We start from the raw sequence: 288,358 nt of genomic DNA on the forward strand, positions 1-288,358 counted from the left end.
CTCTCCTCAATTAGTTTTCATGTTTTTCTTCTTTATCACCTCTAATACCTCTCAGCCATACTTCCTTGGAAATGTTTATGGGTGAAAAATAACACAATGGCTATCTCACCATATGTCCTATTTCAGTTATTTTGCTTCATCTGCCACCACTTCTTATCCACTGTCTCAATTTTATTCAGTTCTCAGTAACAGTTACCATTGTTACTATAATATTGCCACCTTTAATGCATTTATATATTTTTATTTTTGTCCTTCTGACTATTTTAAACTTCTTGGTGGCAAAAAGTGTTCTTTATTTTTTCATCTTTATTATCTATCACAGTAAAAAAATGCAAGTCAGGTACTAAATTTTTTTGAAACAATTAAGGCAGGGCTTACTGCCTCAATATTAACAAGTGATTACTATTGAACCTCACAATTCACACTCAGTAATTTCTTCTTGTTATAAAACAGAAAAACCTTGATTGGAATTGTTGATTTATTTCTAATCCAACTTATAGTTTGCATGAAGTGTAAGTAAGTATAATCAGGAAAATTCCAGGCTCCCCTAGAATAACTGATTGACTTAAGCCTTTTAAAATTTAACAGGACTATTGCCTTTCCTTATCTTAAAATGGGGAAAAGAACATTTTTTAAATTGATAAGATAGACTTTATTCTATTTTTGTAAGTAATCCCTAATAATGAAATCTTAAAAATCACAAATTAGGATTCAGTTAACTGAAAAGTTTTAGTTTTCTACATGAAATATTAATATAAAAGCTATTGCCATTCCTGAAATAATTAAATAACACTTGTCAAGGAAGAGAGGAGAAATTAAGAGAGCAGATAACCAACTAAGAAAAAGTTAAAGCTCTCCAAGAATGTTTCCTCTTCATGACTAAAATTCATTTATATGGGAGGTTTTATAAAAGAGTCTCAGGACTAATTTATGGCTAACTATATAACTTTGCTACTCCTTGCAATGCAGGGTTACAAAAGTTTGGTTCTCACTGTGGTGGTGAATATAGATATTAATGAAATTTACAGTTAAAGGTCTTTTATTTCAAACCTTGGTCAGGATTCAGGGAGGGGGAAGAAACCACAACTGATATTTCAATTAAGAGAATATAATCATAGGAATTTGTTAAGCAGGGGATGGAAAGCTGAAAAAGACCAGAAAGGAAGACTGAATTTACAGTTAGTAACTGAAAAAACCATCTATTTCCCATAGGTCTGGGAGAACAAACGAGTTGAGGTTGTGTTATCTGAACTGGGAAGATTGAGGAAGGGACCCTCTAGGGTTAGAAATCAGACTTCCAAGAAGGGGTGTTGCATGACTGTCTCTGGAAGTGGCTCACAGAGCTGGGACTGAGGCCTCTAAGTGGCAGTACTGTAGATCTGCTGCTGGTGCCTCTGGGGAGTGCCAGGAGACTAGCTCTGTGAGAGTGGAAAGAAGCTGGACACTGGGACAAACTATTGCTGGCAGAGAGAAGGGTTTTTTTTTTTTTTTTTTTTAGGTAATGAGAGCAGGAACAGAGGACACAAGGGAGAAGCAAGTTTCCTGTCACTCTTTCATCCTTCCAATCTCACTCCCTGCCCTCTACTGGCAGACCCTAATAGGAAGCCCACTGACAAGAAATGCCATTTGTACGCTCCAGTGTCAGCACGACAAAGCAGAGTAGAGAAAGATATATCTGGAGTTGGGAAATCATGGCTTAATAACTCACATAAAATGTTTAATTGTACAATTATGCCTGGGTGTTCAACTGATGTGAGGCTGAGAATCACCCGGGTTGATAGAGATTGTGATCACAGGTAAGAATAAATTTGAACTATGAAAATATGAGTACATAATGATACAGTATAAAATTTAAAGTAGGAACAATATGATATGCATACTTCCAATCAAGTAGATTTTTCAGTTCTTTTATGTACTAACTTCAAAGAAGAATTTAATCACAAATTTTAATTATACTTGTGAGTTATAGAATTTTGTGCTAATAAAGAGTAAAATTTACACAAACAGAAGAATGATTTTGTTTATTTTACATCTATTAATTAATATAAAATCATTGTATCTGAAGAAGCAAACTTCATATACGAGTTTTTGAGATCATGTGAAATACTAAGAAATAATTCTACATTCTATATGTAGCTGGAGTCCCAACGAGAATAAACTCTTTTTTTTTTTTCCAAAAGATGCTTCCAGATGTGCCTTTGTTTATGTGGATGAAACTTCCCTAGAATTTTCTTTTATAATTCTCTGAAAAGCAACTTTTAATTTTGCAAAGATAAGGTTAGTGGTTGTCATAGCATTCCCGAGGGAAAGAAGTACCAGCACTTCTTGTAAAGTTAGCAGTTACAATCCATCCTATGCAGAACTGTTTACTGAGAAGGGGATGTGCCAATTTTCATAGGGTCCGAGAAGCTATCTCCAAGGAATGATTAGGATCATTTCCTTGTTAAACTTTAATATCTTTACTGCAAACTGATGAGTTGCGATAGTTCCAACCTATGAGTGTTAGCAAGAAAGAGTCAAAAAATTCCAAAATGGATCATACCAAGAAAGAAGATTGTCTATACTGACTTTAGACACTATTCTAAGATTAGAGGCTTATAGGGAAGAGCTAGTTCCAGCCCACATGTTGCTGAGGTGGAAACACTTCAATGTCCCTATGTACTGTCATTGAATTTGTGGTTTGGGAATACAGGCTGAGCATGAGTGTATAAATTAAGAAGACTTCAAACTTTGGGATCCCAGAGACCTGAGCAAGGATGAAGAGGAGCAAGAGGGACTCTGAGGTTATGAGTGACCTGTTTTCAACAGCAGAAGATGACAGCAACATAAATACGAAAGCATGTAAAAATCAGGACCAAATTTGTCGATAAAACTTTACTCTCTCCATTTGGAAATTAGAAACTGGACTAACGCTACTGTCAAAGGAAGTTCCAGTATTTTGAGACAATTTTGGACTGTGAGGACTCTTAATAAGATTATATGGTGGGCTTCCCTGGTGGCGCAGCGGTTGAGAATCTGCCTGCTAATGCAGGGGACACGGGTTCGAGCCCTGGTCCAGGAAGATCCCACATGCCGCGGAGCAACTAGGCCCGTGAGCCACAACTACTGAGCCTGCGCGTCTGGAGCCTGTGCTCCGCAACAAGAGAGGCCGCGACGGTGAGAGGCCCGCGCACCGCGATGAAGAGTGGCCCCCGCTTGCCGCAACTAGAGGAAGCCCTCGCACAGAAACGAAGACCCAACATAGCCAAAAATAAATTAATTAATTAATAATAAAAAAAAAGATTATATGGTAAGGACTGAGTGGTCAATAGAGAGACAGAATTGTATTTGGATTTCAATCTAATAAAGTATGCCCTAATGGCTAGTATACATGTGTCTCTCATACTAATTTCAGCAGGTTGTAGTTACCTAAGAAATAAAGAATCCCTTTATTTTTCAAGCATGTAAGTAGATACATGAAGGTTAAAAGTCTGGTAAAGAATCCAATACTTAGTCAGGGGCAGATGTGGACTGAAAAAAAACAAAAAAAGCTGATGTCATCTACAGTTTATTCCAGAACAGTCATTCAGGACCCAACATATTCAGTAGAAGCACATAGCTTAAAACTGCCATTCAGTGCCATCAAGAAAAAGAGTGATGATGTAATACCAACTTAATATTTTATATGCATTAAAGTGAGGGCTACATCTCATTTATCTTCTGATGTTATACATGTTTAGTATATAGAAAGTAATCAGTAAATATTTGTGGAAGGAAGAAAGGGAAGGGAAAAGAAAACACAGGTCAAGTTGCAAGTTTATCCCTATCACTTCAGGATCAATCCACAAACCAAAAAAAAAAAAAAGTGTAATTAATAATTGCTCCCTAACTTTACACCTAACTGGAAGCACTAAATCCTTATGCATTATACTCATGTGCACCAAATTTCATTTTAAAACTACTTAAAACCTTTATTACACATTGAGTAGCTGAGGAAATGGCATCAAAGACATGTATCATAAAGGAAAAGCTGATGTACTTTATTATATGAAAATTGAAAGTTTTGTTCATAAAATTTTAAATACCATGAAGTAAAATTAAAGATGAAAATTACAAACTGAATAACAGTAATTGTGAGAGATATGATGCATGACAAGATAAAGCCTTCATATATAAATAACTTTTTCAATTAATTAAGAAACAAAAGAAACAAAGGCAAGGGTGTGTGATAGATATAGATAATAGTTAAATCTTCAGGACTTGTAAAGACAGCTATGACATACTAAGTAAAAAAAAAGAGATTATTGAGCAGTACGTACAACATCACACACATATATAGACTCACAATAATCTCTGGAAAGATTAAATGTCAAGACAGGGTGAGTAAACTTAAGGCTGTTATATTTTATGATGATGATGATGCTTATTATCTCTTCCTCTTTCCACCTCCTCTGTCTCTTAGCAAGTCTTTACTAGTGAAAAAAAGTAATAAAATGGAAACTTTAGGGAAGAAAAATAACTGAATAATGTAGGACTTCTAGAATGCAGACATTTATTGGAATTGAATGAATACTTATAACTCAAAGAATGGAATAGACATAAAGAAGGAGAGCTACATATTAGAGAAACATTGTACTCTAATTTCAAAGAACAATTGATACAGCATTAAATAAAACTGGATTCAAAATATATTTTTGCTCTCCTTAACTGTATAGACATTAATACATCACCTAAAGGCCCTCTTATTAAGTGTCACTATAGTCTCTAAGCTTTAGTATTTGTATGTGGTGGGAAGGGAAGAGTTGGGGGTAGGGATGGTATAGTCAACATTTGGGGTTTTCTTCTGTTCTTTACATTTATTATGTTTACTTAAAGTTGTTTTGATTTGTTTTTTTTTAATTATATTTTTTCTGGTCTCTGCTATCTATAAGATTTTCAATACATGACAGTAAAATCTACCCACTATTTCCTTGATGATTTAATTGGCTTTTCCCTTTTTTGTTACTGTTATTTGTTGTTTTAAAAAAGTCTTTCCAGGTTAAAAAATAGAAAAATAGTTGCAAAATATTGTCAGGTTTTCATTTTTTACATTTCCCTCCGGTACAAATGAAACATTTTCTTTCATGGTAAGGAACCGGATTGTCCCTTGTTTAAACAGAGAAATTATTTCCCAGCAGCAACTGTAAATTAATCTTAGTAATTTCAAAATGTCATCTAGCAAAGAAGAAAATAATGTATATCTTTTAGGGCATAAGGATTAAATAAGATAATGTATGTAGAGCACACATCCAAGTGCCTGGTACATAATGTTGTTCAGTTAATTATTGTCATATATGAATGACTTTAATAATTTTAAAATAATCAGCTCATTGTCTTTGAGGAGTAACAAAATGTTCTATATTTAGTATCTACATCTTTGGGAAAACAGTAGATTAAGTTTTAGTCTGTTATTCTCTAGCTATAAGATAGTGCCTAAATTCCTCTAAGGTTCCTTTGAGCTTCAGAATCTACAATTTTATAATTGTTTTGAATCACCAAGACTTTGACATATTCTGAGATATTTTTAATGATTTTATATTTATATATACTTATAATGATCCAAAATGCACCAGCTATATATTGCTAGTTTGTGTAACTATTCATAACCATTTATATGTGGCCAGGTACATGAATGCACTCTCTAACAAACACCGATGGGGTAAATCTTTTCAATGACATTCTTGTTTATGTTGAAATAAAAGAGGCCAAAAGCTAATAAATGAGTTTAACTTTTCTGGATAATACAGTGGTCTCAAATCATAAAACCTAATAAATTCTCTTAACTGTATTTAGATTTTATAGCATGCACATTTCACCTTATTTTATTCAACGGAATTTCTGCTAAAGCGTATAGCTTGAAATGAGTCTCTTGCTATTTCCTACTGAGATAAAGAGAGCCACAAATTCTTTGCCATTTTTTTTCCACAGAAAAAAGTGACCTTCTTCCCCTCTTTGAATTTGGACCACATGTAACTGTTACGTTCACCAGTGTGATGAAAGAGACACAGTGTCAGTTTGGGGCTAGACTTTGAAAGGACTGGAAGCTTCTTCAGTGGTATCTTGGAACCCTAATCTGTCGTGTATAAGACAAAACGGAGAGACTTGGAGATGGCATTGAAATGGAAAAGTGCTCTGTTGAGTCCAACCTTCGAACCATGTCCACCAAAGCACTAAATATAAGTGAGGGAAAATACCATCATGGAAATGGATCTTTCACTCCCAGGCACTCCAGTTTATGATACATACCTTAGACACAAACTTTCCAGCCAAGACTTATCTGACTTCCTGACTCAAAAAATTGTGAGTACATTTGTCCAAACCCATAGACTGTACAACACCAAGAGTGAACACTGATGTAAACTACGGACTTTGGGTGATTATGACATGTCAACATAGGTTCATCAATTCAACAAATATACCTCTCTGGTGGGAGATGTTCATAAAGGGAGGAGGCTATGTATGTGTGGAGGCAGGGGGTATATGAATATATATATACAGGGCGTATATGTACCTTCCTTTCAATTTTGCTGTGAACCCAAAACTGTGTTTAAGAAATAACACCTTAATTTAAAAATTGTGAGAAAAATAAAATGATTCTGAAACCAAATATCTAAAGTGTGCATGATTTTAAGATAGTTTATTCTTGTTAAAACATGCTAAGGAATTAAATTTTGAGAATAAAAACTAAATGAGAACCTGGTTTTGATATAAAGGGAATTTTTGAGTGTTTGAAGCCTTTTTAATTCAAAACCTGAAATTCATAGATTACTTTGAACACCTAGAATATTTTATTCTTATAATAATATAATACAAAAAATTAGACATATAATATTAGATATAATGAGTTTATCTAGTTTAATTGTGTGTATGTACTCTCACACAACTAGTAAGTAAAGTCAAACATACAAATCATTATCAAATAAACCTATAAAATATACACCACTGCAAGTAATATCAATATCGTAGTTCCCAAACTGTGCGTGGACTCTAGCTTGAGAAACTCTGTTTCAACTAATTTAGTTGGTTGACAAAATTAAATTATTGTTACTATGTAATATTTTTCCAGTATGCAGAATCTAAGCTTTTATAATGCAACATGAAAACCGAAATGCTTCCAGGGAGTGAACTATACACATTGGACAAAATGTCTCATCAAAGTATTTCATTTTTCCTCCTGTCACTGATAAGGTAACTGTAATTGCTGAAGGCAGATGTCTATTACCATGTACAATGCATGTAAACTGACTGTCAAAAAGCAGAGCTTGAGAATGTGGTCCATAGCGAAGTGACTCCATGAGTGTAAAAGTCAGTAGAGATCCATAGATGTCTGACCACTCTGACAAGAATGGGGTGGGTTTGGTGGCAGGGAAACAATGAAAGAAATGCAATGTGTTACTCTGAAAGGCTGTCACTATCCTGGCAAGTGAATTAATATTTCTGTGTAGTTGAATTTTACATGAATATTTACCTCAAAAAATTGTATTTTCAAAGCACTGGGAAATCCAAAATCTCAAAATTTTGTATAAAAAAATTATCTTTGTATTGTTTTATTAGGATGCATTTTCCTAATGAGTAATGAAGTAGAATTGCTTTCATCAAGTCTTTTCCATCTTAAATAATACAAAGATCACAATATAATTTTAACTATATTATCAATATGACTGAGGATCATAATCATACAATCTCTCAATTTGCATAAGTACCTTATTAACTTCTTTCTAATGTGACATGATACATTTGACAAAAATAATTTGACTAAAAATTTTATTATTTATTTATTTTTTGCTGAAGAAACCATTTAATTTGCTCTCACCACATACGATGCTGATATTAAATTAGTAATGTAAATGATCAATGTGGGTCTCCTCAATTTGAGTTTTTTTTTTAAGAAATCATATTCTAAGTACTTTGGCAAATGTATTTCTCCCTTCGGTTTTCTTGGGAACAGCTAACAAAACACATTTAACCACAAATTATTCCTGCAAGCATTATGTATCTATTCGTATGGTAAAGCAAGCTGCAGCAAAGAGATACATATTATAATAAGGTGTTTAGATTATATTCCGATTGCATACATGCAAGTGTTTGCCAAAGTAAATTAAGCTCGGAAGCTATCATTTTCTTGTTACTGATAGAGTTCATCTATATTCACTTGCATTTCCTTTTTAATATACATTTTACTATCAAATTTTTTCAACCTCTTTCCTTCATTGGGACTAATCTTCTCTTACTCTCTCTCATTATGATGGCCTTAGAGAGTAAAGCATATCTTATGAACACTTACAAGGGTGTGGAGCAAGACAATTAACTTTGATTTTTTTTGTTCCCAAATGTTAATACCCATTTTAATAAACATAAACCAAACATTGTATTTTATTGCTTTTAAATCATTTAATATGCCCTAGTCTTCCAGGGTGTCCAATTAATGTCTGACATCAAGAGCACCTAATTTTGTATAAAGCTTTATAGGTATAAAAAAAAGTAAGAGAACTGGGCAAAGTACTGTGTACATAATATAGTTATAATAATTATCACATTGTTTTCAAATTATTCACTTGTGTGTCACACATCTCAACTACCTGTGACCTCTCCAGTGAAAAGAACATATGTTATTCATAATTGGTATCACCAGGGCAAATCTCAGTGTCTGCTACAAAGGGAGTTCTACAAAAATTATGGCTGAATAAGTGGGTGGGTGGGTAGTTGGATGAGTAGATTGTTGAAAGACTATAATAATGCATTAACTCCCCCCAAAAAGAAAATTATGATGGAAAACTAGATTCCAGATGTAAAAATGCTTTACAGCAGTATATATTGTTAGAGAAATAAAGTGTCATAATACTTAGCATAAATTTGGCCCACTTTTGTTCAGCATAAGCAGAACTAATTATATATAAAAAGGTATTTGAAATAATTCTGAAAGACAATCTAGAATAAAATCTTTAAATCCACTGATGTCATCTCTCAAAAAGCAGCACTTAGACATGCACGCAATTATGCAAGTCAATCATTTACACAGAGAAGCATAAAAGCTTACTGCGGAGGCAGAAAATTAATGAGAATCAATAATTAACCTTATTTCATCTATTCAAACATCTTAGAATTTGAAATATAAGTTATCACACCACACAATATCCTTTGGAATTTAGAGTGATGGCACCAAGGAAAAAGAACCATTATTCTCTCCATTCAAAGCTACTGAAAGCAAGAGCAAAAATCAGAGAGTTAAATATAGTTTTAAAACGCATTGCCACACAACACATTTCAGCTGACTGCTCAGCATTCTTTCCACGCGCCATGTTGTGTGGCCCTCTTGTTCACTTTCACCTGTATTTTGTTCTTCCTCACAACATGACCCTCAGGTAGAGCTGCATTCTACCCTTATAAATGCTCATTAGTGACGAATCTGGCATTCACTGCATGTGTGATTTCTCCAGATTTTACCATTAAAGTGCTCACCTTGCCAAGTTGTTCAATTTATATCCAAGGAGAACAATCCTAGTCCTATTTTTACGCCAAATTGTACCTTAAATTAACATTGTTTAGCTTCCATATCTCACAATAGACTCTCTCCCCCCACACATAATTTATTCATTTTCTTCACGCAGATTCTTCTCTCTAGGGGTTGTACAAAGTTCTACAAAGCTTGGCTGGATTATTACTGACAAAGAAGTTACTGAGAAAGACTGAGGGATCCTTTGTCAGTTACCCACAGACAAAACAACTTCATCATCCTCTCTCAGCTGTAAAATTCTTATGCGACTTGATTCATGGGAGGCCTCATCACCAACTAAATTGACATTTACATTTATTGAACAAATATTTAATGTACTAGGCACTGTGTAAGGCACACGGAACACAACAGTAAACAAGAAAGACAATGTTGTTGTTTCCTGGAGCTTACATTATTGTGACTGAGTGAAGGTCAGATTGAGGGCTAAATTAATATACGAAGAAAATATCAAATAGTGAGCAATATGTGGAAGAAGGGAAACAAGAGACTAGAATATCTTTGAGAGAGACAATACTGTGGACTAGAAAATGTAAGATATTTGCACCCTATTCCTAAAGGAAAGGCCATTCTCACACATGTTCAACCTTTAGGAATATATTTCACATGGAGAAACAGTGTCCAACACAGAGAAAATGAGAAAGAAATGCTTGTTTGTAGGGAAAAAACCCAGTATTGTTGCCATAATTTGAGTATCCTCAGCCACAGGAATGGAGAAAACATTTGTCTAAAGAAATAGAGGGGGAGTTATCAGCAAAGAACACGGGCCTCAGGGGGCCAGCGAACTTCTGCGGAATTACAAATATTCATATGAATGAAAGAAGAATATTTATGCTGAGAAATGAAAGACTGAAAAAAGAAGTTACATCTTCAGAAAAAGAAATAAAAAAAGACCTTTCAGTAGAGAAAGAGTAATACAAGGACCCTAAGTGGGAATAAATCTAGTGGATTCCAGGAACATAAAGACCAGTGTGTCTACAGTGTGATGCTTAAGAATGGAGTGGTATTAAAAGAGGAAAGAGAGCTAGAATAGGTCCAGATATATCAGGGTAAAGGGATGTGGTTTTATTTTAGAATGATTGAAATCTACTGGATAATTTTAAGTAAGGTTGTGATATAACCTATCATAATATTAAAAAATAATAAAGGTCATTTAGGATTCTACACATGGAATGGACCAGCATGGACACAAGAATGAAACAAGGAGATGAATTAGGAGGCTACTGTGGAAGTTCAGGTAGGAAATAATTATGGCTTATGCCAGGGAAATTAAAAAGAATGGACACATTTTGGAGGTAACTTTATAGAACTTGATAATTTAGTTAGATATTGGAAGGTAGGAAAGAGTAGAGTCGTGGTTAACTCTCAAATATTTGGCTTTCACAACTGACAAAATAGTTGTCTCATTTTCTGAGACAAGGAGGCCTGGGGGGAAGACAGTATTTTGGTCATGTTAAATTTAACTTGTGTATTAGGCATTAAAGGTGAGGTGTAAATTGGATAGTTGGACACTGTATATGAGGTTAAACTCAGTAAAAGATAAGAGCTGCACAAAAGTTAAACTTCATGTAAATGGAATGAATAGTTATGATAATTGAGGCAATCACTAAGGGAGATGTGTGGCCAGAAAAAGAAGAGGACCCTGGGATGACTAATCGGGTGATATAATGTTAGGCTAATTGCATAAGTTTCTTATTGTAGCTATAAGATACCACTACAAACTTTAAGGCTTAGTACAACACAAATATATTTTCTTAAAACTTTGGAGATGAGAAGTCTAAAATGTGTTAGTAGGGCTTCTGGAGTCTAAGGAGAGAACTCATTTCCTTTTTCCAGCTTCCAGAAGCTGCTCACATCCCTTGGCTTTTGACTGTGCACAACTCCTTCCTCTGCATACAACATCATATCTCCTTTTCTGACTCTCCTGCCTCCCTTTTTCTCTTATAATGTCCCTTTTGATGACATTGGGCTCACCTGGATAAACAGCATAATCTCCCCATCTTGAGACCCTGAACTTGATCACATCTGCAAAGTTCATTTTGCCATATAATTTATTCACAGGTTCTGGAAATTAAGACATGAACATCTTTGGACTTCATTATTCTAACGTACCACAGACATGTAGTAGAGTCTGGGTTCAGCTACATGGGTTGTGACTTCAGAGTCCACATACTAGAATCTTTCTGGGTATCAATTACCCTTGGAATTACTGTGGAGAGGGGTGCAATTTGGGGAAGAAACTGTACTAGGCTCGAACAGTACATTTATAGGATATTTAAGATGAAGGGACAATTAAAGATCACCTAATCCCCCCAATTCTTATACAGATAAGAAATATAACACTAGGAATAATTAAATGGGGTTAGGTCTCACTGATGAGTGGTAAAACTAGAACTTAAATCCAGGTCATTTTACATGCAGTTTCTAACACTCCCCTCGCCACAGTGTATCCTGGTTTTTAACAGACTCATGCTGGATTGTAGACTACCATTTGCCAGACTGCTTGGGTTTGAATTCTGGCTCCACCAATTATAAGACATCTGATCTTGGTTATCTCTGACCCTAGTGTCTACATTTGCAAAACCAAGACAATAATAACGTCTGCCTATTAGTGTGTTTATCTAGTGTGTTTACCTGTTAGCCCAGGTTTCAGCAAAAGAACAGAATCAATAGGAGTGGTATGTAATATGGGATTTCTTGTATGGATTCAGACTATAAAACTGTGGGAGATGCGGGGGAAATGAAGGATCACAAAGGGGAGTATGAATATCCAAGCAGGTGTTACCAGTCAGTCTGGGAAGATATTCATTTCCAGCAGCGGAAGTGGGGCTGGGGATTAGATTTTGTGGGGAGGTCTTTGGGAAACTATTGCGTGTAGGTAGTTTTGGCCTCAGTAGGTCCACGACCAAGCCTCTGAGGGTGGGCCTAGAAATGCTGCTCGGCAGTAGATCCAATAGTTGGGATGACAGCCTCACAGCAGAGTGGAGAACAGAAAAGACATTCTAAAGCCCACGAGGCAATTCTGTGTCTGTCATGTCTTGTCATCAAAAGACCTCCTGAAAGTAATTCACTTCACTTCGGCATTTAAACTCTCTCACAAGTTTCTATTATGGCCAAGTTTAACTCAAAATTATATTAAGAAAGGAGATTCTTAGAAATATATTCTCTAGCTTAATCAAGTTGACACAGTTAATAAGCACTTACCATTTTCATTGACACACATACACATTATTTTACAAGTGAGAGTCTAATAAATTTGATGCAAAAATCTAATATTTAAAAATTGATCTAAATTGTCAATAGATGAGATTCCTTAAAATTCAAAAGACCACTTAGAAATAAATTATATAAAAAGAACAAATATATATGCATCTGATGATATGAAAAAGTTTCCCTGAAGAAAATTAAAGGAGAAAACTTATTTATGTATAAACTGCATTGTTTAAGATATGTTTCATACTTTTGGGGGATGTGTACTTATGTGTAACTATACCATTTTTGTTTAATGTCTGTCTTAAAGCACACTTTTTGTCACCAGCTAAAATATTTTTGAAATTTCAGTTACCAGAGACACAGAAGTGCTCATTTATGCTCAGTATGGTGATCCAACATTCTCTATAATTTCTTTAAAGATTAGTCATTGATTTGTAATTCACCTCTCTAAATACAGAATGAAATTGGATTGCTGCAATTTTTTTCCAAGGACGTATTTTTGATCTGAGGTACTTTGATTTTTCTGCAGAATAAGAATAATATATGAATGTTCTACTACTCAGGTGCAGTTTTAATGGCCTTATTGTTTTCTTGTGAACTTTTCTAACCATAGATCTAGAATTCTTTCCAAAAGTTTATCAAAACTTTAATGAAAATAGTTATCTATTCTTGTACCAAATTTAGATTATTGCAAATGAAAATTATTACTTTGGAATTTCAAAATTAGATAACTGTTTAGACTCTGAAACCTTGGGAAGTTATTTTTCATATACAACATTGATTTTTAGTATAATTGTTCTTACTACAACTTTCCAATTTCACAAGTCTGCAATATGTTCCCAGTCGGTACCATTTTTGCTCAGAAGAAAACATCATTTCTAAAATTCTCTTTACATAGAATAATTGTATAGACACAATTTATTTATTTATATTTTATATAAAATATAAATAAATATTTAAATAAATATTTAAATAAATATATATTTTATATATTTAAATAAATATATTTTATATATTTAAATATACAAAATATATATTTATTTACATTTTTATGGTGAATTATATTTTCATAATTGAAATAAAGACTTTTTTTTTTTTTTACAAATATTGAAACTGAAGATAAGAATGTTCAAGTCTCATTTTGAAGAGTAAATCCTGGAATGAAAATATAAAACATAAGGTTACTAACAAGTATAGTATCTTTTATATTGTGCCAAGTGTATTTTTGTAAAATTGGATCATATTTTTAAATGAATGCTTTACCTCCATCATAGTTACATTGTTCTTTCAACTTACAGAAAAATAACATTTCTTCTACAGACATTTTTACATATAGAGCTTCAGGTTCCATTTCTCAGTATTTGTGTACTTTTAAGAGAAATATTCACAGCTAACTGAGCAGCCAAGTATTCTATATTTCCTGGTCTCACTTGCAGTATTAAGAAGTGTTTTAAGAAGATGTTTAATATAATGAAATACTAATTAGTATACTATTAACTGTGAAATTGGTTGCATTTAGCTGAAAATATTGTGGTTCCACAAACATGAATCTTAAAATTTATCATTTGGGTACTTTTGGAAAGAGATGGAAAAAGAGAAAGGGAATAAAAATCATAGTTCAGTAAACATAAAGAACATATTAAATGTCCTTTATTGCAAGTATAATGTATAAGACCCAAATTCATAGATGCTTTTTCAGTACATTTTCCCTTTGAAAATTTTGTTATAGAATATAAAGAAAGGAAACTAAGTATTCTCAATTACAGTGTGGGGAATTCTATTTTGCATTTCTCTCTGCCATAATATTTCATTTTACTTCTTCTCATACTATAGAGATAGAATTACCCTGGAGGAATTTTCTATGTGGAAATATAGAAACCAAAGATTGAAGAGTACTTTTAAAATCATCTGGGAGAGCATCCTTGCTACTTGAAGCCGACATCCTCAGTATAGCATTGCTACCAAGTGACTATCCAGCATATATTTGAGTATTTCAGAGACAGGAAACTCACTGGCTACAGAAAAAGACTTTTCTCCCTTTGGTCAGACAAATCATTAGAAATTCTCCATTATTCAGAGTCTGAGTTACTTTTCCCTGTGTCCATAGGTCTTGTTTGTACCGTTGCAGATATATAGAACAAGTTAATTCTTCTTCCTCATGATTACTTGTAGCAGAAATGAAATAATATGTGTGTATATGTTTCTCATAATATAAACTAGTCCCAATATGCAATCATGGCTTCCTGTAATCTCATCTAGTCTTAATAGAAAGTTCCAAACAAAATTTCAATTAGCCTTATTTACCATCTGGTTAGACAGGCAGATTTGTAATGGTAATCTTCCACTAACAGAACTGCAATAGCAACTGTCTGTTAGGAAATATGAAAGGATAGAGCACTCTGCCTTTTCAAGTGCTATATCCACCAAACTACACCAATAAAAAATGAATAAATAAAACTTTAAAAAGATAGAACTGAGTTAGAGAACTGTAAGTAGAATGAATTCATGAATTTACTTATGCCTTTGGCTAAAATACATTACTCTTTGAGTCAGTTTGAAGCTGTTTACACAGTAGGGTGTTTCACCTACTAATGATATCGCAGCTGTCACGTGCATGCCATCAATGTTTATTGGCATCCTCAATGTCAGTTATTTTTAAGAAGCTCTCTTCCAGGCCTCTGAATAAATTATGTATCAAGTGCAGCAGTGCATGACAACACCCACATTACAATTTGCAGTCTTGCACAGGCTCTCATTATTTGGTGTAAATGAAATCCCAAGTCATTAAACTTCTTAAAAAATGAAGGTACCTTGTATTAAAAATATGAGCAATTGAAAGACCTCCTAAGTCATTCTTTCAGTCCATCATATGCATAACAATGATCCTAGAAATAGGTTCAATCCCTCAGCAATTGTTTACTTTCCTTTGAAAGACAGAAGTTTCTGTCAAACACATCACAGAAAAAGTTCAAGCAGGCTAGTTTCATCTATTCCACTGGGAATACGCTTAGAAAATTGACCTAGAGAAAAGACAACACAAGCAATGATGATAAGAAATAACATACTCTGAAATTTACAAAGTTATAAGTCAACAAATAGTGTAGGGTGTCTGCAGAATAACTATCAGTGGTTCATACTTCTATGTGTCGGCAAGATTTCCCCCCCACATATGCTGTAAGATTTATTAAAAAAACAAAAAAAAGAGGGAGCTGGAAAGAGCTTTTCCTTAACCTGGTTATATGGGTCTTATCAATTTCAGGTAAGATGGCAATATTTTCTTGACAATGAGTTTAAACATATCTGCAGTCTCTCCTGCTATGTTTACTATGAATTTTGATGATGCTTTATATGAGCCTCAAAGCTATTTGACGTTGCTATGCTTTTAATCCATGAAGTGAGGTCATAGCCCATCATAAAACAGTTAATCGCAAACCAATATGGAGTAAATTTATCTACCACAGCTTGCTTTGTTGTTGGTTTACCTATGCAGTAAACACATATGATACAGTGTAACATCTTAATAATGTGAACGTTGAGGAAAAACATTAAACACTTATAAACTAACCAAGTTTAGGAGTGATTTCACTCTGCATTACCAATATGTTTTAGACATAATTTAACCCCTATGGTATATCTGAATCTGTAGAACTTAAAAAAAAGAGAAAAGAAAAAGAAAAAGAAGGAAAAGGCTCTAACAGCTTTATCCAGAAAAGTCTAAATGTAATTAAACATTTGATTAATATGGTTCTTTCCTACTATTGTTAAGTTCCACGAATGCAAACACTCATTTTTTTCTCCTCCAGTGTATTTTCCTTACTTGACATGTTCTTAACATGGTAGACTCAGCAAGTATTTGTTAAATGAATGAATAAATAATGAAAGTAAATGTCCTATTCAAATTGTTGAGTCTTATTGCTTTCAAACGACACTGTTATGGCAGGGGTTGCTTTGAAAATGTGTTTCACAAAAAAATACAAAATTTTTTGGTGTTCCAAGTGATGATAAATTTATTAGAAAAATTCTAGCAGTGAAAGAAATGGAGCTGAATCTTAAAAACCAAGTTCAAATGGCATGTTTTTTGCAGATGAGGACATAAGTGATAGAGATAAGGTAAAGGATTTTCTTATGGACACAGATCTAGTTCCCAGCTGAGCTGGAACAAAGGAAAGTGTTCTTTTCATTATCCTGTGCTGTTTATAGTTCTCTGTGGATTCGCTGCCATTCTATAACTCCCACAGCTCTGGCACCATCTTCAGTCATCATTATTATCTTCATTAGCAAACAAAAACTTACTCAGCTAAGAAAACGACTAGAAACCCTGATTAATATGCTTATACACACAGTTAGATTTTTATCAGATGGTCTCAACAAGAAGAAGTGGAAAGGACAACGTGAGAGGACTCATTCAATGAATTAGTAGACAACCTCATGTATATAAAAATACATGGCTGGGTCTAGTAGCTCTGGACCTTCCACTCCTTGAGCCTGCTTTAATTATCCTCTTTGATGTCCACAACACTATAATCTAGAATTTCTTCTAGTTTTCTGACTGTCCCCTCAGAATTATTTACTGGATCATCTTTTCCCTTCTTTACATCCAATCAATAAAAAAAAACTCCCAAAGAATGAATTCTCAGCTTTCTTTTCTTCTTTGTGCCTGGGAAGTACAATCTAATACCCTAACTTCGCTCTCCTAGTTCTGCAAATTACTTCCATTTCTGTACGTCTAGACTTACAATTTCTCATGCTACTGCAGCATTTCCCATTGGAATATTTATTAGCAATATTCTGAAAATCTATTCTATCTCTCTCACTCATTATGTCTATTCTCTCTTTCCTCTCTCTCTCTTTCCCCCCTGCCGCGCCCCCCCCCCCAACTGCTAACCATTAACACAAATCTCCAGGTCACCTTGACTGTGTCATTTGACCATCACATCTACCCACTGCTAATTCCTAACAATCTACACAGTATCTCTCCTCTCCATCCTTATGATTACTACCTTAGTTTAGAAATTCAGTAACTTGTCCTTCAGCTTACTGAAATATATTGAAAATACATGTCCTTTTTTAGTACCTCTTACCTCTAGAATATTTTATATATACTAGTCTTTTTGAAGAACATACTACTTTCTTGCTTAACGCCCTCCCCAGCTTTAAGCAAATACTAATCTACTATCTGTATCTACAGATCTGCATATTCTAGACATTTCATATTAATGAAATTTTACACCATGTGGTTATTGTGACTGGCTTTTTGGAATTGGTATAATGGTTTCAAGGTTCATGCAAGTTGTAGCATGTATAAGTATTTCAATATCTTTTTATTATCGAATAATTTTTCTTTGTATGGGTATAGCACATTTTATTTATCTATTAATCACCTGAGGGACATCAAACTCCATTTTGATTAGGGGTCCAGATAGAAAGTGATAGTGAGGAAAATTATTTGTAAATTTTTGAAGGTTGGTATTTTCAATGTGTTTATTTACTCAAATTTTACGTAAATCCCTTAACAGTCTTTGACACCAGGGCAAGAAGAACAAAAAAGATGCACCAGTTACAGATTCAGTTGCTGGTAGTTATTGAAATAATTTTACATGGTTGAAGAGAGATGGAAGATGAGTAGTTTCCGAAAAGTGGAGAAACAGCAGAGATTCAGTATAAGAAAGCATTGATTATTCATTTCTCCCCTTTTACAAATAAGAAAGTTGTTAATACCCCAACCCTTTTTAAAAAAGTTCCTTTCTACCTTGACAAAAATAATGAGCAATGCCAAGAGAGCAATCTCTCTCATAAAGGATGGCGTTAGTTCTTAGTAGTAGGCTGAGTCATATTAAATTGCTATTTTTGTAGGTGGAGAAATATTGCCTAATGTATGATTAAGTCTACTAGAAATGACTGAAACCCATTGGTGGGAAGAAATATTTTCCTTGTGGTGAATGGATAATAAAATGAAAGAAATAGATAAGTACTATTGTTATAATAAACATATACCACAACACATCATATTAGAAATATTTAGTGTCTTTTTTTCCATATTTCTTTCTGAGAGTGTTTCATACTTCTCCATACTTTCCGAATGTACACCCACAATTCCTTTCATGTGGGAATTCAACCTTCAGCACTAAATTCAAAAGTCCTGACTGCATAAACCAAAGATAGTTTATTTATAGGCTGGCTGGTAATTTATGACTTGGCTCAAAAAGATAACTTTGGGTAAACAGATTCACTAACAAGAATATGAAGTAAGAGGAAAAAAAACATTGGGGGAAAAATAGGCAAGAAGAAAGTAGCTCATACCTAGATCAACTGCTGTTTCTCTACCACATAAGCTTATTTTCACCATCTTCTAGATTCTCATAAAAAGTATATGTATCCAAAAAATAAATCTACATTTTCTTTTTCTATATATTATATTGTATATATATGTTAATACATAGATTGACATATATATAGCATATATATCCACTATAAGATAAACACCATGAGGGAAGGATGCTATTTGGGATATATCAGAAATTAAGTAGATATACATATATTATGGGTATTACCAGTTTTTTTGTCCGATAAGAATGCAGAGCCAAAAGAGCTTCCAGATATTAATACAGAGACTTTGGTGCATGTCCTTCATTTACAAAAACAGAGATTTTTTTTTAAAGTTCTATTTGCAATGATAATAAAAACTATCTTGGATTATAGACAAAAAAGATTCATTGTCTTTGTATTTAAATGCAAAAAATGTAATGATTAGTTTTTGTTTAGAGAATCATTGTGCTCTTTTTAATAGCTCTAAACTGCCAGGAGGGTTTCAATGTAGTGGTAGTTAGTGCGGGATAAAACAAAAAACACAAAACAGGACATAAAGTGTTATTGATTTAGAAAGAGACCTATTGTTTTTAATGTACCATTGTAGCATGTAAACCTTCTGTATAACTCACAGCCAAAAGTATAAGTATCACATTATAAAGTTATTGGTGCTTTTCAACTTAGTATGCCTTAGTGCTCACTTTATAAACATGAAACATGAAAATAAAATATCTATTCTTTAACATTTTTTTCATGCTTGGAATCATTCTTCTTTTCAGCAGACATAAAATGGATTATGCATTACTATAGAAAAGTACTAAAAGGTGAACCTACAGATGGATAGCTTGAGCAAAGGGGATGAATATTAAATACTTTTTGAAAACAATATTTTTTCAAAAAATATTAATTTCAGAAAAACTTTAAAATATAAACAAAGTTAAAGAAAACATTTAGATGGATCATCTAAAATCTATCAGTCAGAGAGAAATAAATATTGTTAATATTTTGATACGTACCTTTTTAGTATTTTACATGTATATGTAGTATTATTTGCGGATATACACATACTTACAAACATACATATTTATCAAAACATTAAAAAGCATGGGATTATGGTGTACATTTTGCTTTGTAAATGTTTTTTCTCAACAGTTTCGCAGATTTACTAAAATTCTAATATATGATTGTAAGCATGAATCTGATTAATATATATTTATATATTACCTCCTTATAATAAATATTTAAGATGTTTCATATTAATCACCATCATAATAATATGTAAACAATAATATTTGGAAAAATCCCTTACAATTTTTTTTTATTATTTCCTTAGACAAAGCCTAAAAGGGACTTTGTGAGTCAAAAGATACAGACTACATTTTTATTAACATATTAGCATGCATAATATACATACCAACTTAGATTCTAAACAAGAACATAGGGAATGCCCATTTCTTTATACCCCAACTAGAATAAAATATTACTTTTTTCCCCCAATGCTAAAATCATGAAGCATTGCTTTCATTTTAATTCAATAACTAGTGAAAATATTCATTTTCCCCTATTAGCTCTTGTGCAATTTGTCCAGTTTAGTGTATTCATTTATGTATTTTACTTATAAAAGCTCTTTTCAGGCTAAATATATTAGTAATTTGCCTATCATATATATTTTGAAAAAGATGCTTAGATTGTATTTCTTTCTTTTTTTTCATGCACTACAAAAGTTTTATAATTCGTGTAATCAAATATACCAATTTATTTTTTATGGTGTTTACCTAGGGAATCATGCTTACAAAAGCCTTTTCTTTTCCAGAATTTATATACAAAATTGTTCATATATTTTAAGTAAGTTTACAATTTCATGCAATATAATAAAGTGTGAATACTTCTGAAATTCATGTTGATTTCTTTTATAAAAACTGCTAATTTTATTTTTATTCCAAAATCTCAAATTCAATAATTTTTCAACCCCAAAATGTTATTATTCTTTCCTTATTCATTTGAAATTTCAACTCTGTTTGCAGTTTCAACTACATAAGTATATATGGTCAGTTTCCAGCATTTATAGACTATTACACTTATTTTACCGTTTATTCCTGCACCTATATTTTGATATATATAACTTTAATTTAGGATATTTTTGAATAACTGCATAACTGGAAATACAATCAACAAAGATTTGATTTTCATTGAATTTTCTCATCTTCCCCTCTTCCTTCACCTTTATAAAAATGAGATACTAAAGTTGAAAAGGCAAAAATGAATTAGAAAGTGATCTCCCTCTCAATCTTTCTGTGTGTGTGTATATATTTCTTTTACTGAATCAACTATGATAAATCTTCTAAATACCTCAGCATTTTAATCTAACATTGTACTATATTCCAAATACTCTTACTCATTTATAGACTCATTTATTTGAAGTTATGGTAAAGAATTCATCCATTGTGAAGACCACATAAATTTTCATAATGCCATATTCAAAAGAGTTTTCAGAGGCCATTTCTTTTCTCTGCAACTGCATTAAAACAAAGACACTAGAGCCTTACAAGAGAAAAAAATTTTCCTTTCCATTCACATGATCCACTTAAAATTGGCTGTGTCTTCCTTGGCTAGAAATAACTAGTTCAGATGCTACTGAATTTTTAACATGACTAAAAGAAAAAAGCTTTTAGACCCATAAAGGTTTATTCTTAGCAAAGAGTAGTAAAAGGGAAAGAAATATTATATTGATACCTCTTTTTCTATTTCAGGATTAGCTTTCTCAAAGACACAGGGAAATAAGAAGGATTATAAATAAAAAATAAAATTTGAACAAATTACTTTTGGCCAAAATATATCTACAGTTATATGCATAGAGTTTGGAGTTAATTAGTAGCCAGTACTAAGTTAAAAAAAATAACTATTTGGAAAGTAAAAATTACTGAGTGACCGCTGTACAAAGTGTAGAGAGCAAACTATGCAAATTTTGTCTCTATAAATGACTAAATTCATAATTACCTGTCAAATCATCCAGAACAACTAGAGTTAAAATTTTAGATTATTACATTAGTAAATATGGTCAGAGAGCTGGTGTTTTATAAACTCCTAAGTGAATAAAAAGAAAATTATTCATATAATTTGTATTTGGCTCTCAGTTGTGTTTTTTGTTGTTATTGTTGTTGCTTTGGTACATTTAAAATGAATGCCACTAGTGCTCTGAAGAGTCTCTTCAATTATATCAATAATATAGAAGAACCAAAGGAAAACATGACTCGGTAGGCATTAGAAATGTATCTACTCTGCCCTAACTCCTGTTTATCATCTCTATTTACCTCATTGCATAATGAAATAGATTGTTCATCTCCTATACAATGGCAAAGTCTTTAATAAAGCTAAATTGCATTCTCTCTAAACTCATTCAAAGCTTAAGAGCTTCCAATTAAGATAAAGGCAAAAAGAAATTTTTAAAACATATATTGATAGATACATAGATGATAAAATACAAATAAAACAAGTAATTTTGCAGTCTGTATTAGTTCATTATTTTAAAATGAAGTCACATTTTATCTGCAATGTTTATGATTAGAAAATTGAGTCAACTTTGTTTTAAATAGTAATTTTTAGATTAAAGAGACACATTTAAAACAATCAATGAAATACTGTTGATAGGTAAAATTTAAATTTCAAACTTAAATTTTTTGAAGCATGCAACCCTAGGGGAAAATAAAACAAAACAAAAGTAAGGCTGACTCATGATCAATGTGGATCCTAGTAAAGTGTACAGACACGACATTTTAGAGTTCAGTTAGATACCGTAAAATACTTTCAAAGCATCGCTGTGAAAGATTAGTTCGTGTTTGATTGTGCTGCAGCCTGTGAATACTGACTAGAATGTCCCCAGCTATTTATACAGTCTATTGTTTGTGCACTAATCTATGAAATTTCATAATGAGTTTGCATTTTTCAACCGTATTAACTTCTTGTGTCTTTTTTTTCCCTTGAAAGCACATCTAGCCAGAAATCCATATCAGATGAAAAGAAAGTTGGTGTTATCGTAATGTATTCAAACACATTCTAAGGGGTGAAAATGGATATCGTGAAAATTATTCCCATTTCCTCTGCAGAAAATTCTTTCAGAGACATTTAAAAATCGTGCTGGTTTCTTTTCCTGAAATGGTCTGAACGATTGAAAATATCAATAGAGGGCACTAACAGGCTGTTCTGGAAAGCCTTTCATTTCATTGCTTGTGACAACGAAACCAAGCTGAAAAGGCAGTGCCTTTTAGCTGCATAAAGTTGCAGTTGCAGTGGTGGAAAGAACAAAAAATCTATGTTGTCCTTGAGCTGAAACATAATTTCACAAACCTAATCCATTAGTGATTCACTTCTCTATATCAGATATTATTTACTAGCTCTATGGATTCCTTTTCTAACATACCTTATTTTGCCTGTGGTTCTTTCAAATGAAATGTATTTCTATTTTTAGAACTCATTACTGATAACTAAACTCAACCTAGGAAAATATTTAGTCATGCAGTCAGCTCTTGGTGATATATATTGATGGAGCTATATAGGAATATTCCCAAATAAGAACTATTTACAAATAATTATTGGTCTTGGCATCTTACTTCTATATTTTGCTTTTGAACTCATTTTGGATATTAAGCTAATAATGATTATGGAAAGAAATCTATGGTGATATCCAAACTTTAAGACAAGTAAGTAGTGACGGTGATCCAGAAGGAGTTGTTTAAACTTTTTGGAACCATAAAACATGAGCAAGTTTATGAACACCTATGCTCTCCAGAATGTGATTTCTGGAACTTCAGGAAAATCTTTCCGATTTCAAGGGAGTTGAGAAGGGCAACTCAATCAACCATGCGTCTAGAAGCAGGAAAAATGGAACATTCATGAATGGTGTTGGTGTGGACTACAGAGATTATCAACATAGAGACTACAGGTGAAGTCAGGGGATTACCTATGATGGGGCTAGAGAGCATCTGAAGTTTATCCTCCCCTATATTTGATAAAATCAGTCTATTTTGATTTTTTCAATGTTAAGCAATTTGCACCTCTGTATCTAACTTAAAGGCTGTCCTTTCTGGTAAAGATTCCTTGATATTTTTTTTCTTAGTTTTGAGTAACTATCTAAGATTTCTTCAGAAAACCGTCTAAATACAATGCCAGCTGCAGACTACACCACACAGAGAATCACATTAGGAATCAGAGAGAGAGCTTTGCATTCACACAACACCTTACAACTTTCAAGCAGTCATGTGACTTTTAGGAGTGTAGGTGATGATCCCAGTTTTCCTTAACTCTAAAATGAACACAATTTTGGCTGATTAATTTGAACTGAAGATCAAATAAAAATATAAGTGGAGCACCTGGTGTATTTCAGGTGCTAAATAAATGCTTCTTCAAGTCCTTACCTCTTTTTCTTTTAGACATAGTCCCTTCAGCTATACCAATTTTATCAGTATTTTTTATTGAAGTATTGTTGATTTACAATGTTGTGTTAATTTCTGCTGTACAGCAAAGTGATTCAGTTATACATATATATGTATATACAATCTTTTATTTTAAATATTCTTTTCCATTGTTTTATAATATTCAATATATTTCTCTGTGCTATACAGTAGGACCTTGTTGTTTAACCATTCTATATATAAAAGCTTACATTTGCTAACCCCAGCCTCTCACTCCATCCCTCCCTCAACCCCCTCTCCTTTGGCAACCATCAGTCTGTTCTCTACGACTGTGATCCCGTTTCTGTTTCATAGATAGGTTCATTTGTGTCATATTTTATTTTTTTATTTTTTTTTAAGTCTTTATGGAATTTGTTACAATATTGCTTCTGGGTTTTTTTTTTTTTAATGTTTTGGTTTTTTGGCTGCAAGAAATATGGGATCTTAGCTCCCTGACCAGGGATTGAACCCACACTCACTGCATTGGAAGGCGAAGTCTTAACCACTGGACCACCAGGGAAGTCCCTGTGTCATATTTCAGTTTCTACATAAAAATGATACCATATGATATTTGTCTTTCTCTTTCTGACCTACTTCACTTAGTATGATAATCTCTAGTTGCATCCATGTCACTGCAAATGGCATTATTTCATTCTTTTATACCAATTTTAAATTGAATATAACATGAGTTGGCAGAGACAGTATTGTTTCTATAATCACCTTACCCACAGAGTATGCCATTTGGTTTAAGCTTTTCTTGTTTTCTATCTCCTTTTTTCTCTTTGCTAAGTGTTTACTTCCACCAGCTAGCCATCCTAGTGGATATGAGCTAGTATTTTATTGTGGTATTCATTTGCATATTCCTGATAGATAATGATGTTGAGCATCTTTTTATGTGCTCATCAGTCATTTGTTTATTTTCATTGGAGAAATGTCCACTCAGATTCATTGTCCTTTTTTTTTTTTAGTTAAATATTTTATTTATTTTTTTATTTTTTAACATCTTTTTTGGAGTATAATTGCTTTACAATGGTGTGTTATTTTCTGCTTTATAACAAAGTGAATCATGCATTGTCCATTTTTAGTTAGATTATTTGTTTTTAATTCATTAAGTTGCAGATGTACTTTATACACTCTAGGTACAAGGGTTTTTTTTTTTTTTTTATCAGAAATGTGACTTGCAAATATGCTCTTCCATTCTGTGGTTTATATTTTCATTTTCTTATTAATGTTCTTTAAAGCACAAAGGTTTTAAAGTAGTCTCTCCTTTCATTGGTAGTTATGCTGTTTATTGTCTATAAGTAACTTGATGCATATAAAATGCTGTATTAGGTTCCCAGGGCTGCCATAATAAGGTACCACAAATTAGGTGGCTTAAGCAACAGAAATTTATTGTTTCACAGTTTTGGAGACTAGAAGTTCAAAATCAAGAGGTCTGCAGGGTTGGTTCCTCCTGTGATGAAAAATCTATCCCATGACTCTCACCTAGCTTCTGGTGGTTTGCTGGTAATTTTTAACATTCTTTGGTTTGTAGGAGCATCACTTAGATTTCTGCCTTCATCTTCCCATGGCATGCTGTGCATATGTGTGTGTGTGTCCACTCTCCCTTCACATAAACTCAACAAATTACATCAGCAACAACCCTAATTTCAAGTAAGGACATATTCTGATGTACTTTGGGTTAGGACTTTAACATAATGTGTTTTTGAGGGACACAATTCATTCAACCCATAGAAGATATATTATCAAATAAATACTAATTCAGTACTTACTTAGATTTTACTTAGTAAAATATTAAAATTTACATAACTATTTGCAAGGTTTTTCTCACACACTGTCTCCTTTATTTTTCTCATAACCATTTGGTGTGACGATCAGTACTTATATCTTATCTCCATTTTATAAATAAGCAACTGATGTCTATAAGGAGGTTTCTGATTTGCTCCAGTTTATTAAGTTTCTATGTAACAAAAACACAGGGGTACGATCTACCACTCTACATCCTCTCCAGGATCTTTCATATTCCTAGGGTAATGCTTATGACTATATCTATCTATTTAAAAGAAAGGTAATACAAATAAAAATCGCATTGTGTATATATATATATATATATATATATATATATATATATATATATATATGAGAAATAAGTGTTATAGAAAAATGGCATAAACTTTTATCCAACAAGCCTAATGCCTATCTGCTTTGAGTTCTACTCAGCTAGATAACCTGGGAGATACAGAATGAATAAAAAGCAAGCATTATCTATGCTTTCAATATATGTATTGTCTATCAGGGAAGTTGCAACTAATATAGAAAATAATGAATAAGAAAACAAGGTCAGAGAAACTATGATAAATTGTTCAACTGTGTGATTCAGACGGTGGTCAAAGGAGAATTAAATTTGTGTGGATTGAACTGTTCTGGGATGGCTTTATTATGAAAATTGAACTTGAATTAGGGACTGATATAAGGGGATAGAGTCTGATGTCATAGAAAGGAAGAGGCATTCCAGATGAGGGCAAAAACATGAACCAAGTTAACAGATTGGAATTGTGAATCCTTTCTCTGGGGAAGAGGGACAATTCGAATTACAGTGGCTGAAGAAAAAAAAAATTGTAGACTTAATAATGGTAATTAAAAAACAAACCTTGCCATTCTTCTCATTTCATTACTTATAGTTGTTGATTAATAAGTGACTGCATTAATAGCTATAAAATTCTATATTAATTCCAAAGCATTCATCCAGCAAAAAGAGAACCACTCTCAAAAATAAGATCAAGTTTTTACTTCACGGTATTAAGATAAATTAGAGCATATTCAAAGTAATGAATTGAAATCACTAATACCTTAAGTGCTTCTTAAGGTATTAGCTTACCTACTTATACTTAAGGTATAAGCTTACCTACTGAGTAGGTATGGAGTGTGGGCCAGGAAAGAGCAATATTCCTCTCCAAGGAAAGTCAACTCTAATCTGGTGGGTCAGTACTTTAACCTCACAGTCTACTCAATCCCTCTCTATTTTTCTGTAACTACCAACAAGGCTGCCAAATGTGATTCATGCACTTGTCTACTAGAAACTGAATGGGAGCCATCAACTCATTTCACACAGGTCAGCAAACAGCAATCAAAGGCTAATGGCTTTCTGTCACCACTGACCCAGGCTAGGTGCAAAGGCCGACCTGGAGGTTAGAGGCTCTGCATCCCATTACCTATCCCAGGACCTATCTGGTCCCCCTCTAAAAGGCAATTTACTCGGTGCAAAATTGAAAGTACACCTGATTGGCTGTTTTCTCAGTGCTGCTTTCAAAAATACTGAAAAGTTTCTAAAGTGACAAAGAGGCTGGCCTCTTTGTTAAGTGTTTGGCAGGTTTGAGGGGACAATGGTGAAAGAACTAATAGAGAAAAATCAAGTTACCTTATGGCAAAAGGTGAATCAACATTCACTATATAACAACGACTTGGGCTAAAATTTTCATATAATTGTTGTTAAACGCAAAATATAGTCACACAAAAGTGTTTTCAAGGAAAGCTTTTTTTTTTTTTCTTTCCACAAAGTAACCATTAACTGATATTAGTGATTAGAGATGGATTGGTTGAAAATAATTATTTTTCTGGCTACATCATTAGAAAACTGAAATTATATGAAGAGTAGCTGACTTAACACAATATTTAATATTAGTACACTATGAATCTAGAAATGTTTTTTTTTTTTTTCAGAAATAGTTTGGCCCAAACAGTTAAATAAACAAGTTCTATAGGTCTTGTCTTAGATTTTAGGATAGCTTTGCCCTAAAATTAATAAAAACCTATCAACAAATGCAAAATCAAAAATCGTGGGTGAATATACTCTGAAATTAATGAAGACTAAGCTTCAGGCACCCCCCTAAAGCATTGGTCATATCCAAAGCTCTGGTAACTTTTTGTTGATTCATTTTGTTATTTTTCTCTTGAAGAAAGTCTTTCAGGGTTTCCCTGGTGGTGCAGTGGTTGAGAATCCGCCTGCCAATGCAGGGGACACAGGTTCGAACCCTGGTCCGGGAAGATCCCACATGCCGCAGAGCACCTAAGCCCGTGCGCCGCAACTACTGAGCCTGCACTCTAGAGCCCACGAACTACAACTACTGAAGCCCATTCACCTAGAGCCCGTGCTCCGCAAAAAGAGAAGCCACCGCAATGAGAAGCCTGCACACCACAACGAAGAGTAGCCCCCGCTCACCACAACTAGAGAAAAGCCCGTGCACAGCAACGAAGACCCAACGCAGCCATAAATAAATAAATAAATATTTTTAAAATAATAAATTAATTTAAAAAAAAAAGTCTTTCAAATTAGGTCATATTTAGGCTGCAAATAGCTTGGATGAACCCCTATCAACTGACTAATCCTATTATGAATCTATAAAAACCTATAATCACTATGTCTGACTGTGCTTTCTCAGTCTACATAAAAATCACTAGAAACCATGTTTGAATAGACTCCTCTCTGTGAGCCTCTGGAGGGAGACACAGCCCAAAAAGTGGTTGCAGAATTTTCTCATGTTATTTCATAGCATAACTACTCAGAGATGCACACACAAAAACAAGTACAAATGCAAATTCAAAGATAAAGGCAGAGTGGAAACAGATACTAAGATCTGAAAAAATTCTCAATGATTCTACTTAGGAAGAAATCGAAAATATCTTTCACTGTGAATGAGATAATTAGTAAGACATAAAATTATAGTTAACACAGAAATTACATGACTTTCAATAAAAAATATCCCAGCTTGTCAGTAATGCTTTGTAGTGTGAAATAATTCTCAGAACTCATGCTTTACAAGACTCCATATTATTTATTTTATAATAACCATAATGATTCACCATAGCCATTGACTTTTGCATAAATTGTGTATATGTGTGTGTATACTAGATTATTCAAAGTTTTATATATGTATAAATATTGTTAGGAATATGTCAGTCATGTTTTTCAACACATCACAGAAAGCTCTTCCTAGAATTATCTTTAAAATATTGACATATGAAAAATATCTTAGAGTCAAATCAAAGTTTAGGAATATCCTGAGTCATGTTGTTTTAACAGATACAGTTTAAACTCTAAAATAATTTGCCTTGGAAGCTACTTTTTTTGCTAATGCTTTTAAAAATTATTTAGACTTAGAGAAAAGTTGAAAAAAGTATAGGAAGTTCTCATATACCCTTTACCCAGTTTTCATAAATGTTAATATCTTATACAATCATAATGCATTTATCAAAACCAGGAAATTAACAGGGGTCAATACTACTAACTAAACTACAGAGCTTATTTGAATTTCACTCGTTTTCCCATAGTGTCCTTTCAGGGTCCAATCCAGGATCTCACATTGTACTTCATTTTTCTTTCCTTAGTTTCCTCCAATCTGTGACAATTTTTCAGTCTTTCCTAGTCTTTCATTCTGAAGCTTCTCTTTTAATAGGAATTTCATTTATTTTCTGAAATCAGTTCCCACTGACTATTGCCACAATAATGTTATTACTATGCCAACCACTCAGTTAAATGAGAAATCATCATTCATTTTGTGAAAATATGTAAAACAACACAAATATTTAGGGTCATGTAAGGAAGAATAATTTGAACGTATATATTGTTCACATATAATCATATATTTTTCCATTTTCTCATTAGCACGATATCTGAGAAATAGTGTTGTTTAATCTCATTTTATATGTGATGAAATTGAGGCTCAGAAAAGGTACTTTCCCCAAATTGCTTAGCTGATTAGTAGCAAACCAGAATTTTAAAACAATATTTTTTGTATTACAATTCATATGTTCTTGACAATCTCCAATGCATGACAACTACATATGATTAGATTTTCATAGACTGTAAGACCTAACCCCTAAAGCATCTACATTCTTTTTAGCTGTCCTGCGCAACTTCAGCTGTTCACTCACAATAAAATATAACACAGCCCTATAGAACTGTTGGTTGCCAAGTCCTCGTATGATCAATAGATTGTCAAGTTTGTACTTAAGTTTTCTATTTTTCCATTAGGCAGTGTCAAATATTACATATATACAAATAATAAGTCTTTCTAACATCTTTCACATGAATTTCAGTGAGCCAGAGTCCCTTAGTCCTTTAGTACTGAACACCAGTACTAAATTTCTCCCTTCACATTACCTCCCAGTTCTGAAAGGAATCACATTCAGAGACGTCTACCCACATACCTTTCCCCAGATTTCCTTGTCACCAAGTTCCCATGCAATCCGAGCTGTCCATCATGGACTAGGTGTTTTCTGTCTCAATAAGTCATAAAATTGTGCACACACAGCAGCACTCCATCATCAAATGGAAGTGGTATATATGTGACGGACTGGTGTATTCAGGTGCAAGCAGGCCCTGAAGGCACAAATAAGTTACATGAAGAGTGGTCCAAATGCCTAAGGTCCCTACTTCCATCACACTACCTTCTTTCTCTCAGCCTGTACCTAAGGCTTCATGTGGAGCTCCCTACAATCACCTGATAGAAGAAGAAAAGACTCAGGCATGGTTTAGAGATGGTTCTGCATACTATGTAGGCACCTCCCCATAGTGGACAACTACAGCACTGCAGCCCATTTCTGGACCTCCCTGAAGGACAGTGGTGATGGGAAATCCTTCCTGTGGGCAGAACTCTGAACAATGCACTTGGCTGATCTCTTCGCTAGAAAGGAGAAATGGCTAGATGTGCAATTATATACCAGTTTATGGGCCATGGCCAGTGGTTTGGCTGGATGGTCAGGGACTTAGAAGAATACAGTTGGAAAATGGGTGACATGGCTATGTGGGGAAGAAGTCTATGGACAGACCTCTCTGCATAAGCAAAGAATGTAAAGATGTCTATGTTCCATGTGAATGCCTATCAAAGGGTAACCTCAGCAGAGGAGGCTTTTAATAATCACGTGGCTATGACCTGTTCTGTGTATACCAGTGAGCTCTTTCCCCAGCCACCCCAGTCATCACCTAAAGAGCTCATGAACAGAGTGGCCAGAGTGGCAGGGATGGAGATTACATACAGGCTCAGCAATATGGACTGCCACTCACAAAAGCGGGTTTCCTACAGTCACTGCTGGGTGCCCAATCTCTTAGCAGCAGAGACCAACACTGAGTCCCAGAATACGGCACTATTCCCTGAGGTGGTCAGCCAGCCACTTGGTGGCAGGTTGATTACACTGGACAGTTTGCGTCATGGAAGGAGCAGTGTTTTGTTGTCCTTACTGGAAGAGATACTTACTCTGGATGCAGTTTTGTCTTTCCTGCACGCAATGCTTCTGTCAAAACTACCATCTGTGAACTTAGGGTATGCCTTATCCTCCATCATAGTATTCCATGCAGCATTGTTTCTGATCAAATAACTTACTTCCCAGCATTTTCTCATCATCCTGTAGCAGCTGGCTTGATAGAACAGTAGAATGGCCTTTTGATGACCCACTTGCAGCAGTAGCTGTGTGGCAATACCTTTCAGGGCTGGAGCAGGGTTCTTCAGAGGCTGTATATGCTTTGAATCAGCATCCAATATAGAGTGCTCTTTCTCCCACAGTCAGAATTCATGGGCCAAGCAGTGGAAATGGGAATGGCACCACGCACTAACCTCCTAGTAATCCACTGGCAAACCATATGTTTTTTGTTCCCATAACCTCATGTTCTATTGGCCTAGAAGTCTTTGTTCCAAAGGAAGGAATGCTTTTACCAGAAGACGCAACAATGATTCTACTGAACTGGAAGTTAAGACTGCCATCTGGCTACTTAACTCTTCGTGTTGCTCCCTTCGGACTTCTCTTAGGATTACCATGCCTTTTGATTAAGGTCAACGGAAAATTACAACAACCGAATCCAGGCAGGACTACTAATGGCCTAAACCCTTCAGGAATGAAGTTTTGTGTTACACCACGTGGTAAAGAACCATAATCTAGCTGAAGACAAAGGGAATACAGAATGAATAATGGAAGAAGGTAGTTATAAATAATAGCTAAAAGCATGTAACTAGTTACAAAAACAAGTAGTATAATTCTTAGGAGTGTTCCTCCTTATTTTGTTGTGAATATGTTTCTATGTATGTGTATAGCAAATATCTTTGTTTTCTTCTCTTTTATTCCATTACCACATAATATAAGATGTATTGACTTATTATTATAATATTTAAGTGTTGTTAATTTTACATCATAGTATTTGAGTTATGGGATATCAAGGAGAAGAGTAAACGTAACTCAAAGACTTTACCTCCTCTTCTGGAAAAGGGGTTACTGAGTTATCGGTTACATGCAGGATAGTTGTAACATGATAGGTGGAATTCTCACCGTGTTATTGTCTTTATTTGGAGATTAAGTATGGTTAAGAAGATGTGTATGGGTGTTATGTTGACAAGAAGTGGACTTTTAATGGTTAATTTTATGTGTCCACTTGACTGGGCTAAAGGATGCCCAGATATTTGGTTAAGCATTATTCCTGGTATGCCTGTGAGGGTGTTTTTGGATGAAATTAACATTTGAATTGGTAAACTGAATAAAAGTACTAATTTCATACATGAAGGCTCCACCCTCATAATCCAAGCACCTCCCAAAGGCTTCACCTGATAACATCACATTGAAAAATATTATTTCAACATCTGAATTTTACAGGCCCCAATCATTCATATTATAACATAAAAATAAATCATATATACACATCATATATTTATATATACACACACACACATCTGACTCTTAACATGGGTTTGAACTGGGCAGGTCCACTTATATGAGGATTTATTTTCAATAAATATTACAGTACTACACTATCTGTAGTTGGTTGGATCTGCAGAGGTGGAACCACGGATTTGGAGGCCTGACTGTTATGTTACTTGAGCATTGGTGGAGTTTGGTATCCACAGTGGGTCCTGGAACCAATCCCCCTTGGATACTGAGGGATGACTCCATATCAATTATATATCAATATATATTTATATATCATATAAATATATATATGTGTGTGTGTGTGTGTGTGTGTACTATTGGATTTGTTTCTCTGGAGCAGTCTAATACAAATGACCATGTGAAGACACAGGGAGAAGGTGGTCTCCTGCAAGTCAAGGAGAGAGGCCTCAGAAGAAATCAAATCTGCTGACCCCTTGATGTTGACTTCTAGCCTCCAGAATTGTGAGAAAATAAATGTATGCTAAGTCACACAGTCTATGCTGTTTTCTTATGGAAGCCCTAGTAAACTAATACAGGCTTTCACTCTCATAAAAATAACAAAGAATCCAGACCTGAATAGAAACACAAAATATTTGGAAGAATGCAGAGTGAGTAATAAATAACTTTCTCAGCCCATGGTAGGTCCCTTCTCTTTCAATCTTCTAATTGTCCAAGCATTGTAAGAGAGCTATCTAAGTGGACCTAGCATACATTCACACTTGATACCCTATTTCCCCAAATGGACTGAGTATAGGAGTCACACACCACAATGAAGAGAATGTCTAAATAAGGCTATTCCTGATTGTTCCATACATCACACTTACATATCATATTAGCTTTCTATTGCCACATAACAAATTGCTACAAACTTAATGACTTCAAACAATGTCCGTCTGTGATCTCAATGTTTCTGTAGGTCATAAGTCCGGGCACTGGTTAACTGTGTCTTCAGATAAAGATCTACCAATGCCGAATTCAAGGGGTTTCCCAGGTTTGCATTTTCATCTGGAGCTTGGAATCCTCTTCCAAGCCCATTTAGATTATTGGTAAAATTCAGTTTCTTGTACTTGTAGGACTGAGGTACTGTTTTGTTGCTAGACAATGGCCAAAGATTGTTCTAAGCAATTAGAGTCATTTCTCAAGTCTTTGACACATGGGTCCCTCCATCTTCACAGTGAGCAATGGAGAATGTTTCTACTACAGAATTTGTCTGACTTTAGGAAGACCCCAGTCTCTTTGAAGGGTTCACCTGGCGATGTTAATAACACCCAGAAATCTCTCTTTTGAATGACTCGAAGTCAACTAATTAGGAGTCTAATCATGAGAGTAATATTTTATCATATTTACAAGGGGAGAAGATTTTACAAGGCATATACATCAGAGGTGAAAATCTTTGGGACCATCTTAAGCTTCTGTCTACCACATACATAATGCAGTTAAAATGTATTTGAGTGGTTGAAAACACAAATTTTAGAGCCAGACTTCCTGAGCTCAAACCCAATTATGTTACATATTAACTATGTAATCTTGTGCAAGCTACTTAAATTTGGCGTGCTGCTGTTTCCTCATATGTAATAAACACAAATTGTAAGTGTACCTATCTTGCAAGTTGTGAGGATTCAAATTTATAGAGAGAGAGAGAAAATGAGAAGAGAGCTTGGAAGAGTGTATGGCACACAGAAAGAACTGTATGCATTTTAGCAATTTTATTATTAGTCAGAATAGAAATGTGTTGAAGCAAATTGAGAAATCACATTTTATTAAACTGTCCTGCCCTGCTCTTGACCCCAGACCTCTTTCATGACTCCCTATTCACCAATTTCTTCTCCAGTGCAGTGACTGCCCTACCTAATTATCAATTAGTGTTTTCTAACATGTTTGCTAGTTAAATAATTGTTTCTCAAGTTACATCAGGACCTATTTACATTATGCTAGGGTAGAAGATGGCATTTAAAAACCAACAAAACTACATTGATCAAAAAGAATAAATCTCTCATGTCCTAATCTGATAATTGATCTGGACAATATTTTGAAGAGTTCCTCATTCAAATATTAATGATATTGATTGAGTCCATATTATTCACAGCAAAATTGGAATGCAACTATTACCTTTAATAGGCTATGGTTACTTAATATAATTTGCTATGCATTATCAAAATATGACATTAGGAGTGGCAAACATACTGTTGAAAATGGAGAAACTGGAAGTCAAACATCTAGTTTCTAAAGTCTGTTCCCCATGTAACTTTCACTGTGACATTGCAAAAATATCTAAACCATATGGGATTCTTCACAGCAATCAACAACAACAAAACAATAAAATGGTCAACAAAGATCAAAGACTCTATCAGTTATAAATTCTCTATTTTATGAGTCAAATATAACATCAATACTAGCTTCATTGGTTAAATATAAAACAAATACTAATTACGTTTTTTTTCATTTTTGATCCATAAACCCCCCAAATCCAGAGTGAACTCTTTTTATAATAGCTTACCTCCTCGTTTGAGTCTATTGTTTTTTTTCTCTTTTTAAAATTTTATTTCTATATAATTTTAAAGGTACTTTCCATTTATAGTTATTATAAAATATTGGCTATATTCCCCATGTTGTACAATAAATACATCCTTCTAGCTTATCTCACACCCAATAGTTTGTACCTCCCACTCCCTGACCCCTATATTGCCCCCATCCCCACTGGTAACCACTAGTTTGTTGTCTTCATCTGTGAGTCTGCTTTTTTTTTGTTATATTCACTAGTTTGTTGTATTTTTTAGATTCCACGTCTAAGTGATATCATACAGTGTCTGTCTTTCTCTGTCTGACTTATTTCGCTTAGCATAATGCCCTCCAAGTCCATCCATGTTGCTGCAAATAGCAAAATTTTGTTCTTTTTTATGGCTGAGTTGTATTCCATTGTGTGTGTGGGTGTGTGTGTGTGTAGATATACACCACATCTTCTTTATCCATTCATCCATTGATGGACTCGTTTAAAACAGTTTTCATATCCATTATCTCATTTCATCTTATGCACACACACACCACAAACACACACAGAATGTGGTGAATAGAGCAGGTATTATCTCTAGTTAAGTATTATCCTTACTTTGTAGATGGAATAAGGGTTATTCAGAGAAGTTAGGTAACTTGCAAAAGACACACAGTTAGTAGTGCTAGCGACATGACTTAGATTTCTGTGTTTACTTATTTCAGCGCACCATACTACCTTTTTCATGTGATTTGCACTCTAAGGTAAAATAGTCTATCACTTTTATGTTTTTAAACTTTAGGGAAAATAAGACAAGAATCATAACACAACTGTTATCAGACATGAATGACACAGTATTGCACACTGTGCTCTCCATTTAAGTGGTCTTTAGAATCATAGATTCGGCAGTCAGTAAGTAGATATTTATTGAATCTATTGTTTCCTAGACACTAAGTTAAACAATGTAGAATGCTGAGACATATAAGGCAAGATTTCTGTGTTCTGCTAAGCATTTGTACTTAGAAGAGGATATCAATGAAAAAAGTTATTAATTGTCATTTCTCTTCAATTCTTTTTGCCCGAATAATATTGGATGTCTTGTGCTGTCACCTAATATGGAAGATATCTTGTGAAAATAGGTACCTAAAATCACAAGACATTGTAAAATGAGATAAAATTCTTAGAAATTAAATGAATAAAGAATGACAGAGTGATAGAGTCCAACATTTGAATACAGTTGGGAAAAATATTTTAAAGTAGATAATTGAGTTTTTTACTCCATTCAACTATTTTCTTATGTCCTCCTTGATGGGAGTTAATTCAGAAAAACTGCCTAAATATATTTCAGTCTTATGCTTATAAAAATTTACCAGAGATAGAGATAATTCAAGAGAATATCTTTAAGAAAGGGAATATATGGTCTTCAGAGGAGAATTATATTTATCTGTGCCACACATAAAAGGTAACTTTTATCAATCTTGTCAGCCAGTTTTGATTAATGCCGAACCAAATATATATTGGATTTTCTTTTTCTCCAAATGTCAGGCTTACTTTAAAGATGAAGATGAAAAATAATGAAAATTTGGAACATTAAGGGTTGCTACCTAAAATTTTCACAGCCTGAGTAAATATAGTTATTTGCTAAACACAAAAAGTAAATTTTAGGGATTGGTTTACAGAGATACTGATTATAACTTAGTAGTTTCTTGAAACTTTTGGTTTCACAATAACTTGCATTAACTCTCATGATCTCAGCCTCTGTATTTTAAAATATATTTAATTTTTCCTTTGAGAAATATGAAATAGCTAAGTTTAAGAGGTGTCTCTATATTGACCTTGAGACTAATATAAAAGTAATAGCTTTATAAGTACAATCAGTTGATCAGTAAGGTATTTGAGTAGCATATTTCCTCTTGCATCACTCCTAATTATCTCATTATTCATATATGAGTCATAATTTGCCACATCATTACAAACTAAGGTTTAAGATGGTGATTGAACCTATGATATTTTCATATCTTATTTCTTATAACCTATGCTTGTGTCTTACCTTATATGGGACATCTTGTTAGATAATCTTATAATTCCATTGATAAGAGTTCAAAAAGAGAGACAAATAGAATATTTACAGTGTGGTAAAATTGCCAAACTATAACTTCAGAATTAAGTACATGAATTAAGAGTAACATTTCTAAACACAAGAGGAAAAAAACTGAAAACTTGTCAAGCTTTTCCACTGATTACTTAGGTGATTTGGGACAAATAATTTAACTTCTATGTTCTTTCTTCTCCATCTTTTAATTTATATTCCTTTGTGTCTTAGAATATTTGCAAGGTAAAGTAATGTTAAAAAGGGAAAAAAACAAAGTATCATCTGGAAAATGAGGATACCGATATAGTAATTGTCAAACAGTTTGAATTTTTTGGAAGAAAAATATGAAGGAATTTGAAGCATAATTATTTAATGAAAGCAGCTATTCTTTTACTCACATTCACGTGAACATAACTATAAATTATAAATGAATCTTTTTGCTTTGGATAGAAAATGGGAGGTAGAAAATTGTCATACAGCAACAACTTGATATGTGAAAAGTAAAGAACCTAGCATTATCTACTGGTTTAATAGGCAAATCAACCTAAGGGTGAAATATCTTTCTTCCAATGATAAGAAAAAAGTTTATTATACTAATCTTTTTGGCCTACCTCTATCTTTTCATTGTTAATGTAAACGTTAATGTAAAATACTTCTTCTAAATTTTGGTTATTTCCTGTCTTGAAATAATATCTTTTTTTTCTTTTTTAACACACTCAAACTTAAAAAGGGATCTTTTATCATAGATGTGATAGCATTACTTCTCAAATTTCTTATTGGATGTTTCCACTGATTATATCCATTTTCCAATAAATATTTATCGGTGACCTGTTAAATGCAATGTACTAGGATTTCTGAGGTTTTGTACTAAAGCTTGCTAACTAGGATACGTGGTAGATGGTTGTGCCTGATCTTTAATGACACAGCAGCAGGTGTAACCTAGCTCAACTGGGGGAGGGGAGAAGAGTGGTCTATAAGGACACTTGTTGTCTCAGGCCAGTCTCCATCTACATGCCAAGAACATTGACCAAGGAATCCCAGTCTTTTTCATCTCTCAACTGTACTTTTTCCCTTGAAGTCTGCAGTTGAGACTGGATACCCAAGAAGCATTACTCTTTTTCAAATTCTTTTCTTCTGTCAGCCTAATAAAAATAAATAAATAAATATTTGGCCTGCCAATTTAGGAAGGTGTATTTTTCCTCCTTCCACTTACTTATACAGACTTTTTATTGGTTAATAAAAAGAAAAGTCAATTTTTAATTTTTAGTTAATAAATTCTGACAATAATATCTTGGCATATTTTGTGAGGAAATTATTTAATATTTATTCACTGTCTGTTGAATAGGATGATGTGAATTGACTCTGTTGAAAGAGCATGATTAATAACTTGGGAAACATTTTATTTTAACAACTCTTTTTATAATGCCCCTGTATATGCAGAGTGCTGTGAATATTACTGTGAGTTACAAAAAATGTCATTGGTTCATACCCTCAAAAAGTTAATAGCCAAGTGAGAGAATCTGACATGTATAGTGTGTTACAATGACACAAGAAAATATATTTTAAATGCTTATTAACTGTGCAAAGTATAATGCCAGCACTGACAACAAAACATACATTTTTAAAAAGATAAATTTTACCTGAGGATCAGGAAAAACTTAAAGGAGAAAAAGACTTAGAACATGCGTAAGATTTCTATTGGTGGATAAGTGTCAGAGTATATTCCTACAATGGGAATTCTTTAAGAAGAATAACTCCAGGGGAGGAAAGTGTGGCTTATTCAAACGACAATTTGATATGGGTCATGCATACAATCTAAGAGGTTTAAAAGAGCAAAAATGGCTAAAATGTGGCCAAATCAATTCCAGCCTTAAATTTAGTCTAAAAAATTCAGAGCTAACACATATCAGACCAACTGATATTGATTCTTCACCATATCGTTAGCGTATGTTCATAAACTCTTAAGTGCATGAAGGTTATAATAAGGCAATGAATGTATCAATACAAGTAACAGTGAATACTATATATTTCCTAGAAAAATTGGGGACACGTTATGCTAAATAAGGGCTCATTCCTTTCTTCTAAATGGCTATATGAGCCTCAGGTAGTACAGATAATCATATAAAATCTAGTTTATTAAAATATTAAGTCCCATATGACTTAGTTGGTATTTAGAAGATTTTTATGTCATCTTGAGAGAAAGAGAAGCTGAGAAAGGTTAATAGATTGTAAGAATTAAATTAATATATTCATTTTATTCATTCTTTTTAATAAAGCATTGTTATGTGTTGGGGAAAAATGCATGTTTTTCTGAAATCAAGTTGGCCCCAATGAGCCATTTACAATGGGCATATGGCATTCATTATCCCCTTGAAAATAGGTGAAACAAAATATTCTAGAATATCTCCTGTCTTTTTTAATCCATCTTACTTTTCCTAGAGAAGATGGTAGTTATATCATGTATAGCTTTCTCTTAAGGAGAACAACATATTCTTAGCTGTCCACATATTCAGAGCAAAATATAAGGCTTTAGTTTTAAAAGTGTTTAGAGCCTGCTCCCCAATAGTGTAAGAAAATGATAACCATATGCAAAAATTTAAATAATCTTTATTAATATTTGCATATTTACCTTCTGTTTTAGATAGAAATTGTAAATATAATTCCATTTCATACAAAAAATTGGATAAGGTAATTGCTTTTAATATTTTAAACTATACAGAAGTTCTTACTATTTCAATATGTTTCTAAGTGAGATTTTCTTCTGAAAGAATTAAAATGACACCATCTGTGCATTTGTAAATCAATCACCATCAAATCAAATGTATCACCATCAAATGGTAATATATGTCTATCACGGGGGGCTTTGAATGAGCTTGACCCAAACTTGTATTACAAAAGTACAAGATGTTACAACTTGTCTCATTATATAGTGTGAAAAAATACAAATGCAAATAATAAAGTCTAAAGTGTTAATGATGACTGTCAAAGAGGTATTGTATCAGAATCCTGCTTCACATTCAATTTAGAATGGTAGACTTTAATCAGCATGGAAAGAATTATATTGAAGACAACGTATATTGGAGATCAATCAAGATGGTGGAGTAAGAGGACATAGAGCTCACCTCCCACCACAAACACATCAAAGTTACATTTATATGTGAAACAATTCTCACTGAAAACTAACTGGAAACTCCAGTACAACCAAAACTGTAAGAAAGATACACAAGTAATTCGGTAAGAAGGGAAGGAAAGCAATCAGGCTGGGACCTGTACCCAAGGGACGGGACTAGAGGAAAAGGAAGAATAAACAGGTAGACACTGCCATAGGAAGTGAGTGGTGAGAGTCACATATTGGACTCCATAGTCCTGGGGTCCTGCTTAAGGGAGATGAGCCCTCTTGGTTAGCCCTGAGGCAGGGCAGACAGAGGTCTACTCTAGCAGCTGCTGGGTTTGCCATGACTGCCTTAGCGAGTGGCCGAACCCAAGCTTAGTTATAGCTCTGGCCCTGCTCACTCCACATCACAGTGTGACCCTGGACCTGGGGTGGCCACAACCTTAGAGAAGACTTGACTTTGGGATGCAGAGGTGACCCAGTCTCAGGGCAAAGCCTGATTGGGATGGCAGTGTATATTGTTGGTACTTACTCAGGCAGCACCCTAGAAGACACCCAGATCTCTGATGGTGGCCACTCCACCACAGCTTACCTTCCAATATGTGCTGAGAGTCCACAGGTTCCCCACAAGTTCTATGGTGTGGCTCCATAACAGGACAGGGGCAGTGGAGGCTGCGGGCAATGATCAGCTGTGAGGGACAAAGGGGACTTGCCCTGAGGCTGCGTCTGAGCAGAGCAAGGGAAACAAATATGGGCACTCACACAGGCAGTGCATTAGAGACAGCTCAGAACTCTTGTCTGCAGTCAACAGGAACAGAGAGTCCACACAGACTCCACTTGCTTCAGGACTCCTCCTTTCTGTGGCAAGGGTCCCAGTGTGGGGAGAGGGGAAAACATACACTTAAAGGAAACAGAGAAACCTCAGGCTCAAGCTCAGAGCTTCTGCTACAGAACTTGGGATCAGAACCTACCCTCAATAGGGTGATGATGGCCATTGAGCAGACAGGAAGTCCCGCCTCATAAGCAGCTCCAGCACTAGCCCCTCATCTCCAGCCTCACCTCCTACCAAGGTGATATTTGCTAGCACACCCTGAGGAAAAATGTGACTTGCATCCATGTCAAATCCAGCTCTCCCACCAAAGACACTGGGCACACCCAGTCTGTATAGGGAAGCTCCCAGATAAGATCACCACATCAAGACTGCAGACTGAAGGTAACTGTTTCAACTAAACTTAGAAAAGTGGAGAAAGTTAAGCAAAATGAAAAGGCATAAATAATGAAACAGAAAGAAACAATTAACCAGATAAATAATTCAAAGAATTGGTGATAAAAATGTTAACTAAATGAGGGAAAAGAATAGATCCATACAGTGATAATTTTAACGAGGATCTAGAAAATATTTTAAAAAGACCCAATCAGAAATGAATAATTAAATGGCTGAAATAAAAGATACATGAGAAGGAATGAACAGCAGACTAAGTGATACAGAAGAATGCATAAGTGATCTGCAAAACAGAATAATGGAAATACCCCAATCAAAACAGCAAAAAGAAAAGATAATTTAAAAAATATGAAAATAGTCTAAGAGAGCACTGGGATAACATTACATGTACCAACAGTTGCATTATAGGAGTCCCAGATGGAGAAGAGAGAGAAAGGGTTTAAAAATTTATTTGAGGAAATTATGGCTGAAAACTACCCAAACTTGAAGAAGGAAACAGATATGCAAGTATAGGAAGCACACAGGGTCACAAACACAATGAACCCAAACAAACACACAACAAGACATACCATAATTAAAATGGCAAAAGTTAAAGATAAACAGAGAATGTTAAAGGCAGCGAGAGAAAAACAGTCATCTAAAACAGAATCCCCATAAGGCAATCAACTGATTTCTCTGCAAAAAATTTACAGGTCAGATTGAAGTGGCATGATATATTCAAAGTACTAAAAGGGAAAAACCTGCAACCGAGAATAATCTTCCCAGAAAGTTTATCAATTAGAATAACAGGAGAGATAAAGAACCTCTCAGACAAGCAACAACTAAAAGAGACATCAGTACTAAAAGAAATGTTATAGCGTTTTCTGTAAGGAGAAAAGAAGAAGTTATAGGAAAGGGCAAATCCCACTAGGAAAGGCAGATATATAGTAAGAACTGAGGATCGACCACTTAAATAAGCCAGTATGAAGATTAAAAGACAAAATTTTGTAAAAGCAACTATAGTTACAATAAAAAATTAAGGAATGAACATGAACATGTAAAATATGACATCAAAAACAAAAAATGTGGGTGAGGGGAGTAAAAAATGTAGATCTTTTAGAATGTGTTTGAACTTAAAAGACTATCACTTTAAAACAAGTAGATATAGTTATAGGTCAACATATGAACCCCATGGTAACCACAAATCAAAACCAATAATAGATGCACAAAAACTAAAAAGAAAGGAACACAAACATACTACTAAAGAAATTCATTGCACCACAAGGGAAGAAATGAAAAGAGAAGAACTACAAAAACAACTGGAAAATAAGTAATAAAATGGCAATCAGTACATAGCTATCAATTATGGCTTTAAATGTCAATGGACTAAATGCTCCAATCAATAGACACAGTGTGGCTTATTTGATAAAAAAAAAACAAGATCCTTCTGTATCCTGCCTGTAAGAGACTCATTTCAGAGCTAAAGACACACACAAACTGAAAGTGAAGGGAAGGAAAAAGAAAAACCAGAAAAGTGTGTGTAGCAATACTCATATCAGACAAAACAGATTTTTAAAACAAAGTCTATAACAAATGACAAAGGAGGGCATTATACAATGATAAAGGGATCAATACAAGAAGAGGCTATTATGCTCATTAACATATATGCACCCAGTACAGGAATACCTGTATAGAGCAAATACTAACAGATATAAAGGGGAAAATTGACAATAACACAATAACAGTAGGGGACTTTAACACCCCACTTATATCAATAGACAGATAATCCAGACAGAAAATCAATAAGGCAAGAGTGGACTTAAATGTCACAATTGACTAGTTGGACTTAATAGATATCCACAGGACATTCCATTCCAAAACAGAGGAATACATATTCTTTTTAAGTGCACATGGGATGTTCTCCAGGATAGATCACATGCTCGGCCACAAAACAAGTCTCAACAAATTTTGGAGCATAGAAATTATATGAAGCATTTTTCCCAACCACAATGGTATGAAACTAGAAATAAATTACAGAAAGAAAAATGGGAAAAGAACAAACACATGGAGATTCGACAACATACTACTAAAAAACCAATGGGTCTAGGAAAAAATCAAAGAAGACATCAGAAAATACTTTGAGACTAATGAAAATGGAAACACAACACTCCAAATCTTCACAGTATGTGAAGAGCTGCAAAAACACTTGTTAGAGGAAAGTTTATAGTGATACAGGTCTTCCTTAAGAAACAAGAAAAATCTCAAATAAACAACCTAAGACCTAAAGGAATTAGAAAAAGAAGAACAAAAAAAGCCCAAAGTCAGAAGAAGGAAGAAAATCATAAAGATCAGAGAGGAAATAAAATAGAAATCAAATAAACAATAGAAAAGATCAATGAAACAAAAAGACTTTTTTCAATAAGATAAACAAAATTGGCAAACCTCCAGCCAGACTCACAAAAAAGAGAGATGACTTAAATAAACAAAATAAGATATCAAAGAGGAGAAATAACAACTAACACCACAGAGATACAAAAAATCATAAGTGAATACTGCAGTTACATGCCAACAAATTGGACAACCTAGAAGAAATGGACAAATTTCCATAAACATAAAACCTGCCACAAATGAATCAAAAAGAAACAGACAAATTGAACTGATCAACCACTACTAGTGAAATTGAATTTGTAATAAAAGTACTCCCAGCAAACAAAAGTCCAGAACCAGATGGCTTCACAGGGAAATTCTACTAAACACATTAAGAGATAATACCTATACTTCTCAAACTATTTCAAAAAATTGAAGAAGAGGAACAATCCATAATTCATTCAACAAGGCCAACAATATCCTGATACCAAAACAAGACAAAAGCACTACAAAAAAGAAAATTACAGGACAACATATTTGATAAATATAGATGCAAAAATCCTCAACAAAATATTAGCAAACTGAATCTAATGATATATAAAAAGGATCTCACACAATGGTCAAATTGGATTTACTCCAGGAGCACAAATGTGGCTTAACATTTGCAAATCAATCCATGTGATACACCAGATTAACCAAAGGAAAGATAAAAATCACACAGTCATCTCAATAGACGCACATAAAGCAAATGACAAAATTCAACATTCAGTCACAATAAAAACTCGCATCAACCTGGGTATGGAGGGGAAATATCTCAACACAACAAAGGCCATTTATGACAAACCTAGAGCTAACCTCATACTCAACCCTGAAAAGTTGAAAGCCTTTCCTCTAAATCCAGGAACAACACAAGGATGCACACTCTCATCACTTCCATTTAACACAGTATTGTAAGTCCTAGCCACAGCAATCAGACAAGTAAAAGAAATAAAAAAGCATCCAAATTGAAAGGGAAGAAGTAAAACTGTCACTATTTGCAGAGGACATGATACTTTATCTAGAAAATCCTAAAGTCACCACCAAAAACCTATTAGAACTAATAAATGAATTCAGTAAAGTGGCAAGATACAAGATTAATATTCAGAAATCTCTTGCTTTCCTATACACTAATAATGAACTATCAGAAAGAAAATGTAAAAAAAATCTAATTTAAAATGACATCAAAAAGAATAAACTATCTAGGAATAAACATAACCAAGGTGAAAGACCTATACTATGAAAACTATAAAATATTGATAAAGGAAATTGAAGATGATACAAAGAAATGGAAATGTATCTCATGTTCTTGGGTTGGAAGAATTAACATTGTTAAAATGGCCATACTACCCAAAGCAATCTACAGATTTAATGCAACACCTATAAAAATACCCATGACATTTTTCACAGAACTAGAACAAATAGTCCTAAAATTCATATGCAACCACAAAAGATCCCAAATTGCCAAAGAAATCTTGAGAGAAAAGAACAAAGAGGGAGGCACCACCCTCCCAGAATTCAGAAGATGCTACAAAGTTACAGTAATCAAAACAGCATGTTACTGGCACAAAAACAGACACAAAGATCAATGGACAGAATAGGATGCCCCAAAATAAACTCATGCACTTATAATCAATTAATCTACAAAAAAGGAGGCAAGAATATACTTTGGAGAAAAGATAGTCTCTTCAACAAGTGGTGCTTGGAAAACAGGACAGCTACATGTAAAACATTGAGATTAGAATTTTTCCTCATGCCATATACAAAGAATAAACTCAATATGGATTTAACACCTAAATGTAAGACCTGAAACCATAAAACTCCTAGAAGAAAACATAGGCAGAACACTCTCTGACATAAACCGTAGCAATATTTTTTGGATCTGTCTCCTAAGCAAAAGAAATAAAAGCAAAAATTAAAAAAAAAAAAATGAGACCTAATTCAACTTAAAACCTTTTGCACAGCAAAGAAAACAATCAACAAAATGAAAAGACAGCTTGTGTACTAGGAGAAAATATTTCCAAATGTTATTTCCTACTGTCTTATTCACTTTCTCATTTTCTTAGTCCTGATGGAATGTATCAAGTTAGACCTTTATTTTACGAAAACCTCTTTCTATAGTGTCTAACTATGATCAGGGCCACTGATGTAGTTTTATTTCAGCAATTACGACTTTATCTCTATATTTTTTCCCTGATAGAAGATTGTTGCCTCTTAGCTCTAGGTTCATGGGTAAAATGCAATCCTAAATTGCATCTTAACATAAATGAGAAATTAGTGTAAATCATACACAAGGAAATTGTTTCTCTTATTATTCAAGATGGGCTCTTCCTTTTGAAATGTAGTGCTTTCATAAAGCTGGTGATATTAACTGATTGTTTATTTTCATATGGCACTCTATACTTGCCTTTTAATGGCTTAAAATGAAAAAAGATCTGGGATGGTTTCTGATGGGCATTGTAGGTAATGTGATAAACCTATCATGTCTAGATAAAAAAGGATACAGTTCAGACTGGCCAAAAATTCACATACAGTGCATTGATCCTAAATCTTTTATTGACAAGGAAAGAGCTGGGGCTAGGATTGGGGCAAGTGTTTGAAAGACCAAACCCTAGGCAATCTCTACAAAATACTTTATCTTCAGGCATATTTTTTCCTTTCTGAGTTGGTAGGATCACATACACTAAAAAAAGTCTTGGCAGTTCCTGTTCTATTCCCTTTTGTTGTAAACTCATCCAGAAACAAGATCTACAATGATGCCATAGTTATTGGAGGAAGTCCAGCATTCATGTTTATGTGAAAGGTTATAAGATATGCTTCTGCCTAGGAGGAGTTCTACTTCCAGCCAGGATGTAGAAAACTGGAGAGAGCGTTGCTCCCACCCTAATAACAAAATAAAAGTACCATGAAATCTACAGAAAGATAGGGACTTGTGAAGGGAAACAGGATACGAGCACTGGCACACATACGACAGAATAAGGGAGAAGAGATTCTGGGTGACATGCCAGCAGGTAAGAAGAATTCAACTAAATTTAACAAATTGCTAAAGTCTAAGTGTAGCTTAATTTAAGAGTACAGAAAACAATAGAAGCCACAGACACAAGGGAAGGTCATAATCATCCTTATGTTCCAAACTCTCTGGTTGTTCATGAGAAAGATCGGACACAGGGTAGGAGATGAGAGAAAGCTCCGGTGGTAGTGAAGGCCTGGAGAAGGTGGTGGAGGGGCTCCCTATGGGAAAAGCAAAAAGCCCTTCCCAGATAATTCTACCTTAAGCAGGTGGCGAAAAGGTAACTTGTCTCCTCAAGGACACAGATAGAGGTGCACTGTGGCTTAGAAAAGAACATGTATCTGCCGTGGGCCCAGACCATAAAAGGGTTTTTGCTGGTGGGAGAGGAAAAGAAAACTCTTTCTCTGATAAAATTCACCAAAGATCACAGTCTGACCATGAGCAGAATCACTGAGAAAGTGATCTTCAGATGCAGAGATGCAGAGATAGCCTAAAACTGATGTTGGACGAGGATAAGAGAGAAAATGCTTCCATCCCCAGCACATACGCACATACACATACCTGCCCTAAGTAACAAGCAACAGAGTCAACTACTGAGGGAGGGTCAAGATTATTGGGAGACATCTCATCTGAATCACAGGCACACAGGGAAGAGAGAAAGTTGAGGGTGAAGCAGAAGTATTAAGAAAGACAGTTTGGGAAGCCAACCTTTACCTTTAACAAAACTGATTTTTTTTAATCAAAGCTGAAAATAAAATTTATTAGAGAAAGTTTTTTAAATAAATGGTCCTAGAACAATTAGATGTCTATATGCAAAATAAATGAATGAATGGATAAATGAAAGATACACGTTTGAAAATGAACAGACAAGCTTCAGACTGGGAGGAAACATTTGCAAACATATATCTGATAAAGGACTTGTATCCACAGTATGTGAAGAGCCCTAAAAATCAATAAGAAAACAAATTACGCAATTAATATGGGCATAACATTTCAAGACACTTGCCCAGAGATATGATGGCAAATAAGACATAGATAAAAAGGCTATGTACAAATTAGTCATTGGGAAAATACTAATGGAAACCGCAATGAAAATCCACTGCACCTATAATGATAACAAAATAAGAAAACAAAAGCCAACCGAACAAAAAATTCCAAGTGCAGAAAATTATGCACAGTAACTAGAACTCTCATAAAATACTGGTAGAAATGCAAAATGTACAGGTAGTTTGGACTAGCGTTAGGCAGTTTATTACCAGAGTTAAATATTCATCTACCATAGAATAAAATAATACACACTTTAGTGTCACCGAAGAGAAATGAAAACTTATTTTCACATAAAACCATGCACGCAAGTGTTTATAGAAGCTATATTCATAACTGTCAAAAGTGGAAATAACACAAATGTCCTTCAAATGATGAATGGATACACCAACTATGGTATGTCTATACAATGGAATACTATTCAGCAATAAGAAAAAAGAAATTATTGATACAAGGAATAACATGGATGATTTTCCAATGTATTATGCTAAGTGAAAGAAGCTGATCTGAAAAGGCTACATTCAGAATTACTCCCTTTATATTCCTTTCTGGAAAAAGCAAACAAATTAGTGGCTGTCAAGTGTTGAGGTAAGGGGAATGGTTGACTACAAAGGGGCAAGAGAAAACTTTTTTTCCAATAATGGAAACATTCTATGTAATTATGGTTTCATGAATCAAAAATGTCAAAACTCATATAACTGTATGCCTAAAAGGGTAAATTTTCTGAGTTTTAATGAAACTTTAATAATCTGACTCAAAACAAAAAATGTTAAAGATAAGCACAATTGTATCTTTGCAAAAGTTAACTAAAGGACAATATTTCAAGCATTTCTATTAATACTAAATGCAAAATATATTTATAAAATATGATAAATTTCACAGTAATAGAATTATAAGTCTAACAAGTTGGGATCGAAAATACATATGTTTTTCTAAGGCAGAAATCTGAGTACTCTACAGTAGAATCAAACAGATTTCATGCTTGTAGAATGCAAGTAATAACAAAGAATAATAGTATATTTAATGGAAATGAGCCATTTACGTCCTATTAATATTCAGTGAAAGAAAAACACATATACCAATTCTTCCATAATAAACTTCTAACAATTATTCTTTTCATAAAATGACGTTGAAGATATAAAACATAAATCATAGGTTTAGATTATACCAGGTTCACTCTAAATTAAAATACTACAATATAGATCACATCATAACCAATGATCAATGACTAAATACAGTTCATAGATCCCTTCCCACACAAGGATATATGACTGCCAAAAATTAACTTTAGGGGAACAATTAATGTTAAATGTAAATGAAAATATGTTAACAAATAGACCTAGCCCAAATACCTAACATTAGTAATTCTTGCTGTTTTCATTTAAATAACTACTGAATTTCTTTTTAAATGTGGAATAATTTTTTCATGAACTTCACTAAGTTTCTAATAGTCCTGCTGACACTAAGCATCTGTTAAGAAGTCTGACACCAATTCTGAGTATATTTTATATCTGGGCAAGGATGCCTTTGCATAGTAATAATAGTGTCTTTAAAAATATATTATAAAATCCTGTAGAATAATCATGCCATGAATCTCACTTTATTTTTCCAACACATTCGGTAAAATATAGTGAAACAAAACAAGAATGCAAATCCAGTCATCTAAGCAACTGTTTCTTTGAATGTTTTATTGCTTTATTTTTTCCTGAGGGAAAGGATAGTTTATGTGTACCTAGAAAATTTTCTGATTACCTTAATATTTCCTCATAGTACTGTGAAATAAAGTATATAGAATAAAATTACTTCTCCAGTAGGTAGTGATTTGTTGTGCTATTATTTTGGGGATCACTATTTTCAGCATTATAGAGGAAGTCATATTTTAGCTGGACATATGAGATATTAGTGGATATTAATGGACACCAACAGCACTTATTTATGGTTGTCTTCAACAATCAGTTTTGTATATGAAGTGAACTTCTAACCAAGCCATTTAGAAATACGAGGTGTGAGTTTTGTTTGAGTCAACCTACTGTCTCTGCAGCACTAGTCATAACATACATTGTCCAATGCTTTATATCTTCATTGATAAATTAAGAAGTTAAAAAATATCAGCAATCACAAATAGCTTCTGATGAATCATTTTTTGCAGTTTGTGAAGGAATATTTTTACTTTTTCTATGAAATTAAATGTAAAATATAATCTTTCTACAACTAAAGTCATAGTTTAAAAAAAATTACACACTATAAACCAGATCCCAGAAAATTGTTTACTCACAATGTTCTATAAAACAACAGCTAATACTATAGAACCTCCTAAATCATGCTTTCCTAGATATTTAGAGTTTCCACTTAGTTCTTTTAAACCTGTGTTTTCCAAGTGGTTTCCCATTAACTACTTTATTTTCAAATAAGTTATTCTATTTAGGTCATTTTCCCTCGGTGTTGTGTATTTATTGTTCCAAGATTAAAAACAGCACAGGTTGGGAGATATATTACAGTTTTCCAGAGATGAAGTTTCAGTGTACACTCAAGTTTTAATTATTGACTTGACAATTATTAGGTTTTAAGGTTTGCTTTTTTTTCTTATTCCTCTCCAGATTATCCTCTAAAATTCAATAAATGTGTTTTATATCCTACTGACAGAGGTCTTTTTGTTTTAACAGCTTTAATTATTTCAATTTGGAGCAAGGAATCAAGAAAGTATAATGTGGTAAGAAAAAACTTATATATTCTTGATAGAAGATAGAGAAACAAGGAATTTCTCCAAAGTGATTCTGTGTATCTTAGATGCATATTCCATTACAGTTATGAGTTAAACTGATTATTGGAGAGTATATTTGAGTAAAGAGGAAACTAGATTGGAGAAGGCACTGGAAAAATCATCAAAGGGTAAAATTGAGGTTCTAACCTTTATTTCTTTTCTGCCTGCCTTCATCTGAAAATTTGATCGCTAATTCATTTCTCTTGATAATTTAAATGCAAAGTGGTTTGATCAGCAAAACATCTACTAAAATTGACCACTTCTTGGGATAGATTTATCAGGGCTTAGATTTTATAAGATAGGTAAAGCTTTCACCCTTTACAGTGTAGTGTGAAATTAAGTGTAAATTTGCCTTTCCTGGGACTGTTTGCACTTTATGTCTTATAACTTTTCGAGGAATAAAAATATTGGTGCTCAATTAAAAATGTTGGGCTTGAGTGCACAGGATGGGAAGGATTTAGATAAGAGAATATCTCAGAGACTCTAAATTTATGCTATGCAAGCTGTCTGTGCTCTACCCATGCCAATCATATTTTCATTGACACATTTGTTGAATCCAGATTAAAACCTTTTCTATAACTGCTTCAAACAGCATCAATCAGAATTCTGTATAAATCATTTATCACCCTTCCCCCACCACTGCCCAACAAGAACCCCCCTGAGTTTTACGTAACATTTTTCAGTTGAAAGGACATTTACAGAAAAATATGTACATGCCATAAATTTCAGCAAACACCAAGAAACAATCTGCCTTCATAATTTACTGTGCAGGCTAAGTAAAAAACAGAACCTCTGGTGAATTATTGTTCCCTGTAGTCATAATGCACCTTGTTTCATTGCCCATAAAACAATATGAAAAGTGGCACTGTGATGGATTCAGTAGTTATACCATATGCCAAGATATTTTCTTGAAAATACCTTCCCTTAAATATCTAACAAAACAGGTAACTCATCATGTGCTGATTCATATGCAAGTCTAAAACATTTCCTGCATACTTGAAAAGGCCCTGAAGGATAATAAAAGGATAACAGGTTGTTAGCATTATTCCTATAATTAAATGTTCAGGAAGTTAGATGGTGGCACTTGTAGGTTCCTAGTGTTTGATTCATAGTCACATAATCATATCCTGCAAAGGATATATGCCCACAACTTCATTACGTCTGGATATTAATATGCCATCTGTGATAAAAATTCCAGTGTCTCAGTTGCTTAACATTTAGGAGGTGATGCTATTCTGGAACAATAGTAATATTTTCAAACGAATACAATGTTTGAGAAAGATATCTCCTTTCATTCTCACAATGTTAGTTTAATAATGGCAAATAAGTGAAAAAAAAATCAAAGCAAGAATCTCTACATTAGGGTGGACAATTAAACATTTACTATTATTCAATAATAGTTTAGTAAGATACATACATTTGAAATGTATGACACAACTATTTTCAAGCTTTACTTTAGAACATATAGATGAATGTATTTAAGCATGGGACTATACACGCTAAATAATCAGCAGGCATTCTCAACTTACAAAAAATGCTCAGCTGAATTTTCATCATGTCAATTTTATCCACTACTCCATCTCCACAGAAAGACCAGGGCTAGATCTATTAAAAAAGACAATAAATACTTCAAATAAATGAATGATGAAAGTATTTTTTAGCATTAAAGCTACTTAAAAAAATTATGCTCCAATTATTTCAAGTCTTTCATTAAATTAATGCAATCTGACATTTCTCCCTTTTTCTCATTTCATTCTTTTCTCTCTCATCTTCTTCTTCTTTTATTCTCCACACTCTCTCCAAGAAACTATTGAAAGACAAGAAAGTGCCAAAGGCTAGCTTTTAAAATTTATTAAAAGAAAATAATCTCATAATTCAAAGAAAAAACAATAGAGTAATTAGAAGGAAGTTAAGTTTCACAAAGGAAAAAAAAGAGGCTGTGTGACCATGAAATTATTCTAGATAATTGAGAGCAATCAGTCCCAGGCTTGATCTATGTAGAAAAAAAGAAACGAAAAAAAGAAAGAAAGAAAGAAAAAGAAAGAAGAAAGAAAGAAAGAAAGAAAGAAAGAAAGGAAGGAAGGAAGGAAGGAAGGAAGGAAGGAAGGAAGGAAGGAAGGAAGGAAGGAAGGAAGGTAGGAAGGAAGGAAGGAAGGAAGGAAGGAAGGAAGGAAGGAAGGAAGGAAGGAAGGAAGAAAGAAAAGAAAGAAAGAAAGAAAGAAAAAGAAGAAAAAGCTGGTAATAACTTTATAGTGAATATACTACTCAATTTCTCTTTGAAAAAGTACATGAAAGTAGGACAACAATCTCAATTTTCTTAATTTAAATGTTTTGTTTTATTTTTGTTTTTACTTTTAACATGATGTATGCTACACAGTAAGTACTTGATAGGTATTTTTTCATTGTTGATAAACATAATACTCCATAATCTTAAAAAAAAAAATAGACTGTCTATGTTAGCTCACAGTTGTACTGTGACACACCATTAAATTGTGCTAAAATGGTACATAATTAAATATTCACTGTGAATAGGATATTGGGCATGAAGTTTGATTTAAAGTTATTTCCCCGTTGGTTGCTTGATCTTGGGGAATTCATTTAATCTCTGAGGATTTCTCATCTCTAAATGAGGACATTATCAGTATGTTCTTCCAGATCTACTATGTTGATTAAGAAGACAATGATAAAGTCCAGTGCATACTGTATACAGTAAAATAAACATTTACTAAGACCAGATTTATTTTCCTTTACTGGAGAAACTTGCGCAGTGTTACATCAGGCGTGTGAGACTCGGCTATTTTCCATGAGATGATTGTGGAAATGTAAATTTGTCCAAGAAGTAAACATAAATTGAAACTTGGAAAACGTAGTCCCAAAAAGCTTGGACTAGTCAATCCCAAAATAGTTAATATGACACATCAGTAAGCATAACGTACTTGTAAAGTATTTCTATCCTGTTTTATGTCAGGATAGATTGTGCATGTTTGCTACTTCATAAAAAATTTTATTGGACATTGAGGAAGCTGTTTTTGTCTGCAACCCACCCTCAGAAATCAAAATGAGAAATGAAAAGATGTACTAGGATGTCCTAACTGTCAATGGTTTGGGGTTTACAAAAGACTGCCAAGTCACCTCACTCATAGGAAAATACTGACTATATCTTGTTTGTGAAGTTTGTCAATAGATAAACCACAATATTTGCCCCTCCTAAGACAGTAGGAAAGGAATCTCTATAGTTCAGAGTTTGAAAACGTTGAAGAAATCTCCCTCTGATAGTAGGACTATAAATTAATATGTTCTTGAGTAGAAAATAAATTGGCTTTGTTGAAAAATGACATGACTCATGTTTGTCTCTTACAGTGCTGATGACTCACTGCTCCATGAATATAAACTATTCATTTGAGGCTTATCAAGAAGCTAATCTCTTCTGATCTCTGGCCAAAAAGTCTCTTAAATAGTGTCTTAGTCATTTACAGATGATTAAACTCTCTCTTTATATTGCAGTATTATAATCTGGTATGTACTCATTGTTCTGGCAACAGTACATTATTTGGACCAAACTGATCCTGATTTTTAAAGTTTAATTTTGCAAGTTTTCAAATAAGCCCACAATTTGGGAGATTCTACCTTCATTTAATCCTTATATAATCATAATTTCCTGTTCATAGATTGTGAAATTTCTTCATCTAAAAATTACCCTTTTTATTGTGATTTATTATGGATTTACTAGGAAAGCATTAAATATTTTCATTTTTCTAATATGAATTAGAACTCCCAGTGAGTACCATATCTTAACCTAACTGAACCTGAGTATAACATAATAAGCAGGTATAGTAATGCAGGTTGTCCCCTGCAACTGTGTATTTGCAAATTAAGATATCAAGTTTAGCTTGATTTGCCCTTTGACTCCATTTTAATTCCAGGCACATGAGTCTATATGTCTTAGTTATAAAAATGGTTATTATAGTAACATGACTTCTAGATCTTATGGAAGCCACCTACTTCTCTTCAGAATATTCAGCTAAGTTTTTTGGTCTAATTAGATTGATCATATGATAACATTTAGGGTTATTAACAGCTGCGAATAATATATCTGTTTCTCCTAATCAATTACTTTACTGTAAGCTAATGGTCAATTATTATAATAACTGAAACAATTTATGAGGTAAATTCTTTACTGATGCCCAAAATGCTAAACCACTTATATGAGCAAGATGAATACAATATGTATATAATATACGTATTTTATTAGAGAATAAATATATCATCACAATTTATGTGCCAATTGCTAATTAAAAGCAACGTTGGTGATAATTATTTCTGATGTCCTTTTCCATTTGAGTACATCAGAGAGGTGATTTGGGAGATATAAAACAAATTCCTTTACCTTCTTTTTTTTCTTCATTTCTCCTCTTCTTGACATTAATAATATTAATCTAGAAAATAAAATATCTAATTTTTTACATTATATTTTTGCACAATATATTGCTTCTTATATAAAAAATTCTAGTGCCATTTAACTTCTTAATATTCTGAGGGTTGATGGATTTTATTTTGTTTTTAGAATATAAACACTTTCAACAATTTTGTCCTTAAATGCATTTAATTTAGAGCAAATTATATTTAAAACCACATTATTAGAAATTCACACTTACTGACTTTTGTTTGATTCTTGGAAGCCCCACTAATAGTTCAAAGAATTGTGAGTTAATAGAATAAGTCCTGGATTAGTGTCTTATCTCATTCATAGCAACGTTTGAGGCCTTGAGCAAGACATCTATCATCTTTAAGACATTTCTATTTATAGGTAGGCTGGAACAAATGTAAATATTCTACATTTTTTTAAGGAAAAAATATTTTTATTCTCAATGTTTTTCTATGATGTTGGTAGGAACAGAGTGAGTGAAAGAGACTGCTAAATTTCAAAATGTATAGAAGGGAACAGATTTACCCTCCCGCCAGAAATAAGTAAAAGTTAAAATATAAAAAGCAACAGCGTGCAGACTTAGGACATTAGGCAGTAAAGGATAGTGACCTTACAGAGAGGAAACAATCAAGGTGAGCACTGTGACTGTCCCTGCTCACTGCCTGATAAGAGTCTTCAACTGGAACAGGAGGATGGGTGAACTCTAGGAGGAACTTGGCAATGTCCTTGAGTTGAGGAGACAAAGTTGGCAGTCTGGGAAGGCCAAGATGACCGGAGTTTGCATGGGATAATACCAAAGAGGAGAGAGCTGCGCAGAGATCTACAGTCCTAGTTGAAGAGTCATTTGTTTATGCATGGGAGGAAATTGCATGAGGTTGGTAAAAGAACCACACGAATGGAGAAAAGGGCACAATTTCAACTTTCACAAGGGCTGGAAATAGTTTGTAATCCCACAAGGAAGAGGGAAAATCCTCATAATTTATAGGGCATCAGGTAAGTATTCAGAAAGTTATTACCTCAATAGTTGGGAAAAATTAGCTTTTGACTAAAGGCTGCTCTGGTCTTGCCTAACGAAGTTTATATATAAGCTTACAAGGATCAAATCATTTCCAAGTAAGTTATCATGCTCCAAAGTAAAGCTTAGTATTTATAAAAACACAAAATTATTCACCACCCAATAAGGTAAGATTCACAATATCTGCCATTCAATAAAAAATTACAATGCATGCAAAAAAGGAAGAAAATATGACCCATAATGGGGAGAAAAACCAATCCCCAATGGAAACAGACATAGAACGGAATTAGATGGTGGAATTAGTAGGCTAAAATATTAAAAGAGCTATTAATAGATAACTAATGAAAACCTACTGTATAGCACAGGGAACTCTACTCAGTGCTCTGTGGTGACCTAAATGGGAAGAAAATCCAAAACAGAGGGGATATATGTATATGTATTGTTGATTCACTTTTCTAGTAGAAACGAACACGATATTGTAAAGCAACTATATTCCATTAAAATTTTTCTAAAAAAGTGAATCTGAAAATAAAATATACACCAATATTTCTCATGAATATATGCAGAAATCATCAATAAAATATTAGCAGGCCAAACAGCAACATGTAAATAGGAATATACACAATGTTCAATCAACTATAATTAACAAATGAGCTAATCAAGGTCAGAGGATACAATGTCAATATTTATATTATATTTCTATATAATAGTAGTAAACAATATGAAAATTAAGAAAATAATTTCATCAATAATAACACATCAAAAATAATAAAATAATAAAGAATAAATGTAACAAAAAATTGAAACCATGCACAATAGAAACTACAAAACATTAATAAGATGAACTTTTTTGAAAATCAAAATAATTGGAGCCACATTGGATTTTCACGGGTTGGAAGATTAACTTTATTAAAGAAGATATATGATATACCAAAGGGGAGAAGGAAGGGGGGTGGGACAAATTAGGGGTATGGGGTTAATAGATACAAACTACTATGTATAAAATAGATAAGCAACAAGGATATACTGTATAGCACTGGGAATTATAGTCACTTTCTTACAGTAACCTATAATGGAGTATAATCTGCAAAAATACTGAATCACTGCACTGTATAACTGAAACTAACATAATTTGTAACTCAACTATACTTCAATTAAAGAAAAAAAAGCAAAAGATGCTCAACACTAGTCATTAGGAAAGTGTAACTCAAAACTATAATGAAATGCCACATCACACCCACTAGAATGACTGCTATAAAAAGAAAGGCAATAACAAGTGTCAATGAGAATGTGGACAAATTAGAACTTCAACATTGCTATTAGGTAAGTTAAATGTTGCAGCCACTTCAGAAAATGTTTTGGCAGTCTTAAAATATTTAAAAATAAATTTATCATATGACTAAGCAACTCCACATCTAAATATTTACCCTAGAAAAATGAAGACAAATATCCACATAAATAGTTGTATGGGAACATTTATAACATAATTATTCATAATAGACAAAAAAGTGGAAATAATCCAAATGTTTTATAGATTGATGAATGGATAAACATAATAAACAGAATTGTATATTCGTACAATGGAATATTATTCATCAATAAAAGAGAAGAAAGTACTAATACATGTAGGAACTACAAAAACATTATGTTAAGTGAAAAAGCCAAACATATAAAATTATCGAATAATATATGATTTCATTTATATGAAATGTCCAGAAAAGACAAACCTATAGATAAATAAAGTAGACTCTTGGTGCCTGGGGCTAAAGGTAAGAATGGGAAGTGACTGCAGATGAGCATAAGAGATCTTCTGGGTGCAAAGGAAATGTTCTAAATGTGGATTGTTTCACAATCTGTAATGTGATGGTTTTACAATTCTGTAAATTCACTAAAAATTTTGGATTGTACACTTAAGAAACACCAATTTTATGGTATGAAAATTAAATCTCAAGATTTTTTTTAAAAAATAAAGGAGCAAAACACCAATCAGTTCTAGATCAACTTCAGTTTGCCAAATACAGTGTAATGGGATTCCCTAATGAGAGAAGATGAGAATGAAAAAAATTTAAAGAAATAATAGCTGAAAATGTTCCAAATTTGATAAAAATTATTAACCCATACTTCCAAGAAGCCAAAAGGATCCCAAGCATAAGAAACAAGAAAATAGCTACACAAGACACATCATAATCAAATGGCTTAAAAGAGTAATACAGAGATTTTAAGAACAGCCAAAGTAAAAATAAACATTGCATACAGAATGACGACAGGATTCTTGACAGAAGCAAAATGACTAGAAGACCACAGAGCAAAATATTTAAAGTATTTAATGTCAACCCAGAAATCTCCACCTAGCAAAAATATCCTTCAAAAATAAAGGAAAAATAAGACTTTTTACAAGCATTTAAAAGTTAAAATAATTTATCACCAGCAGTTCTGTATTACAAAAAAATTTAAAGGAAGTCATTCAGGAAAAGAAAAATAATACCAGATGGAAATCTGGTACTACTCAAAGAAATAAAGGACACTGATACTGGTAATTGTATAGGCAAATATAAAAATAATTTTATTTTTATTTTATTATCTCTTTAAAATTGAGGTTTATAGCCCAATACTGACAATGTAATTGAGATTTATAACCTATATAGAAATAAAATACATGACAAGGGTGACACAAAGGCCAGGTAGGGAAAATAGAAATATACTGTTATAAGGTTATTATAATATATATAAAATGGGATAATATTACTTGAAGGTAGGCTGTGATAAGAAAAAAACGTATATTATAAACTCTAATTAAGTCAAAAAATGACAAGGGAAAAAAGGAAAAGAGAAACAAAGAACAAGTGGGACAAATAGACTACAAATATCAAGATAGACGATTTAAACACAAATATCAGTAATCATATTAAATACAAATAGTCTAAACAATCCAATTATAAGGCAGAGATCGTTATACTGGATTAAAAGAAATTAAGCCCCAACTTCATGGTCTCTGTAAGAAACCCACTCTAAACATAAATATACCAATATATTAGAGGGAAAGTATGGGAAATGTTGTCTTGCTATCTCTAATAAAAAGAAAGCTTCATTGGTTATATTAAGATCAGACAAAGTAGTTTTTAGAGCTACAGACATTTCCTGAGATAAAGATGCCATTTAATGATCATAACAGTTTCAATTCAACAGGAGGACAAAGCAATTCTAAATATTATTGTACCCGATAAAAGTGTTTCAAAATAAATTTTAAAAAACAGATAAAACTATAAAAAGGAATTAAACAAATTCTTAATCAAGATTGAATATTTCAACACTCCACTCTCAATGACTGATAGAACAAGTAGCTAGAAACTCTGTTTATGGAACACTTAAATAACTGAATTAGTTAACTTGACATATATAACATTTATAAAACATTTAACCAGTACATAGTAAAATATTCATTTTTGTCAAGAGCATTCTTGTACCTATACTAATGTAGTCCATATTTGGGGCACAAACAAGTGTCAATATATTTTAAAGGACTTATACAAAGTATCTCTTTTGACAACAATATAATTAAAGTAGAAATTAAAAAATAGAAAAATATCTGAAAAAATATCCTAATATCTTGAAACTAAATTACATACTTCTAAATAACTGACAAGTTAGAGAAGAAATCAAGACGGAAATTATAAAGCATTTTTCACAGAAAAAAATTTAAAATACAATATCAAAATTTGTGTTTTAAGGCATTAATGCATTCTTATAAGAAAATTTATAGCACTAAATTTCAATATTTTAAAAGAAAAAGGTCTTAAATCAATGTCTCAGCTTGCCCCTTAATCATCTTGAAAAAGAAGAGAAAATTACACATAAAGAAAGCAGAAGAAAAGAAAAGCAATAGAGAAATTCAATAACAGCAAAGCTGTTTAAAAAAAAAACCATGAAATCGATATAACTCTAGCCACAATGATCAGGCAAAAAACAGGGAAGACACAAATTACCAATATCAACAATGAAAGAGGAATCATCATTATTGTTTCTGCAGATATTAAAAGAATAATAGGGGACTTCCCTGGTGGCACAGTGGTTAAGAATCCACCTGCCAATGCAGGGGACACGTGTCCGAGCCCTGGTCTGGGAAGATCCCACAAGCCTCGAAGCAACTAAGCCCATGCGCCACAACTACTGAGCCTGTGCTCTAGAGCCCGCGAGCCACAACTACTGAGCCTGTGTGCCACAACTACTGAAGCCCATGTGCCTAGAGCCGACTCTTTGCAACAAGAGAAGCCACCACAATGAGAAGCCTGCACACCGCAATGAAGAGTAGCCACTACTCGCCATAAGCAGAGAAAGCCCGCACGCAGAAATGAAGACCCAACGCAGCCAAAAATAAATAATAAATAAAGAATAATAAGTAAATATTTTGCACAACTTTATCCTAATATAATTGACAACTTTTAAAGAAACATGGAATTTTTTTGAAGGATACATATTTCGAAAGCTTACTTGAGAAGAAACCAACAACCTGAATACCCTCATATCTATTAATAATTAAATTTGAGGTTGAAATCCTATCCACAAAGAAAATTCCAGACCCAGATGGCTTCACTGATAATTTCTATCAAATATTAAGAAATAAATAACAATTCTTCACAGAGTTTTCAATAAAATTGAATTATATGATGCTGACATCACCCTGAAATACAAACTAGAAATACAGAACACAAGAAAATAATATTATAAACCAATATCCCATATGAACATCAATATAAATATAATGAATGTTGGGTGGTATAGAGGGGATAGTCTCAGTGAGAGACCTAAGCATGACTTTAGAAAGTACAGCCAGTCAACTACTGTGCCAGAAATTTTATGGAATTTTCAGAAGTCTGCAGATAAAAATAGCATCAAGAATTTGGTTAAGAAAGTGGAAAACAGTTTAGGAATCAAAGCAGGAAAATTTGCAGATATTCTATTTCTTGATCTTGCCTCAGTGTTGTTGAAGGAAGGAGGGAAATCTAACACATACTTGGCTGCTAATAGTAGTAATTGCTGTAGTAGTACAGATCCTGTGAGTAGCAGATGTCATGACTCAATGATTAAACATGCATGGCTTTTATTATGGGACATACCTGTGAGAGAAATGAGGAAGGAGTAGGATGAGACCTGGAGACCTGGCATACCCTGTGTAAGTCTGACCCTGAATGCTATGGACTAAATATTTATATTCCCCCCAAATTTATATGTTGAAATCCTAACCATCAATATGATGCTATTAGGAGGTAGAGCATTTAGGAGGTGATTAGGTAGTGAGGTTGGAGCCTTCATAGATACGATTAGTGCACTTATAAGAGGGATCCCAGAGAGCTCTCTTGCCCTTTCTACTATGTAAGGTCACAGCAGGAAGGTGACCATCTATGAACCAGGAAGCAAATGGCTCTCACCAGACACCCAATCTGTCAGTGTCTTAATCTTGACCAGCCTCCAGAACTGTGAGAAATAAATGTTTGTTGTTTAAGTCACCAATCTATGATATTTCTATTATATCAGCCCAAATGAACTAAGAGAGAGAAGAATGGAGGCAAGGAGTTCAGGTAGAAGCAAACTAGACAGTCATTTCACCTAAGGGAAGTTTAACAAAGTCATCATGGAGTTCTCAACCCAAAGTCACGCAACAGAAGAAATCTGTCTCTCAGGAACCGGACCTGCCTTAGTGCATAAGCTACTCCCTCACCTCTACCCCAACTTAGAGGAGCTGAAGGAGAAGGAAGCATGGTCTCAGTGAAAACATGGACATGGGTTTCAGACTATAGGAACTGGGGGCCTTAGCAAATTATTCTTACAGTTGGAGATCTGTGAGGTGTTACCTCATGGCTACCTACTCCACCCTTTGTGCTAGGTAGATATATAATTTTCTTCAGAGGTTTGGGGAGCAACTTCTCTATAGTTGCTGTGGGTCTTTCCTCCCACTTAGGAGAGGAAGGTTAGTGAGATGAACTGCAACCTCTGTTGCTACACTTGACCTTGGGGCTGCCACTCATACTAACACTCTTCTTCCTTTGTTCTAAATTTCCCTGTTTAAGTTTCCCTCATGCTCATTTGCTCAGGTCTTGGTGGCTGCTTGTTTTATGATCTATACCTTCATTCCTGAGTTATCTGAACCCATGATATTCATATCCTTCTCAATCTGGAGTTGTTACTCGTGTTTTTCTCACAATTATAACCCTTCAAGGAATTTTGTCAAACACATGATCTGTTTTTTTTTTTAAATTAAAACCATCTTAGTGAGAAGCGGTATTTCATTGTGGTTTTGATTTGCATTTCCTTGATAGTTAATGATGATGAAAATCTTTTCATGTGATTATGGGCCATTTGATAACATTGGAGAAATGTCTATTCAGATTGGTCACTTTTTAAAACTGAAATTTTGTATTTTTATTATTGAGTTGTGAGGATTCTTAATAGATTCTAGATAAAAGTCCTTCATCAGATATGTGATATGCAAAAATCTTCCATTATTTTGTCTATGTTTTCACTTTCTATGCTGTCCTTTGAAGCGTAAGTTAAAATTTTTTTTATTGGAGTTGATGTATAATATTATATTAGTTTCAGGTGTACAAGAAATAACTTGATATCTTTATGGATTATATTTCATACAAAGTTATTATAAAATATTGACTATATTCCTTGTGCTATACATATATCCTTGTATTTTTTTTTTTTCTGTCATGAGAGTTTTTTTTTTTTAAACACCTTTATTGGAGTATAATTGCTTTATAATGTTGTGTTAGTTTCTACAGTATAACAAAGGGAATCAGCGATATGTATACATATATCCCCGTATCCCCTCCCTCTTGCATCTCCCTCCCACCCTCCCTAACCCACCCCGCTAGGCAGTCACAAAGCACCAAGCTGACCTCCCTGTACTATGCAGCTGCTTCCCACTAGCTATCTATTTTACATTTGGTAGTTTATATACGTTAATGCTACTCTTTCACTTTGTCCCAGTTGACCCCTCCACCTCCCCGTGTCCTCAAGTCCATTCTCTATGTCTGCGCATTTATTCCTGTCCTGCCCTAGGTTCATCTGAACGATTATTTCTTCTTTTTTAGATTCCATATGTATGTGTTAGCATACTGTATTTGTTTTTCTCTTGCTGACTTACTTCACTCTGTATGACAGACTCTAGGTCCATCAACCTCACTACAAATAACTCAATTTCATTTCTTTTTATGGGTAATATTCCACTGTATATATGTTCCACATCTTCTTTATCCATTCATTTGTTGATGGACACTTAGGTTATTTCCATGTCCTGGCTATTGCAAATAGTGCTGCAATGAACACTGTGGTACATGTCTCTTCTTGAATTATGCTTTCTCAGGGTCTATGCCCAGTAATGGGATTGCTGGGTCATATGGTAGTTCTATTTCCACAGTGGCTGTATCAATTTACATTCGTACCAACAGTGCAAGAGGGTTCCCTTTCCTCCACACCCTCTCCAGCAGTTATTGTTTGTACATTTTGTGATGATGGCCATTCTGACTAGTGTGAGGGGATACCTCATTGTAGTTTTGATTTGCATTTCTCTAATGATTAGTGACTTTGAGCATCCTTTCATGTGTTTGTTGGCAATCTGTATATCTTCTTTGCAGAAATGTCTATTTAGGTCTTCTACCCATTCTTGGATTGGGTTGTTTGTTTTTTCAATACTGAGCTGCATGAGCTGCTTGTCTATTTTGGAGATTAATCCTTTGTCAGTTGCTTCGTTTACAAATATTTTCTCCCATTCTGAGGGTTGTCTTTTCCTCTGGTTTATGATTTCCTTTGCTGCACAAAAGCATTTAAATTTCATTAGGTCCTATTTGTTTATTTTTGTTTTTATTTCCATTTCTCTAGGAGGTGGGTCAAAAAGGAGCTTGCTGTGATATATGTAATAGAGTGTTCTGCCAATGTTTTCCTCTAAGAGTTTTATAGTGTCTGGCCTAACATTTAGGTCTTTAATCCATTTTGAGTTTATTTTTGTGTTTGGTGTTAGGGAGTGTTCTAATTTCATTCTTTTGCATGTAGCTGTCCAGTTCTCCCAGCACAGTTTATTGAAGAGGATGTCTTTTCTCCACTGTATATTCTTGCCTCCTTTATCACAGATAAGGTGACCATATGTATGTGGGTTTATCTCTGGGCTTCCTATCCTTTTCCATTGATCTATATTTCTGTTTTTGTGCCAATACCATATTGTCTTGATTACTGTAGCTTTGCAGTATAGTCTGAAGTCAGGGAGCCTGATTCCTCCTGCTCCGTTTTTCTTTCTCAAGATTGCTTTGGCTATTCGGGGTCTTTTGTGTTTCCATACAAATTGTGAAATTTTTTGTTCTAGCTCTGTGAAAAATGCCATTGGTAGTTGGATAGGGGTTGCATTGAATCTGTAGATTGCTTTGGGTAGTATAGTCATTTTCACAATGCTGATTCTTCCAATCCAAGAGCATGGTATATCTCTCCATCTGTTTGTATCATCTTTAATTTCTTTCATCAGTATCATAGCTTTCTGCATACAGGTCTTTTGTTTCCTTAGGTAGGTTTATTCCTAGGTATTTTATTATTTTTGTTGCAGTGGTAAATGGGAGTGTTTCCTTAATTTCTCTTTCAGATTTTTCATCATTAGTGTATAGGAATGCAAGAGATTCCTATATATTAATTCTGTATCCTGCTACTTTACTAAATTCATTGATTAGCTCTAGTAGTTTTCTGGTAGCATCTTTAGAATTCTCTATGTATAGTATCATGTCATCTGCAAACAGTGACAATTTTACTTCTTCTTTTCTGATTTGGATTCCTTTTATTTCTTTTTTTTTCTCTGATTGCTGTGGCTAACACTTCCAAAACTATGTTGAATAACTGCGGTGAGAGTGGGCAATGTTGTCTTGTTCCTGAACTTAGAGGAAATGGTTTCAGTTTTTCACCATTGAGAACGATGTTGTCTGTGGGTTTGTCATATATGGCTTTTATTATGTTGAGGAAAGTTCCCTCTATGCCTACTTTCTGGAGAGTTTTTACCATAAATGGGTGTTGAATTTTGTCGAAAGCTTTTTCTGCATCTATTGAGATGATCATATGGTTTTTATCCTGCAATTTTTTAATATGGTATATCATACTGATTGATTTGCATACATTGAAGAGTCCTTGCATTCCTGGGATAAACCCCACTTGGTCATGGTGTATGATCCTTTTAATGTGCTGTTGGATTCTGTTTTCTAGTATTTTGTTAAGGATTTTTGCATCTATGTTCATCAGTTATATTGGCCTGTAGTTTTCATTTTTTTGTGACAGCTTTGTTTGCGTTTGGTATCAGTGTGATGGTGCCCTTGTAGAATGAGTTTGGGAGTGTTCCTCCCTCTGCTATATTTTGGAAGAGTTTGAGAAGGATAGGTGTTAGCTCTTCTTTAAATGTTTGATAGAATTCGCCTGTGAAGCCATCTGGTCCTGGGCTTTTGTTTGTTGGAAGATTTCTAATCACAGTTTCAATTTCAGTGTTCGTGACTGGTCTGTTTATATTTTCTATTTCTTCCTGGTTCAGTCTCGGAAGTTTGTGCTTTTCTAAGAATTTGTCCGTTTCTTCCAGGTTGTCCATTTTATTGGCATATAATTGCTTATAGTAATCTCTCATGAACCTTTGTATTTCTGCAGTGTCAGTTGTTACTTCTCCTTTTTCAGTTCTAATTCTGTTGATTTGAGTCTTCTCCCATTTTTCTTGATGAGTCTGGCTAATGGTTTATCAATTTTGTTCATCTTCTCAAAGAATCAGCCTTTAGTTTTATTGATCTTTGCTACTGTTTCCTTCATATCTTTTTCATTCATTTCTGATCTCATCTTTATGATTTCTTTCCTTCTGCTAACTTTGGATTTTTTTTGTTGTTGTTCTTCTTCTTCTTTCTCTAATTGCTTTAGATGTAAGGTTAGGTTGTTTGTTTGAGATTTTTCTTGTTTCTTGAGATAGGATTTTATTGCTATAAACTTCCCTCCTAAAACTGCTTTTGCTGCATCCCATAGGTTTTGGGGTATTGTGTTTTCATTGTCATTTTTTTCTAGGTGTTTTTTGATTTCCTCTTTGAATTCTTCAGTGATCTCTTGGTTATTTAGTAGAGTATTGTTTACTTCCGTGTGTTTGTATTTTTTACAGATTTTTTCCTGTAATTGATATCTAGTCTCATAGTGTTGTGGTCAGAGAAGATACTTGATACGATTTCAATTTTCTTACATTTACCAAGGCTTCATTTGTGACCCAAGATATGATCTATCCTGGAGAATGTTCCATGAGCACTTGAGAAGAAATTGTATTGTTATTTTTGGATGGAATGTCCTATAAATACTGATTAAGTCCACCTTGTTTAATATGTCATTTAAAGCTTATGTTTCCTTATTTATTTTCATTTTGATCTGTCCATTGGTGAAAATGGGGTGTTAACGTCCCCTACTATGATTGTGTTACTGTCAATTTCCCCTTCTATGGCTGTTAGCATTTGCCTTATGTATTGAGGTGCTCCTATGTTGGGTGCATAGATATTTACAATTGTTATATCTTCTTGTTGGATTGATCCCTTGATCATTACGTAGTGGCCTTCTTTGTCTCTTGTAATAGTCTTTATCTTAAAGTCTATTTTGTCTGATATGATAATTGCTATTCTAGCTTTCTTTTGATTTCCATTTGCATGGAATATCTTTTTCCATACCCTCACTTTCAGTGTGTATGTGTCCCTAGGTCTGAAGTGGGTGTGGTGTAGACAGCATATATACGGGTCTTGTTTTTTTATCCATTCAGCCAGTCTATGTCTTTTGGTTGGAGTATTTAATCCATTTATATTTAAGGTAATTATTGATATGTATGTTCCTATTACCATTTTCTTAATTGTTTTGGGTTTGTTATTGTAGGTCTTTCCTTCTCTTGTGTTTCCTGCCTAGAGTAGTTTCTTTAGTATTTCTTGCAAAGCTGGTTTGGTGGTGCTGTATTCTGTTAGCTTTTGCTTGTCTGTAAAGGTGTTAATTTCTCTGTGGAATCTGAATAAGATCCTTGCTGCATACGGTCATCTTGGTTGTAGGTTTTTCCCTTTCATCGGTTTAAATATGTCCTGCCACTGCATTCGGGCTTGCAGACTTTCTGTGAAAGATCAGGTGTTAATCTTATGGGGATTCCCTTGTGTGTTATTTGTTGCTTTTCCCTTGCTGCTTTTAATATTTTTTCTTTGTATTTAATTTTTGATAGTTTGATGAATATGTGTCTTGGTGTGTTTCTCCTTGGATTTATCCTGTACAGGATTCTGTGTTTCCTGGACTTGGGTGACTATTTCCTTTCCCATATTAGGGAAGTTTTCAACTATAATCTCTTCAAATATTTTCTCAGACCCTTTCTTTTTCTCTTCTTCTGGGACCCCTATAATTCGAATGTGCATTTAATGTTGTCCCAGAGGCCTCTGAGACTCCTCAATTCTTTTCATTCTTTTTTCTTTATTCTGCTCTGTGGTAGTTATTTCCACTATTTTATCTTCCAGGTGACTTATCCGTTCTTTTGCCTCAGTTATTCTGCTATTGATTCCTTGTAGAGAATTTTTAATTTCATTTATTGCATTCTTCATCATTGTTTGTTTGCTCTTTAGTCCTTTTAGGTCCTTGTTAAACGTTTCTTGTATTTTCTCCATTCTATTTCCAAGATTTTGGATCATCTTTACTATTATTACTCTGAATTATTTTTCAGGTAGACTGCCTATTTCCTCTTAATTTGTTTGGTTTGGTGGGTGTTTACGTTGCTCTCTCATCTGCTGCATATTTCTCTGTCTTCTCGTTTTGTTTATCTTTCTGCATTTGGGGTCTCCTTTTTGCAGACTGCAGGTTCATAGTTCCCACTGTTTTTGCTTTCTGCTCCCAGTAGGTTAGGTTGGTTCAGTGGGTTGTGTAGGCTTCCTGGTGGAGGGGACTGGTGCCTGTACTCTGGTGGATAAGGCTGGATCTGGTCTTTCTGGTGGGCAGGACAGTGTCCAGTGGTGTGTCTTGGGGTGTCTGTGAACTTAGTATGATTTTAGGCAGCCTCTATGCTAATGGGTGGGGTTGTGTTCCTGTCTTGCTAGTTGTTTGGCATGGGATGTCCAGCAGTGGAACTTGCTGGTCATTGAGTGGAGCTGCGTCTTAGCATTGAGACAGAGATCTCTGGGAGATCTCTCGCTGACTGACATTACATGGGACCAGGAGGTCTCTGGTGGTCTAATATTCTGAACTCAGCTTCCCACCTCAGAGGCTCAGGCCTGACACCTGGCCGGAGCACCAAGCCCCTGTCAGCTACATGGCTCAGAAGAAAAGGGAGAAATAGACAAAGAAAAAAGATATATATTAGAATAAAAATATAAAATAAATAAATAATTTTTTAAAAAAGAAGAGAGCAACCAAACCAATAAACAATTCCAACAATGATAACAAGTGCTAAAATACTATACTAAGATAAACAGAAAAATCAGAAACAAATCAGTTCCAGACAGCCGACCCCAAGTCTACAGTTCCTCCCAAAGTCCACTGCCTCAATTTTGGGATGATTCATTGTCTATTCAGCTATTACACAGATGCAAGGTACATCAAGTTGATTGCGTGGATTTAATCTGCTGCTCCTGAGCCTGCACAGAGAAATTTCCCTTTCTCTTCTTTGTTAGCACAGATCAGCTTTGGATTTGATCCCACCTCTGCATGTAGGTCACCCTAAGGCATCTGTTCCTGCCCAGACAGGATGGGGTTAAAGGAGCGGCTGATTAGGGGGCTCTGGCTCACTCATGTTTGGGGCGGAGGGAGGGGTATGGTAGCTATAATTGGAATACAGGGGTAGCCTGCAAAGGCAGAGGCCAGCGTGATGTTGCAACAGCCTGAGGCACACCATGTTTTCTCATGGGAAACTTGTCCCTGGATCATGGGACCATGGCAGTGGTGGGCTGCAGAGCCTCCTGGGGATGTGGATAGTGACCTGTGCTTGCACACAGTATTCTTGTTGGCTGCAGCAGCAGCATTAGCATTTCATGCCCGTCTCTGGGGTCCGAGCTGATAGTCGCGGCCTGCGTCTGTCTCTGGAGCTTGTTTAGGTAGTGCTCTGCCTTCTGTGGACAGACAGGGAAGGAATCCCCTGTCCTCGTGCACCCCAAAACAATGGTCTCTTGACTCTTAGGCAGTTCCAGACTTTTTCCCAGACTCCCTCCCTGGTAGCGGTGGTGCACTAGCCCTCTTCAGGCTGTGTTCAGGCAGCCAACCCCAGTCCTCTCCCTGGGATCTGACCTCTGAAGCCCCAGCTTCAGCTCCCAGCCCCCACCCACCCTGGCGGGTGAGCAGACAAGCCTCTCAAGCTGGTGAGTGCTGGTCGGCACTGATCCTCTGTGCAGGTATCTCTCTGCTTTGTCCTCTGCACCCCTGTTGCTGCGGTCTCCTCTGTGGCTCAGAAGATTCCCCCCTGCCCACTCCCCATCTCCACCAGTGAAGGGGCTTCCTAGGGTATGGAAACTTGTCCTCCTTCAGAGCTCCCTCCCAGAGGTGCAGGTCCAGTCCCTATTCTTTTGTCTCTGTTTTTTTCTTTTTTCTTTGCCCTACCCAGGTACGTGGGGATTTTCTTGCCTTTTGGGAAGTCTGAGTCTTCTGCCAGCGTTCCGTTGGTGTTCTGTAGGAGTTGCTCCACATGTAGATGTATTTTTGATGTATTTGTGGGGAGGAAGGTGATCTCCACATCTTACTCCTCCACCATCTTGAAGGTCCCCCCTATCCTTGTAACTTATTTTATACCTAGTAGTCTATACTTCTTAATCCCCTTCAACTATTTTGCCCCTCCCCCCACTCTTTACGTTATGGTCACTACTAGTTTGGTCTCAATATCTGTGAATCTGTTGCTGTTTTGTCATATTTGTTCATTTTATTTTTTAGTTTACACATACAAGTGAAAACATTCAGTATTTGTCTTTCTCTGTCTGACTTATTTCACTAAGCATTAGACCTTCCAGATGCATCCATGCTGCCACAAATGGAAAAATTTTATTAGTTTTTATGGCTGAGTAATATTCCATTATATATATATGTGTGTGTGTGTGTATATATATATAAAATTTATTACTGATTCTATTTAATTACCAGTAATCAGTCTGTTCAGATTTTCTATTTCTTCCTGATTCAGTCTTAGAAGATTTTATGTTTCTAAAAATGTATCCATTTCCTATAGGTTTCCTATTCCTTGGTGTATAACTGTTTGTAGTATTCTCTTATGATTGTGTGTATTTCTGTGATAGTGGTTGTAACTTCTTTTTCATTTCTAATTTAATTTATTTGGGCTCTCTTTTTTCTTGATTAGGTTGTCTAAAAGTTTACCAATTTTATCTTTAAAAAAAGACAGCTCTTCGTTTCATTGATCCTTTCTGTTGTTTTGGGGGTCTCTAGTTTATTTATTTCTGCTCTGCTGTTTACTATTTCATTCCCTCTGCTGGCTTTGGGCTTTATTTTTTTTCTTCTTTTTCTAATTCCTTTAGATGGGAATCATTTTGTATATACTTACATGTGTTACAGGGTCTTTCTCCTCCTAGGGACTCAGCCAGGATTTCAGGCAATGGGTTCTGAGGCTAAAAATCGCCTCTATTTGGGAACTGAAAAAGGGATTATTGGGGACCAGTTTCCCATGGATCTCACATTTTTACCCAGTCTTGTGAATAAAAGTACTGACTGCCCTTTGTATTGGACTATCAAGTGTGTTCCTATAGAAAACAGCCTTTAAAGATAGAGATACTCTATTTTTCCACAGCAGAGGGTATATTTGTTTAGTACCCATCATAAAAAACTTAGATTTGCTAAGTTCAGGGTTCCTCTCCTATAATACAACTTTTGTGCAGGTATTCCCTGGCTTTTTTGCTATTACTCTATGCAAATTGGGACTTAAATAACTTTACCCCAAAATGCTGATACTTTTGCTACCACTGTTGCTGTAAAATACTGAGACCAGTATGTGGCATTTAGAAAGAGCTTAAAGTAGTATTACCATCTGTTTACTAATGAAAAAACTGAAGTTAGTAAGTTACTTGAGAAAATTCTTTCAGGCCAATCCTAAGTCTGACCAGCTCCAAAACTGTGGGATAATTAAAAGAATAAAATATTTCATGTCATGTATAAATTACCCAGCATGTTAAGGTTGGTCAATAAATATTGATGCTGTCTTTTTCTTTCTTCTACCTTTATTGAGATATAATTGACATGCTGCCATTCTTATATATGTACACATTAAAAATTTGAATAAGAATGTGAGACTTTAGGGCAAAATCAGGAGGATCTTTTCAAAGTATCCAAGATTAAATGTCAGTAACAATTTTTATCCTTATTATTTTGAATAAGTATGATCAGAAAAAAAGACTAATAAAAAATTCATTAAACTTCAATTGAGCTATGATTTTATGGACAATGTATAACAGAGCTGTAATTCTGAGATTAAACAATATTTAGTATAATTAAATATCTCCTCATCATTAATTTACTATTGCAAGTGTGACTAGGTGTATGAATGACTGGATGGAAAACTGACTTTAATTTTAGTTCTGTCATCATTCAAAGATAAACTACATTCTTCATATATTAATATATTAGTATTCCTTAAGAATAATGCACTGGATTTAAAAAAAAGGTAAAAATAAAAGTAGATAGACATATTAACTAGTAAGACATTCAGAGCATTCTCCCATCTAAGGTTTTTCCCCAAACATTATTGATTTTGGCCCAGAGATAAACCCAGTCACTGTGAGTGATAAACTATTACCAAGTCCCATTGACTTTTTCCCTCTTTTTGCTGTAGTTTTTGTCAGGTCAATGAATTATCCTTGGCTTATACTTTGTTCTCTAAGGCATAAATCAAAATTTTTTTAAAATGTGGGATCCTCATAAATTTGGAGGGATAAAGAGAAATATAGCCTGAAAAGAATATCTCTGCTTTTGTTTATTTGAAATGTCTTGCTCTGATTCATAGACTGTCAATATAATTGCTATTTAGTAATGATTAGATGTGGTTTGTTTTCATAAATTTTGAATTTGTTAATGAACAGAAAGGGTTTTTTTTTCCTCTTACTCATTTTTACTTCAATAGTCATAACATACTGATCCAAATAACTTCTGTAATTGCAATTAGTGAAGAAAACTATATAGCCACAATATTATTATTAATAATCACAAACTTTTATTAAATTTTTAACTTTTTCCAGATGCCATATTAAGTACTGCGTGTGTGTATCTGTCTATCTACCATCATCATAATTATCCATTCATCTGTCCATCTGATGGATTCCTCTAAATCTAGAAAGTAGATACTATTATAACTCTATTTCATAAAGGTAAAAACTGAGGCATAATGAGGCTATGTAACTTGCCCATGTTAACATATTTAGTATGTGGTGAGAAAAAATCTGAATCCAGGTCATCTTGTTTTGTGCCTGTATGCTTACAACTACTATATTATATATATGGCCTCTTTAATGTGACAGCAAACCTACATATGATGGTTATCAAATATTCTATTTAAAAGTTTAAAAGTACTGATATTTAGGTTAAGCTCTCTCAGATTACATTCTATTAAAAGACACCCAGAAATAACAAAATACACGAAAAATAAAACAGGAAGTGATTTAACCCAAAACAAAGAATGTATTATTTTTGAAGCATTTAAGTTGATAGTTCTAACAAGTACTACAATGGCTTAAGAGTAGTTACAGAGCTAGTATAGCATTGAACTTTCCTGTAATGCTACCGTTTGGACCCTCTCTCTCACCCAAAAATTGCCTCCCACACCACACTAGTTCATTCAAATTTTTTTTCATTTTCATAGTAATGTTGCATTTTCTGGCTATAAACAGTATATTTGGCATTGTATAATTTTTAGCAAATTGTATAAATTTTAGCAAATAAATGTAACTTACTGAGAGAAAATACACAGCTAACATTTTTAAACGACAAATTATACTGAATGTAATATTTTGCCTGTTTTGCAAGCGTATGTCTTTCCTCTTTATCATTTCTATTAATGGGATCAAAATTTTCCCAAGAACTACCGACGAGATACAAAAAGTTTACTAAATACCACTTTTCTAATTATCTCTCAATGACATTTTCTCACAACCAGTGTAACACAGGCATTTAACTTCTAATCAAAGCCAAATAATTTAATACAATTATAACATAAAACCTATTGTAAGTCTATGTGATATTTTAGTATTATTCAGGATTTTGCAAATGGATGTTGAACTTCTATTTATATTTTCTCAAACCTTATATTTGAGGGACAACAGTCAAAGAAAAGCTAATATAAGTATTATATAATAGGAGTGTCCAGAAAAAAAGGGCCATAGAACAGGAAAAAAATATTTTTAAAAAGTCTAACAAAACTTGAAACAGCAAATTAAAATGCCATGAAGTAACTCCTGGGTTCATGAGCAACCTGATAAATGATCTTTCCAAACATGTCATATCATGCCCCTTCTTTGACTAAAATTTTTATATTTCTTTTCACTGCACCACAAATTAAACTCTAGTTCCTTATTTTAGGGGGCAAGTCTACATATGAGCTAGTTTCCATTTCCTTTGAACTCAGCTCTTACTTCTCCACATTGTTTTCTACACTGTAGCCACAATGGCCTATTTTCTTATCAAGAACACATCAAGCTTATTCCTGCCTCTGGGTCCTTACTGACACTATTATTTTCTGAAGCAAAAAGCTCATGGAAAAATAAGTCTTGCATGACTTATTTTTGTATCTTTTCAGATTTCCTATTAAATGTAAACTTCTTAGAAAAGCTTTCTCTGAACATCCTATCTAAATAACCCCATATGTCACTACTGTATTACTCTGGCTATTGTGCTGATTGAACTTGTCACTTCCTGAAGTTATCTTCCATTTATTTGTTTCCTTTTTTACTGGCTGTATTCTCATCTCTAAAGTGTAAGTTTTGTGAGAGTAAGGATTTGCATATCATATTCATTACTATACCCTTAGCATTATGAACACTGATGCTTACCTAAATGATCAATAAATATTTGCATAATTTAAGAAAATGGTCATTTAGAAATAGAACACATTTTACTCTATCATTATTGAAACAAAATACACTTTTACTCACTCCTCCACTTTCCTATGACTTGATTCTTATGAGCATGATGACTTAAGTAGACTGCCATTTGGAATAACAAATCTTAAAGAAGATTACCATAGTAAGTGAAAACAGTGAGTTCATGTGATCAGCAACATGAATTAAAATTATTGGCTTTTATCTCACGCTGATTAGTTCTTTAAACGCTGAGTGATTCACAGGAATTTTTCCTTTTAAGTTAAATAGCATGTTTGATCTTTTCTTTAAAAAAGGGGGTATTGTGTTTTTTATGGGTGTGTAACAAACTACTGCAAACCTAGTGGCTTCAACGATGCCCACATATTTGCTCAAAATTCTGTAGGCCAGAAATCTGGACATGGCATGACTGTATTCTCTCCTCAGGGCCTCAAAAGGGCAAAATCAGGGTGTTGGCCAGGAAGTTTTCTCATCTAGAGCTCGGTATCCTGTTCTAAGCTCATACAGTTGTGGAAGAATTAAATTTCTTATGGTTATGGGACTGAGGTCCTTATTTCCTTGCTGGCTATCAATTAAGAGCCATTCTTAGGCCTCATATGCCATTCTCATTCCTTCCCACATGGTTCCCTTTATCTTCAAAGAAAGCCAGCTGTAAAGTATTTCCTTCATTATCACTCATGTCCAATCCCTCTCACACTTCTAATCTCTTTAAGAGTTCACCTGATTATGTCAGGCTCACCAATCTCATCCATTTGTTAATGTGTCTCTTTCTCTCTCACTCTCACTCTCTCACTCTCAGAATCAATTGTGCCATCTAACCTATTCACAAGAGTTATCATCCATTATATCCATAGTTTAGGTCCACACTCAAGGAGGGCAAGGAGATTACATAGTGTCATCACCAGCAGGCACAAATATTAGAGACCAACGTAGAATTCTGCCTACCATAAAGTGATATTTTCTTGGTATTTAATCAACGTATAAATTTTATAAACAATGATTTATAGATTTAACTATTTTAAAAATTAATAAAATTGTTATTACTACAGGCAATGGAATATTAAAGCAGTAAATAAGAAATCTGTTTTTTCCAGATATATAATTTATATAGAGATTGTTAAAATCTTAGGTAGAGGACAAGTTGATCATAAATTGTACCATTCTCAGTTACTTCTGAAACATTCTCAAGTGTAATTTGCAGTTAAGAGCATTTGTTTGTGCATGTCATTTTACCATTGAATAGGCACTTACAGATATTTAATTAGCACCCAAGAGATAACCAGTTTGCTTAATAACTAACTGAAATTTAGATGAGATTTAATTTTAAAATTACATTATAATGTGTACATTAAATCTGGAATGGTGAAATGTTACCTGTTTATTAGCGTGGAAGTAGGACAAAGATTTTCAGCCAGTTAGTCATGTGAAGAGCAGGTAATTATTTCTGTTTTACAGGGACTTCATTGTCTGTTAAATTGAAAGGGAATCTGTTAAATCATCCCCTTCCCATGATCCTTCATCTCCACTTTCTGCTATGAGGATATTATGATTAAACTCTTTATCCCTGCTTATCTTGTCCACAGCAAGAAGCCTAGGTCAGGATCACTCCTCATCTCCCACACTTTAATTTCCATATTGCTGTGGGTAATGCCCATTCTAACATGTTCTCTCAGCTTCTTCCCAACTTCTGAAACCTTACACTTGGATCTGAAACCCAGGGATTGCTACAAGCAAAACAGACTCTTTTCTCAAACGTTTGCTAAATGCTTCCTTTCTCTTTTTGCTCTGACTTACGATTGACTTTCCTTGAGGATACTTCTTCCCCTGTAGGCTTCTCAAGTGGTGGATATTTTCCCTTCATACCTTTGGTAACAGTAGGTCTTCAGGTGTTACAAGTGTTCTCCTTTCTCCTTGTAGCTTCCAGACTTTTCTCCAGTTTCTTCCCTACAGTTCCCTAGATTTGAATTGCATTTTAAACTCTACTTTAATCTTCCTAGTTGCAGTTTACTACTGACCTCTAAATCAATCTTTTCCCTGTGCAATATTTCCTGCAATATTGCCTCTCTTTCCAGCACAATTTGTATTCTAATTCTGATACTTATATTTTACTGGTACATAACATTCAATAGAACTTCTATGAAATTTTGAAAAATCATGGAGACGGAGGCTATCTCTCTCTAGAAACTATATGTTGCTGGGTTTTGGTAAACATAATTTTTTTTATACCAATAGTCTCTGCTTTTTATGAGAAAATTCACTCTATTTATAGCTAGTATAATAAACAATATATTTTGTGTCTCAGCTCAAATCCTTTCTTTTTCATTACTCTTTATGATACTAAAGCTGGCGTTCTGAAAACGTTATTTCCATCTTCTCAACTATTACTCTGTCAGGCTCAGCCAAAGGAGACATAAGAAGGAGTCTGCGAGGTTGGAGAAAGAAGGGACTTGCTCTTCCTCTTTGCTTCCTGCAAGCTTCCTGTTTGCTAATGGTTCCTGTAAATGTCACTAGGCAACACTATCTCATGCAGCTGTAGCAGTTCCTTCTGCAGAAGTAGCTGAATCCAATGTGCTATTTTGCCAAAACCAACCTCATTGACCCCCATCGTGGACAGCAGCACTGGCTGATCAGGGTCTTCCTCTCCCCCACTAGAGGTTTGGTTCCCTGTCCTTTGGGATCTTCTCTAAGTTTCTAAATTTTAATAATTCCAAACCCTTTTTTTAAACCTCTGCCCTATGAATGGTGATGCTTCCTTAATGATCTTAGAATTCTCTTTTAACCTTTTCAATTTCCTAGTTAAAAATTTTATACATAGTTAACCATTTGCCATACTAATGTGTCTTTGTTTTCAAAAAGCTCCAGCTAAGGCATCAATTCTGTTTGGAACCTGGTGAGCCCTTTAAGTCAGTTCACTGAGATTTTTCTTCAGGTTAAGAAAAAAGTTTTCAGTTATTTGTTCAATTCTGCCTCTTCTATCTCTTTTTTTCTAAGAAGAAAGGTACACCTATGATTCAAATGTTAACTGTCTTGGATGTATCCTTCAAATCTTTGTTTTCCTTTTTTTTTTTTTTTGCATGATTTTTGTTTTTGTGTTCCTCTGTGTTTTGAAATAGATCTTACATATATTTCAATCCATTAATTTACATCTCCAAAGAGATATAAAATATTGGACAATCAAGTTTTCATTTAAATCTCTTTTTTGTGGCGGTACTAAGCTCCTTAAATGATTTTCATTAGTGGTGGTATTGTTCAAATCATCATTAAATTGTCAGTGCTGTGCAAAACACTTCTAAGAATTTACACTAAGAATTAAATGTGAAAAGATGTGAGTAGAAGACTATCATTGCAGGCTTATTTACGAATAGCTGACCACAAGACACAGGAAAAATATCTAACTTTGATGGAACAGTTAAATAAATTACGGAGCAACAAATGATAGAATGGTGTTATAAAGTGTTTCAGGTCATGATTTTGGGCAGGTTATTTCTTTGTGACTCATTTCCTTAATTGTAAAATGGGTAAAATAATAATAATCTGTCCTTCCTAGGATAGTTGTGAATATCTGCTGAGTTACGGAAGCAAAGCATTTTGAACAGCACCTGGTACATGGTAAATCTTAATTAGGTTAATATTAACTGATATTATCATTCAGCCATTAAACTGTATTTTATTATATTATATAAATGTAATGTGTTCATGATATTTTGTTAATAAAATTAACAAATATCAAGCTAGTTAGAAACAGTAAGTAGAGTTTAATTTAGTTTTTTTGGATGCACAAATAAATAGGGAATACAAAATCTAGATAATGAAGAGATTACATATAAAATATATATGGCAGCCTATTACCTAAACTACTCACACGATTCTCTCTAGGTAGAATAACTGTAATTTTTTTCTTTCTTTCTTTATTCTAAATTTTTCTAACTTCATGTAATAACTATATTCTACCTGTTTAGAAAAAATTTTTTAAAAAGTTGAATTTAAAGTCTTATTTAAAGTCTTATTTAAGTCTTAATATTACAATAATTGTCCTTATCCTTGTTTATTTTATGACAAAGTATAATAATTGAAATCATCCTTTATATCTTTTTTGGTCTTAACATTAATTATACATTTATGGAAGATCTGTTAGTCTTTGCAAAAATAAAAATTATTTAATTAGATCCCAATATTACTTTTTGTAGGTAGAAATATGTAAATATGAATAGTTTAGATAATTGAAGGGACTCAATAAATTGTATCTGAGTTCTGATCAAATTGAGAAATGAGACAAAAGGATGGCAGATAGAGTAAAAGAATATTATTTCACTATATTTCACATATGAATAATATATAAACAATATATAATGTTTCAAAATATTCTAAAGATGTTTCAAAATATTCTCAAGATGAAAATGAACCAGTTCCTAAGTAGATGCAAAATTACTTCCTAGAGTAGTACCCAAGAAAACTTCCTCTCTTCAAAACTTAAAAATCATTACTAAGTTTTAAAAAAGGCAAAAGTGTATAAATAACATTCTTGTTAACTTTGCTCCTTACTGATAAAGAAATAAAGAAAAAAGTATCAAAATTCTTTCCAAGAATAATATGTTTAATAAAATTGATGGCATAACCACACAGAAAGAAATTATTTAAGTAAATTTAAAACACAGAAAGTTAACAAATTCTTAACTGGTGATACATGCTGAAAAGACAAAAATAAATTAATGAAAATTCTAGAATTACTTTTAATAATCATAGTCTTGGTAATGACATAGGAATATTAATTTGAAACTTTAAAATAAAGTGTAGCATAAAACAAAGAATAATCATACTAATATCATTATGATGTTCAAAACTGAAGGAAAAATATATGTGTTATAGATGTATATATAATCAAATAATGTAAGTAATTCTATAATTCTTAAAGCTGAATTCAAAATGTAATTATAAACTTACAATAAATTAAATCTTATTTTTGTTTAAAAATAGTGTTTTTCCACTACTTTAAAAGCTTAGGAAAAAAGGGCAACCTGATAATGAATAGCACCCTTAGCACACAAATTAGGATTTTGGTCTATAAATACCATTTCCCATTTCTAGTAACCAAAGGGCTTTAGACAAATATATTTTTTTAAGGATGGGAAAGAAAATGAAGATCATGTTACATGATAAGCCTGTAACATCTTGTCTTATCGGACACCTACAAAGCTAATAAAAAATGCTGAGAGAGCAGCTTCCAGATGGTGGAAGAGTAAGACGTGGAGACCACCTTCCTCCCCACAAATACATCAGAAATACATTTACATGTGGAACCACCCCTACAGAACACCTACTGAACGCTGGCAGAAGACCTCAGACCTCCCAAAAGGCAAGAAACTCCCCACGTACCTGGGTAGGGCAAAAAAAAAAAGAAAAAACAGAGACAAAAGAATAGGGATGGGACTTGCACCTCCGGGAGGGAGCTGTGAAGGAGGAAAGGTTTCCACACACTAGAAGCCCCTTCGCGGGCGGAGACTGCGGGTGGCGGAGGGGGGGATGCTTCGGAGCCACGGAGGAGAGCGCAGCAACAGGGGTGTGGAGGGCAAAGTGGAGAGATTCCCGCACAGAGGAGCGGTGCCGACCAGCACTCACCAGCCCGAGAGGCTTGTCTGCTCAGCCGCCGGGGCGGGCGGGGGCTGGGAGCTGAGGCTCGGGCTTCGGTCGGATCACAAGGAGAGGACTGGGGTTGGCGGCGTGAACACAGCCTGAAGGGGGCTAGTGCGCCACAGCTAGCCGGGAGGGAGTCCGGGAAAAAGTCTGGAGCTGCCGAAGAGGGAAGAGACTTTTTCTTGACTTTTTGTTTTGTGGTGCGTGAGGAGAGGGGATTCAGAGCGCCGCCTAAACGAGCTCCAGAGATGGGCGCAGCCGCGGCTATCAGCGCGGACCCCAGAGACAGGCATGAGACGCTAAGGCTGCTGCTGCAGCCACCAAGAAGCCTGTGTGCAAGCACAGGTCACTATCCACACCTCCCCTCCCAGGAGGCTGTGCAGCCCACCACTGCCAGGGTCCTGTGATCCAGGGACAACTTCCCAGGAGAACACAAGGTGCACCTCAGGCTGTTGCAACATCACGCCAGGCTCTGCCGCCACAGGCTCGCCCCACATTCCATACCCCTCCCTCCCCCAGGCCTGAGTGAGCCAGAGCCCCCTAATCAGCTGCTACTTTAACCCCATCATCTGTGAGTGGGGAACAGATGTCCTCAGGCGACCTACACGCAAAGGTGGGGCCAAATCCAAAGCTGAACTGCGGGAGCTGTGTGAACAAAGAAGAGAAAGGGAAATTTCTCCCAGCAGCCTCAGGAGAAGCAGATTAAACCCCCATAATCAACTTGATGTACCCTGCATCTGTGGAATACCTGAACAGACAACGAATCATCCCAAATTGAGGCAGTGGATTTTGGGAGCAAAAAGATATATATTTTTTCCTTTTTCTCTTTTTGTGAGTATGTACGTGTATGCTTCTGTGTGTGATTTTGTCTGTATAGCTTTGCTTTTACCATTTGTCCTAGGGTTCTCTCTGCCCGTGTTTTTTTTTTTTTTTTTTAGAATAGTTTTTAGCACTTGTTATCATTGGTGGATTTCTTTTTTCATTTGGTTGCTCTCTTCTTTTTTTCTTTCTTTTTTTATTACTTAAAAAAATTTTCTTTATTTTTAATAATTACTGTTTTTTATTTTAATAACATTATTTACTTTTTTTTCTCTCTTTCGTTCTTTTCTTCTCCTTTTTATTCTGAGCTGTGTGGATGACAGGGTCGTGGTGCTCCGGCTGGGCGTCAGGCCTGTGACTATGAGATGGGAGAGCCAAGTTCAGGACATTGGTCCACCAGAGACCTCCCAGCTCCACGTAATATCAAATGGCAAAAATCTCCCAGAAATCTCCATCTCAACACAAAGACCCAGCTCCATTCAACAACCAGCAAGCTACAGTGCTACACACCCTATGACAAACAACTAGCAAGACAGGAACACAAGCGCACCCATTAGCAGAGAGGCTGCCTAAAATCATGCTAAGGTCACAGACACCCCAAAACACACCACAAGATGCAGACCTGCCCAGCAGCCAGACAAGATCCAGCCTCATCCACCAAAACACAGGCAATACCCTCCACCAGAAAGCCTACACAACCCACAGAACCAACCATAGCCACTGGGGGCAGACACCAAAAACAATGGGAACTTCAAACCTACAGCCTGTGAAAAGGAGACCCCAAACACAGTAAGTTATGAAAAATGAGAACAAAGAGAAACATACAGCAGATGAAGGAGCAAGGTAAAAACCCACCAGACAGCAAACTAAGAGGAAATAGGCAGTCTACCTGAAAAATAATTCAGAATAATGATAGTAAAAATGATCCAAAATTTTGGAAATAGAATGGAGAAAATACAAGAAACGTTTAACAAGGACCTAGAAGAACTAAAGAGCAAACAAACAATGATGAACAACATAATAAATGAAATTAAGAATTCTCTAGAAGGAATCAAAAGCAGAATAACTGAGGCAGAAGAAGGGATAAGTGACCTGGAAGATAAAACAGTGGAAATAACTACTGCAGAGCAGAATAAAGAAAAAAGAATAAAAAGAATTGAGGACAGTCTCAGAGACCTCTGGGACAACATTAAACACACCAATATTCGAATTATATGGGTCCCAGAAGAAGAAGAGAAAAACAAAAGGACTGAGAAAACATTAGCAGAGATTATAGTTGAAAACTGCCCTAATATGGGAAAGGAAATAGTTAATCAAGTCCAGGAAGCACAGAGAGTCCCATACAGGATAAATCCAAGGAGAAACAGGCCAAGACACATATTAATGAAACTATCAAAAATTAAATACAAAGAAAAAATATTAAAGCAGCAAGGGAAAAACAACAAATAACATACAAGGGAACCACATAAGGTTAACAGCTGATCTTTCAGCAGAAACTCTGCAAGCCAGAAGGGAGTGGCAGGACACATTTAAAGTGATGAAAGGGAAAAACCTACAACCAAGATTACTCCAGCCAGCAAGGATCTCATTCAGATTTGACAGAGAAAGTAAAACCTTTACAAGAAGCAAAAGCTAAGAGAATACAGAACCACCAAACCAGCTTTACAACAAGTGCTAAAGGAACTTCTCTAGGCAGGAAACACAAGACAAGGGAAAGACCTACAATAACAAACCCAAAACAATTAAGAAAAAGGTAATAGGAACTACATATCAATAATTACCTTAAATGTAAATGGATTAAAAGCTCCACCCAAAAGACACAGACTGGCTAAATGGATACAAAAATAAGAACTGTATATATGCTGTCTACAAAAGACCCACTTCAGACCTAGGGACACATACAGACTGAGAGTGAGGGGGTGGAAAAAGTTATTCCATGCAAATGGAAATCAAAAGAAAGCTGGAGTAGCAATTCTTGTATCAGACAAAATAGACTTCAAAACAAAGACTACCACAAGAGACAACGAAGGACACTATACAATGATCAAGGGATCAATCCAAGAAGAAGATATAACAATTGTAAATATTTATGCACCCAACATAGGAGCACCTCAATACATAAGGCAAATACTAACAGCCATAAAAGGGGAAATCAACAGTAACACAATCATAGTAGGGGACTTTAACACCCAACTTTCACCAATGGACAGATCATCCAAAATGAAAATAAATAAGGAAACACAAGCTTTAAATGATGCATTAAACAAGATGGACTTAACTGATATTTATAGGACATTCCATCCAAAAACAACAGAATATATCTTTTTCTCAAGTGCTCATGGCACATTCTCCAGGATAGATCATATCTTGGGTTACAAATCAAGCCCTGGTAAATGTAAGAAAATTGAAATCATATGAAGTATCTTTTCCAACCACAACAATATGAGACTAGATATCAATTACAGGAAAAAATCTGTAAAAAACACAAACACATGGAGGCTAAACAATACACTACTTAATAACCAAGAGATCACTGAAGAAATCAAAGAGGAAATCAAAAAATACCTAGAAACAAATGACAATGAAAACACGATGACCCAAAACCTATGGGATGCAGCAAAAGCAATTCTAAGAGGGAAGTTTATACAATACAATCCTACCTCAAGAAACAAGAAACACTTCAAATAAACAACCTAATCTTACACTTAAAGCAATTAGAGAAAGAACAAAAAAACCCCAAAGTTGGCAGAAGGAAAGAAATCATAAAGATCAGATCAGAAATAAATGAAAAAGAAATGAAGGAAACAATAGCAAAGATCAATAAAACTAAAACCTGGTTCTTTGAGAAGATAAACAAAATTAATAAACCATTAGCCAGACTTATCAAGAAAAAAAGGGAGAAGACTCAAATCAATAGAATTAGAAATGAAAAAGGAGAAGTAACAACTGACACTGCAGAAAAACAAAGGATCATGAGAGATGACTACAAGCAACTATATGCCAACAAAATGGACAACCTGGAAGAAATGGAAAAATTTTTAGAAAAGCACAACCTTCTGAGACTGAACCAGGAAGAAACAGAAAATATAAACAGACCAAGCACAAACAATGATATTGAAACTGTGATTAGAAATCGTCCAAAAAACAGAAGCCCAGGATCAGATGGCTTCACAGGCGAATTCTATCAAACATTTAGAGAAGAGCTAACACCTATCCTTCTCAAACTCTTCCAAAATATAGCTGAGGGAGGGACACTCCCAAACTCATTCTACGAGGCCACCATCACCCTGATACCAAAACCAGACAAAGATGTCATCAAGACAGAAAACTACAGGCCCATATCACTGATGAACATAGATGCAAAAATCCTCAACAAAATAGTAGCAAACAGAATCCAGCAGCACATTAAAAGGATCATACACCATGATCAAGTAGGGTATATCCCTGGAATGCAAGGATTCTTCAATATACACAAATCAATCAATGTGATACACCATATTAACAAATTGAAGAATAAAACCATATGATCATCTCAATAGATGCAGAAAAAGCTTTCGACAAAATTCAACACCCATTTATGATAAAAACCCTCCAGAAAGTAGGCATAGAGGGAACTGACCTCAACATAATAAAGGCCATATATGACAAACCCACAGCCAACATCTTCCTCAATGGTGAAAAACTGAAAACATTTCCACTAAGATCAGGAACAAGACAAGGTTGCCCACTCTCACCACTTTATTCAACATTGTTTTGGAAGTTTTAGCCACAACAATAAGAGAAGTAAAAGAAATAAAAGGAATCCAAATCGGAAAAGAAGAAGTAAGGTTGTCACTGTTTGCAGATGACATGACACTATACATAGAGAATCCTAAAGATGTTACCAGAAACCTACTAGAGCTAATCAATGAATTTGGTAAAGTAGCAGGATACAAAAGTAATTCACAGAAATCTCTTGCATTCCTATACACTAATGATGAAAAATCTGTAAGAGAAATGAAGAAAACACTCCCATTTACCATTGCAACAAAAAGAATAAAATACCTAGGAATAAACCTACCTAAGGAGACAAAAGACCTGTATGCAGAAAATTATAAGACACTGATGAAAGAAATTAAAGATGATACAAATACATGGAGAGATATACCATGTTCTTGGATTGGAAGAATCAACATTGTGAAAATGACTATACCACCCAAAGCAATCTACAGATTCAATGCAATCCCTATCCAACTACCAATGGCATTTTCCACAGAGCTAGAACAAAAAATTTCACAATTTGTATGGAAACACAAAAGACCCCGAATAGCCAAAGCAATCTTGAGAACGAAAAACGGAGCAGGAGGAATCAGGCTCCCTGACTTCAGACTATACTATAAAGGTACAGTAATCAAAACAATATGGTACTGGCACAAAAACAGAAATATAGGTCAATGGAACAGGATAGAAAGCTCAGAGATAAACCCACGCACATATGGTCACCTTATCTGTGATAAAGGAGGCAAGAATATACAATGGAGAAAAGACAGCCTCTTCAATAAGTGGTGCTGGGAAAACTAGACAGCTACATGCAAAAGAATGAAATTAGAACACTCCCTAACACCATACACAAAAATAAACTCAAAATGGATTAAAGACCTAAATGTAAGGCCAGACACTATCAAACTCTTAGAGGAAAACATAGGGAGATCACTCTATGACATAAATCACAACAAGATCCTTTTTGACCCACCTCCTAGAGAAATAGAAATAAAAACAAAAATAAACAAATGGGACTTAATGAAACTTGAAATCTTTTGCACAGCAAAGGAAACCATAAAGAAGATGAAAAGACAACCCTCCGAATGGGAGAAAATATTTGCAAATGAAGCAACTGACAAAGGATTCATCTCCAAAATTTACAAGCAGCTTATGCAGCTCAATATCAAAAAAAACAAACAACCCAATTCAAAAATGGACAGAAGACCTAAATATACGTTTCTCCAAAGAAGATATACAGATTGCCAACAAACACATGAAAGAATGCTCAATATCATTAATATTTAGAGAAATGCAAATCAAAACTACAATGAGATATCATCTCACACCAGTCAGAATGGCCATCATCAAAAAATCTACAAATAATAAATGCTGGAAAGGGTGTGGAGGAATGGGAACCCTCTTGCACTGTTGGTGGGAATGTAAATTGATACAGCCACTATGGAGAACAGTATGGAGATTCCTTAAAAATTAAAAATAGAACTACCATACGACCCAGCAATCCCACTACTGGGCATATATCCTGAGAAAACCATAATTCAAGAAGAGTCATGTACCACAATGTTCATTGCAGCTCTATTTACAATAGCCAGGACATGGAAGCAACCTAAGTGTCCATCAACAGATGAATGGATAAGGAAGATGTGGTACATATATACAATGGAATATTACTCAGCCATAAAAAGAAACGAAATCGAGTTATTTGTCCTGAGGTGGATGGACCTAGAGTCTGTCATACAGAGTGAAGTAAGTCAGAAAGAGAAAAACAAATACAGTATGCTAACACATATATATGGAACCAAAAAAAAAAAAAAAAAAAAGGTTCTGAAGAACCTAGGGGCAGGACAGGAATAAAGACGCAGACCTACTAGAGAATGGACTTGAGGACATGGGGAGGGGGAAGTGTAAGCTGGGACAAAGTGAGAGAGTGGCATGGACATATATACACTACCAAATGTAAAACCGATAGCTAGTGGGAAGCAGCCGCATAGCACAGGGAGATCAGCTCGGTGCTTTGTGACCACCTAGAGGGGTGGGATAGGGAGGGTGGGAGAGAGGGAGATGCAAGAGGGAGGAGATATGGGGATACATGTATATGTACACGTATAGCTGATTCACTTTGTTATAAAGCAGAAACTAACACACCATTGTAAAGCACATATACTCTAATAAAGATGTTAAAAAAAAAAAGTGCTAAGGTTTTATCAAGAGGACTCAGGAGCCAACAAGAGGAGGCTCTCCAACTTGTCGAAGATTTAAGAATTTGAGCATCAGTTAAGGACAATAACCACAATGAATTAATCAGATCGAATACATTAAACCCTATGAGATTATAAATGTAAAAAATTAATTATGATATTCAAAGAATGAAAGGAATCAACATTTTATTTTTGTAACTAGAATAAAAAGAATCAGGTATTTATTCTGATTTCTAGCATATAATTTTCTTTCAAGGTAACCACATAACTGATGAGGGAGAATTTCTCTTTGAGAAAGTATATAGGCATGCAGAAGGAATGACAGAGTTAGAGTATTGCCATTTTAACTTTAATCAGTTGGAAATAGAAAAAAAACTTCAAACAGATAGAGGGTTTAAACCTAAGCTTTACTGGTAGCATCATAGTTACTGATGAAATTTTCTTGTTGTCTAAATCAGGAGCAAGAAAGGATGTTTCATTTTAACACTTCTATTCAACAATATAATTTAGGTTCTAGCAAATGCAGTAAGGCAAAAAACAAACAAACAAACAAACAAGAAAAGAGATATAGATGCTCTTCTCTGCTGATGACATGATTATCAACGTAAAATCCCAAAAGAATCTACAGAGAAGCTACCTGGTATAACAAGTGAATTTAGCAAGATCTCTGAATAAGTGACTACAAGATCAATATTAAATTTAAAAAAATTTACATGCTAGTAACAAACAACTGAAAAATTAAATTTAAAACTACCATTTATAGTACTGTTATCAAACACTTAATACCAAACAATAAATTTGATAATTCATAAATTCAACTAAATTCACAAATTCAGCTAAAATTGTGTAAGATGTTTTTACTGAGCACTGTAACATATTGCTAAAAGAGATTAGTGAAGATCTAAATAAGGAATATAACATATTAATTAATTGGAAGATTCTATGTTGTTAGGATGTCAATTCTATCCATATTGTGTCACCACAATGCCTTTTTGTTGTTGTTGAAATGGACAAATAAATGTGAAAATTTGTATGGAAATTTAAAAGACCTAGAATATACAAGGGTATCAAAAGAGAGAGAGAGAGAGAAGGAATGAGTTAGAGAGACAGAAAGAGAGGGACTTGCATTACATGGTTTCAAAACTCCATATACAAATACATTAATTAAGGTAATATGGAATTGGTGTAAGGAATAGAACATAGTTGAGAGTAAAAAAAATAGACCCACATATACAGTCAATCAAGCATTTTTTGACATAGATGTCAGTGCAATACAACTTGAAATGAAGTCTTTTCCCTAAGTTGTGCTGAACAACTGGATATCTTTATGGTCAAAAACAAACCCAATCTCATATATACAAAATTTTATCTGAGATAGACAATAGATCTAATTGTAAGTGCTAAGACTATGAAGTTTCTAGAAGAACACATGAGAGAATATTTTCATTCCCTTCATTTGGGCAAAGAGTTTTTACATAGGATATAAAGGATACCTTTTACAAAATTAAAATGATAAAAAATTTATTAAAATAAAAATTACTCTTCATAAAAAGACCTTGATTGGAAAATAGAAAGATTAAACCAAGACTGGGAAAGAATGTTTTCAGTTTATACATCTGACAAAGATTTATATCTAGAATATATTAGGAACTCTTACAATTTAATGAGAAGAAAATTCAATTCTTAAAAAATGGGGAAAGTCAACAGACACATACACAAATGGTCAATAAGCACATTATCATCAGTCGTCAGATAAATTCAAAGTAAAATCACAATATGATATTACCACATACCCACCAAATGGCTAAATTTTTAAAAGATAAAATAAAAGAAGATTAACAAGGTCCAGTGTTGCCAAGGCTATGGAGCAACCTGGACTCTCATGTATTCCTTCTAGGAATGCATAGTGTGGTTCCACCTTGGAAAACTCCATGGCAGTTTCTTAGAAAGTTAAATATACAATTTACCATAGGATCCCGACATTCCACTCCTGAGTATGTAGCCAAGAAACATGAAATTACATATTCACAATTATCCTATACAAATGTTCATAGTAGATTTTCTACAGCAGACAATATTTGAAAACAACCTATGTATTCACCAACTGAAGGAGCAATGAATATATTTGCAATGTTAAATTAATGAAACAAGGAGGCCATTAGACTGAGGTGACTCTAATGCTATGGAAGCCCCTGAAAGCAAACCTAATCTAAGCCTGTAAATGTCCCAAGGTTACAAAATCAAAATGCTAAGGACAACCAAGCAGAGTCAAGTAGGCTTTAAACTGTAGCTAATTATATACTTTCCTTTCTTTGCTTCTGTACTTTCTCTACATATCTTTCCACTAGCTCCTTACTACGGAGTACTCCTAAATACTTCTGGTTTGGCATGCCTGATTCCAATTGATTTTTGCTCAAATAAACTCTTAAAATTTGAATATGCCACAGTTTATCTTCTAACAGTAATGTATCCATACTATGGGATATATCTGGGCAATAAAAAAAACAAATTTATGATACATATAACAACATAGATGAATCTTCAAAACATTATGCTGAACAAATGAAATGAGACTTGAGAACATGTTTGATTTTGTTTATTTGAAGTTCTAGAACATTTATGAAGCTGATTTTCAATGATAAAATTTTTAACATTGTCTTTTCCTAGGCAATGAGATGGGAATGAAAAGCTTATATATTAATTATGGTTTCAGTTCTATGGGTATAAACTGTTGTCAAAACACATTACACTGTTAAGATCTTTGCACTTCACTATATGTAAATTAAACCTCAGTAAGAAGGCTGAAATCAATAACAACAGCTTTTTCTTCACTTAGAAAACTTGAAAAAATAAAAAATGCAAACCCCTGAAAAATAATGGATCTAGCACTGATCCTCAGTGACAACTAACATTACAAAAGAAGACTCAATTGCCTATTAAGAAACTCTTTTTGAGAAAAAACAAACAAAAAAAAGCCAAAACAGCATCATCAAAGAAGTTCTTTTGCCAAAACATAAACCGTTATATAATCTAATTTCTAGATCTAGCTAGCAGATTACAGGAAATACACTGTTTAGAAAATCATGTTAAACCACAAGAATGCAAAAAAGCAATATCCAAAATATGGCGGTATTCTGGAGGACAAGCAATCTGTGTTTTCCACAAGTAAATTTTGAAAAGATAAATGAGGGTTTGTGGAATCTATAGATTAAAAGATATTTAGGAGACCTTTAAAGCGAATGCCATGTATAAACATTTTTGGGTCCTGGAAATTTTGGGGGTCTTACATAGTAAATATGTATTACATAGATAAATAGACCATATAGATAGATAGAATTATAAACCTGTATTTATATATAAGCATTAATATTGATATTATATATTAATTTATACTCTATATCAAAATATAATTTAGACAACAATAGAAATTTGACCATTAGATATTTCATTATATTAAGAAATATTTGTCATTTTTATACTATAATGGAATCATGGCTACATTAGAAAATACGTGCTTAATTTTGGAGACAATACTATATATTTATACTATTTGTATCAATATTTATACATGATTTATATATATTTATAATAATGCTTGAGACCCTTTTAAAACTAATTCAACAGGGGAAATAGGGAAAAGGGAGTTATAAATAAAATGAGATTTTCCATGAGTTAGACTGAGTGAAACTAGATGATAGATATTTGAGAATTCCTAATATAGTTCTCTCTACTTTTGAATACGTGAAATTTCCATAATAGGTAGCTTAAAAAGCCATCATAATGTAACAAACAATGACACTTGCAGTAATTATATCCAAGTAGTTCATAGAGTTTCTTTGAAACTTTTTAAAGACGGCAACAGTCCAAAGTACAATACAAGTAAGTTAAAGCAAGTTTATGGTGGCAAAATATTCTATTCTAGATACAAATGTCTCTGATGATCAGTATGAATAAAAACCTGTTTTTGCATGTATAGAATAGTAGATATTCTTTGAAAAATTTTATTTACATATATGGATGACTTTCTATAACCTAGGTATCGACATACATCATCAATAATAATCAAAGGCCTAATGTTAATGATAACGATGTCACACAGATCTAACTTTTTCCTTCATTAGCTAATAATTACCTTAATACAGAATAGTAGTGTGATTCCCTAGATATTTTCATACAAACTGCTATTTATTTTTCTTCCAATTTAATGACACAGTATTTCTGCTGATTGTCATTATCTTCCTTGCCTGAATCTTTTAAAATTTCCGGTACGCAAAACTAGTCTGCAAAAGCAAAATTTCAACCTTAGCCTGAGTCACAGAGAAGGCCAGACAATTAGAAACCAGTGGTGATGTTCTTTCCCGATAAGATTGTTTCCACCAACACACATACCACCAGCCCCTTCCATACACATACACACACACACACACACACACACACACACACACACACACAAACAACCTCTATTATGTTATACAATTCTAATCATACTAATGTGGGAAGTTATGAAGTTGCGTAAAAAAAACTTAAAATGGAAATAATCAACATTTGGCATGCTAGGAGTAGTGTTGTCTCAGACACCATATATCTTAGTTAATATATATATTTTTCAAACAAGTTTAAGGCACCTTAATGTTTGTCTCCTGAGACGATTTTGGAAAGCAATGGTTGCTAAATCTCCTAAACCTCTGATGGAAAAATATTTTCTCTTAATTTATATTTATCCAAGATCCACATGGAGCAGGGGTCCTGGCATAACGAACACCAGGCAGTAGCTTTCCCTAGCTGAACACTTAGTAAGTAACGGCTGGAATTTAAATTCAAACTTATATGTCCTTACTAGTATGTAGAATACATCTACTGCATATTGCTAGAGTGATGTGCTTTAATAGTCTAACATATGGATTGGAATGATAAACGTCCCTTAAGAATATTCAGAAACCATGGGGATGTATGTATACGTACAGCTGATTCACTTTGTTATACAGCAGAATCTAACAAACACAACAATGTAAAGCAATTATACTCCAATAAAAATGTTAAAAAAAAGAATATTCAGAAACCTAATATATATATATATCCATAAATATTCTGATGTGTGTGTATATATATGTATGTATATACATACATACATATATATATATATATATATCCATTTTATCTCTAGAGAGGTATAACCCAAGGATTTATTCATCGGTAAGAATACTATTTTCCTCAAAAGCAATTTGCTTAACACTTCAATAGATAGAACAAAAATGAAGAATCAAATTCCCACAGATTTTTTTATGGAAAAATAAGACTAGGAGTGTTACATTTAGGTAAGAACTCTTTCGAAGTACATGCTAAAGAAAGTCTATCTTAGTGAGTAAAATCCTCAGCAATGTATCCACACATGTTCTGCCTGTGAGCACTGCTGACTTCCAACCAAGAGAATGTCATTACTAAGTGTATGCCTAGTAAGGCAAATTAGAGGGCTGCCAGTGTTTCTTGCTCTAAGCGCTATTTAATAATACAGGATCATCTTTCAGAAATGATAACCCTGCTTTTCAAATATTGAGTGCTCAGCCAAGTTAAAAGTTAAAAATAATCAGGAATTAAATATTATTTCTGGTGAAATATACCTTGCTAAAAACTATTATCTGATTCTCCCTAGTTTTCCTAACTCTCTCAGGAATAAGATATTTTAAATGCAAGTATATATGCAAATTTGTGCATTAAAACTAATCCAAAAACGAATTCCTATTTTCAGATTTAAGATCATGGAGCACATAATAAAAGTCACAACTAATATAAACTTAATATTAAATTAGTATAAAGTTTATAATTTGTTTTCAACTCTACCAGTACAGGTTTCTTATGATCTACTCCAGTGAATAGAGCCAAATTGCTTAGACCTAATGATTTGTCATTAGACTGATAAGTAGGGATTCTGTTTTATTAGTCAATATCCTTTGAATTTGTTTTACTTGATTTGTACCTCATTTTGACAATATCTCTGATATTCAACTAGTATGCAAGACCCTGGCATATACTGAATATTGAATATATATTGATAGAATCTTAGAGTTGAAATGTAACATGGATGGTAAGTCATTCAAACTCTCCTATACATAAGAATTTCTTTTACAGATTCTTCCTCCAAGTAAATTTTGCATCTATCCCTTTATTTTCATTACTGATACCATCACTTTAGTTTAAACCTACATATGCTTACAAACTGTTTAAGCAGCAGTGATATCCCTACATCCTTGTCACCATTTTTGTGCCTTTGTTGCATTAGGTCTAATATCCAAGTTAACTTCTTTCTGCCTTTCTGCCTAGAAAACTCTCCCAAGATCTAGTTTAAGTACAGACTTATCTGTGAAATCTTTATTATCCTTATCCATGACATTTTCCCTCCTAGGAATTCATTATCAGCATGAACCCTGCTATCAAATAGTTTAAAATCCCTCGATAATTCAACGAAAGAAAACTTCAAAAAATGACTAATGACATGGTCCAGGGCTAAGTGAGTGATATAAACCATAAGTGCCTGTCTGAGGCAAGAGAAATCACCAAGGACTGGCACAAGATTTGTGTTTATTGAAAAATGGCAACATGTCTGCAAAGAGGAAGGCTCCAGATTTTAGGGATAAGATGTGGAAATAATAACCTGGAAATAGATATAAATGTGAGAAAAAAAATCTACTATTACTCATCTGTAGACAATTTCTGAGAAATGTACATGAGCACATAGTATATTAAATAAATTTCATGAAACTAAATTATTTTCCCCAAATCACCAGGATTCCTAAGATTTATCCCAATACAATTTCAAAGAGATACCACTCCATGATTTAAATAAAATTAGATGCAATTTAAATCATTGTAACTTGCAACAGGGGACTTCCTTTTAATGGCAGAAACTTTGGTTGCATTAAATGAATAATGCAAACAGAGCTAGATAGTGAAAATATATCTGGGTATTCCCAGCATCCTTCAAAAGAGAAATAATCTGATTCTGCATGACCTGTCCCAGGTATTCAGACAGGAAATTCTCTAGAGGGGAGAAGGGAAATTCATTTCAGTACTACAGCATCATAGAAATATTTCTTAAAGAACATTAAATTCCCTTTGTTCCAATTCAGTACACTCCAGATAACAGTCTGATCTATCATTTGTTTTTCTGAGTAGATATACTAAACCCCATTACGACAGAGTTTCTTATGATCGTATATTAACACCCAGAATACCTATACCCTCATAGCATTCTGAAAAATTATGACTTAACTATAACAATTTTTACCTTAAATGAACTATTTAAAGTAATCCAAACCCAAAATATATATATTATTGAATAATCAGAATGAATCTAAAAGGAAAACTTTTTATCAATGGTTTTAGTATTAACTTTCGATAATTAATGTAAAACTGAAAATTAATTATTAAAAAATAGAGAATAGATAATTTTAAGTATGTTACAGGTTTTAATTTTTTTTAATTATTTATAATGGTGTGTTGACCTTGGTCCTCTTTAGTCAGCTATATGATCATATGTATTAGTGTTAAAGATGAACACAGTTGAAAATAAAATAGGAGTTTTGAAAGCTAGTTTTTGAATAATTATACTTAAAAGGAACTAATTAACTGTAATTCATAAATTGCCTCTATGAAATGAAAAAAGTGAAAAACAATTTTTAATAGACCTTGGGGTCTATACTTCACCAATAATCTTCTAACAAAGGAACAAGCTTAACTACAGTTATTGTTAAACTTTCAAAATAAATATCACCTAAATTAAATACCCCAAATCTTCCTTTCTGTAAAAGATGTAGTCTGATAAAATTACCCATTTGTCATATTATCTGAGTAATTTCAAATATATTCATAAACACTGAAATTCATATTTGGGTAAGGAAAGTGACTTGGCAGTCAGTTAGGATAATGACTGTTAGTTTTCTCATTCCTTCAGATTTTATTTTCATATTCAGATCAATTCTCAAGAATGAAGAAAAGTTATATAGATGGCAAATTAACATTGCTCATAATTTTGCTCTCCTCTATTGTTCATCACTTGGTGTATCTGCATAAAAACAGGGCCTCTGATTCTTAAGAATTCATTTACATGAACTGTCTCAGCACACAAAGTCACAAGCTCCTCATTAAGAAGTATGATCATACAACAATAGAATGCAAAGGTGACTAGGACCCCAGAGATAATACAAGCTACTCTTTACACAGATGAAGACAGTAAACTTCCAGAAAACATAAGATGATACAAGATAACTTTGTACTTTTAACAAAGGCAGAATTCTGCTCAACTCTTCCTGAATTCCAAAAAATTATTTGTATTACATTACCAAACTGCGTCACCAAGGTATTTAAATGACTTACTTTTAGATCTCAGGATAAAAAATCTTCTTTTGGTCATGATGCTTATTGATGAAGATTTTATGTTTTGAATGTTATTCATTTTCTCTTGGTATTATTTTGACAAACCATACAACGGATAATAGTTTTACTTAAGGGATGGTTAGTCTGTGCTAGTCTCTTCCTATTTTGATAATCCCATTTAATGCAAAATGGAAAAAAAACTGTAAAGAAATTTATGAGCAGCTTTGTTTCTAGGTATGGAGTTTTGGAAAATTTCTTAAGGAATATGAATAACAATAATTGCTTATCCAATTTTAAATATTATAAGTGGATTTTATTTTGTATTAATAGACTTTGTTTTTTAGAGAAGGCTTATGTTTTCAAAAAAATGAGAAGAAAGTACAGAGTTTCCATATATCCCCTCTCCCTGTTCCCACCCTTTCACCTCAAATTGTGTGGTGACACAATTTCCCCTATTATTAACATCTTCCATTCCTGTGGTGCATTTGTTACAAATGATAAACCAATACTGATACATTATTACTAACTAAAGACCATAACTTATATTAGGGTCCATTCTTTGTACTGCATAGCTTCATAGGTTTTGACTAATGCATAATGTCATGTATCTTCCATAAGAGTATCATACTGTTAAAGGAATAGTTCCATGGCTCTAAATATCCCCTGTGCGCCACCTATTCATCCTCTCCCCACCTACCCTTCCTACACCATGAAGCCCTAGAAACCACTGATTTTATTTTTTTTACTGTCTACATCATTTTGCCTTCTCCATAATGTCAGATAGTTGGAATCATACAGAATGTAGCCTTTTCAGTTAGTAATATACATTTATAGGTAAAGTGTTATAATGTAGCAAAATAATTAGAAATATTTGATAAGAAAAGAAAGCATATAAAACTAAAGTATTAATAATATTAGATAGTCATGTTAGTTAATTGGACTCTGCCTTGTGCAACAGAGCTAATTAGGAGAAAGTAAAAATAATGCCAAAGAACTGTATGAGATGCAAAAGGAATGGTGAGGTAAAAAAATGAGTTAATGTGTAGAAAGTCTATTTAAGCATAATCCACATAAAATAACATTAATAATGTATGAAGTATTGAGTTTAAAAAATGCAAAAAACACTGGAAAAGATAGCAAGTCAAGAGAAGATAATAAAATAAAATATTTTAGAGTCTGTGTTGTTGAGGAAGGGAATTATGGTATTAATTTAATTTAGACTTTAAGAATGCAGCATAAAAATTTAAGCTCACCCACTAAAAATTATTTTTTTATAAAAGTATCTTCCAAACTAGTACATAGGAAAAGGAATAAGAAAAATAGATATTAAAAAAGCAAAAAAATAAAAACGCCAAAAGAGAGAGAAGGAAAGATTGAAAATATAGAACACAGAGAGATTGCAAGAGATACATCTAAAATAAATATAGAATACAGAGAGATTTAATAAACATATTAAAGTACCCAAAAGAAAGGTAGAGTATCTATGCTCACATCAGAAAAAAATAGACTTTTAAAAAATGGATCGTTTCACTCCAAATGAAAAATTTCCAATTCTTTAAGAAGATACAACAATCACGGATTTCATTAATTTAATAAAGTAGTCTCTAAATAAAGCAAACTGTTGATAGAACTACAGAGACATAACAGATCTATATAGCTTGTATATATAGAATCAGCATGTAATACAGAATTAACAAAAATAAAAAGGATCATATTGCAATATTAGTATAAAAAAAGCTATGTTAAAAGTTTTAAAATTTAGAAATGGGCAAATTCTTGGCAATAAAGTTTTCTGATATTGACTAAAGAAATAGAATGATTAAATAGTCCTCTTATCCATTAAATAAATTTAATTATCATTTAAATTTTTTTTAAGAGAAGACACGACCAGGCTAATATAATTTTACAGAAAAGTTGTCCATACTTTTTAAGAGCATATTATTCCTATTTGGTAAAATAGCTGCCAAATAATAGAAAAAGAGGAAATACTCCTCAACTAATTCTACATGTTCAGCATTACCTACATACCAGTGCATTACAAACACATAGTAAATGTTTACTAAATATGTTTACTGCCTCCTTACAAATCAGACAATGGCATATAACTGCTACAGGAGTGGATCTTCCTACTTCCCAGTCACACCTCCACCACTTTAGGCAACAAGACCACAAATGTGTACGCATTTCGAAACATAGACAACTAGGGCCCTCATTGTATCACTGGAGGGTTCAGTTCACTTCCTGTCTACATTTGATCCAGGGAGGAGAGCCATTTACATAGAACAAACCTTACCAACAACCTAACTGTTTCAGACCTTCCTTCCTATTTATTTCTGCTATTATTTCTGGTCAGAAAAAACCAAACACCTTTTTAGCCCCTCTCCCTCTCTCTCCCCTCGTATAAATTTTACTATTTTTTTTAACCTATCTTATATTTTAAGACAAATTTCCGTCATGAAGCCTAATCTAAGTACCCTAACCACAAAGGTTGGACCACGTTCCCATTCTATCCTCCTGAAGGTCTATCACAGCACTTACCATACTGTATTACAAAAATGCTCTTTTCTCTTTCTCTTTCTCATTCTCTCTTTCTCCTTCTCTCCTTCTCCTTCTCTCTTTCTCTTTCTTTCTCTGCCTAGGTAGGGAGCTCCTAAAAGGACAGACTGTAATTCTTCTTTTTGTCCACACCACTTAGCCCAACGCCTCTGTTAAACTGAAATAAAATGACCTAGCAAACAACAGCTTTAGAGATTTTATAATATGCTTTTAAATCATGTTTTACATTTTTTCTAGTCTAAATAGTCTGACCAAAAAACATAACCTATTAGGTAGATTTTCAACCTCATCTTGTCCTATTGGTTGCAATAGCTATAGAAAACATGCAGTTAAGCAGGCAGTAGAGAAGTCAAGAGAAGTGTTAGTTTTTAACTTTGCAAATGCACACTATGTAACTCTGCCATTGCACACTATGTAACTCTGCCCAAGCAATGATATTCTGATTCACTTTATTCCTCCAATACACTGCCACTTCCCAAACTGTAGCCAAGAGTACAATATAAATATTCTCAAATGAAGTATATTCAGATTTTTTTCAACTCCCTTAAAAATTTATTTAATAAAAGTTTCTATTTTTCAAAATGAAGATATATATATATGTATGTATGTATGTATATAGATAGATATATACATATATATCCATGCATGCGCAAGCTTAAAGTAAAATTAAAAGTAAAAATAGAAGAAATAATGTTCTTCTATCACACGTGATATATTCTACATTCAGTTTTGGAAGTCAGATTGCATTCTGAATGATTTTGATAGCATCTAGATGTGGTTATCCTTAATAAAATCTTGTAGTGATGATACAGAAAGATAAAAGCAAATAAATATTAAATCAGACATTAGACTGAATTTGTTGAATTTTTCTCTGAAAACTGAGTGTTGACAATAAATGATAAACTTTGTTTTTGTTTTAAACATACCATCCAAATGTTAAAAAAATGAGGCTGTAAAATATTTTTAAATTATACAAATAACAAGGTAAAATAGAAGCTATAAACTAAATTATCAATACTATTGTCTTTATATAATTTAGAAAATTTTTAATAATATGTAATATACACTCACTAGCTGTATGAATTTGGGAAAGTCACTTGACCTGCCTGGGTTGACTTCCCTGTTTAATAGTAACATTAATTAAGAAATAGCATTGTTATAAAGATCTAATTGAATTAGAACAGTTGCAAGGATATACTAAGGGCTTGCAATTATTTTTGACATTAACAATAGTCTTGTAATGTTTATGTAACACATACATAAACACACACACATAAGGAATTTGCTTATTTGCAATTAAGCAAAATAAAAAAATAAAACTCAACCAGTCACAGAAAACTACCATTGAACTTATAGTTTACTTTCTTCTCTACATTTTCCCCATAAAAATATTTCTATTGAGTTCTATAAAAAAAATCTGATCATACTACACATTCTCTTCTGTAATGTACTTTTAATTTTGTATTGCCACTTCAGTGAGTAAGTTTCTGCATCAGTATTTTAATGATCACATAGTATTCTATTCTCATATGTATTGTAATATAACTACTGTATATGTATAATTCCAACAGGCATTTTTATTAATTTTTGTTTTTCCTTGTTAAAATATTCCTTGAATAAAATTCTTAGACATAATATTTTGCACATTTCCATTCTAAAAAATAACCAACATGATAGATAAGAAAGGATTCCCTCTTGTCTTAAATCCATAGGTCTTTTATTAATGAGTTTTAAAAAATTTCAACTTATGTTTATCAAGTAAATCTGTTATCTTATTTAAAATCTACAGCAACTTTAAAATCTATATCTCATGCCATTGTTCTATAGCTCTTCACATATAAATCCAATACTAATTTTAGATGCTACTCACTCAGATAAAGTCATCTAGATCACTAGTTAAATATACGTATTTCAAGACCTATCCCTTGGAATTTCTAATTCAGTAGGTCTCCACAGAATCTGAAAAATTTGCATTTTTAATATGCTCTCCAGGTAATTTATTTTTCCTTCACATAAGTGTGTCAAATATTGCATAATCTCTGTTCTAACACTGGTATTCTACTCAATATATTTCTGCAAAACATATAAAAGTTTTAATGATGGTAATTTTGCAAATATTTCATATAAATATTTAAGGTCATGTACTATAAAATTGCCTCATAAGGGCTTTCAGTTGTTTCCAGTTACCATGTCCATTCATTATTTATATTTTTTTACTTCTTAAACATTTTTTTCACTTTAAAAAATTTTTATTCACATTACTGTGGTTAGTATTACATGGCAGTCCTTGACTTTATATATGAAATATAAATGGCAAAATGGAAAAAGGTTTTAGCTAAAAGATTTTCTTTCCCCAGATTTGGGACACACTGAAAATTATGAGAAATAGTAGATGTTACAATAAAATTGATTGTGTGTTTGTAGCTATGGTTTATTCAAAAGTTAATCATGGAGGAAAAGAGATGATAAAATTTTTCAATGAGAGTAATATTTTCATCAACATATTATGAAATTTTAGGCTTTTAGGACTACAGAAAAAGTATCAATGATGGTATAATTCAATATTTCCTAAGGCACAACTAACCAGTGCAGAGTATCTATGTGTAGCAAGTTTGCATACACTTCAGGTTTAAAAAATACACAAACACACACATACATATATATATATGTATATATACACATACACATATATATTCACTCTTTATAGCTACCTTCACCTTGGAAAAAGGTATATATTATCTCTGAAATGGTCTTAAAATACCTTCATTTTTTCAAAAACATCACTGTAAAATTTTCCATACCCCATCATTATGCTGTTATGAATGACATCACAAATGAAGTAAGTTTCTGCATCAGTATTTTAATGATCACAAATGAAGACTTTGTAAGTGAATTAAATGCTCTGCTTATAAAGCTTCCTGTAAAATTAATCATTGAAACAGTGTTGGAGACTTTTTTCTTATTACTACAATTTCCCTCAATGTAATTAAAATATACTCTAGAGACCCCAGCTGGCAGGATAGAGCATAACAAAGCAGGGATTCCAGCCAAAAGTATATCTTCTAGAAATTCTCAGAATGTGTTACATTAAAAACTGGATGTGTTTTAACAATGTTCAATGACTTTCGAAAGGAAACTTCCCAAGTTAACGACAGTTGGGTAAAGAACGCTACTCTCTACTCCTTCCTTTTTAAAAAAAGTCTCAATTTATTATTTTTTAATTTCTACAACTATTTGAAGGTGATGAAGTACAATAAATAAAAAATACATTCAATGCATTTTCTGAAAACCAGTGAGGTCAGCAAAATATTTTTTCAGGGAAATTAAATATATGAGTATTTTGTATACCTATTTTTGTTATCATTATGAGTCCTAGGTTACAAGGACTGAGACCAATAGCCTATCATTGTCTAAATATTTCCTAAAAGAACTATTTTTCAATTTCAGAAAATATAACCAGATACACCCCCAGATTTACATATGTAAAATAATATTTCCTTAGGGAAATTCTCTGGTATATTTCCCCTCTCATCCTTTTTGCTTCTTTTAAGAAAAACATCTCCCCTCTGCATTCTAGAGAAGTTTTTTTGTTAGTTTTTTTACTCCAAAGTAGATTTCAATCTACTATTAGAATTTTCCCCCTTGGAATCCATTCTTTTTATTATTTTTAATATCTTTATTGGAGTATAATTGTTTACATTGTTGTGTTAGTTTCTGCTGTATAACAAAGTGAATCAGCTATACGTATACATATATCCCCATATCCCCTCCCTCTTGCATCTCCCTCTCACTCTCCCTATCCCACCCCTCTAGGTGGTCAAAATGCACCAAGCTGATCTCCCTATGCTATGCGCCTGCTTCCCACTAGCTATCTGTTTTACAATTGGTAGTGTATATATGGCAATGCCACTCTCTCACTTCATCCTACCTTACCTTTCCCCCTCCCGGTGTCCTCAAGTCCATTCTCTACATGTGTGTCTTTATTCCTGTCCTGTCCCTGGGTTCTTCAGAACCATTTCTTTTTTTTAGATTCTATATATATGTATTAGTATACAGTATTTGTTTTTCTCTTTCTGACATACTTCACTCTGTATGATAGTCTCTAGGTCCATCCACCTCACTACAAATAACTCAATTTCGTTTCTTTTTATGGCTGAATAATATTCCGTTGTATATATCTGCCACATCTTCTTTATCCATTCATCTGTAGATGGACACGTAGGTTGCTTCCATGTCCTGGCTATTGTAAATAGTGCTGCAAAGAACACTGTGGTACACGACTCTTTTAGAATTATGGTTTTTTTCAGGGTATATACCCAGTAGTAGGATTGCTGGGACATATGGTAGTTCAATTTTTAGTTTTTTAAGGAACCTCCATACTGTTCTCCATAGTGGCTGTATCAATTTACATTCCCACCAACAGTGCAAGAGGGTTCCCTTTCCTCCACACCTTTTCCAGCATTTATTCTTTGTAGATTTTTTTGATGATGGCCATTCTGACTGGTGTGAGGTGATACTTCATTGTAGTTTTGATTTGCATTTCTCTAATGATTCGTGATGTTGAGCATCCTTTCATGTGTTTGTTGGCAATCTGTATATCTTCTTTGGAGAAACGTATATTTAGGTCTTCTGTCCATTTTTGGATTGGGTTGTTTGTTTTCTTGATATTGAGCTGAATGAGCTGCTTGTATATTTTGGAGATTAATCCTTTGTCAGTTGCTTCCTTTGCAAATATTTTCTCCCATTCTGAGGGTTGTCTTTTCATCTTATTTATGGTTTCCTTTGCTTTACAAAAGATTTTAAGTTTCATTAGGTCCCATTTGTTTATTTTTGTTTTTATTTCCATTTCTATAGGAGGTGGGACAAAAAGGATCTTGCTGTGATTTATGTCATAGAGTGTTCTGCCGATGTTTACCTATAAGAGTTTTATAGTGTCTGGCATTACATTTAGGTCTTTAATCCATTTTGAGTTTATTTTTGTGTGTGGTTTTAGGGAGTGTTCTATTTTCATTATTTTACATGTACCCATCCAGTTTTCCCAGCACCACTTATTGAAGAGGCTATCTTTTCTCCATTGTATATTCTTGCCTCCTTTATCAAAGACAAGGTGACCATATGTGTGTGACTTTATCTCTGGGCTTTCTTTCCTGTTCCATTGATCTATATTTCTGTTTTTGTGTCAGTACCACACTGTCTTGATTACTGTAGCTTTGTAGTATAATCTGAAGTCAGGGAGCCTGATTTTTCCAGCTCCGTTTTTCTTTCTCAATATTGCTTTGGTTATTCGGGGTCTTTTGTGTTTCCATACAAATTGTGAAATTTTCTGTTCTAGTTCTGTGAAAAATGCCATTGGTACTTTGATAGGGACTGCATTGAATCTGTAGATTGCTTTGGGAAGTATAGTCATTTTCACAATGTTGATCCTTCCAATCCAAAAACATGGTATATCTCTCCATCTGTTTGTATCATCTTTAATTTCTTTCATCAGTGTCTCAGAGTTTTCTGCATACCAGTCTTTTGTCTCCTGAGGTAGGTTTATTCCTAGGTGTTTTATTCTTTTTGTTGCAGTGGTAAATGGGAGTGTTTCCTTAATTTCTCTTTCAGATTTTTCATCAGTAATGTATAGGAATGGAAGAGATTTCTGTGCATTAACTTTCTATCCTGCTACTTTACCAAATGCATTGATTAGCTCTAGTAGATATCTGGTAGCATCTTTAGGATTCTCTACGTATGGTATCATGTCATCTGCAAACAGTGACAGTTTTACTTCTTCTTTTCTGTTTTGGATTCCTTTTATTTCTTTTTCTTCTCGGATTGCTGGGGCTCAGACTTCCAAAACTATGTTGAATAATAGTGGTGAGAGTGGGCACCTTGTCTTGTTCCTGATCTTAGTGGAAATGGTTTCAGTTTTTCAGCATTGAGAACGATGTTGGCTGTGGGTTTGTCTTATATGGCCTTTATTATCATGAGGTAAGTTCCCTCTATGCCTACGTTCTGGAGAGTTTTTATCATAAGTGGGTGTTGAATTTTGTTGAAAGATTTTTCTGCATCTATTGAGATTATCATATGGTTTTTATCCTTCAGTTTGTTAATATGGTGTATCACACTGATTGATTTGCATATATTGAAGAATCCTTGCATTCCTGGGATAAACCCCACTTGATCATGGTGTATGATCCTTTTAATGTGCTGCTGGATTCTGTTTGCTACTATTTTGTTGAGGATTTTTGCACCTATATTCAACAGTGATACTGGCCTGTAGTTTTCTTTTTTGTGTGACATCTTTGTCTGGTTTTGGTATCAGGGTGATGGTGGCCGCGTAGAATGAGTTTGGGAGTTTTCCTCTCTCTGCTATATTTTGGAAGAATTTGAGAAGGATAGGTGTTAGATCTTCTCTAAATGTTTGATAGAATTCGCCTGTGAATCCATCTGGTCCTGGGTCTGTTTTTTGGAAGATTTCTAATCACAGTTGCAATTTCAGTGCTTGTGCTTGTGATTGGTCTGTTTATATTTTCTATTTCTTCCTGGTTCAGTCTCAGAAGGTTGTGCTTTTCTAAAAACTTGTCCATTTCTTCCAGGTTGTCTATTTTATTGGCATATAGTTGCTTGTAGTAATCTCTCATGATCCTTTGTATTTCTGCAGTGTCAGTTGTTACTTCTCCTTTTTCATTTCTAATTCTATTGATTTGAGTATTCTCCCTTTTTTTCTTGATGAGTCTGGCTAATGGTTTATTAATTTTGTTTATCTTCTCAAAGAACCAGCTTTTAGTTTTATTGATCTTTGCTATCGCTTCCTTCAGTTTTTTTTCTTTGATTTCTGATCTGATCCTTATGATTACTCTCCTTCTGCTAACTTTGGGGATTTTTGTTCTTCTCTCTCTAATTGCTTTAGGTGTAAGGTTAGGTTGTTTATTTGAGATGTTTCTTGTTTCTTGAGGTAGGATTGTATTGCTATAAACGTCCCTCTTTGAACTGCTTTTGCTGCATCCCATAGGTTTTGGGCCGTCGTGTTTTCATTGTCACTTGTTTTCAGGTATTTTTTGATTTCCTCTTTGATTTCTTCAGTGATCTCTTGGTTATTTAGTAGCATATTGTTTAGCCTCCATGTGTTTGTATTTTTTACAGTTTGTTTCCTGTAATTTCATCTAGTCTCATACCATTTTGGTTGGAAAAGATACTTGATATGATTTCAGTTTTGTAAATTTACCAAGGCTTGATTTGTGACCCAAGGTATGATCTATCTTGGAGAATGTTCCATGAGCACTTGAGAAGAAAGTGTATTCTGTTGTTTTTAGATGGAATATCCTATAAATATCAATTAAGTCCATCTTGTTTAATGTGTCATTTAAAGCTTGTGTTTCTTTATTTTCATTTTTGTTGATCTGTCCATTGGTGAAAGTGGGGTGTTAAAGTCCCCTCCAATGTTTGTGTTACTGTCGATTTCCCCTTTTACAGCTGTTACCATCTGCCTTATGTATTGCGTTGCTCCTATGCTGGGTGCATAAATATTTACAATTGTTATATCTTCTTCTTGGATTGATCCCTTGATCACTATGTAGTGTCCATCTTTATCTCTTGTAATAATCTTTAAAGTGTATTTTGTCTGATATGAGAATTGCAACTCCAGCTTTCTTTTGATTTCCATTTGCATGGAACATCTTTTTCCATGCCTCACCTTCAGTCTGTATGTGTCCCTAGGTCTGAAGTGGGCCTGTTGTAGACAGCACGTATATGGGTCTTGTTTTTGTATCCATTCAGCCAGTCTATGTCTTTTGGTTAGAGCATTTAATCCATTTATATTTAAGGTAATTATCGATATGTATGTTCCTATTACCATTTTCTTAATTGTTTTCAGTTTGTTTTTGTAGGTCTTTTCCTTCTCTTGTTTTTCCTGCCTAGAGAAGTTCCTTTAGCATTTGTTGTAAAGCTGCTTTTCTGGTGCTGAATTCTCTTAGCTTTTGCTTGTCTGTAAAGGTTTTTTAATTTCTCCATCAAATCTGAATGAGATCCTTGCTGGGTAGAGTAATCTTGGTTGTAGGTTTTTCCCTTTCTTCAGTTTAAATATGTCCTGCCACTCCTTTCTGGCTTGCAGACTTTCTGCTGAAAGATCAGCTGTTAATCTTATGGGGATTCCCTTGTATGTTATTTTTTGCTCTTCCCTTGCTGCTTTTAATATTTTTTCTTTGTATTTAATTTTTGATAGTTCGATTAATATGTGCCTTGGCCTGTTTCTCCTTGGATTTATCCTGTATGGGACTCACTGTGCTTCCTGGATTTTGGTGACTATTTCCTTTCCCATATTAGGGAAGTTTTCAACTATAATCTCTTCAAATATTTTCTCAGTCCCTTTCTTTTTCTCTGGGACCCCTATAATTCAAATTTTGGTGCATTTAATGTTGTCCCAGAGGTCTCTGAGACTGTCCTCAATTCTTTTCATTCTTTTTTCTTTATTCTGCTCTGCAGTAGTTATTTCCACTATTTTATCTTCCAGGTCACTTATCCATTCTTCTTCCTGAGTTATTCTGGTATTGATTCCTTCTAAAGAATTTTTAATTTCATTTATTGTGTTGTTTATCATTGTTTGTTTGCTCTTTAGTTCTTCTAGGTCCTTATTAATCTTTTCTTGTATTTTCTCCATTCAATTTCCAAGATTTTGGATCATCTTTACTATCATTATTCTGAATTCTTTTTCAGGTAGACTGCCTATTTCCTCTTCATTTGTTTGGTCTGCTGGGTTTTTACCTTGCTACTTCTTCTGCTGAGTATTTCTCTGTCTTCTCATTTCACTTAACTTACTGTGTTTGTGGTCTCCTTTTTGCTGGGTTAGGTTCGTAGTTCCCGTTGTTTTTGGTGTCTGCCCCCAGTGGGTAAGGTTGGTTCAATGGGTTGTGTAGGCTTCCCAGTAGAGGGGAATGGTGCCTGCCTTCTGGTGGATGAGGCTGGATCTTGTTTTTCTGGTGGGCAGGACCGTATCCAGTGGTGTGTTTTGGTGTGTCTGTGAACTTAGTATGATTTTAGGCAGCCTCTCTGCTAATGGGTGGGGTTGTGTTCCTGTCTTGCTAATTGTTTGGCATGGGATGTCCAGCACTGGAGCTTCCTGGTGGTTGAGTGGAGCTGGGTCTTAGCGTTGAGACATAGATCTCTGCGAGAGTTCTCCCCGATTGGTATTACTTGGGACGGGGAGGTCTCTTGTGGTCTAATGTCCTAAACTCGGCTCTCCCACCTCACAGGCTCAGGCCTGACACCTGGCCAGAGCACCAAGACCCTGTGAGCCACACAGCTCAGAAGAAAAGGAAGGCAAAAACGAAATAAATAAAAAAACAAAATAAAATAAAATAAGGTTATTAAAATTAAAAAAAAAATTTTAATATATTAAAATAAAAAAATTAAGAAGTAATTTAAAAAAAAGAGACCAAACCAATAAACAAATCCACCAATGATAACAAGTGCTAAAAACTAAACTAAGGTAAACCTATAAATCAGAATCTAGTCAGTCACATACAGCAAACCCGAAGTCTACAGTTGCTCCCAAAGTCCATTGCCTCAATTTTGGGATGATTCCTTGTCTATTCAGGTATTCCACAGATGCAGGGTACAACAGGTTGATTGTGGAGATTTAATCTGCTGCTCCTGAGGCTGCTGGGAGAAGTTTCCCTTTCTCTTCTTTGTTCGCACAGCTCCTGGGGTTCAGCTTTGGATTTGGCCCCACGTCTCCATGCAGGTCGCCCTCTGGCATCTGTTCTTCACCAAGACAGGACGGTTAATGGAGTCGTTGATTAGGGGGCTCTGGCTCACTCACGCCAGGGGGAGGGATGTGTAGTGAATGCCGGGCAAGCCTGTGGTGGCAGAGGGCAGTGTGACGTTGCAACAGCCTGAGGCATGCCGTGTGTTCTCCCGGGGAAGTTGACCCTGGCCGTGGTGGGCTGCACAGGCTCCCAGGACAGGAGGTGTGGATAGTGACCTGCGCTTGCCCACAGGCTTCTTGGTGGCTGTAGCATCAACGTTTGCGTTTCATGCTGGTCTCTGGTTTCCACCCTGATAGCCACATGTCACGCCCATCTCTGAAGCTCGTTTAGGCGGTACTCTGAATCTCCTCTCCTCGCACACCCTGAAACAATGGTCTCTTGCCTCTTAGGCAGTTCCAGACTTTTTCTTGGACTCCCTCCCAGCTAGCTGTGGCACACTAGCCCCCTTCAGGCTGTGTTCACGCAGCCAACCCCAGTCCTCTCCCTGGGATCTGATCTTCGAAGCCCGAGCCTCAGCTCCCAGCCCTCGCGCACCCCAGTGGGTGAGCGGACAAGCCTCTCAAGCTGGTGAGTGCTGGTCGACACCAATCCTCTGTGCGGGAATCTCTTCACTTTGCCCTCTGCACCCCTGTTGCTGCACTCTCCTCCGTGGCTCCAAAGCTTCCCACCACCCACCCAACCCCCTGTCTCCACCAGTGAAGGGGCTCCCTAGTGTGTGGAAACTTTTCCTCTTTCACAGCTCCCTCCCAGAGGTGCAGGTCCTGTCCCTATTCTTTTGTCTCTGTCTTTTCTTTTTTCTTCTGCCCTACCCAGGTATGTGGGGAGTTTCTTGCCTTTTGGGAAGTCTGAGGTCTTCTGCCAGCATTCAGCAGGTGTTCTATAGGAGTTGTTCCACATGTAGATGCATTTTTGATGTATTTGTGGGGAGGAAGTTGATCTCCACGTCTTACTCCTCCACCATCTTGAAGGTCCGAGCCGAAATCCATTCTTATATCATTTAGTTTCTTATGTATTCCTGCTTTGGTTTTGTTTAGTTTTTGTTTGTTTTTCATGGTGTCTTGCTTATTCCTATGATTTCTCTTTCAAGTTTTGGAGAGGCAGCATATTGATGTCAATTTTTTTTAAAACTGTATTCAGATTTTTATTAAAATCATTTTTAAATTTATGCTTTTCCTCTGAATTATGAAATTTTATTCCTTTTTGTCTTCTTTCAGAGTGTATTTTCTCAGGACCCATGCATCTCTCATTTTATTTAGCATCAAATGAGAAGTGATATCCAAGCCTGATATTTCCTAGTGAACACATTGTATAATATGGCCTTACTTCATTTAACTTTTCCTTCAGGGTTCAACTACCTAGAGCTGAATGCACTCAGCTTTCATCCAATTTCCAGTTTTCCGTAAGAATTAATCTAATTCACCTATTCTGGACTGAGGTGGGAATGTGTCCTACACCTATTACCTGAATGAAGAACATGAAAATTCCATAGTCCTAATATCTACCACTAGTTTTTCCTCTAATTTTTGTTATCACCTTTAAACTATAGATTCTTTATCTCTATAAATGGAATATACAACTACCTTTACATGCCCCTCCTTATCACCAGTTTGATTCTTTACCAGGATTTTCTGTTCTTCAGTGGATATTGAGAGAAGGATCCTGTTAGGAGAAAGAAGTGAGGTTGCTAACAATCCAGTTGCCTCAAAGAGGCTACATTCATATAATAGAAAGGCTTGGTTAGGTCTGGGTTTCTGATATAATATACTTAGGCAGTACACAAAGGCAAAATAAGTCTCCCTGAAAATTTGCTCTGCTCAGGATAGAGCTATGAATGTGTGAACTGTCAATGGTGTTTCTTTACTGAACCCAGTACAATTCGCATGTTGTTAGTGGAAATTCTTCCTAAATTTGGGAAATATATTTCTGGTGTTTTTGTATTTCTTTGTTCTCCTGGTGGTCCTAGTTGTGATAAAATTAGTAAGAATTTTTATAGGGATGCAAGACTACATTCAAGGAAGATTATCTCTTTATTTTTTAAAAAGAGAAAGTACCAAAATCATTTTTAATATATCTTTAAATGTGCACTTCCTTCCTTCTTCCTCCCAAATCCAGTAAGATCAATTTGTTTTTTCTTGGAACATCAGCACTGATAGAATAAAAGCAAATACCTTCATCAGGACATTTAATATTTGGATGATCTAGCTCCAAAATAAATGGCCAGCTCCTTTCCTATTCCAGCCACTAAACTAACTACACATTGATCTATGAACCATTTTGGGAAAATGCTTACCTGTCTATTTCTGTATATCTGTGCTCATTCTACACCTCCCATATATTCTTTTTATTGAAACCATGCTCTTACTTAAGGCTTCTCAAGAGTGATACACATAATGGTAAGGGTTTTTTTTTTTTTTGATTTGCTGGTTAGCATGCATCTATCTCCCCTTCAAGCCACAGCTTGGTTCTTGTAATGCTGTTTTGCATGACTCACAAATAAATACTGAATCCTCTGCATACCTTCCTTAATGAGTTCTTCTCCCCCATCTCCACAGTACCTCTATTAAAATCTCACATTTGTCAAACACCCTTTCTCACTAGTCTCCATTCAATTTTACAGAGAAAAATGCCATGAGATAAGAACTGCATTAATCCTCAAAACTTATTGGTCCTTATGTAAACGTATCTTTCCCTCTCATCATTATGGAAGAGGCCTTTCTCTTTATTGCCAAGACAAATGCCTTTATTCCTGCTTTGGGTTCTATCTGCCCTTACTCTCCAAATAACAACTAGTTTATTTGCTAGTTAAGAATAATCTTTCCTTTTACTAGCTCTTCATCAGTATTTCAATATGTTCAAAATCTCCCATCTTAAACATCATTCCCATCATCTCACATACTACTTCATGAAAAGAAAAACATATTTAATACTATAGTTTTCTAAGTGCTATGAATATAATGAAAATAGATACTCTTTAACTCCCATTTATTATTTTACCATTTTTAGGGCCAGTAAAGTGATACCTTCTAAGTCTTTTTTTCTGCCTTTATGTCTCTCCTGAGCTACAAAACTACAAACCCAAAGCCTTAGTGAGCATCTCCATTTATTTCCCCAAACACTCAATTCTTCTTATAATGTGCTTCTCTTGCAAAATTCCCTACCTTAGTAAATACAGTCCACCCCACAGTGAAAATTAGAAACTTGCCTGTATTATTTGACTTCTCATTTTCCCAGCACTAACCCTCAATCATCACCAGTGCCTGTTGCTTCCTAATATCATCTTTTCAGTCTTCTCACTTCTCTTCTTACCCATGTTCATGCCCATGGTCCAAAACACCATGATTTATCACCTGGTTTTTGACAACATTCTCCTAAGAGTTGTCTTTGCTCAACTGAGATCTATAATTTACAGAGCAGCCACAGTGATGTTTCTAAACCACACAACTGATGGGGCTGACTAAAAATCTTAACACACTTCAAAGATTCATTGCGTTCAGGAAAAATACAAATTTCTTAGTGTAACATAGAAGCCTTTTCCTAGTCAGAAACTTAAATCCTTCTTCCATGACTCCAGCATTTCTGCCTGGCCCCTGAAACCTCATTTGAGATTCCTCTTATTCTTTCTTGTTTGTTATTGCCAGACAGAAGCAGAGGGCCTGATGGAGTCTCCAGGACTCTAAAGAATGACTGAAACACATAATGGAAAGAACCTATCTCTGCAAAACAGGGAATCCTCAGCTTATTTGCAGTGGACAATAATGTGAGAAGGAAATAAACTATTTTTGTGTTTAGTCAATGAGATATGGTATTCATTTGTTAAAACAGTTAATCTACCATATCTAATATATTTAGAAGAAATATTGATACAAGAATAATATCCTCAATAGATGGTTGACTAGCACAATGGGCTAAATGAATAGGAGAGTTTTTGGCACAAAGATTAATTCCATGAATACTCTTAAAATGTAGTACAAAAGTAGAAATATAGATGAAAACTATAAAATAAATACTAGTAGTGATAGAAAATTCCAGATGTAGTAACATGCATGTCAATTTGTTTCCAGAGTAATATGAGAGACTGGAGAAGAAAAAAAATCATTGAAGAAATTTTAAGAAAAAAATTTCCCAGCTTAAGTAAGACACAGAATTTCAAACTTAAATTGCTTAATAAATGGCAAGCAGGATAAATTAAAGAGACTATAAATAGACTTGCCTTTGGGAAATATCAAAGTTACAAAGACAAATGGATCCTAACTGCTAATAAAAGTGAGAGGAAAAATGACAAAAAATGTTTACTTATAAAGACTAGTAGTTGTACTTTCACCAGATTTCTAATTAGTAATACTGAATACAACAACAGTAGTCTTCAAATGGATGAGGGAAAAATAATGTTCAATTGATAAATGTTCTATCAGCCAAACTGCAAACTGTTAGGGCAGAGGAAAATGTTTTCAGACATGTAAGATCACAGAAAGGTTATTTTTTAAAATTTTTATTGGAGTATAGTTGATTTACAATGTTGTGTTAGTTTCAAGTGTACAGCAAAGTGGATCAGCTATACATATACATATATCTACTCTTTTTTAGATTCTTTTCCCATATAGGTCACCACAGAGTACTGAGTAGAGTTCCCTGTGCTATACAGTAGGTTCTTATTACTTATCTATTTTATATGTGGTAGTGTGTATATGTCAATCCCAATCTCCCAATTTATCCCTCCTCCTCTTATCCCCTGGTAACCATAAGTCTGTTTTCTATATCCATAACTCTACTTCTGTTTTGTAAATAAGTTCATTTGTACCCTTTTTTTTAGATTCCACATATAAGTGATATCACATTATATTTGTCTTTCTGTGTCTGACTTACTTCACTCAGTATGACAGTCTCTAAGTCCATCCATGTTGCTGCAAATGGCATTATTTTGTTCTTTTTTATGGCTGAGTAATATTCCATTGTATATATGTACCACATCTTCTTTATCCATTCCTCTGTTGATGGACATTTAGGTTGCTTCCATGTCCTGACTATTGTAAATAGTGTTGCAATGAACATTGGGGTGCATGTATCTTTTTGAATTATGGTTTTCTCTGGGTATATGCCCAGGAGTCGGATTGCTGGGTCATATGGTAGTTCTATTTTTAGTTTTTTAAGGAACATCCATACAGTTCTCCATAGTGGCTGTACCAATTTACATTCCCACCAACAGTGTAGTAGGGCTCCCTTTTCTCCACACCCTCTCCAGAATTTATTATTTGTAGATTTTTTGATATGGCCATTCTGACTGGTGTGAGGTGATACCTCATTGTACAGAAGGGTTATTTTTGTTCACAATTTTTTTGAAAGATACTATGGAATATATTTCAGGAAAATAGAAGTGAAAAGCAAGGAGGAGACCTACCCAAGATGAAGAAGCTGGAACAAACCTGAGGTAGAGCAGAGAAGTCACCCCAGGAGAGGTGTGAAGCATGCCAAGAGAGCTATGCATTGAGACTGATGTGGAGAAAGGAGGGATTCAGTGTGATACGCAGATGATTAATAAACAAAGTTAAGAAAAAGGTAAAGATAAATTGGCTTAGAGATTAGAAAAAGAAAAGACAAAACTATAAATTCAATGACAATAAATTTCTGAGTTGCTTGTTTCACACAGTTTTCATACTTTTGGTAGATCTATTATTTGTCTTGAATAAGGAAACACCAGACTTGGAGAAACAAGAAACTTAAGTTTCACCTTTGAACCAACTTTGTCTCAATAAGCACTGGTTTTGATCCAAAAGAAGAAGATAAATCTCTTTATAGTACAACTTGAGAAGTGTATGTAGAGTGACAGAATTCGTTTGTCAGGAGTACATTAAATTTTATAACAGTTTACTACAGAAACAATGAGATCATAAGTTTTGCAATTTTACAAACTTGAAAATGCTCTTTAAATATATCCCTGCTGGGCTTCCCTGGTGGCGCAGTGGTTGAGAATCTGCCTGCCAATGCAGGGGACACGGGTTCGAGCCCTGGTCTGGGAGGATCCCACATGCCGCGGAGCAACTAGGCCCGTGAGCCACAACTACTGAGCCTGCGCTCCTGGAGCCTGTGCTCCGCAACGAGAGGCCGTGACAGTGAGAGGCCCGCGCATCGCGATGAAGAGTGGCTCCCCACTTGCCACAACTAGAGAAAGCCCTCACACAGAGACGAAGACCCAACACAGACAAAAATAAATAAATTAATTAATTAATTAATTTAAAATGCAACTGCGGAAAAAAAAATATATATATATATATATATCCCTGCTTTGTCCTGAGACAGAATTTGTTTACAAAAGGAATAGAAAATATGTAGTTTTTTGTTATTGACATTTTTAATGTTTTAATATAAGGCCCCATATACTCCAGATTAAAACTTACAAGATGAAATGTAGCATATATAAGAGAAAATGAAAGAATATATTGACTGTTATTAAAATGTCACAGTTATCACTAAAGTAGCACTCTGCTTACTTAATATAAAACTAGTAGTAACTTTAGCTCATTAGATTTAACTGGCATCACTTTATTTTGGCTCTGAAACAGAAGCTTTTTACTTGTTTACCAGCTTTATCTGAGCTTCAATACATATAGAAATAAGGTCTCTATCTTGTGTCCACGAAATACCCAGGAAATGAATAAATTAACTTTTTTTCACATCCAAATATGATCAGCTTTTTTTTTTTCTTTCTCTCTTTAAATTCTTGAGTGACATGAATTCAAGCAATGGAAATGAGTTCTTTGTGAGAACATAAATGTTGTGGTCTTTATCATTGTGCTTTGTCTTCTACGATACAAAAAAACATGATAGGAACTAGTAAAATGCTTTTTGATGATGGTGATGAGGAGAAAGATGTCGCTGTCTGGCTAATCCTGTACCCTCACACGTTCTCTTAGTGGCAAGTTCTGAAAGAAGATAAGTTGCTACTGTGTGCAGCCTAACATGGTATTGATCAGCTATAGGGAAAATAGGGCAATGAAAACAAGAAGCTAATGGAGTAGCAAAGGAAGAGAAATTCTATTCTGACAAAGAGATAAAGCCTAATGTTGTAATAGAGAAGTCAAAAATAAACAATATTGTGAGCTCTAAAATACAAAAGAGAATTGAGAAATTAATCATGACAGTTCCTCTTTTTACATTTATATTCATATTTATATAATATTTATATTCCTAAACATTTAAAGGAAAAAGAGTCATCCCTGGAGGGGACATCTGGGGAGCTACTTTTGTACTTCATACTAGTATTGGAGCTGAGAGTGTATTGGTGGCTGGGAGAGAAATGCTGTTATAGTTCTATCAAACTTCCCTCTTAGTGAGATATATCAAGATGGTGTGTGTCTTGTGGACATGTTTTTTGTTTGTTTTCTAGGAAATCTGCCACAAGGACTCAATATTACCCTATTGTGTAATGTAGATCATGTTCCTTTTAGCTGACTTTTTGAGTCTATCCTCAGCCCTCAGCCTCTAACTGGTGGCATCCTCTTGTCCCTTCAGAGTTTTAAGAGCAAAATGTAAAACAGTGTAACATGTTTCAGAGAAAATAGAGTTAAGGAGAAAGAAGTCACTTGGATTGATAAATTAGCCTTGGAAAATCAACAGCATTGTAATGCATATTTGGAAGGTGGACCGCGGGGGTGAAGCCAGACTGGCCCAGGCTGTGTAGAAAAGAGGAAGAAGGAAATGAAAATAACAAGTAGAAATAAAAATAACAAATATCAAAATTTTAAGTAATTTTATGATGAATATTTTCTACTCATTTTTTGAAGTTGGAATTAAGAACATATGCTATGACTATTACTAATGAACAATTCACAGTTACTGAACACCTAATACATTCTGTGTTCATTTAAGCTCATGACAATCTTACAAGAAAGATACAATTATTAACTTCATTTTACAGATGAGGAAATTGAAATGGAAAACTAAAGTTACTAGCAGATGACCACATACTTAGTAAGTGGTAGTTTTGTTCCAGCGCCTGTACTCTTAGTTAGTAAAATTGATTACATCTTAAAATTAGAGATCAGTGTTAGAGTATAGGGCTTAAGTATTTTGGTCATAGTTTGTAGCGGCAGAATTACACTTAAAATGATGAAAAGGGAAATTTTTAAGGGATTATACCAATTTTCTGTTTAGTTTTGAAGGTCCACCTAATGTTGGGACTAGGGATTTTGAGTACCATTGATCACATTATTGTGTGAATTTCCTTTCCTTTTTTCAATAAAACACTGCATTTTAATCAGGTAATACAAGAAAGACAAGCTTAGGAAAAATACTTGGCAAGTGTGTGTACAAATAACAGAACTTAGAGAAAATATAAAGAACTCAAATCACAAGGGATGGAAAGTAAAATCCTTTCTTATCTCCAATTGTATTAGTTTTCTAGGGCCATTATAACAAAGTATCACAAACTAGATGAGTTTGAACAACAGAAATTTATTTTCTCATAGTTCTTGAGGGTAGAAGTCAGAAATCAAAGTGTCAGCAGAGGCATGTTCCCTTTGAAACCTATAGGAAAAGAGTCCTTCCTTACCTCTTCCAGCTTCTGGTAGCCCTAAACATTACTTGATTTGTAGCAGCATAACTCCACTCTTCACCTGGCACTCTCTCTCTGTTTCTCCTCAAGGTTTTCTCTCTGTGCACGTTTGTCTCTGTGTCAAATGTCACTTCTTTATAAGGACTCCAGTTGTATTAGATTAAAGCCCACCTTCATTTTAACCTAATGACCTCTGTAAGACCTGTTTCCAAATAAGATCACAGTACTGGTGGCTGGGACTTCAACATATCTTTTTGGGGGACACAGTTCAACTCATAACACCAATGTTTCCATACAGGAGAAGATTCTCAAATTAATAATAGCCTAGAGAAATACTAAGAGCATTAATATATACCAAGTGGGCATAGACCAAACCAAGGGCAGGCCATCCTGCCTTTGTTAAAACCTCTTAATGAACTATGGTTACTCCTATTAGAATTTCTTGTCTGGTAAAAACTACTTATAGAAAGGTTAAAAGCGTGGTTCTAGCAAAGCCTAATGGACCAAAATATTCATGATTAAGCATATATGGAGAGGCATGTCTATAAAAGTTATCATGTGGCTTTTGCACTACTAAAATAAAATGCCTTGAAAATTGCTAAGTTTTAAAAATAACTTTACTGGCAAAATCACTGCCAGCCTAGAATAAAAGAGAATGAGATTAAGATAAGGACTCTGGCACCCAAATTTCTACATAACAAAAAGCACGTTGAGAAAGCAGCTTCATTGCCAAAAAGGAAATATTATTCAAAAACATTTGCAGATAAAACCAAGCAGGAAAATTAAAGAAACTTCCAGAAAACAGAGTAATGGACTGTGAAGAAAAATGAACTAAGGAACCCTTACTAAGAAGTCTAAAGGAAGTATGTTTCTTAAAGCCAAGGTAGAGAGACCTGTTAACATTTTCTCGGTGAGGTTTTGGACTTGCCATGAAAGAGTGACTGCTATGTTTCCTTCTCCAGAAAGAACACTTCATTACTATTATCTTTCTCCTGTTTTAGCATTATATGGTAGATGTTTGGGAGACAGATATAACTTGTTTCTTCATATCATAGGTCTTCATTTCAAAAGTAAATACCTGGGGCTTCCCTGGTGGCGTAGTGGTTGAGAATCTGCCTGCTAATGCAGGGGACACGGGTTCGAGCCCTGGTCTGGGAAGACCCCACATACCTCAGAGCAACTAGGCCCGTGAGCCACAATTACTGAGCCTGCGCGTCTGGAGCCTGTGCTCCGCAACAAGAGAGGCCCGCGCACCGCGATGAAGAGTGGCCCCCGCTCGCCGCAACTAGAGAAAGCCCTCGCACAGAAACGAAGACCCAACACAGCCAAAAATAAATAAATAAATAAATAATAAAATCAATTTGCTTTTAAAAAAAAAAAAAGTAAATACCTGAAGACATGTAAATAGATCATGAAATACTGGATTTCAAGCTGATGTAATTGGATGAGACTTTAGGCAATCATGGAATAGGGTCAGTGAGCTTTTTCAGGTGACGGGGACGTGAATACGGAAAAGAGGACTGAATAAAGGAGAGGAGATCATTCTGAAAAAATTCACTACCTTCCCCTTAAGACCCCCTGGTGGTAAAATTCACTCCCCTCTCACCCCCATCCCAATCACCGCTCAACCTTGGGCTTCCCATGTGATTTACCTTGCCAAACACGACCCAGGAGAGGCTTCAATATTTTCTTGGAGTTGGATTTGCTCTCTTGTACTTCTCCCATTGCCACGAAAACTCCTTCCCTGAGTAGCTGCTGCTCGTTTATCCTTAATTCCCCAATTGAACACACTTGAAAGAGACCTGAGCCCAGCCTACAGTAGCCGGGAGGAGCCAAAACGGGTCAGATCTGCTTCCTGTAGCGGAACTGCCCTTGCAAGATCAACGTCTATCAGCTGCGCCCCAGCCGGCTCTTAGACATGCAAACGAGCTCAGGTGAGATCAGAAGAGCTGCACTTGCTGACTGGATTCTACGTTTGTTTGTTACCCAGCTTTATGTAGCAATATCTAACCAATACTTTCTCAGCTGAAAAGAAATATGATCATGAAGAATACCTATTCTCCTATACTAGGTCCTGAAGAACAATTCTCCTTTTTTTTTCTTTTATTCATATAACTGCTTTGCTATTATATATGTTTTAAATTCACATGAATGAGTTAACATTTGTGGTTTTTTGTTTTGCTTGATCTGTTTTAAATCAACTAATGATTTCTCACCTAAAAAGACCCCAAAATGTTAATTATTGCTATATTACCTTCTGCTATATTTATTTTAAAATATGATGATGTCACTCTGGAAAACAAGGGGATTGAGGGTACGATCATCCTTTGTTCTTACGCACCTATACTTGAATTTTAATCAGTTAACTAATTTCTTCAAACATTCCTTTTCATGTCCTCCTATATAAGGCCGTAAGTTAAGAATAATAAAACTGCCAATGTGTCTTTTACAAGGAAATCATCTTTAACATTTCCCATACAGATGCTAGGCAACACAAGAGCTTCACTCCTTTACCCTATAAAAGGAAGGATGCTAGAAATATTTAGGTATATTTAGAATTCTCTATATTTTTAATTAGCTCAATCATATTTTAAGAGCTATCCTATTTTTCAAACATACAATAATATAGGAAGTCAGTTAAGTCAGAAAGACAGGATTATCCTACTCTAGCTTAATTTTATAAGGTCAAAATTTATTAACATAATAGATTTTACTACTTGTTCACATGTTTTTGGATGAGTAGAGCCATACTCATATTTGTATGCAAATTTTGACACAATGGCCACTAATACCTTGACTTATTTAAATATTTCATTCCTAGACTTAAACACCCTTTTCTATTTTTGAGGCTTATAGCTCACCATTTTTTCAGGTCAACTTGAAAGGCCCTAGAGGTTTGTCAATGCCTTCAGAGTCTATACTTTCTCAAACTCAAGATAGTTATTACTTGAGTCCTTAAGAAGTACAGATAAACCCACATACTTCTGTATTACATATAATAAAGAATTCAACTTTTCTCTATTCTAATATTGTCAGTTTTGTAATAAGTTTACTCAAGCATTAATGGTCAGTTTCCACCCACGTATACCAGAGTGGAGAAGTTTGGTCTTTTGGGAGAAAACCTAGAGTCTCAAATAAAGAGTATATAGAATTCCTAGATAATTTCAGTATAGAAATAACTTTCTGCTAGTAAACAGTAATCTAAGAACTTCAGAACATAAAATTGATAGGAAAATTTTAATTTTGATTGTTTATCTTGAGAAGTTTTGAGTGCTATTATTGGCATTTTGTATTCCAACAGTCTCATATATTATCTTCATCACTGGATGATATACAAGAATCTAAGAAGTTCTATTCTGTCTGGCCTGGTTGTAGTATACAGATCTGACTCCAGTTGGAGGTATCAAATATCTGCAAGTTAGTTTGTAAACAATTTTAGCCTATGAAATAGAATGTACTGAGTCAGAATCTCAATATAATTTAGTATAAAATAGTGTACGCAATACTGTGGGACTAGGTATCTAATGGGCTGGAGTGATGCTTAATTTTACGTGTTAACTTGGCTTAGGCCATGGTGCCCAGTTGTTTGGTCAAACAGCAGTCTGGATGTTGTTGTCAAGATATTGTTTCTGTGTGATTAACATTTAAATCAATAGACGTTAAGTAAGGTAGATTACCCTCTATAATGTGGGTGGACCTCATCCAATCAGTTGAAGGCCTTAACAGCAAAGACTGAGGTTTCCCCTAGGAGGAAGGAATTTGAACTTAATACTGTAACATAGAAACATTCCCAAAGTTTCCCACCTGCCTGCTGTGCCCTGAAGAATTAGGAATCAAAACTGCAACTTCAGCTCTTACTTGAATTTCCAGCCTGTTGGCTTGCCCTCAGTTTTGACTTGCCAGACACCACAATCTGTGAATTAATTCCTTAAAATAAATCTTTTTCTTCTCTCTCATGTTCTCTCTCTCTCTCATATATATAATATCTCAGTATATATTATGTATATACATATATATATATCTCCTATTGCTTCTGTTTCTCTGGAGCACCCTGACCAATAAAGCCAGTAACCAGGACAGACTGCATTTTAATAATGTAACAGGAGTTTGGCTCTAAAAAATACTCACATATATAAGTAACTACAGAATTTCTAGGTAAAGTCAGAGCAGTGCAGCAAGCTGTTCAGGTTCACCGTATCCTTTCTCTCTGGGCTATATAATTATGTGCTCTGACCATTATATACTGATTTAGTTAGAACTCTTCATCAGTTTAGCATTATTACCCTCTGCATTTAACCTTTTGAATTAATTTACTAGGTTATCAAGTGATTTCAGTTGCTCTTACTAAAGCCTTCTAATGGTAACTTTACACGACCAGGAGCAATGAAACCAGTGGCAATACAGTCAAAAAAAAGAAATAGCCAACAATTCCACAGGATTTTGACAGTGGAAAACACTGATACTACTACCACACAATATTTTGCAGCTATGGTTCTATGAAGCAGATGTGTGCAGAGGGACCTAGAGGAAACAGAGTCTTCTATCATTATGCTCACAAGATATTTCAGTCTTCCAGCAGCCATCTCTTATTGCTCCCTTCTATATCCAAATCTCAGGAGGGTCTCTGGGCATCCAAGCTTCAACATAATCTGGAAAATGTACTTCTTGCTTTTTACGTATTTCCTTTTTATTTTTAAAATATCTATTGTAGAAGAAAGCAAACTAGAAGAGTATAGGATGGGTGTTGAGTTAGAGTAACCACCAGAGTGGGTTCTCTTTGGTTTCTCAACTTGAACTTGCACACTCCTTCTCACATTTACACTTAAAAACTAATAGTAATGGTAATATAGTCCTACCTAATATGAAGTATGAATATTTTCTAGACTCCCCATCAATTTTGGCTTGTCTGGTATTTTCTATGGATATTTTCTCATGATTATATTGAGGTTATGCATTTTTATAAAAATACCACAGAGATAGTGTGCTCTTCTCAGTAAATCACGCTGAATGGTACATTCTGTTCAGATGTCTCATTATTAGTGATTTTAACCTTAATCATGTGGTTAAGGTGCCCTCTGCCAGGTTTCTCCACTGTGAAGTAATTTTCTCTTTGTAATTAATCAACGTTTGGGGGAAGATATTTTTTTTTAAATACATAAATGTCCTGTTTCTTCTTAAATTTTTACTCACTGATTTTTAGCGCACATCAGTAGGTCTTGCCTGTAACAATTATTACTGTTTCGTCTTCCATTATTTTTTACCATTGGAGTTATAGTACTAAATGACACAAAGGACTAAGGGTTAAGGACATAGTTTTCCTTGCACCTATTTTGTGGCATCATTCTTATCTTCCTTTGTAACTAAAATTAGTCACCTCATCCAAAGAAAAATAAAAATTATTTTCTTTTCTACTGATGATTCAAGGAGTCCAAAAAGCCATATGGTAGTCTAGGTGTCCAGTACAATAAAACCATTGCTATGCTTCTTGGTAGAAAGATGCTTTTTTTCTTCTGAGACCTTAATTCATCAGATCATTTAGTTCTGAGATGAAAGCAAACATTTTGCCAGTGACTCATCAAGTGGAATAGCTACCAGACTATGTATTCTGTCAATGAGAGAAAGAGCATCATGTATTGGTCACTGCTTCAAAGCATGTTCTGCATCCTGTAGGTGGGCCCCACAACCTTGAGGGCATGGCTTTACAGATGGTGCCATAACTGAGGTCTCAACAGACCATTCCACTCCTAGGTAAGGTCAGCTGCTTCTGAAAATGTGGCACATGCAATAATGATGGAACACATAAATGTCAGCCCATTGCTTTCCTTATTTTGGCTGTACAATAAATTTCGTTATCACAGCCCATGTTAAGTTGGGTACAAAGCTGATGATTGTAGCATTGAGTAATCTGCAGACGGAGTTACTATCTGATGCATGGCAATCTTTTTGATGATTTGAAAGTCCACTGTCATCAACTCACTATAGGTGACTCTCTGATATACCACAGGGATTTTGCCACACTGATAACCTGACATAGATCTCTGATGCTGGTTCATTGGCTTTCAGTGGTGGCAACAGCTATGTGAGCTTGAATCGGGGGAAGTCTATATTGTTAAGCACATCCAGAACCAATATTTCTGGTACCATGTCTACATGTTCATGAGCTCATTCAGCAAACACTAGGGAGTCTGCGGAAAGAGACAGATCATCTTGTCAACTGATTCAAATGCAATGTGGAGGGAGCATTCTCATGTTACACAAATATTCTCAAAGTTTGTTCCCACTATGAGAGGCCCATCCATGTATTTCCCAGTATATTTTGTCACTTTGTCACTGATCTTTCTATCTTCTCTTTCAGTTCCCTGTTAATGTAGCAAAACTTTTAACCACTGCTTATTAGTCAATGTAGATGATAATCCCTGCCTATGTCTCCTATATAGTCAATACAGGTTCTGTGTACAGTTCCCAGTTCTATTCAGAGAGAAGTTTTACTTACTCACTGTCCGTCTGGGCCACCATAAAACAGTACTCTTTCAGCTCATGTCAGCATATTATTTTTAAAAATCTGTAAACCAATCCTGAATTTTTTTCTCATTCATCCACTGTGCATGAATAACTTCCATGATGAGGATTCAGTTGCCAGTGCAGCAAGCAAATTCACATTAAAAATTTACCTGTTGGCTTCCCTGGTGGCGCAGTGGTTGAGAATCCGCCTGCCAATGCAGGGGACTCGGGTTCGAGCCCTGGTCTGGGAAGATCCCACATGCCGCGGAGCAACTGGGCCCGTGAGCCACAATTACTGAGCCTGCGCGTCTGGAGCCTGTGCTCCGCAACAAGAGAGGCCGCGATTGTGAGAGGCCCGCGCACCGCGATGAAGATTGGCCCCCGCTTGCCACAACTAGAGAAAGCCCTCGCACAGAAACGAAGACCCAACACAGCCAAAAATAAATAAATTAATTAATTAAAAAAAAAAAAAAAGAATTTACCTGTTAATACAGCTTAACTGTGACTTCTCAACCTTCTTGAGCTGGGATGTATATGCTACTGGCCATGCCTGCTTTATGGTTTAGTAAGTAAGAAAACACCCACTTTAAGAAGAACAACTCTAATTAGATGGTTACTTTGTATTGCATGTTTAAATATCTCTACCAGCACCCAATACCGAACCTTGACCTCCATCTCAGAAGCAGAGTAATCATTTACCAAAGAAGGCATAGCTTGGTGATAAAATAAATACATCATGGGAATGTAATGTACAGTACAGATTGGTGACTATAGTTAATAATACTGCATTGCATGTTTGAAAGTTGCTAAGACAGTAAATCTTAAAAGTTCTCATCACAAGCAAAAAAAAAGTTTGTAACTATGTATGGTGACAAATATTAACCTGACTTAATTGTGGTGATCATTTCTCGATATACACAAATATCAAATCATTATGTTGTACACCTGAAACTAATATTATGTTATATGCTGATTATACCTCATATAAAAATAAAAAAAGAAGAAAGCATGACTTCATTCCCAAACTCAAATTGCCCACATTGTAATTATTAATGTAGGTTTCCACATGAGCTATAGAGCACAATAAACTACTCATATATGGAAAAAAATGTCCCTTAAAAGCCTATACTCCTTAATAGGAATATAGCATGGCTTAATGTTAAAGCCATGTTGATAAAAACTTATTCAAAATAAATGAAGATTTTCTCTCATGCCTCCTTGTATTGTCATATTTTATGTCATCTGCCATTAGATATATATTTCCAGCTTTTCCTCCACTGAACAGAAAGTTCCTTAGTTACATAGGAAACTTGTTCAAGACAGAAATTATGAGGAAGTTCACTATATCAGAATTGCACAGGTAACTTATAATACTGACACTTCTCCCTCAATATCTTTCTACATTCCTCTCATGATCCATTCTTTTGTGGTAAATAATAGCAACAATCTCTGTCATGTCCAGTCCCAACCCATGTGATTGAATAGTGTTCTTTAGCTGTACTTTTACCGGAGTTGACATTTTTATTTCAGAATGTTGTAACCATAGATGATCAGTAAATGCTCCAAGATCCCTGGGATAGAGATATAAAATAACATATCACATAGAGTTCAGAACTGAGTAGGTAGGTAAGATAATACTTATGCTGTATAGTGCCTCATTCTAGATATTTTTATAGGGATGTAGAGTACAAATGTCTTGGGTTAGCAACCTGGGTTAGTTTCTACTCTTCATATTGCCTCTTTATTTCCATTACAATGACCTCATCCTTTATTGTCCAAACAACCTAAAATGAAATTTACCTAAGTCTCATAGCACAGTCATAGCACCCAGAATTCATTTTCATTCTTTACCATCTTTTTTGCCCACTGCATCAATAAATATATGGTATACTTTCTTTACCTTCCAGCCCTAAATATTGTGGTGAACATTTTATTTTGTTTGTGTGTGAACCTTTCATTTTGGTAGAACACTCTGCTATATAAATGGGTCACAGTCAGCCCCTGTGTATTGACCTAAAATGGTCCCCATGCTGTTTACTTCTTCACAGCAGGATACACTGTTAACCCAAAGCCTGCCAGTGCCAAATGCAAATTCTTACAATTCAAATACTTTAAATATAGTCCAAGTAAACATATGCTTTGTCATTTAGAGCCTACTTATGTACTATTCCCCCCAAAACCGCATTCGACATCTATTAACCATACGTAAGACAAATACTACAAAAGGTCTCAAACTGCTCCTGCCCTTTGGAGGTGTCAACCCAGGGATTCCCCACCCTACTGCAAACCTACATCACCCAGACAGATAAAACCCCTCTACAACTTCCTCTTCTTCCTCTGGAGGTCCCTTACCCTATTTCCCTTCTGGGTGGTGACCTCTAGCTGCTGTCTCTGGAAGGTTTCTTGTTGGAAGGGACTTCCTCTTTCATTAAATCCCTGTCCAATTACCACCCAATAAAGCTCGTTGTGTGTTGTTCCCTCTTACGGTCCTGTATTTTTTCCGGGTCAACTCTGAAATCCTCTAATTTACCACCCACTCTCAAAATTTAGCAAACTTCCAACCATGGGGCAATCAATATACTTAGCTTAGAAGCTTTTGAGGACATTTTCTTCATTCTCAGCCTCTTCAAAAACTCACAGAACAGGCAATAGTCCTTAAGTACTGAGAGACAGTGGGAGGGGAATGAGAAATCTAAGTTGTGAATACTGAAGGGCTACAGGCAAACTATATGTCCCCTAGCAGCATGAAGAGAAGTCACTTAGTGTTTGAAACATCAGAAATATTGGTGGTAACAAGAACTTGGTGTGTGCAGAAGAGAGAAACCACATACGGAATTCAGAGAGTGGTAATACTGGATGGGGTGAGGTGGGGGGACCTTAGTGCAGGACAGTGGCAGCAGAGAGATAACAACCAATGAAGCTGGGAAAATAATTGTGTCCTAAAGTGCTCCCTGTGTTGTGAATTATAATATTTCTACAAAACCAAATGTAATTTCTATTTGTGCCAGTCTCTCTTTTTTTCCTAGAACTGTTGGCTCTATGAGTCATGTCCTGAGATTCCCTGCTGAAAAAAAATTAACACAAACACTTTTGCTTCTTTTCTCTAAAGAACTGAAATGAAAGAAAAAAAAAGGAAGATGAAATGTTGATTATATGGTAGTCCAAGATGAGAGCAGAAAAAGGATGATTTTTATGAGCTCACGTTCTTGCAACCCAATTGATCAGTTTGAAATTCAAACACTTGTCAAATAGGACAAGTTCTGCATGGTGTAACTTGGAGGCACTATAACTATTGATTTTTAAATTTAGATTCTTTGACTTTTTTTATTCCTAGGAATACACTGAGTTTTGTAAAATTTACTGTAATTTCAGTGGGAAGAAAATGACACCATAAATACAAGAAAATAACTCAAGAAAAATGCTCAAAAAGTATTTATCAGAGAATTGTGTATATACACAGGACAGCACATGTGTCAGATTTTCCAGTAGAGAGCTGATTATAATACTCTGACTTTTTTTTGAGATGAGGTACTGGACTATATGTCCTAATTTTTGCCTCGGAAAATCAAATTACTACATGTGCATTTTTCATGCACACTTTATTTATGTATTTTATATGCAATGAGTGAGTTTGTTACAACACTTATTTATCAGGTTATATAATCTCAAAAAATATATTTGTAATAGGTTTTGATGAGGCTAAAAATAAGCAATGACTAAATTTATTGCAGTCTTAAAGACCCAACTTCAACATTAGTTAAAAACATAAATTAAAGGTGATACTATACTTACTAAGCTATTAGAACTTACTGTTATAAAATAACATAATTCAAATTATAGTTTAGAAATTTGTTACATAAAATAGCTTAGGTTTGAGTCATAGTAATTATACAAGCAGGTAAATTAAGATACAAAAATGTTAAAGTCAGCTCTATCTTTTCAGGCTTAAGAGTCTTCCACATTTATGTTATAGCCTAGCTTTGTTCACCAAGGAAGTTTGGGGAGATTTGAAGACTAATCATTAGATTATATATATACATGTGTATACACATTTTGTTCCGTTTAGTCTTTTGTGAATAGGCACTACTATAAAATTTCCAAATACTATCTTAACTCTATCCTAATACTGTATTTGCAAGTTATTCCATTTTTTTGCTAGTTATTTTATAGTCAATATAAGAAAATTGACCTAGCAACTTCTAATGACCAGTATACAAAAAATAGTGATAGGATGTCACTCCAAGATTATCTTATAAAAATGTTCTGCCTTCCATTCTGCTCACTGCTCTTGATCTCTTATTTGCTCTCTCAAATAAAAACCAGCTGCCATGATATTAGCTGCCTTATATAGAGAGAAATGTGGCAAAAAATGAAAGAAAGAAAGAAAGAAAGATCAACTAGAGAGTCCTCTGTTCAACAATCAGTGAAAAACTGAAGCCTGCAATTCAATGACAATTCAGCAAGCCATGAGAGTGATCTTGGAAGTGCATCTTTCCTCAATCAAGCCTTGAGATGACTGCAGCCCTGATCAGCACCTTGATTACATCCTTGTGTGACATCCTGAGTCAGAAGATCCAGCTAAGCCATATTCAGATTCCTGACTTACAGAAACTGTGAGAAAAAATAAATGTTTGTTGTTTTAAGGCATTAAGTTATGGGGTAATTGATTATATAGCAATAGAGAATTAATCCATTATGGTTTCCAAGATGACCATACGTGGGTTACAAAAGGGAAAAAAAAGCAAAAACGACAAATATTTTTAACCTCAGTGACTGCAAAATGTGGATGCTAGTGACAGACATGATGAATTTGGGAGAAAAATCACGTTGGTCCTAAGAGTCAAACTTTGCTTTTGGTAAGATTGAGGAAAGAGTGGAGCCTTCAAATATTAGGAAATGCAGGGTTAGAAATGAGGTAAAATAGATATTTAAGCTGAAAATAGATATTTATAAATGATAAAGCAGCTTAAACATTTTCTCATTCAATATATCAATTGAAATATGACAAAAAAGATGCCCATAAAGTTATTTTCTATGAAAAATATCATCCCTTTATTTGAAGACTTAGGACTGGGGCTCCTGACCTGATTCAACTGATAAAGCATTATTTATTTGTTTGTTTGTTTATTTATTTATTTATTTTACTCTCAGCAAATGTATCAAAAAGTTACTCTTAGATTCTTTGGTTAAGGACTGTTTTCATGTCTTTCTACACTTTAATAGTTTAAGGGGACATTTTCATTATTTTTACAAATATATCCTATATTTGACTAAAACCAGATAAGTAAAAACACTAGAGATCAGTGTGTGTGGCTGAAAATGGGAGTTTAAAATGAGTGACATGGAAATCAAATCTGTATTTTTAGGTTTGAGAATAAGATTTTTCTTAGATTGAGTCTAGCATAGAGGTTTAACAAATTAATCTCCAAAATGTTGGCATTGTTATATATGATTTGTCATAATCACCTTTATTTTTTTCATAATTAGTGCAACACTAGTCAGATCTGATAAACTCAACTTCAAGGTCCTGATTCCCCCAGTCTAACCTGAATAGGCTGTTGAGTTCGGGAAATTTACTAACAATCTTAAGCCTCACTTTTCTTATCTGTAAAATAAATATAATAACACTACTTTTATCTTAGATACTACCTATCAGGTTCAATGAAGAAATGCAAATAAAGTGCTTAGCACATAATTTATATATAATAAATACTTAATATTAAATATTATAATTTTTCTTCTCTCTCCACATTGTGTCTCTCAAAGAGCTTATCATTTTTTGTGAGATGTCAATTAGCAACTGAATGAGAAAAAAATAAACAACCAGATTTTTAAAAAATGGGCAGAAGACCTAAATAGACATTTTTGCAAAGAAGATTTGCATATGGCCAACAGGCACATGAAAAGATGCTCAACAATGCTAATTACCAGAGAAATGCAAATCAAAACCACAATGAGACATTACCTCACATCTGTCAGAATGGCTATCATCGAAAAGAACACAAACAACAAATGTTGGCTAGGATGTGGAGAAAAGGGGACTCTAGTATACTGCTGGTGGGAAGATAAATTGGTGCATCCACTATGGAAAACAGTATGGAAGTGCCTCAAAAAACTAAAAATAGAACTATCATATGATCCAGCATTTCCACTAGTGGGTATATATTCGAAGAAAAGGAAGACACTAATCAAAAATATACATGCACCACAATGTTCATAGGAACATTATTTACAATAGACAAGATATGGAAACAACCTAAGTGTCCATCAACAGATGAATGCATAAAGAATATATGGTATATATTAATGATTGTAAAGCTCAAAATTCAATAATTTGATAGATTTATATTCCAATATGAGTCTACCTTTACTATATAAAAAATGGCAGTTTGATTTTATTATTTCTTAAGTATGAGAAACCTCTCTATGTTAATTATTTTAAATACATAAAAGTATTAAAACTCATTGCTGCTAGTGCCATAAATATAGGAATTTTAAAAAATTATCTCAGACATGTCTTGATAACTTTTCGAACAACGGAAAATGTCAACAAATTCTTTCTGGAAAAGAATCTCAGCCCAAAAAGATTGACAGTAGTTATATTGGAAGGAAAATGGAGCTGCCAAGAATAACTCCGTTAACACTGACATTCTAAGCAAAAGAATTTAAAGTGTTTCAAATTTTTTGTTCATATATGATGGGGTGGTTAAAAATAAAGAGATGCCCAAATAAGGCTCAGAATTGTGATTTACATATAAAAATGTAATGGGTTTCAAATTTCATACCATCCATAAAATTAATTCAGAAACTAAATATAGCTGTATGAATTAAATGAAGCTTTTGTAAGCAGTAAAACTTGCTTATAACTTTAATTGCTGAGTAGAAACGACATTTGAAAATTCCTTAGAGAAATCTTAGGGTTTATTTTCAGAATGATATTAAATGGACATGTTTGATTTATTTTCTTCAAATCGACACTTTGAACAAAGTTTTCCTGAAGTCTAAGAAAATTTAATTAAAATAGTTGTATTAAATCCGAAGACAGGCAACAGCCATGTGGGCTGCCTGGTAAGGAACTTGGGGTTTTGGCAACATAAAATGACAATGTAACAGAACCAAGTACAGAAGAGTACATAAATGCCTGGATAAAAACAGCTCGATTAATACAATCTCCAGGCAATGCTCTAATGATCTGTATTAATAGAGGTATTCTAATCCCCTAAAATTCGAATCGTAGAAAGGCTCTAGGAGTTCATCTTCATTTTATAAATGAACTAAGAACAACTTAGGGGGTCAGGTAAATTCCCTAAGATCATTAATAATTAATGCAAAGTTCAAACCTTATCTCAAGTCTTCAAATTTCTAGTCTAATGTTCTTTTCTCCTTTGTCATGTCTCATTTTTTAAAGACATAGTATCTGAAACATGGCTCTTTACAAATCGCTAAACCCTTTAAAACATGTTTCCTTGTGATAGTCTAAAGTTCATACCCATGATTTCATCAAGCTACTAGTTATTTCCTTAATAAAAGTACAAAAATAAATATTAATTTTATAATTTATGAAGGGATATGAATTAATATTTAATCTATCAAGAATAACTTAAAATGAGTTAAAATTATATCCTTTATACCTGATATTTAGAATAAGTATGGTATTTCAAATATGCCTGAAAGTTCTTTGCAATAAAATGGGAAAAGTTTGAATCTTTGAGTTGGTGAAATAATGTTTCTATTTTTCACTACACCTGTCCTAAAACATCAGGGACCAAAGAATATCTTTTAAACTGTATGCACATAGCTGTTCCTTGATTAAGTAAATGGAGGTAGACAGATAAAGCCATCAAAATACCATCTTGTCTTTCTTATTCCCCCAGGAAATCAGATGGACCCACAAGACTACCCCATTTGTTAAAATCCCATCACCGTCCTCCACTCCAGTGGCTTTCAAACTTAGTTGTATCAGAACCATCTGGTTAAAGGAAAATTACTGACCCCACACCCAGCGTTTCAGATTCATAAATATGAGATGGGGCCTGAGGATTAATATTTTAAACAAAATCCTTGATGATGCTGGTGCTGCTGGCCTGATGAACAGACTTCAAGAACCACTGCTTCACTCTACCTAGTTTATTTGTATTTTAATTTAAGCAATTATACATTATTATGTAAAATTAATCATTAATTCAATTAATATGTTGACAATTATGTAATTGTCAACATGTTTTTTTCTTAGGCTATATTTTTTCTAAACTGGGGAAAAAACTTGGCCTGGGTTAATATTCATATCCACACTCTCCCATTGTTTAAAACACAGTGTGCTTCAACGTATTTCAAACAATCATTATGAGATCCCACTTCCATATGCTTTTAATCTATATTTCTCACTTTAATATGAGGCCATTTCTCTCTTTTTAAATACTTTTTAAATGGGAAATAATTGTGCTTTTGCTTTATAACAATAATTTTATATTTAATGATTGATACTGAATAGATAATTATATCCTCAAAATTTCTCTCATGAACACTGATTGCTGGTCTTGCTGGAAGAGTATAAAATTGGTGAGTTGTAAAATACAGCCTGCCAGGGCGCTGTGGGATCTAGTAAATCACCTGGGTTTTTCTTCTACAGCCTGAATTACCAGCTCATTTATTTGTTCTTCCTTCAACTTCTCAGAGATTTCACCTGTTAAATTGCTCTCCCTTTGATCCTATCTTGCTTTTCACAATCTAATTGAAATGTGGAACCAAAAAATGGATTCACAGAGAGTGGAATATTTTTTGAGTTTGTACATTCACTAATACAGCTGAAAGCATGTGTGTGTGTGTGTGTGTTTGTGTAGCCTCTTCTCAACTCTTACGAGGGCGATGAATTTCTCTCTGATATAACTCATCCTCAAAAGTAGTCCTAGGACTTCCCTGGTGGCACAGTCGTTAAGAATGTGCCAGCCAATGCAGGGGACACAGGTTCGATCCCTGGTCTGGGAAGATGTCACATGCCGCAGAGCAACTAAGTCCATGTGCCACAACTACTGAGCCTGCGCTCTAGAGCCCGCAAACCACAACCACTGAGCCCATGTGCCACAACTACTGAAGCCCACACGCCTAGAGCCTATGGTCTGCAACAAGAGAAGCCACCACAATGAGAAGCCCTTGCATCGCAAAGAGTAGTCCCCACTCATTGTAACTAGAGAAAGCCCGCGCACAGCAATGAAGATGCAATGCAGCCAAAAACAAATAAATAAAATAAATACATTTATAAAAAAAAGTAGTCCTGATTTATTGTTAAAATCACTAAGCATTTAATATTATTTAATTATCTTTCAAAGATGGAATTGTTAGAGAACAGAATTAAATCTTTGTAGACATGACAAAATTCTTACAAGGCTTTCATTGTGTCTGAAACACTGGCAGTAAATTTAATGATAAATATAGTGCCATACACATTTCTGAGTTTCTGTGTCTCCAAAATATAAAGAAAAACTACTATTCGCTGGAGAGTTATAAAACTTACAAGAGAATCCTTAAAGCCAATTGTGATTATTATAAATATGAAGCATGTTTGGATTTTACTTGAAATACATCATTCTTAATGAACTGCTTTTAAACACAGGTAACCTTGTGTTCTGTAAAATGCTGAAATACAAGGCTTCTAGGCACAACAGATTACAGTGGAACTGGAATTCTCCAAGAACTGGCTGTGGGGTTACTTGCATGAAGGCTCTTATTCTTAAGTTCAAAAAGATGAAATATAAACAGAATGCACTTCTTCTGCAAGTCCCCTAGAAACTAGAGTTCAGATGCAGCCAGGAACAACATTAGAATCTACTCTGCAATATCTGAAAAAGTACACTCCAGGCCATGAAAATCTCAAGAAGCATCAATGTGTACCCACATGCTGTACCCTTTTGCAAATGGGCTTGTTTGCTACCAGAATTCTAAGAACTCTGTTACTGGAATTTTTTTTTTAATTTGTATTTTGCATTATAAATCCCAAATAAAAGTGAATCACTGTAACCCCTTTATAAAGTTAACAAATATTATTTATCCTAGGGTTATTTTACCAATTAACTTAATAATTTATAAATAAAATAGGAGTGAATATTTGCCATACACTACATAGCGAAAATGAAATATTCTACTGAGGCTTATAGAGAAGTATTAGCCAATGCAAATAATCCATAAGCACCACAATCTCTTACACATTACCAATCACCTACTTAGCTATTCTTTTTTGAATGTATTTTGTATTATCTAGCTTAAAAGATTTGAAAGAGGGAGGGAAAAAAACTCTTTTCTGCCTTTGCTATACTAAAGCTGTTCAAATAATTACCAAATGTGCTGTTTTTTAACTCTATGTTAAATATCACAAGTCTGATTTCCCTCTTTGCTTTTAGAGGTTGCATGTTCACTTTGGATGAAGGAGTGCTACTCTGCACCCAGGACAAAACTCACAGTGTGCATTTAAGATCAGAGTCACAGGCACATACAGTATTTATTTATTTATTTATTATACATTTAGTTTTTAATTTATTTTTGGTTGCATTGGGTCTTCACTGCTGCGCGTGGGCCCTCTCCATTTGCGGCGAGCGGGGGCCACTCTTCGTTGCGGCGCGTGGGCTTCTCATTGCAGTGGCTTCTCTTGTTGAGGAGCACAGGCTCTAGGTGAGCGGGCTTCAGTAGTTGTAGCTCGTGGGCTCCAGAGTGCAGGCTCAGCAGTTGTGGCACACGGCCTAGTTGCCCCAGGGCCTGTGGGATCCTCCTGGACCAGGGCTCGACCTCTAGTCCGCACTGGTAGGCGGACTCCTAACCACTGCGCCGCCAGGGAAGCCCCCATACAATATTTATTTATGGATGATGTTACTTTTAATAATTAACAAAATTTTACAATAAAATAATTAATAAAATTTTACCATAAAATGGCATTATGTTGAAAATAAGTAACATTAACTGGACCAACATTTATTTTAATGCTCCCAGTCCTGGCAGTTTCAGAGATTTGAACACAATGATTTAAAAGAAATATTTAAAAGAAATATTTTTTTATAAGGTAAGTAGATTTCCTTCATACCAAGAAAGTATTATATTTCAATAACATAAAGTCTTACATAATTGTTCTCTTTGTACTAATTATAGATTTTTAAGAGTTTGCGTTGTTTTACATTTTTAGTTTAGATTATATTGTCTATTTTAGGAGAGGTAGTGGACAAATACAGTGAATATTTCAAAAGATTAAAAAAGGGGGGTATAAATTAAGTCTCACTGCAAGTTTCCCAGATTTTCTTCTCAGCAATAACTATATTTTCAATTTATTGTGTATCCATTTAGAGATATTTTATGCAAATACAAAAAGTATTAAAAAGATTTAAAGTGGATATCCTGTCATGCCAAGGAAAGGAAATATATTTTAATAGCATATAGATTTCCATAATTACTTGTTCTCTTCCAAACATGGGTTCTAACTGTTTGCTTTATTTGAAATGTATTCCATGATATATTTTTAATCTGTTTTCTTAGATATTATTGAAATTTTAAAGATATTTATTGTAATTAATAAATATATTATAAAATCTTTGTCTTTTATATTTTTCTTTTTTATGACTCTCCATTATTTTATTAAGCAGCCAGCACAGATTTTTTTTAATTTGCCTTAAGAGTGAATGCACAATAATAACTTTAACTACACCTGGTTTTTTTTGCATACATTTTAATTTTTATTTAGTAATCATTGATTGATTCTCAGAATCATAAGTTTTTATACTCCATTTGTAGAGTATAATTAATTTAACATGCACTGTACCCATATAGTAACCTGTTTTCCTATTTTTTAAGCATTTAGTGAATTAGGATTTGGAAGAGGGGCTGAGAATAAAAATATCAATTGTCATTTTGTTTCAAAATCTTTGAAAATTAGTGTTAATTGAATTCTATTTCATAAAATCATTCATGATTCTGTCATTTAAAATTTATGAGTTAAATATACCATCTATAGAATTTTCAAAGTTAATGTACTATCTTTACCTGTGTAACATCTTTTGTTTCTTTAAACATACAAAAAATAGAATAGAATCTGAATTTCTTTCTTTAGACAAACACCAAGCTGTCCCAATACTGTAAAACATAATTTCATGGGCTATTTTGGTAGTGTCTTTGGTTTTGTTATCAGGATAATGGTGGCATTATAATATGAATTTGGGAGTGTTACATTCTCTTCAATTTTTTGGAATAGTTTGAGAAGGATGGGTATTAGCTCTTTGTCATATATTTGGTAAAATTCACCTGTGACGCCATCAAGTCCTGAACTTTTGTTTTCTGGGAGGTTTTTTTTTTAAATTCAAAGTCAATTTCACCACTAGTAATTGATTTGTTCAGACTGTCTATTTCTTCCTGATTTAGTCTTGGCGGTTTTATACTTGTAAAAATTTGTCCATTTCTTCTAGGTTGTCCAATATGTTGGCATATAACTGTTCATAGTATTCTCTTATGATTTTTTGTATCTCTGTTGTATTGGTTGTTATTTCTCCTCTCTCATTTCTCATTTTGTTTACATGGGTCCTCTCTCTTTTCTTCTTGATGAGCCTGACTAAAGGTTTAGCTTTTTTTTTTAATCTTTTCAAAAATCAGCTCTTGATTTCATTAATCTTTTCTATTGTTTTTTGGCTTCTATTTTATTTATTTCCTCTCTGATCTTTATTATTTCCTTCCTTCTGCTGACTTTGGGCTTTGCTTTTTATTCTGATTTCTTTAGATGGTAGATTAGGTTGTTTATTTGAGATTTTTCTTGTTTCTTAAGGTGAGTCTGTATCACTATAAACTTATCTCTTAGAACTGCTTTTGCTGCATCCTGTAGATTTTGGAAAGTTGTGTTTCCATTTTTTGTTTGTCTCAAGGTATTTTCTGATGTCCTCTTTGATTTCTTCATTGACCTATCGGTTTTTAGTAGCATGCAATCTATTTTGAAGTGCACTTGAAAAGAATATCTATTCTGCTGCTTGGGGATGCAATGTCCTATAGATATCTTTTAAGTCCAACTGGTCTATTGTGTCACTTAAGAGCATTGTTGCCTTATTGACTTTCTGTCTGGATGTTCTGTCCATTGATGTAGGTGAGGTATTAAAATCCCCTACAATTATTGTATTATTGTCAATTACTCCCTTTATGTCTGTTAACATTTACTTTATATATTAGGTGCTCCTGTATTGTGTGCATATATGTTAATGACTATAATATTCTCTTCTTTTTTTATTCCCTTTATTATTATATAATGCCCTTCTTTGCCTTTTGTTTTAGACTTTATTTTAAAGTCTATTTTTTCTGATATGAGTATTGAAACCTCCACTTACTTATCATTTTCATTTTCATGAGATATCTTTTTCCATCACCTCACTTTCAGTCTGTGTGTCTTTAGCTCTGAAGTGAGTCTCTTGTAAGCAGCATATAGATGGGCTTTGCATTTTTATCCAATCAGCCACCCTATGTCTTTTGATTGGAGCATTTAGTCCATTGAAATTTAATGTAATGATTAATAAGAAGGTACTTATTGCCATTTTATTAATTGTTTTCCAGTTGTTTTTGTAGTTCTCTGCTCTTTTCTTCTTTTTCTTTCTTCTCCTATGGTTTGATAATTTTTTTAGTGCTATGCTTGTATTCCTTTGTCTCTAGTTTTTGTGTATTCACTGTACATTTTTGATTTGTGGTTACATGGGGGTCATATATGTTGGCTCATAACTATATCTACTTATTTTAAACCAGTAGTCCTTTAAGTTCAAATATAGTCTGAAAGATCTACATAAAGAAATGGAAAGATATCCTGTGTTCTTGGATTGGAAGAATTAATGATGTTAAAATATACATACTAACCAAAGCAACATATCTGATGAAATCCTTATCAAAATATCCATGACATTTTTCTCAGAAGTAGGTCAAATAATCCTAAAATTTGTATGGAACTACAAAAGACCCTGAATTGCCAACAAAATCTTGAGAAAATAGAAGAGAGTTGGAGGTATCATGCTCCCTGACTTCAGACTATAGTACAAAGCTACAGTAATCAAACAGCATGGTAGTGGCACAAAAACAAACACAAAGATCATTGGAACAGAGTAGAGATGCCATAAATAAACCGATACACTTATGTTAAATTAACCTATGACAAAGGAGGCAAGAATATACAATGGAGAGAAGACAGTCTTTTCAATATGTCATGCTGGGAAAAGTGGACAGCTACATTAAAATAATGAAATTAGAACATTCCCTAACACCATACACAAAAATAAACTCAAAATGGATTAGATACCTAAATGTAAGACCTGAAACCATAAAACTCCTAAAAGAGAACATAGCAGAACACTCTTTTACATAATTAATAGCCATATTTTTGGATCTGTCTCCTAAGGCAAAAGAAATAAATGCAAAAATTAACAAATGGGACCTAATTGAACTTAAAAGCTTTTGCAGAGTAAAGGAAACCATTTACAAAATGAAAATACAACCTACTGAATGGAGAATATATTTGCAAATGTTATGACTGATAAGGGGTTAATATCCAGAATATATAAACAACCCATACAACTATGTATCATAAAAATAAAGAATTCAATTAAGACATGGGCAGAAGACCTGAATAGATATTTTTCCAAAGAACACATGCAGATGGCCAACATACACATAAAAAGATGCTCAACTTCGCTAATCATCAGAGAAATGCAAATCAAAACCACAATGAGATATCACCTCACACATGTCAGAATTGCTATCATCAAAAAGACCACAAAAAACAAATGTTGGCTAGGATGTGGAGAAAAGGGAACTTCATACACAGTTGGTGGGAATGTAAATTCATGCAATCCTAATGGAAAACAGTATGGAAGTTCCTCAGAAAACTGAAAATAGAACTATCATATGATCCATCAATTCCAATCCTGGGTATATATCCAAATCAAACAAAAACACTAAGTCAAACAGATACATGCACCCCAATATTCATAGCAGCATTATTTACAATAGCCAAGATATTGAAGCAAACTATGTGCCCATCAACCAATGAATATATAAAGAAGATGTAATATATACAATTGAATATTACTCAGCCATAAAACAGTATGAAATTCTTACATTTGCAAAACATGGATGGACCTGGAGTGTATTATACTTAGTGAAATAAATCAGAGAAAGAGAGGAGGAGCTTCAAGATGGCAGAAGAGTAAGACGTGGAGATCAACTTCCTCCCCACAAATACATCAGAAATACATCTACATGTGGAACAACTTCTACAGAACACCTACTGAACGCTGGCAGAAGACCTCAGACCTCCCCAAAGGCAAGAAACTCCCCACGTACCTTGGTAGGGCAAAAGAAAAAAGAGACAAAAGAATAGGGACGGGACTTGCACCAGTGGGAGGGAGCTGTGAAGGAGGAAAAGTTTCTACACACTAGAAGCCCCTTCGCAGGCAGAAACTGCGGGTGACGGAGGGGGGAAGCTTCAGAGCCACGGAGGAGAACACAACAACAGGGGTGCGGGGGCAAACCAGAGAGATTCCCACACAGAGGATCGGTGCCGACCAGCACTCACCAGCCCGAGAGGCTTGTCTGCTCACCCGCCAGGACTGGAGGGGGATGGGAGCTGAGGCTCGGGCTTTGGAGGTCAGATCCCAGGGAGAGGACTGGGGTTGGCTGCGTGAACACAGCCTGAAGGGGTTAGTGCGCCACAGCTAGCTGGGAGGGAGTCTGGGAAAAGGTCTGGAGCTGCCAAACAGGCAAGAGACTCTTTCTTGACTCTTTGTTTCCTGGTGCGTGAGGAGAGGGGATTAAGAGTGCCACTTAAAGGAGCTCCAGAGACGGGTGCGAGCCGCATCTATCAGCGCGGACCCCAGAGACGGGCATGGGACGCTAAGGCTGCTGCTGCTGCCACCAAGAAGCCTGTGAGCAAGCATAGATCACTATCCACACCTGCCCTCCTGGGAGCCTGTGCAGCCCGCCACTGCCAGGGTCCAGTGATCCAGGGACAACTTCCCTAGGAGAGCACACGGCATGTCTCACGCTGGTGCAACGTCATGCCGGCCTCTGCCGCCGCAGGCTTGCCCCGCACTCCATACCCCTCCCTCCCCCCAGCCTAAGTGAGCCAGAGCCCCCGAATCAGCTGCTCCTTTAACCCCGTCCTGTCTGAGCGAAGAACAGACATCCTCAGGCGACCTACACGCAGAGGCGGGGCCAATTCCAAAGCTGAGCCCCAAGGGCTGTGCAAACAAAGAAGAGAAAGGGAAATTTCTCCCAGCAGCCTCAGGAGCAGCGGATTAAATCTCCACAATCAACTTGATGTACCCTGCATCTGTGGAATACCTGAATAGACAATGAATCATCCCAAATTGAGGAGGTGGACTTTGGGAGCAAGGATATGTATATTTTTTTCCCTTTTTCTCTTTTTGCGAGTGTGTATGTGTATGCTTCTGTGTGTGATTTTGTCTGTATAGCTTTGCTTTTACTATTTGTCCTAGGGTTCTTTCTGTCCTTTTTGTTTGTTTGTTTTTTTAGTATAGTTTTTAGCACTGTTATCATTGGTGGATTTGTTTTTTGGTTTGGTTGCTCTCTTCTTTCATTCTTTTCTTTTTTTTCCATTACTTAAAAAAAACTTTTTAATAATAATTTTTTATTTTTTATCTTAATAATTATTTTATTTTACTTTATTTTATTTTATTTTATCTTCTTCTTTCTTTCTTTCTTTTTTTTCTCCCTTTTATTCTGAGCTGTGTGTATGACAGGCTTTTGATGCTCCAGCCAGGCATCAGGGCTGTGCCTCTGAGGTCGGAGAGACAAGTTCAGGACACTGGTCCACAAGATACCTCCCAGCTCCACGTAATATCAAATGGGGAAAACCTCACAGAGATCTCCATCTCAATACCAAGACCCAGCTCCACTCAATGACCAGCAAGCTACAGTGCTGGAAACCCTATGCCAAACAACTAGAAAGACAGGAACACAACCCCATCCATTAGCAGAGAGGCTGCCTAAAATCATAATAAGGCCACAGACTCCCCAAAACACATCACCAGACGTGGACCTGCCCACCAGAAAGACAAGATCCAGCCTCATCCACCAGAACACAGGCACTAGTCCCTTCCACCAGGAAGCCTACACAACCAGCTGAACCAATCTTAGCCACTAAGGATAGACATCAAAAACAACAGGAACTATGAACCTGCAGCCTGCGAAAAGGAGACCCCAAACACAGTAAGTTAAGCAAAATGAGAAGACAGAGAAACACACAGCAGATGAAGGAGCAAGGCAAAAACCCAACAGACCTAAGAAATGAAGAGGAAATAGGCAGTCTACCTGAAAAAGAATTCAGAATAATGATAGTAAAGATGATCCAAAATCTTGGAAATAGAATAGAGAAAATACAAGAAACATTTAACATGGACCTAGAGAACTAAAGAGCAAACAAACAGTGATGAACAACACAATAAATGAAATTAAAAATTCTCTAGAAGGAATCAATAGCAGAATAACTGACGCAGAAGAACGGATAAGTGACCTGGAAGATAAAATAGTGGAAATAACTACTGCAGAGAAGAATAAAAAAAAAAAGAATGAAAAGAATTGAGGACAGTCTCAGTGACCTCTGGGACAACATTAAATGCACCAATATTCTAATTATAGGGGTCCCAGAAGAAGAAGAGAAAAAGAAAGGGACTGAGAAAATATTCGAAGAGATTATAGTTGAAAACTTCCCTAATATGCGAAAGGAAATAGATAACCAAGTCCAGGAAGCACAGAGTCCCATAAAGGATAAATCCAAGGAGAAACACGCCAAGACGCATATTAATCAAACTAACAAAAATTAAATACAAAGAAAAAATATTAAAAGCAGCAAGGGAAAAACAACAACTAATATACAAGGGAATCCACATAAGGTTAACAGCTGATCTTTCAGCAGAAACTCTGCAAGCCAGAAGGGAGTGGCAGGACATATTTAAGTGATGAAGGAGAAAAACCTAAAACCACGATTACTCTACCCAGCAAGGATCTCATTCAGATTTGACAGAGAAATTAAAACCTTTACAGATAAGCAAAAGCTAAGAGAATTCAGCACCAGCAAACGAGCTTTACAACAAATGCTAAAGGAACTTCTCTAGGCAGGAAACACAAGAGAAGGAAAAGACCTAAAATAACAAACCAAAACAATTAAGAAAATGGTAATAGGAACATACGTATCGATAATTACCTTAAATGAAAATGGATTAAATGCTCCAACTAAAAGACATAGACTGGCAGAATAGATACAAAAACAAGACCCATATATATACTGTCTACAAGAGACCCACTTCAGACCTAGGGACACGTACAGACTGAAAGTGACGGAATGGAAAAAGATATTCCATGCAAATGGAAATCAAAAGAAAGCTGGAGTAGCAATTCTCATATCAGACAAAATAGACTTTAAAACAAAGACCATTACAAGAGACAAAGAAGGACACTACATAATGATCAAGGGATCAATCCAAGAAGAAGATATAACAATTGTAAATATTTATGCACCCAACATAGGAGCACATCAATACATAAGGCAAATACTAACAGCCATAAAAGGGGAAATTGACAGTAACACAGTCATAGTAGGGGACTTTAACACCCCACTTTCACCAATGGACAGATCATCCAAAATGAAAATAAATAAGGAAGCACAAGCTTTAAATGATAAATTAAAAAAGATGGACTTAATTGATATTTATAGGACGTTCCATCCAAAAACAACAGAATACACATTCTTCTCAAGTGATCATGGAACATTCTCCAGGATAGATCATATTTGGGTCACAAATCAAGCCTTGGTAAATTTAAGAAAATTGAAATCATATCAAGTATCTTTTCTGCCCACAGTGCTATGAGACTAGATATTAAATATAGGAAAAATCTGTAAAAAATACAAACACATGGAGGCTAAACAATACACGACTTAATAACCAGAGATCACTGAAGAAATAAAAGAGGAGATCAAAAAATACCTAGAAACAAATGACAATGAAAAAACAGCAACCCAAAACCTATGGGATGCAGCAAAAGCAGTTCTAAGAGGGTAGTTTATAGAAATACAATCCTACCTTAAGAAACAAGAAACATCTCAAATGAACAACCTAACCTTACACCTAAAGCAATTAGAGAAAGAAGAACAAAAAAACCCCAAAGTTGACAGAAGGAAAGAAATCATAAAGATCAGATCAGAAATAAATGAAAAAGAAATGAAGGAAACGATAGCAAAGATCAATAAAACTAAAAGCTGGTTCTTTGAGAAGATAAACAAAATTGATAAACCATTAGCCAGACTCATGAAGAAAAAAAGAAGACTCAAATCAATAGAATTAGAAATGAAAAAGGAGAAGTAACCACTGACACTGCAGAAATGGATCATGAGAGATTAGTACAAGCAACTGTATGCCAATAAAATGGACAACCTGGCAGAAATGGACAAATTCTTAGAAAAGCACAACCTTCTGAGACTGAACCAGGAAGAAATAGAAAATATGAACAGACCAATCAGAAGCACTGAAATTGAAACTGTGATTAAAAATCTTCCAAGAAACAAAAGCCCAGGACCCGATGGATTCACAGGCGAATTCTATCAAATATTTAGAGAAGAGCTAACACCTATCCTTCTCAAACTCTTCCAAAATATGGCAAAGGGAGGAACACTCCCAAACTCATTCTACGAGGCCACCATCACCCTGATACCAAAACCAGACAAAGATGTCACAAAGAAAGAAAACTACAGGCTAATATCACTGATGAACATAGATGCAAAAATCCTCAACAAAACACTAGCAAACAGAATCCAACAGCACATTAAAAGTATCATACACCATGATCAAGTGGGGTGTATCCCAGGAATGCAAGGATTCTTCAATATACGCAAATCCATCAATGTGATACATGATATTAACAAATTAAAGGAGATAAACCATATGATCATCTCAATAGATGCAGAGAAAGCTTTTGACAAAATTCAACACCCACTTATGATAAAAACCCTCCAGAAAGTAGGCATAGAGGGAACTTTCTTCAACATAATAAAGGCCATATATGACAAATCCACAGCCAACATCGTCCTGAATGGTGAAAAATTGAAACCATTTCCACTAAGATCAGGAACAAGACAAGGTTGCCTACTCTCACCACTGTTATTCAACATAGTTTTGGAAGATTTAGCCACAGCAATCAGAGAAGAAAAAGAAATAAAGAGAATCCAAATTGGAAAAGAAGATGTAAAGCTGTCACTGTTTGCAGATGACATGATACTATACATAGAGAATCCTAAAGATGCTACCAGAAAACTACTAGAGCTAATAAATGAATTTGGTGAAGTGCAAGATACAAAATTAATGCACAGAAATCTCTTGCATTCCTATACACTAAGGATGAAAAATCTGAAAATGAATTTAAGAAAACACTTCCATTTACCATTGCAACTAAAAGAATAAAATATCTAGGAATAAACCTACCTAAGGAGACAAAAGACCTGTATGCAGAAAATTATAAGACACTGATGAAAGAAATTAAAGATGATACAAATAGATGGAGAGATATACCATGTTCTTGGATTGGAAGAATCAACATTGTGAAAATGACTCTACTACCCAAAGCGATGTACAGATTCAATGCAATCCCTATCAAACTACCACTGGCATTTTTCACAGAGCTAGAACAAAAAATTTCACAATTTGTATGGAAACACAAAAGACCCCGAATAGCCAAAGCAATCTTGAGAAAGAAAAACGGAGCTGGAGGAATCAGGCTCCCAGACTTCAGACTATACTACAAAGCTACAGTAATCAAGACAGTATGGTACTGGCACAAAAACAGAAATATAGTTAAATGGAACAGGAAAGAAAGCCCAGAGATAAACCCAAGCACATATGGTCACCTTATCTTTGATAAAGGAGGCAAGAATATACAGTGGAGAAAAGACAGCCTCTTCAATAAGTGGTGCTGGGAAAACTGGACAGCTACATACAAAAGAATGAAATTAGAACACTCCCTAACACCATACACAAAAATAAACTCAAAATGGATTAAAGACCTAATTATAAGGCCAGACACTATCAAACTCTTAGAGGAAAACATAGGCAGAACACTCTATGACATAAATCACAGCAAGATACTTTTTGACCCACTTCCTAGAGAAATGGAAATAAAACCAAAATAAACAAATGGGACCTAATGAAACTTAAAAGCTTTTGCACAGCAAAGGAAACCATAAACAAGACAAAAAGACAACTCTCAGAATGGGAGAAAATATTTGCAAATGAAGCAACTGACAAAGGATTAATCTCCAAGGTTTACAAGCAGCTCATCAGCTCAATATCAAAAAAACAAACAACCCAATCCAAAAATGGGCAGAAGACCTAAATAGACATTTCTCCAAAGAAGATATACAGATTGCCAACAGACACATGAAAGAATGCTCAACATCATTAATCATTAGAGAAATGTAAATCAAAACTACAATTAGATATCATCTCACGCTGGTCAGAATGGCCATGATCAAAAATTCTACAAACTATAAATGCTGGAGAGGGTGTGGAGAAAAGGGAACCCTCTTGCACTGTTGGTGGGAATGTAAATTGATACAGCCACTATGGAGAACAGTATAGAGGTTCCTTAGAAAACTAAAAATAGAACTACCATATGACCCAGCAATCCCACTACTGGGCATATACCCTGAGAAAACCATAATTCAAAAAGAGTCATGTACTAAAATGTTCATTGCAGCTCTATTTACAATAGCCAGGACATGGAAGCAACCTAAGTGTCCATCAACAGATGAATGGATAAAGAAGATGTGGTACATATATACAATGGAATATTACTCAGGCATAAAAGAAAGGAAATTGAGTTATTTGTCGTGAGGTGGCTGGACCTAGAGTCTGTCATACAGAGTGAAGTAAGTCAGAAAGAGAAAAACAAATACCATATGCTAACACATATATATGGAATCTAAAAAAAAAAAAAAAAAAAGGTCGTGAAGAACCTAGGGGCAAGACAGGAATAAAGACACAGACCTACTAGAGAATGGACTTGAGGATTCGGGGAGGGGGAAGGGTAAACTGGGACTAAGTGAGAGAGTGGCATGAACATATATACAGTACCAAACGTAAAATAGATAGCTACTGGGAAGCAGCCACATAGCACAGGGAGATCAGCTTGGTGCTTTGTGACCACCTGGAGGGGTGGGATAGGGAGGGTGGGAGGGAGGGAGATGCAGGAGAGAAGAGATATGGGGACATATGTATATGTATAACTGATTCACTTTGTTATAAAGCAGAAACTAACACACCATTGTAAAGCAATTATACTCCAATAAAGATGTTAAAAAAAATCAGAGAAAGATAAATACTCTATGTTATCACTTATGTGTGGAATGTAAAAAATAAAAGTAACAAATATTTATAACAAAACAGAGACAGACTCACAGATGTAGAGAACAAACAAGTGGTTAGCAGTAGGGAGAGTGAAGGGGGAGGGGCAAGATAGGGGTATGGGATTAAGAGATACAACCACTATGAATAAAATATTAGATAAGCAAGGACATATTGTACAATACAGGGAAATATAGCCATTATTTTTAATAGCTTTAACTAGAGTTTAATCTATAAAAATATTGAATCACTATGTTTATACCTGAAACTAATACATTATTATAAATTGCCTATAAGTCAATAAAAAATATGATTTCATGCTTTTGTTAATATGGAAATGATTTCACAAATACTAAATAGTTGATAGCTTTTGCCCAAATATTCTAAAAATATAAATTGCATTTAAAATATAATTTAAATTATTACAACTCTGGCTTTATTTGTGATATTAGTCCTGACATCCACATGCTGTATATAGATACAAACTCTTTTAGGAGATCATTTCATTTCAGCTCTTAAACCATTTTCTTCATTCTGAAAGTAGGGTAGATCCATAGAGCTTTCTCTGAGCCCATTATTTGGTTGTATTGGTTTTGTTTTAATTTAGAACATTTGGAAACAATAAATTTGTCTAAGTGGTGGATTCCCATCTTATTCTCTATATAATTTCATCTGATTCTAAGTCAACTTACTATTTCAGGAAGAAGTAAAAAGGCTGTGGTAGAAATGTGGGCTGCTAAGCAAGAAGATAGATAGAGAAGGATGATAAATAGATAATAGATAAGTAAATAGAGGCAGATAGAGAGATGCAGAGATATAAGTACATAGGCTAAGTACTGATATCTATGTATCTCCATCTACACCTGCATCTATCTATCTATCTATCTACCTACGTATCTATCTATCTATATATCTATCTGACGGAATCTCAAATGCAGGAATCTCAGTTGTGTAGAATTGAGTTGCTTATACTTTGTTCACAGGATCTTCTCATCAGCACCCTTCTCCTTGTGGTTCTAATGTTTTCTCTTTAATCTCATGCTCCAATTGCACTCCTCTTCCTGACATTGACACTTACTCTCATAGATTTATTGAATTGATGTCTAAGTGATATATGTGTATACATAAATATATAAGGTACTATTTGGAAGTGATTCGTATAAATTTTAATGTTTTTTGTCATTTCTGGTTCAATATATTTTAGAACAAGTTTTCCCAAATATAGTTTGTTCTTTTTTTTAGGATTGCTGAAAAATTAATTGTATCTATATAACATGTTCTACTTTTACATTCCATTACTGATGGAACAATAAGATATATTTAATACATTACTATCATAAGCAATGCATAGCCAAAGCTTTCTGCATTGCAGAGTACATTCATTGGGCTACCTGTGACCTCACCTACAGCTGGCATTTAAAGTCCCCATGCATACAAGATGTATCCCACATCAAGAAAAAGATAAGTATACATATGTATGTATATGTATAGCTGATTCACTTTGTTATAAAGCAGAAACTAACACAACATTGTAAAGCAATTATACTCCAATAAAGATGTTAAAAAAAAGAAAAGAAAAAGATATATAAATACATTCTTTCTGTTTTCTGCTTTAGGGGAAGCAAAGGAAGCTTACTCAGTCAGGAATTGTGGGGAATTAACACCCAGGAATTACCCTCAATAGGTGGACTGAATAAGTGACCAGAATCTAGCCTGCAGAGGCCAACTCTGAAGAATAATCTCAATGTTTCCTCAGTTGGGCACCAACAGAATTCACCTCTACTCATCCACAGATGTTCCTAGCTCCATAAAACATATCTTGCTGTTTTTTCTTACTTCCTTGCCAAAATCTTCCTACTCATTGTCTCCAGATTCCCTGGATCACTTCCCAAATTAATTAGTTTCACTCAAGTCCTTGCCACAGCCTTTGAGAGGAATCAGTTGAAGATACAGTGTAATGACAGACATTTCTACATATGATTCCCTGAAAATTTATGTTGGCTTGATGGTGGTAGGGTGTGAATACAGTGAATGTGAAATATTGGATTACTGCACCCAGTTCTCTACTCCTCCCTGTTACAGAATTATTTACTCCTGCCCATGGCCACGTGACCTTGCAGTGCCTTCCATTCCAGTAGAAGAATATATTCCCTTACACCACTGACATTTGAATTGGTCATGTAGCTAGAAAGTCTAATGGGATTTTAGTGGCCAAGATGGAAGCAGAAGCTCAAATGTGCTTGCATGATTTTTCTTTACCTCTTGCGCTCCTAAGATACACCCTGAAAAGAATATGCCTCAGATAGCAGCTGCTCCTTCAGCCTGAGCTCCAAGATGATATCATGTGGAGTTGACATAATCCCAACTAGAAGTCAGAGACCAACAGGGCCCAGCCAAACCCAGCTTAGATCAGCCAAACTAGAACTGCAAATATGTGGACAAAAATAAATATTCTGTGTACCTGTGAGATTTTTGAGGTTAATTGTTACCCAGAAAAATTTTAATACCATAATTAGTTTCACTAATAATGTTGTAGAACAATAGTTCTACAAAATAGCTTCCTAATTATATATACCATAGAGAATTAATATTCAATATTCTAATACTTACCAATTTGTTAGGTGTAAGGTGGTATCTCTCTGAGACTTTAATTTGTATTTCTCTGCCTACTGGTGAGATTATATATCTCTCTATATATTGTTAGCTGTATGAGTTTTCACTCATAAAAAATGATTATTCATTTTCTTATAGTTTTCAACTGGGTCTCCTTCAACTGGGTCAACTGTTAATTCATTTATATTTTATGTATTCTTTTGTGTTATTGTTTTGTTTTCCATATTGCAATGAATGCTTCTATTAATTTTGTCAGTATATTTCAGTGATGAGAAATTATTTTGATTTAGTCCATTTACATATATAAATATACATAATATAATATATACATATATAATTTAATATTGGGCTTTGAGGATCTTCCTATCTTTCTTGATCCTTTGATAAAGGTATTCCTATATGTGTTCTTCTATTGATTTTATTGTTTCATTTCATAGTCAAAGTAATATAGACTTTTGTTTCATGTGGTTGGTGACAGACTGCTAATTTTATTTTTCTTTATCAGCTCTTTTCCACTGCTATATGACATCACAGACATATCTATACCAAGGTTCCAAAATACTTCTTTTTCTGGGCTCTTTATTATGTTCCAAGAGGCTCACTGTCTCTGCATCAACACTACACAGTTTTATTGCTACAGCTTTGTAGTGTTTCTTAAATATCTGGTGGAGCAGACTTCATTCCCTCAACCCCACCCCATGGTATATTTTTTACAACAGTTTTGTCAATTCATGGACCTTTATAATTGCTTTTTATTTTTTTACTGTTGAACGTTTATTAAGCTCTAACAATGTGAACGTTTATCAAGCTCTAACAATGTTTTGTGCCACACAAAACATCAGACACAGTACCTGCCCCGTGGGCTTATAATCTAATCTAAGGACACGATCATTTTTTAATGTTGCCATGAGTTGGCTGTTTGTGAAAATGAGGTATTAACTGCATTGGTTAGTGCAGCAAAAAAGCCTGTGAAATCAGACTTTTTAGTAGGTTCCCTATGCAAGTAGGCATGATTGCTCATATTATTCTCTCAAACTATGGTTCCCATTTCCCCAAATTTGGTGATTTTTGAGATGTGGCTATAAAGACAGACACCAAATGCACATTTCTGAAAAACATGGTTCAAATCTGGCCTCTGGTCCAGAAGAAAAAGTTTGGTTATATATTCAGAAAAATATTGTTATTCAAAATAGGTCCTAGGAGAAAATAGTGACAGGGGCCAAGTTCCTGTTCAGTGTTCCTAGAATGTCCACAAGAGCAGCTTCTCAGGGCAGCCTCTCAAATGCCCTTTACTCTCAAGGTCTTTTGTCTTCATAGCCCAGAGATGAAGTTTGCTGGATTCTGTTTGGGCATGTGCCCCGGGGGAGGTGTGTTTGAGGGCAGAGCCCTCTCAGTGCCTCACAGATCACAATGCAGATGATTCCTGCGTAGGCATTGGCGTTGGTCCCTGCGTCCTTGGCAACACACCACACTAATTTAATTTCTATCTCCAGAAAGTAGCAAAACTACCAGAGGCCCCCAGAATGTATCAGTAACTTGTAAAAATGGAACCTGTTAAAATCTATCACTGATACAATCCGTATATACACTGCTTATGAAAACTCGTCCTTTGACCATCATAGTAAAGTCAAGTGCTAAGTAACACTTTTATCCGTTAACCACTTAGCAGAATAAACTGATTTCATATGGAAGGAAATGTAAGATAACTCATGTGTATTTAAAGCAAATTATTTAGTTTTCATTCTTGTTACTTCTGTGCCTTCTTTAGATTATAGTATCTTCTGTCTCTTCACTTTGATCCTGATGAACTAGGTCACCACTTATTACATTTAGATTCCCAGTCCTTTATTTGTGTATATCTTGAATTTCAGTCAGATATGAAATGCAGACTCCAGGGTTGCATTTTGTAATGATACAAGGATCCTGAGGAAATACTTTCACAGAAGCCTTTTCTAATAGTTTTCCCCTGTGCTTATGAAAAGTATCAAAAAAGACCAGTTGGCACATTCTGAAGGTATGTTCTCAACAAGTAATCTAAGTACAAATGGGAAGCTCTTGCCTTTCTGTTTTGTAAACTCAGATTATGCTGACAAGCCATACTTCTAAATAATGTGATTTGAAAAGGTTGCCTGCATGTACATTTGTCATTTTATAAAGAGCAACCAAATCCCTACCCCACCTTACCTTACAAAACAACCCTTAGTATTTTTTAAGTTGCATAAAAAACAAATACATGAATAAATAAACAAACAAATGTATAATGAAGGGCTTTGAGCTCTTGCTCCAAGCAGTAGGTGAAAGAACTGATAAATGAAGCTGAGGTCCTCCCTCAGTGCTTCTCTTTAAATAGCTATGCTAAAAATATTTTAAGCTGTCTAAACTCTGTACTTGCTTCATTTTTATTGGAACACATTTTGTGAGCCACAACTGAATTCCTATATAGGATATCTCCAGAATGCAAATCAGGAAAAAGCAGATTTTATTCAGATGTTTTGTTAAATTGAGCCACTACTGTTTGGTATGGGGGCACTAGATGGGTTAAAAAAAAAACAGCTAGCCTGATAAAGACATGCTAAAGAAGGTTTACTTTATTTGAACAGTTATGTCAAGACTGGCCCTAAATTCAATGAAATATTGAAGACTATGGATTGTTTCAAAGTCCTGGTTTTGAGGGCACAGGAGCATGGTCTGAATGAATCATTCAGAACTCATCGTGCATCCAACTAAACCCAAAATTCACACTTATCCGTCTTTTTTTTTAATGTGACAGTCTCAGTTTTCTCACATCGGTGCTTCTCTTCATGCTAGAACTGCTTATGTCTACAGAGTCCCTGAAAAAGCGAAAATCCTTTTTTTAGCATTAAACATAGCATATGGAGTTCTTCCTCAGCTCTTGGCCTATCGCTGTATCTACAAACCAGAGTTCTTCATAAAAACAAAAGCAGATGAAAAAGTTGAATAAAAGCATTATTTTATGTTCTTTCTCTCTAGATTACTGACTTTTGTTATTTTGGTACCAGTATTTGGTCCCATTCCACTCTCTTCCCATACAGGAACATTTAAGAATACATAAATTCTTGCTCCGTACTGTATATGTGAGCTATCATAGGAATTATGTGGATAAATTTTCTTTTTTTGAAGGAAAATTGAAGTTATTCAGAAAGCTTGTTTAAAGAAATATATTTCAAGTTATTTGTGAATAAACTTGACCACCTATCTCAATATTGTTTGCACACATTAAATATAAGTGAAAAATTACAATTTAGCTCCTATAATAGTGAGCATGAAAAGGAAACTATTCAAAAGTGAAAATGGTCTATGCATATTTAAAATTTCAAAATAGCAAATACAGATGGAGAAATATTTTTGCATATAAGATCTATATGTTTTATTATCAACCTCAATATAAAAGACAAATTATCAGAATATTTAAAAGTGTTGTTTGAAAAATATTTTCCCAAGGAAAGTATATTATTTACTGCTGTTTCAAAAATTGCTTTTACTGAACTTTTTTTGAGTCTAAATAGCTAGGGAGGAATCTATAACTTTATCATTACCCTTATTTTATTGGTGACTGGAAATGTTTCTATTGTATTTCTGTGTATATTTTTAATAAATTATTTTTGGTCTTTTATGAAGACAAATCTTATTAAATTTGAAACATTTTGTATATTTTTTTTCAGAAAAAGTTCTGTAGTCTTTACGCTTTTTGTTTTAAAAATCTGTCAGTTATATGTTCCAATTCAAAATGTCATCTGCATTCTCATGTTTTAGTGTGAGCAATGAAGAGGACTTTTGATGAATTAATTAAATTTCATTACTTTTAAATTAAAATATTCAAAATTAAAAAGTAACTTCTAAGGAAAAAGAACTGGATTGGCATTCCTATTATCTTTTAATGAACTTTTCATATTTGGAAGTGTGAGTGGGTATAAGAGAGGAAAATCAATATTTGCTAAGTAAGAGAAACAGACCGAAAATCCAGCCGCCTCCTCAGAGCCCGGGAGTGGTAAGTGGACTGCCGCTTTCATGCCCTCCGCTGCCATCATCAGCACCACCACCACTACCATCATCATCACCAATGGCCCTCAGCTTTTAGAGCCACTCATGTTTTTTCTTAATGTTATTTACTAGCTCTTCACCAAAATAAGAAAACCAAAAGAAAATGGGGTCCAAATCAATGCATGGATAATGTCAAGTGTGTGAATTTAGGGTCCACTGAACTGGTAAGTATCTTAGATGTGCAAGCAATCATGTAGCCAATTCCTCTCCCTCCCCGCAGTGTTTTAAAAAACCCTAAAACCCATAGAGTGTTTAAAAAAAAAAAGAAAAAGAAAACCCTCACCTGCATTTGATTCTATTGTCAACTTGCTGTAAACAATTTTTGCTTTAATATATGAATTACATTAATACTTCACATTACATATATGAAGCCAAATTACACTAACCTAGTTGTTTACAACCTCAAACCTTACTCCCAGTATACAGTCCAATAAATTCATTCTGTAAAAACAATACTTTTTTGTTTTTGATTTTTTTTTTACAGTAAACTTTTCAACTACAAACCTTCAATATGCGAAAGTTGTTCCAAGGACAAGCATAACAGGATTGATAAAACACTAACTAAATGTGTTCTCACAATATAAGCTGGCATAAAAATAAATAAAATTTTCTATTATCACAATTGCAACAATAATGTACACATATTAATGGTTTGTGGATGAGTATTAACTATTCTAATTCTAGTTCCAAAAGAAAACAACAGATCATTTTAAAAGTCTATATTTAAAAGTCAATGCTTTGTCTTACTTCCCAAAGGGCTACTGCTGATTCCAGCTTTAAAATGTAAAGTATAAAACTTGAGTAATTAGCTCAAATTGTATTGAGATTGGGAAAAAATAAATCATTGCCTTATTTTGGAGTAACACAAAAGACTCACTAACTTCACATATAGAAACTGAGTTTGTGTACGTTAACAACATGAGTTTTGAGAAGTATACGCTGTCAACTACTTATTTCTAATACGGAATAGATATTTTACAATATGATTAAACTTTACACATGGCCTCAAAACTGAAGAACAATTTTAAGTTCATCTTCAGTATGCCAACATTATCTATCTAGGAATTGGTTCCTGGGTTCTGTCACAGAGAGGAAATCCCTTAAGCATTATATTGAGGGGTCATTTTAAAAAAATGCTAATTTATATTTAACTTAGTGTTTGGTGATGGTGGAGAAAAGGCAGGAGAGTGATGACCATAACTGCCTTGATGAAGGTTCCTAGACTTGTATAAGCTTGTGCAAAAATCTGGATAATCCTTAGGGGTTAAGGGCAACTTCACGCAACCAAATAACATGAAATTAAATCAATAACCTTAAAAAAGGCTAAAATGTCTTTTTCCCCCCAAACACAACAGAGAGGAATGTGAATAATGTACATACAAACTGGGGTTCTGTCAATGACAACAAGGACTATGTGTTGGCTCATATCAAATCCAAGAATATTAGACAACCAAACGTATAACCTTCTTGTGGTTTTCTTAATATGCAGCATTCATTATGGTAGTTAGGTCCCTTCACTGGTTTTTTGCAAGTCTGAAGTTGTGTTTCTTGTGTCATTGCCGGCATCTCCACCCTCAGAGCTGCTTTTATTTTCTTCTTCTTTGCAGTCCTTGTCATCTTCATCTCCTGGAGATTTCCGGGACTGTTTAGAGGATTTCTTTGAAGTGTATGACTTTTTCCGTTTTGAGCCTGCTTTTTCATTCTTTCTTTTGTCTTTTCCATCTTCTTCTACTCACCTTCTTCCTCACTGCTTGCCTCTGCAGTATTCCCGCCTTCTCCCTCGGTTTCTGAAGAGTTCTGTTGCTGAATGGCCTGGTACCCAATAAACTTTCCTCCTGGGTTATTTTCTATTTCCCACAGTCCTTCATTAAATCCTTTCCGTTTGCTTGACTTCCCAAACTTGTCTTTGTATTCCTTATAAGGGAAAAGGTCTTTGGGACCTAGAAATGCAGTTTCATGGGTGCCAAAAAAGAAGATAGGATACGTATTGGCTGGAGGCTTCACAGCTCCCTCTGGGAGTTCATCAATCCGGGCCGGCCAGTGCGGGTAGCCCTTCATCTTGCCGGAGACCAGGTCGCCCGCCTTGTACTCGCGGGGCCGAGGACGCGCCATCTCGGCCGCTCCCCTTCCTGGTCGTCCGTGGGCGCCGCGAAGATGCCGGGGTTGGGGGGTGGGGGCCGCCCCTCCGCGGGCCAAGGGACTGCGCCGCGCTCCCCGCGGGCCTCGAGCCGGGCGGGCGGGCGGGCGGGCGGACGAGCGGCCGCTCAGACGAAGGGAAGCGGCGGCGAGGCGGTATAATTGCTTATCAATTTTAGAATCAGTTTTTCGGGATCCTTTAAAAATTCTGCTTGTTTACTGAGTGAAGTGCATGGAGTTTTATTACAATTGGAGGGAAATATATATCCCTGCAATCTTAGTCTCAAATCCAATAACATTTTCATTGTATTTAAATTTTTAAAAATAATTTTGATGGAGTTTTAAAATGTCAGCCAAGTCCCAATAGACTCCCTAATCCACTTACAGATCCTTTATATGTGCTCTTCTCTCCGCTAGGAAAATCGCCCCATCATATTTTGCCCAGCTAATTTCTACTCTTCATATATGGCTCATTTTAATACTTATTTTCTCAGGGATACCATTTCTTTAAAACTAACTATATAAATTACCCCTATTCATGTTCAATAAGTATCATATATTAAAATATTGCTCTTAAGACACATGGTACCCCAAAGGTCATCATTCTTGAAAAAGTAGAGTATACTAGTAAACACTACTTAATACATTTTCAAGGGTTAATTTTACTTTGTATCTTTTTTACTCTCAAATGCTCTGAAAAAAAGACATGAAGAGGTAAATATTCAAGTTTGTAAAATACAATCTCAAGAAAAACATAGTACTATACTGACTGCTTACTATGTGCCAGACAATTGGCACATAGAGCTAAATATTATATATATTTTACATAATTATATAATATATAAATGTGTTATATGTAATGCCAAAATTATAGAGGGCTCATTTTCCAGGTACTAATCTAGGAGTTTCACATATATTAATTAATTCAATCATTATGACAACTCTATGAGGTAGGTGCTATTATTATCATGCCTAGTTTATAAAAACTGAGAGAAAAAGAAATTAAGTAAATTGTTCAGGTCACACAGCTGAAAAGTGGTGAAGCTAATATTTAAATCCAGCAGTGTGGTTTGAAGTCTACACTTTTAATTACGCACTTACATCTGTGCTTATAAGTTCCATATTATTTAATATTCACAGTAATCTGACATAGTAAATAATTACATTGAAATCATTATCTAAATGAGGAATCTCAGAATTCATTTCCAAAATTTTCAAAGGGCACATAAATTTCTGAGGCAAGTATTTAGAGTTGTCTAACTTTATATTTTATATGCCAATAGTTATTAGATAAATGAGAGGAACTCCATGTTATGTATTGTGTCATGTAAAATATGGTAATAAAAGCACAGCGATTTTATTGATTTCTAGATATTTTCAAAATATAATATTCAATCATTGTATCTACTAATATATGCATTTTTCTGTTTGACCACCAGGATCCAAACTGATATTTTCAAAGACTTCTCCATTATGGAAGAATACAGGTGATCTTAAAAAGAATGTCTATTAACAAGGAAAACAGATGAAATTTCAAAACCTCTTTTTAGCAACTTTTATTAATTTGCGTTTACTCTCACAATTATTGTAGGATTACAAAGGAAATATTTAAGGGGTATCTAATTCAGTGATTGAATATTAGATTCCCTAGATGTGGTCTAAATATTAAAGATGCTAAAAGATTATGAAATATAAAATTTTTAAGTGTGCTGAGCACAAAGCTGACTTCCTTAAATCACTCAGAGAAAGCTGTCTAAATCCAAACTCTTTTGCTCATGTCTGTTCTGAAGTATGGAAATTTGAGCAAAAAATAATAGCATTAAGAATTACATTAAAATTTAATAAAGTGTTAGGCCTTTTCAGCAAGGATTTGCTTTGAAGTAAAGCTATTTAAGGTCTTACATATTGCCACAAAATCATTATTAAACCATTCTTTGAAGTTCCAGATGTTTGTAATTCCAGAAACTATACTTTGACATGATATAGAACAACTTAAGTCATTTTAAGAATTTACTGTAAAGTCTAAAATCTCAAAGGGTTCTCAAATTTAAGTATATTTTTTCACTCATAGACAAAAAAGTACAGCTTTTTCATCTATCTTTTATAGTCATTCTAGCTCTTAATGCAGAAAAGCACATGGGATATTAATGGCAGATAAGCAATAACAGTATAATCTTAGTTTACTAAGTAATGTCAGAAGATAAAACAACAGCTAAGAGAAAAACATATTCATGTTGAAAAGAAAAAGTAGTAAACAATCTTTATCTTAAAAAAAAAAGGGTTTTCTGTGGAATACACGAGTTATACCTATTTTTAGTATTCTTGACTAAACATTTGTATTCTCAACAGTTTGTTTTATTCCTAAGTGTAATCTTTACATTTTTCCACATGTTTTACTATGAAAATTTCCAAAGATACAGAAAAGTTAAAATAATCACTTAGTGTATATACCATATACCCTCCACCTCTTCTATAATGGTCAGATTCCGATATGTTTGCTTTATGATCCATCTGTCATTCTTCAAACTGTGATATATCTGTCATTCTTTAGTCATTATATTTTGATGTATTTCATATACATGAAGTATGTATTTTGATGTATTCATGTATTTCCATATACTTTAGAATGCATACATAAAATTGAGTGTAATGTTCTTGGGAGCAAAATTTATATGCAGTGATATACACAAAACTTAAGTGCATCTAAGTATAATTTCAAGGCACCTTGGTCTTTCTTGTTTCTGCTCTAAGTTTTGCATCCTTATTCTACACCAGATGTCCCTGTTTCACTATAGTTCATAATTCTAAATGCCACAAATCGCAAAGAATCCTGTTGTTTCCCTAGCCCTTAGCCAATATGCTGCATATTCTTATCAGGATACTAATATGTCATTTAGCTTTGTACTAGGCTGTTCTCTGTCACATTCTTACAGGAATATTGAACCAAAGCAGGCAGCCATCAGCATTTAGTAGTAACAGAGGAAAATAGATACAAACACAAAAATGCCAAAGTATAAGATAATTAATCCCTAAATGAAAGGTCATTTATAATTTGGGTATACAAAATTGACATTACTAAAATTAATAATCAGGACTTCATACATGGGATCTATTTTCCTGACAAAAGATAGCCTACCTGTACCGGGGTTGTATTAAAATGTGCTATTAAAGGCAACATTGTTAGCCTAAAGGCATGGTACATTGCTAATGTGAAATGTTGCCCTAGGTTTACAAATGATAACACTTGACTGTTAAGAGGCTACCCTATAAACTCAATTACCTCTGCTCTAAATAAAATTTTAGTGGCTTTATAAATAATTTAAACTAAGGGCTACATAGTACCTGACTATTTCCATCGCCCTCAAGAATAGTTTTGTCATTGCAGTCTTATGTCTTCATTAAAGGGCATTTTTTCATAGAGTTAAAAAAGTGTTAAAACAGTGCATAAAATTTTAATGTCTACAAAACATGTCACTTCTTTAATTCTCTAGACAGTCCTATATTCGACAATGTTAACGTAATTTAGGAGCCAAACCACCCCATCACAATTCTTTCTATGTGTTTAGGGGAGCTCACAATAAATATGAAAAATATCGCTATCACACTATATGTAAAAAATGTGTTCCAAGATATCAGAGCTACTCAAACTCTTAGTGAATACAAAACACCATTAGGTGAAACCGTAGTTTGCTTATATGCATAATATGGGCTGAATAATAATGTAAGTATGATGATCCATCTCTTATACATTATCAATAGTTGAATGATGCCGAGGAGTTAGACAAGGGCCATTTACAAATAAAGTACTATGAGTTATGAGTTATTTTCAAAAGGGAATATTCACAGGATTTAGAAGTTAAATATTTGGTATTTTATGAATTCTAATTCTTCATTACCATTTTTCTTTGCAATTTTTTACTTTTCACTTATAAAAACGATAGCAATTCCTAAACATGAATCAAATAGTCTTGACCATGAGACTGAGCTCCAGGGTTCGGTTTTCATGTTTGTGGTAGTCAGCCCAGAATTTTAAGTATGCAGTCTCTTTCACCATTGTAATCTATTGAGTGTAATAAAATCTAAAAGTCATTATTTTACTCCTGCTATGAAGCTCCCACATTTCAAAACTATTAAAATCAAACAATCTTCATCTTGTCAAATAATACCAAAATGTGTGGAACAATGTGCGAATAAGGTAATACAAAGAGAGGAGGATAACAATTGTTCATATACCCATAGTTTTATTCCAACTGGGGACAATAGTGTAGTAGTTTTATTCAAAAGTAAGTTACGATAATAAAACTTCCTTATCAGTTATTATCATTTTCCTTAAAATAATAAAATTGAATATTCACTAATAAATAATTGAAAAGAAATGTGTCCTTCCAGAAAATGTCCCAGCAAAACATTTAAAATTAACTATTATGGGGATTCCCTGGTGGTGCAGTGGTTGAGAATCTGCCTGCCAGTGCAGGGGACACGGGTTCGAGCCCTGGTCTGGGAAGATCCCACATGCCGCGGAGCAACTAGGCCCGTGAGCCACAACTACTGAGCCTGCGCGTCTGGAGCCTGTGCTCCGCAACAAGAGAGGCTGCGATAGTGAGAGGCCAGCGCACCGCGATGAAGAGTGGCCCCTGCTTGCCGCAACTAGAGAAAGCCCTCGCACAGAAACGAAGACCCAACACAGCCAAAAATAAATAAATAAATAAATAAACTTGAAAAAAAAGGCCACAAGCAAAATTATAAAAAATAATAATAATAATATCTGCTTTCTAATAGACATTAATTCTAAAAAAAAAAAAAAAGATTAACTATTATGTAAAGCTATGTAATAGCTTTCTGCCTTTTAACTTTACTATGTTTATTCAGCAACGTTCTTCTAGGCAATGTGGCATTTCATTTTTAGGGAACAGCAGGAAGAGTTGTAGGAGGTGAAGCTCTATATGTTAATAGAAACTATAAAATAGACCAGAAATAAAAATGCTGCTCATTCATCCATTCACACCTTTATCCTGAAAATGGTCTCTTGATTTAGTCTGTAAATGGACTTTGTAGTAAATGCCAAGGCAAACTACCCTGCCTCAGAAGTTGATTTATTCATGAATCAAACCTAGAGATATGGTCTGGCCCAGTTCAGCCTGGGAAGTGCACATCTGGATGGAAGTGGCCTTTGCCTAAGAGCCTGGCATTCAGGCAGTGGTCTGACCCTAAATATTATCCCTCCTCTGTCCTCTCTTTTCTGATAAAACCGCTTAGGATTTTAAGTTCTCTTTTTTGAGCATTCATAGTTGATAAATAATTATGTTATAGTACTCTTGGGGATATTTGTGAGCCAAAAGGTAAAGTATAAGGCTGTTTTGACTTGCACATACCCTCACTGACTCCATTTTACAGCTTCATCTTAGGCCTGCAGTCCTACCACTCTCCCCTTGCTGGGTGATTGAGCTTTAGCCTACTCACAAAGAATGCCCCCAAGCCAGATAAATTTCCAATCAACTTTTCACTTGCCTTCATCTGATATGAAAACAGAAAGAATGTCTTTTGCTGATGAAGATGGTTATTGGTCATGAGACGCCCAAGTTCCATTTAGTACCAGACATACTTCTCCCTGGTAGTCAGATTCTGTTTTTAGCTTTGGCCTCTTCACAGTCCCCAGCACTCCTTTTGGCCGATGGGCATGCAGCTGCAAATGCCTCTGGATCCTTGTCTGCTTGATCCTGCCTGTATGTAAGTTACCCACAATAAACTTCATAATTGCACTTTATGGAGTTGCCTGCTTCGTTTTTTGGTCTTAAAGTTACTTCTCAGTTCAAAGGATATTATTCAATATCTCCTCATTATTCAATGCCTTTCAACATTACTCAAATTGCTCTGAAGCCAACTGAATGGGTCTAAATCCTGGCTCTACCTTTTGCCATCTGGTGACATTAAAGAACTTCTCTGTTTTCACATCTGTAAAAACAATTACAAGTATAGGACTTCTCTCCCAGAGCCATTGAGAGGTAAATAAAAATGTTGTTTTCAATACTTAGGAGAGAGTCAGGTCCATAGCATGCACTAACTCTTTAAGGCAGAAACTGCACATGAGCTTTGGTCTTTAGATCTTAATATAGTGGACATGACCTCTTGTAATTTTATATTTTTCTTATCCTTCTTTCTGCTGAACTTGCAAGAGAATGTGTTTGTTTAGAGGGCTCTTAGAGGATGATTTTCTTTAAAATAGGCCTCAAGTTCAGAAGAGGATCTATAGATCTTTAGACCCTAGATCCCTGAAGCACCCCTGAGGCTTCAGGAATAACCAAAAGAGGCCTGTATATGGATTTGCTGATTGATGAAGAAGTTGACAAGCATTTGTACTCATTTGAAATCAAATGTTCATTTAGCACCTCATCCCCCAGGAGCTTATACTCTAATGAGAGCCAGAGACAAAGCAAATATTAGAAAACAATATGATCTTGGAGGCGCCGGGCATCTTGACTGCAGAGGTCCCAAAGATGATATAGTGATAAAGGCACCTTCCAATGATCGGAGAATCTTTACCCGAGGGTACCTGCCTGGGCCTGTGGCATCACCTTGAGCCAAAGGAACTTGTCTACCACTTCCCCGAAAACGTCTTTCTCTCCTAATTCATGAGCCAGCAGGATGCGGTCGCCGGGCTTTCAGAACGCCTGCTCATAGCTGCGTACAAAGGCCAGGCAGAGAATGTGTTTCAGCTCATCAACAAGGGCGCCAAGGTAGCCGTTATCAAGCATGGCTGGACCCCCCTGCATCTTGCTGCCAATAAGGGCCATCTTTCTGTGGTCCAGATCTTGCTGAAGGCTGGCTGCGACCTCGATGCCCAGGACGATGCTGAAGACACAGCACTTTATATTGCTGCTGCCCTAAGTCACAAGAAGGTGGGTAAAATCTTAGTGGAAGCCGAAGCAGATGGGACCATTGTCAGTAATGCAGGCCGGACTCCACTGGAGACTGCCCGCTACCACAGTAATCCAGAAGTTGCTCTCCTCCTCACTAAAGTGCCCCCGGGGAAGTGTCTCAGCAGGAGACACCCATAGCAGTGAACAGGCTGTACCCAGAAAAGAAGAGCCCAGAGAAGATTTCCTATTCGCCTCCCCGGAGCCCAGAGCAAAGGACAACAGGCAGAAAAAGTCAAGGCCCAACATGTCAGCGTTTTCTGACTCCACCCCACCAGCAGACCAGCAGCCCTGACAGCAGAAGAACTCGCGCACTCACAATCACCCTAAAAAGAGGCCCAGGCATCGCTGTTCGCCCCCCTCCCATCCCCTTGAGTTCAGAGCATACCAGCTCTACACAGCTGTACTGGGGCAAGGACAGCAAAGTGATGCAGGCGCCAATAAATGGCTGTCGATGTGAACCCCTGATCCACAAGCTGGAGAATCAGTTGGAGGCAACTGTGGAGGAGATCAAAGCAGAGCTGGTGTCGTGTCAGGAGAAGACGAACACGAAGCTGGGGCACATGGAGAATGAGACCCAGCACCAAATGCGGGTTCTGGACCAGCTGATGGTCGAGCGACTCTCAGCAGAGAGGACGGAGTGCCTCAACTGCCTGAAGCAGCACTCGGACTCGGAGAAGCACGAGGGAGAGAAACGGCAGATGCCCTTGGTGGATGAATTAAAAACTTGGTGCATGTTAAAGATTCAGAATCTGGAGCTGAAGCTTTCTGGAGATTCTGGGGCCTCCAGGACTAAATCCACACCCTCCACTGGCGAGTCCTCCACAGGTGTGGGTCAGTCAGTGGGGACTGCAGGTCCAGTAGCAGCCTCTGACAGCTCCCCCCGGTGGCCAGGCCCAAGGAAAAGGCCCTCAGCTCCACAGCCGCCCACAGACCCCAGCAGGAGCTGTCTTCCTCGGACTGTACAGCCTCCCGACTGAGGAATGTCAAGGTCCAGACAGCCTCGTTACCCTTGAAAGAGGCAGCCAAATGCAACCCACAGGCCGGGCCCTGTGTTGACAGAGGCACCCAAACCAAGAAGTCTGGGAAAAGTGGGCAGACGAGGCACCGAGGCCAGCAGCCAGCACCCAGCACCACCTGCGGGCAGCCGCCACCAGCAGCAGGTGGCGAGCAGACTGCCCCTCACATTCGAGACACCTCCCAAGCGCTGGAGCTCACCCACTATTTCTTTGAGGCTGTTTCCACCCAGATGGAAAAGTGGTATGAAAAGAAGATTGAAAAAGCATGAAGCCAAGCCACTCGGAAAGCCCAGCAAGACAAGGCCATGCTGGAGGAACACATTAAAAGTTTAGAGGAGGAACTTGCTAAACTAAGGACTAAGGTACAGAAGGAAAACTAGGGCCTGGGAAGTGGGACGAGAAAGGATTCCTGGGACTTCCCTGGTGGTCCAGTGGTTAAGACTCTGTGCTTCCAATGCAGGGGGCGGGGGTTCGATCCCAGGTCGGGGAACTAAGATCACACATGCCATGTGGCCGGGGGTGGGAGGCGGCGGCGGCGGGGAAGGATTCCTGAGGATTTCCGGTCCTGCAACTGCAGAAGAGCTATGTCCAAGGTGTCGGTTATTGTACACATAGCAGAACTTGCCTTTTAAAAAAATCACTAATTTCTAAAATGTGCCACACACATGCTTCCTATGCCCTGAAGTTATGAAGACTTCAACAATTAGACTGAAACTAGGGGAAGCTTGCTCAGTTTCAGGTTTCATTACAGATTCGAAACCTCAGCCCAAGTTCATCTGAAGTTCAAAAGCTCAGATTAAGCCAGCCGTGCTAAGAAACTGAAGGATGTGTAAGCCTAAACTCTAATATTCAGGATATGAAAAGCAAGAAAAAATATGAATCCCTGTGAACTCAAATCAAGCAGTCATTCATATCAACATGCCTGCTGTGCCTGGACAGAGTGTCTTTCTGTAAGAGCTGTAACAGACACGCTGAACCCCCTCCCTCAAGTTCATAGTTCCCAAAATGCTGACGTTTTAACCGGGGGAAAACTCACCAAACAAATTTTAAGGAGAAGGATTTTCATGATGGCACAAGATCCAGTATATCTTAAAATGTTTTGAAAAGTCAGAGTGTATTTAAATAATGGGTTAATTGGCTAATAGCACTGGGAATGTTTGTTAGTAATGAACTCAAACGAGAAAGGTTCAAATCGTTGGATCATCGTTCCTGTATCTTTCAGCCAAAAGAAAGAAATAGTACAATCAATTAATCATAGTGATTTTAAAGTGGATTAATGGAAAAAACATTCACATAACAATTACCTGAAACTTCTATAACCTAATTCACAGCCAGTTATCTTAGAGTACCTTTCTGAATTTGAGCTTATTGGTCTACATTTTATAAAGAAATAAGACTGTTTCTTGAAAGTATTTCATTTTGAACTGAGTTCTGTTATTGAAGAACCTCAAAAGCTTTCCACTGCTTTGTAGCAACTATGTCAAGGTAAACAACGCAATAAATTGACTTGGATTCCCCAGCTTGACCGAGCCCTGTGGATTTTCTCTGTTCTACGGAGTATACAAAGTTGCAAAAGTAAGGGTATGTTGAAACTTTGGATTTAATTATCTTCCAAGCTTCTTGTCCCTTGTGGCATTATATTCATCTCCTCAAAATTCCATGTATGCATAGAAACCTCATTCTATTTCTATAAACACAGGAACCAAGTAAATGTTGTCTGTAATTTTGAATAAACTTTTGCTCATTGAGTCAAAGAGAAAATATGACTTCTTGACATGGGAACACCCAGTAAAACAAAGTATGCATTTATTCCCCTTGTGTTCTGCCCATCAAGCTCAGTTGTTTTTGGTTTGTTCTTTTCAATACTGACAATCTATGGATCTAGGCGTTCCTAATAAATGTAGATGTATGTCAACCAAAAAAAGAAAACAATATGATCTTGCTACAATGGAAGTCTTAGCTGATATTGAAACATATCATAAAGGTCCCCAACTGAATCACAGGCAGTCAGGGAGAAGGGAGGTGCTAGAGTGTGAACAGCTGTTACCTAAGTGGAATGTGAAGAAAAGAGGATATAGTAGGCAGAGGAACGGCATATGCAAAGACAAATGATTTAGCATAGCTGGAAAATTAACTGCAAGATCGAAGATGAAGCTGGAGTGATAGTTATGGAACAGAAAATTAGAAAGAATGAAGAATAACTCTATGGCCACACTGTGACCAAGGTGAGAAGTGATGAGGATACTAAACATGAAGAGAGATGGCTACAGATATTCAGTTACAGAGATCAATATAAGAGAGGCTGTTAGCATGTGATCTGGCATGAAGGGGAGAATCTGGCATGGAAAGTCAAGACTACATATTTTGAAATAAAAACAAGAGTTGCCTAAAGTTGTTTTGCTTTCAAAATCTTTATCATGAGCATCCACTCTGGAAAGCTGATAAAACAGGAACTAAGAACTAACTCAGAGACTTAAAAGCCAAAGAGCGTGAAACATCTAAATAGAGGGTTTGCCCAACAAAATGCCTCAGTGTGAATATTGACTACCAGAAAGAAAAAGAAATACTCAAGCTGTAGTATTGGATGTAGGTGGGGTAACGGTAGAAGATAAGTCAGAAGGATAAGCATGGATCAGATGTTTTTTGGCCAAGCTAATAAGTTGAACAATATCCTTAAAAGAGTCTGAAAGATTTCAGGTTTTTAAACAAAGATTAAGTATGATGTCATTTGCCTTAAAAAAAAAAAATCTTTGTGGAAGCAATGTGAAAGACTTACAGGAGGCATCAAGGCCAGTTTTATGTTTATGTCATGTTCCTGGTGAGAATGATTAAAGACTGAGCTAAACCACAGAGCACTGACGCATTTCTAGGAATAGTAAAAGGAATTGATTATGTTATAGTAGGACCTTTAGTCTTTTTGAGGTCAATATGCCTCTCTGCCCTAAACTCCACATATGATCACTGCAACTGATATTCATGTGTGCACATTTGATTTGTAATTTCTATTGTCAAAGGAATGTAAAAATTTGACTGACCTTTGAGTCAAAAGGAAAGATGATCACAATAGAGGATAGCATGATTTCAGTGTCCTTGAATACTGGACTGTATTCATGACCAGAATCTTCTAATGCTCACACATTAATGATTTCAGATGTGACTTCTTTGAGGTCCAGGTGAGTAAGAATGGGGGTGAGAGCCCCACTGTGTGTGCAGTTCCAGCCCAGTTCTGACCCCTGAAGACTGATGCCAACCCTGTTGATCTGCTGTACTTTGTTAATAGTCATAGATAAAGGGTCTACAATAGGTTTAACTAGCAGTAAATATCAACAAGTGGAACTGAAAGAAGAGGAAGAAGAAGACCAATTCCTCCTGGCAACTGCAGCACACAGACTATCTATTAAAGTTATAATATTTCTTATCAAAGGAACAAACACATAAAGATCTAAAATCGACACAAATATTAATTATAATACAAAAGTAGTTCCTTCCTTTTCCCTTCTACCCTCCAATTCTGCTTTCAAGAGGATATCACCATTCATTTCTTCAGGTGTTTCATTAAGCATTAATTCTGTTTCTAAATAATATGCTTACATTGTTATCTCATGATTTATCAGTTTTAGAAATATCATATTTACCTCCTTATAGAGGATTAAAATTTGCTTCTTTAATTTCCCACTGCCCCCCCATACTTCTGGTTAATTTATTTATTTTGATGAATAAATCACCAAGTTAACTTTTTTCACATTAAAAAAAATATTGTTCACTGCAGAGCCAAGCAATTTACTACAATTACATTTTCTTACATGTGCTCCTTTTTACTTTCTTTAAAAAAAATCAGCTTGTTTTTCTTAGAATAGTTGCTATCAGCAAAGCCATAAATGTATAAGTTCTCTATTGCCCCTTCCCCTTTATATTTCCTTTGTATTCCATTGCCCTTTCCCCTTTATATTTCCTTTCACGAAAAAGCAATAACGGTCACTGGCTACAAGCATAAATCATGCCTGAAATTAAAAAACACTATATTTAAGTATGCTGACTCTCAAATGGAAACAAAACTGAGTTTTCAATAGGCCATTGATATGTTCTTCACAATGTGAGCTGCTTATAGTCTTGGGGTAGATGGCAATACCTTCAAATTTCATGGGCGTGTGCTCATTGCAGCACTTTTGTTTGCTGTGAGATAATTTCCTTCATCAGAATCAATGATGGTGAGTAAAGTATGCCAAAGTTTATAGATAGTGGTGAGAGGACAGAAGTAGAATTTTATCTGGAATAAATGTTAATTTCAGTAAGAAGATATCACTGTCCTCTGTATGATGGAAAGTAACTAATTTTTTAACCTACCAACAACGTGGTTGGCTATTCCCCAGGGGCAGGAATCAAACTGACGTTTCAGCGTCAGTGTCAGCTCCTGGCAGGTTAAGCAATCCACAGTGGCAAAAGCCAGATCATCCTTGTAGTGGAATTCCATGTGTTGGGTTCATACAGAGCTTGTATTTTTGCTGCTATGTCCACATTGAGCAAGCACTAGGTAGATGAGAAATGGGGTTAATTAACATTCACAGGGCTTCCCTGGTGGCGCAGTGGTTGAGAATCTGCCTGCTAATGCAGAGGACACGGGTTCGAGCCCTGGTCTGGGAAGATCCCACATGCCGCGGAGCAACTAGGCCCGTGAGCCACAACTACTGAGCCTGCGCATCTGGAGCCTGTGCTCCGCAACAAGAGAGGCCGCGACAGTGAGAGGCCCGCGCACCGCGATGAAGAGTGGCCCCCACTTGCCACAACTAGAGAAAGCCCCCACACAGAAATGAAGACCCAACACAGCCAAAAATAAATAAATAAATTAATTAAAAAAAAAAAATTCACAAAATATGTCATCTTGTCTATATGATTATTCAGAGCCTCCACTTATGTGGATGTCCTTTGTTAAACAGTCATCTGAAACATATTTGCATATTTCAGCCCATCCTAGAATATCTATCTACAAACCTCCAGATATCCTTGGAATCACTGTTCCAGGCCTATTGTTTCCACATTTCTACTCATCAACCTAAAACTTTATCAACATTAGTCTAAATTAGTTTAGATAAAACATTAGTCCACTAGTCAGTTTAGATGAGAAGGAGATATCCAAGCAGCTCCCTGATCTCAGGAGGAGGATGTGAGACATGTGAAGCTGCAGGACTCTCCATGCACATAAGCAGGCCAGGTGGGATTAGCCAAAGCCCAGCCTGGACCAGCTGAACCCTGACAATGCATGAGAAATGAATGTTCATTGCTTAACATCACTGAAGCTTCATAGTCATAAATTATCCATCAATTTTGTATTATCAATAGCTAACAGATACAAGGATTTCTATCAATACCAAACCAATCTGGTACCAACTGAGCAGTTCAGTAGTCTCCCCAGTAAGATTTTCATTATCATTATTCTTCAGGGACACTCCTATTTAGGGCTATAATGCTGCATCAGCAAATTTCTGATTAGAGCCAGCATGTTGTTTAGAACCAAAAGGAAATTATTTTATCCATAGTCACAAAGAACTTCCTATGAGATCATGCTGTGGATTCAGGAAGAAGAAGCAATGAAACAGGAGTTGGTGTCTTAGGCATGTGTACTATCTGCACCCTAATTTTTACTGGTAGACCTCTGTGTCATTTGGGGCCTCAATAACTAAGTTTAATTTACTGTCAGTGTCTAGTAATCCTTAAAATGATTGGATGTTTTCTTGTGCAGAGATATTCTAGATAGTGGCTTTATTTCCCCTTGGGGAAGGATAGGAGGAGTAATTACAATCACACACTTATGTCAATATTATAGCATCCTTTCTCAAGGAGCTCAGGCTGTCATTCAGAGGTACTTGAACTGTCTTAGGTCTGAAATCTAGATAAAAAGACTAGTGGCTTGCCACTGTGACAACATAAGTCTGATTTTTGCCCACTAGACCTAGCAGTGTTCCTGTTATAGATCAAGTAATATTTTAATTTTCTACTATCTATTTTATTCCTAGGTACATATTAATCAGACCGTGCTGTTAGACTATGAGGATAGAAAGTATATGGAAGCTTTGGGTTGTACGTCAAAGAAAGAGAAATAGCCCTGGATGCTGAGAATGTGCACTGCCACGCAATGATGTACCATGGTATATTTCCCACTCTCTATGGTTCTGTGTGTGGATTTAAACATACACAAACACACAGATATCCAAACACAGAGATATGTTTTATGGATTAACAAATCTCTTAATAACATTTTTATCCTACCCCAATTTCTGTGCCCTTTCACCTTTGTAATCTGGCATTAAATGGTTGTAATGGTCCTGAAAATCGTTATGATTTATCAGTAAGTTGAAATCTGGGAAATATAATTCATTTATCAAAATTTCATCATATCATTTTGGCTGTAATGTAATTATTTCATATAAGTTATACTTGTGTACTCTTAAAGCACATTTCTGTTTACTTCAGCTAGGAGTAAGGTTTTTCAATGATACTTTATTCAATCAGAGTTTTACAAAAAATTTTAAAAAGACACTGTAGTACTGGAAATGTTTTTTAATTGTAAATATGTTTTTTAGTTACTTTGTTTTGGTAAACAATCTCTCCTTCCTTCCTCCCTCCCTCTCTCTCTCTCCCTTTCTTTCTTCCTCCCTCCCTTTCTTTCTTTCTCTTTCTTTCCCTTTCTTTCTTTCCTTCCTTCCTTCCTTCTTTCTTTCTTTCTTTCTTTTTCTTTCTTTCTTTCTTTCTTTTCTTTCCTTTTTCTTTCTTCTCATCTTCCTTTTTAAATCCTTGACACTATTTGGCCAAGAAGCATGTCCTCAATAAAATAACCATTACTAATTTTTTATGCTATACCTCATTGAACACTGAATGGAAAGAAGAAGTCACTGATAAAGAATCTAGAACTATTTGTAATGCCACTTGACCCTTCCTACAGAGACTTAAAGAAACTATTATGCTGTTGAAGAGGCAAATAATGAAATGAGGTGTTGACTCTGTGAGCTAATAACATGGCTCCCAACTCCAGGGTGAAGAACTACAAGTTACACTCAGGTTTCAGACCAACTTAAAACATCAAGGAAGAAGGAAGATCAAGGTGATCAAGCCTTGGATTAAAGATGCTTCCAAAGAAATTTCTCACATCATGCCTAAATATCAAGCTACTTAATTTAATGTTGATCATCTGCTGTGGGTTGCCATAAGAAATTGTATTAAAGATGGAGAAGGTTTAGACTGAGTCTGATATACTTAAAGAGAAGATGACCAGAGTGAGAAAAGTTTAGAAGTTAAGACAAATTGAGTGATCGTTAATTGAAACTAATAGAAATCAAAACCCAAGACACTGAAAAGCAAAAGCAAGGTGTGAAGAATTTTTCTCTAGAAAAGTGTTCTCTTAAGCTATGGTGGTAGTGTTTCCAGAGTAATTAGCGGGAAGATCCCAGAGCAGCATAGTATGCATGGTGTAGCCAATTAGAAGATTTGCTTTAATTAATTACTTACAGATTTGTATAAAGTGAAAAACAAAGTTCTTGAAAAGGTACAGACTGTGGCCAAGAAAAGTAGTCATGTATCTCCCAAAGTTTTCCTTTTTGCATAGAAAAGAGTGTAAAGAATTATAAAGAGTGAAGGATTCTCTAAGTCAAGTCTTAAACCCAAAACAAAATAAAAAAGGCATGCTACTTATAAGTTAGAACAAAACTCATGTGTGTGTGTGTGTGTGTGTGTGTGTGTGTATACACTCCTCATGACAATTTTTGTCCCATAGTAGTCTTAAAAGCCAAAGAACCAATAATCAATGCTTTAAAATATAAACACTAGCATTGAGCACAGTGAAGTTCATACGGAAAATAAACTTAAAGAGCTCATGTACAGTTTGCATGTAAAATATAATTCTCCTTAAAATTATAAAGATCAATGAGTTAAATTTAAAAATATTGGCTGGAGTTATAATTTCAGGTTGCTTGAAAGAAAGAGGTGAATCTAAACTTTATGTTTTGAATTCATAGAATAAAACACACAAAAAAAGTTTGATTTATGTAAAGTTTTCATTGATTATTAATTATTTAATGAAAGAAAAGAAAATATTGTAGTGAAGCTAAGCAGAAAAAAACATGCAGGTAATTTTCAACATTGAGAATAAACAAAGAGACATTTACTACTTGGTCCAAAGTAAATACTGGAAGAAGTCACCACCATCAAGCAAAACTGGTATGAAATCTGTATTCAGAGTCCAACCTGATTAAGTCAGGAGCCAGATGGTTTACCCGGGAAAAAAGACAGTATTATAAAAACTAGGCCATCAGGGTCTTTGGTTGTTTTATTGAGCTACAAAGAGATGAAGTGAGGGAAAAGTGTTTTTCTCTGTAAGCCTTGGCCTCTGGAATCTCATTTGTTGTTTAGTAAGATGGCTTAACACAGTTACATGCTGTGTTGCTAGTAAATTCAGCAAATGAAGACCTCTGTCTCAGTGAGAGCTTTGCCACCACTCTTTTAAAACACAGATGTCCCAGAGCTAACAAGGGACTGTGGAAATATAATAAATAGAGAGGGACAGATTATATTATACTGAAGGCCAGATTATCCTTGGCTCTTCAGTTTTCTACCAGAAAGTTTTTATACAATCACATTATTCTTACAGTTGGTCCCTAATGGATGAAAAAAGATGCCTCAAGGACTGTTTACTTTTTAACAAGACAGGTGAAAGAAAGCCCCATTTGGCTGAAAAATACAGGTATCCACTAATAGCGATCCCATCTATTTGATTTTGGTGTTCTTGGCTTTCCCCTGGGCCATTATTAGGACCATTACAGGGATGAACACATATTAAAAGAGATCTACTTTGTAGACACAACTGAGAAGCTGTAAGAATTTTCTGTGAAGAAACACTGCCTAATAATTTTTCCCTGCCCAGTTTACAACCGGAAATCCAACCCAGCTTGGGAAAAGATCATAAAAATGGAAACACTCTAGAGGCAGCCCAAATTGTAGAAAGCCAAGGTCCCAGTTGATAACAAGAGATATTCAGGATGCTGTTGTAAATGCTCCTATTGACAGAGAATGCATCAAACTGACTTTGCCTTATAATTAGCCTGACTCATCTAGAGCCAGACTGAGGTTTATTAGCTCACTGCAGTTTTTAGCCCCTGAGATTCATAAAGGTATATCTCAGGGAAACATTAAATGCCCTCTACCTTTGAGTCAACCCTGATTTACATAAATAACCAGGTATTTTAAAAATTATTCACTTGTATATTAGTTCATTACTATTTTGAGATGTCATCAGATCAGACCGGTAGATTTCCACTAAGTTTGAAATGCCATGCTATCACCTTACGTGTGCATTGCTCTTTGTAAAATTTTGATTGTCTTTATGTCTGGCGTTTTCATAAATTTAAGGTTAGACTACCTACATATTTCACTAGTAGCAGATACAGAAAAATCAGAACTTGGGATGTGTAAAGTCTAGAAACAATGCCAGTGAAACAAAGCATAGGCCAACATGAGGCCCACAGTCTAAGGGACACTGGCCCTTGGCAGTAATAAGTAGAGGTTGATAAAAAGGTATGGTGAGCTAAATTAAAAATCAGACTTTGAAATGGTATGAGATGTTCTGTAGAAACAAAATTCCACAAAGCTTGGCAGGAATGATACTCAGAATATGATGGGACTACACACACACACACACACACACACACACACAAAGGCATAAAGGTAAGTACATGAGGAGATGGATGTATGAATTAACTTGACTGTGGTAATCATTTATATATATATATATGTATACATATGTGTAAATATATATACAGTTGACTCTTGAACAACTCAGGGGTTGGGGCACTCACCCTCTGCACAGTTGAAAATCTATGTGTAACTTTACAGTCAGCCCTCTGTATCTACATATTCCCATCCTCAGATTCAGCCAACAGTGGCTGTGTAGTGCGGTAGTATGTATTTATTTTTAAAAATCCTCCTATAAGTGGACCCACGCAGTTTAAACCTGGGTTGTTTAACAGTCAACTGTATGTCAAACCATCTTTTGTGTATCTTAAATATATACAATTTTTACTTGTCAATTATACCTCAATAAACCTGGAGAAAAAAACCAAAATATGATGGGATCAAACCATCAGAATAGGGACGATCAGAATAGGCGCTGTGTGTAGTGCTGAAGCAGAGTCCGGGGGGAAAGGGCAAGGGTGGTAGTGGGTGCTCATAGCGCTCAAGGAAGTGCCTACATTCAGAAAAGAGATTTTTCCAATATTTAAAAAACTGTTAAAGGCATACCATACATACCAGTTAAATGGCAGCTATGTCTGCACCATCCCCACTGGATGTGAAGGAAAGAGAGGTATAAAGGATTTAGGGACTAGTCACTATGTACCCAGAAAATGCCTGCCCTGCTCTCCAGGCTGCCCCCATGGGACTGATGGAGATGTCTTCATGCCTTTAGTCTTTAGAAATATAGATTGTGGTCCTGTCATGCTCTTCTATCCACACAGTGATTTCTTGGGCCTAGGTGTTCACTGTCTTTTCCACTCAGCCAAGGCCTCAGAAACTTTCTTTGTTCTTCTTGGTCAGAGCATCCTTTACTTTCCACAGCCTGGTTCCCCAGGTTGCCAACCTCTGATCTTTTCAGAGATGATGCTTCTTTTTTTTTTTTTATAAATCCATTTATTTATTTATTTTTTGGGTTCATTGGGTCTTCATTGCTGAGCACGGGCTTTCTCTAGTTGCGGCGAGTGGGGGTCACTACTCGTTGTGGTGCACGGGCTTCTCATTGCGGTGGCTTCTCTTGTTGTGGAGCACGGGCTCTAGGCACACGGGCTTCAGTAGTTGTGTCACGCGGGCTCAGCAGTTGTGGCTCACGGGATCAGTCGCTCTGCGGCATGTGGGATCTTCCCAGACCAGGGCTCGAACCCTCATCCCCTGCACTGGCAGGTGGATTCTTAGCCACTACACCACTAGGGAAGTCCCAGATGATGCTTATTCTGGCCACCACTCTGGCTATTCCCACACTGAGACTTACATCTATATCCTATACCCTATCTCCTCTTGCTGCTCCCCTTCCAAACAAACAAACAAACAGTTTATAAATATCTTGAGTCTACCAACACACTTTTCCTTTTAGAGAGAAAAAAAGCAGCAATTCTTAGCATTTGGGACACTTCATTAGGGTTTCCTTTCTTTTTGGCAGCTCTTAGGGCTGACATTTACTCATAAATTTGTTCTATTCTCTTGTACTTTTGACAATTTTTTTGTTCTTCTGTGTTCTAAATCAGTAGAGACCATTGATGGTCTAGGAAATCCAGATATTGAGTTCACTCCTGACCCTGCCACTTACTATCCATGTGACCTGGACAAGTAACTTCCGTGCTTTGAGGATAGTGCTTTCCTCACCTATAGTGAATTTGCAAATGTCCACTATAGAAAGGCATATATTGACAGTAACTCAGTAAATGGTAGTTACTCATACTGTAAAAAGGGAGAGAAAGAGAAAAACGTACCCAACACTTCAGGTCCTTCTTGGTCAACTCCAAGAGACTGGGTGAAGAAAGAGAAAATAAAGATGTTCAAGGTTTGCCAGAGCCCTCTAGTTCCTACATCACCACATCTTCCTCACTTCACTACTTACTCTAATGGGAGAATTAGGTCCTGTATTCAAAGTGAGGTTCAGGTATAGCCTCTTGGTGCCACAAGCAAAACCAGTTTCTATAACCAATGTTAACCTGCTTATTAAAATATTTAAAACTAGTCTAAAGATGTATGGAATAAATCAGAACATCAGGAGCAGTGAGAAAATATGAGACAAACTTAAAATGAAGAACATTTTATAATGTACCTGACCTGTATTCTTCAAAATATCAGGAATAGTTGATCTCAAGAGAATTTCTCTCTCTCTCCCTCTGTCCCTCTCCCCACCCTACCCCTCTCTTCATACACACACACACACGCACACACACGCACACCTGAGGAAGAATACATCGATCTTACATATTAGGAGTAGTAGCTGACTTTTGAAACAATGCAACCTAAATAATAATTTGAGCCATTAAACTCAAACTTGTTTGTTTAAATTAAGAATACAGTAAGTGATATAATTAGGTGACAGAAAGGGGTTACATACAAGCCATATGATCTAAATATAAGCTTCAGGAAGATGAACTAATTAATATATTTGAGCCAAGGATCGAGAAAACTTTCAAAATGATTGCTTACCTCCTGAAAATTGGAAAGTGAACTAGTAAAGAAGTAAATGGCTTGTTACGTGGCCTTTCTCTACCCTTAGAGAAGACCAAGAATTTAACACTTCATTAAATATCTCTTCTAACATTAACTCAAGACAATTTCTAGGAAATTATTCATACTAATTTCAAGGTACATGAATGTCCTGCTAAGCACTATGCAGTAGACTAAATTCCTGCATTTACTGTTGAAATTTTTAAACAGCAATATGTGACCAATATTGATGAGCTGCAGAAGCACAAAAAAATGAGCATGATCATGTACACTTTTGGCGGCTGTACAGGTATCTGCGTATCAGTGGAGAGAGACCCTGAGCTGGCTCTCCCGTGCTGAGGCTGTACATACATACTCAGCTCTCCTTGTATGACTGTGAATGTCTGAGTGCCAAAGGACTGAGGCATCCAAGGATATGCCTGGGAGTCACCCCCACTTCACATCTCCGAGACGTTTAGACTTACGGCTCTCTTATCCCTCCATATTGACACGGTCACCCAATCAGTCACCCAATCAGTCATCTATCTTCCAGATGACAGACCAATCTATCCACCTGTTTCCCTTTAGTTATCTCTCTACAAGTAATCTGCTAGAAGCCTTTATCCTATCAAAACTTTGCACTACTAATATACTTGACTAATTGCTTTTCCCTTAGGCACTTATTTTTTTCTCCACTTTAAAAAGGAGTATTTATTTTAACAAACCTCTTCTAGCACAATGAGCCTAAAGAGGTTTATAATTTAATGAAAGGCTTAATTCAAGAACCTCACCATTTCAGTGAAGCACCAAGACCGACACACTAAAATCATTAATATTGGGTGTTAAATTTTTTAATTAACTTTAACCAAAGTCTACTTGGATGTGCCTTACAGTATATTAAATTTTAAAAAATGAGATATAACTAGCCTGCCAAATGTATTTCTTTGAATTGTGGGCACAGCTCCTCTATTTGTTTTACAATTAAAAAAAAAAACTACGTTAACGGTGTGCAATGCAATGTGGTTTAAAAAAATACAATTGAAATTGCTTTAGCAAAATACACTTACTACTTTAAGAAAGCTTAAGCGTTTGTGTTGAAAGATACTGAAGCTTAAAATTCCAAAAACAAATTCTGATTTCTGCATGCAATGAGTTTTACTAATAATCATAATTATATAAGCCAGCTTTTTCTGAGTACATTTTAATATTCAAGGCACCAATCTGTATACTTTAGATGAATTTTTTCATTCAGCATTTGCAAAAACCCTTTGGAGTAGGTACTATTATTGTTATGCTGCTTTAGCCATGAGGAAATGAGAGACTAGTTCATTTACTCAAGTTCATAATTCTAGGAAATGGTGTGGTTAGATTTGAAAATCAGGCATGCTGAACACATTATGTTTTCTAAATTGTTCAAATATATCTGTCTCTTTCTTAAACTTGTTTTAATTGAGCTGATAACCAAGATTAATTTCATTGCTCAAACACAGTTTACTTGAAATATTAGTATCTTCCTTTTGCTCCTCTCATTCCTTCAGATATGTAGCTTTCACTGGAAAAATATATATGTATATATATTAGTCCTTAGTTACCTATGCAATTGCTTTTGAAAGCCACTGGTATTTTCCTGTAAAATACTCACTGGTCCTCTCATCTCCAAACTGCCCTAATCTAACCTGTGAACTGCTGCAGGACAAACCTGATTACATTAACTGGCTTAGTTGTAGGAGGCCCTTTCTGACATCTTAGGAAGTCTATTCAGCTACCATTGGAGGTCTGTCCCTGATATCACAAATTTAGACTTGTCCTGTGCTGGTTGGAAGCAAAAGCCTTTACTAGGTCAAACCAATCCATGTCCTGCTCTCAAACCACCTTTATTTTGCTAGTGCATTTCTGCTTCCTATAATGATTTCCTCATTTCTCACTGTTTATTGAAATAATCCCATTTTCTCAGATCTCATATTTTCTACTGGGTCTTCACAATCCCCCCAGATTAACCTCTTATCTTTTTCACCAATCCAATACTATTCATATTTTTGATACCTTTTATTTGTCCTGAAGGAATATGTAAATACATTGTCCTTGATTAGCGTTTGATAATTTTTGTTTTTCTGTTCCAGATAAAGAACCACATGTTAACTATTTTAGATACCCCTTACTGATTTAATCCAAATGCTTATAATAATGTGACCTCTTTATGAATGTTTGTTGTTCAAATATGAAAGAAAATATTTGTTTTATCTTGAAGACTATTATTGTTTTCAACTCTGCCCTTCCTTCATCTTGTAGATAACCACTTTCTTAAGCACTTTTGAAGAAATTTGTTTCAGGTGCAAAAGGTCAAGTGGTATCTATAAGCATGGACCAAGTTCGTAAAACAATCGGTTGGGACTTCCCTGGTGGTGCACTGGTTAAGAATCCGCCTGCCAATGCAGGGGACATGGGTTCGAGCCCTGGTCTGGGAAGATTCCACATGCTGTGGAGCAACTAAGCCTGTGTGCCACAACTACTGAATCCCGCGCGCCTAGAGCCTGTGCTCCTCAACAAGAGAAGCCACCGCAATGAGAAGCCCGCGCATCTCAACAAAGAGTAGACCCGCTCGCCTCAACTGGAGAAAACCCGCACGCAGCGACGAAGACCCAACGCAGCCAAAAATAAATAAATAAATTTATTAAAAAAAAAAAAAACAGAACAAAAACAATCAGTTGCAATCTGTGCTGCAACTTTATGCTTCATATGGTGGCTTCTGAGTGGAGAAATGGCACTAAAGAGAGAGTCAAGTTAGAATAAAGTTTTATATTCTACAGTATATTTGATAGCTTTTTGATTTTTCTGTTCACAAAATGACACAATTCTCTTTTTTTCCAATACCTTACCAAGTGTTATATTTCCATAAGTTTGTCCCATAATAGCATATCTATTTTGCCCAGATATACCTCAATTCTCCTGAGAATAAGTCAATAGTAATAGAAAATTTTAGTGCTCAGTATTATTGATGATCAGAGAGAGAGCACTGAAGACAATGCTTCTTCAGTGAAGAAAGTGAAAGTAATCAAAAAACCAGTTGATTTTTTCCCACAATGATGAAATTTCCTTTCTTTGCATATTTCTGATTTCCTTGGCTACTGTCAAAACCAGAAACATTGGGCAGGTAATTGTCAGTGTTGCCAAACACTCAACCTTGTATTTTGAACTCTCATTTTTATCCCTGTTTTATAAGGATGATGGAAGACATAATCAGAAAAGGTTTGTATACCTAAGAGAGATTGTCTTTAAAATCAGTCATTAGGCTTTCCTAAAATCATTTTTGCTCAATTAATCCTTTTATGTTTGTTCAAAATTGTTCAAAGTTAGTAACAGGAATTACCTATAGCATTACAAGATCACTTTCTGTTGCAGCTGAATAATTTCAGAGATATTCAGGTACATTCTCTCGTGTGTCTTCTAATGTTTTTGGCAAGTGGACCATAAAAAAATTGGATGTCTTTTTTGGTCTAGTAGTTACTTCTTTGCTACATTCCCCAGGTGCATTTTCCAGATTTTCTTTTTTTCCCTCCCTGGAGGAGACTTGGTTGTCCGGGCTAAGCTTAAGGTAAGAGTAAATATTCATACTAAAGTACATGTATACCTTTTATGGTACTTATCAAATAATGAGATGCTCTGAAACATGGTAAATTTAATGAAGCAAAAAAAAATGACCGAATTAAAGAGAGGAATAGAAAGTTTAACAATAATAGAGATATTAATGCAATATTTTCAATAATAAATAGAACAAGTAGGCAGAAGGTCAACAAGGAAATAGAACATCTGAGTGATATTAAAAAACAAATACATCTAACAGGTACATGTGGAATAATCCACCCAACAATAGCAGAATACATATTCTTCTCAAGTGCCAATGAATATTCTCCAGAAAAAAAACATGTGCTAGTATATAAAGTAAGCCTAAACATATTCAAAAGGATTGAAATATTGCAAAGTATGTTTTCTGACCACAGTGGAATTAAGTTAGAAATCAATAACAGAAGATAATTGGGAATAGTCTTGAACATGTGGAGATTAAACTGCACATCTCAATAACTAATGGATCAAGAAGACATCACAAAGTAAATTGTAAAATGCCTTGAGATGAATGAAATAAAATACAAATTCTCAAACTTATGAGAAGTAACTAGGGCTGTGCTCAAAGAGAAATTTATAATTATAAATACATTACTAAGAAAGAAGATTTCAAATAAGTAATCTAACCTTCACCTTAAGGCACTGGAAAAATAAGAGCAAATTAAACCAAAGCAAGCAGAAAAAAAAGGAAAGAGTAAAGATTAAAATGTAAATAAAGATTAGGAAAACAACAGAGCATATTGATGAAACCTAAAATTGGTCTTCAAAAAGATCAATAGAACTGACAAACTTTTAGTTAGACTGATAAAGAAAAAGAAGAGAACAAATTCAAATTATCAATCTCAGGAATCAAATAGAAGATACCACTATTGACCTTACAGAAATGAGAAGGACTTTAAAAGATTAAATGAAAATGATGTACTAACAAATTAAATAACTACAAACAAATATGAACAATTAAATAACTTTGTTCAATTTCCTAGAAAAACACAAGCTGCCAAAACTGATTCAAGAAGACATTGACCATTGAATAGATCTGTAACAATCAAAGAGATTGAATTAGTAATCACAAAAGTACCCACAAAGAAAAGCACAAGCCCATATTGCTTCACTGATGAATCCTACCAAACATTTAAAGAAGCGTTAACACTAATCTTTCACAGACTCTTCCCAAAAACAGAATAGGAAGTGATAATTTCCAACTTATTCTATGAGACCTGTGTTGTACTGATATGAAAACTAGGCAAAGCCATCACAAGAAAGTTGCCTGTGCTTTTGATGTCATATCTAAGAATGTATCGCCTAATCCAAAGCCACAAATATTTATTCTGTTTTCTCTTAAGAGTTTCATAGTTTTAACACTTTTATTTAGATCTATGATCAATTTTGAGTTGACTTTTATGTCCTGATTTATATACACAGTCCACAATGTATATAAACTGAGTAGAGAGGCATATTCTTTCAAGAAAAATTAGTGTTTATAATCAAGAGAAAATAGAATGTAAACAGATGGACATAGACACATATCTGTTGCTCTTGGACAACTCCTCTAACCTCACATTTTCCCATCTGTAAAACATGGGGTATAAATGTGTGCTAATAGTCTCCACCTCAAAGTGTTGTGAGGACTAAGTAAGATGATTGAATTTAGCATTTATTTTATTATCTGTTGCATGGTATTTACTCAAAACTGTTAACTAATGTTCTTAAAATGCTGAAATAAAAATTTCAGGCAAAATATTTATTGTATACTCATAAATGTATTTTAATACTGACATTAACTCTTTGCCTTTATTTTAATTTATTATGACTATTGAGTGATGATACAGCTACATTCTTCTACAAAATGCCATATTTTTGGTGATGCAATATTGTGTATACAATTCAGAATTACTTGGTATTTTGTTGTTGTTTACTTGGCATGCTGTTTGTATTGGCAACTCTAAAAACAATAAACAAAGACACTTCCTTTATATAAGACATAAACTTTAAAAACTTTAATTTATCAGTGTGGACTCTTATTCAACTGAGATCCTTTCTCAAGCTTTGGCACCAAGGGCTATGATTCTTTTCTCTGGTGACAGCCCTGAGGGCCCAGGTCAGCGGTCCCCAACCCCCGGGCCGTGGAGAGTGGTGGGCAAGCGAAGCTTCATCTGCCGCTCCAATCTCTTTTGGAATATGCTGCAAGTGAGAGCTGTGCTCCTTCCCATCCCTAGAAACCTGTTATGCTACCCTTTTATCAGTACAGGCAGAGCCTGTACGGGGCCCTGAAAGAGCCCTGTCGGTATGTATACTAACTTTTCTCACATCCTTTTCTTTTCCAGCATGACATATTTTCTCTCCCATTAACTACATTTTATGGTTACGTTAAATTATATTGTGATTCTATAGCTTCAGGCAAGGTATAATTAGGTAGCCCCCATTCAGTCTTCAAAAACCACCTGGTCACACCTCAGTATCCTATTTTATGTCTCACTCTAAATCCAAAGGCTTGTGATCTCTGGCTGAAGAGATATTTTCGGGATTACACTGTCTCAACTCATTCTATCCTATACCCTGCAGTAGCCATATTCTGTGTATCATATTTTATTTTCAATTCATGTACTGCTTATGTTCACTTTCTCCCCCATTCTTTACTCTTGTTCTTCTGAAGAACATTTTGGGTGTGTGTTTCCCTATCACTTTTTTTCTGGCTTATTAATTTGGACATAGTAAGTTTGGAATTTAATTCATCCGATTTTTTCATGGCATACTTCCACAACTTCCTGTACTACTTAAACTCTGTATTTATTTTCTGAACATTTAAGACTTTCATATAAAATGCTAATCTAGCTTTCAGGGAGCTCATCAACAACATTTTGGAAGAAAAGCACATGAATCCAATCTGTCAATAACCTTTTCAGATCTTTGTTGTTTAAAATAAACTATTTTATCCGATTTAAAACAACAACAACAACAAAAAGTCTCCTTTGGCTTTAAGCAAGTCGGAATTGATTTCTGTGCTTTGCAACCAAAATATATCCATTTGTTTTCCTGTAATAGAACTAATTGTTAATAGGCACCATTATCATAAGTTTTACAATTTCAATCATTTTCTTACTCTGGAGAATTAAAGGAGCCACCAAGTAATATGAAATTAATATTGAGAAGCATGTCCTTGTCTCTAGATAATGGCCAGTTGTAACATCTTCCTCAAACATATGAACAATGCTAATTCACTTAAACTCTAAAACAGCAAAATTTATATATCAATTTCTTCTTAAGGTTATGATATGTATATACTTTTGGTCCTAATGTTGCCATTAGAAGTCACAAATTGCTTGCAAAGTAATCTCAGTCCAGATGCTCTGTGCCTGACATGGGAAATGGGACCTTAAAAGCTCTTCCTCACTATTCTTTTCCTTATTTTCTCTGCACTAGTCACAATTAGGAAAGCATCAGCTGCTTCCACTTATTGCCTGACGGTTTCAGAATTATACCGGACATAGATGATAATGCCCTTCCTATACCTCTTTATGGAACATGCAACTGAGTCTGAAAGAGAGCAAGGAAAATATCTATGGAAGCATCTTGCTTATAATTGGATAATTCAAAAGATCTAGTAGTGTCCATAACTGGTTAGAGCTCCTACTAACTGAGAGGGTTGTTCCCTCTGTGATACAGAAAGAGAAGGAGTGAGAGATGTGGATACTCTAATTAAAAAAAAAAAAAATGTGTAGGCATGCTGTCAGGCCAGAAGGGATTTTAATATACAAACAGTAACTGCATGTGTTTGACATACACAGCGACGGTTTGAAAGGCTTTTTACATTCACCACATTTTCATTAAAATTGAGCATGTAAAACTGGACATTCTATTACCAGATCATAAAACCAGTATATCCTTGGTTGTTTCTTGAAACGAGAGTTTCACAAATTTGCAACTCTAAGAATGTAACCTCAGGAAAGGTTCTGAGAGGCCAATCAAAAATGATTATGAAAATGTGCTCAAGGTAAAGATTTTTATGTAAAAAAAAAAAAGTTTTCTGGTTCCCCAAACAACTTCATTCAATAGAAATAAAATGCCTAAGTTTGCATGAAGGTAGGCAATAATCATATTTATTCTGAATATCCATCATTTTAATAATGCCTTAAAATTTCAGTTTATTATAGTGTCGATATATAGAAGAAAACTAATTTTTAATCTGCTTTTAGGAGAAAGGGAAATCAATCCAAAAGTATTTAATAAGAAAAATTTAAAATAAATTTAAACTAAGTTATATTCTGAGTTTATGTCTGTAATTTTGATTCTATCTTTTGTTATTACCTCTTTCATGTCTACATTAAATCTGTCTTGCTTTGCTGACTTTTTTTCTTTCATTCAATCAATAAGATGGTGGTTTCTGACTTAGGGTATTTCTGTAGATTTCTTTAACAAAAGTTGATATTTGAAAAACTTACAGTTTAATCAATTATCTTCACAATAAATACTCTCTGTCATTCATTTTTAACTAAAAATGAAATGAAGGCCACATGAAGGATGAGAAGCTAACATAATGGCATTATGCACTCATTATCTAAGATTGTGCTTTTGACATTTGCTTTGATGGCAAAGGAAGTTACTTCCATTGTAACTATAGAAACAGACTGTACTCTGGATTACAGCCATTTCTATCTACTAGTGAGTGCTGATAAGGAATATATTTGATGTGTTATAATGAACACTAATTATACCAACTATTTAGCAACAGATTTCAAATGGTATCATCCTGTTTGGGCAGTCAGATTTGCATAGTAATTTGAACTCTCCTATACTTCTGAAAGTATTAACTCTTACTGATTTCATGACAAATATTGGTTAGGCATCCATATTGGTCCAGGGACTGAGCTAATTACTATATAGAATTAATAGAAATAATAGTCAATAGAGTTATGAAAGCTGGAGAAGACCTATAGAAGCTAGTAACTGGGTCAGTAAAATGGAATTAAAGGAATGGTGAGTAACCAAGCCAGAAATCAGACAACTTTGAATCCTAAAATAAGTCCAAGAAAGCACAGAGGCAGCCTTATTAGAAAGCTGGTGGTCACTGCCAGACAACTGGAGAGCATTATGAAGGGGCCACTATGCCAAACACCAATGTAGAGATTTTAAACTCCCATTATTCACACAACACATAAAGTTATTTCTACAATTATAGGCCTCTTTAGAAGGCAAACACTCTTTGTATGGTGGTACCCTAACATTTTAAATTTTTGAGATCTTAAAAATTATCTGAAGTCAGCTTATAGCAGTTTTGGATATATCCTAGGTTCTTGGCGTGGGGAGGAGAGTAGGTGAGAAGAATAGTGGCATTGAAATAGGAGAACAAAGTAAGATGATAAATTTTAGTGACTTTACCATTTCACTTAAATCAGGAATGGTAAATATGGAACACAAGAAACCTATAACCCCAGCCCTCCAACTACGGCAGACACTAATAGTTGACCAAAGGCTTCTTTTCCATCAGACTAGGATGCTTTTCAACCCAGAACTCTTGATCCACTTTTGTGGCTCAGCATAGTACAAAATGAGTTGAAATCTAGTCAATTGACCAAACATTCAACAGATAACAAGAAATAGAAAAACAAAACAAAAACCTAATCCAAAAAAATCTGGCTTAAATCAATAGTACAGTATTATTATAGATTAGCAGACCAGAAATAGGACTGAATAGTACAGAGCTATCTAAATAATAGTTTTGTTAATACCAAGCCTTGTGTATGGTAACAATGAATGCACAGATATGCCCCAGATATCCTGGCGTTTAAATAACAGAGGATCAGATATTTCTACTTTCATAAAGTATGCTAGCGGTTCCCCCTTGTCCTGGATCCTAAGACTTTAAAAAGATTTGGTTTACTTTTACCCACTGATCTCCAAATTAATGTTAGGAAAACCTTAAAAAGACCTGTTATGAACAACACAATAGAGATCAAATGGCACTCCTCAAAAGTATGTAAACTATATTTATCAAAACTTGAAAATTATTTTTGTTGGTTCAGTGAATACTCTGTACTTAATGACTCATAATTACTCCATGTCTTTACAGAATCTGCTTGATCTGCCTATAAAAGCTTTACCCAGCTTCCACTTTTCCCAGGTGTCTGACTCCTACAGGATTCAGCTTAAAATGCTAACTTCACCATAGAACTTCTTCTCATTTGTCCAAGTAGCATTAGGTGCCAATTTTCTAGGGACCTCTGGAATTCTATAAATGTTGCTTCCATAGCATTTTCACATGTTCTGAGTTAATTGTTGGTGTACTTATTTGCTTACCACCATGGGCCATGAGATCCTTAAGCATATAACATATTTCTACCAGACACCTTTAATTACAACTTGTAATATTTTTATTTATAACAGATGGAGGGGAAGAGTGTCAAGAAATGAGAGCAGAGAGATAGAATGGGGTAGGTAATAAATAGACAGCTCAGACGTAATAAGCACACAGCAGAACACTTTACTTCCCAGCTCCTGCCAATATGGCTCCTCCGTCAGATTTCCTTGTCTCCTGAAATGGCACTACCATTCATTCATTTGTCCAGATCTAGATCTTTGGGCAAGGAGTCTGACTCTATTTTTGTTGTTTGACTGCTGACAGCTTTTCTCCTTTTCCCCTTGTGTCTCACTTCTGAGCAAAAGCTGATAAGAAACCCTGGGTGCTCCCTCCTTTGGCACAAACAGGAGATTCAAACTATGCATGGGACCTCTTTCTCTAGTTCCATGCCTAATCACAACAAAGCCCTGAGCCAGTCTCCTTTCCTGGTGCTCTCAAGCCATTTTGGACTTGCTTGAGAGGCCCACCCTACTCTCACCAGTGACCTCAATTATGTGAGTAAGAAAACTTTTCATACCCTCTTAGTGTGTACTTGGCATCATCAGTCTGGACAATTTTGAGTGGTGGTCCTTTCTGCTTTGGAGATTGACTGCAACAATTTTACAAGTTATCCTTAATCCCTTTTTTCTTCAAACACCTATTAAAATCCTTTACCCACATCTATCAATTGTACCTTCATTCATACCCCTAATCTGTCCCCTTTTTATGGTCTCTCAAGTACAACCCATCATTATGACTCTTGGACCATTTATAATGATCCTTCCATTCTTGCCTCAAAGAGTTCATTTGTCACACGATCACCACAGCAATGTTTTTAATATATATCTATTGACCTTTCAACACATTTAGAATAAAATTCTAGTGATTTAGTACCTACATGAGCTAAACCCTGCCCCCTTACCTGACCTCTTCTTCTCTGACTCTCCACCTTCCACAGGACTTGCTTCAGCCACACTATTCTTACGGCTCCTCACACACCAAATGTATTCTTTCCTCAGGACCTTTGCAAAGGCTTCCCTGATAACCTGTATTCGTCAGGGTTCTTCAGAGAAACAGAAACAATTACATGTATACATATATATATATAATCTATGTATACACGTGTGTGTTTGTATATATGTAGATCGTCTATTGGTTACATACATAAGTGCACACATATAAAAATATACATATATATGTATGTATACAAATATATATATGTATATATATGTGTGTGCATATATATATATATATATATATATATATATATATATATATATATACAGAGAGAGAGAGAGAGAGAGAGACGGAGAGAGACAGAGAGAGAGATTCACTATAAGGGGTTGCCTCACAGGATGATTACGGAGGCTGTGAAGTCCCATGATCCTCTCTGCAAGCTGGAGAACCAGGAGAGCTGATGGTGTAAGTTCCAGTCTGAAGGCAGGAGAAGATTATGTTCCAGCTCCATCAGACAGGAGCGAGATGGCAAATTCTCCTTTCCTGGGCCTTTTTGTTTTATTCAGGCCCTCAATGCATTAGATGATGTGCACCCACAGTAGGGAGGGCAATCTGCTTTACTTAGTCTACTGATTCAAATGCTAATCTCATCTGAAAACACCTTCATATAGACTCAGAAGAGTGTTTAACTAAATATCGCAGCACTTGTGACCCAGTCAAGCTGACACATAAAATTAACCATCGCATCATTGTTACCTAAACTATTAATCACCAACTTCTATTACATTCCATCCCTTTATCCTGCTTTATTTTTTATTACATTTAAATTGCATTATATTTTCTTTTTTATCTTGTTAAATATATTTCCTAGGAGAATATATACTTCCAAGGGGCACAGACTTTGTCAGTCTTCACCACTGGAATAGACCCAGAACCCTGAACAGTGTCTAGCTCATAGTATACGCTCAATAAAATATTTCTTGGTTAAATGACTAACAAATGTATTACTTTATCTCCAAGCACCTGTACCTATCACATACACGCATACACATACATACACACAAAGCAAACTAAATGTATGTAATGAGACTGAATAAAAGAGGAAACAACCTGATTCAAATCTAAAAATGTAAAAAGTGCAGCCAGCCATCTTTAGAGAACAGTAGCAAATGAGTATATAGATAACTGGCACAAATGTAGCCTCAGCAGATTCACAGTAAGTCTTTCCTTGATCATCAGTACTGAGAGAACCCGGTTTTAGGAGAAGGCATTGGCTTGTGGTCATATCCTCCTTCTAGTCCATGCATAACTGAAATGCTATCTTGTACATAATTTTCTTCAGTTCTTTCTTATATGCAAATAGCCCATTCATGAAAATTATTATTTTTATTTTTTATTAAGGTACTCATATATTTAGTCACATCAAGAAACCTCTGACAGGGGACTTCCCTGGTGGTCCAGTGGTAAATAATCTGCCTTCCAATGCCAGGGACACGGGTTCAATCCCTGGTCAGGGAACTGAGATCCCACATGCAGCGGGGCAACTAAGCCGGTGCGCCACAACTACCGAGCCCATGCGCCTCGACTAGAGAGCCCACGTGCCACAAATACAGAGCCCACACACCCTGGAGCCCGCGCGCCACAACTAGAGAGAAGCCCGTGCACCTCAACGAAAGATCCTGCATGCCACAACAAAGACCCGATGCAGCCAAAAATAAAAATAAATAAATAAATAAAATCAAGAAAAAGAAACCTCTGACATTCTTTCACCTCCCCACTTCACCCTATGTAACTGGATGAAGTCTAACCTAAGAATATAGGCATTGATTTTTTCAGGCTAGCCATCTATGGTAGACTACTTATGCTCTCGGAAACAGAAAGAAAACTTAGGGGAATATCCAGGAGAGTGGTTAGGACTCTTGAGAGGAGCTTGAGGAGATTGTTTCTAGGTAGTAAGAAATGAATAGGTATCCAAAGCACAGCTGGAAAGGAAGGAAACTGACTTATTTAGCTTGTAAAATATATCATCTGTTTGGAGTCAGAGTGCAGCTATCTATTCAAGTAGATTATAGCAGCAGAGAAAGGTTTCTAGTCAGCACAAACACTTGAATGCCTGCACAATATAAGATGGGTAGAGTTATGCTTCTCATGTCTGTGTGTGTGTTTCTTCTTGTGTTCTACTTAGAAACTTCACTTAGAAAACTCCAGCGAGAATCAACAGTGCTTAGAAGAAAATAAATTAGATAACTTTTGTCTTTTCTCAGACCAAAGTTTTTTTTTTTTTAGAGCGAAGTTTTATAGCAGAAGACCATCCCCAATGATTCTTATAATTCTTATTAGCAAGGAAATGTGGTAATAGTGGCCATTTTTATGAATGAGCCATAAGTGTAATGTAAAAGCAGAGAAAACACTATAAAACATAGTGGTTAAGAACACAAGCTTTGGAATCAAACAGGGCAGCATTCAAATTCTGTTCCTCTCATTTACTGTAAGATATGGAGAAATGATTTCATTTAGTATCCTCAGTTTCTGTAAGTGCAAAATGATCCTAACACAACCCACCTCATTAGGTTATTGTAGGATAAATAAAATAATGTACACAAAGTGTAGCACAGAACTTAGCACATGGTTAAGAGCTATGTTACAGGAAGTCATTCCTAATATCATTGATTGATATAAACATCTACCATCTCCTCTAAAATTTTACAGGCACAAAGAACTATATATTATGTTTTCTAAAATGAATTTTTCACTGCTGTACACATATATACCAATAAAACCACATTTTAACATAATGATAATTCTTATTTGCTTATAAAAATTTACTAGAAGTATGTACTCAGAGATGCCCATAAATACACATTAGATTACATTATCAAATACATATAGGAGAATGACCAAAAATAAAAAGGAAGCGTTTCTTAAACATTATTTTTCTTGGCAGTCTCAATTTTCTTTTGTTTGTTTTATTTTGTTTTAAGGTCCATGTCTATCTTCAGTAGCCTTCACTCTCTGATTGCCTTTAGGGTTCTTTCACAACCCTAACAAAAGAATAAATTAATTTTATTTTACTCAGAACTTGAATCAATAATTTTTCATGTCTGAGGCACGATTATTATTATTATTTTTATATTCTATCCAGAGAGAGACAGACATCTGTATAGAAAATCTTAATGAAGTTATAATGGCTACATAGACAGTAATGCTTCAGCAACTTTATTTTCAGACACAGGGATATAAAATCAGCTGGAAAGCTTGAGAGTGCAACTGTCATAAGAGAGGTTAAAAGAAGTGAACAAAGCTAAAAGAAGTGAGTTCTTTTTGTTGTTGTTGTTTCCATGGACAAGATTCAAGAAAACAAAGAAATGCAAGCCAGGCACTGATTGCTATCTAAGCATTCAATTAAAATTGTGCGCCATGGTATGAAGCTATCAGCAAAGTCGCTGATGAGGATAAATGCTTAGCCTCAACCGTCTACTCCCTTGTGCGGGAAGGGGTACATTCTCAATCAATAAGTTGTTTGCTTAGATCCGTGGCCTGTTTTCTTGAGTTATCGCAGGAATCAAGCCAGGGTTCAACCTCAACTCACTCCTTTTAAGTCTCTGATTCTTTAGTATATTCCATTTTAACCTACTTATGTTGGATAACTTGGGAGGTGAGTATTTCCTCCAGTATTACTAAAGTACTTATTAATGATATTCTAACAAATGCAAATGTAATAATCAGTAATCCTCTTCTAACCTTAGTTATACTCAAAATGTTTACTCTTTAATCCCTTGTTTTGTAAATCATCTATTCCTCACACAGTTAATCATAGAAAAATAGAATTTTATCTTAAGGTTGAACTGTTTCGTAGCTTGTATCTCAATGTATTCTGTGGTAACATTTCATTAAATATATATTTATTAAATGTTGAATCTGGAGATTTAGTTTATTTTATTTCTGGAAAGTATCTGCCATATAGGGGAGTTGACAGAGTCCATTCACATCATCAGACCAACCAACCAAAGCAGAAGTAATTCATTTCAGAACAATCTAACTTTACTTTTTAACTAATAAATAGGTTAATAAGTATCCTGTGAAAACTTTCTCCTTCCAAATTCTGATTTTAAAACAGAAAAAAATAGCCAACCTTCTCAGAATGTCTTAGCAAATCTCTCTGGTTTTTAGGGGCAATGCATTCCTGACTGTTTTTGTTTGTCCCCCTGGAGGGTTCCATACCCGAGATAACACACAATAGTAAGATGCCAGTAAGAATGCCTTTCCTCTGCAAAACAGCAGAAAGGTAGCTATGGAAGGAGAGGTGGAGATCAAGAGCTACTAGATTGATTCTTAGTCCTATCAGTTTTGGAAAAGTCTACCTATGGAATTGAGGACCTGAAATTTGCTATCCATGCCTCTGCTAACATCTGGAAAGTCTTCTTTTTTTTAATTTGAAGACTATGGCTTAAATCTTCTACCTTGTTTTTTTCACAATCTGTTAAAATTTTATTGTGATCATGTAGAATCACTGACTTGCAAAATGTCTGGAGACAGGATATGTTGTCCAGATAATTTTTATTAAAGAAGGGGTGAAAGTACATTCTGAAAGTTACATTTATATGCCTGAATTTAATGTCATAAAAACTTTGACCAAATTGTTAAATAGTTGATTTATGAGGCCCACGGTAACAGTTGTTCAGTCACATCATCTTGGTCTTATCTCTGATTCCATTCAAAGCTTGGGTAAATGGCAGCAGTACAGACTTCCCAATCCAAGATTCACTTTAAGCTGTCAGGGCCTTCCTTTATGTGCATGTCACCACTTCATTTTCAGCCCTGGGACTCCTCCTATACAGTGAACACTTAACAGCAGCAGGAGGGCCTCAGAAACATGGGGAAATTGGCATTCAGGGGCAATCCTCAATGGATAGAAAAAAGGAAGTGATGGAGAGGCAGTCTGTGTGCTTCTCAGAAGGCCCCAGCTGAAACAAGCCTTTCATGGGGATGACAAACAAGCCTTTCTCCCTTATATGGAATTTTTTTCCTTCCCCATCTCACTCTCTATTTTCCCCAACTCTTATTCTCTGAGATAATATAACGAACTAATTTCACCCAAGACCTTGTTTCAAGCTGTGCATTCAGAGGAACACAAGCTAAGGTATTATTAATAGCAGTAACTCTAGCAAGCAGAACCTCAGGATTCTAGAACTGTTTTACTCACTGATTAAACAGTAAAGGAAGACCTCCCAGATGGTGGGAAGGAAGATTATAATAACCCCTGGCACAAACATTAAGACACTCATCTATAATGGATTTGGGATAAAGTACAGGTGGAAGGATATCTTTGGATTATGCACTTGAAAATGTTTTATTCTCCTTGCTTCCGTAACTGCTTTGGTAACTTTATTCATTGCTTTGTTAACTATCAACTGCTTTGTTAATTTCTTTTAGAAGTCAAGAATAAAGAAAATTGACAAGTTCAGTTCAATCAAGTGTCAACTCAGGGAATGCTGTGAAATCCAGAATTTCTGCATGACAGTATTTTAAAAAGACCATTATCTCAATGATCTAGGGTAGATGGAGACATAGCTCATTTTTGTGTCTGAAAATGAATTGCTGTTGCTCTACAACCCTACTCAGGAATATTCTGAGTTATGAGTGGTATATTTGGTTTTTTAATTTTATATAGAGGGAGGATTAGCCCAAGGTAAAAATATACATAACTGCCTTGGCAGTAACAAATGGCTTGAATGGTTTTCCAGAGGCCTTGGGAGATCTGATAAAAGGAGATCAGAGAAGAGAAATATGAATGGACTTAGAGAAGTGGGCAAAAGTCATGTGTATTTTTGTGTCTCATGTTAATGCCCATGGAAGATCATTCACTGTGCAAAAATCTCTTAACCAGCCAGGTAGACTAGAGAATGTTTACTTTAAAGAAAGGATCATTACATCTCATCCTTCCCATTGCTTGTGTGATAAGCCCTTTAAAAATGAATCAGTTGTTGAAGGGATAAAGTATATGCATTGGTTCAACAGCTTAGGGTCCTTCTAATCAAAGTTTACCTCACTACTGATGCTGCTGAGTATTCAATCTGTCATCATAAATATCAACTGATAGGTCACTTGCCCTTGTTATTAAACAAATAAATAAAAATATGTAATAATATGATAGGTGGGAATTGGTGTTACAAGAAAAAATAACAGGATATGCGGATAGGATCTGAGGGAGATGGATGTCTTTTACATGGATGAATATCAGACAAGGTGAGATTAGAGTACAGGAATATGGATATCTGGGGAAAGAACCTTTCAGGAAGTGAGAAATTCAAGTTCAAAATTCCTGGAGCTGAAACAGGCTCAGTGTTATGGATTAATAACCAGGAGGCCAGCGTGGCTGGAGTATCTGAATGAGGATAAGACTGTTAAGATGTGAGGTCTAAAACATAGTGGGAGGGATGATTTTAGGACCATTTATAAAATTCTAAGCTCATGAGTATTATTATGAGTGAAATGAGAAGTCACTAGAGATTTTGAGAAGGGGAATAATGACATAACTGACAATTTAAAAGGATCTCTCTGTGAGGAATGCCTCTTCCATGGGTTAATGCTAATACCGGAGATGTTATACAGGACACTAATCTAAGTCATAAAAACATGATCACAGCTCAGACTAGACAAGTATAGGGAAATGTGGTGAAAAGAAGTGGACAAACTCATGCACACATTTGTACAGGGGTTGACTAAATTAGAAGGGGGATTTGGAAGGATGAACTCAAAAGTCCTTTTTAACTCTCAAATTTCTTGCTTATTAATGTCAAAGATATTAATTAGAAAACTATATTTTGTTTATCTGAATATTTAATTAGTAACCTAATTTGGGTTAAGTACACATTCATATAAATATACATAAATATATGCATATGTAAAAATACATATCTCTTGATTAAACTCACAATTTATTTTCCTTCTATCTTTTGATTATATGTAAATATTTGGGTAAGTGTGATTTGTGACTTGGATCTTTTTGTTTTTTCACGTGTTTCAGAGATTTCCTAAAATCTTCAGCTTTAAATTAGGATATTTTTTCTATGTTTGTATTTAATGCATATGTACTTTTTGGGGGGTTGGGTTTTTTTTATATTGGCAGTCTTTTAAAATTTCTTCAAAAGGAAATATGGGAAAGGAGGAGACTTTTTAAACCTTACAAGTTTCTGTTTAAAAAACAGAGGCAATCTTACTGTGACTTTTGGGAGAGATTGCTTTTATGTCATGATTTCCTCTGATGTGCTTTCAGAAAGCCTGCGACCTGGATACATCATTATGATGTGAGAGATGCAACAGCTGAGATGTGACTCATTTCCATGTAGACATATTGTCTTCAACTTTTACAATAAAGTTTATTGAAAAGTGTTTTTGTTAAAAAGATCAACTTTCTTCTCTCAATAATCTTTTTCCTTTCCTTTGATGTTAACATTTATAGCCCTTTGCACCGGTTTTCTATTAGTATTTTAAATTGGCACTTGAAATTACTTCCCTAAAGATAAGAGCCCAGGCACCAGGGATACTAACCTCCATTCACCTTAGGGAGTTCTTGCCTTCCAGAGTTTCTACGGAGAGCTGCACATTCCTGGCCTCTAAAACTTCTTGGAGACATGTCATTCCAAGCTCTCCCTGGTGGTTTGTTCTAGCCCTCCTCTGCAGCTGCCACTCATATATTTTCTATTACTTCATGGTTTAGCAGGTGGAGAAATTAAAATATAATGAGTTTGCAGAGTTGAACTCATCACAATAATGAAGTTTCACATAAAGTGCTCCTTCCACCAAAACACAATATGCTTAGTTGGCGCAATGGTTCTGCAATTAAAACACAGAAGAGGAAGCCAGTCCTCCATTAGGTTTGTACTACCTCAAGATATCCAAATAATACTCCTCAAGTCACTTTACCTATTTTTTCTCTTTATCTATGTATTCATATGCGTACATGTGTGTATATATATATATGGTGGATGTATTTTTATACAGGATGAATTAGGATTCTTTTTTTAGATAAAGTGAGATTAGAGCAAAGACCTAAAGGAAAAGAAGGAACAAAGAATATAGATATCTAGAAAAATAACATTTCAGGAAGTGGGAAATTCAAGCTCAAAGTATTTGGGGTTGATGTGGGCTCAGTGTGAAGGAATAATAGCTAGGAGGTCAGTGTGGCTGGAATATCTGAATAGGGAAGAGATTATTAAGTTATGAGGTCCAAAACATAGTAGGAGAGAGGAATATAAGATCATTTATAAAATTCTAAGTTTGTAAGTGTGTATTCATGTATGAATTATTACACACGTATTCATAATTATTTAGGTGATGTCTTAACTCAATGCTCATACTATTCATGTAGACACACAGGGTATGTGTATAGGGTTGTATGTAACATTGAGAGAAAAGACTTCGATTAGCAAATCTATGGCTCTGGTTACTTATTTTGCCACAGGAAAAAAAGATCTTTTAGATGAGAAGATATAATAGATTACATCCAAATTTAATGTTCAATTTATAGATGAGAAAAACAAATCCCAGAGAGGTGAAATGACCTATCCAAAGACAGGTGGCTAATTACTGGCAGAGCAAGGATTAGCATCCAGATCCCTTGGCTTTCATTTAAGCATCTTTCATCTATAAAACCATAGTTGTTAATTGATTTGGATGTTCAAAGATTAGCAAAATAATGGTTTGTCTCTGAAAAGATGTAAATTTTACAGAAATAATTAATAAATAAAGACATCTACAATTTATTATTAGGAAAAAATATCCAGCATGCAACGTGCTTGTAAGTTCTTGAATTATGAACAAAACTGATCCTCTTAATAGCATCCTCACAACTAAACTAATAATTCATATGTATTTACATTTCAACTGTTTAAATAAGATTTATTTGAGAGGGTAGCCCAGTTTTACATAGGAGCTGATAGGCTGTTTCAAGTCAGTATACTCCCTCAGGCTAACATTGCATCTGCTGTGCAAACTTCAAGACTTTTCTCAAACTTCAGCAATGAGGAATGTGAATCATCGCCCAGATGAATAATGATTATTCACTACAACACTTCACTCCCCCAAGACAAGGCATTTCTCTGGATAAGACATATATTATTAATAAAAGCTTTTATTCAGGAAACTGTGCTAAAATCAGAGGCATATGAAGAATCTGGACTGTTATGGTGGCGTTAGCCTAAGAGGAAACAGAAATACCTGGGCTGTGCTGAATCACCACAGTGATCATGAAGAAGGTGACAAATCTCAGGAATCAAGTAAGAATCATTTACAAAGGACAGAAGTCCTACTGAAGACAGTAGGGAAAATAGGAGTATTTGCCTTGGAGTGCCATAGAAATGAGGCATAAAATTAAAGGAATATTCCAAACACATTTGGGGTAAGATTTTAAAAAAGGGAAAGTGAAAAATAAGTCCTTTGAAAAGTATTCAAAATTCACACAGAGCAAATTGTCTCTTTCAGCCATATGCATTTCATCCATCTGAATCCCTTTATTTTTAGTTTAAAGGAGACACTTATTTCAGAACTCCTGTATGATTGAAAGATAACGTAAAGTCCAGAAATAAGGACTTTTGAGCTTTATGTGGACACATTATCCTTTTCTTCCATAACTGCTGAAGAACTGTCCATTTGTTTCCTTGGGAAATATGTGAATCCTGTATCTCACTCTTGTATGTATTTTTGGAGGGGCCTAATGTTTGAAGTAAATGTACTGCTTAATTTCTACATAACTTGTATTAGGTGACTTTGAAACATCAGAAACAACTTAAAAATTCTAAGCAATTCTATTACCTTCCTGTAAATCTGGGGGGTTGGAAACAGATATTAAAGACAACTTTCAGATGTATATGTCATAAAATAGTTGTACAACCCACATTTTAGTAAAACTATTTCAAGTACATTTGCACACACTGTTTCCATAGTTAAATGGCCAGTCTGAAAATCACTGAAATCATTAAAATTTGTGTTAAATTTCCTTAAACTATTTAGTAAACATATCCAATATATGCATACTGGTCTAAATGGAAAACTCAGTTCGCAATTATAACATAGCAACATATGAGTAAGAATGATGTGCTGGCTTAGGATCTGCATTAGGTTGTCCTACCTTTGTCTCCATACCCTGGTTTTCCTCATGTATTAGACACAAGTTCTCAATGCAAGGTCATCCAGACTCTGATTTGGTATGAATGAATTTTCTAGCTGCCATGAAACTACTGCAAAAATTCCTGAGGTTTTCTTTTCAAGTATTTTGTATTGCCTTTTTTTAAAAGTTTTGCTTTGGTTGAAAAATAAATTTTTTAAAAGCTAGCATATGAATTGTTAGAATTATATTAACAATCCTAGATCAATAGTAAGTGTGCATTAAGTACTATTAAAAAAGAATGAAACTTTAGGGCAATATTTATTTCTTAAAAAAGTTTTTTCATTAATTGTAAGCCATTAATTAGCAAGCAGCTCGATTATTGGTGGGAAAAGAATTCTTCAAAGATGACTGGGCAATTATGTCCTTGGGACTAGAAAGGAGAAGTTTCAGTGGCTAGAATAATTGGATAGAGAACTGGAATACTTCATTTTCTGAGTCACAACATCAAAGGAGTAAAAACACAAGCATTTAAGAGAGTAAAAACAAAGTTCAACAATATTAACAAGGGATATTTCCTCGGCTCAAACCTTCCTGCTAAATTGTAACTTTAGCCTAGACAATTCTAGGACTTCTTGGGAGCTGGTTCATCTGTACTCGTTGGAGGACTACTGGAATCCTGTGGCATGCTTACCACCTCTACTCCCACCCTTATACCCTTAGCATACTATTAATCCTTGCTCTTGGGCATTCTGCAAGCACCTGCCAAACTCTGAGACCAGCAATGCTTAATGTGGAGGGTGCTGATGTCTGCCTTAAGGCATTGTTTCATGCTGCAGCCAAAGTTGCTGGTGATGCCTTCTATTCCTGCAAAAGCTGCTGGCACCAATACCATGGCTTCTTTGTGCTGTCAGTGTCCCAAGGAGATGTTTGAGCTTTTCCTCAATTGTTAATTACAGGCCTTAAAGACTCAAACATAAACCTGAAGGGGATCAGGGAAAGAAGCTCTGAATGACTAACTCAGTTCTGATTTAGAATAATTTCTCTTCTCTTATGCCGGTCTTTGAACCAAATTTTTGCAACCAAGTTTTCTAACTAGGATCATATTTTCCCCAGAAGTTCTACATTTCTTTCTCTAGAAATGTCTGAGTGCATGAGAAAGCTTAAACTCAAGCAAAAATGTCAGCTCTAGGGAAGAGAAAAGCTAAAAGAACTGCTAAGGAGTATAGTAGTCAGAAGAAATCTCAGTTTCTAGTGACTGGAAGTAGTTATGGAAAGAAAAAAAAAAATCCAAATTAAGAAATTTGCAGTTAAGCAATTTCACTTCAGTAGCCTTTGAAACAAAGGAAACTACAAGAAATCTGTACAAATTTTTCTAGACATCTTACCTAAGAGAAAAAAGCAAATTGCAAAAAATAAAAATAAAAATTTTGAATTCAAGGTTTGGATTAAAATTAAAATTTATTTAATATTGCATTGAAAATAATTGTTAGTTAAAAATAAAATACTAAATTTATTTTTTTCACTGATCACAAACATTAGTTGTCAACCTGAGACTTTATTATGTTAGAGTTCTGTTTTTAACTTAAAATTTTCTGTATGGAAAAGTAAAAATTCCTGGTGTACATGACTTTCACTCTGCAAAATATTGATACTATTGCTTGAAACTAAGTCCTAAGGACTCTTGGGACTGTGGATGAAGAATGTCACCTGTCTTGCCACAGGAATAAAGACACAGACCTACTAGAGAATGGACTTGAGGATATGGGGAGGGGGAAGGGTAAGATGTGACGAAGTGAGAGAGTGGCATGGACATATATACACTACCAAATGTAAAACAGATAGCTAGTGGGAAGCAACAGCATAGCACAGGGAGATCAGCTCTGTGCTTTGTGACCACCTAGAGGGGTGGGATAGGGAGGGTGGAAGGGAGGGAGATGCAAGAGGGAAGAGATATGGGAACATATGTATATGTATAACTGATTCACTTTGTTATAAAGCAGAAACTAACACACCATTGTAAAGCAATTATACTCCAATAAAGATGTTAAAAAAAAAAAAGATTTAGGAAGGTAAAGCAAGCATACTCCAATAAAAATTAATAATAATAAAAAAAGATTTAGGAAGTAAAAAAAAAAACAAAAAAAGAATGTCACCTGCCATATCAGTAAACAAAAGATGCTGCAGCCAAGGAGCCCTCAGCCACTGCAGCCACCCCCGACTGTGCACCCTGAGGGGATTCAGGATTGAGAAAAACAGGATACTGGCCCTAGATATTTAAGGTGCATATCAAAGGAATGATTTCAATGAGCCCAGACTCTTGCATCTTCCCACAGAAAAGTGCTAAATTCATTAACTTGAGATGTCTGTTTTTTCTTTAATTAGCAGTATCTTTTGATGTTCTACTACCTGTTTTATTGCTGTTTGTTTGTTTGTTTGTTTTCAAAAACTCCTATATATCCTGGCTCCTCCCTTACCTATTCCGAGCAGTCCCTCAGAGCTATCTGAGAGGCAGCCTCCAGGCTAAGTCCTCCAGGAGTCTCCTGAATAAAACGTAATTCCCAACTTTTAGGTTGTGCATTTTTTTTGCAGTGGACAGAATACAACATGTAAGAAACAACTTTGAACTTCTCACTGTCTCATTCAACCTGCTCATAGAATACTTACCCTGACCCTAGAAGAGAACATGGGAAATTTCCATGATACTTTAGTAGATTTTTTGTAACTAAAAGTTCTGCTGCCAACTTAAATTTTATTTTTTTTATTTTTGGCTGTGTTGGGTCTTCACTGCTGTTCATGGGCTTTCTTTCGCCGCAGCGCATAGGCTTCTCATTGTGGTGGCTTCTCTTGTTGAGGAGCATGGGCTGTAGGCACATGGGCCTCAGTAGTTATGGCTCACAGACTTACTAGTTGTATGCACGGGCTTAAGTGTTCCACGGCATGTGGGATCTTCCTGGACCAGGGCTTGAACCGGTGTCCCCTGCATTGGCAGGCGGATTCTTAACCACTGCACAACCAGGGGAGCCCTACTGTCAACTTAAATCATGAACACAGCCTTAATAATTAAAATACCAGACCCAGACATTAATTAATTCATGAATTTAAAGTGAAGATTCTCACCTCAATGATCTGAGGTCTGCAACAGCTAGGCAACTGCCCTAGGAGAAGGGGTCATTGTGAACTGTCTTCTAATTTTCTCACTCTGGTGTTTCTCTCATCTTAATCAGCCTTGATCCAGGTGGATCAATTTTATTAATCTTTAAAAAAGCCAGATTTTGGCTTTTTGATTTTTGTATGTTATTTGCACAATTTATTGATTTCCACCCATAATTTATGATTTCCTCCCTTCTACTTATTTTGAGTTTAATTTGATCTTTCATTTCTATCATGTTAATTTGGAATTTTAGATCCTTATTTTCTAGTATGAGCATTTTAACTTTTACAGTATAAAGCTAAAATACACCTTTTTTTCGAAACACTTGTTTAGGTAGATACATAGATAGCTAAATACATAGCTAAATACATAGATGCATATATAGATATAGTTACTAGAAGTTTTTCAACGTTGTGTTTTCATTATCATTCAATTTGAATTGTTTTCTAATTTACCTTGTTATTTCTTATTGAATCTATGGATTATCTATAATTAATTTTATTCCCATATAATTGGGAAACCCTAGGTACCTTTTGTATTGCTTGCTAATTTAATTCAGTTATGGTCAAAGAATCTATTCTGTATAATTTAAATCCTTTAAAATGTCTAAATATATTTGTTTTAGGGTCTTTCATATTGTCTATCTCATTTAGTTTTCCAGGTGTTTCAGGAAAACAAAGTATATCTTCATAAGCTGAGTATACTGTTGTATAGTTGTATATAGGTGGTCAATTAGGTCAAGGTGGTTGATAATGTTGTCGGAATTTCTACATTTTTATTGATACATGTCTCCTTATTTTAATTCCTGAAAGAGGAGTGTTTAAAACTTAATTTTGTAAGCAGCTTTTGGCAGGAAAGAGCTCTTTGCAGGAAAGAGTTCTCTGCAGGAAGCCCCTTTGTCTTGTCACTAACCTTAAGTCAGGCAGCCCCATGTTCCACTCATCTCTGGCCCTAGCACACCTTTCAAATATTTTGAGCACACAATACCATGCCTAATATGTTGCTTCTTTCCATAGATCAAAGAAGAATAAATGAAGAATAAGAAATTAACAGATGACCATATCTCTTCCCTAGTTTCCCCTTCAGTAATCTTGTGAACAAACTGTGTGAACAAGATAGAATGTAAAGAAAAACTACCAGAAGTCCATAAGCCTGCAAACAAGTCTGCACACAGTGGGGGATGGTGATGACTCCGACCCCCTATCTCAATGATTAACTGAGATTACTTCCCTTCTGCCCTTTAAAAACTTTCCTGGCTGAGCAGAATCTTTGGAGGTGGTTTTTGGGGGACACTAAGTCCACCATCTCCCCAGACTGCCGGCACTCTGATTAAAAGCAATTTTCCTTTCTACCAACATTTCTCTCTCTTGTGTATTGATTTTCGAGCGGTGAGCAGATGGACCTGAATTCGGTGACAATTTTTTTACTTGTATTTTTGTTTCATTAGTTCTGCCAACTTTTTCTTTATGTATACATTTAAGCTGTTATCAGTGGGTAAACATTAAGGGTTATTATATTTTCTTTTTTTTTTTTTTAATTTTATTTATTTATTTATTTTTGGCTGTGTTGGGTCTTCGTTTCTGTGCGAGGGCTTTCTCCAGTTGCGGTGAGCGGGGGCCACTCTTCATTGCGGTGCGCGGGCCTCTCACTGTCGCAGCCTCTCTTGTTGCAGAGCACAGGCTCCAGATGCACAGGCTCAGTAGTTGTGGCTCACGGGCCCAGCTGCTCCGCGGCATGTGGGATCCTCCCAGACCAGGGCTCGAACCCGTGTCCCCTGCATTAGCAGGCAGACTCCCAACCACTGCGCCACCAGGGAAGCCCTATTATATTTTCTTGATGAGTTGATTGATGCTTTTACCTTTGTGAAGTTTCATTCTTTTACCCTGGTAACATTCTTCGTCTTAAAATCTACTTTATCTGATATTTACATAGAAGCATTCTTATGAATAGTGCTTCCGTAAGATATTTTCCATTTTTTTCATTTTACCCTACCTGTAATTTTATATTTAAAGCCTTTCTCTTGTAATAAGCACATGGATTGTCTTTGCTTTTTAATCCAACCATACAATCTCTGTTTTTATTTGGAATGTTTAGTCAATTTACATTTTTATATTTATTAAGGTATTTAGGTTTAAGTCAACTATCTTGCTACTTTTTACTATTTGTCTCATCTGGTTTTTGTTTTCTTGTTCCATTTTTCCTGCATTATTCTGGATTAATCAAGCAATATTTTAGCATTGCATTTTATTTCATCTATCAGATTTTCAGCTTTAAATCTTTGTTTTATTTATTTAGTGTTTGCTGTCTGTATTTTACCATTAATTTTTAACTTAGTCAATGTAACTTCAAGTAAAGACTATAAAGCTTCAGGTTTGAAGAATGCTACAACAGTATATACAGATCTAACTCCTTCCAGTTTTTAGCCCTATTGTTGTCATGTATTTTACTTTTGCATAAATTACAAACAACAGAGTACATGTTATTATTTAATCATTAAGTAGGCAATTATTTTTTTAAAAATGGAGAAAAATTCATGTTTTGGCATATTTTTACCCTTTCTGAAAATCTTAATTCCTTCCTGTAGACTTTCCAAACTGTGACTGTTCTCTTCGGTATGAAGAAAACTTTTACATTTCTTGTAATGTGAGTGTACTGGTAACAAATTATCTAAGCTTTATTTAAAATAATACTGTCTTGATTTTACCTGTATTTATATATATCTATATAAAACAAAGAAAACAGACTTTTGAAATGGTCATTTTCCTCCTAGATCTTTAAAGATGTCATTTCAATACTTTCTAAATGCAAGATATCTGAAGAGATATCAGCATCTGATTCTTCTATTTCCCCTGTATATATTATATATTTTTACAGTAAGTCCTCTACATACAAATGAGTTCTGTTCTGAGAGCACATTCGTGAGTCCAGTTTGTTCATAAGTCCAACAAAGTTAGACTAGGTACCCAGCTAACACAATTGGTTATATAGTACTGTACGATAAAAGGTTTATAATAATTTTCACACAAATAATACATAAAAAACAAACAAAAAAAATAAGAAAACATTTTTAGTCTTACAGTACAGTACCTTGAAAAGTACAGTAGTACAACAGCTGGCATACAGGGGCTGGCATTGAGTGAACAGGCAAGAAGAGTTACTGACTGGAGCGGGGAGAGGAGGTGGGAGATGGTAGAGCTGAAGGATCGTCAGCAACAGGAGATGGAGGGCAAGCTGCAGTTTCACTCATGCCTGACGTTGATGGCACAGGTTCTGGTTCCTTGCTGGATTCAATTCTATCTACCCTCTTGAAAAAACGATCCAGTGATACCTGGGTAGTAGCTCTTTTTTTTCTCGTCATAGATGACACGGTAGCACTGAATTGCATTGTGAACAGCTGCTGCAACCTTAGTGTACCATTCTATGTTTGGGTCCTGTGCTTCAAAAACTAACAGTGCCTCTTCAAATAAAGAAAATCCCCTTGCCATTTTCTGCATTGTGAATCTCTTCCATTCTTCAGTTACTTCTTCTTCCTCTTGTCTCTCTTCATCCTTTCTCTGGGCCTCCAATTCCATCAGGTTTTCATTAGTAAGTTCCTCGTGTTGCACAGCAACAGTACTGTACAGTAAAGTACACAAAAGCACAACCACTTGTAGAAGATGCACGCACATGACAATGTACACCAGACACGTGAACTAATTTATGTGATTGGACATGTGAACGTACGTTCGCATCTTTGGAAGTTCGCAGCTTGAAGGTTCATATGTAGGGGACTTACTGTATTCCTGGTTCTTTAAGGATTTGTGCTTCAATTTTTTTCCCCAGCATTTTCACTATAGTGAGCTTATGTATGGTTTTCTAGCTATTTCTAATGCTTGGGCTCTACCGAGCTTCCTGGTTATGTGCGGGTTATTTTGAATTCAAATTTGAAAATTTTTTGGCTTATTTCAAAATACACATACACACATACACATTCTAATCCCTCTGGATTTTTAATTGGACAATAATAAACACTTGATATTACTGACATCCCACAGGTTGTCAATTATAAACAGATTTATTTATTTATTTATTTATTTTATTTAATTAATTAATTTATTTATTTTTGGCTGTGTTGGGTCTTCGTTTCTGTGCGAGGGCTTTCTCTAGTTGCGGCAAGTGGGGGCCACTCTTCATCGCGGTGCGCGGGCCTCTCACTATCGCGGCCTCTCTTGTTGCGGAGCACAGGCTCCAGATGCGCAGGCTCAGTGATTGTGGCTCACGGGCCTAGTTGCTCTGCAGCATGTGGGATCTTCCCAGACCAGGGCCCGAACTGGTGTCCCCTGCATTGGCAGGCAGATTCTCAACCACTGCGCCACCAGGGAAGCCCATAAACAGATTTTTAAAAATCTGCTTTTTCTCTTGAATTAGCAGTTGTGTTCTTCTACAGGACTCACTTTGTTAATTTTTAATACAATAAATATTATATTTTTGCTGTTCTATGGTTCTTCTATTTAATGTCCTCTTTGTCTATTCATTCTTTATTGAATGATCTGCCTCTATTGATTGCTTTCTCTTGATTATGGTTCCAATTTCCTTGCTTTTTTGCATATTTTACATATTTCTAAATTATACCTCAGACACTGTGTAAAAGAACAGTAGTGAATAATTCACAATCTTTCTGTTCTCTTGGTTATTTCTCAGAGAGTAAAAGTTCTTTCCTCTTTCTATTGGATACAATTATGGTCACTCAGCTCCCTCCAAGAACAAAATTGAACTGATTCTGGGCCTTCAGCTATAATTACATTGAATTTATCCATGACCAACATCCAATTTTCTGTGCCATCATCATTTTTAGAATGTCACTGTTTGAGTTAGAGAAGGGTGGTTGCCTGGAGTTCCAATGACTTGGCTGATTTCTCCGCATGCCTGCAAAGTCTCCTCATTTATGACAAGTCTGCTTCTCTGTCTAACTTTGCCAAGGCTAAGTATCCACATACCGTGTAGAAGCTGCCACATGTCTCTGCCCACTTATAATGGCTCTTTTCTCTCTGTAATTCAGGTTATTGAAGTTTCCTGGCATGTACCACTGTTTGTTAGCTGTATGGAAAAAATATGATTTTTTTTAAACAAAACTTGCTTATCTTATTGTTACCATGGTAGTAATCATCTTTCATGACTCTCTCTATCCTATCTAGAAGTAGAAATCTTTCTTGGGCATCTCTGTTCTTTCTCTCGTCTTGTTAACTGAAGTTTCTGGTCCTTCCCATATTGCAGTGAGGAGGTTAGAGGATGTAATGCACAGGAATTCCTATACGGCTAATAATATCACAAAATGACTTTATGTTCTTCGGTCTCACAGATATATATACCTTCTTTTTTATTTGAAGTCTTCTTTTTAGGCCAATCATATATTCACACTATAATTCCCACATAGAGGTTAAGGTTTCTTCAACATTTAATCACGGCACAGCTTTTGAGCTTTTGATTTACAATTGGTCTTGTTTTTCTCTGACAGAGAACTTTTAAGTCAGGATCTGTTTAAAAGTGACTCCATGAGACAGCCCCATCATGGTTTCCATGTCTGTTTCTGGGACTCATGCAGCCTTGGCTTACTATTAAAGGAGGGTACGGATGGGATGGCATGGATTATTGCCATCTAAAAACACTTTCTTCTTCTCATGGATCACTTAAATCAGGGTTTTTTCTTTAGGTTTTTTGGTTGTCTGTCAGACACCAATCCACTGTGCTTCAAAGCAGAAATAGAGACACAGAGGTAGAGGACAAACGTATGGATACCAAGGGGGAAAGGGGTGGGGTGGGAGGAATTGGGAGACTGGGATTGATGCATATACATTATTGATACTATGTATAAAATAGACAACTGATGGGAACATACTGTGTAGCACAGGGAACACTACCTAATGCACTGTGGAAAACTAAATGGGAGGAAGTCCAAAAGGGAGGGGATATCTGTATTTGTATGTCTGGTTCATTTTGTTGTGCAGTGGAGGCTAACATAACATTGTAAAGCAACCATACTCCAATAAAAATTAATTTTAAAAAAGATAAGGGAAGACTGCTTTTAACTACAGTTCTTATCTGTCTATTTTAATGCACCTATTTATAATACAGCCATCTACTATCATTTGAATTTTACCTAATTTTTAAGTTTTAGAGATTTGGCCATGAATTAGCTTTATTTTAGATAGTTAATCCCAAATTTACCTATCCTACTCCATATTACTCTACATGCATTGATGCTAATCAACCAGTACGCAACACATATTCTATTTATGAAAAAAGATCATTTTACCTCTCTTCACCTATTCTTCCAATTCTTGAGTTTGAGTATGCTTCAAAAATCTTTATGATAAAATCAGTATAATTTGTAGCTTTGTAGGATGGTATTGTTACTGGAATCTAGAGGCTCTAGCATTTGGAAATGTTTCTGCCTTGTTTCCTTGTTGACTTACTTACATGGAACATGGAAGAATTTGGAGTATGGAACTAATAACAAATTATGAAAAACTTTTCTTTCTAATAGAACTACTTGACTATATTTTCTATCTAACAGATCCCACAGATAAAAACAACTAAATAGCCTACATAAAAAGAAAATAAATGTATCTATGAACCAGTTAGGAGTATTTGGAGGTCAAACACATTCACCATATGTATGCCTTGAAACTTGGTATTAGATTAAGCAGAAGAAAACTTCACTGGCAGTTTATAAACATAAATTCACATGATCTGGGTGTTGTAAATAAACAGAAATTATTTCAACAATCATAAGCTCACAGTTGCAAATCAAAAAAAATATACAATAGACCATTGAGAGCCAGAAAATTTAAATGAGAACAGAATCAGACATGCAAATATTGTAGGTATCTGAATTACTAGATTCAGAATATATAATAATTATGTGTAAAATACTGTAAAATAAAATAAGGTTAAAACTATTAGTAACAGGCAAGAAACTTTAAAAGTAAACAAAATTTTAGATACACCGAAGTGAGATTTACTGAACAAAGAATATATCTGACGCAGTTATCCGGAATTTAATATTGAAAGTTAAATAAATGGGAAATGAAGAAGAGTTAACGTATATTTCCAGAAGTGGAGGAGAGAGAAGAAATATGAGGGAGCCAATATTGAAGGCACTTGAAAGAAACCAAACGCAGAAACTAGGGAAACTTCAACCCATGAAAGGAAGGAAACACATTGGATGATGTTACTACATTAATTCAGTTTTCACCGTAAGGGAACTACTTAGCCTAAGGTATACAGAAAAGAGAGTTTAATAAGAAAGAATCAATCTTATTGATGTGGGGGATCAGAAGTCAGAATTTCAGGCTTCCAAACCAGTTAGAAAATAAAGAGGAGCAAAGTATTCAATCAAGGAGGGAACCAAAGAGTAGGACCTTGAAAATCTGTGTGTACACTCCACTCAGTTTGAACTGTGTAAGAGTAAGATAAGAGTCCCATTCAGAGGGGAAAAAAAAAAGATAAATTATTTTAAAGCTGAGAAATGATATAAGCAGCTGCTTAACATTGGGAATCCAGATTTTAGAGTTCAATTCTTGAGAAATTAAAGGAGTTTGACTTAATTATTCCATTAAAGTTCTGGATATGGCCACAATTTAGGAATAAGAACTATATCCTAAGACTAAGGTTTTCACCTTAGAAATATGGGCAAAATTGAAATCTATCCTCTCTAAGAAAATTTAAAACCAAGCTTCTGCAAGGTCAAGGTTAGTTGTAAGTAATTTAATGCAACTCAACATTCTACAGAGAAAGTTAATAGAATCCAGATTTGCCACATATATCATCTGTAATGTCCAATACACAACAGAAAAATACTAGAAAATTTTTAAAAAGTAAAAAATAACATATAGTAAAAAAAGTTAGTAGAAACAGACTAACAGATAATCCAAATGGTAGAATTAACATACACAGACTTTAAAGTAATTATAGTAAATATATTAAAGAATCTGTAGGAATAATGAAAAATAAATTGGAGGAGGACTTGGGGAAATTTGAGGAAGATATAGAGTCTCTTAAAATAAACCAAATGAAAATTCTAAAACTAAGAACTACAATATCTAAAATTAACATTAATTGAATGGGAATATCAGTATTGGCAACAGAAGAAAAAAATCAGTGAATTTGGAGATGTCAATATAAATTATCCAAACTTAAATTGATAAAAAATGAACAAAGTTCTGTGATCTGTGGGTATCAAGTGGGCAATCATATATGTAATTAGAATTCCAGAAGGAAAGGAGAGATAAAGTGGGGTTGAAAGAATTCAAAGAGATATTGGCTGAAATTTTCCAAATTGGATTAAAAATATCAAACTTGTCCAAGAATCTCAGCAAACTTTAAGCAGAATAAATATAATGAAAACCAGACTGAGATATGTCACAGTTGGACTGCCAAAAATCAATCACAAAGAGAAAAATCTTAAATATGCCAAATAAAAGGATACATTATAAACCAGGAAATAACAATAAGAATGACAGTTGAAGTTTTGATCATATACAGTGGTAATACATACATAGCAAGATAATTTGAGGTTTTAAAATGTAATTTTTAAACATGGTATTCCATTATAACTACATTAAAAGTTAATTTAAAAGCAAATTCCAGGATTGGGAATATAGATGATCATTGCTAGGATATCACTGTAACAACTAGTGCTGTTGGCTCTCCATATCTGTGGTTTCCTCATCTGCAGATGCAACCAATTGTGGATTGAAAATATCTGGAAAAGGAAGTTCTAAAAAGTAAAACTTGAATTTGCTGCATACTGGCAACTATTTATATAACATTTACATAGCATTATGTATTGTAAGTAATCAAGAGATTATTTAAAGTATACAGGAGGATGTGGGTAGGTTGTATGCACATACTATGCCACTTTATTTTATTTGTTAATTAATTTTTATTGGAGTATAGTTGCTTTACAATGCTGTGTTAGTTTCTACTGTACAGCAAAGTGAATCAGCTATATGTACACATATATCCCCTCTGTTTTTGGATTTCCTTCCCATTTAGGTCACCACAGAGCACTGAGTAGAGCTGCCTGAGCTATACAGTAGGTTCTCATTAGTTATCTATTTTATACACAGTATCAATAGTGTATATATGTCAATCCCAATCTCCCAATTCATCCCACCCACCCACTTTCCCCCGTTGGTGTCCATATGTTTGTTCTCTACATCTGTGTCTCTATTTCTGCTTTGCAAATAAGATCATCTATACCATTTTTCTAGATTCCACATATATGCGCTAATATACAATATTTGCTTTTTTCTTTTGGACTTACTTCACTCTGTATGACAGCAATGCACAGATTTAATGCAATCCCTATCAAATTACCAATGGCATTTTTTACAGAACTAGAACAGAAAATTTTACAATTTGTATGGAAACACAAAAGACCCCGAATAACCAAAGCAATCTTGAGAAAGGAAAATGGAGCTTGAGGAATCAGGGTCCCTGACTTCAGACTATATACTAAAAAGCTACAGTAATCAAGACAGTATGGTACTGGCACAAAACCAGAAATATAGACCAATGGAACAGGATAGAAAGCCCAGAGATAAACCCACGCACCTATGGTCACCTAATCTATGACAAAGGAGGCAAGGATATACAGTGGAGAAAAGACAGTCTCTTCAATAAGTGGTTCTGGGAAAACTGGACAGCTACATGTAAAAGAATGAAATTAGAACACTCCCTCACACCATACACAAAAATAAACTCAAAATGGATTAAAGACCTAAATGTAAGGCCACACACTATAAAACTCTTAGAGGAAATCATAGGCAGAACACTCTTTGACATAAATCGCAGCAAGATCTTTTTTGACCCACCTCCTAGAGTAATGAAAATAAAACCAAAAGTAAACAAATGGGACCTAATTAAAAGCTTCTGCACAGCAAAGGAAACCATAAACAAAACAAAAAGCAACCCTCAGAATGGGAGAAAATATTTGCCAATGAAGCAATTGACAAAGGATTAATCTCCAAAATATGCCATTTTATATAAGGAACTTGAGCATTTATGGATTTTGGTATCCATGGGCTGATCCTGGAACCAATCCCCCACAGATACTGAGGGAATCCTACATTTCATTTGCAGACTAAGCACATCGTTAGAATTTGAATCTACCAACGTAAGCATATAATGGAACGGTAATTCACATAACTTTATATGGTTTATAACATAGAATATTATGAAATATATATGTATATGAAAGATACAGTTGGTTTTGAAGTTTAATTAGTTTTAAAATATAATATCCTTATTAAACTGGGAATGTATGATCTTGCTTTTAAGTATTGTCTAATCTACAAAGTAGTTACCGTTGAACAAAAAATGCAAGTAGTTGGAATGACTCTAGATACATTAAGACTATTCAATATTTCCATCCTTGTTTGGTAGAAGAAATGGTAATATGCTCATTAAATTTTTATAGTATACTAAACTTAAAACTGCTAAGACTATATAATGGGAAATGATGCTATTAAAAAATCAATGAGTGGTCCATTATAATTTAAGATAATTATGAAATTCATAAAGGTATAAGCAAGTATATATGCTTTCTCTTAACCTCAAGTAAAGAATTTTGTGTGGTGAGACATAAATACCTCAACATAATCAGAGATGCCATCTGTGCATATAAATAAATGAAATAATGGTGACTAGTAACCAACAAAAAATATAAAATATTACCAATATACATTAATCTCTTTTATTCAAATATCTTATCAAAATCATATTTTGTCAAATCAGAATACATATATATGTGTGAAGAAAAGATTGCAATATTTTAAAAACATATGATTATACATTCAATAACAAATTACTGGAACTGGGACAATTTCATATTGCATAAATATATCAAACATTCCTATAATCAGTTTCAACTTTACATAGCTATTGTGAAAAAGACAGAGTCAGTCAATAGAGGTTTGGGTTGCACATAGTAAGTAGCACTACTAGTAGTAACAGATGTACAAATTGTTGCCATGAATATTTATTGAGCATTTATGTGACGCAGTCCTAAATAAATACATTAGCTTATTTAATCACTAGAATACTGCTATGAAATATATGATACATTTTTTTCATTTAATAGGTGAGAAGATTCAAGCAGAGAAAGGTTAAGAAACTTGCCCAAGATAGCAGTGAGTAAGTGGAAGACTGAATCTAGACACAAGCAGTGAACCATAGTGGAGTGGGAACACAATGTTTGGATTTTCCTCCAGTCATAAACAATGCTTTTTACTTGAGTGTATTATACTTCTATCTTCTTTAAAACAAGGAATTGAATTACATTCTCTCTCATGTTTCCTAGATATTTATGATTACACTGAAAAATGTAAAACATACAGTTCAACTTAGAAGAATTTATTAAATGCCTTCTTGGTCCAGGGAAATGTGCAATTTGATCTAGTAAGTGTTTTACTTGATCTTGCGTTATCCATCTATTTTATATATCAGAAGGGAAACAAACCCAAATAGAAGCACTGGATAGGATAGCTTTTCTTTAGAGCCTATAGGGTCTTTATAGAATCATTCCCAATTTCTTGCATAAGTAGTGCATTCCTGAGAAAATACTTGAAAGTATAATATAGAAACCAAGTTCAAAGAGTTGGAAAATATTACAAAACATTTAAAGTAAAACAATTTGGATTTTATTTTACATAAGTGTTATCCACTTCACACATGAGATAATAAAGTTGAATATGAGGCAGCATACAGCGTTGCTTTTAGAGCTTAGACCTTGCCTTAGTCAGTTTAGCCTGCTATGATAGAATATCATGGACTGTGTGGCATAAATAACATTTATTTCTCAGCACTGTTCTGGAGGCTGGGAACTCCAACATCAGGGTATTGGCAGACACGGTACCTGGTGAGAACACCCCTCCTGGTTTGCAGATGGCTTTATTTTAGTTGTATCTTCACATGGCCAAGAGAGAAATCATCTTTCATGTCTCTTCTTAAAAGGATACAAATTTGGCTCATCAGAGATCCACCCTCATGATCTACAGTTGACCCCTGAACAGCTCAGGGGTTGGGGTGCTGACCCTCCCCACATTCGAAAATCTGAGTATAGCTTTACTGTGGGCCTTCCACATGGTTCCGCATCCTCAGATTCATCCAACCGCAGAGCTGTAGTACTGTATGTATTTACTGAAAAAAAATCATTGTGTAAGTGGCCCTGCTGCAGTTCAAACCTGTGTTGTTCAAAGTCAACTGTAATTATCTCCTAAAGCCCCTGCCTCCTAAACCATCATATCGGGGGTTAAGATTTCAACATATGAATTGGGGGCAGGGCACAGACATTCATTTGGTAACTAACCTGTAACTAAGCCTTAATTCATCCACTTACTGAATACATGAGCATGGACAATTTTCTTAATTCTATATCCCATTTTTCTCATGTATAAATTGGGAATAACACTAATATGTGCTTGATAGTGTTCTTGTGAGGATTAAAGGAAAAATAGATATAATTTTTGGTAAATAGTAAATAAACAGAATATATCTTTTTTTAATAAACACTATGGCCACAAATCAAATATAGACATTAAAATAGTCTTATAGGCAATTAAACTCCGTCGGTAGTGGGACTGAGATGTTTAGCATGAAGGAACCTAATTTCTTGACATTTATATCATAAGAAAGGAGGATGGCAGCCTTCATTCATAGTCACAGAGTCATAAAATAAATTTTGTCTCCCTCAATAGTTCTGAACTCACGAGTTTCATTAATTTTCTTCACAATCAATGTGTTGGAAGCACTTAGGTAGGGGTCTATTTGTTGATCCTGAGGCAAATTGAAAGTGGCTTCAAGCTACGTGCACTCAGGCAATCCTCACCTTCTAATAATGCACAAATAACTCTAATGAGCTGAAAAAATCTGATGGCAAATCTAATCTTTTCTAACAGTCTGTGCCATGTGATTACAAAGGCATTACTCAACAGTTTAGCTGCTAATGTACAAATCAGAAGATACAAAGATATAACCTGCTATAAGTATGTTTGTTCAGACATCAAGCAAATGACAGTTCAGATCACTCTGTAAGAAAACATAAAACAGATCTTTTACATTATTATGCTTGTTGTATCACTGTATTCTTATCATTTGGCATTTCCTTGAAGGTAGAGAACACGCTTTGATTTTATGTGTACTACTCTTAGGCAGCACAATGAATGTCTTCTCATTCACTGAGAATGAATAAATTAATGTTCACTTTTCCCAGGGGATAGTTTGAATTATTTTTTAAATTTTAAATGAGATAAGCATCCCGGATAATGTACAGGAATATAAAGCAACATATGTTATATATATTTGGAATTAGCTCTAATTCTAGATTTGTTTTTGCAGAAAGAGTTTTATTTCTTAACTTAAATAGAAATAATCAAGTCACAGTCTTTCCTCAAGGGAGTTAAGATTAGTTTAAAAGTAATTGCTTAACATAATTTCATACTTGATACAACTTGCATTCTCATAAGAAGTTCCATGACTCCTTTTGTCACTATTTAAGTAATGTTTCCCACCTTATTCCACTAATTTTCTCATGTTCATTTCTTGGTTTGGTTTGGTTTTGTTCTGTTGGCCATGCTGCGTGGCATGTGGGATCTTAGCTCCCTGACCAGGGATAGAACCGGTACCCCCTGCAGTGGAAGCGCAGAGTCCTAACCACTGGACCGCCAGGGAATTCCCCCATTTCTTGTTTTTAACAGACCTCATGGAAAGTAAAACGAGCCCAGCTTTAAGTTGAAAAAATTAGTGAATTTAGTAAATCCACCTTAAAGAAATACGACTAGTTAACAATCTTTCTCTCCCACCCACAATACTGTAGTCTCCATTTGCCTGAATTATTTAGAGAATTCAACTCTTTACTCTCAATAAGATGACTGACAAAACATCAGGAACTTAAAGGTGGGAGGTGAAAAGAAGTGGGAGAGGGAAAGGAGAAGACAAGTAGAGAATAAAGAAGTATTTTATATTTGTATGTTAGGAAAACAAAAGAATGGCACAATACATTTATTCATTTTCCAGTCATGTCTATTGGACCCAATTGTTCCTAAGTATTTATTTTCTTAAAAGTTTTGTCTTTTCCAAATATTGTCACATTTGTGATGAATGTGAGTTGATTTATAAATAAGTAAAATTCGTGCATGAACTCAGCATAAAATAGTGAGCAAATGCATTCAAATCTTGTCATTGCTCATAAAGCCTTCAAACTCAGAGGTTACATTTGCCAGAAAAAGAGGAACTGAATGTAATTGCTTTTCAACAGTGAAATAAAATGCTTCCTCTCTAGGACATTTCAGTTTTGTGTGTTGGTGGGCAGTGGGGAGAGGTGACACCATTGTTAAGCTGCTAACTACTGTGAGGAAAGTTTTCCCAGGGTTAAAAGTATAATAAGTCAGTCAACAAACAGTATTTGTGGTGAGTTACCACCAGTACTAAACGTGATGTGCCTCCTAGGTTTAATGTTGCATTAACTTCATTTTGCATTAACTTCAAAGCCATTACTGAATTATGGGTCCACAAAAATCCTTTTTGTTTTCTGCTAGCATTTATTTGTAAGAGTCTTGTGATTGCATCAAATTTCCTATGCTGCCTTACAATAATGACATTGTTTCAGCTGTGAGAATTTATTAGGAAATATATGATGCTTGCAGTTTTGCAGAAGTTGATTCCCCCCTGTGGAATAATCTCCATTCTGATTTGACTGTAAAAATCCCATAAATTATTTCAATCTCATTTTAGACTGGGACATATTTCATTGATTGGTAATAGCCTAAATTACTTTTTATTGTGATTATAATGTTTTCTTGTCAAATAGCAGGAAACAGTAAATTATAGAGTAATTTAACAGGTGGAAATATACACAAGCAAGAACTGTTAGAAACAAAGATAAACCATTAGAACGAATTGTAGTCTGCACATACCTAATCAGTTCTTTCATGTCTGTGCCTTACAAAATCAGTTCTTTCTTCCACAAAGTTTAATTAATCTGGAATTCTGAACTAGTATGCAAAATACAACCTGTGTATTTGGGAACCATGGAAGCACAAAATTAGAATGCAACAAAATATACTTGATGGCATTTATTTGGGGATGAGAATGCTTTCATTTTAATACCACAAACTCTATATTGAAGGACCAGTACTAAACTATAAATTAGGAAATATCCCTTGGTCTTAAATGAGCTTTTCTACCACAAACTTAGACAAAATAATGCCATCACTCTATAAAAGAGAAGTGGATTGTACACAAAGAATGTAATTGTGCTGAGAATATTGTAAGCACAGGGCTTTTGTGCTTAAAATATTCTGTGCACTTCAGATGGAAGCCCTAAGGGATTTCTAGTGGGCTCTAATCAGAAGTGAAAATTTATGAAAATCAGTTTTCTTTCATGGAAAGGCTGAATCTGCAAAACCTCAAAGTTATCTGAGTGGCACTCTTATTTAATCTAACATGAATACTCTATTTCTAAACCTAAATGAGATCCACTTTAATGATCTTAGAAGATACTCTGACTTTTCCAGAATCCAGTAACATAAAGAAAAACATAGTTTTAGAGATTTTCAACAACTCTTTATCCATGGACCTGTCTTTTGAAAATTTTAAAATCATTAAAATTTACTAAATTGGTGAATTAAATTGGCGATAGTTGGTTCCTACGTAACCAAATCAGTGAAGAAATGCAAAAATTTGAAACAATGATATGCCAAATACTAAAATATGTTTTACATTGGAAAATGTTGAATGCTTATATATATGAAAGTGTGTGACTGCATTTGTGCATTTGTATATCTAAGTAAAATTTAAACTCTTCACTTAAATTTAACATTACATTTTAACCACTAGAATGTATATATTATACTGATATTAAGTTCAGTTAAAATAAATGTACTGCGGCTTCCTTGGTGGCGCAGTGGTTGAGAATCTGCCTGCCAATGCAGGGGACACCAGTTCAGGCCCTGGTCTGGGAAGATTCCACATGCCGCGGAGCAACTAGGCCCGTGAGCCACAACTACTGAGCCTGCGCCTCTGGAGCCTGTGCTCCACAACAAGAGAGGCCGCGATAGTGAGAGGCCCGCGCACCGCGATGAAGAGTGGCCCCCGCTCGCCGCAACTAGAGAAAGCCCTCGCACAGAAACGAAGACCCAACACAGCCAAAAATAAATAATTAATTAATTAATTTAAAACTTTAAAAAAATAAATGTACTGTATCATTTTTGCAAGGAAGTAATGGAAATAACATGAGTTTATGAGCCAAAAAGGCCTAGATTCCATCCCTGGATCTAGTATACATTTTTTATATACTTTGTTTATGGAATCCTTTTCTACATAAATATAAAATTGGTGGGATAGTACCTATTTTAACTTATGGTGTAAAGATTAAATATAATGTTTACAGTTACCTTAAATCTTTCCTGAAACAAATAAATAATGCCATAGATTGTTTAGCATAGAGTGAACACTCAATAAATTTTAACTAAATTTTATATTTGATTTCACTGAATCAAAGCTATCAATTTGTAAGACACACTTTATATTGCATTTTAAAAAGGCAAGTAAATAATGATACTAATATATAAAAGTAGTCCATTATGGCATATGTTTTGGTCCCATTAGCTTCTACTTGCTTTAAAATCTCTTCTCTCTCTTCTGAGAGATTTAAAATTTCTTTTGCCTTTGATTTCATTTCAATAACAAAATATACATAGTTTCAACTACTTGTATCTTCCTCTTTTAGGTCTCATAAACCACTTTGAAGTTGAAATGTTTCATTCATAAAATGTATAACCTGCTATTATTTTCCATGACTGTCTGCATTCTCTTTTTGTTTCAATGCAAAATCAGTGAATAGTCTTTTTTCATTTTTAAAATAATTGTTCGAATAATTTTTAATGGAAATTACACTCAACATGGGAAATGCCAAAAATGCATGTAAGCCAATAGCAGTGGCTACAGTATGAACTCTTCTGACCAAATTGATGCCTGCATAGATGATAAGTCATGACTACCATCTGGCCAATAGCAAATATACAATGCTGTTGATTGTAAGTTTCAATTCAATTTTGAAGATTATAAAATGTTAAGTATATTGCATCTTAGAATGGATGACATATAGGATTATTACTGTTGCAAGACATTTAACACCTATTGAGTTTCTATTATGTTCCATAAACTCTTAGAACTCTGCATAGCCCTAAGGGTAGATAAAAGAAGAAAACATATTCTGTGACCTAGAGAGGCCAATTAAAATGCCATCATGGCTGTAGCAACACATTCTAATCTCTTATTGAGCTCAAGTCTACCTCCAACTCAATACATGTCCCAATGGAGTTACCATTGGTTTCTATAATTGAGCTTCACTGTTGGTTCTGGCTATAGGTTTTTTAATGAAAGAACTTTTAAATGGGATAATTCATTTAGATTATTTTGAATAGTTTCTTCCATATAGCTGGTGTGATGAAATAGCCCTCTTGAGAAGAAGCAATCTAGCCCTTACGATATCTAATTAAAACTGGGTGAACACAGAACATTTAGAGCTTCCACTAATCCAGCTATTCAAAAAATACTAACAATTGAACTATGGTCATTCACTTTTTCCTTCATTTAAAAAAAAATCCATTGAATCCCTACTATGTGTGAGTCATTATATTAGGTGCTTCAGATACAGTATAGTTAATGAGCTGGAAACAAAACATGTTTTGAATATAAAATCCTTGCTAATAATAAAAAGTTGTGAATCTTTTGAACATATACCTTCTATACATTGTGGTAGACCTGAGGTAGCCATGAGTATTTAGGGGAGGATTCAGTAATCTAATCATATTTTTTCAGAGAAGATTTATGGTAAATAATATACTTTAAGGCAACATTAAAGTTCATAGATTTATATATGTATATGTACATATACATGTGCTTTCATATGTTTCATGAAGTTTCAGCAGGGTATGAATTTCATATGGTTAAATGAGACAATGAACATGCAAGTATCTATTAAATCAAGTGTCCTTCACCTGTTCATCCATAAAGGCTGCTTGACATTAATAGACAATATGTTAAAAGGGACACATAGATTATGAGATGTAATTTACTTAAGCAGAGGTCTGAGTAATATTGAAGCAATATGAGATCTGTAAAATATGTGTTAATGAACTATTACAGAAGAGAGCAAATAGTTTATGGAAACCAAATGAAATGCTATGCCAATAACAACAACAACAACAACAAAAAAAAAAAAAACAGAGAAAAATGAAGGGACAAAATAAAAAGAACAAATTACTATGGGAATATCAAAACAGGTATTAGATGAAAATAATCACCAAACTTCAGTAATTGTGAATGATCAAAACAGAGGAAAGGTGGTTTCTCCTTTTAAGTAGTACAGTGATTTGGGTATTATTTGCATGCCATTTATATTTCTCATTCCATATGAATATTTCATATCAAAATAAAAGGTTTCTTTTTTAAAAAATTGTTTAGTCACGCTGTGTGGCATGCAGGATTTTAGTTCCCCAACCAGGGATGGAACCCATGGCCATCACTTGCAGTGGAAGGGCGGATTCTTAACCACTGGACTGCCAGGGAAGTCCCTAAAAGGTTTCTTATATATATATTTATCCATGTCTATAGCCATCAACAAGGGACAAGTCACACTTATGAGAGAACATATTTAGAATTACTGAAATAGAGATTAAGTGTATATTTATCTTTCAGGGTTTTACATTGGGGCTTCTTATTTGTAGTATCTGAGAGGACCATATAATCAACTAACAGTTCTCCGAAAACTCTAGAAATAAATATATCTCCTAGAAACAGTTATTTCTTTTTTTTCAAAGACAAATTTCAATATATCGAGTTAGAAAAGTCTTGATCTGCACCCTTAGCCAATGTCAGACAAATACCATCATTTTTATGTGTTTTGGTCACTGATATTTTTCTGACTGCAAAAGTTGAGGATATTGATAATTAAAAATTGAAAATATTGAAGTTGTAAGGAGGAGAAGTTTTTAGTGTTGCCTCTGGGTATGGGATTACAATGAGCTATTGACATGAAACAAATCATTAAGCAGCATCATGAAAGACGCAACCCTGAGCATGTCCCTTAAAGTCTGAGCTTTTCTCTCATAAAATTACACTGACTTGGGGGACTATAGTTTCCCAGGGTACAAAAATGCCTTAATCCACTAGACCACTACATCATTTATTCCTACACTTCTATGTGTCCAGTAGGTGTTCCTTCAACTGTCTAGCACACAACGTCCATAAAACATAGATGTGTGTCTTTCTCCAAGTGAAGGAGGTTAGCCTGAAATGGCTTATGTTTCATCCTGTTATTACCTCTGTAACTGAAACAAGCAAAGCTACTTTTGGGTTCCAGACTTAGCAGTCAAACTACACTTTAAAAAGCCCTTCAGCAGCATTTTCCCTACTACTTTCCCTTCAAGCCCTAACAATCACATCATCTACTTGATTCATAAATTTTAACTCTTCACTGAGAGCCTGTCCCTTGTTGCTTCAGCACTTCTATTGCCCTGAAAAGACCGTTTATCTCTCAGAGCCATCGTGATAGCATAGCTTGAATTTTTTTTCTTTTTTTCTTTTTTAACAAAATTAATGTCACAAAAGCATTTGAACTTCAGTGGATTATAGCAAAATTCCAAATGTCTTTTATAGTGTATTTTCTCATTTTTGCTACCATTTTGGCTTGAAACTTTATTTGGTGTACTTTAATGATTGAGTTCTGGCTGAGATTAAATTTGGTTCTCTGATTTGACACAGAATAAAGTTCCTAACCTAAACAACTGTCAAAGTAGGAGTTAATTTATCAGATTTGACTAATGATAGCAGATAAAAAGTTAATCTGTAGCCCCAGATATAAATTTTGACAACATCTTTTAAACTTGATTTTTTGCCATAGAAAATTGATATACAAAATATAGAAACCACAGCGGCCATGAGAACTAGCAAACATAAATCTCTTTAGGGGGGAAATGCTGAATTTAAATATATTTTCCCAAATAAATACCTTTGAATGATGACAACAAACATAAAGTGCACCACTTCAACAATAATCTATAAATCTATATGCTCAGTAATAAACATCCAGAAGAAGCTAGAAAAAAATTCAGTTAAATATATAGGTGTATTAGACAAATGACACTGATCATCAGAATATTTCAAAAGTTTCTTAGGAATCATGTATTCAAACACTTGGAAAATGCAAAAAAATTTTTTTACATCCCTTACAAATAAACTTTGAGTAAACTCTTCAAATGATAAAGATTTCATTTGAAATCTCCTAAAGCAGCCCTACCTTGCTGAACAACTGTAATTTTTATACAGAGTAAGTCACCTCCATCCCTACATGGTTGTTCTTTAAATATTTTATGGCACTATGATGTCTATATCTTTTCCATGACCCCTAGATAAATTAGACTTCTTCAATCATTTGTGTGTATATATGTATATATATGGTATAGATTACAACTAGCCAAACTAGCCTTTCTGACTCTGAAGTGCTCTTGTTTGTCAAATTCATCCTAAAACATGGTTTCAAAAATTGAATCAATATTTCATAAACTGCCTGATTAAGTCAACATTCATGGAAAGACAAAAGTAACTGGATCAACAATTAAGAGTTTATAGATTGGAAACACTTCAACTGCAAAATTGATATCAAATCATTACGTGTGTCTACAATTGCTCAAGAATCTTACATTTATTTTAAATTTCTCCTTATAAAAAATAGGAAAGAGATCACTGATTATCTAAAATGTTTTAAAAAATTCACTTCCTTGCTCTAATGAAACCTGATTCTCTCTGAGGACACTGGTTTCTCTTCTTTGCTCTTGGTCTTGGCAGGTTTTTCTCCCACAGTCTCCATACCACTGTTCTAACTTTTCATTCATTCATTCATTCATTCTCCCTTCCTTCTCTCTAAAATCCCTCAGCTCCAATCTAATATCATCAACCTCCCCACATAGTTGCTGATATCTTTGAACCTACTCCCATTTCTCAATTACTTAAGCTCCTAACATTCTTATTTCTTGGTGATTTAAATAAACACACAGATGATGCCTTCCATACCTTAACTTCTCAATTCCTTAAATTTTGCTCCATCAATTATCTTATATCTTACCCTTCCTCAGCTTCTTCTCCCCATGGTCATACCCTAGAACTTCTCATTACCAATAACCATACCTCTTTCAAAAAGTTAATTCCACACATCTCAAAGACCATCAGCTTCCATCTTTCAAGACAATTATTTTCCACCTGATTCCAACAATCTTTTCACTCCAACTGAGATTGTTAATTAATTTTTCAACCATTCCTTTTCCCTTTTATGGCCTCTCTCTTCTCCTTAACTAAGTTAAATTTAATAATAAATCATTATAATCATTCCCTTGCATATACCCTAGATTCTCTTTTCCTCTTGGCTGCTCTCAGTTAGCAAAACCACACCCAAGTAATCCAATGCTTGACCTACTCCACATCTATACCTAAGCAGATGAATATGGCTGAAACCACATAAGTGGTTTCACTTTACATTTATGAGTTAACCTTTAAATGAATCACAATTCTGCTGTGCATTCACACTATATGTCTCTTCCAGTCACTCTTTCAATTTTCTACGACAGGGGTTGCTAAATATTTTCTTAAAGGACCACATAGTAAGTATTTTTGGCTTGCAGGGTTTACAGATTCTGTTGTAATTACTCAATTGCCATTGTAGCTTGAAAAAGCCACACATGATATTTAAACAAATGGGTGAGGTTATATTTTAGTAAAAATTGAAATAGACAGTTGGCTTGTGGAGCATAGATTGGCAACCCATATGCCAAAAGACAATTTCACACCATATCTTCCTTCTCTCCTCAAACCTACAGTACCTGCTCTACCCTCTCACTCAATGGAACAGTTTGCTTTTAACCTCAAAGAGAAAATGGAAGCAATCAGAAACAAACATCCATAAAACATCATCATTACATCTACTTAATTTTCAGCATGTGCTTCCATATACTCTGTCTTCCTTTATTTTACAACAGATGAACTATCCATGCTCCTTTATAAAGCCAATCCCTTTACTTACTGGGAATGCTCTATTCACTCTCTAGTTCTTGAAGACATCTCTCATCACTTACTTTTCAACTCATGAAGTTGATGCCACATCATCTTCCTTAATCTCAGGCTTGGGTCTTTACTGCCATGGGGCTAAGTTCTGGGCCAACTTTCCTATCTGCGTTCCTTCCCTTGTTGATCTTACCCATCATGTATTTCAATGCCATTGTTGATGAAAATTCAATTAACTATCAAGAAGGAAAAAAAGGGAATTTTATTCAAGCCAAACTGAGGATTATAACCTGGGAAGCAGATTCTCAGAAAACTCTGAGAACTGTTCTGCTTGTTAGAAGTCGAAGGTACAGCCATATACATTTTTGAGACAAAGGATCGTACATCAAAATGGCATACTGATATTTTTCATAAAGGTCACCAAGGATACATAGTCCAGGCAAGCATGTGCAAAGTGAGCAGCAAGTCACCATGACCGCCTACAGAGCTGGGAAAGAACACTATTCTTTCAAGAAGTTACATTGCTAGCATCAGAAGAATGGAAAAAAAAAAAATTGATCTTTACAGTTGAGCAGGCACTCCCATCTTTGAGGAGCTTTGATTAATGTGTAATGCAGATGCACACTGCACATGAAGGAGGGAGGAGGCCCAAGCAAACACACAGAGAGAATTTTATCTTTAATTTTTTCTTGCCCTACCTTAAAATATGTTTTATTTCATCACCATAGATATGCCAATGATTCCCAAATTTATAGTGAATATTTCTCATCACCACCACTTCACCTTCACCTGAGCCACCATCATCATTTACCTGGATAACTGGTCTCAATGGTCCTAACCTTGTCCTTCCTTCCATGTCTATGTTCAAACCAGCACACAGAGTGATCCTTTTAAAGGAGAAATTAGGTCATGCCACTCTACTTCTTTGAACCACCCTTCAAGCAAAGTAGAAGCCAACTCTCCTCATGTATTACTTCCCTAACCACATATTCCTTTTCAGCCACAGCAGTCTTCCTGCTCTGTTTCTTAATATGATAGGCATGCTCCAGCCTTAGGGATTTGATTTAGGCTATTTCATCTTCCTTGAATGGGCTTCCTAAACATATCCTTATGGACACTGACCAACTCCTTTAAGTCTTTGGTCAGCTATCTCCTTGTCAAGGAGGCCTACCTGGATCACTTATTTAAAAAACTTACCTGCTTTCTGCCACACCCATCTTGATTCTGCTTACCTTGTTTTGTTTTTTCTTTTTAACATAATGGACACTTTTTTTGGCCTTGCTCTACTAGAATGTAAGCTCCACTAATGCCACAAATATCATTAGCATTTTTTTCTTTTTTAATACATAACACATAAGATACTGCCCAGTAGTCAGGCACTTAATAATTATTTATTTATTTAAAGAATGGGTGCTTAATATAAAGAATGCCTTACCTTCACTATTTATATAACATATAAAACATTTTACAAACCTAGCTCACCTTTAGGTAAATCTACAAAGAAACTGTTTTTTCCTTAAAGAAAAATGCAATTTACATTCTCACTTGTGTAAAATATCTATTCTGGTTCTAGAGAAGAATATTTCTAATTCAGAAACAGAACTTACACTACAAATGAGTCTTGTCCTTTGAAACAATTGCCTTGGGAGGCCAAGTGTTTTACTCTAGTTATGCTGGCATATTTGGAAATCATTTTTAAAATGTCTACTTTTGGAAACAATTTATAAAGCATATGAAGAAAAACATTCTCATAGCTATGTATTCACATCTTATTTTTTGACCAAAAATTGTACTATCCTATTTGATAACCCATGTATCCTCTGTGCTTAAAATGACATCCAATTTTTACCTAATTTAAAATCAACCTTCAAGGCATAATTATTTGCCACCATTTTGGATACTCAAAAGAATGAGTAAGAGATTTGGAAGGCAATTCAAAAAATACATCTCTAGAAATAGCAACATCATTTAAATGCATTTTTAGAAGAAACAGTCATTTGAATATTTGAATTTTAGAATGTTTGTTAAAATATCAGTAGCATCACTGCATAGATATACTCTGTGTCCTCTACTGACATCTAGACACAAGCCTCTTTAAAAACGTTCAATAAGACAATAGCAAGAAAATCAGCAGGAACTCTCTTAATGTTATTCTCATATAATAATAACAACAACAGCATCACCATCAACACAACAGCAATAAAAGATGAATTTGTTTCCTTTCTTTTTTACATCTAAATTTTATATATGTATCCATACTCTCTTCTTTTGCTAACTCGTCTCATCTACTAACATTCTGCAAATATCAGTTTCTACAATGCTAAATATATTGACATTTCTTTTAAATGTATATGGTATACTCCATATATGCTATTAATCCTTATCCCATTTATCATAAATCTACTAATTATGTATATTTTGAGGATATACACTTTAGACAAGTTTATGACAAATTATAACCTACAAATAGACCAGCACTTAAATTGGAAAGCATAAAGAGTAACAAGATTTGGGGGAAATATCTGAAATACAAAGTGTTTACAAAATTTTTCCTTGTTAATATAATTTTCCCTTAAGTTACTGTGTCCCAATTTCTTAGATCCATTTTACTTAACTACTTTTGCTGGACATGAAAAGCTCATGTTCACCTTTTTTATCTGATATTAACAAATAAAATAAAAACAAATGTAATAATAACAATTTTTCTCCAGTTTATTTGTATTTGCCTCACTTGAGATTGTCATCTACTTCCATTTTATGGTATGGGTTAAACATATTCAATTTAATTTTAAAATGTAATTACGTAATAATATACTCTCATTTTCATATAGAATCATCTTATTAATGCTTTTACAGATCACAATCCAATTAAAACCATATGTTTAAGATAAATATAGCCACTCCAATTACAACAATACATTAAGATAAATAAGTCACTTTATATAGCTGTTGATTCCAATGGCATTTTCCCCAGAAATAGAACAAACAATCCTAAAATTTATATGAAACCACAAAAGACCCCAAATAGCCAAAGCAATCTTGAAAAAGAAGAACAAACCTGGAGGCATCACACTTCCTGATTTCAAACTATTTTACAATGCTATAGTAATCAAAACAGTATGGTATCAGCATAAAAACAGACACATAGATTAATGGAACAGAATAGAGAGCACAGAAATAAACCCACACATATATGGTCAATTAATTTACAACAAAGGAACTGAGAATATATAATGGGGGAAAGGACAGTCTCTTCAATAAATGTTGGGAAAACTGGACAGCCACATGCAAAATAATACAACTGGATCACTGTCTTAGACCATATACAAAAATTGATTCAAAAAATATTAAAGACTTGAACATAAAACCTGAAACTGTAAAACTCCTAGAAAAAGAAAACAGAAATGGAAAGCTCTTTGACATTGGTCTCAGTGATAATTTTTTTTTAAATTGACACCAAAAGTAAAGGCATCCAAAGCAAAAGTAAACAAATGGACCTACATCAAATTAAAAAGCTTCTCCCAAGCAAAGGGAACCATCAACAAAATGAAAATACAAACTACCAAATGGGAGAAAATACTTGCAAACCATATACCAGATAAGGGATTAACATCCAAAATATATAAAGAATGCATATAATTCAATTGCAAAATAAAATGATTAAATAATGGATAGAAGAGCTGAATAGACATTTTTTCAAAGAAGACATACAGACAGCCAACAGGTACATGAAAAGATGCTCAAAATCACTAATCATTAGGGAAATGCATATCAAAATCACAATGAGATATCACCTCACACCTGTTAGAATGACTATTTTAAAAAGACAATAAATAACATGTTGGTGAAGAAGTGGGGAACAGAGAACCCTTGTGTGCTGTTGTTGAGAATGCAAATTGGTGCAGACACTATGGAAAATAATATGGAGATTCTTCAAAAAATTAAAAATAGAATTATCATGTGATTCAGCAATTCCACTTCTGGGTATTTATCCAAAGGAAACAAAAACACTAACTTGAAAAGATATCTGCATCCCCATGTTTATTGCAACATTATTTTTTTTTGTTGAAGTATTATGAAAGTTAAGGTGTACAATATAGTGGTTCACAGTTTTAAATGTTATACTCCATTTATAGTTATTATAAAATGTTGGCTATATTCACTGTGTTGTACAATATATCCTTGTAGCTTATTTTATACACAATAATTTGTACCTCTTAAGCCCCTACCCTTGTTGCCCCTTCCCCTCTTATCTAGTACATAGAAGCAACCTAAGTGCCCATCAATGAATGAATGGATAAAGAAAATATGATGTATATGTATATATATATATATATGCAATGGAATATTATTAAGACATAAAATAGAAGGAAATCTTAGCATTTGCTACAACATGGATGGATGTTGACGGCATTATGTGAGTAAAATAAGTCAGACAGAGAAAGGCAAATACCATATGATCTCACTTTTATGAGACATCTAAAAGCAAACAAACAAAAAAACAAAAAACCTGAACTCATAGATACAGAGAACAGATTGGTGGTTACCAGCGGCAAAGGGTAGATGAAATGGGTGAAAGTGGTCAAAAGGTACAAACTTCAAGTTAAAAAATAAGTAAGTCATGGGGATATAATGTAAAGCATGGTGACTATAGTAAATTTTACTGTATCTTATATTTTAAAGTTGCTAAGAGAATAGATCTTAAAGTTCTGATCACAAGAAAAATAATCTATTTTTGGTGATGGATGTTAACTAGATTTACGGTGATCATTTGGCAATATATACTTATATTGAATCATCATGTTGTACACCTGAAACTAATATAATGTTATATGTCAATTATATCATGGCTAAAAAAATTATATTTCACTCAGGTTGGTCACTACATTCATTATTTTGTTTAATTATTCCTTTCCAGCAAACAGTTTTAAAGTTATTTTGAGAATTAATAAAATAACTATTATTTCATCACTACTCATGACCTCTGTAGCTATTCATAATCTGATTTGAAGAAATTTAGGGCAAGTTTGTTTATATAGCCCAAAAACTAAAGAAAATATGAAGTATGAAACAATTTATAATTCCCATATTATTATCCTTTATACCCTAGATCAAATGAATTTATGCCAAAATTGAAGACCTTGAATGAATTTTATTAATCTACTTAAAGCCAGAGGACTGAGTCATATTTTCTCAAGGTCTCTTATATAACTGCAATGAACAGAAAAATATCAATATTCACTGATTTGTAGTAGAGACCATGCCATTTACCTTTTTACTTTTGTACAAAAATGACTTTGCAAAGTAAATATATTACAGATTATACCTAGAAAAATGTAACTTTAGTCCTTTAAATCCTTACCTAATTCATGACATGGAAATTGGTGGGAAATTACTGTTAATCTAGAATATGACTGGTGCAGTTCTTAGAATGTAGAGTCAGGATTTTCCTTTAGGAGAGAACACAATGAACAAAAAGAGGTTGGAGAGCTGATGCTCAGGCACTTATTCATAAATTGTTATCGAGAGCATTCAAAATCTAGAATGAACATTTCAAAGAAAGAAGATAATATAATTTGGGCAGAGTCTCTAATCTACTTAGATTTTACTTTAACAAATATATACTGACTTCTTACTCTTTCAAGTACTGTGTTAGGTGCAAGGATAAATCTGAATAATTTAGACACGGTTCTTAAGGAGCTTCAATTAATGAAATCATCACACAGAGACTATTCACTAGTCTAGCTAGGTCCTTGGATTAGAAGCTTCACTGAAAATAATTGAGGGCTAAAATCCAAATTTATTTAATGGATAGTCTTATTGCCTAGAAATTTCTAAAACCATAAGGAATGTCATTCATTTATGACAGGCTTATTTCCTATGAGGCTACCAAGCAGTTCTCATTCCCACAAAAATATCCCTGAGTTGGAAATCCAGAGGCTGTTCATTTTACTTGGTAATAGTTTAGTTTGTTTAATTGTATTTTGGTTGTATTTTTATGTGTTTTTTTACTATTAAAGATAGGAGACAGTTGAGAAGATAAAGAATTTGAGATTGTGGGTGGTGAAAGCTTCATTTAAAGGGGGAGATTTGTTGGGGATTCCTCAACAAAACAGGTGCTGCTTAGAACAGCTGATGATTTATGTAAGAATGAGGCAGTTTCTGTTGAAGACCTTGTGAATGGGTTTTCCATGTTTTTACTTATTTTCCAGAAAGTTTTTTTTTTTCATATAGCATAACTGGGAGACCTCTTGTTTCAAACTCCACTAAGAATTCTCTGGAATGTGTCTCCCATCTCCTACCTTAGTTATCAATTCTCCTTTCTCAAAGTTTTGAAATGTCTGTACGTAAATTGTCAGAAATTTACATTGAATATATATTTTTTAATTTAATAGCGTTTATTTATTTATTTTTTAATTTTTTAATTTTATTTATTTATTTATTTATTTATGGCTGTGTTGGGTCTTCATTTCTGTGCGAGGGCTTTCTCTAGTTGTGGCAAGTGGGGGCCACTCTTCATCGCGGTGCGCGGGCCTCTCACTATTGTGGCCTCTCTTGTTGCGGAACACAGGCTCCAGACGCGCAGGCTCAGTAATTGTGGCTCACGGGCCTAGTTGCTCCGCGGCATGTGGGATCTTCCCAGACCAGGGCTCGAACCCGTGTCCCCTGCATTGGCAGGCAGATTCTCAACCACTGCACCACCAGGGAAGCCCTAATAGCGTTTATTTTTTTAGAGCAGCTGTAGTTTTACAGAAAAGTAAAAAGTAAAGTATTGGTACATTTATTATTAATTAAAGTACATACTTGACATTAGGTTTCATTGTTGTACAGTTCTGTGGGTTTTGACAAACACATAATGCCATGTATCCATTATTAGAGTATCATACGAATAGTTGTGCCACCCAAAAAATGCCCTTTTCTCCATCTATTCATCCCTCTCCTCTTCCTCCTGAACTCTTGGCAACCACTAATTTTTTTACTGTCTCTATACTTCTGCCTTTTCCAGAATATCATATAGTTGGAATAATATAGCTTATAGCCCTTTCAGATTGGTTTCTTTTACTTCTCAATATGCATTTAAGGTTTCTTCAGGGTGTGTGTGTGTGTGTGTGTGTCTTGATAGCTCATTTTTTTTTTTTAGTGTTGAATAATATTGCGTTGCATGGAGGCACTACAGTTTGTTTATCCATTCACCTACTGAAGGACAACTTTGTTGCTTCCAATTTTGAAAATTATTTAAAAAGCTGCTAAAACATTCATGTGCAGGCTTTTGTGTAAACATAAGCTTTCAACTCATTTGAGTAAATACCTAGAAGCTCCACTGCTGGATCTTATGGTAAACCTATGTTTAATTTAGCTTTGTAAGAAAGTGCCGAACTGCCTTTCAAAGTAACTGTAGCATTTTCTACACTCACCAGCAATGAATAAGAGTTTCTGGCGCTCCACATCTTCCTCAGCATTTGGTACTGTCAGTATTCTAGAATTTAACCATTCAAATAGGTGTGTAACACTAGTTCATTATTGTTTTAGTTTGCATTTTCCTAATGACTATGATGTGGAGCATCTTTTTATATGTTTATTTGCCATCTGTATATCTTTTTTGGTGAGTTGTCTTGGTTGTATATTTTTTTAAAAGCTCTATTATGTGAATAGTATATAAAAATTGCCCTTGCTGTCGCCCTGCACAAGTAGCAGTGAGCTTCTGAAACACTGGACAGTCTCTGGGAGGGGGAGTATTTTTCAGTTATCTGGAGAACACAGGGCAGACTATAGCTGACAAAGACTCTCCTCTCTGTTTTCTCTTTCTTCTGAACACAAAACTAGACTAAATTTTTTAGCCTCTTCACAGTTAGGTGTAGTATATAACTGATGAGGAGTGGACATACTGTCAGACCCTTTCAGGTCTAGCCTATAAGAAACATTCACTAATGATTCTGTTCTTCCTACTTCTGCTGGATGGACTTTGATTAACTTTGAACTTAAATGTTGAAGATGACAATGCTGCCATCTTCCTGGGGTTCTGAATGACTGTGTATACCACCATGACCACCGTGAATATACCCACCACATACACAGTAATCTGTAAGTAAGAAGTAGACTCCTACTGTATTAATAACTGAGATCTTGAGTTTTATTTGTTAAAGCGTCTGGAGACATCCTGTACCTACAAGTGTTTAAGAATATTCAGATGAAGTTGCTTAAAGGCAAATTTATTCTTGCATGTGAAAAGTTTTCTCATTTACTTGTGTGTCTAAATTTTCTTTGATAGTTTTAAGAGATTCAATATCAATAAATTATGAACAGAAAAACAAAACAGTGCAAGTAAATTGCTGACTGGGTTAGTCAAACACGTGTATGTCAACTGAGGTCACTATATCCATTAATAGCTTGATAAAGTTGGCTGAAGCCTCCATCTTCTTGCTTGCAAATAACCATATAGCATCCTAAGATTTCTGCAAAATCTAAGGGTCTTATGGCACTTTGGTGACCTCCAAGCTCATTGATAACCTTCAAGTTCATGCTTCTGTTAACTTACTTCAATGCATTAATTATTTTTCTCTTGTTTTTTTTTTTTTTTGGGTGGATAGAAGCAAAAGAATAATGTAACCTACTTATTTAATACATACACAGATATTCCCACATATATATAGGCTAACATACCACATGCACACACACATGCATACACACTCTCACTCAAGGTTTCTGTATGTATAGAAGACTTCACTGAAGGTTTAGCAAGATAACCATAACACAGAAAAACTAGTAGCTCAAATTTGAATTAGAAACCTCTCTATTTCTTAAAGTTAGTTCAGCCATCCTACCACTGTGAATTTTTCACTTCCTGTTCTTATCACACCAAAAGCAACCATATCCTCTCTTCACCTTTTGATTCTTTTCTCTCTGTGTCCTCCTGTTGTGACCTCTTTTTCCAGACTCCAGCTTTTTTATACATTCATGGACTATCACATTATCTTCCTAAACAAGACTTTTTTTTCCCTGTACTGATGCCAAGAGAAATCAATTTATATTACTACACCTCTAAGAACAGTTATAAAAAATAATCTTCAGCTCCAGTTGCTCACACTGAAACAGCACACTACTCTAAAATACTTGTTCATTCTTTCTTTTGAATGCTAATGCAAAACATAACTGCATACTAAATGTGATATTTATTTTAAATTTTTATTCTTGACTTCTTAAAATTAGGCTTATACAACTGTATTAAATTGCCATTTGAATCCATGAAAGTGTTACATATTAATGACAAAGGTTATTAGAATAATTGATGAAAAGTCATTTTTTTCATTTTGTTGTAAAAACACACCCAAGAAGCAATGAAATTTAGTAAACAATTTATGTCTTATAAGTTTTCTTATCAGGAAATGTCAAGCTACATTTAAGATATGGAAGACAGTGAGAAAATATAAAGATCAATGAGAAGACAAGGTAATTGGTAATGACAACAGACTTAGTCCTCACCAGCATTTACTATTTTGCCTTTTGTCTACATTCTGATGATTCAGTGAAGGCTATTATGGTCATGTACTGAATAATGCTCATTCACAGGTACTCACTGAAAAGAGCCATTTTTCAAATTCTGCATGTAAGCTCTTGTAGTTTCAGATTTTTTTCCCATGTTGTTCTAAAATCTTGGCATCAATGAAAGATGTTCAAAACTTCCCAGTACAGTTTACTGAGAACAACTTTTATGCCAAATTTCAGTCAGAAAAATGTTGTATTTGATATAACATACAAGTTTTTTATCTTGTCTAGCTGGGAGCAAAGAACAATTGGTGGTTAAAGAGATATAGTCAGAGAAAACCCACAGAAGTCCCTTCAACTAAATTTCTCCCACCATTCTTCCCAGAAAAAGAAATTCTCACTATTTGAATCATTCACCAGGATTAAGATAGTGACTTTATAGGAAATTTCTAGAAAGGTAAGCTGTGAATATTCATGGGCTATTATCTCAGATAATACATCCTTACAGAGATATATTTTCATGCTTACTATGAAGTTGGGGTACAGAAAGTCTGAGGCATGGAAAGAATGTTAGATGTCCAAGTAGGGAGAGCAGACAGGGCTGTGCATAAACACTCTGATTAAAAGGTAATAAGGAATAATGAACAAAGAGAGGGAGACAGGTGGGGACATATTTTTCAAATCAAAACAGTTTAGTATAGTATTTTTCCTATCACATTTGCCTGGAATTTTATTTTCTATTGTAGCCTTCATTCTGGGATGCAGGTAAGTTATCTAAGAATCCAAAATAATACTTAAATAATCTGTTTGAATTAATAATTGAATTTATCAACTTGGATGGGGGGAAGGTAAACATACAAACATCAATAATATATATTCTATCAGCAAATGAACAATAATGTTTTAAAATAATATACTATTTAAATACATCAGCAAATGTCAAAAAAGAAGAAATTTACCTCAAAAGTGCATAAACTCTACATAGACAAAAAACATTATTGAAAGAAATTTGAAAACACTGAAGTAAATTGAAAAAACATCTCTCCTGCCTTTCACATGAAATTCTCTATTTTTCAATGCACACCAACTCCCAGTATGATGACTCTTCCTGCAACTCTTTGTCAGAAGATTACCCTCAAGCTGTTGGAGCTGACTTGAGTACAAGGAGAATCACAAGTGTGGAAATTGTATTCATCAAGGGCAGACCTTTCCAAAGGCTGATGGGGTTAGGGGTACAAATACTCCAATTACTTTGGCCCTGATTGGACATTGCTGATGGGCTACCTATATTTCCCCTGAGACTAGCCAAAGTAAATTTCATGGGAATTTACTTGATATAGAATTTTGCTTGTTCACAATAACCAAGTTACAGAAGCAACCAAAGTGTCTGTGAACAAATGAATGGATCAAGAAAATGTGATATATGTATACACACACACACACACACACACACTGGAGTAATATTCAGCCTTAAAAAAGAAGGAAATCCTGTCATTTGTGACAACATGGATGAAACTGACAGCATTATACTAAGTGAAAAAGCCAGACAGAGAAAGACAAATTACAAATTACTGCACAGTATTACTTATATGTAGAATCTAAAAACAAAACAAAATAAAACAAAACCAAGCAAATAAACAAACAAAAAACTTGAACCCATAGAAACAGAAAATAAAATAGTGATTGTTGGGAGCTAGAGGGAGGGTGGAAATTTGGAAGAGGTTGGTAAAAGGGTAAAAACTTGGTTACCAAATGAACGAGACCTGAGGAGCTAATGTAAAACATGGTGACTATAGTTGATAGCACTGAATTATATAACTGAAATTTTCTAAGAGAGTAGAACTTAAATATTCTCATTAAAAAAGGTAAATATGTGAGGTTATGGATCTGTTAATTAAGTCGATGGGGGGAATTCTTTACAATATATACATGTCAAATTCTCACATACATTTTAAATATCTGACAATTTTGTCAATTATATATCAATAATGCTAAAAAAGAGAAAAATTAGATTGTGGGACCCTAAAACAAAAAGAAAAGAAAAAAGAAACTTTGCTTTGACTCCTTCTAATAAAAGGGACTTAAACATTACCTTCTATTTATGACAATTATTTTTATTTTCCAGTCCTTATATATTTTATTTTCCTTGACTTAATTCATTTTCCAAGACTTCTAGTACCTTGCTGAATTGAAATGGTGATAGTGGGTATCTCTATCTCAATCCCAATAAACTATTTTCTTTATTAAACTTTTATTTTGTTTGTAGCTATAACAATGTTTTTTGCCTTAAAGCATGCTTAACAAAGATCTGAATAGCTACACCAACTTTCAGTGAATTTGTTTTCACGTTATAACTACTTCTATCCCTTATTTATTTCCATCATTTCTGTTTCCTTATTTTTAAAGTGTATCTCTTCTAAGCAGCATATGCATGATTTATGTATGTTGTCTTTTGATTAGAGCAATTAGTCCATTTGTATTATGTTAAAATTTACATCTTCCATCTTACTGTATATTTTCTATTAAACCTATCTGTATTGTGTATTTTCTTCCCTACTTTTTCTCTATTTTGTATTCTTGAAGATTAATCAAGTAATTTATTGCAATTTATATCTCTTGACATGCCTATCAACTAAGCCTGATGCCCTACATTGTGTTCAAAACATTTGTAGTTGATGCCATAATCTTCTGAGAGCTTTTTCTTTTTTACCAGATAAAGAGTGGGGTCTTATTATCTTACACCAATCAGGGATTGAACTGAAGGGTTGATAACTTGCACTTTTGATAAGGTCGTGTTTACTTCATTCTGCGCATAAGATGCATTACTCCAGGGTTTCAAACTGACAACCTAATGTGTTCTCTTGGGTCTTAATTCTTGTCTTCTCAGCATGAAACAGGCAAAATCCCCACTGTACTCTTCAGAGCATTTTTTTGTTTATTTTTAAAATGTTCCTACCTTACATAACTTTTCAATTCAGTAAGTGTTTTGAGGGGAAGACTAGCCTGCAAGAAGCTCAGTTGTCAGACACAGACCACCCAGAATTCTCTCCCGTATATTGGCCACTCAAAGTTCTGATTCTGTCTCACTATTTCTAGGAAACCTCCATAATCTGAGAAATATTAGTCTTTTCAAGTCCATCCCTCCATCTTTTTAACTTGTCAAGGTGTAGGGTATCATTTGCCCTGGTTCGCGGGACCCTTTCCAGGTATTAGCACTGAAATTCTCAGGTCCTGGAAAATTCCTTAGTTTTAGGCACCCTTCTAGGAAGGAAATATTTGGCTAATAACAATGAATTTTATTTGGCTTTTAATCTTAGCATTGAGGTGGAGCTAAATGCACAACAAAATTACCACAAAGTAACTGACACCAAATCCTGAGTTGTTTAGAATGTGTTTCAAACATTAAGAAATTAAGCTTAAGAAGAATAGAGAAAAGCCAAATGTAGTAGCATAGCGAGTGGAAGGGGGGAGATGGAATAGAAGATGATAATATTTCATTGAGAAAAATGAATATATTCAATGGTTGAAACAACTTAAATAGCTAATGGAGTTTTCTTGGTTTGGAAATTACATAAACATAGGTGGCATCTTAATTTGCTAGGGCTGCCATAACAAGGGACCACAGACTGGGTGGCTTAAAAGACAAAAATTTATTGTCTCACAATTCTGGAGGCTGAAAGTCCAAGATCAAGATATCAAGGAAGGCTGGTTCCTTTAGACAGCTGTGAGAGAAGGACCTTTTCCTTGCCTCTCTTCCTGGTTTGTAGATGTCTGTGTTCACCCTGTGTTTCTTCACATCACCTTCCCTCTATGCATGTCTGTCTCTGTCTTAATTTCCTCCTTTCAAGGACATGAATCATATTGGATTAGGGCACATCCTAGTGACCTCATTTTAACTTAACTAATTGCATCTGCAATGACACTATTTCCAAATAAATTTACATTCTGAGATACTGGGGGTTAGGAATTTGGGGTGGGGGGGGTGCACAATTCAACCCATAACAGGTGGCATTCATACATGACCTGTGAGAAAGACGTAGGATAGTAACGGGCTAGAAAAAAGGTAGTTTGAGGGCTGCATTACAATAAATGGCCTTTGTCAGATATAGGTATGGGTCACCTGTGTTCTTGTTTTTTTTTTTTTTTTAAAGGAATTCCTTTGTTTTTATTATTTATTTATTTATTTTTGGCTGTGTTGGGTCTTTGTTTCTGTGCAAGGGCTTTCTCTAGTTGTGGCAAGCGGAGGCCACTCTTCATCGCGGTGCGCGGGCCTCTCACTATCGTGGCCTCTCTTGTTGAGGAGCACAGGCTCCAGACGCGCAGGCTCAGTAGTTGTGGCTCACGGGCCTAGTTGCTCCGCGGCATGTGGGATCTTCCCAGACCAGGGCTCGAACCCGTGTCCCCTGCATTGGCAGGCAGATTCTCAACCACTGCGCCACCAGGGAAGCCCCTGTTCTTGTTTTTTAACTGTCCAGAAAGTTGCAAGTTTGTAAAGCATTATTTAACCAGAATATTTATTGGGACTGAAAACAAGAAGAAGTAGAAGACTTTTCCAAATATAAACACATTTGTCTAAAATCTTTATATCATACCAGGATATGAGCTATAGGGAACTGGTGGACAAAAAGGGTTCTCTTGTTCCAGATCGTGAGAAAGTGTTTATATTACTGCCTGCCTCTTGATATTGTAGTTGCTACTTTAAATTAATAAACTTTGAAGCCATTAAAATATTCACTTAACTTTTAAAGTTTTTAATTATATTTCACAGTGATTATGTTAAATTTCTAGTGAGTTTTAAAATGCTTTAAAAGGCTATGACTTATTATATGAAATGGAAAAGATTGTATGAAACCGTTATTTGAAAAACGTTCAATTTGACTCTGATTCACTAGTTTTCCAGCTCAAAAAACCTTGCATTACTTAATATGTAAGAAAGATTTTTAAGCCATTATTTTCAAGCTAATTAATTCAAAATTGCTTTAAGTTTCTACCCACCCTTCAATTTGTTAATATAGGAAATATCTTTTTCTAACAAAACTTTGTAATATCTCCTTTAGCTTGCTAAAAGCAATTTTAAAATCAAAATTAGCAGTAAAAAATGTGACAACTATTTCCATTTTATATATGGAGAAATGGTTTCCATTTTCATGAAGAGGGAGGAAGACATTTCTATAACCTTTAAATTTTTTCTTCTCTAGGAGGAACCCTGTTTAGATTTTACAAAATGGTACTATCCACTTGTTTTGCAAAAACCTAATATAATATCATTTGACCTTCCACACAAATTTCAGGCACTTAAGCTGAAATCCATAACACTCCATTTCTGTACTAACTGCCAAATTTCTATCACACCATATGTCCAACATACGATTTGCACCTGAATTGGGAAATGTAAATGATGTTTTAATGATTTCACTTACTAAAGAATAAGGTAGATGGTAGAAAAGAAGAACAATACACATTCAATAGTCTTCTCATTTGTGATATTCTTTGAGTCATGACACTTTGCCAAAGAAAGGTTATATTCTGTAGAGTTCTTAATGAATAGTCAGTAATCTTAATAATCTTTAAAAATAAATATTAGGTTTAGAAAGAATTAGAAGTATGCCATAATACTCTTATGAGAGATCAGCTGTAAAGCCATGTTAAATTGAGCATTGACTATCCATTTTCACTAAGATGAATATTATGATTAGATGATAATTGAAATTCCATTTGATTATTTGATGCCTCACCTTAAGCACAACACTTAAGGTGCTTTTCAAAAATGAAACACAATTTATTAATAATTCAAACACTGTATATTTACCAAAAAAATCCAACACATTCCACAAAGATACTAAAAAGTAACCCAGAATATGAGTCATGTTTCTGTTAAAATGACAAATATTCCTTGAGATAGTCAAATGTTGATAATTCAGTTTTTTGTTTTCTAAATAAGTATTGAAAACCTATGTAATATGTAATTGTATACCTTATTTAAAAATATAATATATAAAAATATATAGTGACTAATATGTTAAAATTCCATTTGAAATTAAAAGGCATTGAAAACAAAAATATATGCAATAGTTCATAAACATATTTCAACTATTTGAACAGAAATATACTGTAGATTGGTATAAGACTCACCCAGCTAGTAGGGAAATAAGAGAAATATAAAGACAACTAAGAAATAACTAAGAGAAAATTAAGAAGTAATATGCTTCTTAATTAAGATGATAAACATTATGAATTTCCTAGATTATGAAGCAAAAAGCGGGAAATAGTAATGAAAAGTATAATTTTACTCTAAAATAACATGCTTTTTCATTCCTACAGCTAACAGTGGATTTCCATTCTCAATGAAACAACCAATACAAAATCTTCAGATTGTACTTGATATGAATACAGGATGTCACAGTTTACTATGACACTTGTTTTCACCAGATAAAACAGAAAAAGTAAAATAGTTATGTTTATCTGTAATATGTGTCAGTAAATAAATGGATATCTTGAAATATCCAAAGCATTAACTGGATTTTAAATTAGTGTCACACTATCTTCAACCGTACATTTATAAAGAGACAAGTCATAGAATCATATAACTTTATACTTAAAATGTACTGTGGCAGTAACCTAATCCAGTTCTTCATTTTGTGGCAGTGGAAACTGAAGTGCACTGAGATTAGATGGCATGCATATAGTTTCACAGAGGACAAACTGGGATCAAAATCAAGGTCATCTGACTGATGAGTCAAGAACCTCAACATAATAAAGGCCATATATGACAAACCCACAGCAAACATCATACTCAATGGTGAAAAACTGAAAGCATTTCCACTAAGATCTGGGACAAGACAAAGATGTCCACTCTCGCCACTCTTATTCAACATAGTTTTAGAAGTTGTAGCCATGGCAAACGGAGAAGAAAAAGAAATAAAAGGAATACAAATTGGAAAAAGAAGAAATAAAACTGTCACTGTTTGCAGATGACATGATACTATACATAGAAAATCCTAAAGATGCCACCAGAAAACTACTAGAACTAATTAATGAATTTGGTAAGGTTGCAGGATACAAAATTAATGCACAGAAATCTCTGGCATTCCTATACAGTAACAATGAAAAATCAGAAAGAGAAATTAAGGAAACAATCCCATTCACTATCGCAACAAAAAGAATGAAATACCTAGGAATAAACCTACCTAAGGAGGCAAAAGTCTTGTACTCAGAAAACTATAGAACACTGATGAAAGAAATCAAAGATGACATAAACAGTTGGAGAAATATACCACATTTTTGGATTGGAAGAATCAGTATGTGAAAATGACTATACTACCCAAAGCAATCTACAGATTCAATGAAATCCCTATCAAACTACCAATGGCATTCTTCACAGAATTAGAACAAAAAGTTTTTACAGTTTGTATGGAAACACAAAAGACCCTGAATAGCCAAAGCAATCTTGAGAAAGAAAAAACAGAGCTAGAGGAATCAGGCTCCCCAACTTCAAACTATACTACAAAGCTACAGTAATCAAGACAGTATGGTACTGGCACAAAAACAGAAATATAGATCAATGGTACAGGATAGAAAGCGAAGGGATAAACCCACACACCTGTGGTCAACTAATCTATGACAAAGGAGGCAAGGATATACAGTGGAGAAAAGACAGTCTCTTCAATAAGTGGTGCTGGGAAAACTGGACAGCTATATGTAAAAGAATGAAACTAGAACACTCCCTAACACCACACACAAAAATAAACTCAAAATGGATTAGAGACCTAAAGGTAAGACCAGACACTATAAAACTCTTAGAGGAAAACATAGGAAAAACCCTCTTTGACATAAACCACAGCAAGATCTTTTTTGACCCACCTCCTAGAGCAATGAGAATAAAACCAAAAACAAACAAATGGGACCTAATTAAACTTAAAAGCTTTTGCACAGCAAAGGAAACCATAAACAAGATGAAAAGACAACCCTCAGAATGGGAGAAAATATCTGAAAATGAAACAACAGACAAAGGACTAATCTCCAGAATATACAAACTCATGGAACTCAATATCAAAAAAATGAGCAACCCAATTAAAAAATGGGTGGAATACCTAAACAAACATTTCACCAAAGAAGACATACAGATGGCCAAGAGGCACACGAAAAGATGCTCAACATCTCTAATAATTAGAGAAATGTGAATCAAAACTACAATGAGGTATCATCTCACACCAATCAGAATGGCCATTATCAAAAAATCTAGAAACAATAAATGCTGGAGAGGCTGTGGTGAAAAGGGAACCCTCCTGCACTGCTGGTGGGAATGTAAACTGATACAACCACTATGGAGAACAGTATGGAGGTCCCTTAAAAAACTAAAAATAGAGCTACCATATGACCCAGCAATCCCACTACTTGGCATATACCCTGAGAAAACCATAATTCAAAAAGAGACATGTACCACAATGTTCATTGCAGCACTATTTACAATAGCCAGGACATGGAACCAACATAAATGTCCATCGACAGATGAATGGATAAAGAAGATGTGGCACATATATGCAATGGAATATTACTCAGCTATAAAAAGAAATGAAATTGAGTTATTTGTAGTGAGGTGGACAGACCTAGAGTCTGTCATACAGGGTGAAGTAAGTTAGAAAGAGAAAAACAAATACCGTATGCTAACACATATATATGCAATCTAAAAAAAAAAAAAACAATGGTACTGATGAACCTAGTGGCAGGGCAAGAATAAATATGCAGACATAGAGAATAGACTTGAGGACACGGTGGGGGTAGGGGGAAGCTGGGGCGAAGTGAGAGTAGCAGCGACATATGTACACTACCAAATATAAAATAGATAGCTAGTGGGAAGCAGCTGCATAGCACAGGGAGATCAGCTCGGTGCTTTGAGATGACCTAGAGGGGTGGGATAGGGAGGGTGGGAGGGAGGCTCAAGAGGGAGGGGATATGGGGATATATGTATGCATATGGCTGATTCACTTTGTAGTACAACGGAAACTAACACAGCATTGTGAAGCAATTATACTCCAATAAAGATGTATTAAAAAAAAAAAAAGAAGTAACACTAAGTTGCCTTTCTCTGACCATATAAAGCTCACTGGAAAAGGAGCTGTCATGCGTGTATCACCAAGAGCAGGAATTCTTTGAATCCTAATTAATAGCCAATATGTGATTTAATCTCCTAACAAGTAAATCTAAATATTTGTGATACAGAAATGTATCTCCGCCTACCAATTTTCCTATTCTTTTATTTTTTTTCTTTCATCTCTCTCTCTCACTCCTCTATTCCTTTCATTCTCCTTCTTCCCTTCCTTCCTCCCTTTCTTCCTCTCTTCCTGCCTTCCTTCCTTCCTCCCTTCCTTCCTCCCTTTCTTCCTCTCTTCCTGCCTTCCTTCCTTCCTTCCTTTCTTTTTTCCTTCTTTCCTCCTTTTCTGTCTTTCAGTAACAGATTCTACTCTTCACCACCTCACCTCAGTTTAAGCTCAGGATAGGGTTACAAAGTTGAAACCTATATTTCTTAGACTCCATAGCAGCAAAATGCAGTTTTGTGATTCCCTTGGATCCAATTGAGAATGGCTGGTAATGTTGTATGTATTAATAACTTCCTCACCATAGTATTATTGGCAGAGTTTCTTGCCCAGGGCTTGTTTTTTGTCTTCCTTCCTGGCTGGAGAAGGTAGTGGTATGGAAGCAAATCATGGATTGCAATCAATTATCCCTTCTATTATTGAAATATTTTGTAGTGTAGCATATGAATATTGTAGTTTTCAAGCTGTGATAAACATTCACACTTTTATTGAGAATTTTTGAATCATTAATTGAATCTAATAGAATCCTTTAAAAGATACAGAAATTTAAAACTGGATTAAAGAGAGTTTATGACCAAATACTTTGTTCAGGGTCTTTTCTATGCATTGCTAACAGAAGCACATAATGAGATTCAAGTTTTATCAAAATGCCCACATGAGTTAAAGTCAATTTTACATCGACATGTTTTGTTAATTTTCATAAATATTTTTATTTACAAAATATCTTTAAAAACATATGTGCATATTTACTGGCATTATTTTTGGGAATAGAGATATATGCTATAAGCAATCTACCAATTTTTACCTAGCGGAGAGTAGAATCAGTATATTTGATTAGAAGAATGAAAGGATAAGTAAAGTCAGAATCCAGTCCCAGGTCAGAAATAGACCAATACAACCATGGAGCCCTACATAACTTTAAGAAGGATACAAAAAAATACCTTTCTAGGGATTAATATGTGTCAAGCACCATTGTAAACAAAATATATGAATTAACTAGTTCACTTAATTTTCATAATATGCTATAAAAATATTTTCATTATCATTATTATTTTTATTAGTTTGTGGATAAGGATATTAATGTCCACGGTATGAACATAGTAAATATTAGCACTGTGACTCAAATCCAGACAATCTGACTTCAGGTCATCTACTTTTAGCCACCATCTTGAAAAGCTTCCCATGATGTTAAGGGGCATCCAAGACATTAGTAATTATGTGTCTGCAGCTGGGAAACCAAGAGAGAACATTGGGACCGGCTGCTGCCTCTCCTATTATACTCAGCAGCCAGTCCCAAGTTTTCAAATTGAACAACTGGTATTTCAGTATGGACAGGTCACTTTGAGGGTCCCATCCTTGTGACTTCCAAAGTTAGAGAGTCTTACTGAGACAAGAGGCTGCAAAATCATTCCCTATCGAAAAAGTGATTGTACTTCAGCAGCGGGAACGATAGCAGAGATGCATATACAAGCACTACAATTTAAAATCAACACATTTTGTTAAAATATCTTAAACTAATTGAAAGGTATTTCAGGGAAGTAGCCCAGTGTTGCATGGATACAGGCTAGATGCTAAATCAGCATCACAGGGAACCTTGCCCTGTGTCTGCTCATTCTCCATATTAGGCCTGAATCACTAAGTTTAGACACTCTTATCTCTGAGCATGACCTTCCTGCTGAGATTTAAAATAGAAAGAAAAGCACTCAGAAAATGTTCCAGCTTAATCAGTAATACTTTGGAAAGCTAGCCAACATGTATACCCATCATCCATCTGGGCAAAAGGCTTTACAGCTTTTAGACAATAAATGACTCACTCTGCAAAGCTCTTTTCAGACTAATGGTGGCTCTAATTTCTCTATTAGATGGACCAGGGTATTAGGGAGGCAAATCTTTGCTATTATGCTCCCAGAGAATGAACTCCCCCAAAGCATAGATGAGTGTAATAGCTGATAAAACCTTGAAAAATGCAAGGTTAAAATTGTGTTTATCTGCACCATGCCATCTGTATCTCCTAACAGCTTGAACAGGAAGGATTTGTTCCTTAATCATTATTAGTTTTGCTAAAACTTGTCCTTGTTTCGTGCTACACTGAGGAAATAAATGGCATTGTAAAAATGAGACCGCACTTATTATGACCTAAACTATGGACCACTTTTTCAAAAGTAATTTGGTCATTTGACATCATATACCTCCCAGTGAGAATAAATAGAAATAATGTCTTTTTGTTCTTTTCAAGTTCAACTTGCCCTTCTTGTCAGCTTTCCTTTCTGGTTCTTTTTGATCCAGTTATTTATATCATGATTCGTTTATATTAAATAAACCTCTTCTCAAAATATTCCTGAACTTATTTGTCAAATTTAATATTTTATGATTTTATTAACATAAATGTGTTATGTGTTATGTGTTGTGTGTTATGTGTTAGAAGTCACAATATAAGTTTTCTCTTGAGAAATACTAACTTGAAGAGGGTTGAGGGGTACTTCTGGGTGCTGGTAGTATTCTACTTTTTGGTGTTGGTGCTGATTATGCAGCTGTGTTTCACTGTGTAAAAATTCATCAAGCCCTACACTTACAATATGCTACCTTTTCTCTGTAAATATATTTCAATAACATTTACCAAAAACGATGGTCTATTTAATAAAATTTAGTAATACAGTACCAAGAACATCAGTTCAATAAAAGTTAATAGAATTTGGCAAGAGGCATCTTTTTTCTGAGGAAGGCAGAAATGGTACATTACATCTAAGATTTGCTTTTAAAGAAATTACAAAGCACTACACCATCTTAGTTATCTCCAACTAAATTGATACATTAGAATAAGAGAAAAAATTGAAGCTATAATTTTTACTTCTCAAAATAAGCTGTCATAATGTGTTCTGGATGTTATGCTTACACACTAGCAGCTATACTTCTACTAAATTATGATGGAGCAAATACAAAAGCTTTATATATCCCATGGATGCACATGAGAAAAGTTAAAGTAGTACCACTGCAATACATATCTAGGTTGGTTATGGAGCATCCCTGCTATGATTAGACTTCATTTGTGGTGCAAAATATAAAAAATTTAGTTTTCAACATTCAGCAACATGAGAAACTCTGAAAGGCATAGTCCCCAAGTGCTTTTACCTTGACTAAGAAAGAGACTGCTCTCAACCTTACAGTGCTGTTTGAAAAGCAATACATTCTTTCTTTATTCAATACAGGAGTGGCATTATTAAAAATGAATTAAATCTCCCAAATTATCTAGTCCACTGTTTTGTTAATATGACAGATTACCTGGGGTGCTTGTTAAAAATGCATAAGTTTCTGGGACCCGTCATGGACTTCAAAACACAGTATTTGAAGAAGTAAGAGAGAAACCATAAAATGAGTAAGAAAAATTTCAGATATTATATTAATCAGGAAAGTTAGAGGAAAACTTATTTAGATATTCAAGTGTTCTAAATTTCTCTTATCAATTCACTGGGAGGAAGAAAATTCCCCAAATCAGGAATTTGTCTACCCAAAGATATTTTGAAGATGAATAATTCTCCCTGGGAGGGCAAGATATTTGATAGTCTCTGCACATACTTGCATAATTGTTAACAAAGTGATAGTCTGAAGATTGGGTAATATCATGAGCAATTCATGGGGAAGTTGTATTAGTTATAAAGATACATTGGATAAATAATTTTTATCAATGAAGTAATGGGTCCAAGTGAAAGGCTAACTTAAATATGATAATGTAATTAAAAGGTCCAAATTAGCTTCTCTGTCGAAGGAGTAAATAAAATTTATAATCACTTTAATGATAATCTGCTGCAAAATACTTAATATAAAGTAAATAACTAATTACAGAAGCTGGACTTGAGGAATTAAACTAGAGAAAAGTGTAGGGGTTCCAATTTCCTTGCATTTCATAGTGTGGTAATTATTAGTATTGTTTGCTAATGTTTCAGTCTTCACTCCCCTCCCAGGCATATGGTAGAATTGCACTCTCTTGCCCCAATAATCAATCACCTGAAGGAAAAGCCCTGCCTTGCCCCCTCCCCATGTGCTGACTCATGCTATAAGTAAGTGAAAGATAAACCTTTCTTCAATTAGCAGAGATTTTTTACGTTCATTATTACTGCAGGATAACTTGGCCCAGACTTAGTCATACACATAAACAAATGTCTAATGTTCGTAAATGAAGAATCAGAGGCTTAGTAGGTACGTTATACTAAGTTATAAATGTAGTTTAATAATGACCTAAAAATGATAATATCACTAACCAAAAAAAATTCTTAAGTGTATTGGGGGAGGCTAGGTAATTTTGTACTTATATTGTTAAATGAAAGACTCCCAACTTGTTCACACCTCCCTTTACCTACATACTGGACACTAACCTCTATACCAACTCTGGTCTTAGCCATGCAATGCATTTTGGTCCAAAGAATTGTTGCAAATATGAAACAGACACATGAAAATGCTGGTGTATTTGAGCTTAATTTTGTTTTAATTGCTCTTGGAAACCTGATGACATGTGAAAAAGCCAAGATAGCCCGGTGGTTGATGAGCAACACATGGGCCCAGTCCATTGACCCAGCTGACAGGCAACCAGCTGCACGACAGTAGAGTGAGACCACCAGGACCAATGTTTGAGCAAGCTTACCTAGGCCCAGTCCATCCCAGAGACTCTGTGCTTTAAAATCACGAGCTGAATAAGTGGCTGTTGTTTTAAGCCAACTGAGTTTTGGGGATAATTGGTTACACAGGAAAAACTAACCCTTACAGACATTGGTAGCAAAGGGCTATAGCATTCATCATGTGTGTCAAATTTGCTAAATGACTGTTACTACATCAATCTGCAACTACCAAAAATGAGGGAAAAGGTTCAGGCTGTTAACAGTTCCATGCAGTATGAAAATACACTTACTTTGGCAGAGTTTATACTCTCCCCTTGCTCTCTTGCTTTACTCTGGGCAAGTTTAAGGGGAAAATGTATGCTGCTGTTAGTGCCACTGCTGTGTATGTTGAGTCACTGCCGTTATGCTGGTCAGGTGCAGAGGAAGCTTAGACACTGAGGTATTGAATGATCTGAGGCATATATTCTAGATAACAGTTTAGTTCATCTTTCAGCCTCATTTGCTTTTTCATTTTTGTTGAAAAATTCCAATTGTAAATACGGGCATGCCTCATTTTATTGTGCTTCGATTTATTAGGCTTAGCAGACACTGCATTTTTTACAAATTGAAGGTTTGTGGCAACCCTGCATTGAGCAAGTCTATGAGGGCCATTTTTCCTACAGTGTTTGCTTTGTGTCTCTGTGTCACATTTTGGTAATTCTCACAATATTTCAAAGTTTTTCATTATTAGTATATTTGTTATGGTGATCTGTGATCAGTGATCCTTGATGTTACTACTGCAAAAAGATTATAACACACTGAAGGCTCAAATTATGGTTAGCAGTTTTGAGCAATAAAGTAATTTTAAATTAAGGTATTTGCTTTTTTTAAGATATAATACTATTGCACACTTAATGGACTAAGCTATAGTGTAAACATAATTTTTATATGCACTGGGAAACAAAGTAATTCACGTGACTTGCTTTATTGTGATATTTGCTCTATTGCAGTGGTCTGGAACAAAACCCACAATATCTCCAAGGTATGCCTGTAAATATTTAAATAATTTTGTGGAAAAATATATAGCATTACAGATAGTGGTAGCAAAGTGCTGAACCTAGTAGTGGTGGAGCCTGGAAAGCAGCAAAGAAATTATTAGCAGAGGTTGGAAAATGACAAGTACACAGCCATGGAAAAATGGAAGAATGGCGAATCATGTCATACAATTACAAAATAATTTACAAAACTGTCCTATGCAGTACCTTGTAAGACAGAAAATGAACCATACCCAAACTTGTCAAGCTGATTTATAATCCAAATGTAAAGTGTCTGCTGGAGTTTAACTATCTATGGTATGATATAGAAAGAGAGAAATAACTAGATAAAGAACTGTTAAACTCACAAGCAAAATGCAGAGGTAACATGGAGGAGCTAGAGCTTGCTGTTTTGGTAAATAAAATTGTTTCTCATCTCTTGGATTCTAAGCCAATAAAAAAAATTCTGAAAGTCAAACAAGGCCTGGAAACAAAGATCAAATTAGTGGTATGGCTAGAAGACACTTTATTAAGACTTCTGAATTATTTCAAGTGCTGACTAATATACACCCTCAAATAGACAAAAGAAAATTCTAAGAATCATAAAGACATGGTCCCAGAGAAGTTAAAACTAAAAGTAGCAGTGTCTATTTACAGAGAAGCAAGTTTGGGAAAAAATTGCCTATGTGGCTGCCATCAAATGGAGTGCATTATAAATTATATATAGAAGGATATGACATTCTTAGGGTTGTTGTGGTTCCAACCTAAAGGACCAACAACTTGGACTTAAAGGGACTGAATTTGCTTCAATTGTAAAAAGGCCTCTGGGAACATTCAATGGGCAGAAATCTGGTTGAAAAAACTACTCCAGTGCAAAATGAGGCCAAGTCTTCTGGAAAAGTGAGGATGTCTCAGAGTGGAGCTGAGAGTTCAGAAAGTAGAGACAAAAGAGAAAAAAAAAGAGAGAGAGAGAGAGAGAGAACATTGGACAATTCCAGAAATAAGACAAAATAAACTGGGAAGTCACTCCTAGGAATCAGAGGGATTTAGATATTATGAAGGACGAGTGATCGCTATGTGCCTTCAGTTTTACCCCTTTGAGGGTATCTTTTGAAGTAATTCTGTTCTGTATTGCCATAGTATAGTTCATATATCTCTGAATTTCAAAATAAACAAACAAAAAACTTGCTTCCAAGGAGCCACCATGAGACATGATATAGAACAAGAGATCCTAGACTTTGATCCTGATTCTGTAATTAGATAAGACTTCTAGGGTTTTGAGAAGATATGAGAGCATTTTGCCTGTAGGAGGAATAATGTACCTATTGGGTCCTTTGGGAGGCAGGTGTTGAAATGGAGTTAGATGTGCAAAAGATTTATGAGGAGAAACATCTGTAAAAAGAAAAGGAAGGAGCCCAAATTGGGAAAAGATAGCTGTCAGACTACTATGCAGATCTGACAAAGTCTCTGCCAGTCCACAGCGAGTTCCTGAGCAAAGATGACTCATTAATGAAGTCTAGCATTGGACAGAAACAGTTACCCCTTTACTGCAGTCTTGCTCAGTCAATGGCTTGGGACCCCCAAGAAAAGCAAGACCTCAGCTCAAAAGCAGAAGAGGAAGTGAAGGAGTTAACAGCTAGAGACTAGAGGCTAACCATATTCCTCCCAGCTGAACAAATAATCTTTTCCTCAAAGGGAATCTGAGCTCTAAGTCAGTTTCAGCTGTGAATAATAAGGTCAGAGGATAGAAATAAATTGTTGTAGTTATGGCCCTTGGTTTGTTCCCAACTATCTGCATCTACACTCTCAGGTAGTATCCTTCCTCACTGGCTCTTTGACCTTTTCAGTTTTGACCTATGGGACAAAAGCAAAGGCTTGAAAAGGGCATGCCCATGGGAGCTTGCTTTCTTGCTGCTCTAAAACCCTGATAAGATATAAATAATCATGGGCCAGCATGCTGGACAGGCTAGCCTGAAGCCCAGTTATGACTATTACCTGTCCAAAAGCTAGCTAAATGTCAGACACGAGATCAAGACAACCTGTGGATAGACAATCCCCCACCCACCCATCCCCACTTTCCGATCCCTCCTATCCTACTAATCTGCCAACTGATGACCAATACAGGAGAAAGTTATTGAGTGGTTTATTATGCAGCCAAAGTTAACTGAAATGGTAAGAAAACTTCTCAACATACATGGTGAGGAAAGAATAAGGAGACAAGAAAAATCAATATAAAATAGAGGTATTATAATATTATTTAATTGTTCATTATATGATTATAATTTTATACAGTTATATAATTATAAATAATTATAATTAATAATATAACAAAATCAAATATATGCTTATAATTATATAATTGTAATTCATAATATAGAATATATAATAATATAATATTATTAAAAGTAATGAGACAATCCATCCTAATTATTTAAAATAGAAATCCTACAAAGCTACAGTAATCAAAACAAGATGGTACTGGCACAAAAACAGACATGTAGATCAATGAAACAGAATAGAGAGCCCAGAAATGAACACACATTTGTATGGGCAATTAATCTAGGGCAAAGGAGACAAGAATATACAACTGGGAAAAGACAGTCTCTTCAAAAAATGATGTTAGGAAAGCTGAACAGCTACATGCAAAAGAATCAAAGTGGACTACTCTCTTGTACCATGCACAAAAATAAATTCAAAATGGATTAAAGACTTAAATGTAAGACCTGAAGCCATAAAACTTCTAGAAGAAAGCATAGGCAGTACACTCTTTGATACTGGTCTTAGTAATATTTTTATGGATATGTCTCCTCAGCCAAGGAAACAAAGGATAAAATAAACAATGGGACAACATCAAACTAAAAAGCTGAATAGGAGAAGAAATTTGCAATATATATATCCAATAAGCAGTTAATATCTAAAATATACAAAGAATTAATATAACTTAACATCAAAAAAGCAAACAACTCAATTAAAAACTGGGCAGAGGATCTGAATAGACATTTTTTCAAAGATGACATACAGATGGCTTACTGGCACATGAAAAGATGCTCAACATCACTAATCATCAAGGAAATGCAAATCAAAACCACAGTGAGATATTGCCTCATACTGGTCAGAATGGCTATTATCAAAAAGACAACAAATAACAAGGTTTGAGGAGAATGTGGAGAAAAGGGAACCCTTGTGCACTGTTGGTGGAAATGTAAACTGGTCCAGTCACTATGGAAAATAGCATGGAGATTCCTCAAAAACTTAAAAATATAACTACTCAATGCTTCTACTGGGTATTTACCCAAAGAAAATGAAAACACTAGTTAGAAAAGATACATGCACCATTACATTCATTGCAGCATTATTTACAATAGCCAAGATATGGAAGCAACCTAAGTACCCATCAATAGATGAGTGGATAAAAAAGACGTGGTGTATATATACAAAGGAATATTATTCATCCATAAAAAACAATGATATCTTGCCATATGCAACAGCATGAATGGACTTGGAGGGTATTATGCTAAGTGAAATAAGCCAGACAAAGAAAAACAAATAGTGTATGATTTCACTTCTATATGGAATCTAAAAAAACAAAACAAAACAAATGAACAAATGTAACAGAAACAGAGTTACAGATACAAAGAACAAACAGGTGGTTGCCAAAGGGAAGGTAGGTGGGGGGAGGAAAGTAATAGGTGAAGGAGATTAAGAGGTACAAACTTTCAGTTGCAAAATAAATGGGTCACAGGTATGAAATGTACATTGTGGGGATTTAAAAAAAAAAAAGGATAAAAACAAATAAATGCCGGGCTAACTTCATAGGAAAAAATTCTAAAAATTATTTACTTGTGAGCAGTGGGGAGGGAATGGGAAGGGGTTACTATGTAAGATATTCTTCACTTTATTCATGTTTGTGCCATTTGAATATTTATTTCCTTGGATATGAATCATGTTTATAATAAATACTCTCACAAGCAAAAATAGAATACAATTCTCTTCACTGATTTAAATACAAGGGATATATTAAACATTGGGTTGGTGGATAGGTAAATAATTTAAGTGTGTAATTTAAAACATTTTATATTGAAACAGCGGTATAACATGGAACACAAAATCTGCATTAGTTTTTATAGTGACATTGAGATATAACTGATGTAAAATAAACTACACATATCTAAAGTGTACAATTTGATGTGTTTAGACACATGTATATACCCAAGAAACTCTCACCACTATTAAGAAAATTAACACTTCAACTTGAAAAGTTTCTTTGCACACCCTTGTAATCAATCTCACCCCCTTCCACACCACCCCTAGGCAATAAGTAGTCTGCTCTCTGTGATTATGGATTAGTTTACATTTCTAGAATTTTATATAAATGGAATCATAGAATATGTATACAATTTTCATGTGTCCTTTTCAATCATAATCATTATTTCGAGGTTTAGCCATGTTGTTGCATATATCAATACTTTTTTTACTTGTTATTAAGTAAAATTTCATTGTATGGATATATAAGAGTTTTCTTATTCATTAATCTAGCCGTAGACACTTGGGGTTTTCTGTATTTGGTTATTGTAAATAAAGCTGCTATAAATATTTATTTGCAAGTCATGAGCATATTCTTTGATGCCCAGAAGGAAGTGGCCATCAATGATCTAAATAAAGAACATTACAAGCAGATGTAATGGATCTTAATATGCAGGGGTTAGAGAAAGTAAGCAATTTGTGTTAGAACATATGAATTCAGTGGAGGATGGACAATTTTAGTTCAATAATGTTTTTGCTGTCATAATGTTTGGTATCAAACAACTCAATATCTCAGTAGTGGACAATTCATATTTTTTCCCTCGTGAAAATAAAAATCTAACAACATCTCCTGGGCTTGGCTAAACTTGGCTCCAGACTGCAGCTCAGGTTCAATGTGGCTCTATCTTCAGCCTTGTATCCACAACTTTCCAGGGCATGTTTTCTTATGATGGAGGTCAAAACTACTAGAAGCTAAGCATTTCCATGCAAACATTTGGTTTGCACATATTTGGTTGTTCTTGGTGTATATTATATTTGCTCATTCCCATTGCTCAAAGGAAGACAAATGGCCATATTCAAACTGAGTGGGTCACAAGGCAAAGATGTCAGGGAATAATGCATTAATCATCAGTAATCCAATCTATCACAGGAGTTTAAAAAGAAAAGCAGGGACCAGTTACTGTAGGCCTTGGTGAGCCCGTGTAAATATTTTGCATAATACTCTAAGGATTTTAAGTAGGAGCATGCTGTGATCTGATTAATTTTTTACAAGGATCCCTTGGACTGACATTTGGAGAATGGATTACAGCAATATTATTAACTACATAAATCAAGTAGTTAGACCAACTGGGAAGTGATTGCAGGAGTCTGGATTAGACATGGGTGACTTGGCCTAGAAAGGTGTCCTGGTTACTCACCATTTCCTCCCAGGTCATTTGCCACCCTCCTCTGCCCTACTCTGTGGCCGAGGATGCCATCTCCTATAGACCGCATCACACAGGCTTCACTGCTTGCTCTCTTTCCATTGCGTTTGCCAAAGAGACCTCAACATGGTAAAGGAATGCACAAAGAGATAACAGTAAAGTTATTTCTTCCCACTGCTCTCTCTCTGCTTCTTTACAGATGTAAGAGATGTGTTGACTGCAGCTCCTTCCTGCCGGGCAGCCCCTATTTCAAGAGTCTGGCTCTAAGCGGGTTTCAGAGCATTTCTTCCTCTTGCCAATACAAGCCTGGGTGTGTAATAGCAACTTGCTGTCGCTGGTCCTGGTTGTCCCAATATCTCTTATAACCTTCTTTAATTCTGTTCAACACCCTGAAATTGTTCCTTTATTCTCTCACTTTTAACCTGTTTAAGTGGATTTCTCTTCCTTTTCAGGACACAGACAAGTAAGTGACAATTATGAAATAGAAAAAAAGTGGGCCCCTTTGGGATATTTAGAGATAGAATCAACATAAATGACTGACGGATTGGAAGTTAAAGAGTAAGGGAAAGAAAAAAGTCAAAGATAACACCTAGAGTTCTGGCTTAACCTTTGGATTGACGGTAATGACTTTAATGAAATGAAATAGACTATAAAAGGAGTGCTTATTGCCAAATATATGTGAGATGCTTATTAGATATCTATATGTAGATGTCAAGTAGCAAATGGATAAATGAGTTTCTGGTGAGTCACTGGCAGATCAATAGCATTAAATCCAAAGTCTATAAAAGCCATCAATCTGGTAGAAGGATAAAGGAAACCCCTGAGAGAGACCTGGACTATTTTAACCTATAGAAAAGGAGATGCTAGCAAAAGAGTCTGAGAAGCAGATGATTATAAAGTACTCAGAAAAATAGAAGAGCATGGTATCATGGAAGGAAACAGAAAAGTTTATCAAGGATAGTTAATCAACCATGTATGTTGAGATATCAAATACAGAGAAAAGATAATTGAGTTAGTCAAGATGAAATTCACTGGTGACCATGACAAGGGCAGTCTCATTGGAGGTTAAAGGAATACAGCCCAATGTAGTGAACTATATATATATAGTTTCATTTTGAAAGGAACATAGAAACTGCTTTAGAGAGAGGTGAACCATTATGAGATGTTTGTGTTTATCTTTTGGATGGTTGGTTGTTCTGTTTTGTTCGTTTAAGACAGGACATGCCAGAGCATGTTTGTAAACTGCAGCGCAAGTTCCAGAAGAAAGAAATCTGATGACATCAAATATAGAGGGTAATGTTAGGAGTAAAATTCATGAGAAAGCAAAGGATGGGCATTTAATACAAGTAGTGATATTTATTATTAATATAGATGGGCAGCCAAGGTGTATGAGAACAAATGCATATAAACTGGTAGTTTTGGTGGTAGGAAGATAAGGAAAACACTGTATGTTTGCTTCTCTATTTTAAAATAGAGAAGAATAAAAATGTAAGTTTAGAGAGGGATGTTAGGGGAGGAAACATAGGAGGTTTAAGAAGAGAGAAGGTAAGAAACTTTGTTTTCACCTATAGACTAAACTTCTAGAGCCTTAAAATAGACATTTTCTTTTTTTGAAGTAATTGGGGTAAATTGTTGAAAATTTTTGAAAAGAGGTAGTAAAGCAGAAAGATATTTGGATTTCAATCCAAGTGCTCTTACTAAATGCACGAATTTGGGCAGACTATATAACCATTTTCAGTCCCAACTTTTCTATCTATTAAACATTAATTGTTTTTCATCCTACATTCATTATGAAGATTAGTCAAGATTGGATATCAACATCAATAGTGCCTCATGACACCTCGAAATTTGTATACTAAAGTCCCATGTTCCTTTATGAAAATTGGACTTATGTGAGTAGTTTTGAACAAAGTGAGTCATTGATTTTTATAAAATTTTTCTTACCAGTATGAGTTAAAAAGTAAAGTAATGCATTGTGAAATCCTGGGAATCTGCAGACCTAACAGGGAAAGCGATAGTGTTTATTTTGGTGGGAGCGTCTTCTCAGATTCTTGAATTGGAAGTGAGCAAAGGGAAGTGTTCCCCTTACTCTCTTTCATCTTTGATTCACCTTCCCCCTTTCCTCCCACAGTTATTTGTTTTTCCTTTTTTTCTTCTTCTGCTGAATATTCTGTATGAGTTTGCTCCTTTTAGAAGATCAGTGGAGTGGTTGGTGTGCATATAATTAGCAGAAACACATTATTTTCATTTGCTTCCTCAAGCTCCAGCTCTCGGTGTCTCCCTATGGATGCTGAAGTAGCAGAAGGAGATTACAGCTAGTTACCTGGAAACGTCTTGATTGGGTTCACTACTACCTGAGGGCACGTAAGGTCTCAGAGAGCAATAAGGAGAGTATCAAAGCACCAATGAGACTGTAAAGACCTGTGAAACAAGAAATTGGCCCAAATCGTTCATTTACTTGCTACTCAGCCCAATTCCCTGTTTTCTACTCTGCCCAATGTCCTATCAGTTTGAGTAATGAGGCTAAAAACCAACACAAGATTAATTACTCTAAGCCAAGTGAGTTTTAGGCTGGAAGCAACTTTAGATAGATTAACCACCAACTTCATAATAGGTGGCATAGAGGAGTGGGGAATGAATAGAAAGTAATGCACAAAGAAGAAAACTTATACCAATCTCATTTTCAGGTAATATAAAAAATGAATATAAATATCCACAAATATTAATATGAAATATATAATATTTTCATTTGATAGGTAAACTTAGGTTTGGAAAAGATCTAGGATCACAGAGTTTACTGAATGGCAGTGCTAGTACTCAAACCCAATTTTTCTACCTTACTTTAGCCCAGATAATTAAGTATCTTGCTAAAAACTCACTAATCAAATTCTAAACGAGCGATAGGAAAAGCTCTGAGATGAATTAGAAATTGTTTTACTTTCATATACAAGTTTTACATAAGAAAATTCAATAAATATTTCATAGAATTTGTAGAACAAATGTTGATAAATTAATAAGTTATATAAACTGTCAAAATAATTTTCAGGAGATAATTTATAATGTTTAATAACATTTTATGGACAAATAATCTTTACAAATAACTCCATGTTGACCTACTTTGGCTACAAGAAGTTGTATGTTTCAATTTGTATTAATTATCCTTTATTCTTCTATAAATATAATTGTTTAACTCTGTGCATTTCCCCCACCCTCCTTCCCCCCCACCCAAAATGAAAGAAAATTATTCAAAGCAACCAGAGTCTTTTGACTTATTGATTGTTGCACACCATGACACAGAGCTTAATGTGAATTAAGCCCATGCTGCTAAATTTTCAATTAATGCTCTACTAAGCTAAATAAATCAGAGCCTCTAGATACAGTACACGGGAAGCTATGAGATTATATTGTTGCACTTGCTCTACAGGTTGTTTCTCTGCAGAAGGTTTTACAGGAAATTAAGGTTTTACAGGAAATTAAAGTAACTGTGACAAAATTGTTTGTTTCAGTAAATAAATTTACCACTTACTCTTTATGCCAAGAACTTGGAAACTCAATTGCCAAAATTATACTGGTAGTAAAATGGCCAGTAATGGCATTTTTTGTCATATTCAACAATAATAGTTCTCATATTTCTGTTGAGTTTGTCTCTCATACATATCTAATAAAATTACTCATGGTATTATTCAAAACCTTTACTTATTTTTAATTGAGGTATAAACATATAACATTATATTAGTTTCAGGTGTAAAACATAATGATTTGATATTTGTATACTTTGGAAATTGATCATGAAAATAAGTCAACACTTATTATCTTACATAGTTCCAAAAAATTTTATTTCCTGTAGTAAGAACTTCTAATATCTACTCCCTTGTCAACTTTCAAATATGCAGTACAGTATTACTAACTATAGTCACCATGTTGTACATTATATCCCCCATGACTCATTTATTTTATAACTGAAAGTTTGTGCCTTTTGACCCTTTTCACCCTACTTGTTTTTTCATGGTAACACTTATATAGTGCTTATATACTGCACTATGTGCAGGCAATATTCTAAATATTTTTACTAATATTCATTTGTTTATTCCCAAGTCTTAATTGAGGTTCTCCAAGTAGCAGCCACCATGATATGATGAGATGTGAAAGCCATTTATGATGGGAAATGTTCTGTGTAGGATAAACGTGAGGAAGCAGCAGTATGTAAGAGAAGCCTTCAGAATCCAAAGCAGGTATGGCATCTGAGAAAGGAGAGGGGAAAGGAAGGATACTGGGGCAGGGAGAGTCTCAGACTACAGCACAGCACTAGGAAAGATTCCACAAGGTTGATGGTAGTCCCTGAGCCAAAGTTACCAGTGAGTGAAGCCCTGAATCCTTCAGGAAAAGGTGGGCACTAGAACCCCTGCCGTGGTCAGTCATTGACTGGAAGCATCCTGGGAGAAGGATGGCTTCAATGCAAATATATTGATGGATCCAGAGGGTGGCATCTGGGGAAAACAGTCAACTTTGCTGCTCCTTGCAGCCAGTTTTATGAAGGAGATCTGAGCACTGCAGTTCCATGCCTGCCACTACTTACAACAACCCTATGAGTTATGTATTACTATAGCTCCATTCTAATTACAAGAAAACAGAGAAATAGAGGTTAATTAATGCATCCAAGGCCATATCTCAATGTCGAATCAAGGTACACAAATTTTCTTCATTTGTTATGTGATTGTTTCATACATTATCTGACAAAATTACACATCCTACATATCTCTTTTGGCTAATTAAGTAATTTATGACATCACCAGGTAAGTCTACTACTGTATATTGACAGAATATTTGATCTCCATGTGATCTGTTTTTAAATTCTCCCTCAGTAGAAATTGCACTAAGCAACAGAGATTAGGAAGGTTAAAAAATAGATGGAAATATTAGAAGCTGCCTGCAATAATAAATAAAAATTCTAAAGAAATTCAGAGAGATTAAGACTCACTTTTTCATTAATTTTCATCTGCCCTTTTATATCAATGTAATAGTGACAACATTAGGTAAAGGAAAAATTTAGACGCTATGACACTAAAATATTCCCAGGCTTGCTAAAATAAACAAATAGGGTCATCTCTCAAGGCCAATATCCTGTGATCTAAATGTTAATTTTTATTTTGTTAAATTTCACCCCCTCAAAATCTGTGAATACTCTTTGCAATAGGAAAACACGGTAACCAAGATTCTAAGCAAGGTAGCAGACTGTCAAACAGGGCGCTAATCTCCCCTTGAACATTTGTCTTAGCTCTCTAGATTTCCAGTTCCTCATCAATCCACAAGAGAAGCTGGATCCTATCAGAAATGTGAATAAAGGATCATCAAAGTCACCTGAGACTCTATTAAAAAATAAATAAATAACAGGTTTCCTGGCCCAAATAAAGAGAATCAGATTAAGTAAAACAGAGTTAGGCCAGGGAATTTTCTAAAAGTGCATTACAATAGGTTGGGAATCACTGAACTAGATGACCTGTAGTTATAAAACTCTTTTTAAAAACTCTCTACTTACTTAATGTTAACATTAAAAAACTCCTTGATAAAAATGTTTGCATTTGATTAAAGTTATCACAAATTTTTTCATCTACAGAGATCAAGAGCACACAAAAAATATTGCAATAATTTTTTAGCTAAATATCACTTAATGCAAATGTAAATTAGAAACATAAGCCACCTGCTTAGTAGGATACTTCAATTTTTTGGATCAAAATTTAATTATATATATATAATATATATAACATATATATTGTATACAACAATATGTTAATCAATTATCAGTAGAAACACTTGCCATCTATTAGAGACAGAATTTCGTATAATTACTTGAATGGAAAATTTTTTCAAGTAGATAGTCTGTGCATTTTGAGCCCAGCCTTCTACAATACAGTCTACTATTTCAGTTGAATGATGTTTTTAAGTTCCTCTATTTTCATATATCAGCAGTAGATTACCACTTCATGTTACAATTACTGTGCTTATCTGTAAACGAAATTCAAAAACGATGTGAACATAATGTGCTGTCAGCACAAGCAGAGACATAACTACTCCTGCTTCTATCACACCTTATGTCAACATGCTCATTCATAATAATAAAAAATACATCCTCTGGGACATAATTTGATTAAACCTTATCAGAGCAACTAACATTTCCCATTTGTGTGTAACATTTAAAACACTCCAAAAGCTTACAAGCTGATCTGCATAGCAGTGAAGTGCATTATGGCAGCATTTTTCAACATACATAAACAAGACACTAAGTTCTGTTCTTGTCTTTGCTGCTATCTTCATGCGACATTGCAGGTGTGCAGCAAAAAAAAAAAAAAATGTAGTGTTTTGTTAATGTTGCTGTTGTTTTGAAACTCATACAGTCACTGTTTAAAGCCTCCCAAGTAGATAGCTTAATTTAAGTATACAGAATAACTTAATCCTGCTTCCCACTGCTACTACCACTAGCTCCTGCCCAAACACATAGGCTTCATATTATTTTAATCCAGAGTTTATCGCTCTCTTATAGAAAGGTCATTAGAAACATTGCTGTTGTGCTAATTAACTACTAATTAGCTAATTGCTCTTCTCAATTCTAAACGCAGGAAGAACTCTGGAGTGAATTGAGGATGAAAGAGACACATGAAGACACATGTCATCCTTCTAGGGATTGTAAGGGAAATATTTTTAAAATGACATTTGAATTTGCATTATACAATTAAATGAGCAATTTATGATCTTTGCAATAAATCAAGCAGTACAAATATACATAAGGGAAAACATAGTGTTTCTATCTTCACCTCATTTCTTTGTTATCTTAACCCCATTCCAGTTCCATCTCTCTGGAATAGTCAATGTTAACTATTGAGCATGTGCTCTGCCACACCTTTATCTATGTTCTTTATAGATGTAGAGATTTTGAGGTTTACATATGTATTTGAATACAAATTACACACTGTTCAGTAACTTGCTTTTTTTCACTTAACCTCTTCTCTCTCTTCTCTCTTTTTCTCTTTTTTCTTCCTTTAATTTTCCTATGACTGCGTGCGCAGAAGGGATATTAAATAGGGCTCCATCAGGAAAACTGAAAGTAATCAAGATTTCCTGGCACCAAGAAAGTAGGAAATAAAAACTGCTCTGAGCTTTCAGGACACCTGAGGTGCAGGATCTGGGGTGAGTGCACACAGAATTCATTGCAAGCCATGTGCTCTCTGTCTTTCCATCTGTCCATTATCCCCTCTTTCCAGTAGGTATATAATAGCCTTTCACTGACAGCATCTAACCCAGATTTCTGCTGTCATGCGAGTCTGGGAAATCTAGATCACAACGTCATCCTTGAGATGCATAGGAGAGTGTGGAGGAGATGCATAGCAGAGCAATGTTGAAATAACAACAGACAATCCAGGAAAACATTTAAAATTCTTGAAACTTTGAATAACTATAAAATTCTTTACATCACAAATGATCAAAAAAATGACTAAAGATAAGATTTATGTTGGGAAGCTTTTTTTTCTCTCTCTCTTTATGGCTAACTCTTGTTCTCTCTTTCATTTTATGATCTTTTAATATTCAGGTTTTTGAAGTTTTACAAGTATAAACTTTTGTGTTTATATTTCTGTTTGGATTGTTTAGTTTAATTCTTTGGGCTAAGCACTAAGTGGGTCGTGCAATCTGAAAACTAGTGCTTTTCAATATTAATACATTTCCTTATATATTTTTATTTGATATAATCTCCCAACAACATTTCTCTGTGGCTTTTCAGAAGCTCCTATTAATTAGATATATGCTTTACTACATTGGTATCTATTTTTTTCTTTATTTTCTCTTGTTTTCCATTTGTTTATATTTTAGTTCTATTTTCTGGAAGATTTTTCTCACCCTTTATCTTCTAGCCTTTCTATAGTTTATCTTTTAATAAGCTTGATAATTTCCAAAATTGTGTACTTAAGAAAAAATTGCTGTTTTATAGCACTTTTTTTTCCCACAGATGATGGAATATCTTTTGTTAGATTTTTGTGGAAATTGACTATACATACGTTAATATTCTCCATTGCTCCTGAATTTTGTCACATTGTTTGTTTTGTTATGTCCTTTATGTGGGAGGATTTATTGAAATGTCTGTTCATCTGACCATCATTCTTTATTTAGTAGTGAGGCAAAATAAAAAGCTATTTAAGCTCTGTGAACTGTGTGAGAAGTGTAGATGGACAGGCTTCATCTTAGGGTGACAGGTGCTAGGCTTTCTCATTGGAGGATGCCAAACTGGTCTGGCTCCTAAGGCAAGCACTTTCCAAAGAAAGATGCTCAATCTCATATGTAGGGGCTATTTGCCTGCTTCATGTGACTTAATTAGCTAGGAATATTCATCTTTACTACATTTGTTGTAAACAATGTCTCAGTCTATTTTTCTCTTAGACTTTGTTTATGGTAAAATTACATGTAATCTTTTCATTTTCTGTACCAAATGTTCTTCACTCGTGATTTTTGTCTCTTCTCACATGTCTAACAAGGTGTCCTTTCTGAGTGTAAACAAAGATTCTTTGGTAGTTTTCAACTATTTATACTTTTATTTTTAAAACATAAATATTTATTCCACCTATAATGATCTCTTCCCCGAACCTTTTTATTTCTTTCAATTGATGTCCAATTATGCTAATAATAATTACTAAGTTCACCATCATTTTCCACACTTTTGAAAAGCCACCTTTGTCATACATTGAGTTCACATAAAAACTTCAGTACATTTTAGTAATTACTGTACAGTTTAGCCAATTTAGCTGATCTTTTAATCATTTTCAATGTAAACAAGCACAAATTTTTAACAGTAACATTATAGGACATGTCACTGTCAGATAAGAAAAATCTTGCTTTACTTTTCTTCCTTTTTAAAATTTCCACATTCTATTATTGGACAGTTTTCTCCCCTTTCTAAATTGCTGCTGAAAGAAAGCAGAGTCAATCTTGAGGACAAAATGCTAAATATTTACATAGTAACAATATTTTCTATGTTACAAACTCGTAAAAATGTGCCCACTATGACATGAATTTAATATTTAGCCAAAAAAAATTAATATGAATATCTCTTTCTCCCAGTTTATATTGATGTAAAATTGGAAAACCTTAGCCATTTTAAGACTAATGCCATTTTTTAGTTAATAAATATATAATAATATTTATTGAAAAGTTATTAATCGTTGGGTAATATGATAATCACTTTATATGTATTATTTTGTTTAAATCTCACAACATCTCATGAAGTAGGCATTATTTTTTTATCCATTTGTTATATCAGCAAAATCTATCTGCTATCTCATATGTTTCCTGTTCCCAGACTGTAACTCCTACTATTTGCACTTGGAAGGTCTGGCAACTGCTCACAATTTTATTCATTTATTTTATTTGCAGTTTGCTTTGGTCAGTAAGAAATGCATTTCATTTGCTTATCTCAAACCCTGGTTCTGTCCTCTTAAATTTGTTTAACTTTTATTTGCTGCTAATACTTTTTCTTCTGTCTCAGTACTGGACTGAGCTCAGGCAATAGGGAAGCAGCAAGGAGAATATGGCATTCTAGTGAGTCCCTAATACGGTAACAAATTGTACCAATCTTTCTGGTATTAGTTGGATAGCATGTTCAGGTGCTAATAACAGTGACTGGAAACAGCAGCGGCATCAGCAAGATATGCTTCTCCAGATGTAGCAGGGCTGCTATGGCAGCTCTGTTGTCGGACACGTCTAGTCCTTCTCTCTGTCCTGCCACCTTTAGTGCCTGACTTGTATTCAAAGTAGCTTCATCGTCCAAGAATGCTTCTAATGTTCCAGCCATCATGTTCAAATTCCAGCAGGATATTGGATAAATGAAGAAAGGTTAAAAGGTGATTTCCTATAAGTTTCTACTAACAATTCTTCCTTAAATAGCTTTGATCAGAACATAGTCACATGGCTGTAATTATGTGCAAGGGAGTCTGAGAAGTGTTTGTGTGTGTGTGTCTGTGTGTGTGTGCGTGCTTGAGGACACCTCATACTGCAATAATATAGATTTCTATTTCTATGTAAGTAACTTTAATCCTTTAACAGTCCACCCCTTTGGCAAACTAGCTGTCAAAGGAGATACTGATCCCCAAATACTGAAAGAGTCAATCTTTTCACAGTAGGGACAGACTCAAAATTTCATCCAGTTACCAAACCATCTGGAAGCTCAGGATGTTTGCTTCTTTTGTGTTTGTCTCACACAGGATGGTAGATGACGTATCCACAGTCCACTGATCTGAAGCTAATAAATGAATCCTCTGTTTTCAATAATAATGAAAGCACAGTAGTGGGGATGAAATAATGTATCTGTAATAAAAATTCCTATTTAGAAGATGTTTACAGAAGTTACTAGTGCAAATTACTACCAAATACAGCTGCTGGGCAGCCACAACATAAACTCCTGCTCTGGGGCAGGCTCTGGCTCTGCTCTCTGGGGGCCCTTCCTTGTCAATATTCACTTGGCTACAATTAAGGTGGACAAGGGGGAGGATGGAATCCCTAAGGGATATATAGTTTGAACAACCTACTTTCTGATGGTAAAGTTTCCAGGGCCTCGACATTTATTTTAGGTACTTACAGTCACAGGCTACTGTAGGGCAGGAATGTAGTCCCTTTCACAAAGAAAAGAATAACAATAAAAATAAAATATTAATATTCTCATTCCCAAATGTGAAATTTCCCTTACACAGTAACATCAGTGGTTACAATTTATGGTATATGCCACCCTAGTGAGACATCTAATACCTCAGTGAGAGATTTAGAATATCTTGGAACATGTGATTTTTTAAAGACCTAAGAAAGTATAATGAGAGTATAAAATAAGATGTCACAAAATCTAAGTTTCTCTCTACATCTATATTTACTATATTTGGCTTTGAACAAGAAACAGACATTCCTTAACTTAGTTTTGCCTTCTTTAAAATGCTATTAACCTCCACAAGAAACAAATGAGATAATATGAATGAAAGTGTTCTGTGGATTATAAAATAGCCCATTATATCAAGTATTACTATGACAGCAATCACTGAAGAACACCCACTATAATAGAAAATTTTCTTTATATAAAATATGTCATAAAAGAAAAAAATTATATAATGTGCTGAGCATGCTATCAAGTATCATATATTGCTCAAGGGATGTTTCTGTGAGAACTTGGCATTGCTATTCTCTGTCAAATGCATCACTGTGGCTGCATTACAGAACATCATTATTTGTGGCATCTTTCACAAATTTCACATATAATGAATATATATAATTTTCCTTTTTGAAGCAAAAATACAGAGTGCTGGTTTCTTATGATTGAAAAGAATTATACTTTATTGTAGAAATAAATTCTTATCAAGGGCTTTGTGCCCTTGTTTCAACAAACCTTTAGAACCCAGCTTAAATATATTCCTTAATGGCTGATGAACTGTACAAAAACTTTCTGAACACTGGGAAAAATACGGGGCTATTCAGAATGTGCAAATATAGATATCCCAGTCTTGCTTCCTATTGTGCAGATGGATTTTTCCCTAGTGTTCCTGGAATGAGTCCATAATATTCTGCCATATGCACACATCTAGAACTCGAGCCCAGGGCAATTTTTTCACTATCAAGAACCAGTGTCAACAAAAATAAACTCAAAATGGATTAAAGACCTAAATGTAAGGCCAGACACTATAAAACTCTTAGAGGAAAACATAGGCAGAACACTCTATGACATAAATCACAGCAAGATCCTTTTTGACCCAGCTCCTAGAGAAATGGAAATAAAAACAAAAATAAACAAATGGGACCTAATGAAACTTAAAAGCTTTTGCACAGCAAAGGAAACCATAAACAAGACAAAAAGACAACCCTCAGAATGGGAGAAAATATTTGTAAACGAAGCAACTGACAAAGGATTAATCTCCAAAATTTACAAGCAGGTCATGCAGCTCAATAGCAGAAAAAAAAAACAACCCAATCCAAAAATGGGCAGAAAACCTAAATAGACATTTCTCCAAAGAAGATATACAGATTGCCAACAAACACATGAAAGGATGCTCAACACCACTAATCATTAGAGAAATGCAAATCAAAACTACAATGAGGTTATCACCTCACACCAATCAGAATGGCCATCATCAAAAAATCTACAAAGAATAAATGCTGGTGAGGGTGTGGAGAAAAGGGAACCCTCTTGCACTGTTGTAAATTGATACAGCCACTATGGAGAACAGTATGGAGGGTCCTTAAAATACTAAAAATAGAACTACCATATGACTCAGCAATCCCACTACTGGGCATATACCCCGAGAAAACCATAATTCAAAAAGAATCATGTACCACAATGTTCATGTAGCTCTATTTACAATACCAGGACATGGAAGCAACCTACGTGTCCATCAACAGATGAATGGATAAAGAAGATGTGGCACAAATATACAATGGAATATTACTCACCCATAAAAAGAAAAGAAATTGAGTTATTTGTAGTGAGGTGGATGGACCTAGAGACTGTCATACAGAGTGAAGTCAGAAAGAGAAAAATAAATAACGTAGGCTAACACATATATATGGAATCTAAAAAAAAAAAATGGTTCTGAAGAACCTAGGGGCAGGACAGGAATAAAGACGCAGATGTAGAGAATGGACTTGAGGACACGGGGAGGGGGAAGGGTAGGCTGGGATGAAGCGACAGAGTGGCATGGACTCATATATACTAACAGATGTAAAATAGATAGCTAGTGGGAAGCAGCCGCATAGCACAGGGAGATCAACTTGGTGCTTTGTGACCACCTAGAGGGGTGGGGTAGGGAAGGTGGGAGGGAGATGCAAGAGGGAGGAGATATGGGGATATATGTATATGTATAGCAGGTTCATTTTGTTATAAAGCAGAAACTAACACACCATTGTAAAGCAATTATACTCCAATAAAGATGTTAAAAAAAAAAAGAAAAAGAACCAGTGTCAAAACACTGGCCTTAGGTCAGGAAAATGAAGACAACAAAGCTAAAATTTAAGCACCTGGACAGAAAATGCTGGATTGACTACCTAGATATTGCCTTTGTGTAGAGGTAATTATTTAGAAAAAGAGTGAATAACTCATTTTCATATAACCGAGGCAAATTTTTTCAACTTAATTTTCAGTAGTTTGTATATTTCAACATTATATATGCTTGGGGACTTGTGGCATGTATATGTGTGTATCATATATATGCATGCACATATAACACATTACTTGTCTATATTATATATTATATATATTTATATATAATTATTATACTTATACAATGCAAAATCCATCTCATTCTCACCCCCATCTAACCTACAAATACACAAGAATAAGGATTATTACTGTTTTTTTGTCTTTATTTCTTGATGTCTATATTTACACAAGTGACAAAAGATATATGCCTAATCCCTCTTATTTCATAAGAAATATAGAACACTATCACACTGTTCTGTACCTTGATTTTTTTCATTTAATAATAGGTAGTGTATGTATATTAATACATACATCCCTCATTTTTTAGACAGGTATGTAAATTCCATTTTATGATGATCCATAATTTATTTAACTGGCCCTTTCTTGAAAGATGGTAGCATATTAAATATAATATTTTAAAAATAACTTCAATGGAAACTCTCAATGTATTATTCCCTAGAGTGCAAGTAGACATGCTGGTCAACCTAGACAACCTAGAAAACCTAGCTTTCTTCCAGGACAACATAGAAGAAATGGATAAATTCTTAGAAACATACAACCTTACAAAACTGAATCAGGAAGAAATAGAAAATCTAAATGGACCAATAAGCAGTAAGGAGATTGAATCAGTAATCAGTAGCCTCCTGACAAAGAATAGCCCAGGACCAGATAGCTTCACTGGTGAATTTACCAAACATTTAAAGAAGAATTAACATCAATCCTTCACAAATTCTCCAAAAAAAATTGAAGAGGAGGGAACACTCTCAAACTCATTTTATGAGGTTAGCATTGTTCTGATACCAAAGACAGATAAGGTCACTACAAGGAAGGAAACTTATCAGCCAATATCCTTGGTGAATATAAATGCAAAACTCTCAACAAAAATACTAGCAAACAGAACTCAACAGCACATTAAAAGGATAATACACCGTGATCAAGTGGGGTTCATCCTTGGGATGCAAAGATGGTTCAAATCAGTAAATGTGATATATCACATTAACAGAACGAAAGATAAAAATCACAATAGATGCAGGAAAAAGCATTTTACAAAATTCAATAGCCATTCATGATGAAAAGTCTCAACAAATTATGTGTAGAAGAAATGTACCTCAACATAAGAAACGTCATATATGAGGAGCCTGTAACTAACATCATACTCAATGGTTAAATGTTGAAACCTTTTCCTTTAAGATCAGGAACAAGACAGGGGTGCCCTCTTGTATCACTCCTATTCAGCACAGGACTGAAAGTCCTAGTTAGAGCAGTCAGGCAAGAAAAAGAAATAAAAGTCATCAGAATTCAAGAAGAAGTAAAATTTTTCTCTATTTGCAGATGACATGATTTTATACTTGTTAGAAAATCCTAAAGGCTCTATCAATAAACTATTAGATCTTAATCAACAAATCCAGTAAAGTTGCAGGATACAAAATCAACACCCCCAAATCAGTAGTATTTCTATACATTAACAATGAATTATCTGAAAAAAGGAAAGAAAATAATTCTATTTGTAAGAGCATAAAAAATAAAATTCTTAGTAATAAATTTAACCAACGATGTGAAAGGTTTCTACACTGAAAACTATAAGACATTAATGAAAAAAACTGAAGAAAGACACAAATAAAGGGAAATATATCCTATATTTATAGGTTGGAAGAATTAATATTGTTAAAATGTCTATACTACCCAAAACTATCTATAGATTTAATGCAATATATATCAATATTCCAATGGCATTTTTACAGAAAAAGAAAAAAAAAATGCTAAAATATGCATAGAAACACAAAAGACTCTGAATAACCAAAGCAATCTTGAGAACAAAGTTGAAGGCATCACACATCCTGATTTCAAACTATATTACAAAGCTATAGTAATCAAAGCAGTATGATACTGGCTTAAAAACAGACACTTAGACCAATGGAATGGAATAGAGACCCAGAAATAAACCCAGGCATATATGGTCAACTAATATTTGACAGGCAAGCTAAGAATACTCAATGGAGAAAAGACAGTTTCTTCAATAAATGGTGCTGGGGAAATTGGATAGTCACATGAAAAATAATGAAATTAGGCCCCTCTCTTACACTACTCACAAAAATTAACCTGAAATGATTTAAAGACTTAAATGTAAGACCTGAAACCATAAAACTCCTGGAGGAAAATAGGGAAAGAACTTGTGACATGGGTCTTGGCAATTATTTTTTTGGATATGGCATCTAAAGTAAAAGCAACAAAATCAAAAGTAAGTAAGTGGGACTACACCAAACTAAAAAGCTAATACACAGGAAAAGAAATGATCAACAAAATGAAAAGGCAACTTACAGAATAGGAGAAAATATTTGCAAATCATAAATGCAATGAGGGGTTAAACCCCAAAATATATAAGGAACCCATACAACTCAAGAGCAAACAAACAAACAAATAAATAATCCAAATTTTAAAATGGGTAAAGGACCAAAATAGATATTTTTCCAAAGAAGACATATAACTGGCCAACTGGTACATGAAAAAGTGCTCAAAGTCACTAATCATTAGGGGAGTGAAAATGAAAATCTCAATGAAATATTACCTCACACTTGTTAGAATGGCTATTATCAAAAAGACAAGAGAACAAACACTGGCTAGGATGTGGAGAACAGGGAACCCTTGTGCACTTTTGATGGGAATGTAAATTTGTACAGTCACTGTGGAAAACAGTATGGAGTTTCCTTAAAAAATTAAAAATAGAAATACCATATGATCCAGAAATTCCACTTCTGGGTAGATACCTGAAGGAAACGAAATCACTACCCCAAAGAGATATTTGCACCGCTATGTTCATTGTGACATTATATACAATAGCCAAGACATGGAAACAACCTAAGTGTCCATTGACAGATGAATGGATAAAAAAGATGTGGTATATTAGTCAGCCATGAAAAAGAAGGAAATGCTACCATTTGTGACAACATGGATGGATCTTGAGGGCATTATGGTAAGTGAAATCAATCAGACAAAGATGAATACTGTATAATCTCACTTATATGGAATATACATATATGTTAAAAGAAACCCTCATAGAAAGAGAGATCAGATTTGTGGTTGCCAGAGGTTGGGGATAGTAGAAGGAGGTAAATGAATAAAGGTGGTCAAAGGTACAAACTTCCAGTTATAAGACAAATAAGTTGTGAATTTGTATTTACAACATAATGACTCTAGTTAACAATACTGTATTGCATATTTGAAAGTTGCTAAGAGAGCAAGTCTGAAAAGTTCTTATCACAAAAAAAGAAGTGTAACTATGTGAGATTATGGATGTTAACTATACTTATCATGGTAATCATTTCACAATATACATGTATATCAAATCATCATGTTGTACATTTACAACTAATAAAATATTATATGTCAACTATATCTCAATAAAACTAGAGAAAAATACATTTAAATTAATATACATATTCTCTATCTTGAGATTTCCAAATGTATAGTTAAAATTATTATGATTACAAATGAAATATTTTACCAAGTCTTTATGTAAAGAGGTACCACAGAAATACCCTATATGTTGCATCTTCCATGCTGATCTTCTGTATCACCAGGAAATTCTCATAAAGATTTCTGGAAGTTCATTACGTACTTTTTTTTAAATATTGAAGGGAAAATCTAATTCTAGAATAATTCACACATAATTATATGCATTATTAAAATATCAAAAATATATGTAAACTTATCTTTATTAGATAAGACTTATATAACAAAATACTATAAAGTGGGTGGCTTATACACAACAGAAATTTCTTTCTCACAGTTCTGGGAGCTGGAAGTCCATGATTGGGGTGATAGCATGTTTGGGTTCTGATGAGAGTCCTCTTCCAGGTTGCAGACTGCCTACTTCTCATTGTATCCTCACATGGTGGAGAGCAAAGAGAATTCTCTGGTGCCTTTTTTAAAGGGCACTAATCCTATTCATGAGGACTCCACTCTTATGACCTAATCACCTCCCAAAGGTTCCACCTACAAATATCATCACATTGAGTATTAGGTTTTAACATCTGAATTTTGGAGGAACACAAACTTTAAGTCTATAGCAAAACCACAATTAAAATGCCACTAAATTAGCTGGTTTTAGTACTTGAAATACACTTTTATAATTTTTTTTATTAATTAAAAAAGTGTTGATACGTCACAGACATAGATTCACACTTAAGCATAGATAAGTAGATACAAATAGAGATGCAAAAAGACTATATTCAATATCATTGAACCGTTCACAGAATTGTAGGAATATCTGAATACAATCAGATCTCCAAAAGTACAGGATTTTGAATTTTATAAAAAGAAGTGCTTATTTTTACGTTCTTTAAATTTGAATATTACTCTACTTAAGATTCTTATTCTAAAGCGGAAAATGCCAGATTAGTTTAGATTTTGCCTTGCTTATTAATATGCAATTCTTGCAATTCTCACCCTCATGTCCCAGTGCTATAAGAAATTAAATAATTAGGAAAGAGTATAAACACCAAGAAAAAGTGGTGTTATCACCAAAAGAAAAGCAAGTGTTGCGGATGACTGTTAAGATATTTTCAGAAAACCTTTTAAAATTGTAAACTGTTTTTAATTAATAATTTTATTTATATATGTGTATTTATATTCATATTTATAAACATATTTCAAACACCATGATTGTCATTGTTAATTCGATTTATATAAAATAACATGATTATCGTTTTGTTTCATTTCTCAAAACATTAGATGTCGTATAATAACTTTACCAAAAGTAACAAATAATAAAAACACATGTCAACCTTTCGCTGGTAAGGAGTAATTTCTTTCATATTCTTCAGGTATGTGACAGAAAATCACAAGAATAATATCCCCACCTTCTCTTGGCATTAAGGAAAATTTTTGTGTAATGTTTTAAAAAATTTTACAATAATATACTCTATCTTAATAAAACTTAAAAAATAATGTCTTAATGTTTTCTAATATAATGCAATACCCACTTAAAACTCATTTTTACCAAATATGTAAAACATCAATAGCCAAACTGACACAATAACATTTGTTTTTAGAAATCAAGGTGATGGAAAGTGTAAATTTAGTGGAATAATATATGTATCCCAAATTTCAGTCTAGGTATATATTAAAGAGTGATTTTTATAACAAGATTATTGAATAAAAACCGTCAGAGTGACTTCTTTTTTTTTTTTTTTTTTTTTTTAAACATCTTTATTGAAGTATAATTGCTTTACAATGGTGTGCTAGCTTCTGCTTTACAACAAAGTGAATCAGTTACACATATACATATGTTGCCATATCTCTTCCCTCTTGCATCTCCCTCCCTCCCACCATCCCTATCCCACCCCTCTAGGTGGTCACAAAGCACTGAGCTGAGCTCCCTGTGCTATGCGGCTGCTTCCCACTAGTTATCTATTTTACATTTGGTAGTGTATATATGTCCATGACACTCTCTCACCCTGTCACATCTCACCCCTCCCCCTCCCCATATCCTCAAGTCCATTCTCTAGTAGGTCTGTGTCTTTATTCCCATCTTGCCACTAGGTTCTTCATGACCTCTTTTTTTTTTTTTTTTTCCCTTAGATTCCATATATATGTGTTAGCATACTGTATTTGTTTTTCTCTTTCTGACTTACTTCACTCTGTATGACAGACTCTAACTCCATCCACCTCATTACAAACACCTCCATTTCATTTCTTTTTATGGCTGAGTAATATTCCATTGTATATATGTGCCACATCTTCTTTATCCATTCATCCGATGATGGACACCTAGGTTGCTTCCATGTCCTGGCTATTGTAAACAGAGCTGCAATGAATATTTTGGTACATGACTCTTTCTGAATTATGGTTTTCTCAGGGTATATGCCCAGTAGTGGGATTGCTGGGTCATATGGTAGTTCTATTTTTAGTTTTTTAAGGAACCTCCATACTGTTCTCCATAGTGGCTGTATCAATTTACATTCCCACCAACAGTGCAAGAGTGTTCCCTTTTCTCCACACCCTCTCCAGCATTTATTGTTTCTAGATTTTTTGATGATGGCCATTCTGACCGGTGTGAGATGATACCTCATTGTAGTTTTGATTTGCATTTCTCTAATGATTAATGATGTTGAGCATTCTTTCATGTGTCTGTTGGCAATCTGTATCTCTTCTTTGGAGAAATGTCTATTTAGGTCTTCTGCCCATTTTTGGATTGGGTTGTTTGTTTTTTTGTTATTGAGCTGCATGAGCTGCTTGTAAATCTTGGAGATTAATCCTTTGTCCGTTGCTTCATTTGCAAATATTTTCTCCCACTCTGAGGGTTGTCTTTTGGTCTTGTTTATGGTTTCCTTTGCTGTGCAAAAGCTTTTAAGTTTCATTAGGTCCCATTTGTTTATTTGTGTTTTTATTTCCATTTCTCTAGGACCTGGGTCAAAAAGGATCTTGCTGTGACTTATGTCATACAGTGTTCTGCCTATGTTTTCCTCTAAGAGTTTGATAGTGTCTGGCCTTACACTTAGGTCTTTAATCCATTTTGAGTTTATTTTTGTGTATGGTGTTAGGGAGTGTTCTAATTTCATACTTTTACATGTACCTGTCCAATTTTCCCAGCACCACTTATTGAAGAGGCTGTCTTTTCTCCACTGTATATGCTTGCCTCCTTTATCAAAGATAAGGTGACCATATGTGCGTGGGCTTATCTCTGGGCTTTCTATCCTGTTCCATTGATCTATATTTCTGTTTTTGTGCCAGTACCATATTGTCTTGATTACTGTAGCTTTGTAATATAGTCTGAAGTCAGGGAGCCTGATTCCTCCAGCTCCATTTTTCGTTCTCAAGATTGCTTTGGCTATTCGGGGTCTTTTGTGTTTCCATACAAATTGTGAAATTTTTTGTTCTAGTTCTGTGAAAAATGCCAGTGGTAGTTTGATAGGGATTGCATTGAATCTGTAGATTGCTTTGGGTAGCAGAGTCATTTTCACAATGTTTATTCTTCCAATCCAAGAACATGGTATATCTCTCCATCTATTTGTATCATCTTTAATTTCTTTCATCAGTGTCCTATAATTTTCTGCATACAGGTCTTTTGTCTCCTTAGGTAGGTTTATTCCTAGGTATTTTATTCTTTTTGTTGCAATGGTAAACGGGAGTGTTTTCTTAATTTCACTTTCAGATTTTTCATCATTAGTATACAGGAATGCAAGAGATTTCTGTGCATTAATTTTGTATCCTGCTACTTTACCAAATTCATTGATTAGCTCTAGTAGTTTTCTGGTAGCATCTTTTGGATTCTCTATGTATAGTATCATGTCATCTGCAAACAGTGACAGCTTTACTTCTTCTTTTCCGATTTGGATTCCTTTTATTTCTTTTTCGTCTCTGATTGCTGTGGCTAACACTCAGAGTGACTTCTTATCAAACAATTGACCCTCTGATACATGGCTCTGTTTAGAAACCCCTGCTAAAATGTTAATCATTATAGACACAATGCAAACTATTTCATCATAATTTAATTCACTATTCTGAATATGGTATGAGATGCTGAGAGTAAAATGGAGCAGAGACTATATTAAAACCCTAAATTTTTAATTAGCTTTATATAAAATAACTCATTAAATACACTAACTGCAGGGTTAATGTTGAGGCCCCCGTATAACACATTGGAAGTATAGCTTTATATGTTTTAATTAAAAAACCTTTCAGTTGCAATTATATCTTTAATAGAAAGTAAGTTTAATTTTATACAGCAGCACAAGGAACTAAAGTTAGAGTTCTGTTTTTACAAACACACAAATCCACACACAGTCAAGTCATATACACCTTATTGGTAACTTGGGTTTTCATATCCCTATGCCATTATTAGTAAGGCAAACTTATTGCAAATATTAAATAATGACATGAACACAAAACTCATTTGCACAAGAAAAAAAATTGAGATGAGATAAATATCAAACTCTACATTATGGGGTAACAATTTTTGTGTAAGAATTTAATTTATTTCAATATTGTGACTCACATATGCAAAGACTTAATCCTCTAATGCCATTTCTGTATCTTAAGTTTTATTTGTTGGCATTCTTGGCAAAATGTGATTGGGGACCCTGCTTTGCAGTGGTGAGAAATCCAACTCAGACTAGCTGAAGACAAAGGCAAAGGAGTGTCTGTCATGAACCAATGACCAGAATGCATTTTAGCTTCAGAAACACAGAATCAGATTTTTGGATGCCCCTGGGCTCTCCCTTTCTCATCTCTGATTCTCTCTGCTTTAGCTCTAGACCAGCTTTCTCTAACTAGAAAGAAAACATAGCTTTTACCAATTTTTGAACTTTAGATTTGGTACTTTGAATAACCTGTAAGAAGAATAACATGTTCCAAGTTTAGAAATCTCATGGAAACTATTCATCGCCCAGGTTAAAACTGATGCCCACCCACCCTTTGGTCAATCAACTATGTCTCAAAAGAAAATTTGGAAACTTGGAATTAATCTATTTTAGTTTCCCACTTAAGAGATTTTTCTCTGGACTCAGTTTGAATAATTCCCACAACAAAGAATGTATTATTTTGGTAATTATTTCTAGCAAAATGAAGCAGGCTGACTTGAGCCCCAATTTTGAGTTTACCTCATGCTCCATTGTGTGGCTTTTTACAAAAGCTTAACCTACGTAATCTCAAGTTCCTCACTATAGTACCAGTTTATCGTACCTTCCTCTTAGCAGTGCTATAATAATTAAGTAGAATAATATGGCAGAACCCCAGTCCTTATATGGCCAAAGATTCTAAATTCTAAAATGTTAGTTCCTTTCCTGTCAAAAATCTTTTCATGTTCTACTACAAATTACCTTGATCTTTGGTTCACTCTCGATTTCTGTCATGGAGATCTATGCAAACTACATAAAACTTCTCTTCTTCATAAAAATACTTCAAATATTTGAAGATAATATGTTCTCTTTAAATGTACTTGGTAGTTTTGAACTGAATACAGAATTTTATCTGCATGTAAAATTTTGTCTTGCTATATTTGACCTCTTATTCCAGTCTGCCAGGATTTTAACTATGGATTCTAGTATGCAGAATACTGGCTGTGAATCTCAGCTTTGTGTATTTGATAACCGTAACTTCTGTATCTTTACTGTATTCATTAGTGATAAATATTAAAAAGTGTAGAATAGGACAGACTCTGATCTTCTCACTATAAACTTTATCGAGGTTGACATCAATCAACATACTTTAAATAAATATATTTAATAATCTACAAATCCACCATTCGCTTTATAGTCTAGCCCACATCTTTTCACCTTGTCCAAAAGTTGTAATGAAAGACATTATCAGTGCTTTTCTGCACGTGAGATTTATAGGAGAGTTTATGTAATGTCGGTAAATCTAACTGCATAAATGCAGGCAAGTCCCTTACTATCTAAGGAATTCAGTCTTAATAAGATTAATGATGTATTATTTGCCTAATATTCAGAATTATAGTGAATATCACACATAATAATATACATGAAAGTGCTTTTCTATCAAATGCAAAAAGAAAGATAAAGCAGTATTATTATCATGCAAATTCCATTTTTCTTACATGAAAAGACTACCAAAAAAGTAAATAAAGCTAGTTTGCACCAGCTAGTACTCACTGAATCCATGTTGTATCCTACTAATCACTCCTCTCTGGTCTATCTTCTCCCACAATCTGTTTAATTCCTTCTGAATTATGTAGAGAATTGATGATACTAATACTGGATTATACAATGTTATAAATAATATTTAGCTTCACAAGTTAGTCTTCAGAGGTCTAGTTATACATAATGTCAATATTTTTAACTTTGATATATATTAAGATCCCCTGAGGAGATTTAAAAATTCTAATGACCAAGCAATTGGATGTAAACCAATTGAATCATAGTCTCCATGGAAATCATTTTTAAAGCTCTCAAGATTGGTTCTAACAGTCTGACTTGAGAACTACTGTCACCACCATTTCCTAGATCCTAATGCTAGAATGGTGGGAAGAACCTTCTTCCACAGCCAAAGGTGAATTGATTTAATAGGAATAGTCTGTCTTTAACTTCCAACCACCCTTTTTCCAAACTCTTTTTTCCCTTCCTTTGATGTTATACTCTCCAGGTACTCAATCTTTATGGCCTTTCACAGCAAGGCTTTTGTTATTTCTACAGATAATGTTTTTTTCAGCAAAACCTACTTTATTCTTCCTCCTCCGTGTTCAAAATTCTCCTCCCCTCTCAACTCCCAGTATATGTGTTCCTGAAAGTAGCTTGTCAGCAAGTTGGTTGTTGCCCATCCCATGTCTCATATAAGGTAAGGTGCTTGGGTTATGAGAATGTAAATCTACCATGTCATTAAGCACGTCGCTTAGTTCACCTGTCATTCTTTTCTTAACAAATTTCTCTATGAAGGAAGATGGACATTGATTTACATCCTTGTACAAGTTTCTTATTTCATTGCAGAAGAGTAATCATTTCCAGACTACTATAGGTCCACAGACCATGGTGTTATAGCACTATTAATGATTAGCTACTTAAAGCATGGCTGTAGACTAGCAGCATCAGCATCACTTGGGAGTGCGTTAAAATTGTAGAATCTTAGGCCACACCTGAGTCAGAATCTGAATTTTAATAAGATCCCCAGGAGATTATATGTACAATAAATTTTGACAAGCAGTGATCTATAGTATACATTAAAAAAAAAAACAAGCTGATGGGAAAATCTACACATGCATTGCTGGTTGACATGCTAACAGAGGAATTATATTTCTCAAATGAAGTAAAGTGGTGGAATAATAAGAGAAAGTACGAACAGAATGCCATTTTTATATTTGAAGAATCCCAACTCTTCTACTATGTGACACTAGGCCAGAAATTTAATTGGTATGAGCCTCATTTTCCTATCATAAAATGAAGTTAATAATACATATATTTTAGGCTTTTCATGAAACTTAGTTCTAATGTATATAAAGCACCTAGTACAGGTCCAAGACATCACAGATGCTAAATCTAGAGTTTCTTATAATATTGGAAAGTAAGCCAGTTTGGAAGATGGGCCCTGGGAAAAGGTGGTTATTTGATTTAGCATCCTGAGGTTATAACATCACTTAACAACAGTGAGTTGAGGGTCAGGAGATGTGGATTCTAGCACATGAATTTAATGTTATTTGTCCTTTAAAAGTTTTGACTCTTAGAGCTGAACAATAGTTTACTTCTTTAATTGTATCAGCAGTTTCTTTCAGTATCTTAAGTTGCATTTTGATCTTGAAGAATTGAAATTATTTAAAATGGCTAGAAACCTGTAATGATTGTCTTAACTTACGTCTTAATTTTGGTCTACTCTTTGCATCTGAATATTATCTTACATGATAGGAATAACTTAGCAAAACATTGGATGTGTTGTTTTAATTTCTCTGTCATCCCTTAATAGTCCACAATTTATCTAAGGTAGTAGGTCATTCCTCCATCTTTCTAAAAAAAAATTGACCTTAAAGATCCATGTTCAGTGTCTTTACAGACTTCTTTTTCTTTTTTTTTGATGTACAGCACATTGCTAGCTTGACCTTTTCTGAAACTTTCATACCAGGTTAGTGCCTCGTCTTATATTCATAGAACATGAGGTGCCTTTTTCTAAGTCCTACATTCATTTTCTCTGAGAAGAGACTTCTACCTACTGTATTACCTTGCTATTGTGGGAGGGAAACAGTAATTTTTCCTCTATGTTTTTGAGTTCTTGGCTACAAGCCCTGCAGTAAAAGATAGATTAACAAGAGACAAACAAACAGAAGTTTATTAACATGTATGCTTCATGTGTACATGGGAGACACTCTGGTAAAAATGAAAAACTCTCTGAGGTAGCCTAAGCCACTAGCTTAAATACCATCTTCAGCTACAGACAAAAGAAAGATAGATATGGGGATGCCAGTTATGGGGAGGTTACCAGGAGAAGTAAGGTTTTTCTGATAAGGTGAGGGTAAGGTTTGTCATGCAGATTTAAGTGGGGGCTTCTTCATTGATAAGATGTTCTTGTGATTTAGAGTTGCCCTCTTCCTGTACAGAGAGGGAGACACCTTTACAAATGGAGGTCTCCTTTACAGTTGGAAATCTCCATTACAGAACTTAACTTCCACTCTCTTTTCAGAGCTTCTCCTACATCTGTTGTTCCTCAAAATAATCAGCTCAAAATCATCCCTATGCCAAAGATACATATTTGGGTGGTAACATTCTGCTACCCTTCATGGGTATTTTTTCTATTTTACCCACAGACATTGCCTGCAGATTCTCCTCTACCCACTAAGAATTTGCAATTCCCATGAATTGAAAGCAATAACAGGGCTATGTTTTTTTTAGACTCTAAGAATAATGGGGGTTGTGGGGGGAGACTTTAAATGACAAATCAAGATTAAAATCTGAAGTATGTTGGAGATACCTATTTTACGACATATTTTAACATCTCTTCCCCCAAATCCAATTGAAAATATAACTAAAGAAGATAACATCATACTCCACATTTGAAATCTTTTAAGAAGGTGAGGAGACTTGGTCATCCTGACCTCATTTAGTTTATTGAGAACCACTGGTGAAAATACTGTATTTTTCTTATTTTCTCCTTTCACTCATAACTTTAATATACTTTATACATGCATCATGCCTAGTAATTAATTAGCATGAAGCAAGGGTTTCCCCACACTTTTTACACTCTCTTACAGCAGGGAGATTATCTTGTACATATAGTCAATGGATCTGGTAACTATCACATCAGGCAAATTATTTTCCGACAAATAAGACACACAATATAGCATACAGCTGCCAGCCACTGGAATTCTTTTCAAATTATCTATAGCTTCTAAGTCTCAAACTAATCTCAATATGTTGTGAATTCCTTTTAAAATCTCATCTCAAATCTTTGACTAAGATTTCTTAGTCAAAGAATCCTTTAAAAACAAATCTAGAAATGCTACTTAAATTTGCTTCCCTAACTTATGTGTGTGTGTGTGTGTGTGTGTGTGTGTGTGTGTGTGTGTATTTATCTGAATAGAAAGGAATCTTTCACCTATTTTGCTTAGGCTTTCATTTTTCAAATTTTAAGTAGAAGCTAAATGTAATTTGAAACTGGGATGCACTAGTTTTACTCTGAAGAAGTATAATTATTCAGATTTTCTGCATTAAAAGTATCCATCCCTTAAAGCAAAGCTTTACTTAATGTAAAAGAGAGAGAGCTAGAGAAGAGACGATTATACAGCAGTCTTTTCTTATGTTCATTGTACAAAATGAGCTTTGCTTCTAGAACTTTGACTCTCAAATTTTCTTCTTAATATTTACAACTAGCTAGATATTAGCAAAACATCAACCTTCCAAAAAAAACACCTGGGCCTAAACATTGTGCAAATGTTTTGTATACACATTTCATTGACAGTTTTACCTCCTTTGGTTTATAAATACCAGAGGTTTTTGGCTCCTATGTGGGAAACAAATGACACAATTCTTTGATAAAAATGGGAGGTGAAGAATGTGATTGATATAAGATAAAAAGTAGTGTTCATCAAAAACAGAAATATAGATCAATGGAACAGGATAGAAAGCCCAGAGATAAACCCACACAACTATGGTCAACTGATCTATGACAAAGGAGGCCAGAATATACAATGGAGCACAGACAGCCTCTTCAATAAGTGGTGCTGGGAAAACTGGACAGCTACATGTAAAAGAATGAAATTAGAACACTCCCTAACACCATACACAAGATCAACTCAAAATGGATTAAAGACCTAAATGTAAGGCCAGACACTCTCAAACTCTTAGAGGAAAACATAGGCAGAACACTCCATGACATAAATAACAGCAAGATCCTTTTTGACCCACCTCCTAGAGAAATGGAAATAAAAACAAAAGTAAACAAATGCCACCTAATAAAACTTAAAAGCTTTTGCACAGCAAAGAAAAACATAAACAAGACAAAATGACAACCCTCAGAATGGGAGAAAACATTTGCTAGTGAAGCAACTGACAAAGGATTAATCTCCAAAATTTACAAGCAGCTCATGTAGCTCAATATCCAAAAAACAAACAGCCCAATCCAAAAATGGGCAGAAGACATAAATAGACATTTCTCCAAAGAAGACATACAGATGGCCAAGAAGCACATGAAAAGATGCTCAACATCACTAATTATTAGAGAAATGCAAATCAAAACTAAAATGAGGTATCACCGCACAGCAGTTAGAATGGGCATCATCAGAAAATCTACAAAAAACAAATGCTGGAGAGGGTGTGGAGAAAAGGGAACCCTCTTGCACTGTTGGTGGGAATGTAAATTGATACAGCCACTATGGAGAACATTATGGAGGTTCCTTAAAAAACTAAAAATAGAACTACCATACGACCCAGCAATCCCAATACTGGGCATATACCCTGAGAAAACCATAATTTAAAAAGAGTCATGTACCACAATGTTCAGTGCAGCCCTACTTACAATAGCCAGGTCATGCAAGCAACCTAAATGCCCATCGACAGACGAATGGATAAAGAAGATGTGGTACATATATACAATGGAATATTACTCAGCCATAAAAAGGAAAGAAATTGGATCATTTGTGGAGACGTGGATGCACCTAGAGACTGTCATACAGAGTGAAGTAAGTCAGAAAGAGTAAAACAAATATCGTATATTAATGCATATATGTGGAATCTTGAAAAATGGTACAGATGAACCAGTTTGTAAGGCAGAAATAGAGACACAGTTGTAGAGAACAAACTTATGGACACCAAGAGGGGATAGCGGGGGGGGGGGGATGCGGTGGGGAGTGGGATGAATTGGGAGATTTGGATTGACATATATACATGAATATGTATAAAATAGATAACTAATAAGAACCTGCTGTATAATAAATAAATTAATTTAATTTAATTTTAAAAAAGAAAAAAAATAGAGAAAAAAAAACACTGAATTCACCTCCAGCAGCATCATTATTCATGCCTGAAACAAGCTTATCTAAGACATATTTATCCCCCCATAACGCACATCACAGTGTTCTTCTGCCATGGAACACGAAACAGCGCTTAAAAACTATTATTGCGGGGCTTCCCTGGTTGCGCAGTAGTTAAGAATCTGCCTGCCAATGCAGGGGACACGGGTTCAAGCCCTAGTCCCGGAAAATCCCACATGCCGCAGAGAAACTAAGCCCGTGCTCCACAACTACTGAGCCTGCGCTCTAGAGCCTGCAAGCCACAACTACTGAGCCCATGTGCCACAACTACTGAAGCCCACACGCCTAGAGAAAGCCCTCGCACAGCAACAAAGACGCTACACAGTCAAAAATAAAATAAAATAATTTTTTAAACAAAAACTATTATTGTGGACCATTTTAAACAGTGGAATCACCAACAAAAAGCACAACACAATTTTTTTAAATGTTACTAAATAGACCACAACTACAACACTTGTTTACTTTGTGAGATCAGAAAGAAGGCAAAACATCACTTTGTTCAACCCCAGCTGAGATGTTCATGTTGGGCAACTCAAATTTTTCACTATTCTTGCATGTCCACCAATCATCGTGAAAGTGCCTCGAGTACTGATTTTGGGGTTACAAATAAATTTTAAGGGTAGGTGAATTTTCAAATACAGAATCTGTGAATAATGAGGATCAACTATATTATGATTTTGTAATGAATCATGCTTCTCTTTGTTTTCATATTCTGTGATAATTTCTTTAATCACCCTTCTAATTTCTTCCTCTTATTTGTGTCAACTCTCTCCCCCTAGCCACCACCATGCTTACTGTATATGCTCCCTAGCACCATTTTTAATATCTAGGTCCAATGATGCATTTCCTATTGCCCACCATAAAATTCTACATAGATAATCTATTAACATTTTGATTTTGCCTTACTATTTTCTTTTTAAGGACTGCAATTTCTTCTTTTTTTTTTTTAAATTTTATTTATTTATTTTATTTATGGCTGTGTTGGGTCTTCGTTTCTGTGCGAGGGCTTTCTCTAGTTGTGGCAAGCGGGGGGCCACTCTTCATCGCGGTGCGCGGGCCTCTCACTATCGCGGCCTCTCTTGTTGCGGAGCACAGGCTCCAGACACGCAGGCTCAGTAATTGTGGCTCACGGGCCCAGTTGCTCCGCGGCATGTGGGATCTTCCCAGACCAGGGCTCGAACCCGTGTCCCCTGCATTGGCAGGCAGACTCTCAACCACTGTGCCACCAGGGAAGCCCTGCAATTTCTTCTTAATTCACTATTTTAGTTAATGACACTCTGATGGTTAATTTTATGTGTTAACTCGACTGAGCCATTGTGTGTTCAGACATTTGGTCTGAGCCTGTCTGGGGGGGTTTCTGGATGAGACTGACATTTGAATCAATAGACTGAGTAAAGCAGATTGCCCTCTGTGATGTGGGTGGGCCTCATCCAATTAATTTATAAAGCCTGAATAGCAAAAAAAGACTAAGAGGGAACTTGGCCTGCTTGGCTTTTGAGCTGGGATATCAGTCTTCTCCAGCCCTTGGACTGGAATTTATACCATCAGCACATCTAAGGTCTTCAGATTTGGTCTCCTGGGTCTCCGGCTTGTTAACTGTAAATCTTGGAACTGCTCAGCCTCCATAATCATGTAAGCCAATTCCTTAAAATAAATGTGTCTATCTACCTGTCTGTCTATCCATCTATCTGTCTATCTATCTACCTATCTATCTTTATACCTATATATATCATTTATATCTATGTCTCCTATTGGTTCTGTTTCTATGGTGAAATCTGACTAATACAGGCATGATTCTCTTCAGAGTCACCCAATGTTGGATTTAGCTTTGATTAGTCTCTTGCTCTTCTCTCTCACAACTAAATTTGTCAACCCCTCTCATGTGTCTCTTTCATTAAATATTCTAGTGTTCTAACTAGACTCTCTGCTTTAGATATCCTAAACATGATAGTGGAGTGTAAATACAAATTTATTTAAAATAGAAGCCTACAGAACAATGATTTATAAAAGTATGTACCCTAACTACCATATGTAAGAAAGTTGTACATTATGTGGTACTTACAATAATTTTATAAAAGTTCAAATAACAGGAGACCAAAGAGAGTAAGAAAAATAAGTCTCTATTGTAAATGTGAAGGTTAAGTTAGATATTGAAAGATGCATAATATTTAGATACCAGGGAAGGATGAGAAGAGGGCACCATCGGTAATAAGAATATGAGCATAGTCCCAGAGTAGAAATGTCAGGAGTATATTCAGACACTGAGAGCCCTGCCAGAGTGAAGAGAAGAGTTGGTTTTGAATAATGATTAATTTTACTTTGTGAAGAGTAGAAATGGCCAGTTAATAAATGTACATGGAATTCAAACAGGAGTATTGATACTATGAAATCAGAAGTAACTGTGCTAGAACTGGTTACCTAAGAAAAGTGCTGTTTAGTAGTGGTCTGGCAAGAGTATACAAGATTGCTTGGAGTAAAGAAAAACTTGAAGAGGAGCTTGACATGAGCTAGTTAGAAGCCCACAGTACTGAGTGCCAAGTGATGAAATCTGGATTAGTAGCATAAAGCTGGTAAAGGAGGAGGGAAACATATAAATGTGCTATAATTTTATCTTAATTGCTTCCAGATGGCATCCATTACAACAAAGTTTTTTAAAAATCAGAAACTACCCAAGACCAATAGTTCTCAACAGGGATGGTACATGCCTTCAAAGTCAGAGTCTGAAAATATCTGCAGAGATTTTGGGATGGCACAATGACTGGAGAGTGTCACTGGTATCAAGCACACTGAAGTAAGCATCCTAATTTCCCTTCATTGCAAGGGGAGTCACATATAACAGAGAAATGCTACACCCCAAATATGAATAGTGTGCCAGCTGAAATGCACTGAGAGCAAGTGGTCTTAATTAGAAATGTGTGGGTGGGCTTTTAGCGATCAAGGAACCCCTGGAAATTAGAAAATACTGCTATCCCTTCATCTTTCTCTCAGGAACCAGCAGAATTTTTATGAAAAATTTAGCAGCTACTACTTCAAAGCACAAAGGTCTTTGCGTGATAGTATGAATAACTCAGTGGTACTAAAGAATGCTATTATAGTAGTAAATGATAACAAAGACTATTACCTACAGGGAAATAGTGGATATTTGTGGTGGTTTTGTTGGCCATATAGTATTTACAAGTCAGGTAATGTCATATTCTATATCCAAACTCTAGCCTGCTCCTAATCACCAGGTAGGGCTTGTTAATGCACAGATTGTTGGAGTTTCTTTTTTTTTTTTTAACATCTTTATTGGAGTATAATTGCTTTACAATGGTGTGTTAGTTTCTGCTTTATAACAAAGTGAATCAGTTATACATATGCATATGTTCCCATAACTCTTGCCTCTTGCATCTCCCTCCCTCCCACCCTCCCTATCCCACCCCTTTAGGTGGTCACAAAGCACAGAGCTGATCTCCCTGTGCTATGCAGTTGCTTCCCACTAGCTATCTATTTTACGTTTGGTAGTGTATATATGTCCATGCCACTCTCTCTCTTTGTCACAGGCCCAGGATGGGTTGAGAATTTGCATTACTAACAAGTTCCTAGGTAGTGTTGAGTATCATTTATAGTGGGGGAAGTGTGGGGAGGGAACAAAAACAGCCTCTAGAAATGTTCTCCTTGCCTTTTGCTACATGATTAGATGGACGAGGCGTGACAGTGAGAAGATTTTGGTAAAATATTGCAGTATCTATTCTGTTTGAAGATTTCTTTCTCCCGGACATAAAATATGACATTACTTGATTTATGAATATTATGTGATCAGTAAAATCAACCCAAATTCCCATGGCCAAATATTCTCCATTTCCCTTTAGGTAATCTCCTCTGTAGTCAGCTGTTAATATAATAGTCAGAAATCCCTAGTATATGCTGAAGGAGAGCAATCTTGAAATCTTAGTGGCTCATGTTTATTTCTCACTACTGTGGACACAAGCAAAGAGCACCCAAGTGAGAGCTTCCTACAGCAAATGAGTCAGCCACTATCATTTGTGTTTGCTCACAGACAGAGGAGTGGGAATGTCTTCCTGTGGAAAAAAGGAAAGGCTTCAGGTATGCCCTGATTGCAGACTGTTGGCAGGGGGAAGCTGAAGGCAGGCTGGATAGAAGTGGTTGGTTACAAGAGCATATTTATCTTCTTCTAGTCAGTCTTAACTTGGAAGTGGAAACAAAAATGGGAATCTGTCAATTATTAATCAAGTCCCAGATATTTTGGGCTGATTGCTACAGGTGGTCTGGCTTGCTGGGCTGATTGCTGTAGGTTGTGAGTCAGACAGTCTAGCTGTGGTTCATTTGTATATTCAGTCTCTCACTCCCACTACTTGTCAGCAGCTACAGGTCCAGGTCTGTTGCTGGGGATTTGCTCCAAGCTGTGGGTAGTTCAGGTCTCCTCATTCTTGTTCTCAGCCCCGAACGGAATGGCTTATCCTTCTTATGACAGAGCGCACAGGAGCAGGAGGACTGCTGAAAACTCACAAGGTCTCTAAAATCTTCTGATCAGGATACATAGGTCATGGGTCATTCCTGCTCACCAATGTATTGATCAGAGCAAGTCACGTGACCAAGACCAAAGAAAATGGAAGGGACAAAATAGTTTTGAATACTATCATCATCTGTCAGAGCCACAGAAGGCTCATCTTTACAAAAGGAAGGGGGAAATAGAGGCAGCTAATGGATTATTAGTACATGGATATAGAGATAACAGTGTTAGTAAAAACTGATTTTGAGGAATCTATTACTTTAACTGCAATCCTAGACCATAGGTCATTCATGGGAGTTAGTATTTGATTATTATCACTGGTTACATATATATTTTTACATTATGCATAACTTTAGAAATTTGATGGCTAATAGAAAATGTGAAACTATTCCATTGTGCTACAAATTTTATGCATTCATTTTGGTTATTACAATGTCACAACAATTTGTATTGCTCTGGTACTGCTTTCTCTGTTAAAAATAATGATGATGTGTTAAAATATAGTATTAAACATACATTTGTAATATTTGTATGTATCACTAGCAGAATAATTCCAAGGCTTATATTTATCTAATGATTGTAAGCTTGGCTTATGGCCTTTCTGCAAGTACAGACTTGAGTTATATATATTTTTCTTATTATTTATGGTATAAATTTAGTACCTGGGGAAATCTTTCCAGTGCAATTTTTGACATCTTAAAATTTGTATCTTCTCTATTCTCTAAGGTTCTTAAAGACAGCTTGATATCATCCAAATTTTTTTTTTTAAGTAAAATATATTAACATTTATTTCATCTGTTTCATTTTACTTTTTTTTTTTTAACATCTTTATTGGAGTATAATTGCTTTACAATGGTGTGTTAGTTTCTGCTTTATAACAAAGTGAATCAGTTATACATATACATATGTTCCCATATCTCTTCCCTCTTGCATCTCCCTCCCTCCCACCCTCCTTATCCTACCCCTCTAGGTGGTCACAAAGCACAGAGCTGATCTCCCTGTGCTATGCGGTTGCTTCCCACTAGCTATCTATTTTACGTTTGGTAGTGTATATATGTCCATCCAATTTTTTATATCTCACAATGTAGCACAAGCCTCACACACATTAGGAGCTCAATCAATGTTTGTTGAATAAGTAAATAAATAAATGAATATTATCTAAACTCTTAGGATAATGGAGGAATAATATGGGCCTGAAAATAATTAAGAGATATGCCCTTGTTGCCTAGCTCACAATGAGAGAGGCAAGGCTTGACCTTTTCAGGATTTTTTCCTACCACAGTGAACTAGCTCTAAAATGAATGCTACTATAAAAAAAATGAGTAAAGAGATGAATATATGTAAACACAAGAGAGTCTACAAGAGTACATAAGTAGTAAAAGATCTAGTGTCACCCGTAGTTTATCTTATTTGTAATAGTCTTGAAAATGTCCTCTTCTGTATTGAAAATTTTCCTCTTTTATTTGGAAATTGTGAGGAATAATATTCAACCAGTTGGACAGTGAGTGGGCTATTCAGGTGTTTCTCAGTTTCAAACCCACACTGCTATACTTTACTTTGTGATACTAGGGCTGAGATGCTGCAAATGTACATTTCTTCTTCACTAAGTGGGGGGTCCTTGTTAGGTTATGCAAATTGGAAAACTAAAGGAAACCGGACAGCTGGTGGGGGATGCAGTGACTTGCTTCTCCATGTTTTGCTTCTTATTACTATTAGCATCACTCCAGCAAAGGTTCTTCACCTTAATAGCAGCTGTTGGTGTGAGTAATAGCAGTTGACTTTAGTTTTCCATTTGCTTCTTGATTAGTCAGCGTTCTCCAGAAAAAAGGACCAACAGGATAGATGCAAATATATATATGAGGAGATTTATTATTGGAATTGGTTCACAAAGTTATGGAGCCCAAGAAGCCCCATAATCTACTGTCTGCAAGCTGGAGAACCAGGAAAGCAAGTGATATAATTTAGTCAAAGTCCGAAGGCCTGAGAACCTGGGGGCCAATTGTGTTAGCACAAGTTTAAGGCTAGAGGCTTAAGAACTGGGAGACTGTGAGTATAAGTCTGAGTCCAAAGGCTCGAGAACCAGAAGCTCTGATGTCCAAAGGTAGAAGATGGAAAGGGATTTTGCGTTTTGATCTGTAAAGGCCCTCAATGATTGGATGATGCTCACCCACATTGGTAAGGGTATATCTTTACTCTCTGTTTACAGATTCAAACACTAATCTCTTCCAAAACACCCTCACAGACACACACAGAATTAATGTTTTACCAGCTATCTCAGCATCCCTTAGCCCAGTCAAGTTGACATATAAAATAACCATCACACTCCCCAAACTCCTAAAGCCAGCCTCATCAAACAACCTCAGGGATGCCACCACCAGCTAGTTTTCTTGACAGTCTGAGCTGTAGCTGCACAGGGCTGTACCTCCACATTTCTGCATTTGAATTATCCCAACCTCTTCCTATTGGTCTGCAAGATTTCACAATGGTAGCTACTTTCTGTGATTACTACTGCTGTGTTATAAAACACTGGATAGCTATTTATACAATTCTTTAATAAATTTTTCCTGTTAAAATAATGGATGGTTAGGTTTCCTTACTGGACTCTGGCTGATAAGAAAAAAAGAGATTTAAATTAAGAAATGTCATCACTGAAAATGAAAAACAGATGAAGCCTTTGATTTTATTAATTTCATTATTTTCCTAGTTAAGACAAACTTCAAGTATAAAATAGGAGTTTATCAGAGTTTGAGATGAGAATGAAAAATAAATAATGTTAGAATGAGAGGAAATGCAAAGAAAAGTAAGTCCTGGAGTTCTGTTCTCGGTGTGTTTAAGGTAGTGTAAAGGCACTGCTTATCCACAAAAAGGAACAAAAATAAATTATTTATACTTTCTTAATTTTTTATGGGGCAAAGCCTACTGAAGCATAATGTATATGATGAAACAATAAATTATATTAAACACAGAATATTAGTCAAATATAGATGAAAACTGTCTTTAAAGTAATATGGAGATCTAAAAATAAGTAAAGGAGCCAAGAAAAATAAAAACTCATAAGAATTCCTGCCTCCTACCTTCCATACACCCACCCATACTGTTGCCACATTGTTTTAGCCATCTTGCTAAAATCTTTGGCATTTTTTATATATTTTGCACTTTGCTTCACACTCTTTTATTCCCACATTTGTTTACCAGTCCAGCTCCTGCCCCTCTGGTAAGGCCCAGCTAAGCCCAGGTCAAATGTCACCATCTAGGGAAGTCTCCCCAGTCCTCAGGGCAGTGTTGACAGCTTCCTTTGCTGGGCTCTGACCGGCCTTGTTAACCTTTTAAAACTTATATATGCTAAATACAAACGGTCCCCAACTTATGATGGTTCAACTTATGATGGTTTGACTTAGGGTTTTTTGACTTTACGATAGTGTGATAGTGATATGCATTCAGTAGAAACTGTACTTCTAATTTGGAATTTTGATCTTTTTCCTGGGCTAGCAACATGCTGTGATATCCTCTCTTGATGCTGGGAAGTGGCAGCGGGCCACAGCTCCAATTCAGCCACACCATCACAACAAATACACATACAATCATTCTGTTTTTTTACTTTCAGTAGAGTATTCAATAAATTACATGAGCTATTCAACACATTATTATAAAATAGGGTTGGTGTCAAATAATTTTTGACCAACTGCAGGCTAACGTAAGTGTTCTGAGCACTTTAAGGTAGGCTATGCTAAACTATGATGTTCAATATGTTAGGTGCGTTAAATGCATTTTCAACTTAAGATATTTTCAACTTACAATGAGTTTATCGAGACATAATACAACTGTAAGTCAAGGAAGATCTGTATTAACATATTAAAAATATATCATATAACATAATATATATTATATGTAATAATATATAATATGCTGATAATAATATGCATTGATATCATATTGATGTAGTATTAAAATATCGTATATAATAGTGATTCTAGTTACATATTTAGCGATCTATTTCCATGATGACTGAGTTCTGCTGGGTAGGAATTGTGCTTTATTAATCTTTTCCTGCAACACTGTCTGATATTTAGCTGGCATTCAAAAAATATTTACTTAATGAGCAAATGACTAAAGATTAAGTTGCTTTGTGGCCACTGGATAAATATATTGGCAAAGTATGTGTACTAAAAATTCCACACAACAAGTAGTATATATAGTTTTCCATGCTTGGTTAATAGTTCAGGTTTTCTTTAAGTTATTTTCTATTTACACGGAGATGTTACTCCCATTTCAAAGCTAGTACATAATCTGGATTTTATTTCAAAGCAAGGATTTGGGCCATTTCAAAGCTAGGATTTGGGCCTAGTAATTTGTTCAATAGCAAAAGGCCTAAGAAATAAGTAAGAAAGGCAATGGTTCATGTGGGCATGTCTATTGGAGTGTACTTTAGATTAGCTATTAATTGTGCGTGTACTAAATATTTGTTATATTCTTGTCTTCTTTTTCAGAACTATTTCTAATTTCATGTGATTTTTTTGCCCAGTTCTTCCAATCCTCAACCACAAGAGTTTGAATTTCATCTAGGTTCACCCTCCGGACAACAGGGATTTTTCTAATACAATCAAAAGTAAATAACAGTGCCAATGAGAATATTTATTTTATGATCCCTATAAATGCTAGAGAAAGTAGATCTTTATGCTCTCTGAGATCAGGAAGTTTTAGAACTAGGTATTCCTGAACATGCATGTTGTCATATTTCTTGGCATGTGAAGAGAACCTCCAAGAAAATAATACACAACAGATAAAAGACCCACTGTAAGAGATGGAGAAAGAGAGAGGCGATGTACGTATCAAGAAGAAAGATTTCTAAAAATATCTTTTGATCACTTTGATCTAGCTATGTCTGAATCTACCTACTCAAATCCAAGACTTTACAGTTAAGTGATTTTGTAAACTTCCAAAACAAGCTGTTTCCAGTTTGTTCTGGCTGCCACTAAAAGAGTCTTGATTATACTTCTATTTCTTTGCATTAGCATGGTTTTTTAAGAGGTGATAACATAGTTGGTATGACTTCACATTATAGAATATGGTTATTAACATTAAAGATCTTTTAAAATTTATAACTCTGGCTTCACTAAAGATATACTAAACAGTGTTCATTAACATAACCACCAAATTCTCATAGAATCTATAGTCAAAAGAACCTTGATATCTTCTAGTCTACTTTTGAACAAGTGCAATAA

At 34.9% G+C, this 288,358-nt stretch overlaps 2 pseudogenes; one reads left to right on the plus strand and one right to left on the minus strand.

Annotated features, from left to right (window-relative positions):
- Nucleotides 1-153,446: 153,446 nt before the first annotated feature.
- On the minus strand, nt 153,447-154,136 carry LOC133093219 (hepatoma-derived growth factor-related protein 3-like; annotated as a pseudogene).
- Nucleotides 154,137-160,749: 6,613 nt separating this feature from the next.
- LOC133093220 (ankyrin repeat domain-containing protein 6-like) lies at nt 160,750-162,493 on the plus strand (annotated as a pseudogene).
- The last annotated feature ends 125,865 nt before the right edge of the window (nt 162,494-288,358 follow it).

The sequence above is a fragment of the Eubalaena glacialis genome, chromosome 6 (genome assembly GCF_028564815.1).
Source record: "Eubalaena glacialis isolate mEubGla1 chromosome 6, mEubGla1.1.hap2.+ XY, whole genome shotgun sequence".
Classification (NCBI taxonomy): domain Eukaryota; kingdom Metazoa; phylum Chordata; class Mammalia; order Artiodactyla; family Balaenidae; genus Eubalaena; species Eubalaena glacialis.